Below are 260,842 nucleotides of genomic sequence, written 5' to 3'. Positions count from 1 at the left end.
ACCTATGTGAACTGAGTGCAAACACATGTGTATATGGGGCCGGGGGGAGGTGTGTGCTCTGCCTGCTGATGGTGGAGCTGCCCCTGTTTTTCTCCGGTTTCCAGGCCAGGCTCGGCTGCTGGCAGGCCCAGGACCGGCAGGAGTGAGGATGGGGTTCTGTGGGCTGGGGCTCCCTACTTTCTTTCAGTGTTGAGGAACCACTTTGCCACTTCCTGCCCTGTGCAGCCCCACCTGGGGCTGTGAGGGGCTGAGAAGCATACCAGGGAGTGGGGAGAAGAGAGTGAAGTCTTGTGGGGAGATTTCCCCCCTTCCCACAGTCTGGACTCCGGCACCAGGCGTCTAGGGTTTTGTCCTGAGTCACAGATGGGCAGTGGGGCCTCCGACAGGCACTCAGTAATGGCTCCCTGATTCACTCTGGGCCCTCCCAGCCCGTGGGGTTCAGGGGGTACGGTGCTTCTTCCTGGGCCAAGGGTCATGGGGGACCTCTTGTGTGGGGATTACATATGTATGTGAGCCTATGGCTAGGCTCTCATGGGCAATGGGATCCTGGGAGCATGTGAACAAAGCTCAGGGTCTATAGGCAAGTATGGCTGCCAGCCTTGGGGGTAGTGTGTGTGCTGCACACCTGCATGTGCACCTGTGAATCTACCTATGTGTGTTGCCAAACCCTATCTATTTGGGCATGAGTCGCCTCTGGAGCCCTCATTTTTTTTTTTTTTGCGGTACGCAGGCCTCTCACTGTTGTGGCCTCTCCGGTTGCGGAGCACAGGCTCCGGACGCGCAGGCTCAGCGGCCACGGCTCACAGGCCCAGCCGCTCCGGGGCATGCGGGATCTTCCCGGACCGGGGCACGAACCCGTGTCCCCTGCATCGGCAGGCGGACTCTCAACCACTGCGCCACCAGGGAAGCCCTGGAGCCCTCATTTTTGACAGACATTCCTCAAGGGACAAGTCCCCTGGGCCCTTAGCCCACCTGGATTAAGTCCCTTTGGAAAATGTGCTCTTCCCTGGCAAAGCTGCCTTTAGAGACTGGGGTGAGGGCATATTTGCTCCCAGTCCTGTGGGAGTAAGGCCCAGGCTACCAGACCTCTGTTTCCCAATTATCAGATGCAGCATAGGGAACAGGGTTGCCCCATGCCTCCCCTGAGATGGGACTGACACACCCTCAGTTCAGCCAGCTTAATCTCTTAAAGGGACAGACTTGCCCCTGGCCAGGGATCAGCCAGAGTGGGAGAGGCGAGGGTTAAAAGCAGCTGGAGGGACTTCCCTGGTGGCGCAGGGGTTAAGAATCCACCTGCCAATGCAGGGCACACGGGTTCGAGCCCTGGTCTGGGAAGATCCCACATGCTGCGGAGCAACTAAGCCTGTGCGCCACAACTACTGAAGCCCGCGTGCCTAGAGCCCGTGCTCTGCAACAAGAGAAGCCACCGCAATGAGAAACCCGGACACCACAAGGAAGAGTAGCCCCCGCTCGCCACAATTAGAGAAAGGCTGCATGCAGCAACGAAGACCCAATGTAGCCAAAAAGAAATATAAATAAATAAATTTATAAAAAAAAAAAAAAAAAAAAAAAAAAAGCTACAAATAGAACTACCATATGACCCAGCAATCCCACTACTGGGCATATACTCTGAGAAAACCATAATTCAAAAAGAGTCATGTACCAAAATGTTCATTGCAGCTCTATTTACAATAGCCCAGAGATGGAAACAACCTAAGTGTCCATCATCGGATGAATGGATAAAGAAGATGTGGCACATATATACAATGGAGTATTACTCAGCCATAAAAAGAGACGAAATTGAGCTATTTGTAATGAGGTGGATAGACCTAGAGTCTGTCATACAGAGTGAAGTAAGTCAGAAAGAGAGAGACAAATACCGTATGCTAACACATATATATGGAATTTAAGAAAAAAAAAATGTCATGAAAAACCTAGGGGTGAAACAGGAATAAAGACACAGACTTACTAGAGAATGGACTTGAGGCTATGGGGAAGGGAAGGGTAAACGGTGACAAAGCAATAAGGAGGCATGGACATGTATACACTACCAAACGTAAGGTAGATAGCTAGTGGGAAGCAGCCGCATAGCACAGGGAGATCAGCTCGGTGCTGTGTGACCGCCTGGAGGGGTGGGATAGGGAGGGTGGGAGGGAGGGTGACGCAAGCGGGAAGAGATATGGGAACATATGTATATATATAACTGATTCATTTTGTTGTGAAGCTGAAACTAACATACCATTGTAAAGCAATTATGCTCCAATAAAGATGTTTAAAAAAAAAAAAAAAAAAAAAAAAGAAGCAGCTGGAACTCGGGACTTCCCCAGTGGTCCAGGGGTTAAGACTCTGCCCTCCCAATGCAGGGGGACCGGGGTTTGATCCCTGGTCAGGGAACTAGATCTGAGTGTGCAGCCAAATAAATAAATATTAAAAACCAAAAAACAAACCAGCTGGAACTCACCTTGCCGGCAAGCATGTGGCCTATGGCATGTCAGGACAACTGCAGCTCAGCCTCTGGAGCCATGTGCAAGGTGCACGCAGGTACACGTGTGACAGCTCTGTTAACCCAGCCATGTTCAACAGGCATGAGCAAAGCCATGAAAAATGCCTAGAAAGGCGGGCTTCCCTGGTGGCGCAGTGGTTGAGAGTCCACCTGCTGATGCAGGGGACGCGGGTTTGTGTCCCGGTCTGGGAGGATCCCACATGCCGTGGAGCAGCTGGGCCCGTGAGCCATGGCCGCTGAGCCTGCGCGTCCGGAGCCTGTGCTCCGCGGCGGGAGAGGCCACAGCAGTGAGAGGCCCACGTACCGCCAAAAAAAAAAAAAAAAATGCCCAGAAAGTGTGATCAGGCACATAGGACAGGTGTCATGTGTGGACACAGCTGAGAATGGAGCAGGTCAAGACATGCAACATGTGACGTGTACTAACTGTGCAAGAAGCAAAGGCCGGTGTACTCTGGCTGGAACTCAGCACCTGTGTTCCTGGGTCCACCTGGGTCTGGACTCTGAGAGGGTCTCTTCTCCCTTGGGGCCCACAGCCTCCTCCCTCCAGGCCCCTGACTGAGGACACGCCAGGTCCAGCCATCGTGTAGAGCTGGGGCTAGTTCCTTTCCTTTCTCTCTTTAAAAAAAAAAAAAAAAATTCTTTTTGTATTAGCTGATTTTTACTGGAGTACAGCTGCTTTACAATGCTGTATTAGCTTCTACTGCACAGCAAAATGAATCAGCCATACTTATACATATATCCCCTCCCTTTTGGGTTTCCCTCCCACGTAGGACACCACAGTGAATTAAGCAGAGTTCCTTTCCTTTCTGACATGTCTCCTCTCCCCTCCACCGTGGTGAGGATGGCAGCGAGGCTCACTGAGAGTGGCCCAAGGAGGTGTTTTTGGCGGCTCCTTTTCCCCCCTGAGCCCCCGTCCTGCACGTGCCTACACCCCACCATCGGCTCTCAGACTCCACAATCCCGCAGTCTGGTCTCAGCCCCCACACACCTCCTCCCCGGGCCAACACCAGCCCTAAAGCCTCCTCACACCACACACCCCTACCTTCCTTATCAGCGTCCTCCCAACCCAGCGTCCCCTCCAGCCTCCCTAGGCGAGCAGTGCGGGGTGGCCGCCCACTCCTGAGGCCGGCGCCCGTCTAGGCAGGCGGCGGTGCCGGCGGGCGGGGCGCTGCCTCTGGCTCCTATAAAGGGCGCCACTCGGCGCTGACGGCCACTGCTGCTGCGTCCGCCGCCCGCCCGCCCGCCCGCCCGACAGCACCGCCGCCTGCCCCAGCCATGGGTCGACAGAAGGAGCTGGTGTCCCGCTGCGGGGAGATGCTCCACATCCGCTACCAGCTGCTTCGCCAGGCGCTGGCTGAGTGCCTGGGGACCCTCATCCTCGTGGTGAGTGGCGGGAGAAGCCTCTCTCCAGCCCCACACTCCCCAGTCCCTCTGTTCACCGGAGGGTCTGTGTTTTTAAGACAGCCTTGACCCCTCTCCCAGCTCTGATCCCTCGCCCCCAACTTGACCCCTTCCGGAGCACTCTTCGCCCATAGCGTTAACCCCCTCAGTGACTGACAGTTTCGACTCTTGCCAGAATGACAGCTGTTATGCCCCAGTGACAGCTCTGATCCTTTACCCTCTCACCAGTGACCCAGCCCACAGGCTGGGGACAGCAGTCACCTCTGCAGTCTGGGACCTCCAGCCCTTTCTGGCTGCCACAGCTCCCCAGGTTCCTAGAGTCCCAGCCCTGGGAGGCAGTGGAGGCAGTGGCAAATGGGTCCCTCTTGGGTTATTTGGGTCTTGGATGCCTGGCCCCTAATGAATAATTAAGCCTCAGAAGAAAGTCCAAAAGTTGCCCTGCCATAAGGACAGTTTGCCACAGGTGGGGGCAGAGGGCGGGGGCTACACAGCAAACAGCAAGCGGGAAGGAGGGAGGATCCTGAAGAGAGGAGTCTGTGGAAGGCAACTGTGCCCCAGGCACAAAGGACGCGGTGTCACTAAAATTCCTCCCCTAGTGCTGAGCAACTCCCAGACAGATGCTGTCAGCTTCCATGCAGAAGCACTCTGACTTACTTCCCGGGGCCTGAGTTACTGTACAGGTTCTCTGAGGGGGACACTTCCCTGCCTGGGTTACTCCCCAGTCCCAGTTATGCCCTGGTTATGCCAGTTTGGGTCTGGGTTGTTCCTGGGTGACTCTGCACTTTTGGGTCTGACAGACACACCAGTTATGGGCTCCATTTCCTGTCCCAGTTACTCGCAGATTTTCGGCCACTCTTGTGGTTACACCTGTTTCCCTCTGAGTTACGTCTGGGTTCATTTGCTCTGTTGCAGGGGATGGGGTACTCCGTGTCCCACTTCCAACCCTAGGTGACGTAGACCAGGCGGCCCCCTGTGAACTAGCAAGATTAACTAGGGGCAAGTAGGGCTGGATGGCCCACCCTAAATGGGTGGTGGTGGTGGAGCAGATTCTATAGGGAGAGGAAAGCTGGACTCACCTCTGGCTTCCAGGAACAAGAAGGGGGGAAGCCAGGTGGGGCACTTTATCCATACCCCCTCCGCAGACTAGTAGACCTCCCAGTCATCTGCCTCTCTTCTCTCCCAGTGCCAAGTGCCAAGAAGGGAATAGGGACAGACGCTTGTTTTCCTCCTGCCCCCGAGCCGTGTGTCCCCCCGTCCCTGTCTGATTTTTAGTCCAGCCCCCTGTTTGAGAGCAGCCAGGACAGAGCAAGTTGTCTTCCCTTCACAGAGGGGTCTTCCTATCTCCTCCCTAGTCTCAGTTTGCCTTCCCCCAAAGGAGCAGTCAGGCCTCCCGCTGAGCCCCAGGATCATTTGGCTTCTCCCTGACCACAGAAGGAGGGTGTTATGTCTGTGAAGGCGTTCAGGCTCAGGTGGCTGAGGGGCATTTTGTGTCAGTGCCTGGAGAGGAGAGGCTAGGCCCGGGAGACGCCCAAGTGGTCGGTGAAGGCTTACCTGCATACCTCTGTGGGTTGGGGACCGAGAACCTGCAGTGGCAGAAGCAAGGCTGGCTTTCGGGCGAGGGAAGCCCCTTTCTCTGAGGCTCCTAGTAAGGTGAGGAGAGGGAGAGTGAGCCCGGAGGAAGAGGAAGAAGAGTCTCAAGGTGGTGGAACTGGCTCTGACAGCTTCTCCCTCCAAGGCCCCCTGGGATGGAGCCAGGTTTGGGCCTCAGGCAGGCAAGGAGCTGAGGCCAGGGCCGGCCAAGCTGGGCAGGGTGCCCCAGACCCTCACATGCCTGTTCCAACACACATACATACTTACACTCTCTGACCTTTGCTCTCACTTGCCTGCACACCTTTGCCCTGCATCACGGCTGCTGGCTTCCCCACTATCTCTTGGTCTTCGTGAAGGATGATAATCAAAATGCTTAACCACCCAGTACAGCAGGACACTGACCCTTTAGAAGTGACGAGGGCCCTTAGCACAGGTTTTGGAAAATTTCTGCTGGATAGGCATAAAGACTTTAGTTATGGAGAGGTGGGAGAGGAGAGCTGGGGCAGGGCTGGAGCAGCTTCAGGGGACACTTTGGGGGCTCAGGGCAATGGCTCTTTGCAGAGGAGCTAGTACAGAAACATTTTTACATTTGAACAAGGGGAACGGACAAATAGCACATTCTGTACTTGCAGGACATCAGGGATTTTAGTCCTCTTGAATACGCACCACCCCCCCAATTTCCAGCAGAAAGCTTAGAACTAGTCTCCCCACTTCCACTGCTCTGGGGGTCCTGGACTATGGCTAGTGAGACTAGACAGATCGCTGTCTTTGGGACCTCCAAATCTGAGTGGGGAACCTGGACCTCTGAGGGCAGGGAGGTCAGGGCAAGTGGAGAGAGGAGGCTCTGGGTCAGGAACAGGTCAAGGAGGCTGAAGATCCTGAGAGGGAGAGCAGGGAGAGGCAGGAGCTCTGACACCCCAGATTCAGGAGGACTTCTGCCTTCCTCCCTTTCGTTGTGCCCTCTCCCCCTCAGCTCTTCTTTGGGGCAGGGAGGGAGGCAATTGCAGGTAGGGGATGAGTGAGAGCCTTCCCACCCCTATGGGCCAGGCCTGAAGGGCTGGAGGTGGAACTGCTCAGGTGAGAGTGTCCCCTTCCACCCACTCCTACTGAGAGTCAAGAAAAATCAGTGGAGATGGTTCAGCCATCTTCTGGGCTCGAGGTTGCAAACTTTGCTTCCAGTCCCTTCCATAGGACCCTGTTATTAGTAGAGTTGGGACATTGGGTAAGACATTGGGTAAGACATTGGGACATTGGGGCTAAGAGGCCATGTCTGCTTCTTCTACGGGTTATAACTGCAGCAGGAGGAGGAGGGGTTCGATTCCAGGAAAGGGCTTCTCGCCCTCCCGTCCTCCCCATGAAGGCAGGGGGAGGTTGTTGGCTTCATCCCTGCCCTCTGGAGTGAGACTCACTGGTCCTCACCCTCCCTGCTTTGTTCTGTTTCCTGACACAGATGTTTGGCTGTGGCTCTGTGGCCCAGGTCGTGCTCAGCCGGGGCACCCACGGTGGTTTCCTCACCATCAACCTGGCCTTTGGCTTCGCCGTCACCCTAGGCATCCTTATCGCTGGCCAGGTCTCTGGTAAGGCCTTACCCCACCCTCAGCCATCACCCCTCCACAGCATTCCCACAAGGTGTCCCGCTGGAGAATAGGGTGGGAGTGGAAGTCATCTCAGAACAGGCATAGCCAGGGCTTAGCTTTGGGTCCTTGGAAAAGAAGAGTGGTGAAGGAACTTGATACTTGGAAATTTTGACTCTGACCTTGGAATCAGAGATTAGTCGAGTTGGTCTGTTACATAGTCCAACACACCATTCTGTACAAGAAACCCTTCTCTGCATCCCTGGTCACCAGGCCAGAGAGGGGGAGTATGGGGCGGGGGAATCCTGGCCTCCCCACTGTGGCAGGCAGGGGTTAATAGGTTCCACCTCCCCTCTGCCCAGGGGCCCACATGAACCCTGCCGTGACCTTTGCTATGTGCTTGCTGGCGCGTGAGCCCTGGATCAAGCTGCCCATCTACGCCATGGCTCAGACTCTGGGAGCCTTCCTGGGTGCCGGGATCGTTTTTGGGCTGTATTATGGTGAGGCTTCCTACCCTGCCTTCCTCCACTACCCCCTCCCTCTGCTTGGGACCTGCTGGCACCAGGCCTTTCGATGACAGATGGCTGGGGCCTGCCCAGGCCCCGGGCTTATGACTCATTCACGCACAGGCCCCAGGTGGGGGTCATGAGGGGAAAGAAATGAGTCGGGCAACAATGGAGTCAGGCCCTCCACCCCTCCACCTTCCCACCCCCGACTCCAGGATAATAAAGCAGGGATCACACTCACCTGTGACCCCTGGGAGGGTGGGCCTAGCCTGAGAGGGGAGATGGGGCTCAGGCCTCTGCCCTCACCCACTTGATATCTAATCTGTGACCAGATGCAATCTGGGGCTTCGCCAACAACGAGCTTATAGTTTCGGGCCCCAATGGCACAGCCGGCATCTTTGCCACCTACCCCTCTGGACATTTGGACATGGTCAATGGCTTCTTCGACCAGGTACGGGCTGGGGGTGAGTGAGGGGAACTCGGGGAGGAGGACCAGGCTGCCTTGGGTTGCTCATGGGCTGGCTGGGGGAGAGGACTCCTCGTCTAGGGCAGATTCCTAGGAATCTGCAAAGTTAACCAGCAAAAGTCTTAGTACCACTGCTCTGGAGAGCAGAGCACGGGAGATGCCAAGACTCTGAGAGTGGAGGGAGGCTGGAAGGTGGAAGGAGGGGCCGGAAGGTGGACGGGGGCTCTTCTCACCCTGTTCTCCCCACTCCCCAGTTAATTGGCACAGCCTCCCTCATCGTGTGTGTGCTGGCCATTGTGGACCCCTACAATAACCCTGTCCCGCCTGGCCTGGAGGCCTTCACTGTGGGCCTGGTGGTCCTGGTCATCGGCACGTCCATGGGCTTCAACTCTGGCTACGCCGTCAACCCCGCCCGGGACTTCGGCCCTCGCCTTTTCACAGCCATTGCCGGCTGGGGCCCGGAAGTCTTCACGTGAGTGCAGTCCCCGCCAGCGTGCGCCAGCCCGTCTCCCCTCTGCCCTGCCCCACGCGTCCCTGACCACATCTGTCTGCCCCCAGGACCGGCCGCCACTGGTGGTGGGTGCCCATCATCTCCCCACTCCTGGGTTCCATCGCGGGTGTCCTCGTGTATCAGCTCATGATCGGCTGGCACCTGGAACCACCTCCACCCTCCACCGATGAGGAGAATGTGAAGCTGTCCCACGTGAAGCACAAGGGGCAGATGTGAATGGGCAGGGGCCTCCCCCTCAACCCCTCTCATGAGCATCCTTTGACTGTGCAGGGGCTGCTTCCTAGAAGCCCTCTTCACAACACCCCTCCCAGGCTAAGAAGCTCCTTGTCTACCACCGCCCCTCTAGAAAGCCCCCTTCAGGATTTTCCATCCTGAAGGAAATAGGATCCAACAGGACCGCTGGCCACTGCCTGTAAGCTGGTGGCACAGGGAGTAGGGCCAATCTAGTCCTTTGTCTCTCAAAGAGAGAGAATGGGCAGCAGATGTGTGCGTGTGCGTGTGTGTGGTTTTCCAGATATTCAGGGCAAAGGACCAAGTGGAAAGGATTCTATCTGTGGGCGTGTGGGGGAGGCCCGGAGGGAGGGAGGGTGTTGTGTCTGTCTATGAGTGAGGAAAGCACCAGGGATCTGCATGTTTCAGGGGCTCCGTGTGGAGGAGGGTCCAGGTACATGTGTTTCTTAGTATGTGTGTGTCTGCTGTTTTTTCTACACAGGGGACTTCTATAGGCTTTGGGGGAGGTAGGGTGGGAATATGAGTAGGGCTAGGAGGAGGGGACCACAGCCCAGATGAGGAGCTCTAGCTATTCATACATAAGTAAGAGCAGAGTGATGTGTTTCTGTCATGATGGAGGCATGAGGTGGGTGGGGTGAAGTCCAGGTCATAAGTTTCACGTTTGCTCTTTAAAAAAAGAAAAAAAAAGTATATATATATATATATATATATATATATTTGTGTGTGTGTCTGTGTGTGTGTGTGTGTGTGTGTGTGTATGTAAAAATATTACAGTTTTAGGGATGGGGTTGGGAGACTCTAATAGGCTCTTCATTCCTTTTTTTTTTTTCCTTCACTCCTTTAATCCTCAACTCATGTACTCTTTTGCCTTTTATAAAAAAATAATAAAATATATGCCAATTGTGTAAATATCTCTCTGCTCGCTCTGCTGTTTTCATGGCACCAGCTAAAGAGCTTCGGTGAGTTTGGCCACAGATAGCCAGGGCACCCTCAGGGTAATACTCAAACCTGCCCTAGGGGCAGGGGTCAGTCACACAGACAGGTCAGAGAGCTCCTTCAGCTCAGCTTGAACACAAGAGTCCCACACTCTCCCCCAAGTTTCCATCTTCCTGGGATCCCCCAGTACAATGAATCACATCTTCCCAACCCCTGCACCCACCTACTACCCCAGGAAGGCAGGCTGAAGCCTGGCTTAGGGAAGAACTTTCTCCCAGGCAGAGCTGCCCAAAGGAGAGGACTGCTACCCAAGAAATAGTGAGCTCCCTGTTGTTGGAAGAGACCAATCAGACCGGGAACCTGTTATTGCCTTCTACACCTCGCAGCTGTTTGGGCTCTATCACCTTCAACTAGACCTTGGCCACAGCCCCCTGAGCAGCCTCTCTGACTCCAGTTTGCCCCAGTCAGTCCACACAGCAACCAGAGGGATCTTTCTGAAAACCCCCGCTGAAAGTGGGCTTCTTTCTACCGCTACCCAGCGACCATTCAAATCCCTCCATCCTGCAGTCAGGCCCTCCAGGACCTGGCCCTGGTCCCTACACCTTCCCTCACGATGCTCCATCCACCCCAGACTACTTTGTGTGCTCCTGTGCCTTCTGACCTCACTGCCCACTCACTAAAATCCTCCTGATCTTCTCCATCACCTCCTCCAGGAAGTCATCCCTGCCTTACCCATTCTTTCACCATCTCTACAGTCAGTTGTCTGAACCCAGAGACCACAGCTGCATTCATTCGTGCCTCCTGTGCTTCAGTTCTTCAGTCTGAGGCACCCCTGTGTCCTGTAAGGCTGGGATCTGGGATTGGACTAACTCTGGTGCCCTGACTGAAGCCTGGGAAGCTCTGCTGGGAGATCACATGCCCTTTCCCACCTCCTGCTCCTTCCTTACCGAATCCTCCTCAACTTTCACTGGGAATAAAAAGGGAAGGCGGCCCCAACCCAAGCTCTCCTGCAGAGTTAACCACGTTGGGATGCCTGGGTCTGGAGGAGAACTGTGGTTTTTAGAGGATAAGCCAACTCTTGCTCCCCAGCCACTTCACAGATAAGGAGACCATGGCCCAGAGTGGGTGGGTCGCACAGCCTGGACTCTGGGCAGGTGGGGCTGGGGGAAGGCAGTTCCATCTCAGGTCTCCACCCACTCGTCCCCAGCTCCCAGGAGGCGTGTCTGGAATGTTGAAGGGACCTGAGCCAGAGGGAGTGTCCCCTTCTCAGGCCCTGGGGGGAGAAAGGGCAAACCAAGGGAGGAGAATGTGTGCTTCAGAGTTTCACTGCAGCCACACCTGTCCCGCTTTGGGTACCCTCACTCTGCTATCCTCCCCAGCATGCCCCATGCCCTTTGTCTTCTCTTACTCTCAACTCCTGCAGTTGACCCTGACCAGGGGGTGGTGGGAGGGCTTCTGGCCCAGTGGTGAACAAGTAGTCAGACCTGGATTCCAAGCCCAGCTTGGCCTCTCTCTAGCTGTGTGATACTGGGGTGGTCATTTTCTTTCCCTGAACCTCAGTTTCCTCATCTGTGAATTGGGAGACATTGAGAGGAGGAGGTAATGGAAGTTAATAGTCAATAAATGTCAAAAAAATGATTTTTTCCTGCAGAACAGGGGAGGGGGGATGGTGGTTGGTGGAGAGATCTGAAGGCTGTTTTTTAAAGGTCATTGAATTTAATATCCTCTTCCGCCTCAGATTCCTTCCACGAATCTGAAGTTCCTGAGAGGGGGGAGGGAGAACAGGGTGATGGCTTGCTGTGCTCTAACTTGAGGAGGGTTTTGGGAGGAATAGGAGGGAGACACAAGAGGGGGCCACCACGGGTGTAGAGAGCAGAGGAGCATGCAGCCTAGGGAACACGCTGGATGGAAGGTCAGACCGAGTGAGGAAGAGGAAGGCCTGGCCGCCCAGTGACAGAAGCCAAGTAGCAGCATGACCCCTGGGGGCAGGAGCGAAGCTTCCCACCTCCCCTACGCCCTTCTAAGATATGCCTCCTACCAGCAGTTCTGTCTGATAGCAAGTTCTAGAAATAAACCTCTTCATCTCTTTCAGAAAAGTAACTTAATCCGTTTGCCAGGGTGGACTTGAGAGAGAACAAGATCCCACGTCTCATCTCTGTCCCTTCTTCCTGAGCTAGTCCTCTCCACAGCCATCTTTGGAGGAGCTTATGGTTCCTTAAAGCTCTGACTTGCTGGCATTGAAATCCACCTCCCTGAAACCTGAGCTGGGTTTCCGTTTCCTTGTGTGCCTGCTTGTGTGTGCGCACACGCAGCTTTGCATCTCTCAGTGCTGCTGGGTGTACCTATCTTTCTCTCAGTCTGTCTGGTATGGCTCTGGGTCAGTGCCCCTGGCTGACCATGCCTCTGTCTCTGTCCCTGCCTGACTCTTTGTGTCTGGGTCTTTCTATGTGTACTTCTAAATGAACATGTCATGTACTTAAGAGAGTCTGAGTGACCAGTCCCGCTCATCTTACCCCAGGGCATATCTCCTCCTTAATTCCTAGTAATGAGCTCCCTCCTTCTTGCTAACTCTTTCCCCTTGATTTTGTTTGTCTAAAAGCCTGGGTGTGGCCACCCCAGGCTTGGGGAAGCATGGGTGGGGTAGAATTGGGTGGGGTGGGAAGGGGAGAGGAGGGACTACTCCACCCTGAACAGAGACCCCAGAGGCCAGAGACGCCCTTGGTCCCCCACAGGAGGGTCTGTGCAGGTACTGGCCTCCTCATTGGGAGGAGGGAGCCTGTCCTGAGGTGGGGACACTGAGTTGTGCACCTGGGAATGCTGGCAGTGCAAAGGAAGGAGAAAGTCAGGTGGGGAGCCTCCTTCACCTGCAACTTTACTGAATTCATCAATTCATTCATCAATGAATTTGGTAAAGCTGCAGGATACAAAATTAATATACAGAAATCTGTTGCATTTCTATAGACTAACAATGAACTAACAGAAAGAGAAACTAAGGGAACAATCCTATTTACCATCGCATCAAAAAGAATAAGATACCTAGGAAAAAGCATACCCAAGGAGGGAAAAGACCTGTACTTGGAAAACTATAAGACACTGATGAAAGAAATTGGAGACAGCACAAACAGATAGAAAGATATACTGTGTTCTTGGACTGGAAGAATTAATATTGTTAAAATGGCTATACTACCTGAGGCCATCTACAGATTCAATGCAATCCTTATCAAAATAGCAAGGATATTTTTCACAGAACTAGAACAAATAATCTTAAATTTTGTATGGACCCTAAGTAGGCAAAACAATCTTGAGAAAGAAGAACAGAGCTGGAGGAATCACGTCCCACCTGACTTTCAGACTATACTACAGTAATCAGAACACTATGGTACTGGCACAAAAACAGACACATAGATCGATGGAACAGAATAGAGAGCCCAGAAATAAACTCATGCACTTTTTGTCAGTTAATCTATGATAAAGGAGGCAAGAATATACAATGGAGAAAAGATAGTCTCTTCAATAAGTGGTGCTGGGAAAACTGGACAACTACATGTAAACTAATGAAATTAGAACACTCTCTAACACTATATACAAAAATAAACTAAAAATGGATTAAAGACCTAAATGTAAGACCAGAGACCATGGACTTCCCTGGTGGCACAGTGGCTAACAATCCACCTGCCAATGCAGGGGACATGGGTTCAAGCCCTGGTCCAGGAAGATCCCACATGCCGCAGAGCAGCTAAGCCCTCGAGCCACAACTACTGAGCCCACATGCCACAACTACTGAAGCCCACGCACCTAGAGCCCATGCTCCGCAATAAGAGAAGCCACTGCAATGAGAAGCCTGAGCACCGCAATGAAGAGTAGCCCCCACTCGCCACAACTAGAGAAAGCCCAGCAACAAAGCAACGAAGCAACGAAGACCCAACACAGTCAAAAAAAAAAAAAAGTCCAGAGACAGTAAAACTCCTAGAGGAATACAGGCAGAACACTCTTTGACATAAATAGTAGTAATATTTTTTTTTGGATCAGTCTCCTAAAGCAAAGGAAATAAAACAAAAATGAGCAAATGGGATCTAATTAAACTTAAAAGCTTTTGCACAGCAAAGGAAACCACTGACAAAACGAAAAGACACCTACTGAATGGGAGAAAATATTTGCAAATGATATGACTGATAAGGAGTTAATACCCAACATATATAAACAGCTCATAAAACTCAACATCAAAAAAATAAACAACCCGATTAAAAAATGGTCAGAAGACTTGGATAGACATTTCTCCAAAGAGAACATGCAGATGGCCAAGCAGCACGTGAAAAGATGCTCAACATCACTAATCATCAGGGAAATGCAAATCAAAACCACAATGAGCTATCACCTCATACCTGTCAGAATGGCTATCATCAAAAATAACACAAGTAACAAACATTGGTGAGGATGTGGAGAAAAGGGAACCCTTGGGACTGGTGGTCCAGTGGCTAAGACTCCGAGCTCCCAATGCAGGGGGCGGGCCGGGTTCAATCCCTGGTCAGGGAACTAGATCCCACGTGCATGCTGCAACTAAGAGTTCGTACGCTGCAACTAAATATCCTGCATGCTGCAACCGAGGCCCAGCACAGCCTAAATAAATAAATAAATATGTTTTTTCCAAAAAGAAAGGGAACCCTCATACACTGTTGGTGGGAATATAAATTGGTGCAGCCACTGTGGAAACAGTATGGAGGTTTCTCAAAAAACTAAAAATAGAACTATTCTATGACCCAGAAATACCACTCCTGGATATATATCTGAAAAAACCAAAAACACTCATTCTAAAAGATACATGCACTCCAATGTTCATAGTAGCATTGTTTACAATTGATATGGAAAATGATATGGAAACAACCTAAATGTCCATCAACAGATGAATGGATTAAGATGTGGTATATATATTATCCACTCATCTGTTAATCTTAATTCATTCATCTGCTGAATAATATTCCATTATATACATATAATGGAATACTACTTATACTATATGTATACTACATATATGTATATATATATAAAAATATATATACAATGGAATACTATTCAGCCATAAAAAAGAACGAAAATTTGTCCTTTGCAACAAAATGGATAGACTTGGAGGGTATTATGCTAAGTGAAATAAGTCAGACAGAGAAAAATACTGTATGATATCACTTTGTGTGTGTGTGTGTGTGATGTGACTGTAGCAGTCTTATATTTGAAACTCAAGGAGGAACCAACTGTGTTCCAAAACACCTAAATAAGCAGGTCCAAAAACTGAAGGCATTTTTTTTTAACTGCCACATTCACTCCGAAGCCCATTCATCTCCTTCAGCATCCCAAAGATTAAGCACATGTTCTGCTTAGCTATATAGTAAAGTGGCAAACACGCTGCACCACTGACATCACAGGACAGTTGCCTATAAAACTAGATTTCTGACGCTGGAGTCCAGCTTCACTTTCTCTTCGTCTGGGAGGGCAGTTTTCTGAGGAACCTCTAGATCCCGCCTGTACTGCGCTGCCAACGCTGAGTCCATGACCACCTCTGGTGGGGCGAGAGCAGGCATGGAGATGAACTCCAAGTTAGGGTCTCCCATCAGTTTTCTAGCAAGCCAGAGGAAGGGCTTTTCAAAGTTGTAGTTACTTTTGGCAGAAGTGTCATAGTACTGAAGATTCTTCTTTCGGTGGAAGACAATTGACTGTGCCTTAACCTTTCTGTCCTTAATACCCACTTTGTTGCCACACAACACGATGGGGAGGTTCTCACACACTTGTACAAGATCTCTATGCCAGTTAGGCACGTTCTTGTAAGTAACTCTCGATGTTACATCAAATGGCACACTGAGCTTGTATATAATAGCCATCTCTCAGTCCACCAAATTTCTCCTGACGAGCTGTATCCCATACGTTGAACTTAATAGGTCCTCTGTTGGTATGGAACACAAGGCGATGGACCTCAACACCCAAGGTAGCTACATACTTCTCAAATTCACCAGATGACGTTTCACAAATGTAGTTTTTCCAGTACCACCATCACCAACCAATACAAGTTTGAACTGAACTTGGGGTTCTCATTGGGCAGCCATCGTGATGTTACTTCTAGAAGCGTCTCCACGCCTGTCTGACTGAGGGCTGGAAAGATGGCAGAAGCCTGTATGATATCATTTATATGTGGAATCTAAAAAATATAACAAACTAGTGAATATAACAAAAAAGAAACTGACTGATAGATACAGAGAACAAACTGGTGGTTATCAGATGGGATATGGAAGGTGGGGGAGGGGTAATATAGGGGTAGGAGATTAAGAGGTACAAACTACTATATATAAAATAAGCTACAAGGATATACTGTACAGACCAAGGAGGGACTTCCCTGGTGGTCCAGTAGTTAAGACTTCACGCTCCCAATGCAGGGGGCACAGGTTTGATCCCTGGTCGGGGAACTAAGATCCCACCTGCTGCATGGTGTGGCCAGAAAAACAAAAAAAAAACCAAAAAAAAACACACAAAAAGAGCACAGGGAATATAGCCAATATTATTATTATTATTTTGCGGTACGCGGGCCTCTCACTGTTGTGGCCTCTCCCGCTGCGGAGCACAGGCTCCGGACGCGCAGGCTCAGCGGCCATGGCTCACGGGCCCAGCCGCTCCGCGGCATGTGGGATCCTCCCGGACTGGGGCACGAACCCGCGTCCGTGCATCGGCAGGCAGACTCTCAACCACTGCACCACCAGGGAAGCCCTATAGCCAATATTTTATAGTAACTATAAATGGAGTATAACCTTTAAAAATTGTGAATTACTATACTGTACACCTGTAACTTATATAATGTACATCAACTGTACTTCAATTAAAAAAATAAAGGGCTTCAGCCTGGTTGTTTAGCCCCAATCCCTCCAACTCAAGTGGAACCAACTTTCCCTAGGAAGACTGGAGTCAGGGGAGATGAAACCAGAGCCCCTTTCCCATCCTGGTTCTTCTCCAGAAAACTCAGGTTCCTGAGTGATGGAGAGGTAGGCACCCCACCATTTTGTGTGGCTCTGGGGATCTGGTAGAGGTTGAGAATCGTTGCAGTGACGCATTAGGGGTTTAGAGGGAGAGGGTTGATCGCAGGGTGGCTGAAGACAGAAGCAAAAATCCCAGTCTGTGTTTCCAAACCTTGTTTCTTTGCTACTCAGGAAATCCTTCCTCAGGGCTCACTGCCATCCTGCTTCAGCTCCCAGGACAATTACCATGACACTGGGGGTCTTTTCCAGCTCTCACCAATGCACCGGGAGTTCCAGTAGCTTTGGGAGGAGAAAGAGGGTCTGTGTGCCCCTACCCAATCCTGCATATGACCGAAGGAGAGGAGGTCTGGGGGTCACTAATGGGGGGGTCTTATGGACAGCTGAGGTGGCCAGAGGGGTGAGGTTATGAAGAGGCTGAAAACTGACTAATAATCTGACACCTCCCTGGATTGCCTTGGTCATACCTTCAAGTCAGATGTGATGTGGTGTGGAGAAGGGGTGGGTGTTACTCTTCTCTGTCTCTAGAGCTCTCTGGGGATAAAGGCTTAAACCAGATGCAGTCATCTCAACCAGCTTCTCTGATTCTTGCTCTGGGAAGTCTTCTTGGCCCACTCCCAGGAACCTCTAGCCCCTGTCTCTTCTCTGGAAGCCCCTTTGAGGAGTGATGGACTTTTGCCAGGCTTCCTCACTGTGCTCAGAGCCAAGGAGGCCTGACTGGGTGAGGGAAGGGAGGACTCTGGGAATTCTGATAACCACCTGGACATGGTCCACCGCTCATCTCCATGGAGACACCCCACCCCCACCCCATAGCCAAGGAAGTACCTGGAATGTCCTGCCTCCCACCCTCATCCTTTGCCTCTCTGCTCAGGGTCACTGCCAGGGCCTGGCCGGAAACAGATGAGATGGGGGAGTAGGGAGGGGACTGGCTTAAGCAGGGAGGCAGGCTGCAGGCTCTGGTCTGAGGGAGCTCCTTTCTAGGAGAGGTAGCCTTTAGCTACCCAGGGAAGTCAGCTCCCCAGTTCCAAGTCAGGGGTGGAGAAGGGAAACTGATCCCGGCCTGTGGACAAAGTCTCCCCTTTATTGGACTGAAGGTTTATAGCTTGAGCCACCTTTGGCCCTAAAAGGTGCGAGTATGCCCACATACATGTGAGGGTGTGTCTGCTGTAACTGGTGAAGGACTGGAGAGGTTGTGCATTTTTTCTTAGTTCCCCAACCAAGGATTGAACCGTCACCTTCAGCAGTGAAAGCTCGGAGTTCTAACCACTGGACTGCCAGGGAATTCTGAGGGCTGGGGGTGTGTGTACCTATTCACACAAGTGCATTTACACGCTCACTCACTCACTCACCAACACACCCAGGCACACTCACTTCACATTCAACCCACCTATATTCATACATGCACACTCATACTCTGACAGTGACTCACACTCACCCACACTCTGGTGCTCAAACACACTTAGATACATTCCTGTACACCCAGTACTTCCACGTTCAAACTCTGACGCGCACCTCCACTCCATGGCCTCACACACACATACTTTTACAGCCATGCACGCTTAAGTACACGTCAACACACCCACTCACAGTTGAATACACACTTACCCAGCTCGAAGGCACTCCTCCTTGCAGGTCGCCAGAAGCCACACATCTGTGCAATGAGTCTGATGTGTGTGTGTGGGTGAGTGCAGAGACAGGAGGTAAAGAGGTGGGCATCACAGGGGTCAGGATGTGGGCTTGGGAAGCCTTTAGGTGTTGAGGTCACAACCCAGATTTTCAGGGCAAGGGGTCAGGAAGCAGGAGGTTTAGAGAATGTGGATGAGATTCCCAGTGCCTGGGCAGGGCACATAGTAACTGTTGACAAATACTTGCTGAATAAGAGAAGAGCAGGATTGACTAAAACTCCCCATTTCCAGTTGGTAGAGCTGCCTGTCTGTGTCACAGAAGTTTAGAATCCTAGGCAACCAAAGAGTCAGGGCCATCTCACCCTCTGAAGTCAACGGCTCTCCATCCTCACTGCCATCCCCCAGAGCAGGAGGCTGAGTCTCAGATGCAGGTGACTTCAGACATAGAGAACAGACTTCTGGTTTCCAAGGGGGAGGGAGGTGGGGAAGGGATGGAGTGGGAGTTTGGGATTAACAGATGCAAACTATTATATATAGGATGGATAAACAACAAGATCCTACTGTATAGCACAGGGAACCATATTCAGTATCTTATGATAAACCATAATGGAAAAGAATTTTTTAAAAATCTTGTATTCCCCAGCCTTCAGAACTGTGAGAAATAAATGTTTATTGTTTAAGCCAATAAATAAATGAATAAATAAATAAATACAGGTGACTTACATGAAGCTACTAGGTCAGGCAGTGCCAGTCCAGACCTAGGTCCCAGTCTCAGGGGAAGCTTCTAAGCCCAGTGACACTTGAGTGAAGACAGAAGCCACAGCAGGCCTAGCTGCTTGGGGATGAACAGAAAGTGACTAAGCTCTGGCCTGTCCCAGGGATTTGGGCCCTAGCCAGGAAAGACGGGGACCTGTTGGGGTCCCTTAAGGTATACAGGATCAAGAAGACCAGCAGAAACTCTGCAGAAAAACTCCTGGAAAAGTCTCATATATAAATTTGTACCTCTGGTCTTTCTGCCAGAGGGCTTGGGTTTAATTCATTTGTTTCCTTATTATTTCATCAAATATTTATTGAGGATCTTTTTCATGCCAGGTTGTGGTAGATACCAGGATTACTATAATGAGCAAGGTATATACAAGATCATATAGGGTGCATCTGGGTGCACAAAAATCTGACTCGATCTGATTTGGGCAGCAGTGGTAATTCATTGGCTCAGAAAACTGAAAAATCAGAGGAAAACTTCAGGTGAGGCTTGATCCAGCACTCATTTCCATTCTGTTTTTCCTCTCCTCCTTCCGTGAGGCGTCAGCCTCATCCTAAACCTGGATTCTCTTATGGTTCCAAGACACCTGACTCCAGGCTACATGCTTCTTGTTAATGTCCAGCAGGGAAGAGGGAGCATCATTGTCACCACAGTTCCAGAAAATACCCAGAGGCACACTCTGATTGGACCAGCTTGGCTTCATGCCCAGCCCTGTGTCACAAGCATGGCCCAATTAATTGGATTAGCTTAAGTCACATGTTCCATCTCTGGCCCCAAGAGAGATGGCAGCTGCACCCAAACAAAATGGATTACCAAATGGAAATGAGGACTGTTAGGAAAAGGGAAACCAGAGCCTACCAAATAGTTCCTGTCTTCATGGAACTTAAAGATGAATTAGTGGAGGAGACTACAAATACAATCAAACAGGTGAAATTGGGAATTGGGACATTTTACCAGAACAAAACATTTCTACAGGACTGGATACATAATTTGTGGGGCCTAGTGTAAAATGAAAATGCCCTTTATTCAAAAATTATTTAGAATTTCAAGACAGCAACAGTATTAAATCAAGTGTAGGGCCCTTTTAAGGCCCAGGTCACCTGTCCATAAAGCCAGCCCTGTACCTCTTCATTGAGACCTGAAGAAGGAGAAGGAATCAGCCAGATGGGGTACTCCAGGTAGCAGTAACAGTTTGTGCAAAAGCCTGGTGGCAGGAGATCAGGTTCCCTGGAAAAGCTGGAGGGAATTCAGTTGTGGCTGGAGCTTAGAGTACTAGATGAGACTGGAAAGTGGGTGTGGCCATGTCGGGTAGGATACCGGTCATGGAGTATCTGGGAAACTGAAGCTTCCTAAGTCTCCTGTTTAGTGGCCCCGTGAGCCCATCCATCACCAAGCTAACGGGCAGGGAGGAGCCAGCTGGGGGCCAGACCCTGCCTTGGAAGGAGATCAGATGATCAGGGAAGTAAGTGGAGTATGATGAGAGGCCTGGGTGTCAAGAGCACCAGGCTGCTCTGAGACCCAAAGCAAGTTCCAGCACAGAAGTTCTATGATTCTCTTCTGGGGTTCCAAACAGTCTTAGATTCAGATGATGGAAGGAAGGAAGGAAAGAAGGAAAGGAGGGAGGGAGAGAGGAGGGAGGGAGGGAAGGAGGAAGGAAGGAAGGAGGGAAGGGAGGAGAGAAAGAAAAAGAAAGAGAAAGAAATTCCCTTTTTATAGCAGGTCTTATGTTAGTAACAAACTGCTGAAGGCTTGGGGAGATGGAGGGAGTTTACTCTGCACAAACCTAACACGTTCAAGTTGAGTATCAGGCACTCCTGTTCTTGGAAATCAGGCTGGTGGTGATTTCTCACTGGCCCTTTATCCTACTTAGCATCCTAGCCTCTGGCCACATCACAGGTTTTTTTTCTCTTCTTACTTTCCCTCCTCACTTTCTCCCCCTGGATTGCTCACTATACTCTAAACGTTTTCGGTAAAGTATTCAGCTGAGCAAAGGGTCACTAACACAGGTCCTGAGATTTTCTTTAATGGGACCCACTCTCCTCAGGTTTTAAAAAGCAGTCTGCCCTCCTCCTTTACAAGGGAATAGAACTCTCTCTCCATGGTGACTGCCATTTACCTGTCTGTCCCCGAGACTGAGCTTCATGGAGACAGGGAAACAGGTCTGATTGTAAAAGCTAGCGCCTCATATGATGCAAGGGGTTCAGTAAATATTTGCTGAATGAATGGATGGGATTATTCAGATCTCCCCTCGAAGCCCACGTTTTTTCTCTCTCCTTCCAGGGAATGGTTATGACAAAGCATTAGAAGAATCAGCTGTGGAAGAAGCTGGTGGAATAGACAAATCCCCGGCTAGGACAGCTGTGGAAGCTGTAGTCTCCAAGGAGAGGGAGTTTAGGGGTTCTTGGTGGACCTCAGATTGGGGTGGATGTGTGCCCAGGACAGAGGAGGCAGAGGCAACACTAAGGTTTCTTTCTTTTTTTTTTGTGGTACGCGGACCTCTCACTGTTGTGGCCTCTCCCGTTGCGGAACACAGGCTCTGGAACACTAAGGTTTCTTGATGAGCCTGGACGTAGCCAAGAAAGGCACCCAGCCAGCCCCTCTGGCTGTCGCTGCACCCAGAGATCTTATCTGGGGGCAGCTGATGGATGGTCCTGAGTCATGGGACCTGCAGCCTAGAAAACAGTTCTGATGTTGAAACAGGCCCAGGGGAGGGGGCAGGGTGGGTGTCTCTACAGCACAGACATCTTCACCTCCCACATTTCGTGTCAACCCCGGGTCACCTTTATTGTCATCACTCATCTCCCGTCCTGTCACTCATTTGCCACCCTCATCAGCATCCCTGCATCACAACCACTGTCACTTTCTTAACCATGCTGTCACTCGACCCAGTTTCCATCACCGTGTTACCGTCTCCAGATTGCCACCATCCCTGTCCCAGCCCCATGCCCAAGGCTGTTGCTATCTGAACCCACACTGTCTTCTTAATTAAAGGCCTTTACCCAACCCTGCCACTGGCTAGTTCCATTCCCGTCTCCCTGTCACTTTCACTGTTACCACCTGTGCCTGTCATCCTTGTCATCCTAGTCACTACAGCCCTTACCACCTGTCCCAGTCTCTATCACCTCTAAGTCCTCTGCACCGTCACCACCTTTCCCAGGTTAGTTCACCAGCACTGCCCATCTCCGCCACCCCCATCACTGTCATCAACATCTTCCTGTCTCCAGCCCCTCACCTAGGTCTCGAAATGGGCTTTCCCCTCTGGGGTAGACATTCTCAGCATGGGCCCACCTCTGAGCCTTTGCTCCTGCCTTTCCAGCCTCTGGCCTCCTCTGGGTTTCTGTATCTGGAATTGCCAAGCTCTTTACCTTTGCTCTCTGCTCTGGCCAGGGGTGCTTCATTTCACCATGTTGTCTGGACCCTGGGGCCATGCACTTATTCCCAGAGTATTGAAAGAGTACTAGGTAGAGGCCTTACCAGGAAGCCCTGAACCTTCTCTGCCTATACCTATGACATCTGGCAGTTCTTCCACCCAGGCGAGACCTAAACTTTCCAGTTATTGCTGAATTTCTTGAATTTTGTTCAGATTCTTTTGCATTGGTACCACTTTTTGAAGGGAAGCTCTGCCAAGATGCACTTACGGCAGTGCTCTGATAAGGGCATTCCTCCCTCAGTGGGGTCCCAGTCTGGTTCAGCTGTGGGTACTGTCAAGCGCTTCAGGTGTACCATTTGGGTCTGTTAGGTGGAGCTAGTACGCTTCTTCCCTGGCCTTATCAATGACCATTCTCCTTTCATCTCCTGTAAACATTATATTGAGAAGAATGTCTGCCCATGAAGGGTGGTAGGTAGCAAAAATAGAAGTGAGGATCCTCCCTATAAGGAAGGTTGTGATCTTTCTCATTAAACAAGTCTGAGGTGGAGAAAGGACCGTGCATCCATAGAAACCCAGCCAGCTGGCCATTTGCATTTAGACTTCCTACAGGATAACTGCGTAAGGGAAATTGCCCTGCCCCGGGAGTGGCTCCTGGCCCTAACTGGGTGCCCTGTCAGGTTTAGATGGACAATACCAGACCAGGTCCATGTGCCTCAGGAACAAACGCAAGATTTTCTCTTTCTTTTTCTTTTTTTTTTTCAAATATTTATTTGTTTATTATTTATTTATTTGGCTGTGTCAAGTTTTAGTTGTGGCACACAAGATCTTTAGTTGCGGCATGCAGGATCTAATTCCCTGACCAAAGATCAAACCCAGGCCCCCTGCATTGGAAGCACAGAGCCTTAACCACTGGACCGCCAGGGAAGTCCTCACAGGATATTCTTTCTTTCTGTTTTTTTGTTTTGTTTTGTTTTGTTTTGTTTTTTAATTAATTAATTAATTTATTGGCTGTGTTGGGTCTTTGTTGCGGTGTGCGGGCTTCTCATTGTGGTGGCTTCTCTTGTTGCGGAGCACGGGCTCTAGGCATGCGGGCTTCAGTAGTTGTGGCGCACGGGCTCAGTTGCTCCGCAGCATGTGGTATCTTCCCCGACCAGGGATCAAACCCGTGTCCCCTGCATTGGCAGGTGGATTCTTAACCACTGCACCACCGGGGAAGTCCCTATTCTTTCTTTTCTTAAATTTAATTTTATTTATTTATTTTTGCCTGTGTTGGGTCTTCGTTGCTGCCCATGGGCTTTCTCTAGTTGTGGCAAGCGGGGGTTACTCTTTGTTGTGGTGCACAGGCTTCTCATTGTGGTGGCTTCTCTTATTGTGGATCATGGGCTCTAGGCACATGGGCCTCAGTAGTTGTGGCACGTGGGCCTCAGTAGTTGTGGTGCACGGGCTCAGTAGTTGTGGCCCACGGGCTCTAGAGCACAGGATCAGTAGTTGTGGAGCAAGGGCTTAGTTGCTCCGCGACATGTGAGATCTTCCCGGACCAGGGCTCGAACCCATGTCCCCTGCATTAGCAGGCGGATTCTTAACCACTGCATCACCAGGGAAGTTCCCCCGTAGGATTTTCTAATTGATGCCTATAAGGATGGGGAGTCAGTCTGACCACTTCCTGAGCCCCAGTGTTAGGAATTGGGTATAGGAATGGGAGGCTGTGGAAGGAGTGGATATCTTGGCATAGCGGCTAGAGTGCCTGGGACAGCCATCTCAGCCAGTAAAGTAACAAATCCTCACTCTAATCTTCCTTTTTAAATTTTAATTACAGAATAGTTCTAATTGCAGGATTGTACAGAGCCATTCAAAAGCCACCATTCAGGCTTCCTTGTGGTGCAGTGGTTGAGAGTCCACCTGCCGATGCAGGGGACACGGGTTCGTGCCCTGGTCCGGGAAGATCCCATGTGCCGCGGAGCGGCTGGGCCCGTGAGCCATGGCCGCTGAGCCTGTGCGTCTGGAGCCTGTGCTCCGCAACGGGAGAGGCCACAACAGTGAGAGGCCCGCATACCGCAAGAAAAAAGAAAAATTATAAAGTGAATGTCCCTTCCTCCAGGAAAGCTTCCCTGGTGTCCCCCTCTGCCCAGCTTGGTTAGGTGCCCCTCCTCTCAACTCCTACAGGCCCTTGTGCTTTTTATCTCTGATCTCTGCATTGTGACTTCTTATTTGCTCACCAGCTTCCCTACAGGCCTTGTAAGCTCTCCAGTGCTGGGCCTATGACTTGTTCTTCATGGCACGTCCGGCAACCAGCACTTGGTAGGTCTTCCAAGACTGTTGAATGAGTGAATGAATGAATGAATGAGTAATTAATGAATCAAGTACCCTTGTAGGAACTGATTAATACTTCTTAAGATGCTCAGAAGTAGACATTCAGAAAAAAGATGCCCTTGAAGGATCCATAGATTCTCCAAAGGGGATGAAATCGTCTTATGATCTAAGAAATAATGTGAATTTGATAGGTAAGAATTTGGGAGTGAATGTGTCATTAGGAACAGTGGTGTACTAAGTGAGGGGCAACGTGAGTGATCCACTCTTTCTGAAAGAAGTATTTTATTATTGACATTGTTTAGAATTGCTGCTGCTGCTGATAATAAGCAGACTGACTTTTAGTCAGTTCGGTGGTTTTTCAGTTCTCTGCAGGTCACGCACCCCCTGTTGCTTGTCCCCAGGGAGGACTGCTCCCACCCCACCCCCGTGTAGTATGCCACTGGTAAGGAACACTGATTACTGGGTGAGCTGGTCTGTTTTCTTCCCCTCAGCACTGAGCTGGGAGTGATGTCAAAGGTATCCAACTTCTCAAAATTCTGCAGGGCAAGGTTGTCCTCTGCTAGAATTGACGCTGGCCTCTGACTCCTCTGGTACCCCCAGCTTCCTCCGGGGAACCCTCTGAGTCTCCTGGCTAGTGGCTGTCCATGGCAAGGAGGCCATCCTGTGCAGGGATGGGAGACTATGCATAGGACCCAGCCCTGGATCTAGTCTTGTCCCTACCACTAACCCACCCTGAGGCCTTGGGCCGGCTCTCAGGGTCCACACTCTCAAGGCCCTCTGGGGGCCTCATTTTGCCCACTCATAACACTGGGGCTTTTGGTGACCTCTCCTCTCACTGACCTGAGTGAGACAGTCTATACCACAGGGCACTAGCTAGGTTGGGTGTGTCAGCCAGCAGGACAGAAGGCGAGTCTGGACAGGTGGACAATGGAGCCTGGGCCCCAGGATGGGGTGTGTGTGTATGTGTCGTGGAGAGGGGGTAGGCGAGGGTGGATCCCAGGCAAAGGTCAAAGATGGGAGAGGTGGTTCCAGCAGGTCAGCTGACCTGGCCTGGTTACGGCCCTCAGGAAATGCAGAGATACAAGCTGGGTTGGGCTAGGTCCTGGCTCTGCCGTGGGGTTGGGGAAGGGCCGGGGGTGGAGAGCTACCCCTTGGTGAGGTCACTTCTAAGGTGGGAGCCAAGGTTCCTTTCTGGGAAGGAAAGGCGGTGTCATGAAAGCAGGAAGGATTTAGGTGAGACTGCAGCGGGGGCAGATGATGGTGGATCAGGGAGGATGAGGTGCCTCTTCTTGGACTGCTTCCCAGGAGGGTGGGGAAAAGTCATTCCACCCAGCCCCAGTGGGAGAGAGCTGTTTTGTTCGAAGGCAAGGGAGATAGGATGACCCGGGGAACAAAGTAGCCTGTAGCTCTGAGCCAGGGTTTAGGGGATTCACAGTTGAAGAGGAAGCCCTGGGATATCTAAGCCTTGGTTCAGGCACCTGCCAGCCCTGGACTGCGGTTGTTTCTCTGTGAAATGGGGAGAATCTCCTTGGTCCTCGTCTACCAAAGACAAAGTGTTTCCTGATCTGGTCACCAAAGACCAGGGAGTCTCCCTTATAAATTCCTTCTGAAGTGTTGGGGAGCTAAGAGAAAACTCCGTTGAAATTTGGGCTGAGTGAGGTGGAGAGTGGAGAGCCTGGACCTGTTGGGGGCAGAGTGATGCTTTAGGATATAAGTCACCTGACCAGATATCCCCACCCAAAGGTGCCCACAGCAACTAGGCAACATTCTGACCCTGCCTTCCCAGACATTCTGAACTCCTGGATTAAGCCTCTCTCATCAGCCCTCTTCCCTAATCCTGTTTCTTTGCTGCAGGGTCCTTCCTCAAGACTCCTCGGCCCTTCCTTGCTTCATTCCATAAATATTTGTCCAGCACCTGTTACTTGCCAGGTATTTTCTAAGCTCTAGGGATTCAGAGGTGAACAAGATTGTTGGTCCTTGTGCTCAGTCCCCCCTCAGGGGAAAACAGGCAGGAAAATAAGTGAGGTAGCTTTGCCTTTACTGGCTACGTGAGAGGGCCACATGGCTGTGGGAGCTCAGAGAAGCCCAGGGGAGGACAGGGCCAAGGTAACGTAGACCCTTGAGCCTGGAAGGGTCAGTGGGAGTTTGCCAGGGAGGCCATGGGGGACAGCCTGGTTCAGAGACAGAGGCAGAGGTTCTGAAGCCACTCCAATAAGCTTACAAGGGCCAATTGTTACATTTTCAGGAATTTGGCAAACCGCTTGTTAAACACAGACATTATGAAAAATTAAATTGTATAAATGTATAATCACAGACATTATTTTTAAAACAAAGGTAATAATTAATGAAACATTCCTTCCTAATTGTTATTACATTTTATGCTCTTGAAGTTATTTATATCTACTGAATCCTTGGGTGGAGGAACTACCTAACGGTGTATGGCTGCTTAGCTCTACGTTGGTAGTTTATAAACAGTCATGGTGGTAGTATTTGCATCATTGAAAAAAAATTTTTTTTTTTTTTTCCTGGCCGCACCACGCAGCTTGTGGGATCTTAGTTCCCCGACCAGGGACTGAACCTGGGCCCTCGGTAGTGAGAGTACAGAGTCCTAACCACTGGACCGCCAGGGCATTCTCTGCATCATTGAAATAAACTAACACTACACATCAGGGCTTAATTTATGGTTTTGTTGATTGCATGGACCAGCGGTTAACAAACTACAGCTCGCAGGTCAAATCCAGCCTGTGAGCTAATAACGGTTTTTATATTATTTAATAGTTAAGATATTTTGTGACAGGAGGAAATTCAAAATTCAGCTATCGCAAATGAAGTTGTATTGGAACACAGCCTCGTGCATTTGTTTACGTACTGTCTGTGGCTGCTTTCATGCGGCCACGGCAGAGCTGAGTAGTTGAACAGGGATTGTATGCCCTACGAAACCTAAAATATTTACCATTTGACCCGTAACAAAAATGTTTATTGACCTCTGGTCTAGACTTAAGAAAGCGATGGAGAAAACATTAACACAGATGAAACATAAACGTTTGTCATTTCTATGGCCGTTACGTTGTGAATAGCACAAAACCTTGAGGAAACATTCTTCCAATATTTGAAGACCGTCATCCAATTCAGCAAAAAAGGTCACGTATCTTTGGTGAATGACTGATGTTTCAAATACGTGTCGTTGTTCTTTTACTTTTGTCTTACTCTTTAATGTAAATGAAAATATCAGCCAACATTAAGGTCAGGACTATGCTCGTTAGTCAATGATGTGAATGACTTTTTGCAGAATTGAATAGTAATCAAGCATTTGTTCACAATCTGATTTTGTCAGATCTTGGATGAACTGCAACCACAGATTGGCTACAGATGTTAAGGGTTGGCAAAAATCGAAGAGAGAATTCTACAGAGCAATTGATGCTGTAGAATTTACAATAAAGAACACTATATTTTAGTAGTATTTGTAAATTGTGTGCTATTTCACAGCTTTGTACCAATAAAATGTATGATAAATTTGTGTACGTATATAGAAGTACACATTATTTCTAGAAAGCCAGGTGTTAAGCATTCACCAGCACACCGTGGAACAGAGGGTTCAGGCAGAGAGGGTCCAGGGGAGTCCAGGTATTCAGGGCAGAGTGAGAGGGGAGATGGTGAGGCTGGAGCACTGGAACAGGTGTGAAGGGCCTTGTGAGCAGGGCTCAGGAGCCAGACACCATCCTGAGGGCTATGAGGAGCCACAAAAGGATTTTGAGTACAGGAGAGACCCCACTGGATCTGTGTTTAGATCATGTTGGCAAGTTGTGCGAAGACTGGATTGCTAGGGACACCTTATAAGGCACTAGATTAGTGGAGGGAGGGAGAACAGTCGCAGCAAACTCAGCACTTTCCCTAGGCCAGGCCCTCTCCCAAGCACTTCACATGTGTTATTGCCTCCCTTTTACTGATGAGGAAACTGAGGCCCAGAGAGATTAAATAACTAGTAAGCGGCAGAGTTGGGATTTGAACCCAGGGGTCTGGCTTCAGAGGCAACACTCTTAACCACGACATATTTTCAGACGTGAAAGATAACGAGACCTGGAGTGATGTTTCTTAATATTAATGCATGTACAAAGTGGATCAGTGTTTACAGATATGCTTGGCAGATGGTAGGAGCTTGAGGACATTCTTCAGACCCAGCAAGACTCGACTTGCTGATAATGGTGTATGAGGAACTTACCAGCTTCCTTCATCTGGTGGACAGTACACTCACCTGGGCTACTCTGGACACCTGGTTCTCCCTCTGCCCTCAGCGAGCTCCCCGTCTCAGGGACAGCCTCCTGAACAGGCATATACAGGTGGGACAGAGCCTGTCTGGGCCCACAGTGGGGCTCTTGACTCAAGTGTACGCAAGTTAAGAGGAGAAAGAGATGTGAATGATCATCAATAGGAAGGGCTTCCATGGGGGAGGCATAGATAGGAGGCTTGGGTTTGGATGGGGAGAGGAAAGAGGATGGGTCCTGCTGGATTCATGGTTTTTCTCCTTGGGCATCTGTATTTAACAGCAGAAGTTTGGTGGGAGCCCTTGAGGCAACACAGTGACAGACAGCTAGCTCAGCTGCTGATGTATATATATACATATTTGAAAGGACTAGAGGTGCCTTTCTGGCATGAGTTCTGGCTGAGGGTGTGGGCAGGAGATAATAAGGGTGGAAGTGGAGTGTTACTGGGGTACTGTGGGCTGGTGGCAGGGCAGGCCCCACATGGGATGTTGGTCCCTCAAGGCCACAGCCTTCAGTTTAGGGCTTCCCATCCTGCTGGCTCAGCAGGTCCCACAGGTTGGCAGGTGACTCACCCCTCACCTTCACGTGACCATGGTCCAGGTTGGGGCAGCAGGTGTATGTAGAATGGAACTGTGTATTCTTCCATATGGGGGTACACGCTGTGTTACATGCCTGAGTCTGAGATGTGTGCTCATGTCTCACTGTGCCTACAGGCCATGTGGAATGTCCAAAGATGTGGGCCACAGGTGTGGAGGGTGTCCCACGGAGACTGGGGGGGTGGTGAACACATAGCTCTTCTGAGGGCACGTGTGCACGGGTTCAGGTGTCTCCCTGAAAGAGGGATGCGGCTTTGGAGCTTGGTGAGCCGTCAGAGAAGGAAGCCTGGGTGGGAGACGGGTGAGGAATCTCCCTGATGATGCTCATTCTCCCCAAGGAAGGCTTGGCTGGACCAGCTGACAATGCCAGGCACTCTAAACCCGTGCTGATGGCAGCAGCTTCCCTGAGCTTATCCCTTAAGCCCCTGGCTACAGGCCAGGATGGCTCCCCCATCCTAACCCTGAGAGGGCAGGCATGCTCCACAGACCACAGGCAGGCCAGGAGCAGTGAGTGTGGGCATCCAGCCAGAGCGTCCTCTCACTCCCTCTGTGGGTGGGAAGGACATAAGGGTCCGAGTGGTGTCTGGTCTGCTGGGATATGGGGAGAGCACGGCGTCCCCAGGTTGCCTATGCCCCTGGTATGTGTGCTGGCATGCAGTGTGCGTGTGTAGCCGCGTCTGGGTGTGCTGGCCCCTGACGCAGCACCCGGGGCTTGGTGCCGCCTTCCCATCGTGCTCCATGATCTGAGAGATGCTTGAAGTGGGGCAAAGAGCTTGGGCTGGGAGCCAGGAAGCCTGAGTTCTACCCCAAGCTCTTTTATTGACTTTGGAGAGGTCCCTTTACCCTCTCTGAGGTTCAAGTTTCCCGTTGTAAAATGTGGAGGGGCAGCAATCCCTGTGGTGCCACCTCACAGGCTGTTGGGTAACAGAGTCTCATGGAGGTGTTGAAAAGTCAGGAAGGCTTGGTTCTGGGGGCTTCACAAGGGGAATGTTTGGTTGAAGGGCGAGGGGTTGAAAGCAGGGAACAACTTCCAGAGAACCTGCCCTCTTCTCTACAAGGGGTGTTCAAACCTCCTGGTGAAATGAGGTGTTTAGAGTTCTGGGGCTGAACTTCAAAACAACTTGACGTTACAAGCCAAGACCTGCCTGCAGTGAGCCTGGGAAAGTCTGTCCACCCATCCTGGCCCCTCCCAACCCGGCTTGCCTGTAGGGGTTGAACAGCAGATTCCCCCAGACCGAGGTTGGGAACCAGCACACAGCTCTCCCTCTCTCATTCCCTCCCGCCCCACTCCCAGCTAGCTGTCTTTCAGGCTCAAATGCCCTGAGTTCAGACTTCTCATCCTGGGGCTGTTGGCTTAGTCAGAGCAAACAGACAGCAAAAAGTCAACAAAACAAGAAAGGAAGCAGCACAGGTGACGTGAAACAGAAAACTTGGAGGCCACAGCGAAGGTGTGTGGGTTGAGCTGGATGGAGCCGTGCGTCCCTCCTAAGAGCAGGACCCTGGGAATAAGGCTGGCCCAGCCAGTCCCTCGTGGGGCGGGGCAGGAGGGGGCTCCTGGGGGGTGCCTCCTATGGACTCTGGCCGAAGGCGTCAGCTTAGGCCGCCATCAGCGGTCGCTAGCGCTGTCTCATGAGTCTTGCAAAAAGGGTGTGATTGGGAGGGGGATGGGGTTCAACATCCCCTCTCCTTCAACCGCCCCCCTGAAGCCTGGGCTAAGTTGCCTCAGCTGCTGTGGAAAGCAGTTGAGAGGCTAACTGGGGGCCAGGGCTGCAGGTGGAGCAGGAAAGGAACAGCCTGGAACTAGAGCCGGAGTGAGGACCTCCCGGCTGTACTCCCTTCCCGGCTGTTCGCCCCAGGGCTCAGGGTCTCTGAGCCATGAATTCCTGGGGATGCCCAAGACTTCCCCTCACCCCACCCCACCCCACCCATAGGCCTAGTTGCCTTCCCTGACAGCCTATTTCTCTCCCACTCGGGGCAGGCGGAGCTCAGTTCTCTTAACATACATTTATTGTGCACCTGCTCTGCACAACATCCTGTGCAGGCTGGGGCATCCCCAGGAGGCTGCCTGCTCAAGGCCCTGTCACCCCTGGACCTGACTGCCTGTTGACTGAGCTGGCGATTGTCCGGTGCCTGGGGCAAGCCCCACCCCCAGACCCTGGGTTGGGGGGCGGCAACCGGGAAGTCAAGTCCAAGAGCTGAGCGGCTGAGCTGTAATGGGAAGCGCTGGAGACCAGATGCACCCAGCTGGCTGGAGCATCTTGAGATCTGGGCGGAAGTCCGTGGGCTTTGGTTTTGCTGTCTGCCTGTGGAATGAGCATGGTATCCTTTCCTACCCCATCCCCAGGCCCCGCAGCCCTTCTAGCTTTGGTCCTGGAGTCAGGCAAGAGTCAATCAGGACAGAAGGGACAGGGTGCAGGGTTTCTTTCCTCGAAGAGGCATCTTCTTGGGAGATTGGACTGACATATATACACTAATATGTATCAAATGGATAACGAATAAGAAAAAAAAAAGAGGCGTCCTCTCCACCACAGAGTGTTTACTCCCCACCAACTCATTCTCCCAAAACACTGCGAGGTGAGGATTAGTATTTCCATCATACAGATGAAGACACCCAATTGAATATCTTGCTCAAAGGCACCCAGCACCAATTAAGAAGCCAAACTGGATTCAAGCTCAGGTCTGCTGTCTATAAAGTCTGAGTTAGGAACCAGAGCTCACTACCTGGATGGGGGGAACCACCCCTGAACAGCCAAACCCCAAAACAGCCCCACACTCAGGCTCCCAGCCAGGAGGTCCCTGAGGTTTTCACTGCTCCTTTCTGCTACCACCGCACTCTTTCTTCTTCTCATGAAGCATCCCTGATCTGGACTCCCTCTTTGCTCTGATTAACTCAGTACCTGAGATGCCACCATTATTAGACTCTTTTTTTTAAAATAAATTTATTTATTTTATTTATTTTTGGCGATGTTGGGTCTTCGTTGCTGCACGCGGGCTTTCTACAGTTGTGGCGAGCGGGGGCTACTCTTCGTTGCAGTGCGCGGGCTTCTCGTTGCGGTGGCTTCTCTTGTTGTGGAGCACAGGCTGTAGGTTTGCAGGCTTCAGTAGTTGTGGCATACGGGCTCAGTACTTGTGGCTCATGCGCTCTAGAGCGCAGGCTCAGTAGTTGTGGCGCACGGGCTTACTTGCTCTGCGGCATGTGGGATCTTCCCAGACAAGGGCTCGAACCCGTGTCCCCTGCATTGGCAGGTGGATTCTTAACCACTGCGCCACCAGGGAAGCCCTGACTCTTGTTTACTTGTGGGTTAAGAAATTGCTGCTCAGAGCTTCTCCTTTAAAATGTTTTACTGTAGAAGGATTTTTGATATTGATTTAGGCAGAAATCAAAGGATGAAACCAGAAGGTGAATGGCTGATGGGGAACTTGACAGTGGTGGGATCAGGCTGCCACCCTCTGAACCCACTGACGGGTCAGCATCACTAAGCTTGGGGCAACTAGACATTATGTGTCTCTGGATGAAGTACAGTAGGAAGCACACAGGACTGTCCACAAAGGATTCCTACCCCCCAAATTGATCCTAAATAAAATTACATGATTAGAGCTAACTTCCTATATATTCTAAGAAATACAGGGGATGGAGGAAAAGTTAAATGATACCACAAGGAAGCAAACACAAACCCAGAACTGTGACTTCCTATGGAACCACATGTACTCAATAGTGACAGTGACAGGAACAGAATGTGAACAGAACAGAAAGGGGAACGGGTCATGTTTAAGAAAACATTTAACCCAGTGCAATGTGTTTGGATCCTGACTGGAACAAACCAACAAATTAAGATATTTGGAAACAATGTGAGTACTTGGTAAGTCCATGGAATTGTTCATTTTGTTAGGCATGGGATAGTCATTATGTAAGTAAATGTTCATAGATTTTAGAGATGAATACTGAAGAATGCAGGAGTGAAATGCCATAATAGCTGGAATTTGTTTCAAAATACTTCATAAAAGAAAAAAAACCCCAAAACATCTGTGACACCAGAGTGCCAAAAGGTTGATGATTTTATTGGGTGAAGGTTATGTGGAGGTTCATACACTACTTTGGTGCATGTTAGAAATTTTCATTTAAAAATGCTGTAAAGGGGTATGGAGCCTGCTTCCAGGCGTTAGGCTTGGGCATCTGAGCTGGCCTGACTGCTGGGAACTCATCTCTGTCCAGTCCACCGCCTCCATCTCAGCTCCTCTGACATCCACGTAGCTGGTGGGAATCCTTGTTTGGAACTGAAACATAGCGCATTGTCCCCAAGACGGGGCAGGCTCTCTGGGTAGGCAGCCTAGGCAGACATAGGCAGCCCTTCTTCCAACTCCACTCACTCTGTAATCAGTCAAGCCTTCCTGCCCTCCATCCTTGTCTCTCCTGCCATGGAAACATGACCAAAGATGCCCAGTCTTTGGGCTGAGGGACATCAAGAGGAGAGCTCAGAGCTGTAGGCAGAGGAAGGCCTCTGGCCCTGTTACGGACGGTGGGGCAGGGGAGATGAGGGCCGATCTAGTGCCCCCAGCCAGACGAGATGGGAAGCCCAGAAGACAAGACCAGCTCTCTGGATACCCTCCTTGGTGTGGGACAGGGCAATGGAGGCACCTAGACCATCACCAGAGCTGAACAAGTTGTACTCTGTCTCGGGAGGGTCTCTCCCCCAACCTCTGCTGACTCTTCTAAATTCACTCAGCAACATGTCCTCATTTCCTTCCTGCAATTCCATCCAATTACAATGTCAACCACCGTCATATTAAACCACCCCTTCTGCAGTCACTGCTGCTAATTCTGCACCATGGGGAACAACACTGCTGGGGTGGTCCTCCTTGCTGTACGCTCCATCCTTGTCTCTCCCATGCAGAGATGCATTAGGGCATCCTCAGGCCGGGCTAGGAGCCAGGACACCTGGGCTTGACTCAGACTGGACCTTCGGCTATACCGAGAGCAGAAGAGACTGTGTCTACCTGCTCAGTCCAATCTGGCTCAGCTGGTACTGCAGGGGACCAGCCTGGGCGTGAGAGGAACCTCCACTGATACTGGGAGAGGCCCGGGAACTGGGAAGGCCCCATCTCGCCTTGGGCCCCTGTGTTCCACAAAGCCTTCCTGGGCTCAATGCCTGTGGGTGCCTGGGCCCAAGTCCCTGCCCACACAGACCTCTGAACAGCCCCCTGGGCAATCACTGTGTTCCTGGAAAGCTGTAAGTCAAATCCCACCTTCCCGCAGGCTAACACAGTCATTTCAGAGCTGCTTTCCTGCTGAAGGGGGGCACCTTGTGAGCATTTCCTCGGGGTCTCTATTCTCTCTTTGTCCTCAATGGAACATATATATGTGTGGAGAGGCCTCCAGATTTGGGCAGAGATGACAGGTAGGGAAGGTATCTCAGGGAGCAGCCGACCTTGCCCACCTGGAAGGAGATAGGGAGACGGCTCCACTCGGGGAGCCGCCAGTGTGATTGGGGCGATGGCGTAGTCACATCACACCCCGGTAGTCAGGCCCTCTGGGCGCGCCTCCTTTTTCAGGCTGAGCAGGACAGTGGAGAGAGAGTAGCTTGCCTGGGGTTGCTGAGATAAGCTCTCTGCCCACACTCAGCCCCCTGTTCCAGATCAGATAGGGCACGTTTCTGCAGTGAGTGGCCTGCTGACGGGCACCGTGCTGACGCAGGCAGGAAAATATTAACCCAGAGGAATGGGCGCATGCTCGTGTGTGCACGACTCTTGTGTGTTTGTGTGTGTGTGTGAGAGAGAGAGACAGTGAGTCCACAGAGAGGTTTTCACATTCAAGACCAGACATAGACACGTACATATACACACACACCTACTCATTCACACATATGTTCACATACAGATATATACAAAGATACAAATGCTTCTCACACATGCAAATTTCTTCAGTGTCATCTCCCAACTTCTTCTGTCAATGAGACCCCCTCCTCTAGGAAGCCTTCCCTGATAGCTCCAGCTCATACTAGAAAGTGACAGGCCTGAGCTCTATGCCTGGTTTCTGATGCCAAATTAGGTAGCCTGATGAGGACTTTAGAGAGGAGCAGACGGGGTTTGAATTCTGGTTCCATGACTTATAGGATGTTTGTCCTTGGGCAAGTGGTGGTACCTCCTGACCCTGTCTGCCTCAGTCTCTGTCCACTCTTCCCTGGAGGCCCACGTATGACTCTGAGAAGGAAGGATGAGAGCCTGGGCTCGGGGGAGGGTCTGGTCATTGGAGAGTGTCAGGGTTAAAGACCATCCTGGGTCCTGACTGTGCCCCCAGCCCTCGCCAGCCCAGCCACCCAGCCCCCAGTTCTCCTAGCTTGGGTCCCTGGCCTCCTGGGCAGATCTGGATGTTCTAGTTCTGGGTCATCTTGGGTAAGTTGCTACCTTGTTCTGAATCTCGGGTTCCCTACTTGAGTTTGAAAGGGGACACTTACCTGGGTGAGGATTAAGGGTCTTTTCTTTTTTGAGCAGTCTGAGAATTTTCAAGATGTCAGGTGATTTCAGAGGGACCAGGGTTTGTCCAGGTACAGGCACTGCTCTCCCACCCCGCTCCCTGCTCCTTCAACCAGAGCTGCTCATTTCTTACTGATTGATACCACAGTGCCTGAGTTATATGGACTCTGTGGCTCCATGCTTCCACTGCAGGGGGCATGGGTTCGATCCCTGGCTGGGGAACTAAGATCCCGTAGGTTGCATGGCGTGGCCCCAAAAAAAAGTTCTTAAAAAAAAAAAAGTCTGGAAAATCCCAAGTGGAAAACAATTTGACTGAAAGCCAGTTTACATGATAAATAAGTTAATCAAATGGCATGTTAGTGGAAATAAATAGTTGAAATGATTCATTTTTTACACATTGATACTTTGGGGGGCATTTGAGGGAAGTTCAGAGAAGTTTTAGTGTATCTGGGCATTTTTCTTTATTCTGATTTTTTAAAATTTCTATTTGCATTTTTATTCCTAACTGGGTTTCAGCCAATTGTGTCTGTCCCATGCTATTCATAATAGAAAAGAGTTGGATACATTTAAAATTGGAGACAATTCTGTGCTGTACAGCCACATATATGACATGGATGTGGACCTACTGGCATGGAAAAGATGTTCTTAATGTTTGAGTGAAAAAAGTACTTTACAAAACTTTATAGAAGTTTCCTTCTACTTATTGTTGACAAAGTGTGGGGCGGGGGAGGAGAATGTGTGTCTGTGTATACATAAAAAAAAGGATTAGAAAGAAACTTACCAGAATTTTTGTAGTTATTGTCATGGAGGGAAAATGCTCTTTTCGCTTATTTCTGTTTTAGGTAATAGAAGAAGTAAAAGAAAAGAATCTGAGTCTTTTTTCCATTTTTTAAAACTTTCCACTCCAATGATGGACAATTATATCTGCTTGACTTGTTTGGCTATGTGTTCATAAACATTTAAATTTTCAGTTAGGTTGAACATTAATGTCCCCAATCACTAGATCACATTAAAAGATTTTTAGTGTAGTGAGTAAGAAAGGGGAGGTTGATGAGCACTGGGTTTTTTCCAACCTATTTACTAGCAAAATAAGTGTATTGCAGGCAAAATTAAAATAAGAAAACTGAATGACTTCTGAAAGAGGGACCAAATGCCTAAAGATACATCAGAGTCTGCAAAAATTGCCCTGTAGCACACTAATATTACCAATTCATTTCAACTGATTTATCATTTCAATCAAATTAGTTTTTGAGTTAATGGTCTGCTGCTGCCTTTGTAAACCTTTTCCTGGCTCCTTTCTAGAGGCCAAAAGTAGTGGGGTGAGAGGACTGCATACCCTCCAACCCCATTTCACAGGTAGGGAAACAGAGGCTCAGGGGCAGGGACTGAGCCAGGGTTGGGCAGTGAATCTGATGCCCAGCTGGGACTCAAACCCAAGTAAATGTGCAAGGCATCTGGCGGGGTCTTCACTGAAGCCAGAGCTAGGATACTTGGTTAAATTTGAATTTCAGAGGAACTATGGGTAATTTTTTGTTTGTTTTTCCTTTTTTGTTTGTAAACAATGGGTAATATTTTAGCATAAGTATGTCCCAAATATTGCATATATTGTTTCTCTGAAATTCAAATTCAAAACTGAATGTCTTGCGTTTTATTTGGCGGCCCTACTCAGAGCCCACCCTGTGCAGACAGGACCCCGGGTATTCCCTGTCTGCCTGCACCATCCCCCTTGGCCCTGGAGATCCCCCCAGGCTCTGTCTAGACCCACCTCTGACCCTAGTGCCCAGCCTCGCTGACCCTCTTGCTGCCTGTCTTCTCTCCATGGTTGAACTTTCTGCCGCCTCAGCCTCCACTTCTTCAGTGCTGTGACCGACCTCCATCCAGCCAGTTCACCAAGGCTAGCCTCCCCTCAGCACTCACCTCTGGGGCCACAGCCTCCCGGAGCTTCCAGTGTCCTCTTGGCAGCCTGGTGTCTGGGTTTCTATCTCCCTCCTCACCTGCTCCTTCTCAGTCACCCTCCTGTCCCCAGAATTCTGCCCCCATCCCTTGCCCCACACCCTCGTGCTTCCTGGCGAGCCCATTGACTCCTGTGGCAGATGCCCAGGGGCTGACATCTGTTCTCTTTCTCCAGCCTGAGCCTGGGCCCAATCATGCCCCTGCCTGCTGGGTGCTCTGAGGCCACAAGGACCCCAGACTGACTACTTCACTCTTCTCTTTGCTTAGCACCTTTCAAGGGCTCCTCAGGCTCTTGGGATAAAGTCTGCCTCTGTGTCCTGGCAGACAAAGCTCTTCGTGGTCTGTCCCTGCCCGTTTCTCCAGCCCTGTGCAAACCGCTGACAGTCCCCAGAACATATTAGGTTTTCTCACAATCCCACTGGGCTTCAAATGACTTAAAATAACCACTACCGGGGCTTCCCTGGTGATGCAGTGGTTAAGAATCTGCCTGCCAATGCAGGGGACACGGGTTTGAGCCCTGGTCCTGGAAGATCCCACATGCTGCAGAGCAACTAAGCCTGTGAGCCACAACTACTGAGCCCGTGTGCCACAACTACTGAGCCCACTAGCCACAACTACTGAGCCCACGAACCACAGCTACTGAAGCCTGTTTGCCTAGAGCCTGTGCTCCACAACAAGAGAAGCCACCACAATGAGAAGCCAGTGCACTGCAACAGAGTAGTCCTCTCTCTCCGCAACCAAAGAAAAGCCCGCGTGCAGCAACGAAGACCCAACGCAGCCAGAAATAAAACAAATAAAAAACAAAACAAAACAAAACAAAACAAAACCAAAAGACCACTACCACCCCATCCTCCCTCTCTCATTTTAAAGGACTCAGTGCCCATGTCATCTCTTCTGGAAGATTCTTGCCCACCTCCAGGCTGGCTTAGCTGTTCCTGTAACCCCTCTACCTTAACACAGTGTATCCTAAGTCACCTGCCGTTTTTTTTTCTTTTGAAGGTTGATTTTAATGAACAAAAATCTCTGTATAAAAACATTTAAACTTTATCAAATTCTTTAAAAATACACACACACACAGATCCAAATCCAATACAGAATCTTTTGAAGATTATCATTTTTCACCTCAGCATAACATGTAGAGGGATTTCTGGATAAAACTTTACATGTGAAAAAAGACCCATAGTCTTACACATGCACACACACAAGAGCACACAATCACAATCAGGAAGAACTAAAGTATATGGTAAGAATGCAAATGGAATGGGAATGAATTTCTTGTAAAGCTTATATAAAAGAATGCTGCAAAGGGGCTTCCCTGGTGGTGCAGTGGTTGAGAGTCCGCCTGCCAATGCAGGGGACACGGGTTTGTGCCCCGGTTCGGGAAGATCCCACATGCCACGGAGCGGCTAGGCCCGTGAGTCATGGCCGCCGGGCCTGTGCGTCCAGAGCCTGTGCTCCGCAACGGGAGAGGCCACAACAGTGAGAGGCCCACATACCGCAAACAAACAAACAAACAAAAGAACGCTGCATGAGTAAAAGAACTTTCTATACCAAGATAAGATGCAGAGAGGGGAAAGAGAAAGCAGAGGTTAGTCTAACTCATTAATAAATAGTTTGAGAAGGTCATTCAAGAACAGTGAATTTGGGGAGTTACAGATAATCCCTAGTTTTCACCACCTCAAATTCTGTGAATCTGGTAACTGATGATGCTTTGAAAGTGTCTATGTTTTCATTTTTTTGTAGGTCTTGATTTGTTCATCAATTTTTAGGTGTGGTTTGTCCCTTTCGGTGTTAATTCCTCAGTTCTCGCTCAGTGTTACATCCAATTCACCAGAAGAGCCACAGTAAGAAACGATGGCAAGCACAGAGGACTACAAGGGTGGCAGTCACGGATGGCAGTTAGTAAGAGCCAGACGGCCTGGGTTTGCATTTCAGTGTCACTAGCTGCTAGCTTCCTGTTACTCAGCAAGCTCCTCGGCCACTCTCTGTCTCCATTTCCTCATCTTCAATTAGGGATCATTATTACCTACTTCATATAGGGCTATTAAGAGGATTTAAACAAGATAATCCACTTAAAGAATTTATCACACTGGGCTTCCCTGGTGGCGCAGTGGTTGAGAGTCCGCCTGCCGATGCAGGGGACACGGGTTCGTGCCCCGGTCCGGGAAGATCCCACATGCCGCGGAGCGGCTGGCCCCGTGAGCCGTGGCCGCTGAGCCTGCGCGTCCGGAGCCTGTGCTCTGCAACGAGAGAGGCCACAGCAGTGAGAGGCCCGCGTACCGCAAAAAAAAAAAAAAAAAAAAAAAGAATTTATCACACTGCCTGACACAACTAAATGTGCAATAAATGTTACCTAAAATTACTATTAGTCATAGAATTACAGGGGAATCAAAAGAAGAATTTTCCTCTTTCTCCGTATTTCTCTTTAATGAGGTTTTCAGAGGCAAAAAAGATTGAGGATCTAGTCTTATGAATATAGATATTTGCTTTTATGTTAGAAGAAAAAATTACTTGGCCATGGTTCCATATCACAAAATTTAACATCTTTCCATTAAACATCACACAATCCTCCTCATCATTATGCCCTACACACACTCTAAGTGATGTGGAGTTTCTATTGATATTCAACAATAGGGTCCAGAAATGTTAAATAAGAAATAGTTGCAGAAATGCATGTTGGGCAGTAATCTGTGGGCGCCCTAAAAGCTTGGGCCAACACAGATGCCTGGGATTCTGCCTCCAAGGCCTGGACCCGCCCACACACAGTCAGATGGGTCAGGTTCCTGCAGCCCTTCAAAGCTCCATTTGAGACCCCCTTCAAGAGGGGAGCTCCCAATAGGTGAAAGGAGCAGCAGCCATTGAGGATGGAATGCCCCACACCTACTTCAGTACGATAGGATAGCGATCATTGGTTTCTTTCATTGTGTCCAGAATAAAACAGGCTTCTTCCTGAAAGCTCTGTATCATCTCATCACTAAAGAGCACATGGATTCCTGTGGGCCCCTGCTTGTGGACCTGGCTGATATGGCAAGGGGAAATGCTGAAAAGCTGAGCCATTTTTTCTGTCAGTTCAACAGCTGTCAGTTCTTCTAGGTAGATGGCATGGTAAACGAAGAAAGTACCATTTGAGTCTCCATCTTTATGCTTCTGCTGCTGTTGCCGCTGCCCCCTCAGCCGCAAGGATTCCTGACAAACATAAATGGTTAGCCTTGGGCGCACCATCCGGCCTTTTAATGCATTAAAAAGTCTGATTCCATCTGCAGGGCCACAGATTTGAATCACATCGTCTCTAGTTAGTTTCAATAAATCTGCCCCTGAGACGTTTGTAAAAAGCCTCGTGAATGTGGAAAAACGGTTTCCATGCAACCACTGCTGAGCCTCCTGAGGTGTGGTTGTCGGCAAGAGGTTATCTGTGACTGGAGGGGGCAGCTCTGGCTGGTGACTTGGTGAACCATTTCCTTCCCCAAGAGAAAGACTGCTATGGGAACTGCTGAAGCCAGGTGATGGGGAATTATTGACATACGTGATCTCGGGCCGTGGAGAACACTCTGTGAGTATAGTTGTCTCATGGGAAGGTTGCTATTTCTCCTTCTCATGAGGCGTTCGTTTCTCCATTTTCTCCCTGTCTGTTTTTTGTTTTCTGTCTGCACCTTTGGGCTTGAAGACTTTGATCTGGCAGCTGGCTGAGTGTAAGTGCTCAGTATATTCCCCGTTCTCATTCTCCTTGAAGGTATCGGTTTGTACTCGAAATGGCACTCCCTTCTCTCCACCATGTTTCTGCATAGTGAACTCTGTGCTAATACAATGCACTTGAATAAACACAGATGTCCTCTTTGCAGGGTCCCACAGGAACTCCACTGTATTTAGTTGGTTTGGATTAGCCCTAGGATCGATTATACCCACAGACATTGGGATATCTACGTCAAGAATTCTATCTCCAGGTGGGTTCCACCTCCAGCCCTCCAGCTGCTGATGTTCAGTGTATTGGAGCCGTCTGTCATGGAACACGACACGGAATACACTCTTCACCAACTTGCCATTAATTTCTGGTAGTTCTCCAAGTTTCCTGTTGTCTAGTATTCGGATTTCATAAGACTGGCCTTGATTGAGATGTGTCAGGGTTTCATCATGGAGTTTCACTGCTGGAGAGGTGGCAGCACAAAGCACATATTGAAAAGGGAGGATTTTATTCTCATTATCTGGAGGCAAACTTGACTCTTCTTGCTTAAAAATGGGCAATGCTTGGACATCACCTGCGCTCCCATGTCGCTTTCGCACCTTTTCTCCCGCCCCTTCCTGCGGGAACCACCTGCCATTTATCTGTCTGTCCCAAGACACAGGCAGGAGGGTGTCTGCTCTACCTCTGGGTCCTCAGCGTACAGCCCAGTAAATGAGTCCAGGGCTGGATCCCTGACTCCAACATGGATCCCATTTCCCTCCCTCACCAGCCTGATCCCAGTCTAATCCAGCTCTGCTCAAGTTCTGACCTCATCCAAGACCCCAGCTTCACTTTTGACTCTTACCTCACCCTGGCCTCAACAGCACACAAAGGAAAGGAATAAAGGCAGGTGCCCCTCACTCCAGGGGTACATCTCTACCTCCCTGAAGAAGGACTCAGCGTCCTGAGCCCTCTTCGAGTCTGCAGAGGGGAATGAGGGCAAGTAGGGGTGGGAACCTGGGCAATGCAAGTTCCAAACCTGACCCGGTCTATTGGCACCCTCTAGAGGACAGTTCTATTACCAGAGCTGGCTTTGCAACTAGATCCTATACCACCTCTCCACAATGAGGGGCTACAGTCCTCAGAAGCTTCTGGACCCACTGCCCACCATCCACTACTCCACCTGGGGGGCCTCCTTACGTTCTGCAGACCAGCAACCCCACCCTTGTTTCTCAGCACTGGGTCACCTGCTCAAATCCCAAACTGGCCCATCTTTGGAGGCTCAGCCATTCCCTGGCTCCAGAAGTCCTCTCAGATGGCAGCTGGTGCCCTGGTTTGCTCCTGACCCCTCCTTGGTCACCCCACCTGCAGCCTTACATTCTGGTCCAGCTTGGCTCCTTCCCAGATGCCTTGCTTGCTGTTCCCAAGGGAGGCATCTTCTTGATGGTGGGGTCTAGGGTTCCCCTTCCCCCACTCAGACAGGGGCTCCCAGAGCACGAGGCCCAGGCTCTTTCTCCTCCCCACCAGACTAAGAACCTCCAGAGAACCAGGCCTGGCTTTCTACCTCCCCTCTTAGACTGAGGTTTTCCTGCAAATATGGCTTATGTCTCTTCCTTCCCCTCAGACTGGGAGGCCCCTGAGTCCTGGGCATGAGCCTCTCTTTCTTTCTTCGGGATGGGCGCTTCCTTAGGTCTGACGCAGGGTCTTCTCCCCAACCCTTCCACCTGGCTATTGATCTCCAGACTTTTCCACCTCCAATCCCCATTCTGTGCAGTTCTGCCCACAGCTGGGGCACTCAGGAGCCTCTGGAGCCTCCCCCAGCTCTGGGGCCCTGGGAGGGCTTCCTTCGGCTCTGGGCTGGACCTTTGGCTTGGAGCACAGGGCCTTCCTGTGGGACCGTGAGGCCCAGAGCGCCCACCCAAGCTGCACCTCTGACCTCACAAAGGCTGCCTCAGAACCTGGTCTCCATGGCGCTGCTGGCAGGAGAAGGGATGCTATTTTGGGCAGTGCGTCCGGACTTGGTGATGGGGCCAAACCCCTGCCCCACTGACCTCTTCCCTGGAACAGCAGAGTAGAGCAGTGCTCGGGCCACCCCGAGGAGGGCCGAGAGGCGGGCTCTAGCTTGGGGACGCAGGGACAGCGGAGCCTGAGACAGTCACGGAGGAACAAGTTCAAGACCTGCTGTGACTGAGAGGCCCCCAAGCCAGACGCTGGGAAGCATAAGGCACTTGGGCAGAGTGAGTCGGGCTCTAGGCAGGGCTGAGACAGGGGGCCTCCCCTGGGACCCAGGCCTGGGAGTGCCACTGCTGGGGACCACATGGGGAGGAGGTGACCGTGGGACTGTCTGGGGAAGGAACCCCAGCCGGGAGTTGAAGGCCTGGATATCTGCTCTGGTTTAGTCCTGAGTTGCTGCGTCATATGGGCGCATCACACTTCCTCTCTGGGCTTCAGTTTCCTTACCCGTAAATTGACTGCTGGGAGGCCCAGTGGTGCAGCAGAGACTGGGAGGTTGTGTGGGGCTGGGCTGCCAGCAGAGCCTGGGGGGTGGGAGTCGGGGGGCGAGTAGAGACTGGCGACAAGGGACCAAAGCAGAAGGGATGCAGATCAGAGTAATGGGTGGATTTCTGGCTTTGCTGGAGTGGTTCCTCCCTCTGGAGTCCCCTCCTGAGAGGCTGGGGCTAGAGGGTTTCTGCCATCAGGGCTAGGGATGTGAACTTAGGCTGCAGTTAGAGGGAAGCGGGCTAGAGAACAAGGGAGCATGCAGGATGGGGAAACTCCAGGGTTACCTTTGTGCTGTCATTTGTGAGGAAAATGGGGATTAAAAGGGGGGAATTTTCAGGAAAAGTGAGAGGGTAGATTTTGTTCTGAGGTGGGGGTTAGGACTAAATGAACTTTCAGGACCTCATCCTGCGTGTGTGTGTGTGTGTGTGTGTGTGTGTGTGTGTGAGTGTGTGTGTGTGCAAGGGGAGGCAGACAAGGCCCTGGAAAGTCACAGTGTAAGTCAGCAGCAAGAGAGCTTGAGGTTAGACTGAAGACAATAATACCCGCATATATGAGGGGTGGAGCTGCTGGGGGGAGGCTGTGGGCATCTCCACTGTCCAAAGCTGGGCTGCAGACTTGGGAAGGTCAGAAGGACCTCCGCAGGGCCTGGTCCGGGGACCACGAGTCCGGGGGCCAGCAGGGGTGAGGGGGTGTGGCTTTAGTGCCACTCCCCATTGGCTAAAGACACCGACCCCTCCTTCTCCGTCCCTGCCAGCTCGGCTGGGTTGAGGGGTTGGCACTGGCAGCAGCTGTCCCTGTGGCTTCTTCCCTGGGGGAGCTGAGGTCTGATGAGAATGAGGGGCGAAGTTCTGAGCCCCCCAGCCCTAGTGACCTCTCTCTGGCTCCACAGCATCTAAAAATCTCAAAGACAGAATATGGCTCAGGCTGACAGGAAGAAGCGGTAAGCATCCCACCCATTCCCCTACCCTAGCCCTTCCGTCCTGCACCCAGCACACCCCCAGGGCCCTCCCTGCCCCTCTCTCAGCCTCTCCCTCATGGTAGCTGATGCTCCCAGACTCCTTCCTTCCCACCCCGTACCAGCCCATGGGGCCCAGAGGAAGGATCTCTCCCACCTGTGCCCATAGCCAAGCATGGGCTGGGCCCTGGGCTGAGGGGAGGCTCAGAAAGACCCAGATGAGGGTCAAGGAGTTGGGCAGTGGGTTCCAGCTGCCCCTGTGTAGGTTGTGCTCAATTGAACTGAACTCACCACCTCTCACCCGCTCAGGCTCAGGTCTCTTTGGGGTGAAATAAAAGCCAAAGTCCTTGCAATGGCCAAGGCCCTGCCTATCTAGTGCCCATTTCCTCTCTGATCTTCCCCCACCCCACTCTCCCCTCCTTTCCTTCAAACATGCTCAGAGTCCTTCAGTGGCCATCCCCCCTGCCTGAAACGTTCTTTCCGCAGTTCCCCACAGGGCTCGCTCCCTCCCCTCCTCCCTGTCTTTTTCGTTTTTAAAATAAATTTATTTATTTATTGGCTGCTTGGGTCTTCGTTGCTGCGCACAGGCTTTCTCTAGTTGCCGCCAGCGGGGCTACTCTTCCTTGCGGTGCACGGGCTTCTCATTGCAGTGGCTTCTTTTGTTGCGGAGCATGGGCTCTAGGTGCATGGGCTTGAGTAGTTGCGGTGCACAGGCTCAGTAGTTGCGGCTCGTGAGCTCTAGAGCGCAGGCTCAGTAGTTGTGGTGCACGGGCTTAGTTGCCCCGCGGCATGTGGGATCTTCCCGGACCAGAGCTCAAACCCATGTCTCCTGCATTGGCAGGCGGATTCTTAACCACTGCGCCACCAGGGTAGTCCCCTCCTCCCTGTCTTTGCTCAAATGCCACCTTCTCAGTGAAGCTCACCCTGACTGCCCTACTCAGTCACTGCCCACCCCCTTTTCCTTGCCCTACCTTTTCCCGTAGGATGTACTACCTTCTACCACACAGATGACCTACTTAGGACATTTCATCTCTGCCTGTCAGCTCCACATGAGCATGGATGTTGGTCTGCTTGTGTGCTCTTGGATAGAGAGAATGAATGGGTCCCTTCTGTGCCAATGACATCACTGTCTCTGCCCAGGACTCTCATAGGGCTTTAGACCCTTTTTCCAGAGACTCACCGGTCCTGCAGGCAGCTCAGTCCCAGCTGAAAACAGCCTTTTCCACTCCTCTCCCGCCACTTCCCATGGTCTCAGCTCAGTCAAGGATCCCCTTCTCCTCCGATGCTCAAGCCAGAAGTCAAGGCCTTGTCCTTGATATTCTGTCCCCCACTAACCACCTCATGTCCCTCACATCTAACCACCAATCTGCTAAAATATGTAAGATATCCTCACTCCCACATCCCTACGCCCTCACAGCCACTTTAGGCCACCACTTGCCCATTCTTCAAGTCTCTTCAGGCCTTGCTTCCCACCCGGGGGCTTCTTGCTCTGATGGTGTTATCCATCTCCTCCACTGGATGAAGCCATCCAAGGGCAGAGACTGGATTTTTACTTTTCCCCCTTGTGCCTGACTTATAAGTAGCTGCTCAACAAACATGTGTTAAATGGATAAATATTGGTTAGCCGGTTAAATGGTTGGCTTGAGGTTAGTTGGATAGTTTGCAGCTGGTTGGTTGATTAGATAATTAAACGAGCTGGTCAATAGGAGAATCAGTTGGTTAAGTTGCTAGGTTGATGAGTCAAAGGGTTGGTTGGTGGGTTGTTAGATATTTAGTTCCTTGGTTAGCACATATTACTTAGGTAATTACCTCATTGGCTGTTAGTTTCTTGGTTTGTAGGCTAGTTTTCTTAGATGCCCTTTATCATTCTATACCCTTCCTTGAGCTCTCTCATCTATGCCAATGGGTCAGACGACCATCTATGACATGGTGACGTCCAAATGGGTATCTCTAAACAAGACCACATGACCGGCAGCCTCCTTACTGGTCACCACCACTTAGCTGTCTAGTGAGCTCCTCAAACTCGCCACACCCAGAAGGGGACCCCTCATTCTCCAGCCTAAGCCTGCAGCTTCTCTCATGTGCCTCACACAGGCCATCGTGCTGCTCTAGGCAGAGCCTGGGGTCATCCCTAACACTTCCTTCTCCATTCTCCTCTCTAATAAGACACCAAGTCTGTCGGTTTGACTGTCTTCCTCTCACCACCGCCACTGCACCTTCCTAGCTCAGGCTGCCATCACCTCTCAGCCTGTCCGATTGCTCACCACGCCTCTACTCATGCTCCCTTATTCCTGCCTCCAAAGAGGAGACAGTGCTTCCGCTTAAATCCGTCACCCCACGGCCCTCTGGGGCGAGGTCAGACTGCCTAACGTGGGCCATGAGGCCATCTGCCCCTCTCTGCCCATCTCGTGCCACTCTCCGTTCTCTCTCTGCAGTCCATCCTTATAGAATTCCTCTATACATCACACACTGTCGTAGCTGCAAGCCTTTGTCCAAGCATTAGCCCAGAACCTTCCCCCAGCCTCCTTTGATGCTCCTTCATCTGGCCGGTCTTGTATTCTCGACCTAAATTTCCTCTGGGAGAGCCTCCTACTCCCTCCTCTGGGTCATCTGCTTCCTCCCTGCAACCCCATAGTGCCCACTCTTCACTGTGGCAACACTCTTTACAATTTTAAGTAACTGCTTAGTTAATTGTTCATCTTCCTAAGAGTGGGGATCATGCCAATGTTCTTTACTGCAGTCACTGAACACAGCAGGCATGGTAGGCATTCAATAAATCTTTGGTTCACTGGCTCCTTGGTGGTTGTCACTTACTGCGTCCTGCCTGCTTTGTGGTGAGGAGGAAGGGGCCAGGGTTCCAGAGCTCTCTTGGTGTCTGTGACTTCCTGCTTTGTCTACTGCTCCTCTGCCTCTGTGGTACCTTCCCAGGACTGTTCTTGAATTCCTGCTATCTCAGGCTCTTCTTCAGGGCTGAGGAGGCATAGGGGCAAGGCGACCCTTATATGATGCTGCATGGGAGCTGCAGCTGGATGGGAGCCAGTGGGCCAACCATTCAGGCAACTCTACATCCCCCTCCATGTGCTCAGTCCTGGGTTTGTTTCCCTGAAGTAAGGAGACAGCAAGGACTAGGGTGGGTGAGGAATGAACATGGGGTCTCAGCCAGGAAAGTGGGAGGGGTTCTATCCATGCCTGGTTTACATTTCTCACTCCCTTACTCTCTGCTGCTGTGAGGCTGGGGAAAGTCAGCAAGCTGAGGCAGGGTGTGGGTGATGTTGCTGACCCCAGCGGGGCGAGGAAGGTGAGGGTCACTCAGCGTGGGAGGCGGGGGAGGGTCACCAGTCTGAACAAGCACTAAGGCTGCACTTAGAGGCATCTGCACCCCACCTCCTCCTTAGCCTCCGGACACCGTCTCCTTCCTCACACTCAAGTCCTGTTCCCCCACCACCAACAGAAGATAGAGCCTCTAACTCACTTTTTCATCCGTCTATCCATCCAATCATGCACTTACTAAACAAACGTTTATCAAGCCTCCACCATGTGTCAGGCACTGTGGGAAGTTCTGGGGATCTAGTGGAGAGTAACAGATGAATTCTCAGTTTTCGTTCATTCGACAGTGTATATTGCACACCTACTATGTGCCCGGCACTGTGCTAGACAATGAGGATACACCAGGGAGTAAGACACAGTCCCTCCTTTCCTCTGTCCCTCCCGTTCATTCGTTCATTCATTCACTCCCTCACAAGCATTCATTTGTGTGACCTTGCTTCAGAGCCTGGTATATTCTGCCGTCCCCGTCATCTCTGGCAGAACCTGGGGCATGCTTCAGGCCTCAGTGCTGTTTCTAGAGCCCAGGAGCAGACTTTGTCACAACTTGTGCTGTTTGCAGAGCCTCACTGCTGCCAGCTCCTGCCTGATGCCTTACCTGTGTCCCCAGAGCTCTGGCCCCAGCAGACAGGCAGACAGACAGACAACTGAGCTCCACTCTCGTGCCTGCTCTCTCCCATCTGCTTCTCCCCTGAGGCTCTTTGGCAGCACAGATGGCGCTCACTGGCTTCCCAGCTGCCCCCTCTGCAAACTGGCCTCATTAATGCTCGCTTCTCAGTGGTCCAGTCCCCCATCAGGAGGAAGAAGGGGCATGATCTGGATACCCCCAGTCCCTCTCCACATCCCTGGGACTCTCACATGCCTCTGACCCCAGCAGTACCAGCTGCCCTGGGCAAGAGGAGGTGTGTGGAGAGGCCACTGGGTTACCCATTAACTCAGCCATGAGTTGAAAACCCGATGGACTGTAAGTGCGCCTGATCTCATTTCTGCCCATGGGCTCGGGCTGCTGCTTCAGGTCCACCCGCATGTCCAAGATGGTCACACCGTCTGCAGTAAGAAGGATGCAAACAGTACTGCAGAAGGAGATGGTGCGCGAGTTCCTGGCCGAGTTCCTGAGCACGTTTGTCATGATGGTGAGTGGGTGGGTGGCACAGGGTGAGTAGGCTCTGAGGAAGGGGCCTCAGGAAGCTAGGGCTCAGTAAGGGCAATCCATGACCCCCTCCCCACCGCTGGGCCCTGAGTCACACCGTCCATTTCCCGGCCTCTGAGCTAGGAGCCTGAGGGAGAAGCATAGGAAAATAAGGAGAGCTCTGTCTTTCTCACCAAGCCTTTTTGGGAGAGAAAGGGCTCATGGTACGTGGGAGCAGAATGAAATCCTGGGCTGCTTGGGGATGGGTGGGTCAGGGGGCATGCCTGGAAGTGAGGAGAAGGGAAACAAAGAGCAAAGAGATTGGAGAGGACATTGAGGCTTTGAGAATTAATCCTGAGGGCAATGGGGAGACATCGAAGGTTCTCAAGCAGGGGAATGATATGGCCAGATTTGGATCTTAAAAGGAAATTCCGGGCGCAGTGTGGAGCCTAAGCCGAATGGGCAAAGCTGGAGGGAGGGGAACCGAAGAGGCTGTGGCAATGACCTAGGATAGAGGTAGAGAGGGTGTGGAGAAGAAAGCACACATCTGCGAGAGTTATGGAAGAGGGAACCTGCGAGCAACAGATGTGGGGTAAATGCTTAGGGGCCCGTTCTGCGGAGCCTGCGGCCCAGCGCAGGGTGAGGCATGAGGTCAGTTTTAATGGGAACAGGTGAGGTGCCAGGGAGAAATCTCGGAGGCGGTTGGATATAGAGGTCTGGAACTCTAGAGAGTGGCTTGGGCTGGAAGTAAAGAGTTAGACTACATCAGAATATGAATTGTGGTTATAAAAATTGTCCAGTGAGAATGTACAGACAGAGAAAAAAACGGAGTTGAGGACAGAGCCTGAAGAATGAAGAGGAGCACACAAAGGGGCCTGAGAAGGAGTGACCGGAGGGGTGAGGGGAGAAGTGGGGGGGGGACCAGGTTACAGAAGTGGCGGGGTCCACAAGGAGGGAGTGGTCAGCAGCGTGGGAGGCTGCAGACAGGCCAGAGAAGTGAGCGCTGACGCCTTCTTGTAGAGTATGGCAACCTGGAGGTCCTGGGGCACATTGGTGAGGGCTCTTTTAGTGGATCATGGGACAGAAACCATAGGCAAGTGGGATGTGGGTTTTCTTGGAAATTCCCTGTCCGTCCACCTGCGTCGGCCCTGCCACTTATCCCATCCAGCCTCTGCCCTTAAGCTGTGGGCATACTTGTTTGCACCTTACGAAGGCCCAGGTCCATGAGAAGAAGGGCTAGCCTCTGGGAAGGGAAGTGAAGGTGTCGGGAGTGTCCCAGAGGCGGCAGGGGGCTGGGGGTTGGGGGGAGAGGACGAGTGTGGTTGTGTGTTCGTGTGTGTGTGTGCGTTGAGTCACGGTGTAGGAGGCAGTGGGATCCACAGAGCCCTGGAGACTCTGGACACCGAGGTTCTTATACTGATCATCCTGCCAGTGAGTCACCAGCTGGCCTTGGACAGGTCTCTCTGTGGCTCAGAGCCTGTCTTCTCAGACGTTATTAAGTGTGTTGGATCGGGCCTCCATGGGCTTTGGAGCTGGGTTTGAATTCCGGCTCTGCTATCTTCTAGCTCTGTGATCTTACATAAGCATCTTAACTGTTCAGAATTTTACTAATATCGAGCCGGCCAACTTTGTGAAGAAGGTTAAGAGATCGACACCCAGCGCACATAGGACATATGTGTTGGTTGCTTGTCAAACTAACAAGCGCTCTCAGCTGCTCTCCCTTCCCTGCCACTCGCTGTCTCCCCCTTCTCCATTACCTGCCCTCCTGAGCTGTGACACCAGCATCTGGATCCGCTCTTGCCTTAATCCGGGGCAAAGTAACTCATTTATGACAAGACATTCCAGCCCCGTGAGGGCTGTTAAACCTTGGAACTGTGGAGGCGGGAGGGTGCCTCCTCAGAGAGCTCTTAGGGAAAGCAAGCACTGACCACATGCATTCATGCCTGCCCACTGCCCACGTTTGCGTTTTTCTTCCTTTTATTGAGATTATTATAGAGCACCTACTGCATACAGGCACTATAATGCCAAGCCCTTATGTGCAGCATCTTCCCAAATCCTCACAACAGCCCTGTAAGGGAGGTACTATTATCCCCATTTCACAGGTGGGGAGACTGAGGCTCCGTGAGACAAAGTCACTTGCCCAAGGTCACATTTTAAGTTAAGATGAAATCCAGTCCAGTCTAATAACCCTGTCTTGACCCTTCAACGCTATGCTCTGTCCCTTAGCTTAGCTGTAGATTTCTGACTGTCCCCCAGCTGAGGTAAGGCCCTCACTTTGGGTAGTTCAAGACCACTCTCCAGGCCTCTGTTTCCCTTGGGAGCAGAAACATTTGCCATTCAGTTGCTGTGAGGATCGAAGGGAAGTTACCCTTGTAAAAGAACTTTGTGAGGTTCATGCTCACAGAGGACATCGTATTGTTGTTATTTTTAGGTGTCGGGCCTGTGTGCCAAGAAGTGGTGGCTTTTTCAGTTGATAGGAAGCTCAGTGAGTCATCAGCACAAAGCTTTCGCCAGAAAAGCTACAGTGACCTTGGGTCCCATTTACTACCGACAAGATAAGGGAAGCACACTGTTCCACTCAGTTCTACTCTGTAACCTCCGGGGCTGTTGTCTTCCGGGCTGGGCCCGTGGCTATTGGAGGGACCTGGACAGGCTGGGCCACGTTCACTGATCAGAGAGGGTGGGCGCTGGGCTATCAGGGCCCTGGAAAACCAGCTGTAGTTGTGAGTAGTAGGGCAGGGGTTGCAAACTCGTGCTGTGGGGGGCCAGAGAGAGTCACCTGAGGGTGGCGGAGATGGTGGCTAATGGCAGAGTGCTGACCTATGCGAAGACATGGCTGCCACCACTCCAGCCGACTGTTGCCATGCCATGTAGAATGCGGGCCACTGTTGCAGACCTTCTGATTTTGCAAGAGAAGCTGGAACTTCTGTGCTTGTGTCAAGACCAGGCTACCCAAACAAAACGTGGGCTGGACGGCTTAGGTCCAGGGGTTGCCAGTTGGCAACCTTGACACAGGAGATCACGTGGGGTTTATTCACTCATTCATTATTTTTAGTAAATGGTTTTGAGCTCCTACTTGGAAATGGGGACCCTTGGTCTTCAGACCCTCCATGCCTGCTCCAGCCCCTGCACCTCCTGACCCCCCAAGCCTGCCAGCCTGGCCTGGCCTTGCTCCCCACCCCCAGCGCTACTCAGACACTTTGCTCCTCCTTTCCTCTCTCCTTTATCTTCAGCCCCTCCCTCTCTCAACCTTAACACACTCAGGTCTCTCGACCTAAAACAACAGAACACAGAACATCCCTTCATTTATCACACTCGCTCTCCCTCCCTCCTCAGGTAGGTTCTCAAAGGCATGTCTACCGTGGTCCTTTCAACTGTTCACCACCTACCCCCCCCTCACGCTTTCTGGGACCTGGCTTCATCAGACCCCATGGCCTGATGACACAGTGCTCACCACGCTACTCATGACCACTGGATGGTCACACCCAAAGGGATGTTTTCCAGGCCTTCTCACGCTTGACCCAGAGTCTGCACATGACCGTGTGGGCCACACCCTTCTTGGGAACTCTGCTTCTCCCTGGGGTCCAGGGCACATTCTCTTTGTTCTTCCATTTCAACTGCTGCTCCAGCTGGGGTTTCTAACGTCCACCCCTGAGGGCTGACGTTTGGTCCTAGGTTCAGCCCTCAGCTGCCCACTCACCCTGCGCCCTCTCCCGGGTGTCTTCATCCAGCCCGACGGCTTCAACTGCAGCCCTTGTGTCCACAGTTCTTCAGGTTTTCTTTTTTCAAAAACTCTAGAACTGTTCAAAGGAAATACAATATGAGCTACCTATGTAATCTAAAATTTTCTAGTAGCCACATTAAAAAGGTAAAAAGTGACAGGTGAAATTAATTTTAATAGTTACTCTATTTAACCCACATACCCAGAATGTTACCAGTTCAACATGTAATCAATATACAATTATGAATAAGATCTTCTACATTTTCCTTTTCCTACTAAGCCTTTGGAATCTGGTGTGTGCCTTACACATACAGTAGATCTCAATTTGGACTAGCAACATTTCAAGTACATAATAGCCACATGTGGCTCATGGCCATCATATTGGATGACACGGGTCTAGACTCTGATTTCCAGCAGTTTGGACATCTAGAGGTCCCTCAAAGACAACATATCCAAAACACATAGACTTTTCAGAGGAGGTGCCGTCTGAATGTGGTCTTTTTTTTTTTTCTTTAAATAATTAACATTTTGGGCTGCATTGGGTCTTAGTTGCGGTGCGCGGGCTTCTCTCTAGTTGTGGCGCAGGGGCTCCAGGGCGTGTGGGCTCTGTAGTTTCTGGTGTGCAGGCTCTCTAGTTGAGGCACGTGGGAGAATGTAAGCTGAGTTGATTGTGTGTGGGGGAGGAGGGAGAGGACATCCAAGTTTCTGGCTTGGCCAACTGGGATGGGGGAACATGGGATGAAGATCACATTTTCTGAGAGATGGTGAGCTTTCAAAATAGAGCTGGAGACGCTTGTGAAGCACCCCGGAGACTTCCAGTGGGTATCTGGAAATAGGGATCTGGCTCTCAGGTAGAGGTTTTGGGAATTAGTGCCTCAGGCATATCTGAAGCTCTAGCCCTGGTAAGAAAACGCAGGAGTGACTGGGGTGAGATATGAAAAGGGCCAGGGATAGAACCCTGGGATCATCTGTATTTTATGAGGCAGATGAAGGAAGAAGAATGTGGGAAGGAACTGTGGACCGGGGGAGGCTACAGAGGGAAAAGGAAAACCAGGAGAGGGAGATGTCATGGAAGCCAAAGAGGAGGCACTTTCCAGAAGCACAGTGTGGTTAAGGGGGTGAAAGTCAGCACAAGTGAGACGATGCCTGAAGGGACCTTTGGGCAATCTGGAGGCTGGAGTCCTCGGACAGAGCGCAGATGTCGGTGACAGTTGGAAGCAGAAGCCGGGCTGAGGAGGGAGGGCAAGGGAAGGGATAAAGGAGCCAGCCAGCAGGTCCTTCCTGGAGCCTGACTGACATGGGAGGGGCCGTCCAGGAGTCCACCGGTGGACAGGGAGACCGGGCTGAGGAGGGAGGCTTCACTTTCAGGAAGGAAGAGACCCGAGCGTGTGGCAGCCACTCAAGGGGAGTGTGGAGGATACAGGCCAGGGGAAGGTCTCTGAAGAAGGAGAGAGAGGTGGGAGCAAGGGCCAGAGCTGAAGGGAAGGTGGATATAGGGGCAGGTGGGTGTTGTTGAGTGAGGGCCTCCTTTTAGGTCTCTAACATCCCTGTGAAGGGGGTCAGTGGGCCGTGTCACCTGCTGAGATCTGGTGCTGGGGGATGGGCAAGAAGTTCAGGAGTGATGCCCGAGGGCAATGGGAATGAGGCTGCCTCCAGGGCTGAGTGTGTGGGGCTCTTGATGGTTGGAGGTTCCTGGCAGAGTCCAGATGTGAGGCTTGGAGATTCCTTGAAGAAACTCCCTTCAGGCTAGGCTGAAATGTGAGAAGCTCTGAGGGGTCGAATCCACACCAGCCCTGCCCTCCTGGAAGCCCTGCCTCCTCCAGGCCCTTCAGGTGCACCTGGAATCTAGGGACCTGGACATGCCCGTGAGAGCCCCTCACTCCACCGCCCCGCCCCGGCTCCTTGCACAGCCCTCACCCAGCTCTCACTGGTCATGTCTGAGCAGCCTTGGCAGGGCCAAGGGGGAGAGGTCACGAGGAGGGAAGTCTCTGGAGGAGGGGGGAGGGCAGAGGGTCTCCAAGGGCAATGCCAGGGAGGCGTAGCGCGGGAGGGGCCGAGCGCCACTCTGAGGTTGGGGCTCCTGGGCGGGCAGCTCCCTCAGAGGCCCTCTCCCACAGGTGTTTGGTCTCGGCTCCGTGGCCCACATGGTTCTAGGAGACAAGATGGGGAGCTTCCTCGGTGTCAACTTGGGTTTTGGCTTCGGAGTCACCATGGGAGTGCACATGGCAGGGAACATCTCCGGTGAGTGGGCTGGGCCCCGCCTGACAGGCAAGGCCAGGTGTCCCCTGCGGGCTCCTGCTGCCCCCTTCCGGCTGTCCCCTTCTCCAAGTCAGCCAGCACCTTGCCCTCACGGGCAGCTTGGAGGGAGAACACCCTGAGCCCTTTTCCTCTGCCCAGACGCTTCACGAGCCCCCTTGACCCCTTGTTTTTACTAGCTGGGTCAACTTAGGCAAGCGATTGAACCTCTCCATCCCTCACTTTCCGTAATGGTTAAATGGAGATGGTGGTGCCTGCCTCGCCGGGTCCTTTTGAGGACTGAGTGAGTACGCTCCACGAACGCTAGCCGTTATTATTGTTGCTGTCGTTGCTCTCAGTATTACTGATTCTTGTTGTTTGTTTCTACGCCGACACACTTGACCCTCCCTGCAGGGGCCCATATGAACGCAGCCTTGACCTTCACCAACTGTGCACTAGGCCGCATGTCCTGGAAGAAGTTTCCCGTGTATGTTCTGGGTCAGTTCCTGGGTTCCTTCCTGGCTGCTGCCACCATCTACTGCCTCTTCTACAGTGAGTGTCCCGCCCTGGGTTGTCCATCTCTGGCCTCAGCCTCCTCCCCTGAAATATGGGCTGATCCAACCGAGTGTCCTAGCCTGTGAAAATGTCTGGAGAGAAAAGTCTTGGAGGTACTCCCTGCCCTCCATCCTACAGCCTCACCTCTGAGACTGCAGTGGGGTTTGGCTGCGGGCAGGCCTACACTCAATCTGTGTTTCCACAGCCGCCATCATCGACTACTCGCGGGGAAGTCTGACAGTGACTGGTCCCACAGCCACTGCTAACATTTTTGCCACCTACCTTCCTGACCACATGACCTTGTGGAGGGGCTTCCTGGATGAGGTCAGTGGTCCAGGGTGGGTGCCCCTCCTCAAGCCCTCCCCCACTCAGGAGGGGGCCAGCCGTGAGCCCCTCATGGTGAAGAGGACAAGAACTCTGGATGGGGACTTGTCCTTGTGCCAGGACATGTTTCTGCCAGCGGGTTTGGGCTGGGGGCACTGCTGAGGCCCTATGGCTTGGCTAGGGGTCCCAGGTGGCTGCCACGGTGTCGGCTGCCACGGTGTCTGCTCCCCAGGTGTTAGTGACAGGGATGCTTCAGCTGTGTCTCTTAGCCATCACGGACAAGGGGAACAACCCAGCACTGGAAGGGACACAGGCCTTGGTGATTGGCATCCTTGTTGTCATCATTGGAGTGTCCATGGGCATGAACACAGGATATGCCATCAACCCCTCCCGGGACCTGCCTCCACGCTTCTTCACCTTCATTGCTGGCTGGGGCACACAGGTCTTCAGGTACTGCCTTGTCCAGACCATTGCTGTGAGTCTTCTGTAGGTTCCCTATATGTGGAGGGGTGGAGTAGCCCGGGAGCATCCTGCAGAGCTCCCAGTGGCCTGGGGAGGCAAGAGCAGGTCCTGACTTTCCTCCAGACCCTGCTCCTGGACTGAAGGTCAACCCTGCCCCAGACCCGCCTCTGTCCTTGAATCAGGCTGAAGCTGACCGGTGCCCCAGGCTCAGGGGCAACTCCCGGGCTAGGGTGGGGTTTCTCCTCTACTCTCAGGCCCTACTCTCTGTCTCGGCCTGAGGTAGATGCAGGTGCCATGCTGGGCATCGGCCCCCTAAGCAGGCCTCTGCCTCTTGCCTGCAGCACCAAGGACTGGTGGTGGGTGCCAGTGGTGGCCCCACCCCTAGGTGCCTACTTAGGTGCCATCATCTACTTGATCTTCATTGGCTCCAGCATCCAACAGAAGCCCCAGATACTGGAGACTCCCTCGACGTATGAAGACCACGGAACACCTGTGTTGCCCAAGACCACATCTCACACACCCGTGACCTCTTCCCTCACCCCTGTCTCTGTGTCCCCGACAACAGACCTTCAGTCCTGTTCCACCCTTAATTGACTCCATCTGCCTAGAACACCTCTAAGTAAGACTGTTTTTGACCCCATCCCCATCCCAATAAAGAAAGCCTTGTCCCACAGTGGCACCCCCGGTTCCTGGGTGCCTCCTGTGGTTGGGCTTCCCTCCTGGATTCTTCCAGGAGCTCCAGGGTTATGCCATAACCCAAGGCTGAGCATAGAGCTGAGAGGCCTCTGACTCCTTCTGGCTCTGGGAGCTGGGTCGCGCCTGGGGAAGGAAGTGGAAGGGACAACCTGTGGCCTCGGTAAGAACAGGATCAGATCACAGAACACCGGACACAGAACAGTGGACTTTCAGGCACAGGGTAGAAGGGGATAGCTTGGGGGAAGGGACACCAGCTAGCAGGTGGGGGTCAGTTCTGGATATACCTTGAGTGCCCTGGGATAGGACTCTGCACTCTCCCTCAGTTCTGGCCAGTTCTCGGACCAGGCAAGTCACGTCCCAAGTGTGTAGGTCAGAGTTCTCAACCTTGTTTTCATTATCGCCCCCTCAGGAGCCTTTTAGACATTTTTTCCTTAATCACACAGTATTTTAAATACCACAGATACACTGTATATCTGTTTATGTACTGTACACATACCTTTGCTTTATACAAAAAAAAGTAAGATTTAAAAAATCTCTCCCTTCCAAGGATCCATTTTTTCTCCCATGGGAGCAAAGTCTCCCCCACCCTTGAAAACGCCTGATGAAGACTGAAAGGAGGTAAGAGACTGGGCTCCTCTTCCTTCTTCCTGAGGCCAGAGCTCTCCCACAGGAAGGAGCTCCAGAGTTGGAAAGGAAGATGCGGAGAGGAAAATCCTTCCAAAGGGCACAGGAAATGGTCTCGTGGGGTGCAGGGGGACAGGTGCAGAGGTTGGGTGGCGGTGGGGCAGCCAGAGTCCACTGACCCTGGGGCCCGGTGGAATCCTCTGTGTTCTGGGACTCAGAAGGCAGCATCACCCATGGCTCCTGTCACTGCTCGTGCATTTAGCCTTCCAACAATCATGGAGTTCCTCCTGGGTGCAGGCCCTGGGGATGAGGCTGGGTCTCTGCCTTTGAGGGGGGCAGCACCTACTGGGGACAGGCAATCATAAGGAAGGAGCTAAGTGGTGCAGAGGGGGCTCGTAGGCCAGCCTCAGGAGGAGACAGAGCAGAATGGGGGCTGGGGGGTGTCCTTCCTGGGGCTGGTTGCCACACTTTAAGGTAGGAGGAGACAGCGGGCAGAGGAGGCTGAGCTTTCTTCTGGAAGTGTGGGCATGGCGAGATGAGGTTTAGAAAACCCACCTGAGCTGCAGTGTGCAGGATGCTGGAAAACAGGGAGACTGGGGCCTGCAAGGGAGTGTGGTGTGAGGCTGCTCCAGAGGAGTGGCAGGGCAGCTAACAGGTCAGCGCTGGTGGGCGGAGAGGAGAGAAGGGATTCACCTAATACCAAGGAGGTAAAACCTGCAGAACCTGGGCTTGGACTGGAGGAAGGAGTGGGTGAGGAAGAGGCGGGGGCCAGGGCTCACTTCCAGTTTCTGGCTTGGGCCCAGGTGTTGGAGATGTCCCCACTGAGTGTGGGGTGTGGGAGAGGAAATGGTTTGAAGAGGAAGATGATAAATTATATCGTGGACACATTGACTTTGAGGTGCCTATCGGACTTGGGCAAGAGGTGTGTAGGCTTGGGCTTCCCTGGTGGCTCAGTGGTTGAGAGTCCGCCTGCTGACGCAGGGGACACGGGTTCGTGCCCCGGTCCGGGAAGATCCCACATGCCGCGGAGCAGCTGGGCCCGTGAGCCATGGCCGCTGAGCCTGCGCGTCCAGAGCCTGTGCTCCGCAACGGGAGAGGCCACAACAGTGAGAGGCCTGCGTACCGCAAAAAAAAAAACAAACAAAAAAAAACAAGGTGTGTAGTCTTGGGCAAGTTACTCAGCCTCTCTGGGCCTCGGTTTTCTCATTTGTAAAATGGGTCTAATAATATTACCTGCCATTTGTGTTGATGTGAATATTCAATGAAATAAAATATGTACAATGCTGAGGATAGTGGTTGGCACAGAGTAAGTGCTCAATAAACCATTATGCCTTTTGTGTGGTCTGGAGCTCAGAAGAGAGTTGAAGCAGAGATTGGGGAAACTGTGGTTGTGTGGATACAGCTGGGGCCGAGGAAGGGTGAAAGAAGGGTCAGTGAGTAGGGTCCTGGGAGCACAGCCAAGAGGCAGCTGTGAGGTGGAGTGCGCCTCTCAAGAGGTTTGGTTGACGAGGGGCACAAGCTGGGTGGTCAGGGGACACTGGAAACATCCCAGATGTCCATCAACAGAGGAACAGATACATTGCAGTCTAGTCACATATAGTGGAATACGATACATCAGTGAAAACTAAGGCACAACAGCTACCTGCAACAACACGGGGAAAGTTTGGAGGCATAAAGAGCGAGGGAGTACGACACCTTATACCATTAAAAAACAAGCAAAAAAACGGGACTTCCCTGGTGGCGCAGTGGATAAGATTCCGCACTCCCAATGCAGGGGGCCTGGGTTTGATCCCTGTTCAGGGAACTAGATCCCACATGCTTGCTGCAACTAAGGAGCTGGTGAGCTGCATCTACGGAGCCCGCCTGCTGCAACTAAGACCTGGCACAACCAAACAAATAGTAAAAAAAAAAAAAAAAAAAACCAACCAAAAAGGAATATATTCTTTGGGTGCACGTATGTGATAAAACTACTTAAAAAAAAAAAGAAGGGATGCTTCCTCCATGGAGACAGAGATGGCTGAGAAGATGGGGAGGAGCATGGGCGCAAGCTATTAATAATTTCCTAGTTCTGGAGTTGGGGTAAATTTTTCGGTTTATTATGTGATTGTGCTTATAACATACAACTGTGATATATATTCATTCGTAGGTATCATGTATTCTAAAAGATGAAGAAGAAATAGGAATAGCATGAAAACAGGTGGTGGGAAGAGTGACAGGTACGGGACCCACTGAGATTAGGGGGCTGGGGGTGCAGGGAGGAAGGAGAGACTTGAGTGTGTCTGACATCTCACGGTGGGAGGAGCTGAGCCAGGGAACCAGGGCTGGGAGTGGCTAGGGAGGGGCCCACAGCTGGAAATGCCAGCCAGCTGCCTCCCTCCGTGACCTTGGATGGGTCTCTTCCCCTCTCAGCCTCAGTGACCCTGTGAACACAGGGTGGGTGGCCACTCTCATTCCTGGTGTTCCAGAGCAGTGTGACCCTAAGGCCTCAGTCACAGATGAGGGTTCTGGTTCCTACCCTCCTCTGCCCCACTGACCATTTCAGGCTTCTGGCATCCTCATGTTCCCGGGAGGTGGCTTTGGAGGCAGGCCAGCCAGGGGGAGTCTGTCCAGAACCCCTCCTACTGTCCACTGCTCTGCTACAGATCTATACTAGGCCCATTGCCCATAACCTCCTGCAGATGCTGATCCCAGTGTCAGGCTCAGATGAACTCTGACCCTGGTCACAGAGCACTTCTGTGCACAGGGCACACACCCCTTTTGTTCTCTTGGCAGACTTAGGTTGACAGCCTACAAACGTGCCAGACACCGTTCCAGAGCCGAGGATGTAGGCACAATTAAGATGGAAAATGTCCTTGTTCTCACGGAGCTGACATTCTGTGCAAAACATGTGGTGTGTTTGTGATACACACTAAGCAGGAAAAGCGGGAAACGAGGATAGGAATTGTGTGTAGGAGTGAAGACTGGAGGGCTGAGGAGGTAAATGAGTAAAGAACTGAAGGGGGTGAGGCAGTGAGCCATGTGGACATATGGGGGATGAGCATGCCAGACTGAGGGAATAGCCAGTGCAAGGAATCTGAGGTTTGAGCATGGAAGGACCATTGCTGGAATGGAAAGAGTGGGGGAGTGGAAGAAGACAAGGCCAGAGGAGTGTGTGTGTGTGGGGTAGGGTGAACCCAGACCAACCCTGTGGAGAGGTGAGGCCAAGGCTTGGGGCAGAGGTAAGGGAGGTCTCTGGAGGAGAGAGGGAGGTGCCACTGCAGGAGGGAAGGAAAGAAGGGAGGGAGGGAGGGAGGGAGGGAGGGAGGGAGGGAGGGAGGGAGGAGGTGGGGCGGGTGTCATGGCGCCTAACGGGTCCCTGATCTGAGTTCTGCTCACACACACAGTCCCTCCTGTAACCACTCCCTGGCTGGACTCAGGAGGGACATTTGTGCAGCTCAGGAGGCCAGGCTGGGATGTGAGCTATAGGAGCTCTGGCTCCTCTCCCACTCTCCTAGTCCCAGACCAGCATGGACTGGCTGTGTGACCCAGACAGGACCCTTCCCTTCTCTGGGCCTCAGTTTCCCTGTCTGTACAATGAGGCTTGGATCTGTTGGTGTCTGGGGAGCCTCCCAGCTCTGGCTTCTTCCAGCACTTCGAAGCCTCATGTCATGATCCCATTACTGTCCCTTGCCCCTATGCCAGGTGAGGCCATGTTTGAGATGGGGACAGGGATGGGACAAGAATGACCCCCCAGGCCCAGGCCAAGCCCCTCCAGGGCTTTGCCGATGAAGGTTGGGTCCTCAGCTCAGTGGTCCTGGCCTTGGGAAGAGCCCCTAACTCCCTGTCCAGCCTGCTGCTCCCCCACTCAGGGCCTCCGAGGGATAGACACACACAGGCAGCACCTCGGTCTGGCTGGTCTCATTGTCCCTCCTTCAGATGAGGTCTTGCAGCCCCAGAAGAGGTGGGAGAAGCCATCTCGGGCTGGACCTTGGTGTTGGCACCCTCAGAGGGAGAAGGCTGTGGCCACTTAGAGCCATGCAGCCTGAGCTTGGCTCTGCACCCACCCCTGTGCTTAACCCAGAGTGGGAACAGGTGTGACCCCACCCTCCCATGTGCTGCAGGGCTCATAACCGTGGCACCTAAGAGCACAATGAGGCCACCCGGCCCAGATCCAAATACCTGCTCTGCCACTCACTAGCTGTATGACCTTAGGCAGGACAGGAGAATAATAGCTCCCACCCCCCAGGGCTGCTGGGATGATGAAATGAGTTATGCCTGGCACATGGGGAGGGTGCGTGCTGTTATCACTCTACACCGTCTCGTGGTCCTCATGTCACCACGCCCACCTGACACCCAAGGAATCTGGGAGCTGGGGAGGCTGGCTCAGTAAGGGGTACAGAGGAGGGATTCCAGTCCTTTGTTGATATGATCTCTGCCGGGTTTTGTTTGGTCTTTAAATTGTGAAATATATTCTGTAAATGTATGTATAAAACATACAGGTACAGTTAAAATAACAGTAAAACATTAAAAAACAAAAACAAAATCTCTAAATAAACAAAAAAGCCCAAACACTTAAGTGCTCCCTACCTAGCTCTGACAGGTTAATTGAACCTCTCTGGACCTCAGTTTCCTCATCTGCAAAATGGGGGTCACATGGCCCAGAGAAATGAGGTGCTTCAGGTTTCAGTTTTGCCATCAGCATTCCACTATGATGGAACAAGTTTACCAGAGTTCACGGTCTCCCCTTGGGTCTGTGTTCAGGAGCCAAGGTGGTGGGGGGAGGTGCTGGAGGGTGTGTGCAGGGGATGCTCTGGGCTCAGTTGGGGGACTGAGTGAGTGATGGAGCTCAGAGGCTGAGAGATGAGACACATGGTTCAGAGCTAGGTACACCCAGGCACACAGATAAGGTCATAAGTCTGGGGCTGAGCCTTTGAGTCCTCCAGGGACCCAACAAAACCCTTGTTGGCTGATAAAGAGGATTCCTCAGATGAGGGTTCCAACAGGCCCCTGGAACAGCCCTGCCAGGGCCAGCAAGAATGTGTTCCTGCCCTCACTGCCCCGCCACATTCCTCCACCTATGCCCTGGCCTCTGGCCCCAGGTCAGGGGACATTAGACCGAAGATAAATTCCTAACGGAGGCCCAGTGCCAGGGCAGGGGAGACTGGATGGGGGAGACTGGTTGGAGACACAGGAGACAGTCTAGAGGTTGGATGTGCTGAATTAGAGGGACTTGTGGGACATCGTGGGAAAGGCAAGGGCCTGGGATAGAGAAAGCGCTTTGAAGCCCAGGGTGGTAGCTGAAGGCTTGCAGTTGGATGAGGTGCCCAGGGAGAAACGATGGAGACCTGGGGAGCACCCACGTTTTAGAGACGGCTAAAGAGGAGGAAGCAGCCAAGGCCCATGATCTCCCCGGGCCCCGGGAGCCCGAACACTCTGGGGCCTTAACTGACCTGTGCCTTGGGGCTGGTTCCTTCCCTCAGGTGGTTCAGACGGTCAGGGCAAGTGAGGGAAGCTCATGCCCTCCTGGGCAATGTGGAAAAAAGCCCTAGAGACCCTCACTCCACAGCACTTCCCCGTATCACTGAGTCCTGCAGCTTCAGGCCCCAGCTCTGGCTCTGGCAATTTCTGATTCCTGCCCTGTCCTCAGATCCCTGCCCTCTGGATGACAGAGTGCCCAGGGCAAAATCCTTGGACCTCTTCTCTTTCACCCTCCCTCCCAAAATGGCCAGCCTGCTGGAAGGCTGGTGAAATCACCACCCTTTAAATACCATTATATGCCAACAGCTCCCCAAATGAGATCTCCAGCTCAATCCTGTCTCCAGGCTTCAGACTCCCACAGACAACCGCCTACTGGACAGATTCTCATCCTGCAAGCCTGCTCCTCCCACACCCTCTCCTATCCCAGTAAATGGCAAATTCAATCTTCCCCTTGCTCAGGCCCAAAACTTTGAAGTCATTTCTGCTCCTCTCACACTCCACATCCCAGCTGCCAGCAAATCCTATAGGTGTTATCTGCAAATTCTATCTAGAATCCAACCACCTCTCAGCATTACAGCAGTGGTCTTCTGACTGCTCTCCCAGCCTCTCCGCTTGCTCTGACTCAGCCCTATAGTCTAGTCTCAATACAGCAGCTGGGATGATCCTTTCCAAAACTGAGCCAGATCTTATCATTCACTCCTCCGCCGGAAGCCTTCCAATGACCTCAAGGCCCCTGCTACTCTCTCCTTTATTCACCTTTTGGCCTGGTGGCTTTGCTGTTCCTTGAAGGTGCATGGCATGTTTCTACCACTGAGCCTTCGCCACGGCTGCTCCCTCTGCCTGGGATGTTTATCCTCCTGTGCCTATACTGTGTCTATCAATAAGAAGAGAAAAAACAGTATGAAAAAAAGAGATGAAAAGGTGATAAGCTTAAAAGATATTGGTTATAAACTCATCTAAAAAGTTTTAAAGAGTGCTTCCCTGAGGCAAAGTGTAAGTACTTCCCTCGCCCCATTCCCAGGCTCCTGGTTTGGGGATACACACTGCCCCCTCGTGGCCACCGTAGGAAAAGGTCTCATCTTCTGGGGGTATTCTCTACATTGGGACATGGTATAAGCTTCTCTCCCACTTGTCCTGACCTGCTGGGCCACGCAGTCTTAGCGACTCCAGGATGAGCTGTGTGAGCTCCCACTGCTCTGCCCGTGGAGTGGGGAGGACACAGGTTTTGGGGTCAGACCTGGTAGGAATTTCAGATCCCCAATTTACTGAGTGGTCTTGGGCAAGTGATCTAACTTCTCCAACCTTCAGTTTCCTCATTGGGAAAATAAGGATACATACTTTATGGGGCTTTGAGGAGTAAAAGAGATGAGCACAGTGCTTGGTGTATCAAAAGTGCTCAAAAGCTATTAGAAGCTATTCTTCTATTAGAAATTCTTGGGAAAGTGTGGGTAGGTGAAGACCCCTGACTCCCTCACCCATGTGGCAGGCTTGGGGTAGGCGGGGGGCGGGCGGGGGGTAAGGGGGCAGGTGACTGAACGTCCCAGCCCTTGCCAGAGCAGCTTCACGACTGCTCTGTTCCTTCCCTCCCTACGCCCTGAGAGACAGTCCTGGGACAGGATCCAGAGGCTTGACCATGCTGAGATGCCACATGACACTGGGAGACCCTCCCTACCCACTATCCTCCCAAAGGCTCGGGGCAGGAGGCAGGAACTATCACCCAGCTGACAGGTGGGAAAATCAATGCCCGGACACTGGAAGCAAACTGCTCAGGCACAGAGCAAGCTGAGGCAGCCAATCGGGGGTCCCAGCAGTTCAGCCGGGTTCTCTGCAGCAGGGTCTCCCAAGAGGCTGTGTGCATGAAACCTGGGACTGAGGGCAGCCTAAGCCACTGGGAAGGACTCCAAGGGAACCGTGTGGGGAAGACAGCTCCCCCTTTCCTGAGGACGCAGCCCCTCCTGGCCTAGGTTGGGAAACCCAAGGCCTGGATTCCAATTCAGGCCTGACACACAGCCCTTAGAGCCCTGTCCATTCTGGCTGGGCCTTTCTAGACTGGGGTTGGTCTGGCTTAGAGAATGCCCTGGGGAATCTGTGAGCTCTCAAAGGCCACGGGAGATGGTATGGGACACCTGTGCTGAGGCCATGTGGGGAGTTTGGGAGGTAGAACTTTCCCGATGGCTGTGGCAGGTGTGTGAGTGAGGGGACCGATGAAGAAGGCAGGTCTGTGAAGGGGAAGGAGCTCTGGCCTGGCCTGGCCATCCCTCCCCAGTTCTGGAAGAGGAGGCACACCGGCAGGTTTTCCTTAGAGAACAAAATCTCCAGGCTCTCAGGCATGAAGCAAGGCCGGCACCACATGGGAAGGACTCCCTAAACTTCAGGATCCACTGTTTGAGACTCTGCACCTCCCCCACAAGACTGACATTCCTTCTTCCCCTCCCCTGGCCTCTTCCGCGGCCTGGCCAGGCCCTGTCCAGGACAGGATCCAGAGCAGCTTCACACAGACCCTGCAATTAGGAGGGCTGCTTTCATCTCCTTCCCGCACACAACCTTCCACCACACGCCAGACTGTACTGCTGTTGAGAGGAGCCAGCCCTGCTAGACAAGCCAGAGGGAATGCCAGAGTTAAGAACTTGGCCTCTGGAAAGCTCTGGCCCCATGAAGAAACTCCTGTTGGAGGAGATTGTGGGGCTGGAGGGGTGGGAAGATACCACCAGATTCTTAGGGAGCAAAAGTAGGGTCCTGATGCCCACTGGCTCCCTCCATGTAAGGGGTGGAGGTGTCTTTCCCTTTAGCCCACACTAAATGTAATTTACTTTGATGGGTAAAATTTTGTCTAAGGCCACTGCTTAGTGAAGAATCCACCAAACACATGAGAAACAGCTTCCCCTCGCTGAGGGGTCTGAGGTCCCTTTGGTGATCCAAGGGGAGTAGCTCCCTGCTGAACCCGGCAGCCTAGCCTACCTCCTGGATCTCCTGAACCTCTTCCCTCTTTGCAGCACCAACTCCCACCACCCTCTTCCTCTCACTTGGATCACTCTGGCAGCTCTTGGCTGGGTCTCTTGCCTCAAAGTTAGCCCTCCAATCCCTTTTACACACTCTGCCTGAGTAACAGCTCTAGGAACAGGGTGGGCAAACTAAGGTCATGGCCAAATCTAGCCTGTTTTTGAACAACCCACAAGCTAAGAATGTTTTTTTTTTAAATTTCTAAAAGGTTGGAAAAAATAAAATTATTATTTTGAGACATGTAAAAATTCTATGAAATTCCGATTTGGTATCTATAAAATGTTAATTACAACAGAGTCATGCTCATCCCCTCATGTACTGTCTGGGGCTGTGTTCACACGACGGTGGCAGAGTTGGGTAGCCACAACATAAAGTCTAAAGTATCTGGCCCTTTACAGAAAACCTTTGCCAACTCCTGTCCTAGGTCATCAATCCAGCCATGCTGCTCTCTGCTTAGGATCCTTCAGTGGCTCCCTGTGGCTCTCTACAAACTGACCCCTGTCTACCTCTCCAGCTTAACAACTGTCTCTCCAGTTGTCTGCCCACTCTGGACAACTAATCCTTCCTCAAACCTCCCACAAACCACAGCCCTGGGCTTGTCTCATGCCTTTTACCTTTACTCAGCATGCCTCTCTCCTCCAAATGGCAGTCTACCATCTCAAGACTCAGCTCAAATGCTTCCTTCTGTTTTTGTTCCCCATCCAGGGGTCCTTCCCCTAAGCATGAGGGCTAATCCGTTCCTAGCATGCCACAAAAAAATCTTGGTATAGCCCTTCAGCTTTTAATAAACAGACTAATGACCTATTTGTGCCAGTCCAAACAATTTCATTTTATTTGTTCAGGTATGTGTCCCCCACTGGATTACTACCTGTAAAAGAACAGGCCATGTCCATTTCCCACAGCCCTAGCACATGCTGGCATGGGTAGGATGCAAGTATTCACCAGAAGTGGCCTGCTTAGCATTCTAATTTTTCACTTGGCTGGCATTATGTAGAAAGAAGATGCCTATATATTTTCCAGCTACTCTAAACTTTCAGCACCTATAACAGACCAGGCACCTCCATGTACGTTATCTCATTTAATCCTCACAACCCTGGTGAGTTAGGTGATATCTCCACTCCACCAGGCAGCAGCAAGCTGTTACGTGGCAGAGCTGGAATCTGAGATCAGGTCTCCTGCTTCCTGCTGATTTTGAGATGCTCTCAATGTACAGTTCACCCACTGAACTCACTGCTTGAAAGAAGCAACAGATGCTCATGAGCTTCCTGTTGGGTGTGGTGCCACTGACCCTCTACTAAACGGGCTCAGATAGAGGTGGTTTTGTCTCTGCCCTCCAGTCACCTGTTCCCATTGCTGTACATCATGTCCTTCAAGGCAGATCATCTGGTCAGGACCAAAGGGCAGCCCTGCTCTTCCTAGTAAAATTAAGTGCCAGGCTTGTGATGTCACTTCTCAATTCTCCTTCTGTTGCTCTGGGGCTTGTGGCTTGCTCTGGAGCAGAAGGAAGTTGTTGGAAGTCTGGCCTCCATGCTGGAGAAGTGCCAATGCAGAGAGCCAAACTAATGTAACTATTGATGTACCTGCCTTAAAAGGAGCCTGAAGAATGCCTCCAGTGGGCTGCTGGCATAAGCCCTGGACTGTCCACATGGTTTTTTGAATATTCAAACAGAGGTCCAGAGCTCAGAGACAGGGAAAGCCAATACGGCTGCTGCAGGCCTGGGAGAAAGCAACAGAGGAAAGGTAAGTGTCCCAGAGACTCTTTCTCAACCAGAGAGAAGGGGTTAGGGCTGCACTGGTCAGTACACAGAGGTTGCAGTGTGAACCTGGGAGAAGGAGGAGCTGCTCTATGTCCTCCACCACCACAATGGATAGGCTAACCTGTCTGTCACCACACAGGCTCAGCGATGTGCTATGAGAGGCCCTCCCCCGGACTCCAGAAGATGGAATTCTGTAAAGTCACCCGACCCTTCTCCTAGGTCTGGAACTGATGGTACTGAGGACCACTAAAATAAGTTCAGCTAGGTAGGCCTACAAGAATTTTTGACAAAAGACTCAGCTAAGACAGCTGGGTTTAACCACATGTGTGATTCCAGCTGTGGTGTACCAATTCAGTGTTTGGCATTTTGGATTGAGAAGTTAGCCTATGTCTTTCCAAAGATAGCGATCACTTCGGATTAAAAAAACGAGGTGCACCTGATGCTGCAGGCATTTTCAGGAGGAGGATGGATAACTGGGACAACTGAGACCATGACTAAGTGACATTTTCAGGCTAAAATTCTGGTTTGACTAAATCAAGCCCCATGTTCCCCCAACCATCAGGGCGATCACGGTGGTGGTGTGAGGAGCCTCTGCAAATACGACTGAATCACTAGTGACCGTCCAGTGAGAGACATACTGAAATACTTTATACAGACAGAAGAGAGGACACGGGGATTTCTGACACACTCATGCTTTGGATGTATCAGTTCATGACAGTATGTGAGCTCTGAGTCCACCAGGCAGTTGGGAACAAACATGATCAATCTGCTGGCAAACGAGTCTCCACCCCACCTAATCATTCTTTTTTCTAAGTGCATCTTGATCGCCTCAGTCCTGGACATCAAAGTAGTCAATTACTGGCTCCTTGGCTATTTTCTGTAAATTACTGCTCCCAAGATTCCTGAAAAGCAAACACAGAATGATCAATCTTTTCTTGCTTGGGGGAAACAGATTCAGGTCTTGGAAAGTTCAGGATCAGCTGGTTTACCATGTGTGAAGCTTTGATAAGACAGTGGGGTCCACATGAGCTGGTAACTGTTGAAATTTGGTGATGGGCACACAGGGGTTTATATTAATATATTAATACCATTCTCTCTACTCTAAAAATTTTCCACAATTAAGTCTTACAAAAAAAATACAGCAAGCAAAGGAAAAAAAAAGATAGCATGTCATAAACAGGCCCGTAACTTTACGTCCCCCAGGTGGTACTGGACACAGCTGTGGAATAACATGAGGAAACGCAGCTTGTGCTGCTGGGAGTCCAGGCTGCCTGCTTCCAGGGCTAGAGCAGGGCTGGTGCTGGGGAGCTACACGGCCCCAGGTGCTCCTGGCTGAGGCTGTGCCCAATGGGCAACACCTAGTTGTCCCGTCCAGTTCCAGGGGAACACAGATGGCTAGGACGCTCATGGTGACCTTGCAAACTTCCCTACCCAGAGGTTCTGTGTAGGAGGTACTCCTAGGCTTCTGTGTGGAAGGCCAGAACAGGAGGAGGGACCCCACTGTGTTTCCCAGCAACTTCCAGCAGTGTGGCCTTGTCACAGCAGGGCAGCTGCCCCCCTCCTGGGAAGGGAGAGGAAAGGAAGGAGGGATGAAGACCCTCTCTGCTCCTGTCTGAGAAAACACCTGCCAGATTTCCTGCTTGCCAATGTGGTTTTCTTTTCTCCTTAAATCACAAACATATGTTTTTGTTGTAAAAATGCTTCAAACCATACGTAAGTAGACAGAGCAAAACATGAAAGTTCCCCCCTTCACTGTCAGCTCCCCGCTAGAATCCCACTTCCATCTCCAGAGTAACTGTTGTGGACCACATGATGTTCCTAAATCATCTGGTGTGACAGACTGAATCCATTTCCCAGTGTCACCACCTACACTGTGGAAATTATGGCCAGTGACTGTGCTCCCTGGAGGGGAAGTGGGCATTACAAACATCAGACTTGGGACCCCTCTGGAATGAACATATGTGTCTGACATCTCAGTCAAACCTTATATATCTGAACACAGCACCCCAAAGCCAGGCCCAAGGAGGCCACCAATGGCTGGTGCAGCCCAGGGCAGTTCAGCCCCTGCTGGCTTCTCTGAACAGACAGGGCTCTTTGGAAAGCAGCTGAAGAACCCTTACTTGTCTGTCTGCTGTCTGTGATGAGGAATCGGTGGTGGAGGCCGTGACTGTATCTCCTTTTCAAGTACACCTGTCAGCGTGGTAGGAGGACATATAGACTTCCCTCTGATAAAAGTAAGAACACAAAGTATTGAAAAGTTAGAACTGTCTGTGAGAGAGGCAGACAGCTGGAAATCCAGTCCGAGACTTTCACTGTGACGCTGCGGAGCACTCTCTGATATGACCCGTCTCCTCTCAGGCATGATCAACTTTGTTTAACCCTTGTCCCTTTCACCCACCTCTGCTGGGCCTGCTACCTGCTTCCTCTCATCTCACACTTGAGTTTTCTTTGTTGGGAGGTTCTTCTGACTCCCCCTGGTTCTGACAGTGATCTTAGGTCCTACTGTCCCCTCCTGGCCCACACTACTGCCTTGGTTTCCTCTAATGGCAAACACTGTTTACAGAGGATGCCTTGAGTCACAGGTCAGCATTCTTCCTGTTTCCATCATGCAAGGAGGACACAAGGGAAAAAGGGACAGATTTGATGGGCAGGTACCCACTCCAGGCCCTCAGGGTCTGACGTGGATTGTATCCTTTAGGTGTGTCTGGCCTGAGGACTGAAGCATGGGCTTTACTTTCTGGTTTGGACCTTTAGATCAGTCAGAATGGCTGGCCCAGAGGCAGACTTTCCACCTCATCTTCCAAGGAAGGAAGTAAGGAAAGCAAATATTGGCCAGCCCTGTTTCCCAGGTCCAGCTTGCTCCACCGAGCAGTTCCTTCTGTAATGGCAAGATTCACCCACCTGACCGCAGTGACCACGACGTTGCGCTTCGGTTCACTGTCATAGCTCACGCTCTCCAGGCCGTACACCTGGGCCAGGTCGTGGATGATCCGGCGGTGGTCTCTGTTCATGGGAGGGAAGCAGTGGCTCTTCTTACTATTCTTTCCCTGTATTGAGGGAAAAGATGACTGATTGATAAAAATCATCTTGAAAACAGGATATGTCCACAGAGGTCCTTCCCACCATCCCAGAACAGCCTGGGTCAATAAAGAGACAGCTGAGTTTTGGAGGCCCACAGCACACAGCATTTCACTGACTGCTAAGCAAGCCGAGGCTGTGGGAGGATGAGGGCTGATGGACTTCCTTCATCTCCTCTGTGAGCCACAGGGTAGCAGTTGGCCGGGGTTAGAGGAACAGAGGGCAAGTAAACTGAGACTTACACGGACAGTGCAATGGTTCCTCCTGTGGGGCCCGTAACTGGGGAGTGAGTGATGTTCCCAAGAAATGACTAAATAAATTGAAGACTTATAAACAAGAAAATCTCACTTCCTATAAAAAGTACATTCTACGCTAAAAATCACGGGTGTACAGATACAGACACGCAAGCACAGAAATACATTTGCTCAGGCTTCCTAATTAGGAGGGGAACAATGGTCCCATTTTCTCCTCTGTGTTAGTATGCTGCTGGGAAGTGGGAACAGAAAGGAAGGGGATGAGGGGATGGCAGGAAGGAAACCCATCTTCACAAGATGTGGAGCTAAAGTAGCCACCTTGCCCTCACCCACAGGTCCCTGAATGAAGAGGGAGCCACCGAGGGGCTGGCTGCCTCCAAGACAGCTTCACTCTCTTGAAGGAGTCTGTGCCACTACCCATTCAACTTTTCATCCTCGCCCAACGGTTTCTCTCCTGCCTTTGGGGCACTAAGAACCAGTGTGTCCCATTATACAACAGCCCTTCAGAGATCTGAGGACCAAGCATGTCTTCCTAAGTATCCCTACTGAATCTCCTTCGTCCAGAGTTTCTTCACCCATTCTTAGGCACAGAGCTAGGATTTTTATTTACATTTAATATTATTGCAGGTATCTTTTCTGAACCAGGACAGGGTTTCCATGGATGTTATAATGGATGGCCTTTTGGGAAAGATAAGGATCCTCAAGGCAGCTGTGACTTTTTCCTGTAACTACTTTATACCGACAGTGTTTCTGGGACTTGACTTTTTTATCAAGCTGGCCTTAGAGACATGTACAGCTGGATGTTTTGACTTCAACCTTATTCACGGCCTCCACAAGGGCTTCCATTTCCTTCTCAATGTCACTGACAAACTTTAAGTCCTTCCTGAAATGAGAAATAACCACAGTTAATTTCATTTGTTTCTGATCTTCTGAGAATCCCTTCTACCCACCCTCTGCCTGTAAAGTGCAGGCAGTGGACAATGTGGGCAGAAAACCTGCAGAGGTCAGGAACTGTCAGATAACAGAAGGTTGAATGTGATGGAACAAAGGAAGAGAAAGTAAGAAATCAAATATGAGAAAAGGGAAGATGGAAGGAGAACTAGCCACCAGAAGGCCAGGAGACTGGAGGAAAATAAGACTTTTTACCACCCAAGTGAGGACCACCCATGTGATTAAGACCTGGGCAGAGAGAGGTGGAATGTAACCAGAGATCCTTCAATTCAGGCTAGTCCAGCCCTTGGGGGGCCCCGACTCCCACCACAGGGCCCACACACACACACACACACACACACACACACACACACACACACACACACACTCTTTCTCCCCAAGTTCAATTCTTCAATGGGACAGTTTTGAGAGACCAAGAGAAGGATTTTTATTAAATATCATATAATCCCTTACAGATATATAAACTGGCTCAATCACAGAGGACTGCATATTAGTTACTACATCTTAAAAGATCACTCTAGTAAGCCACAATTAAGAAAGTAGGTAACAACTTACATACCTAGCATCTTCTTTCAAACTGTCACTGAATTTTGACCCTGAAGAACGTACGTTGAAAGGATCAGAATCATCACTGATATGAAATGCCTCTGCTAACCGCCTGAAAGTGAGAGAGAAGTAAGTAAATGAAAGGAAAGGAGGGGGAGGAAAACTATCTCATAGTAACAGAGTGCCCCCCAGGTCCTAAATTCTTTATACATTAATGATCTCATTTCAATAAACCTAATTATTAAGGAGAATAAGAACAACTTGGGACAAGATATTGAATTGTCTTCAAAGAACAAAAAAAATAAGACAGATCTAGATGGTTCTGAGCAAGCTGTAGGCTGACACTGGGGACTTAGATTGTTAGGTGAAGAGAAGGCTGAGGGAGGGAAAGCACTGGGGATGGTCAATGGGGGATGACTTCCTTTGAGGTTTCACCTAAACATCAGATACATAGACAGATAATATTAAAGTTAATATCACTTTAGAAAATAAAGAATTGCATTTACAACATAAGCTCTGCGTTATTTTTAATGTATTTCCTTTCAGATTTTTCCTCTGTAATTTTAAGTAGTTGCAATCAGTGTATATAAAACTTTGAATCTTTTTTCACCTTATTATTATATGATTAGCATTTCTCATATTACTATTTGATTTTCACACTCCCTGTATTAATAGCTGCATAATCTTCTAATTATATATATCCCCCAATTTACTTAAACAGTCCCCATTTAGGTTTCTTTTGTTTGTTTTTTCTTGTTTTGCTCTTTTTCTTTTTTCATTTTTTTTAAATTTATTAAAAAAGTTTTTTTTATATCCCATTTAGGTTTCTTCAACAGTTCTCCAGCTTCTCAATATTATAAGTAACACAATATCTCTGAACAAAAAGCTTTTGAGATTATTTTTCTGGAAAATGTTTCCAAGGTGTGGGATAACTGGGTTAAATGGTATGGACATCAGACCCTTGATATCGTGGTCTAAGGGCTCCACAGTGCTGCTTCTGTTTTGACCAGCAGTATGTGAGTTTCGTGGCACCTCACCAACATCCAGGTATATATGTCGGGGTTTTTTTGTTTGTTTGTTTATTTTTAAAGATAGATAAAATTGAGCTTAGCACTTAGTACAGTTTTCTTTTACACAGAGATAGGGGTCTCTTACATGCTTCATGCCCATAAGAATTTGGTTTACTGTTGCTAGATTTTCTAATTTTTTAAGGTTTAATTTTCAAATTTTTAAGAATTCCTAAGGGGGAGATATTTCGATGTTTTGATTAGTTGGCCACTAATTCAAACACAAACACCAATAAAACATGTCTGTGGGATGAATATGGCCAGCCAGTTTTTCATTTTTGCAATGGAGCATATATTTGCAACTTTATTTATCTATCTATTTTTTATTTTGGCTGTGCTGGGTCTTCATTGCTGGCTTCTCTCTAGTTGCAGCACACAGGCTCCAGAGCACGCGGGCTCAGTAGCTGTGGTGCGTGGGCTCCAAAGCACACGGGCTCAGTAGTTGCAGTGCGCGGGCTTCTCTCTAGCTGCGGCATGTGGGTTTAGTTGCCCCACGGCGTGTGGGAATCTTAGTTCCCCAACCAGGGATTGAACCCATGTTCCCTGGATTGGAAGGTGGGTTCTTAACCACAGGACTATCAGGGAGGTCCCTATTTGCAAGTTTAGATGGTATTCTCAATTCACATTTTTTTTTTCCTTAGGTCTGTGAGTATTTAAGAAAGAATCCTTACATAAAGGGTCATTATGTCATCATTCAAAGATCGAGGAGAAATTCAAAAGGCTTTCAGAAATAGCTAGTTCTAATCAATAACTGACATTTGCCGAGCATCTACTATGGTTTAGGCTTGTGCCAGGAGTTTTATGTATATCTTCCTTAATTTTAATGTATAATCCTCGTAACAACTCAGGGAGGTAGGTACTATTATTGTCACCATTTCCCCAAATATTTAAGAAAATTAAGGCTTGGAGAAAGAATGTGATTTGCCCATGGTCACATTGCTAACTGATTTGTGAAGCCAGGATTCAAATCTGGGCAATCTAAGCTAGAGCTCTGGCTGGCTCTAACTACCATGAAATACTGTCTCAACTAAACAAAGGTGCATTTCCATGTTTCTGAGACCTTCTGTGTATTCACCACAGCATTTCTGAATATTTAGGACTCTTAGTTCACATTTTGGAGTGCAGAACAATGTTACAGTCCTTAAGGGACAAGAGTTTTGAATAGCAGTTATTACAAAGTTACCATAAGGGTCAAACCAAGGGAAATTTGGGCAGTGCTATTAATCATCATATTATCTTCTATATATTTAGCCACCTAAAGAGGTATTGTTAACAACTGTTGAAGGTCAAACTTCTAGGTAAAACAAGACTGCACTTTGTCTGCATTTGTCTGTTTCTGCTTAACTTTTTATCTTGAAAAATTTTCAAAGAAAGATAAGTTACAAGAATATCACAATGAACGCCCACATACTCTTCAGCTAAATTCTCCAAATGTTAATATTTTCACAGAGCTATACCTTTAATCTTTGTTGGAACAAGAAAGTTTGCCAGTCATTGAATAAATGTCCCTTAATCTGATAAGGAGTATATTCAAATAACTTACAGCAAACACCATACATAGTGGTGAAATACTTAAAACTTTCCCTATGAGACTGGAGATAAGTTAGAAATGCCTATTATCACCACCCTTCATTCAACACTGTACTGGAGGACGGCCCTGGTGGCACAGTGGTTAAGAATCTGCCTGCCAATGCAGGGAACACGGGTTCGAGCCCTGGTCCGGGAAGATCTCACATGCCACAGAGCAACTAAGCCCGTGCACCGCAACTACTGAGCCTGTGCTCTAGAGCCCCTGAGCCACAAGTACTGAGCCCACGTGCCACAAGTACTGAAGCCCACATGCTTAGAGCCCATGCTCCACAAGAGAAGCCACCACAATTAGAAGCCCGCGCACCGCAATGAAAGTAGCCCCCGCTCACCGCAACTAGAGAAAGCCTGCGCGCAGCAATGAAGACCCAATGCGGCCAAAAAATAAATAAATAAAATCAATCAATTAACAAACAAACAAACAAAAAAACACTGTACTGGAGGCCTAGCCAGTGCAATAAGGCAAGAAAAAGATAAAAGTTAAGAATTAGAAAGAAATTAGAAGAGGACATGATTGTGTACATGCAAAATCTAAAAGAAGCTAAACTGTTAGAAATAAGTAATTTAGCAAGGTTGTGAATACAGGTCAACAAATATCAACTGTATTCCTATATGCCAGCAACAAGCAATTAGAGAATTAAATTTTAAAAGTGATACAAGAAAAAATACCAGTTATAATAGCATCAAAATACATCAAATAGCAAGGAACTAAAATCTACTGAAAAATGTACAAAATCTATATAAAGAAAACTATAAAATATCATTGAGAGAAAACATGACTAAATAGAAGGATATACTTTGCTCATGGATTAGAGGCCTCAATATTATAAAGATCTCAAATCTCTCCAAACTGAACTATAAATTAAATACCAGCTCAATCAAAATCCCAGTATTTTCTTTTTTTTTTGCAAATATTGATAAGCTATTTCTAAAATTTAAATGGACATGCAAATGGCCAAGAACAGCCAAGACAATCTTGGAGAAAGACCATGTTTGAAGAGACATGCTACCAGTTATAAAGGTACAGTAATTAAGATAATGTGATACAAGCGCAATGGAATAGAATGAGCTCAGAAGTAACCCATACACAATATGAATACTTGATTTAAGACAAAGGTGGCACTGCCACCTTTCCCAGATCACTGGGAAAAGGATTTCTTGATAAATGATGTTGGTCAAATGAATATTTGTATAGAATCATGAACCCTCCTTATACCATTCTTAGAAAAAAAAAAACATTGGTCCAGGTCAACTGTAGATCTAAACGTGCAAGGTAAAATAAGGCTCCTAGATAATAACACAGAATATCATCACGACCTCAGGATAGGTAAATATTTCTTAAACAAGACATAAAAAGTACTATTCACTAAGGAAAAGACTGATAAACTGGACTACATTAAAATTAGAAACTTCCGTTTATCAAGACACCAGTTACAGAGTGAAAAGTGAAGGCACGGAGTGTGAGGAAAACAATATATAAAACAAAGGACTCATATCCAAAATATATACAGAATTCCTAGTAATCAATATGAAAAAGACAGATGATACAATTAAAAAAATAAGCAAAGACCTGAATAGGTACTTCACAAAAGAGGATATCCAAATGGCCAACAAACATATGAAAAGGTGTTCAACCTCACCAGTCATCAGACAAATATAAATTAGAAGCTCAATGATATCCAGTTATACATCTACAAAAATGGATTAAAATGAGAAAGACTGACAATTCCAAGGGCTGACACAAACAGAGAGCAACGGAAAATATGACCCTGCTCGTGGGAGCGTAACTGGTACAACCATTTTGGACACTGTTCGGCAGAATCAATTAAAGCTGAAAATATGCATACCCTATTAATCAGCAATTCTACTCCTGAGTTTATATCCAACAGAGATGAGTACATATATATAGCAAGGCAAGTATAAGGATATTCTTAAAAGAGCATTATTTGTAATAGCCCAACACTGATAACAACACATATATCTATAAACTATAGAATAGATAAATGATGATAAATTAACACAATAAAATGTCACGCCAAAATGAAAATTAACAAAATGCTGCTACATGTAACAACAGGAATGAACGTCACAAATGTAATGAAAGAAACCAGACAAAAATAATACAAACAATATGATTTCATCATTTACATAAAGTCCAAAAGCAGACAAAAATAATCTAAACTGTTAGAAGTCAGGATAGAGGCTATATCTCGGTGGAGTGTAAGAGTGGGTTCTGGTAGTTTTCTATCTCTTGAACTTGGTGCTGATTACACCACTGTATTCCCTTTGCGATGACTCACTCATCACTATAGTTCTGATCTATATGAAGTATATTATACTTCAACATAACAGTTCATTAAAAGAATTTTAAGCCTCTTGTCTCCATTGGAATCAGGAAGTCTGTCAGTCTCTGAATTAGTATGCTTTGGAGCATGTGATGTTTATACTTGCCTGAAACCACACAAGCTCATGTTTCAGAAATATGCTGAAATCACCTAACTGGTTTATCCTCAGACACTTTGATTCTTGATGACTGAATTTCTCCTGCTCCCCAACAGCAGCAAAAGACTCAGAGCAGGTGCTGAATGAATGCTTGAAGGGTTGCTCCCTCCCACTAATTTCACAGAGCTCAAGGACAATTAGATAAACAGCAGTTGAAACTACTTACTTTCTCCTTTCCAAGGCTGAACACTCCTCATCACACTCCAGCCTTGAGAAGCAAATGAAAAAAAATTAAGTCAGGGTACAAGTTTCACAGCTCCTACTCAGCAATAAGTTCTTAGATGGTCAACCTGGAGACAGAACAGACTGGCCAAAATAATGGCTGGATGGGGTCCTTCTCAAGGACAGGTGTGCAGGCCTCTGAGTTACGGGAGACTAGGAGTTCTCAGAAAGGCTTCAGAGTGTCCCCTGGCTGCTCAGCCCCCAAAAGTTCCCGGCGCCCCCGCAACAACCCCACCTCCCTCTCTCGACACAGCAAACTACTCTGTTCTCTGTTCTCCTGTGGGTTGGAATAGACACGTCAAGGTCTCTGCTTCCTCTGGCTACTGTCTGCAGTGAGGCCCAGAAAAGCTTCCTCTGGTTTTAGCTGTATCCCAAGTAGGACTCACTGCATTGGAGTGGGTGTGGTCTCTTAATATCAGATGTCTGTTGAACACCGACTGTGTGTGCAAGGCTTTCCTGTTGCAGATTGACACAAATGAATGGTTCCTGCCCTTTGGAAATTAAGTCTAATGGGAGAAAGAAGGCACAGCTACACATCTAAAAAATTACCTGGCTTGGTGAATTTCCTTCTTAGTAATTAACTTGCTGATTTCCACTGAATCTCCAAGCTGCATGTCTGTTATTTTGGAGGCCATGGAAATAGCAGCTATTCTGAAGTATATAAAAGAAAGGGAAGATAAAAAAAGAGAAAGGGAAGGAAGGTGTTGCAGTTTCACAAGAACCTCCCCATACCAGGCACAGAGAACACTTCTTTCAAGGCAAATCTACCACTCGACAATCTGTGTGGCCTTGGAAGCCCATCTATTATGAACTATCCACACGTTTATGTGGTATCTCCTCAATTAGATGCTAAGCAGCTCCATAGGAAATGAGGTAATCCATTCCTCAGTACCCCCTTGAGCATCCGGGCCAATGCCAGGCACTCAGTGTGTATTCAAACACAGTCAATCTGATGTCTGCATACTCCTAAAGTCCCATCTCCATGGTGCATCTCTGCATCTATTCGTCCATCCATCCCTAAACACCTCCACTTCTGTACGGTGTGACCACACAGGTCCCAAGATTTCAGGAGGCTGCAAAGACAACTCACAGAACAGTCAGAACCCCCCAGACCACAGCCGGAGCGCAGGACCTGGTCCTGACTGTGCCCCAAGCGGTGGAACGCTGAAGCAATGCACGCAACTTCAGGACATCTTCCCTTCTGATCTCATGGTGTCATAAGACCAAAAGGGAGAGAGACAGGAAGGAGGAGGAGAGGAGAGAAACAAAAAGGTTATTTCACAAATTAAAGTTAGGGAAGGTAAGGTACATAAAGCAGTACTTTCTCTTTTAACCAGAAAAACTAGACTCAAGAAAATGTATTTAAAAATCCTTCCTTAAAAGTTGCAAAGATCCTACAATAGACTCCTGTATACCCTTTATCTAGACCCACCAATTGTTAACATTTAAGTAGCACTAACCTTCGATAAGTACTGGATGCTTCAGAGCAAATCATGATTTCTTTTCTTCGTCCACATTCACACTGCAGCTCTATCTGAAATAAGATTAACATGTAGCAACTTTCAGCCCACGGTAAATATGTGAATGGGCAGGTTTCACTTTTAAAGCCTCTCTCAAATCAAACCACGGCAGAGAATAGAGAGACGGTGAGTGGCTACCCTCCAAGATGGAGGAGCTAACCACACATGCAAACTGACAACGTGGTGGTTCACATGCTAGGAGGGAAGTGTCCAGTCGACAGTGCCCCTTACTGGGAATGACTTCTGTCCTTAATCCTGCCTGAAGGGTCAGGCCTAGAATGAAGTTTTTACCACTGAACCAGAGGTAGACACTTGACCCAGGACCAGCCAAGGTCTAATTGACTCCACTTCATCCCTCTGCTTTCACCTCTTCGGCGGGGAGACCTTGCTTAATCCCTCAGACCAGGTAAGTCCCTCACTCACATGTTCTTGTGGTACCCGCTACAAGGGGGTAACTACTCCTTCACGACATTACCACAGTCACAGTTAATTATCTGAGTAGTTAATTAGTATCTGTCCCTCTAATTAAAGGAACCACGTGTCCACTGTTCACTGGTGGAGCCTCAGCACCTATCACAGCATTACATCTTATATAAAATAGACACTTAAGTATTTGTTGAATAAATGGAGGGGACAATCAGAGTCTCTCTTGAGAATTTGATCGAAGGGAGACAGAAACTGGTCAGGTGGCAGTGGGTACTTTCTGAATTAAAAGACCATCTCAAGCTTGGCAGATAGAAGTCTGTACAATTTACTCCACCCTTCTCTTGTTAACTTAACTTGCAGTTCCTTGCAACCAAAGACCCCTGTTAAGGATGTGTGCCCAGGTGCCACTGTAGGCAGTTCTGGACTCATCAGCAGCCCCAGAACCACAGTCAGTCCCCACCAGGAGCCAGGATTACTCACCTTGGCTTTGCAAGCAGTCACAGGGCAGGGTGAGCTGAGGTGGCAAGGTGCCATACATGGGTGGCCACAGTCAGCTCTGGAGATGGTGCAGGGCTGCTTGCAGACCTCATCCACAAGACACTCTCCTTTGTGACAGAGTCTCTGACACCTGTGCATCCCACACGGTAGCGTGGCACTGCAGGGCAATCCGCAAGAGATATCAACCAGGTGACAAGGGATGTTGCTTCGTAACTAGGAGAGACAGAAGTAGCCAGATTCTCATCTCCATGCAGGATTCAGGGTGGATTTTAACTTCCTACTTAAACATTTCTGAACTTTCAAAAAGAGCAAGTTTTTAAAAAAGTTATTTTTATCTGAAACAAAAATCTGGCTGTTTTTCAAAGTCTGAAAGGTTAGTTTGAAAAGAAAACAAACCTGAACCTTATTTAATAATGCTTGTTATGGGACTTCCCTGGTGGCGCAGTGGTTAAGAATCTGCCTGCCAATGCAGGGAATATGGGTTCAATACCTGGTCCGGGAAGATCCCACGTGCCGCGGAGCAACTAACCCCGTGCCCACAACTACTGAGCCTGCACTCTAGAGCCCACGTGCCACAACTACCGAAGCCCGCGCGCCTAGAGCCTGTGCTCGCAACAAGCCACTGCAGTGAAAAGCCTGCACACCACAACAAAGAGTAAACCCCACTCGCTGCAACTAAAGAAAGCCTGTGAGCAGCAACAAAGGCCCAATGCAGCCAAAAAAAAAATAATGCTTGTTATGATCTAAAAGGATTTGTTTTAGCAGCCGAGTGTGACTTGCAACATAAACTTCCCAAGGTGGGTAACAAGCATGTGAAACCAGATAACTAGGGAGTTTCTGAAAATTTTATGACTAACTGGGAGGATCAGGTGACCTTTTCCCTTTACAAACAGCTAGGGCACTGAGTTCACAGAAACCCTGGGGGTGGGGGCACCCTTGGCTCATCGTTTCAAGACTGCTTGCAGGGCTGTTTTATGTAATTAATTACTCAACTCTCCTCACATCTCCCAACCCATGATCTCCATAGTTTTAGACAGCTCTGTCATTAAAAAAATTAAGAGAGGCTTCCCTGGTGGCCCAGTGGTTGAGAGTCCGCCTGCCGATGCAGGGGACATGGGTTCGTGCCCTGGTCCGGGAAGATCCCACATGCCGCAGAGCGGCTGGGCCCATGAGCCATGGCCGCTGAGCCTGTGCGTCCGGAGCCTGTGCTCCGCAACGGGAGAGGCCACAACAGTGAGAGGCCTGCGTACCGCAAAAAAAATAAAATAAAAATTAAGAGGCAATAGGCCGTGGACCAACCAAATCATTTTTTTTTTCTTGAGAAATTGCCTCCATTCAGGATTCTTCACTCCAGGAAAAAGATGCTGGAATTTTATTCCTGTGGAACCAAAGGTTACTCTTACATATTCACTCAAATTCTTTTAAGAACCCTCAAAATGAGGAATATACTTCGGTTCTGGTGACAAACTTGTACTCTTGAAGAGGCCCCCAAAGCCTAGGATGTACATGCTTTGTAATCAGTATTTTGGTAGAATGTAGTTCCCAGTCATTAAACACTCACCTACTCCACCACTGGGATAATTTGTGCACATGCTATGCCCTCTGTTGTCCCCTCCCCACATTACTTGCCTGTCTTCTCACTGTCCTTTAGGATGTTACTTATGCTACTTCCTCCAGAAACACCTTTCCTGGGTAAGGGTAAGGGCCCCTTCTATCCCCTTCAGTACTCTGTACTTCCCACACTACTGTACTTTTTTTTTTTTTCAGTATTTATTTATTTGGCTGTGCCAGGGCTTAGTTGCGGCATGCAGGATCTTTTAGTTGTGGCATGCATGATCTAGTTCCCCGACCAGGGATTGAACCCGAGCCCCCTGCATTGGTAGCACAGAGTCTTAACCACTGGACCACCAGGGAAGTCCCACACACTACTGTACTTATAATCGACTGTTTACATGTCTGCTTCCCGCCTCAGAGTTAAGGCTCCACAAGGGCAGGGGCGGTACCTGTCTTGTTCATTTCTGAATCACCCAAACCTAGCCTGTTACCTAGTACATAGCAGGTACGCAGTAAGTATTTGTTGACTGAAGTCCATCAACACAAAGATGACACATGGATGTCTTAGAATGGTTACTCTCAGAGGAAGTGAGATTTTTAGAGGAAGAATAAATACCAAGGATTATGACTTGAGAACCACTGACAGGAAATAAGTGGAGAAAAATATGTCTATCAAGATAAGAATACTGGGCTTCCCTGGTGGCACAGTGGTTGAGAATCTGCCTGCCAATGCAGGGGACACGGGTTCGAGCCCTGGTCTGGGACGATCCCACATGCCGCGGAGCAACTGGGCCCGTGAGCCACAATTACTGAGCCTGCGCGTCTGGAGCCTGTGCTCCACAACAGAGAGGCCGCGATAGTGAGAGGCCCACGCACAGCGATGAAAAGTGGCCCTCACTTGCCACAATTAGAGAAAGCCCTCTCACAGAAAGGAAGACCCAACACAGCCATAAATAAATAAACAAAGCAAACTGTCAACAAGTAAAAATAAATAAACACTATTTTAAAAAAAAAGATAAGAATACTGAAAGCATATTGTCATAGTTGTCAAGAGTTTCAAGAAATGTTGGCCAACATGTTACTAAGTAAAAAAAGCAGGTTACAAAACAGTATAATCTTCATAGAGTAGGGGAAAGAGTGTATTACACATGCCTGGAAGTCTGTACACCAGGATGTTAAAAGTATTTCTTTCTGCATAGCAAAACTGTATTATCTTAATCGTCTACAATGAATATGCATTTTTAAAATAAACAAATCTTTTTAAAGTGTTTCAAAGTGTCTATAGTCAGCGGCGCCAAATATAGCTTAGACACTAAGAATAAGGACGAAAGTCCTTCATGGTAATGGCAGCAATTAGCCTGGAGGAAGGTGCATGGCCGATCAGTCAGGATGGAAAGCTGCGTAGGGAGTAGAGAGAAGGAACGGTGGCAACTGGTGGAGAGCCCACTCTCACTCTTGGGATATTCTCGCTGTAACACCTTTCCCCAGACTAGCAACCCCTCCCCATGCTGGCTAACCTAGAAGTTGTCTCTGAACACGGCTCATGCTCTCAAGGCCAACTGGCTGAGTTTCATTTGATTGTAACCAGATTAAAAATGAGAGCAGGGACTTCCCTGGTGGCACAGTGGTTAAGAATCCGCCTGCCAATGCAGGGGACACGGCGGGTTTGAGCCCTGGTCCAGGAAGATCCCACATGCCGCGGAGCAACTAAGCCTGTGCACCACAACTACTGAGCCTGCATTTTAGAGCCCACAAGCCACAACCACTGAGCCCACATGCCATAACTACCAAAGCCCGTGAGCCTAGAGCCCGTGCTCCGCAACAAGAGAAGCCACCGCAATGAGAAGCCCGCGCACTGCAACGAAGAGTAGCCCCTACTCTCACCACAACTAGAGAAAGCCCGTGCACAGCAACAAAGCAGCCAAATAAATTAATTAATTAAAAAATAAAATAAAATAAAAATAAAAATGAGAGCAGAACAGATTCAGAATGCTACCTACTGCATGATTCCATTTATGTGATATTCTGAAAAGGCAAAACTACAGGGGCAGACAACATTGGTTGCCAGGGCCTGGAGGTAAGGGGAGAGTAACTATGAAGTGGCCCAAAGGAATGTTTGGGGGTGAATGAATGCTCCACATCTTGACTGTGGTGGTGGTTACATGACTGTACAAATGCTTCTGTCAACTCATAGACTTGTACACTAGAAAGGGTACATTTCATTTTATGCAAACTATACCTTAATGAAAAGAAAAAGAAAAGAAAAAAAGTGGCAACAGCAAATCTCTGCTTCTTGGAGTATATTTATTTTGAGAAACAATGAGGCTAACCCTCTTAACGAAATCCAATCATAAATCTCTGGTTGGAACAATGAACACTTGAGAGAGAAAACTTACCTCATGTTTGCCCATGCACCATTTCTGAGTTAGAAAAGTACAAGGGGGACACTTGTCCTCACTATGACAAGAATGATACACTGTAGAAAGAGAAAGGTAAAATTAGGAGTAATGTTTAAAATTAGGAATAATGTTTAAACATAGACTACTACACATATCGTAATGGCCTATGACATGGAACTTTTAAATTTCAGAGCTGAGTACTTTTTTAAATGGTCACTGAAAAGTAAAAGTAGTTGGCTTTATATTAAAGTGTTGAAAGATGAACATGAGTGAGAAAAAGAAACCCAACTGAGGGGCAAGAGACACAGAAGCAGAGAAGGAGGCAGTTTTTCTACTCCGTCTCCTGTGGCACTGCCACATGGTCTGTCCACATTACTCAGTGATTCTTTTGGTCCTACCTTACACAGCAACTGCTCCCTTTTGTTCAGACATCTTTGTTATCTCATCTAACATGCTTCCTCTGACTCCTTTCAATCTCTCTACTGCCTGGAAGAGGCAGTTCATTCAAACTCATCTCCTACAACAAAGCCTTCCTTGGCTGACCACACCCTGCCCTGAGCACTCTTGCTCTCCCTGACGTCTCAGTTCTTACACAGATGGCTTGCTGCCATGCTATCTGGCCCTTCTTCATGTATTGGCTAGTTGTGTCAAATGTTTTCAACTACCATCTTCTTCCTCTCAGAAACAACAGAACAACCTCAAGGTCATGGGCTATTTTTTCCCTCCTCTGAACCTCCCTCTATGTCTGACACCATGCTGGATATACAAGAAACACTCAAGAAAAGTTAAGTGAATGCTGAATGAAAGCAGGCTAAAACAAAACAACTCACAAATAGTTAAGTTCTCACTATGGACATCAATCAGCAGGATTTGGACTTCATTTGTAATATCTGCAAGTGACTATAAAGGAAGTGAGTACAAGTGAGTGGGTGAGTATCTGTTTGGACATTAACTTCATGCTGGTGTGAACACCACAGCAAGGGTTTGCAAACTAAGCTGGGAGGGCCGCCTTAAGGTCTCCAGGAAAGGAGGGACTTTCCACTTCATGAGGAAGTTACTTAATTCTTTTTCACTCTGTAACTTAAAAAATTGAGAAATGCTTGTCTATTTGTCAGACTAAATCATATGGCCAGATTTATTTTAAGTATCAAATCCAGTGACTTAAATTATATCAGGTTTGCCTCTGGGACTTGGTAAAATGAAATGATAGGGCCAATATGGTCCTAGAGGAAAGCCAGTGACTAGACTGGACAGAAAATGGGTGATGTCAAGTAGCTATTTACCTGGTGTCTACAGCAGTCTATCACAGAAAAACTGGAAACAAATGTCCAGCAACATGAAACTGACTGAATCAGTTATGGCCCATCCATGTAACAGGACACCCCACTACCATCTAGAAAAATATTCACTGATAAGGAGAGAGATTAAAATTACAATAATAAGAGGGAAAAATATCTAGTTAAAATAAATTCATTAGGATCCCACTTTTACTTTAGGAAAAAAAAATGCAAATATATATTTTTGCCCATGGAAAAAGGCCCTGAAAAATATATACCAGGGCGTAATTCTTCAAAGGTGACATAAGAGATTATTTAATTTCAATCTTTTGACTTTATCTCTATTTTCTTTCCTTCTCTCTTCCTTTTTACGTAATAACATATATTGTGTCTACAACAACAACAAAACCGAATTACTCTTAACTTTACAAAAAGATGCTTAACTTTGAAATATGCACCAGAAGTGGAGGCCACAAAGAAAGAAGGCAAGACCAGCTGGGGATTCTCCCAACCCTTTGGGTGTGTTTGACATCCACAGAGTAAAGCACTGGAAGGCACTGTGATTCCCAGCTGTGACCCAGATCTCAGACCCATCTTCACAGAAGCAGCCCCTGAGCACAGGGAACAAGGAAGGGCTACCACAGTGTAACCTCAGAGCAGTGAAGACCATCATGCAACATCCTAAATGACACAGTGTGAGCAGGCTGTGAGGCGTGGAGGCAAGGAGACAGGACCCACCTGGATGGTCACATTCATGGACTCTGGCACAGGTCTGGGTACACTCAGGGGGCCTGGTACCACAGGGAACTGGAGGGTAGATCACTGACGCGCCACAGTGGCAGGTTAATTCATCAAAACCTGGTGAAGCCACAGGTGAAACAAAACAACCCTTCATGAATTTGAGAATTTGAAGCACCAGATAATTACACACACACTTTTTTTTTTTTTTGGCTTGTATTTTTAGAGGAGAATTTTTTGGGGGGCTGCTCTTTTAAAAAAGGTTTTTATTTCATTAACGTTGAGCTGCTGGCAAAGTGTTCAATTTTTACTTGCAACAAACTTTAAGTCCATGAGTATTCCAAGACATTTTTACATGTATTTTATAAACAAAAGATCTACAGACCATCTCTTTTGACAGAACAGGAGACTTCCACTAAAGAAATAGATTCTTTTCTTTAACTTTTTGGCTAGGAAAATGGATAGAGATTATGAAAGCCACAGGTAGTTAACAAACACAGAAAAATATGCTTTTGAATATAAACTTCAGAGAGCCACTGAAGCCATTAAAAAAAAATTCTTGTAAGTATAACTGACACCTAGCATGATAAAAATATGAAGTTGAGATGAAGCCGAGAGCTACATCTGAGTTCACCAGGCACAGTTCACAAGCCCAATCAAAATGAGAACTCACATGGGGCCTCCAACAAGCGGCCCACTTTGTCAAGAGCTCTACTAACCCTCAGACCCAAAGGGGAGCTAGTTCTTCAATCCTGGTCCTTAGTAGAGGCTGGGTCTTTGGCCATGGTTCTCAACTAGGGACCAAGAGTCAGAAAGCCCAGGCCCTCCAGGACTCCTCTACCCACTGCTCTTCTCCAGTCAGCACTCTCCAGAAAACTCTTCAGAGGCTACACAATGTGGTGGAAAGAGCCCTGTAAATACAGCAGGAGACTTAGGCCTCTAGTCCTGGACCTACTTCTCACTTGTGCGGTGACTGTGGGCAGGTAACTTAACGACTCTTGAGATTGCTTCCTTTTGGTCAAATGGGGATACCAAACTTTGACCTGTCCACTCAAAAGTTTATTGTGGGGGTGGGCTAATATATGTGAAACAGCTAGGGAAAGAGTAAGAGGCTACATTACTTGTTTCTACGGAACTCCATGTGTGTGATTTATAACAAAGCACTTAACTCCTTTTTGAAATATGGTAGGCCTAGTATTCCACAGAAGGTATGTTGGGAAACCCTGATATAGGCTAATCTTTTAATGTAGCAGTTCTCAAAGAGTGCTCAGTTGACCCCTAGGACTCCCTGATCCTTTCAGGGAGTCCACAAGGTCAAAATTATTTTCATAATAATACTTAGATACTATTTGCTTTTTTCACTATGTTGACATTTGCACTGATGGTGAAAAAGCAACAGCTGGTAATACTGCCAGGGAATTAGCGCAAATAAGGCAGTAGTGCCAAACTGTAACCATTGTATTTTTCACTGCCACATACTTAGAGTAGATAAAAAATGACAATTTCACTTAAGAAAGTCCTTGATGAAGTAAGAAAAAATCTTGACCCGTCAATACATGTCTTTCTAATATTCTGTGGAACAAAATAGGGTATCTGCTTCAAGCACTTTTGTTGCACACAAAAATACAGTTGTCCCTCAGTATCCTGGCGGGGAGGGATTGGTTCCAGGACCCCCATGGGTACCAAAATCCAAGAATGCTCAAGTCCCTTATATAATATGCTGTAGTATTTGCATAAAACCTATGCACACCTCCTGTATACTTTACATCATCTCTAGGTTACTAATAATACCCAATGCAATGTAAATGCTATATAAATAGTTGCCAGCACAAAATAAATTCAAGTTTTGTTTTTGGAACTTTCTAGAATTTTTCCCCTTGAACATTTTCAACCCACAGCTGGTCGAACCTATGGATGTGGAATCCATGGATATGGAACCCTCAGATATGGACGGCTGTCTGACCTCTGGTCATTCTAAAGAACTGTACTTTTCTGAGTCGTGAGCTGAATTGCTGAATTAACTTCTTTTTTCATAACACACCGTTTTACTTGAAAAAGTGGCTGACAAACTATGATTATTCAGACTTGGGTATTTTGGCAGACGTTTATGAAAAATTAACAGTGAGACCATCACTTTAAGAAAACTGACTTTGCTGCCAACAATAACATTCAAGCTTTCAAGTGAAAACAGAATTTTGGAAAATACGCATTTATCACTATGAGCTTGACAACTTCCTAATACTTTTCCCCAGAGTTTTCTGATGGGATTGGTAGTGTATTAATGAATGTGAGTTTTTAATATTGTAACACAAGCAGACCCCATCTTAGGATCATTGCTTACATCCCAGTTTCATACATTCAGGGACAACAGAGGAATAACTTCTTTAAAAGTCTCAATAGCTTTTCTGCCCATGGACACCGCCGAGTAAGCATCATTGAAGCCTCCCCCCTCTACTGCTGTCGTGTCTAAGTCAGTCTCCCAAAGAGCCCGAACAGCTGCAGAAGCTCCTCATCAGACGTCTGAGCTTCGAAACAATTGATGCGAGTCTGAGGAGCCACCTGAGCAGCGGGCAGCGCTCACAGACTGTGTGGTAACGAGGGGTCCAAACACCAGGTGCTCCAGAGGCTTCGGGTTTGTCACGTACGCCATTGCAGAGGAGGTGGATGCGGCCATGGATGCGAGGCCACACGAGGTGGATGGAAGAGTTGGGGAACCAAAGAGGGCCGTCTCAAGAGAAGATTCTCAAAGACCTGGCGCCCACTTAACCGTGAAAAAATTTTTTGTTGGTGGCATTAAAGAAGACACTGAAGAACATCACCTAAGAGATTATTTTGAACAGTGTGGGAAAACTGAAGTGATTGAAATCATGACTGACTGAGGCAGTGGCAAAAACAGAGGCTTTGCTTTTGTAACCTTTGATGACCATGACGCCGCAGACAAGATTGTCATTCAGAAATACCACACAGTGAACGGCCACAACTGTGAAGTAAGGAAAGCCCTATCTAAGCAAGAGAAGGCTAGCGCTTCATCCAGCCAAAGAGGTCGAAGTGGTTCTGGAAACTTTGGTGGTGGTCATGGAGGGGGTTTTGGTGGGAATGACAACTCTGGTCGTGGAGGGAACGTCAGTGGTCGAGATGCCTTTGGTGGCAGCCGTGGTGGTGGGGGATATGGTGGCAGTGGAGATGGCAGTAATGGATTTGGTAATGACAGAAGCCATTTTGTAGGTGGCGGAAGCTACAATGATTTTGGCAATTACAACAATCAATCTTCAAATTTTGGACCCATGAAAGGAGGAAACTTTGGAGGCAGAAGTTCTGGCCCCTATGGTGGTGGAGGCCAATACTTTGCCAAACCACGAAACCAAGGTGGCTATGGTGGTTCCAGCAGCAGCAGGAGCTATGGCAGTGGCAGGAGGTTGTAATTACTGCCAGGAAACAAAGCTTAGCAGGAGAGGAAGCCAGGGAAGTGACAGGGAAGCTACAGGTTACAAGAGATTTGTGAACTCGGCCAAGCACAGCGCTGGCAGGGCCTAGCTGCTACAAAGAAGACATGTTTTTGACAATACTCATGTGTATGGGCAAAAAAACTCGAGGACTATATTTGTGACAAATTGTATAACAGGTTATTTTAGTTTCTGTTCTGTAGAAAGTGTAAAGCATTCCAACAAAGGGTTTTAATGTAGATTTTTTTTTTGCATCCATGCTGTTGATTGCTAAATGTAATAGTCCACTCATGAAGCTGAATAAATGTGTCTTTTTAAAAAATGTGCTGTGTAAAGTTAGTCTACTCTGAAGCCATTTTGGTAAACTTCACCCCAACAATGTGAAGTTAGAATTCCTTCAGGGTGATGCCAGGGCCCATTCGAAATTTATTTACAACCCGCTTGGGTGGAGAAGCCATTGTCTTCAGCTGAACTGACAGTTACTGTGTTGTGACCTGGAGTTCACTGTTAAAAGGGTCACCCAAGCAAAGTTAGAGTTTTCTGGTTATTAATATGATTGTTGGCACATCCTATGCAATATATCTAAACTGAATTATGGTACCAGATAAAGTTATAGATGGGAATCATCCATTATCATGTGTAATCAATAAATGATTTAATACCCTCTTTTAAAAAAAAGTCTCAATATATCTGAAATACTAAGGCTTATTAATTCAGTAATCCATACCAACCTAAGAAAATCAATCACTCAGAACATATCATTCCTGACTTTCTAGAAAACTCTATATAATAAAGTATACAGTGAAGACACTCACTAGCTTGCCAGCATGTTTGGCAGTTCCCACGATGACAAGGTTCTTCACATCTATGAAGGCCACAGCGGAGTTTCCTCCCACAAATCAAAGGACACTTGTGCTCCTTATCCTAGGAGGAGAGATACTGATTGATTGATTGATTGATTGCATGCAGGATCTTAGTTCCCCGACCAGGCATCGATCCTGTGCCTCTGGCAATGGAAGCGCAGAGTCCTAACCACTGGACTGCCAGGGAATTCCTGAGAGATTTATATATGTTTACAAAATTATCTCCATTTTATATTTTCCATAAACAAGATTAATAAAGAAGTTCTCCACAATTATAGATCGCATGATATCTGGAATTAGCTTCAAAATAATCAAAGGAGGGGGAGTAGGTGGGGGAATGAAACAAGATTAGTCATGACCTGATCACTACTGAAGATAGATGTTGGGCATATGGGACTCATACTTGTCTCTCTGCTTTTATATATGTTTGAAATATTCAGTAATAAGAGGAAGTCTTTAAACTTTCAAACACTGGTTTATAAGTAAGTCTTGATACACAGAACAATTTCATCACTCTTCACACTGTCAAAATAAATGCTAAAAAAACAATTGTGTATTATATATGTGTGTGTATATATGTACTACTTTATTATTGGTACTGTGTTACCTTGTTTACACACACACACACACACACACACACACACACACACACACACGATAACACAATACCCACTGCCAGGTAGTGCTTCCTTTATTTAGTTCCACAGAAGTGAATATTTCAGATAACTGAAAACTGTTTTTTAAAAAATGCCACACTCGGGACTTCCCTGGTGGTCCAGTGGTAAAGAATCCTCCTTCCAATGCAGGGGACGCAGGTTCGATCCCTGGTCGGGGAAATAAGATCCCACATGCCGCGGGGCAACTAAGCCCGTGTGCCACAACTACTGAGCTCGTGCACCTCAACTAGAGAGCCCGTGTGCTGCAAACTACAGAACCCACAAGCTCTGGAACCTGTGAGCCACAACTAGAGAGAGAAAACCTGCATGCCACGACTAGAGAGAAGCCCGTGCGCCGCAACTAAAAAGATCCCGCATGCCTCAACAAAGAACCCATGTGCCACAACTAAAACCTGACACAGCCAAAAAAAAAAAAAGAAAGAATACCCAAGAATGGAGGCCCCTCTTCTGGAAAAAAAAAAAAAAAAAAGCCATACTCATTCTGCCTACTGATCTGACCCATGGAATATATGAAACTTGAAGCCTGAGTTGCTAAGGCCAAGCCAGTCTGTGTGCTGGGACAGCATACAGTCTCCTGCAGATGACTACATGCTCATCCAGTGGTCTTGAGCTCTGGGGCCTGAGGCCTTTTGTCTTTCTTCTTTCCTTTCCTCCATGTTGCCATCAGCTGACTTCTTGACCTGGCTGAGGCCTAAAAAGGACCAGTTTGTCTCTCTGGGCAGCATTCTGACTGCTGCTCAGGGGCCTCTCCCAGTGATTTCCAAATCTGGGCTGCATTCTAGATGGCTGAGGCTTCCAGAAGCCCAGCCCCTAGATGAATGCAATCTGATACTGCCTAACGATAGGTCCACTTACCACACAGCATATCTCGTTACATTTATGCCGTCCACATAACCGTTTCTTGTTACACCTCTTGTCACACATAAATGTAGCATCTGCTATGAACAATTAAGAAGAAAAAGAAGTCAGAGGACGTGAACATTCATTCAACAAATATTTGTGTGACTACAGGCTGAAGAAATACAAATGTAATAATGTAAATAAATTAGTTATGGTGAAAATGCATACTATTTAAATATCACTTTTCACTTGCCAGACAGTCAAAAAAATAGAGAAGAAAATAGGAAGACTACCCAAGTGCCCACTGATAGATGAATGGATAAAGAAGATGTGGAATATATACAATGGAATATTACTCAGCCATTAAAAAAAGAAAAGAAATCTTGCCATTTGTGACAACATGGATGGTCCTAGAGGATATTATGCTAAGTGAAATAAGACAGAGAAAGACAAATACTGTATGATTTCACTTATATGTGGAATCTAAGAAACAAAACAAATGAACAAACATAACAAAACAGAAACAGTATAGATACAGAGAACGAACAGGTGGTTGCCAGAGGAGAGGGGGGTGGGTGGAAAAAAGAAATAGGTGAGAGGTACAAACTTCCAGTTGCAAAACCAATGATTTATGGGTATGAAATGCACAGTGTGGGGAATATAGTCAATAACTAAATAATATCTTTGTATGGCGACATAATGTAACTAGACTTATTGCGGTGATCATTTTGAAATGTATAGAAAAAACACTATGCTGTGTAATAGGAACTAACAGAGTGTTGTAGGTCAATTATACTTCAAAAACAAACAAACTCATAAAAAAGAGATCATATTTGTGGTTATCAGAGGTGGAGGGGTGGGTAGAGGGGGAATTGGATGAAGGCAGTCAAAGGGCACAAACTTCCAGTTATCAGATAAATAAGTATTAGGGATGTAATGTACCACATGATAAATATAATTAACACTGCTGTGTGTTATATACGAAAGTTGTTAAGAGAGTGAAGTAAGAGCTCTCATCACAGACAAAAATTTTTTTTCTATTTCTTTCATTTTCCATCTATATGAATTGATGAATGTTCACTAAACTTATTGCAATAATCATTTCATGATGTATGTAAGTCAAATTATTATGCTGGGACAGGAATAAAGACGCAGACAGAGAAAGGACTTGAGGACACGGGGAGGGGGAAGGGTAAGTTGGGACAAAGTGAGAGAGTGGCATGGACATATATACACTACCAAATGTAAAATAGATAGCTAGTGGGAAGCAGTTGCATAGCACAGGGAGATCAGCTCGGTGCTTTGTGACCACCTAGAGGGGTGAGATAGGGAGGATGGGAGGGAGACACAAGAAAGAGGAGATATGGGAATATATGTATATGTATAGCTGATTCACTTTGTTATAAAGCAGAAACTAACAAACCATGGTAAAGCAATTATACCCCAATAAAGATGTTAAAAGCAAAAAATTATTATGCTGTACACTTTAAGCTTATACAGTGCTATATGTCAATTATATCTCAATAAAACTGGAACAAGAGGGGGCTTCCCTGGTGGCTCAGGGGTTAAGGACCTGCCTGCCAATGTAGGGGACATGGGTTCGAGCCCTGGTCCGGGAAGATCCCACATGCTGTGGAGTGACTAAGCCTGTGCACCACAACTACTGAGCCTGTGTGCCACAACTACTGAAGCCCACGTGCCTAGAGCCTGTGCTCCGCAATGAGAAGCCACTGCAACGAGAAGCCTGCGCACTGCAACAAAGAGTAGCCCCCGCTCACCTCAACTGCAGAAGGCCCGGGCATAGCAACAAAGACCCAACACAGCCAAAAAAAAAAAAAAAAAAAAAAAAAATTGTAAGAAGAAAAGGAAATAGGAAGACTGATTAATGTATGGAACAGGTGAAGGTGTGGAGAAAAAGGCACACACACTTAGTGGATGGGAGAATAAACTTTTGGAGTACATATGTATCTATCAAAACTTTACGTGGCAATTCCATTTTAAGTAATACTTCCTACAGATACACTTTCAAAAGTAGCTAGGACACCAAAAGCACAAGCAACAAAAGAAAAATAAATTTGATCAAAATTTAAAGCTTTTGTGCATCAGAGGACATCATCAAGAAAAGACAACAACATAATGGGAGAAAATATTTGCAGATCAGTTATCTCATAAGTGTCTAGGATCCAAAATATATAAAGAACTCTTTCAACTCAATAACAAAAAGACAACCCAATTTAAAAATGGTAAAGGAATAGACTTTTCCAAAGAAGATATACAAATGGCCAAGTACATGAAAAAATGCCCAACATCATTAGTTATTAGGGAATGCAAATCAAAACCACAATGATTTATCATTTCATACCCACTGAGGATGGCAATAACAGTAATAATAATAATAGTAGTAATAAAAAACAGAAAATAACAAGTGTTGGAGAGGATGTGGAGAAAATGAAACCCTCATACATTACTGGTGGGACTGTAAAATAGTGTAGCTACTGTAGAAAACAATATAGCAGTTCTTTTAAAAAAATTCTACCTATAACCAACATATAATCCAGCAATTCCATTTCTAGGTACATAACCAAAAGAATTTACAACAGGTTCTCAGATAAAAGCTTGTGTACAAATGTTCATAGCTGCACTAGTTGCAATAGTCAAAAGAAGGAAACCAAATGTCCATCAACAGATGAATGGATAAACAAACTGTGGTATATATATACAACAGAATATTATTCAGTCATAAAGAGGAATGAAGTACTGATGCATGCTACAAGGTGGATGAACCTTAACAACATGCTAAATGAAAGAAGCCAGAGACAAAAGGTTACATATTATATGATTTCATTTATATGAAATACTCAGAATAATTAAATCCACAGAGACAGGAAGCAGAGTAGTGGTTGCCAGGGCTGGTGGGGAGGGGTGAATGGGGAATGAAAACTCAGTAAACAAAGGGTTTCCTTTTGGGATGATGAACCCATTTTAGAATTGATAGAGGTGATGGTTTTAAAACACTGTGAAGGTACTAAATGCCACTGAATTGTACACTTTAAAATGTTTCACTGGGGACTTCCCTGGTGGTGCAGTGGTTGGGAAGCTGCCTGCCAATGCAGGGGACACGGGTTCGAGCCCTGGTCTGGGAGGACCCCACATGCCGCGGAGCAACGAAGCCTGTGTGCCACAACTGCTGAGCCTGTGCTCTAGAGCCCGCAAGCCACAACTACTGAGCCCACATGCCACAACTACTGCAGCGTGTGTGCCTAGAGCCTGTGCTCTGCAACAAAGAGGCCACCACAATGAGAAGCCCACGCAACCACAACAAAGAGTAGCCCCCGCTCGCCGCAACTAGAGAAAGCCCGTGCACAGCAACGAAGACACAACGCAGCCAAAAAGTAAATAAATTTATTAAAAAAAGAAAAAACAAAACAAAACAAAAAAATGTTTCATTGTATGTTCTGTGAATATTATCTTAATAAAGGTGCTGAAGGCGCTGAAGTGTTTACCGGTGAAATAACGTTTGGGATTTGTTTTTAAAGTACTTCAGTGAAAATTAAAAATAGGAAAGAGAGGTATGGATGAAGAAAGAAGATGGGCAAAATGCTGATAACTGTTGATGACTGGTGATAGGTACATAGGGATTCACTATACTAGTCTCTGTACTTTCACATATGATTGAAAATTTTCATCATAAGCTAAAAAAGTAACAAGATGGTTACAGCATTATCTGTAATGGGGAAAAATTGGAGACAACCTAAATGACCAACAAAAGAGCAATGGTGAACTATACTATGGCATATCCACATAAAGAATGTTCTCAAGAGGGAGAGCTATACACACTGACATGGAAAAATGTCTTTGATATATTACTTAGGGGAAAAAAACAAGTTCCAGTATGTTTAGTAAGAACCATAATAGCACATGTATACACCTGTATGAATACAGAAAAAGATCTGGAGCCACACCCAACAAACTAACGATGTGGTTTTATCAGGGGAATGGAACTAGGAGGGGAAAATGGGGTGAGGGTGTATTTCTATTTTTTACTATTTTATTAATTTTTTAATTATTAAAAATTATGTATTAATATAGTAAGTTTTTCAAATTATATTTTTTAATTACCAAAATTTTGACTGTCGTTTTGAGGAAGATATTTCTGGTTATGTCAAATATTCAGATAGTTGAGGCAGATATTCAGCCATTCTCCACCTTCCTCAGGCTAACAGATCCTTAGTTTTGTTCAGAAATTGGGCACCCACGTGTTCCCCCATTACAGGAGTGAATGCTGAATAGTGTAGCCTGTCATGGTAATTCCATTCCCCTTGTTAGTGAAGGGATTGGGCAGGAACATGTGATAAAAAGCATACTGAGGGTCTTTCAGGACTGTCTTCCTTGCTCTCAAGAAGGAAGAGAATAATCTCTCCTTCTTTTCTTTAGATGTTGCTGGGAGATGACTCAATGCGTGAAAGTGCTGTAGCTAACTTATACCCGTGAGGGGAAAACCAAGAAAATCACAGGAAGCTGGACTGGAGTCCTAGAATCACTGGGTTTGTAATTAAAACCTTGGACTTGTTCTGCCTCCAGACTTCCTGTTATAAGAGACAGTAAACCTCCTGAGAGCTAAAGTCATTTTTCCTTGGGTTTTTTGATACCTGCAGCCAAAAGCACCTTAACCAATACAGCTTTCTTTCTGACCAGAATTAAGAGCTTTTATTTTGTATAAGTTTATCTTCCATCACTTTTCCAAAACAGTTTTAAGGTGGCTTAAACAAAGACTACGTGACGGTTGGTAAAACAAGGACAGAACCATAATAAAGTGGAGTATCAGGATCAAGGACAAAGGAAGAAACAATATTCTAGGCCTAAAGGTTAAGAAGGCTGCTGGCTGAGTCCCCCTGTTCTAGGTATCCAACAGTCCTATCAAGCCATAAGGGGATCAAGCATCAGAGTCAGTTTTTACAAAGTTTGCTTCATTAGATATTATTTACCTTCCCTTCCCATATCAACATTTTATTATGAAAAAGTTCAAACATATAAAAAAGTTGAAACGAGTTTATAGTGAACATCTATATATGCCCACTACCTAGCCTCTACCAGTAGTTGCTTTTTCTCATAACTCTCCATTCTTCCATCCAACTATCAGTTTATCTTAACTTTGGATGCTTTTCAAAGTAAGCTGCATACATGAATACACTTCCCCGGTATTTTACAGCATTTCACTAACTAGAATTCAATTTATGGTTCTTTTTTTTCTTTCTTTTGAGGTAAAAGTTACATACAGTTAAATGCACAAAGTACCTTCACTGAATTCTGACAAACACATAACCCATCCCCCTGTCAAGATGTAAAAAATTACCTTCACCCCAGAAAGTTACCTCATGCCCCTTCCCAGTCATACCTTCGCTTTTGAGATTGGTACACGGAAGCTCCTATGGAGAAAGAAAAGGGAATAGTAACTACTCTAGGAATAAATGAAACAACATAATTGCAGTATAATGCTAAATGTAACATGCATACCCCAAATACCCAGTACTTCTCTGGCAGTCACTTATTCACCAACTTCACCTATCTGGAGCTACGTTTGCCCAGTCCCTGTAAGCTTTACTCACAACAGGGCCCCAGGTCTAATGACTTTTCATGCAAATATAACATTCTTTGTGGTCTGACCTCCAAACTCACAGCAGATTACGTATTATAAAATCTGAACGGAAAGAAGGACTGACTACTAAAGGTATGCAAAGCAAAGAGAAATAACTGTCTGGCAAGGGTACAGATAGAAAAAGCCATAAAAAGCAGATACAAGAATTGAAAATATGTAACAATCAGCACCATCTGATGCAGGGACAAACAGCTCTACATGCTCAAAAGTATCCCTGGCAATGCAGCTGAACTGTAGCAGAGTGGAATACAGAAGTCCTTTGCCATTCAAAGTTTTGCTACCCTGGTTTCAATCATGTGTGAATGGCCTCAAAGGTCTATCACATGTAATTTTGCTGAAAAATGTTCCTGAATAACATGTGAGGGGAGGCTGCTGTGTGAAGGGCGAGTCAGTCACTTGGGAGAGAGTGAGTCTGGCTGGTTGCCCAGCACCTACATCCGAATTTGGCTTTGATGTCATGGACAGGTTGCTATGTACTCAGAAATAAGCAAAATGATAAAAACATTTCTTCTCAGTGAAAATGATCCTGAAAAAGGGGGGCAGCTGCTGGGGTTGATAACAGACGTGAAGATGTCTAAGAAATTGAAGCTTCTTGGCTAGAAAAATGTTTTCGGTAAATCAATGAGTTGGCTCGATTCTATGACATGAAAAAATTCCCCATATGCTCTCTAAATATACAAAGCAAAAGTGACTCATGAAATTGCTTGAGTGCTCCAGTTAATACAAACACCGGATTGTACACAGGAAATGCTGGGAGTTTGGGGGTTTTGAGCACAAGCCACCATTCTCCTTGCTTGGCCCTACGATAAACCTTTCTCTGCTCCAAACCCCGAAGTTTTATTTGTTTGGCCTCACTGTGCGTCAGGCGCATTAACTTGTGTTCAGTGACAATTTTGGTGAAGCCAGCCTAGGGGTCTGTGCTCGTGCCGGGTCGACCCTGGCCAGAGGCAGCCCCTTCCCTGAGTGCCCAGCAGCTAGCTGCCAGAGCGCATTCATTCCAGGGAACTGGAAGGGACTCTCCCTGACAGGCGCCAGCCACCCCACAACGTGAGGCTGTTTGGAGTTGAGGAAAAAAAAAAGAAAAAGAAAAAGAAATGACATGCTGGAGTGGTATGTACACCTGCAGGGAAAGACAGAACTCCCATAAATCCCTATACTAAATATGAATTACCAATAAAAACTTAAATACAGGGTTCTTTGTTAATAGGTAGTAAGATAGAGCAAACATTTCTCAAAGACTCCTACCAAAGTGATTAAAAGAGAAGAACTTTTGAAGTTTTAAGAAATAAGTTTTTATTTATCTAGAAAACTCACTTCCCTGGAAAAGCCCATTCCAGTACAAAAGATATTTCAGGAAAAATCTGGCTGAACAATGAGGTGATTATCAGTGTTTCAAAGAGATCTTTCATTTTGTCAAACTGTTTAACAGAATTCATATTGATAGTGAGCTCCTCCAGCAATTTTAGAATAAGACTTTTATTTGCAAAAAAAATTCAATTTACACATAGCTTTTCAATAATACACTCACTGCCATGGGATCCACTATTAGGGGGAGTGAGGACAGAGAGTGAATGAGAAGCAAAAAAGCACAGAGACAGAGAAAGGGATTGTTGGGGAGAAACAAGCAAACTGACAGCTGTGTATCCCAACCCTGTTTGTAATTCTTGGTTACAAAGAGCACCTCTTGGCATTACTAAATTTATGATTACTAAATCAGAGTATCTCACAGTCTTCAAGCTGGTATTTACAAAGCATAAAATGGTCCTGTACCTGACAATCAAAATTCCTTTACTGTCCTATGTATTGTGACTTCATTCAGAAAAAAGACCCACACAATCTCACACAACTTTTGTCACATGTAAATTGCACTACTTTGACAAGTTTTTCTTTAATTCTGAAGCTTACCTATTAAACTAGCTCCCAATTTATGGACAATACCCTCAGAATCATTTGCAACTCAGCTGCTACCCAGACCTTGGGCTGTATTTAACAAATAGAATCAACTACTCAGAATTCTGTCTCTACCGAGGCCTGTGCTCTGCTGGGACAGGTGCCGATATGCACTGAAATGACCAGAAGTACGTCAGAGAGCAGGACAGATCAACATTCAGTATGTTCCCCAAGTTGGATTACCTAAAGACTTCAGAGGAAAGCTTCTTGCCTCTTCTGGTTACAGACACAGAAATGGGCACTAATTCCAAAATGGTAAGACGACTTTTTATAATACATAGTCCAATGAAGTTTGTCCCAGGCAGAAAGCAGAGATTGACAAAACAGTTGTATAGTGAAAAATTAACACTATCTGAAGAGAGGTCTGGCCTTTGCCATTGGCTTCTGGGAGATAATCTTGGAATATCATGCCTAATGGGAGTGTCATTGTTTCCCTGGAGCCTTGGGTCACCAGACAGTCTAACATGACTTAGGGTGCAGGCTGGCCACACCGAAAGACCAATGATGTGATTTAGGGCATGGGCTTTGGGTCACACAATGGTAGTAGACTTCTGGAGGGACTGGAGGCTGAGATCAGCTACATGGGCAGTCAACCATGCCTACATGATGGAGCCCCAATAAAAACTGACCACCCACTCTCTGGTGGGTGAGGTTCCTTGGTTGGCAATACCCCACGCATACAATCACACACTAGCGCTGAGAAAGTAACGCTGTTCCAACTCCATGGGGAGAGGACAACTGGAAGCTTCGTATTTGGTACTTTCTTGCATTCTGCCCTACATGCTTCTTCCTTTGATTGATTTTAATCTGTATCCTTTCCCTGTAGTAAATTGTAATCAAGAGTATAACAGTTTTCAATGAGTTCTGTGAGTTCTTCTAGAGAATAATCAAACCTTGAGGGTAGCCTTGGGGGCCACTGGATTGTAGTTGGTATCAGAGGTGAGGGTGGTCATGTGGACTGTTCTAATTCAGCAATTGTCTGAACTCCTGCAGTGGGTGTCAGAAGTGAGGGCGATCTTGTGGACTGTGTTCCCTCTAACTTAGTAAGCTAACTGCTTGTAACGGTGCTATTGTTCTTTTCCTCTGGCATCTAGCATTATCACACTTGTATTTGGTCAAGCTACTTGTATATGTGCCCTAAGCCTATTACTGGTCTCTGACCCTTGCGTGCCATACCCCTTCATACCTATCCTACAACTGGTCCACAGTAGATGTCGGTATACATTGGCTGGATTGAATCAATCATACACAGTATTAACAGGAATAAGCCTGAGGTTATTTTGATTCCTTCCCTCCCATAATCACCAATTTAAAAGGTATTGGGTGCTTCCCCAGTGGCACAGTGGTTAAGAATCCACCTGCCCATGCAGGGGACACGGGTTCGAGCCCTGGTCAGGGAAGATCCCACATGCCGTGGAGCAACTAAGCCCATGCGCCACAACTACTGAGCCTGAGCTCTAGAGCCTGCTCGCCACAACTACTGAAGCCCATGTGCCTAGAGCCCATGCTCTGCAACAAGAGAAGCCACTGCAACGAGAAGCCCGTGCACCGCAGCGAAGAGTAGCCCCCGCTCGCCGCAACTAGAGAAAGCCCGCGCACAGCAAAGAAGATCCAATGCAGCCATAAACAAACAAACAAACAAACAAATAAAAGGCACTGGTGGCAACAACTCTAGCATTCTGTAGGATTTACCTTTGTTCTGAAAGAGCATCTGCAGGAAATAACTGATGTGCGAGAGCATGGTCCACAGTCTCCTTCATGGCAGAGCTTTTCACAAGTATGAATGAAATCTTTAATAAAAATGAAAAGAACTGGGAATGAAAATTGCAACTACTCATTTTCAGACTCCCAAATTAACTAGCCACAACGGTCTTCCACCTCTGTTCCCTGCAACTCCATCACCAGAGTTGAGGGAAGAAGGATGCTATCAATGCCTCTTCCCCTATCTTCCCTTCATCTGGCAGGCTGAGCCTTTTCCAGCAAGGACAGGCCCCAGCATTAGTCACAGCAAGATGCTCTGGAGCACAAGATGCTCTGCCTAAGTCAAAGAACAGATCTTCTGACTCTTTATTTAGACCTCAAGTCTCCAGGTTAGACTCGGATATCCTTAAAATTGTAGCCATGGGTGACTTACTGAAGTACTCTTGACTCTGAAAATCACCTGGGGATCGTAAGTAATCAGAAACCATCATCCATGATCTCACTAAGTTCTATGAACATCTGGTGATAGGTGGCCTGCTAGTCATTCTGCTAAACTAGATTTTAGGACAAGTCCTGTTTCAAGGACCCCATCAGGGATCATCCATAGTCTTTCTCAATGGCTGCTGTTTACATGATGTATTTTTTCCATCCTTTTACTTTCAGCCTAACTGTACCTTTGACTCTAAAGTCTGCTTCCCAAACATGGCATATAGTTGGATCTTTTTTAAAAATTCATTTTGACAATCTCTGGTTTTTGTTTAATTCACTGACAGTAATGTTAGTATTGATATAGTTGGATTTATGTCTGCCATTTTACTTTTAGTTTTCTTTATGTCTCATGTCTTTTTTGTTAACTTAATTCTCCTTCGTTGCTTTCTTTTGCATTAAGTGAATATTTTCCAGTGTAACATTTTTTCCCGGTAATGGCATGTTCCATTATGTTTTGAGTTATCTTCTTAATGGCTGCTCTAGGGCTTATCATATGCATCTTATCAGAATCTACTTTAGATTTGTACCAACCTAATTCCAGTGAGATACAGAAGCCTTACACCCATATAGCTCTATTTTCTCTTCTCCTCTTTTGTGCTTTTATTTTTATACATATTACATTTATATGTGTTACAAATTCAACAATACAATGTCAAAATTATTGCTTTATATGTTATGCCTATTAAAGAAGTTGAGAAAAGAAAGGAGAGCAAGTATGTATTTATAACTTGTTGTATTTATCTTATTTACCATTACTGGTTTTCTTCATTTGTTCCTACAGATCTAAGTTACCATCTGGTATCATTTCCTTACTCCAGTACAACTTTGATCCCACCCACCTCCTTTGTGCTGTTATTGTCAGATACATTTCTATATACTGTAGGTCTAACAATACAATTATATGCCTATTTTATACAATCACTTTTTAAATCAGTTGCAAGAAGAAGAAATATGCACTTATACTTTCTTTTACAATTATGCAATTACCTTTACTCTTTGCTTTTTCTTGTGGATTTAAATTTACATCTGGGTTACTTGGTATCAGCCTGAAGACCTCCCTTTACTATTTACTGTAAAGTACATCTGCTAGCAGAGAACTCTGTTTTTCTCATTTTTGAAAGACTTTTCCTGGATATAAGATTCTTGGTTGGTAACTTTTTTCTTTCAGCACTTTGAATAGGTCATCCCACTGCCTTCCTGTTGTGATGCAGTGTTCTCCACTGTTTCTGATAAGAAGTCAGCTGTGAATCTTATAGTGGTTCCCTAGTATGTAATGTGTCATTTTTCTCTTGCTGCTTTCAAGATTTTCTCCTTGTCTTTGGCTTTCAGCATTTTTACTATGTGCCTAGGTGTGGATCTCTTTGAATTTATCCTACTGGAATCTGTTGAGTTTCTTAGATGTGTAGATTAACGTCTTTCAATAAATTTGAAGTTTCCCACCATTATTTCTTTGAATATTTGTCTGCTCCTTTCTCCTCTCTTGGTGTTCCCATTACACGTTTGTGTGCTTAAAGGTGTCCCACATTTCTCTTGAGGTGCTGTTCATTTTTATTCACTTCATTTTCTCTATGTTCTTTGAATTATATAATCTCTATAGATCTATCTTCATATTTATTGATCCTTTCTTCTGCCAGCTCAAACTTACTGTTGAGTCCCTTTAATGAATTAAAAATTTTAATTACTGGAAAACTCCAGATTTTCCATTTGGTTCTTTTTTTATAATTTCTATCTCTTTACTGATATTCTCTATTTGATGAAACATTGCCTTTATACTTTCCTTCCTTTACCTCTTCAGGCATGGTTTCCTTTAGTTCTTTGAATATATTTGTAACGGCTACCTTGAAGTCTCTGTTAAATTTGACATTGGTCACTCTCACAGAAAACTGAAACAGAAAGTTACTGTTACCTGTGGGGTTTTTTGTTTTTGTTTTTTTTCTGTTTGCATACTTTGTAGTTTTTGTTGGAAACTGAACGTTTTTGGTAATATATTGTTTGCAGCAACTCTGGATACTGCTTCCTCTTTCCACAGCTTGTTTTTTTTTTTGTTGTCTACTTGTTTGTTTTGTGACTTGGCTAAGCTATTTTAGTGAAGTCTATTTCTATTATAGTATGAAGCCATTGGTGTTGTTCTTTAGATGGCACAGCCTTGGGCATGTGCAGTCACCCTGGGAGGACAATGGTTTTAGCAGGGTTCTCTTTGACTGTCTCTTTCCCTGATCTCTCTGTTAAGCTGTCTGCCTCATTTGGTATTACACTCAGTCCTGAGGCTCCACTAATTGCTAGCTGATTGCTCTATTATTTTCAACAATGTCCTGGGGCATAAACTGCTCAGCAGTCTGATCCAATAAAATTTGGGCAGAGGTAGTCTTTGAGGCAAATCTGTGAGGTTTGTTCTGACCCCAGCATGGTTACTCTTAGTTATCTCCTTCCCTGGGTCTCTCTGGTGAACCAGTTGGTCTATAGTTTAGCTTGTTGCTCTTAATTAAGAGGACCTATTGTTTTCTAAAGGGCCCTTAGGCCTGAACTTCCCCACACTCTCTTTCAAATTAAAGTCAGTTCCTTTGGGGAATATTTTGGAACTCTTTCCTTATGGACTGCTTCTCCCCCCACCCTGTCGCTCAGTCACTACTATGGGTGCTGGGTGAGATAGCAGCCTCTAGTTTTCTTAGCTTGCTTCTCTCACTGTGAAACCTTTCTCCTACAAGTGAGCTGGGGTGAGGGTGACTGAGGCCCCAGTACTCCTGCCTGTTGCGACTAGAGTAGAGCCTTCAGTCTATGGGTGGGCTGTGCGGAGGAAGGGAATCCCCAACCTGTCAGCTGTGATTACCAGAAATTTAGCCTTTTCAACTTGGAGTTGGTGGGGTTGGGGGGAGGGGGGGGAGGAAAGCTGGTGGTCCACTCCTCCTAGCAAGTAACCCTTGACTGGGAGCTGAGGGTACATGAAGCCCCAATTTCTTGGGCACACCCATCCTGAGTGGAGCTTTTGTTGAGCTGAGCTGGGAAGGGGTGGGGAAGGAGAAAGTAGGTTGTGATTCAAATGACACACACTCTTGCTGTTCTTACTGAGTTTTAGTAGATTTTCTTCATTTGATGTATGCCCATAGGACAATTTCCAGAGACTTTAAATGGTTGCTTTTTTATAGTTTTCCCCAGCTTTGCTTGTTTTGCTCCTCATGCTACCATCCTGAAAGCAGAACTCCACCTAGTCTTTTGTACTAAAGCTATGTGTCTAGGATGGAAATTTCCTACTGGGTGAGATACTAAGACCTAACGAGCTTTCTATAGATAAGCCAGGTCTGAATAAACATGAGAGCCACTGTTACCACTAGCCATGGGCTTTTCTTTGAGATTCTCAATCCAACTCACCTTAGTTCCTTAAAAGTGTTCCATGATTAAAACTCTGCTGAGGTATAGCAGTTACTCTTCAGTCCCTTGAGCTGGTCTTGTCCCACCCCCAGGTCTGTTCATACTGACAGTTACTGTCCTTCTCTTGCTCAAGTCCCTTTATATTAACTATTTCACATTTCCTCTTTCTGTCAATGCCAACAAGCTATCTTAGCCTCTGGGTAGGATTTCTGGTCATTATATATGAAATTCTTACAAAACTGACCCATGTGCTTTCTGAAAAGGGAAGACCTTTATCATCCTTCTTGATTTGGAAGTCATCTGATCTCTATTTCACAGGGCTTATCTGAAGATACATTTTCACAGTAGACACAGAGAAGCAACAGACAACTGATTTTCCTGATGAGGTTGAAATGTATTAAAATATGAGAAGAGGGCATTTCTTCTCTATATATAATTTTAAAGTCAGATTGAGAAAAGGAATTAGGTAGGGTGCTCCTACTGGTGCTTGGAAGAAAAGTGAAATCTCTCTTTTTGGAAAAATGCAAAACCAAACCTAAAGATTCTATCTTTATCACAGTTAGTTATAGGAACACATCTCTTATTCAGACTCACTTGCCCAATTTCATTTTTCTAAACACACAGCCTTTGAACACTCACTCAGGAGAGAAGCTGCCAAGTCACTGCAAAAACTGTACACATCCATATCCCAAGGACTGCCTCAAAAAGTCTCTGTCAGAAGCTCAGACTATTACTCTATAGCTAATCCCAACAAATGTTTTCTGGTTTCTATATCCAAGTAATCAGAAGCCCCAAGTCAGAAGAAAGGGAGAGTCACTAAAGGTAGGCACATAGGCATACTGAAAGCATTCATAAGAAAAAAACCAACCAAAAGCTTTAACAAATAAATAAAACAATTCAAACTGTACACTGCTATGGGGAAATCACCTGAGAAACCCCAGCAAGCCCAGAGGAAATCAGTGTATTCAGCATAATACAATAACTGAGGTTCAGGGAAATGATGACTCTGGGTCAAATACGGGGAAAGAAATTGTCTTCAGTATCCTCTGTTTAAAGAAAGAAGGGAATGTAAATTTTAGAAAAATGTCCCTCCAAAATGATGCTCAGGAGGTGTTATCCTCAGCTATATGGGAAACCTAGCTGTAGAGAAAGACATTTCTTGAGTGGTTCAAATGAATGAAGTTTAAGTGTACTTAAAATTTCAGTTCTTAAACACCTCACTCCGTTATTTTAAGATGTTTCTATTATATGAAAATGCTTCTAAACACCTGTTGAACCCTAAATTAGTAAAACGATACCTGGCATTCATACTAGTGTAGGCTGCTAGGAGAAATCATGAACACCCCAGTGCCCACTCCCCCACAAAATAGTATCTAACCACAACTGTCCTGAGTCGGCAATAAAATACCTGGATTAGAAAGAGAGATTGTTTGGGCAAATGTGAGTTTTCAGAAGTATAATCTGAGGAGGAAAGAAAAAGTACCCACACAAATTTGATCATAATATTTAGAAAAACCTCTGATATTGTAACTAGAATTATGTACTATTTTGTTTAAGTAGCCATTGCTGCCAAAAATTTACATTCATATTTTTAAAGACAACTTTATGCCTACTAATTACCTAAGGAACCACAAGGCAGAGGCTTGCCGCACACTTTTCCACATGAAGGGACAGGATCCATGCATGTTTTCCGACTGCTACTTCCAAGTTCTAGCAATTGGCTGAGAGGGGTTTGCCCACAAGGGCAACAGCGCACCAGCTGGGGAAGCCGTGGGCATGGCTGGCAGGGCTGAGGGTGGCACACCTGTGAACACATGTGGTTCCCACATTTCAAGTCCCTGTTAAGAAAAACAACAGACTATTACATAATTGTTGCATAAAATACAGCTTTATTCTAACTGAGGAAAACATCAAACCTTACTTGCCACATATCTTTAAACAGCCGAAGTCCCCAAATCCATCAGACTTTCCTACGTCTGTTCCACATAACACGTCTCGGGAGGTGCTGCCACAGTAGCATACTTGAGAACAGAATTTCAGAAACAAAAGATTAGTAATCTGTACAGGTGTTTAAAATATTCTAAACAATCTATAAGAAAACACAAAATGCTATTCACTTGTGTTGATTAGACCTGATGCAGAAATAAATGTGGCTTATACAGCAGCTCTAAGCCCCACTTAAGAGCTTCACCACAGAAAAAGAATTAAAAAGGCCTTGGTAGACTCTGTCCATATCTCATGGTGCCCCTGCAGCACACCTCAACATGAGCATTAAAGTGAAGCAATCCTTTAAAGTAAAAGACTACTCTCTGGTCCATAATGCCATGGTTGAAAACCATGGATTGTGAGGCTTTCTGGAGTACTGCGGAGATGTTGCAAGAGATGGAAGCTAAACTGGTGGTAGTTATGGAGGAGTTGATAACTGGATTCCATCCTCACTTCAACCAAGCAGCAGATATTTAATACTTCATATCTTGGGGTTCACATAAAATACCTGGAAAAAGTCTCTGATGCTAAAAAGAAATTTAAAAATAGGCACAATATAAAATCCTTATTAATTTGTATTCTACTACTGTTAAATTTGAAGTAGTCATGTTTGAGTACTGACAATGAGTAAAAAGTGTTTCAAATAACTTGAGACTTTTATTTACTGCATAGAGAACCCAGTCTAATATCTATAGATTTTTCTATGGGTTGAAGAAATAATGGGTTACTTTATTTCTTGAGATCAGCAATAAGCATGTGTTATATTTAAGGAGTTAGTTTCTAAAGCAAACTAAAAAAAAAAAGTTTCTGACTAATATGTAACAAAGTCTGGTAAGGACTAATTTTCATCAACTTAGATAATTTTTCTGATAAGGGCCACTTTACATTTTCAGTTTATAATGAAAACTTTTTGTCAATAAAGACATTAACCAAGACTCTTGATTTTTAAAATATACATTTACTCTTCCAGTAAATACATGTGCAGTTCCATCCCCTGTTCTAAAACTCATTATCAATAAAGACTTATTAGAAGAATTAATACAGGTGCAGGAAATACAATTAATATTGGTGGAATCAACAAACTGGTAAACAAACACTAGCAACTGAGAGCTTCTGCAAGCAGGCTTTTCTTTGCTAAGTTTCTGCTCAAATAGAGCAGAGGCTTTTTTTCAGAGACATAGGACAGCTGTGAACCAAAGAATCAAGGGTCAGAAAACTATGACAATAAATTTTTTTCAAGTACACATGGAACATTCTCTAGGATTGACCACATACTAAGGCACAAAACAAACCTCAACAAATTTAAGAGTATAGAAACTATTTCAAGCATCTTCTCTGACCACAATGGCATGAAACTAGAAATCAACCAAGGGAAAAGAAATGAGAAAAAAACGATTACATGAAGACTAAACAACATGCTACTAAAAAACCAATGGGTCAATGAGGAAATCAAAAAGCAAACTAAAGAATACCTCGAGGCAAAAAGTCTGCAAGTAACAAATGCTGGAGAGGGTGTGGAGAAAAGGGAACTCTCTTATACTGTTGGTGGGAATGTAAATTGGTACAGCCACTATGGAAAACAGTATGGAGGTTCCTCAGAAACCTAAAAATAGAATTACCATATGATCCAGCAATCCCATTCCTGGGCATATATCTGGACAAAACTATAAGTCAAAAAGATACATGCACCCCTATGTTCACAGTAGCACTATTCACAATAGCCAAGACATGGAAACAACCTAAATGTCCATCCACAGATGAATGGATAAAGATGTGGCACATATATACAATGGAATACTACTCAGCCATAAAAAAGAACAAAATAATGTCATTTGCAGCAACGTGGATGCACCTAGAGATTATCATACTAAGTAAAATCAGAAACAGAAAGACAAATACCATATGATACCACTTATATGTAGAATCTAAAATGTGACACAGGGCTTCCCTGGTGGTGCAGTGGTTAAGAATCCACCTGCCAATGCAGGAGAAACGGGTTCAAGCCCTTGTCCGGGAAGATCCCATATGCCGCGGAGCAACCAAGCCTGTGTGCCACAACTACTGAGCCTGCGCTCTGGAGCCTGCGAGCCACAACTCCTGAAGCCCGCATGCCTAGAGTCCGAGCACCGCAACGAAGAGTAGCCCCCGCTCGCCGCAACTGGAGAAAGCCCGCATGTAGCAATGAAGACCCAATGTCGCCAAAAATAAAATAAAATTAAATTAAAATAAATAAAATATGACACAAATGAACTTATCTATAAAACAGAAACAGACTCACAGACATAGAGAACAGACTTGTGGTTGCCAAGAAAGGGGGGGTGGGGGAGGGATGGACTGGCAGTTTAGGGTTAGTAGATGTAAACTGTTACATATAGAATGGATGGACAACAGGTCCTACTATATAGCACAGGGAACTATATTCAATGTCCTGGGATAAACCATAATGGAAAATATAAAAAAGAATGTATATATATGTAAAACTGAGTTACTTTGCTATACAGCAGAAATTAACGCAACATTGTAAATCAACTATACTTTAATACAAAAAAATTAAGCATGTAGATCTCAAAAAAAAAGAAAGAAAGAAAGAAAAGAAAAGAAAATTGTGACAATAAAAACAAAAGTAGAGCCCCTGATCAATCAGGAAATAATCTGAGTACAACACTAAAAACTCTACTATGCTTAGGCACAAGAGACAGAAATATGAGCTGATGACAGAAGAGTTGGGTGGAGTCACTGCTGGTTAAAGAGTATTAAGAAACCAAAGACAGTCTGCAGAAAGGTCTCTGTTGCCAGCCTGAACCTGTTCAGCATTTTTACCAACATGTGAATGAAGACCCAGAAGGAATGCTTATTAAATCTCCAGATAAGGCTGAAAGCGATCTTAGGAGAATTACAATTCAAGAAGATAAATAAACTGCACGGATGGCCAAAATGCTTTGCTAGATATTTAATATAGACAAACAAAAAGTCTTCAACTGGGTTTGAAAAATCAGCTACGTACACAAAAACAAAAAGGAAGAGACTGGGATCCATACAAATCTGACAAAAAAGTGTGATTCAGCCCAATATGTATCAAAAGCTAAAAATGGTCCAAATCAAAGGGACTCTCCCACACTACAATCTACACTGCTAAAACCAAACTGCCAATATATACTTAACTCCTGCCTTATCTCAAAATGGATTTGAGGCAGCATATAAGGATACATGAGATATATCTAGAGAATGTAAATTAAAAGATGTGAAAAGAAAAAGAAAAACAATGGTAAGGATAGAGAATGAATCACAGCTAAAAAGTACACACTATAAAGACGAACATTAGGTCAGTTATACCAGCTTCCTAAGATACAGTCTTTGAGGAAAAACAACTATTCTTGGAACCAAGACCAGACAAGACTTTCTTCCAAGAGGACCCATAAACAGAATACTGAATAGTATATGGCACAATTCCCTATATAAAATCCTTATAGTGCACAGCACAAAACACTTCATAGGGGTATTTTTTTCTTTTCTTTTCTTTTTTTTTGCGGTATGCAGGCCTTTCACTGCTGTGGCCTCTCCCGTTGCGGAGAACAGGCTCCGGACGCGCAGGCTCAGCGGCCATGGCTCACGGGCCCAGCCGCTCCGCGGCATATGGGATCCTCCCAGACTGGGGCACGAACCCGCGTCCCCTTCATCGGCAGGCGGACTCTCAACCACTGCGCCACTAGGGAAGCCCATAGGGGTATTTCTTATTGTAAGTGCAAGCACTGATCAACAGCATCACACCAAAGTAAAATCTAGTAAAATAAAACTATATAACCAATACATAGTAGCTCAGGATCCCTGAAGATTAGAGGCAGTCACACAAACAGAGGAACTACACAATATGTGGTCCTTTGAGACTCACTTCTTTCACTTAGTATAATGTTTTTGGAGGTTCATTCACTTCATAGCATGTATCAATACTTCATTCCTTTTCATGGCTGAATAATATTCCTTTTTATGGACATATCACATTTATTCCATTCATCAGTTGATAGGAATTTGTATTGTTGACACATTTTGACTATTATGAAAAATGCTGCTATGAACATATATTTACAAGTTCTGTATGGACATATATTTTCATTTCTCTTGGGTATATGCCAAGGAGTTGAATTGCTGGATCATATGGTAATTCTATATTTAACCTTTAAAGGAACTACTGGACAGTTTTCTTTTCCTTTTTCTTTTTTGGCCACACCACGTGGCTTGTGGTATCTCAATTCTCCGACCAGGGACTGAACCTGAGCCATGGCCGTGAAAGTCCAGAATCCTAACCATTAGGCCACCAGGGAACTCCCCTGGACTGTTTTCTAAAGTGGTTATACTACTCTACCCTTATTGTGGTTTTAATTTACATTTTCCTAGTGTTTAAAGGTGTTAAGCACCTTTCATGTGTTTACTGGCCATTAACATATTTCTTTTGTGAAGTACCTGTTCAAGTCTTTTGCTCACTGTGTGAGTTGTTCGTCTTTTTTTGTTGATTTGTAGGAGTACTTTATCTTTTTCTTTTTTTCTTTGGTAGGAGTACTTTAAATATTCTGGATACAATCTCTGATTTATCAATTCATTTTCTTAATGTGATAAAGTTCAATTTATCAATTATTTTCTTTTACGGTTAGTACTTTTGCTGCTGCTCTATGAAATCTTTGCCTGATCCCAAAGTCATGAAAATATTCTCTTATAGTTTTATCTGGAAACTATGTTTCTGGGTTTTACATTTAAGCCCATGACCCATATAGTATTAATTTCTGTGTAAAGAGTGAGACAGGGGTTGGGGGTCACTTTTTTCCCATATATACATCCAGCTGTTCTAGGACCACTTGTAAAATGACTCCTTTTTCCACTGAATTAACTTAGTATCTTGGTTGAAAATCAACTGACTGTATATATTGAGGTCTATTTCTGGACTCTATTGTCTTCCATTGATCTACTAGTCTACCTTTACACCAATAACCACAATGTCACAATTACTGTAACTTTGTAAGTCTTAAAATCAGGTCTTTCAACTGTTCCTTTTCAAGATCACTTTGGCCTTTCTGGGTCTTTTTCAAGTAATTACTGCAAAAAAATTTCACAAGCAGTTACTTTTAAACAGCATTAAAAAAATCTACCATCCAAATTCTATAGGACAATGACCTATACTGGTAGTATGTAACCAAAATAATGAAAACCACCTAGGGAGTTCCCTGGAGGTCCAGTGGTTAGACTCTGCACTTCCACTGCAGGGGGCGTGGATTCGATCCCTGGTAGGGGAACTATGATCCTGCATGCTGCAAGGTGTGGCAGAAAAACCCCCCCAAAACAAAAAAACGTCTAATCATTCATGTATCTCCAGTTCTCTCTACCCAAGGTACCAGACCTAATAGAGTCTTTGTGACTACAGGCTTGAAACAAATCCATGTCATCAAGACAACCATAAATAAGGTTCCAGAAAAGTACCCAAGTACTGCTGGCTGGTGTGCTCACCACTTACCTTGGTTCAATATGATCCGACAAGGCTTGCATGGACCCCCATGGCACAGCTCAGCACAGTGGTGCTGACCACAATTCAAAACATTCTCACAAGGGTTAGAACAGTGGACTGAGATGGCCTGACCACAGCGAACTGTGTGCCTGTAAAAATAGATGTAAAGACAGCATTAGTCTAATGTTGGATATTGAGGTCCTATTTGACAGCTAAACTGACCTTCCCCCAAAACCTACTAAACCTTTTCTCTTTGCCCAGTTTCCCCTACTTTTTCTGTTTCCCTCTTCCAATCATTTCCTCAATTCCTCTTCCCTTCTCCACTCTTTCTTCTTTTTCCTCCTTTGCTTTCCTTATTTCCTATTCTGCCTTTTTTCTCTCCCCTATTTTCTGGCCAGTGAGGAACTGAGGGCCTAAGTATTTGTTACAATGTGATTTCTTCTCTGAGTTGAAACAGCATGCAGGAGGAGAAAGAGCCTGGAGCTCCCATAGTATCTTACAGAGGTGGGTAGGGAGGTTGGGAAGTGTAGTCGTAATGAACATTCTTGGAATGAAAGCACAGTGGCATTCTCCTGGGACCTGGCACTCTGGCATTTTAGGCCGTTATGATACTTAGGAACATACTGTATGTACTTTGATTCAGGATGGGGACATCATTCTGGCTTTTTTCTAATAAACATCCTGATTTTGCCAACTTATTCACTAGAGAAGGATATGAGGCTGCTGCTCTTAGACAATCATCTTCAGGTTTCTTTCCAGGGTAATGGTTTAGACCTTGGAGTCTACTCTCCCACAGAAAGTTTTATTCTATCCCCCTACTCCCACTTCAACTACATATTTTAAGAAGTCACTGTTACATACATAGATGATCAGTTTCCAGTGCTCAGCGTCAAGGCTAACATCAACCCCTTGAGGAAGACACTATTATTTCTACCATACGATAAGAAAAATGAGGCTCACCAAGAAGAAGCAACTTGCCCAGGTCAACAACTAGTTAGTGGCAGAGCCCAAATCTGACCTGGGCTTTCTAACCCACAGCCCCTTGCATGTGACTCTGTAAGGCCACACTGCTACCCTTGTAAGTTCAGTAAACATTTAAAAAATGCTTATCACTGAAAACCTGCACTATCCCATCTCGTCTTGTGGTTCAGAAATCATTTTGTGGTCTTAACTGGGCCTCTGCAGCTATCAGTGATCCTTGCACTGATAAAACAGGAGAACTTGCATTATAATGAAAAGAGAGCGGGCTCTGGGGCTACTTATTCTTTCATTCAACAATATTCACTGAAAACCTACACACCAGATACTATGCTAGGCACAGATAAGTGACCCTTGCCTCCTGGACCTTAGCAGGCCTGGGTTCAATTCCTGGTTCTTTCACCCACTAGAGAGGTTAAGAAAAAAGTCCCTGTCACCTTGGCCTTGCATCTGAAATGGGTAATCTCACTATTTTATAACTTCTTAATCACCTATAAGATTGCAGGATTAAGGCAGCACAGGAAATTACTATTTACAGAAAAGTACTATTTACACCTACCATTTATTAATGGCAGTAAATAAATACAATTTGCACCTACCTACTAATCTTTCATTTTAGAAATTCATACATAAACCATTAATGTGGAAACTGAAGTCTTCTTCGGAGTACAATTCTAACTTTACCTGGTCCGTCCACATTCACATGTTTTAGTCATAAATGCAGGGCAGGGTGGGCAAGGTCCAGGATGGCAGAGACTGAAAAAGAAAGGCTGTGATGAAAGGCCATGTATCCAAACTTAAACAAAGCTGCCCCAGCTGGGCCCTACTATGAATATGGCAGCAAATAAACTTCCTATGAAATGTTTTAGTATTTGTCTAAAGTTGATCAAACTATTTAAACAAAGATACCAACAATGTTTTTTTTTTTTTTCCAACAATGTTTTTATATAGAAAGAATCGATAGCAGTATCATCTTAGAATATTTAACGAGAAAAGTAAAGCCCAAGTCAAAATACTGGTTTTATTTGGGTCTGATAGTCAAAGATAACATTTCTAAATATGGTCTCGGCCCACTTAGTACAGTGAGTAGGGATAAAAAGATCCTGCCACTCAGGATGGCCAATGGGGTCCTTTAGAAGTTCAGAACCTGAGCAAAGTAACAGAGCTTAAATCTGCTAGATCCATGAGAAGTACAGACATTTTCTCATCAGCTGGTAAAGTGATAACCAGGTGATAGGCTAACAACGGGAACACTGAAAAGAAGGTTGCTTGGGGTGAGGGGAGGCATGCTGGTAAGTAACAAAGGGGAAAGGGACTCATGGAAAAAAACCGTGCCTAATTTTTGCTATAGGTCAGAATTAGGCCTCTGAATAGTATGCTTTTTATAGGAGCTATGCTATAAAGAGACCAAAGAAAAAATGAACAAAATGGAAATAAATTCCAATTCAAATAAATACTGCCCTCTTCGAAGCAGACACCCCTGGTAAATTACGCACCTGTACAGAAATATCACTACTTAAAACATTTTGGGAACTTTGCGGGTGGGCAGGGGGGACACCTATGTGATGGCAAATCACAATCCTTTGGGAATTAAAAGCCAATCAGAGGGGACTTCCCTGGTGGCACAGTGATTAAGAACCCGCCTGCAAATACAGGGGACACGGGTTCGAGCCCTGGTCCAGGAAGATTTCACATGTTGCGGAGCAACTAAGCCCGTGCGCCACAACTGAGCCTGCACTCTAGAGCTGGCGAGCCTCAACTACTGAGCCCATGTGCCACAACTACTGAAGCCTGCACGCCTAGAGCCTGTGCTCTGCAACAAAGACAAGCCACAGCAATGAGAAGCCCGCGCACCGCAACGAAGAATAGCAACTGCTGTCCGCAACTAGAGAAAGCCCGCACGCAGCAATGAAGACCCAACGCAGCCAAAACTAAGTAATAAAATAAAATAAATTAATTAAGAAAATAGCCAATCAGAGCCAAGTGTAATTAATCAAGTGGGTAACAGAATTTGCTATAAAAATCAGCTGTGCCTATAAAGTGGTCTGGTTGGATTTTTTATTTTTATGAGCTTTAAACACTGAAAACAGTCCAGGAACATGTGCCCGGTCTCCTAAGATGATCCATTTTGACAGACAGAACCCACAGGAGACATAAGATTAAGCATGCTTCTTTAAGGATGAGTATCATTATTCAACAGTTATATTTCACATGATATACCTCAACCCTTTCAGGTGAAATTATTTTCATGGCTGGACATTTAAATAACTTTATTTCTTTAAACAAATTTATTTATTTTATTTATTTGTTTTTGGCTGCACTGGGTCTTCATTGCTGCACGCGGGCTTTCTCTAGTTGCCGTGAGCAGGGGCTACTCTTCATTGTGGTGCACGGGCTTCTCATTGAGGTGGCTTCTCTTGTACAGTACGGGCTCTAGGCGCGTTGGCTTCAGTAGTTGTGGCATGTGGGCTCAGTAATTGTGGCTCACAGGCTCTAGAGGGCAGGCTCAGTAGTTGTGGCACATGGACTTAGCTGCTCCACAGCATGTGGGATCTTCCTGGACCAGGGCTCGAACCCATGTCCCCTGCATTGGCAGGTGGATTCTTAAACCACTGCGTCACCAGGGAAGCCCTTAAATAACTTTAGACTGATAGACAAACTGCTGGTCAAGTGTGGATGATTCCAGGTTATTGCAAATATCCCTGAGGCCTGGACTTAACCCCAGGTTCTCATAACCTTCAGAGCAGTGGTTCAGAACACTGCCTACATATTAGAATCACCTGGAAAAAAACTACAATGCTTAGACCCACCCCAGGAGATTCTGATTCAATTGCTCTGAGGCAGAAACTGGGCACTGGTGTTTTAAAGTGCTCCTTAAATGACTGACCACCTGATCTGTATCACAGTGGTGTTCTCTGACAGTCATGACAGGGCCCCATTTCTGCTGAAGGCTTCCTAAAGATAATTCATGTGTAGGATTAATTTCTTGTTACTGAATTTACTAAAATGCCAACTAAGGGAAGGAACAGATGAGTCCCTGAGTTCTGACCTATGGAAGCAGTCAAAGGAAGAGAAAGGGCTGATTGTCCAGCAGATGGCAGACCATGCTGTTTAGCTCAGTCTGAATAGCTCTCCCCACAATGATATTCCCCAGCACGGTCCCTACATCTTGATCACAAGACCTCTGATCCAACCCTTGCTCCATGCAATAGAAGCGAGGTACCAGTGGAAATAAGTATAACACTCTGATGTCTGTCTTCTCTTAGATTTGGGTAATAAAAGCAAGTGTTACCATTTCTTGACCACTTATCATGTGCCAGGCTCTGTACCAAGTCTCTTGAGTGTGTTAATTTAATATTCATAGAACTCTGTAACTATTTTTTATCTATCATTATTATCTTACAGGTCCAGAAACTGAAGCTCAGAGAAGTAATTTGTCCAACAGCACATAACTGTTAAAGAGACAAACCCAGGAATTAAACCTTTGTCTGAAGCCAAAGCCCACAGAAATTTATTTGTAACTGATCAACTGTTTATTATTGTGCATCTCCCTCCTCATCTGTAAAATGGAGTGATAAATATCTATACATCACTGGGCTGTTGTAAGGATTCAACGAGTCAACTTTTGCAGAGTACCTGGCACAAAGCAAGTGCTCAGTAAATGATACCACACTGTCCCTCACCCAGTCCTGTTACGTGCTAACCAGATACGTGTACTGAGAGCCGCAAGCAAAGCGTGTTCACCAGCAATCTCCAGGAGTATAGTGTTCCAACTTACAGGTTACAGGAATGTGGGCAGTCCTGGCCAGGCTGTTTCTTTCTACAGACCTCACCACAACTATGTGGAATTTCATTTCTGCTCCATTCAGGATTCTTTACCTTGCCTAAAACATATCAAATAAGAGAGTCAATGGTATAAACTTCAACTGCATCCTAGACTTCGATGAAATAATACAATATAGCCAGACAGCATGAAACATCAGGATGGTGTTCGTTAGTTCAATAAACACATTGTCCTAAAATAAGAAGGTGAATGTAATGCTACTCATCAAAAGCTTCACTGAGTATGATAAATTCTGGATTGTCTGGAAAAGACAAATCGTCATTTTTACTGATGAAAATGCCACTTTGACTAATGGACACATTTAATTTAAGATTTAAACAAAACCTACAAGATAAGCTTTCTGTAAATGGGTCTTTGAATTGATATGGGAATATCTACTGTAAGGATCAGAAAGAGGGAATAAGGGAAGAGAGCAATGGGGGGAGGGGAGAGGCAGTAAGAAATGGAAAGGACATAAGTCCCCCAGTATAGTAGGAACTCGCCTATTCTAAAGTTAAAATATAGGCATAAAAGGGTTATAATTTTTAACATCTTTATTGGAGTATAACTGCTTTACAATGGTGTGTTACTTTCTGCTTTATAACAAATGAAACAGTTATACATATATATATATCCCCATATCTCCTCCCTCTTGCTTCTCCCTCCCTCCCACCCTCCCTATCCCACCTCTCTAGGTGGTCACAAAGCACAGAGCTGATCTCCCTGTGCTAAGTGGCTGCTTCCCACTAGCTATCTATTTTACGTTTGGTAGTGTATATATGTCCATGCCACTCTCTCACTTTGTCACAGCTTATTCTTCCCCCTCCCCATATCCTCAAGTCCATTCTCTAGTAGGTCTGTGTCTTTATTCCCATCTTGCCCCTAGGTTCTTCATGACCATTTTTTTTCCTCTTAGATTACATATATATGTGTTAGCATACGGTATTTGTTTTTCTCTTTCTGACTTACTTCACTCTGTATGACAGACTCTAGGTCCATCCACCTCACTACAAATAACTCAATTTTGTTTCTTTTGATGGCTGAGTAATATTTCATTGTACATATGTGCCACATCTTCTTTATCCATTCATCTATTGATGGACACTTAGGTTGCTTCTATGTTATGGCTATTGTAAATAGAGCTGCAATGAACATTTTGGTACATGACGCTTTTTGAATTATGGTTTTCTCAGGGTATATGCCCAGTAGTGGGATTGCTGGGTCATATGGTAGTTCTATTTGTAGTTTTTTAAGCAACCTCCATACTGTTCTCCATAGTGGCTGTATCAATTTACATTCCCACCAACAGTGCAAGAGGGTACCCTTTTCTCCACACCCTCTCCAGCATTTTTTGTTTGTAGATTTTTTGATGACGGCCATTCTGACTGGTGTGAGATGATATCTCATTGTAGCTTTGATTTGCATTTCTCTAATGATTAATGATGTTGAGCATTCTTTCATGTGTTTGTTGGCAATCTGTATATCTTCTTTGGAGAAATGTCTATTTAGGTCTTCTGCCCATTTTTGGATTGGGTTGTTTTTTTGATATTGAGCTGCATGAGCGCTTGTAAATTTTGGAGATCAATCCTTTGTCAGTTGCTTCATTTGCAAATATTTTCTCCCATTCTTTTCGTCTTGTTTATGGTTTCCTTTGCTGTGCAAAAGCTTTGAAGTTTCATTAGGTCCCATTTGTTTATTTTTGTTTTTTCCATTTCTCTAGGAGGTGGGTCAAAAAGGATCTTGCTGTGATTTATGTCATAGAGTGTTCTGCCTATGTTTTCCTCTAAGAGTTTGATAGTGTCTGGCCTTACATTTAGGTCTTTAATCCATTTTGAGTTTATTTTTGTGTATGGTGTTAGGGAGTGTTCTAATTTCATTCTTTTACATGTACCTTTCCAGTTTTCCCAGCACCACTTATTGAAGGCTGTCTTTTCTCCACTGTATATTCTTTCCTCTTTTATCAAAGATAAGGTGACCATATGTGCATGGGTTTATCTCTGGGCTTTCTATCCTGTTACATTGATCTATCTTTCTGTTTTTGTGCCAGTACCATACTGTTTTGATTACTCTAGCTTTGTAGTATAGTCTGAAGTCAGGGAGCCTGATTCCTCCAGCTCTGTTTTTCTTTCTCAAAATTGCTTTGGCTATTCAGGGTCTTTTGTGTTTCCATACAAATTGTGAAATTTTTTTGTTCTAGTTCTGTGAAAAATACCAGTGGTAGTTTGATAGGGATTGCATTGAATCTGTAGATTGCTTTGGGTAGTAGAGTCATTTTCACAATGTTGATTCTTCCAATCCAAGAACGTGGTATATCTCTCCATCTATTTGCATCATCTTTAATTTCTTTCATCAGTGTCTTAAAATTTTCTGCATACAGGTCTTTGGTCTCCTTAGGTATGTTTATTCCTAGATATTTTATTCTTTTTGTTGCAATGGTAAATGGGAGTGTTTTCTTAATTTCACTTTTTCATCATTAGTGTATAGGAATGCTAGAGATTTCTGTGCATTAATTTTGTATCCTGCTACTTTACCAAATTCATTGATTAGCTCTAGCAGTTTTCTGGTAGCATCTTTAGGATTCTCTAGGTATAATATCGTGTCATCTGCAAACAGTGACAGCTTTACTTCTTTCTTGATTTGGATTCCTTTTATTTCCTTTTCTTCTCTGATTGCTGTGGCTAAAACTTCCAAAACTATGTTGAATAAGAGTGGCGAGAGTGGGCAACCTTGTCTTGTTCCTGATCTTAGTGAAAATGGTTTCAGTTTTTCACCATTGAGGATGATGTTGGCTGTGGGTTTGTCATATATGGCCTTTCTTATGTTGAGGAAAGTTCCCTCTAGGGTTATAATTTTATAATCAATGTCACTCCACAAATTTTAGTAAGCCTATTCCATGAACTTAGTGCAGGGGCAGGATGAGTAAAACTGAGGCGCGGGACTGCTCCTTGCCCTTGAGCTATTCATCCTCACTTGGGCAATTTACACCCTAAATGAAGCCTGTTCCCAGTCCTTGGTCTCTGCTGTTCTCTCCTGTCTGTCTCTTTCAGAAATCTTATTCATGCTGTGCGGTTCAATACATCTAAAGGCCGATGAGTCCCAAATCTACATTTTCTGCATTGCCCTGAATCCTCAGTTTCAGTCCTACATGTCCAACCGTCTGCTGAACATCTGTGCTTGGGGTTTCACAGTCACTTCAAATTGCCTATGTATCTACAGTCAAAGTTAGCATCTTCCCTCTTAGATTCCACCCTCTCCAGGGTTCCCTATCTGTTAGTGACACCATCACTGTCAGAGTCACACAAACTCAAGAACTAGACGCATCCTCCGTTTTCTTTCTCTATTCTATTTAGTCACCAAATCTTGTCAATTTTCCTACATAGTGTATCTCACAACTCACCTCCCCCTCTACTCCTGCTGTTCCTCTCTACTGGCCAGAACCTCATCTCTAGACTATTAGAATAGCTCCCCTGCCTCTGTGCTTTCTTGCTCCAATACGGTACCCAGGTTTTCTCCTACCATCTCTCAGTGGCCCAACCTCTTTTCCCTGACTCTCAATGATGTTTTTTTCCCTTCATCTGCCAGAGTTCTGCATTAGACTCCTTCTCACCCATTACCCTTTCACCTACTAGAATCTCATCTATTGCTCTCACCTGTGACTATCTTCCCTAATTCCTGATCTTTCTTCAAACATTCCTAACTCCTTGGAGAACATCTTCCACTGGATGTCTTACTCCTCCAACTCAACACTTCAACTCCAACTCCAACTGAACTCATTGTCCCCACCAAACCTGGTTCACTTGCCCTGCCCTTTTCTGTTCTTGGTATCACCATTTCCAAAAGCATGAAACTTTGGAGTCACATTTGGGTTCCTTCCTTTCCCACTGCTGTTAATTCATGTTTACCTTTGAAATCTTATATCCCTTCCTTTCTGTCCCACTCTAAAACCCATTGCAGACTTTTACTATTCTTCATCTGGGTTACTCTAAGTCCCCAAACTGTTTAGGTCCCAGAATACTCTACTCACTGCCACCAGACTAATCTTCATAAAGAATCAGGGAATTCCCTGGCAGTCCAGTGGTTAGGACTCTGCATTTCCATTGGAGGGGGCCCAGGTTTGATCTCTGGTTGGGGAACTAAGATCCCACATGCCTTGGCACGGCCAAAAAAAAAAAAAAAAAAAAAAACACACTAATGCCCTCAGTGGCTTCCCAGCACCTGACAAATGAAGTCCCAATATCTAGGCCTGGCATGAAGAAGTCAGCCCTACCTTTCCAGTCATCTCGAACTCCTCCATCTTCATAGACCCTGGGCTCCATAACTGGATGACTTCCTCTTCTCCCAGCAGATCCTAAGACTTCTTGGTGTTAAACCTAGTTTTCAAGCCTGGTTCAATTCTACCTCCTTCAGGAAAGCTCTTAATCCTCCAGCCAGAAGTCAAACTCACCCCAAAGATCTCCCACAGACTTTGTAGTAGAACAGCAAGTTAATTGTGTCTTAAATTTTAGACTGTAAGCTCTGGGAAGTCAGTAAAGAGTCTCATTCTTCTCTGTTTCTTCATGGTATCTGTTACATTAATAAGTTCACAATAAGTATATTAAACCAATGGTCTCCTTTTTTTACTCAGCTGCGTTGCGTGGCTTGCAGAATGTGGGAGCTTAGTTCCCCAACCAGGGATTGAACCCAGGCCCTTGGCAGTGAAAGCACAGAGTCGTAACCACTGGACTGCCAGGGAATTCCCGACCAATGGTCTCCTTGAAGAGCAGAGTGGGGCAAAGTCCTCAGGTAAAATCAGGCCATTATTTGCCTTCCCACACCATTCCACCTCACTCAGATCATCGTGACCTTCATCCCCACATTCTTCTGCCTTCTTAGGGTCTCATATCCAATTTGTCAGTGAAGGCTTTAACAAGATTTTAAATTTCATTATGATGCTTCATGTTAAAAAATCCTTTAAAAATAAGGTAATTAAGCCTGGGTATTGGTCTTATTTGTCCAATTTTCAATTGATCTCTTGCTTCCAGTTTCATGCTGTCTTTCCAGTAGCACATTCAAGAATATTCATTCCTTCAGCTAATACTAATTCAGTATCTATTAAGGGTCAGATTTTGGCAAAAGAACATACAGGACCAACAGATTCTGGATAAGAGTGGCCAAAGTGGGAGAGGAGATAAGGAAGGGGAAGCTTCCTTTGGAAGCAGACAGTTGGGGTCAGATCTTGAATGACACAGTGGATGAGATTTAAAGAAAAGAAGGGGAAGAACACTGTAGATAGCTGAGTTCACAAAGAGATTGAGTCTAGAAGTGTTGATGGTCAGTGACTGACTCTTGGTGAAAGCTGGCAGTTAAGTAACAGGAAAGGAGAAATATGAGCAAATTAGAAAAATAAGGAGAACAGGTAGAAGAGAAACAGAAAGAGCTAGTCATTTCAAGAAGTGAATGGTCAAAAGTATTAAGGGCTGCTGTGTGGACAAAAAGGTTAAGAATTTATAAATCAGCCCTGGATTTGGTCAGGAAAGGGTCATTGATGATTTCTGAATAAGTCTCAGTGAGGTAATGAGGACAGAGATAAAAATGCAATGGTTCAAGGGGGAGACAAATGGTTAAGAAATAAAATCTGAAAAATCGACAGCCAGATGGTAAAGGTTACCCATTAAAAGACAGGCAGGAAAGAGGAAAAAAAAAAAAAAAAAAAGACACGCAGGAAATAGGTTAGCAACAGATGAGCATGTGGATCATGAAAAGCTTTTTTCCTAACACATGGAAGAACTGACCTATGCAAAACCAGGAAGAAGTAGTCCATAAAGAGGGAGGGCACAAGGATAGTTTGCAATGCTGGTTTACAGAAAATCTCTCTTTATTATAAAGAACAATGACTGATTTCTTGGATTAAAATAAAGTACACTTCACCATTACTCTTTACTCATGTTGCTCAAATCCAGAATTTCAAAGCTGTTACCATTAGAGATGAGAAGAAGCCCATGTCTGTATCCACCTCTGCCATCTGGTCAGCTCTGATCTAAACTAAGATCAAGGAGACCTGGTGGGCATGATGAGAAGGCTCACCTCCAGAACAGTCTGCCAAGAACACAAAGGCCTGTGACTCTAGCTGTGTGACAGACCACATGCATGTGATGTCTTACAAACTCCTGTAGCTCTGAAGTCTTATTAGTGACTTCTAAAACATGCCCAGCACACTGCCTCTCCAGGGCTGGGAACTGAGGTACAATAAGCAAAGTGAAAGAAACTCCAGTGTATGCAAAAAAACTCACCACAGAAACAAGTATAGTTATTAGGAACATGTGCAGAAACATTCTGACATGCAGGGCACCTCCAACCACTCTGGCCATCTGTCAAGAAAAATGAGAGGAAATCAAAATAATTTCCTTACAAAAGCACATGTAATTTAAGAATTTTTAAATCTATGGAAAGCCATAATATTGAAGCAGCAGTAGTAATTTCCATGTTAAGGATATCAGACATTTAAGAAACAAATTCACAATACTGAATTCTTTGCTTAAATATTGCATTTAGGTTTATAATTATAAGGACCTCATATCGTGAATACAGTGGGTATCCATTTCATTCCATTTTTAAAAATTGAGATATAATTAACGTATAACATTGTGTAAGTTTAAGGTACACAACATGTTGATTTGATACATTTATATATTACAATATGATTATTACCACAGTCTTAGTTAACACCTCTATCACTTCATAAAATTAACATTTCATTTTGTGGGACAGTGTTCTATTATTTTTAATATCAAAGTAAGCATCTGAATCTTGGTTTGAAAAAAAAAAGGATACTTGAGTACATGCAGGAAAACTCAAATGTCTTAAATTAGAAGAGCCAAAGTTCAGAAAGCATATTTTTAGTAACATTTGCATTATCCCTAAATACTAGTATACTTTGGGAAAAGCCCACAAAATACTATGGAGAAGATCTGTTAAAGGCAAAGCAACTTCAAAATCCTAAGGGTAAATTAAACATTGTTTTCTATAAATTTTCTAAAGCAAACTATACAAGAAATGTTTTCTAATGAATAAGCTACAAGGATGTATAGTACAACACAGGGAATATAGCTAATATTTTATAATAACTATAAATAGAATATAACCTTTAAAAATGGTGAATCACTATGTTGTACACCCGAAACTGACATAATATTGTACATCAACTATACCCCAATTAAAAAAAAATCGTTCTTTATAGATGCTACTTGGATAAAAGCTACCATTTTCAGTAAAAGTGACTGATTTTGTTGTACCCTAAGTATATTTTAATTTGTTATGCTTAGCTGGTTTAAGATTTATAGCTTAAACCAAATATGTGATCAGGGCAACATATGTGATCAAAATATGTGATCAGGGCAACATACTCTCCCCACAGATAAAACACTTAAGAGGAATTAAGTAGTATTTTTAAAGCTAAGTTTAAAACCTGAACATATCTAATGAGTAAGAATAACTATTCAGAAGAGAGAAATGACTGACCTGCTTGAGACGCTGGAGACCTTGCCCATTTCTTTATGCAGTTCAAATGAAACACATGGTAACAGCTCTGACAACTCCACACTGGGGCTGTGACACGAACCAATTCACAGCACACCATGCACTCATATTTTTCTGTGGTTAGCTGTTCAATTAAAGAACCTGTTTAAAAAACAAAACAGATAAACTGAAACACAGAAAATCATTCCGTAGTCAACCAGGGATCAGCAAGGCATTTGAGAGGAGAATTCAAATGTAGAGATTTTAAGGGATGTCTGATTCTGAGCAAGGTGACTCTTCAGAGTTTGAGACCAGGAAGGGGCAGGAATATGCTGAGGTAGAGGACTTAGGAAGCAGACATTCAGGTAGGGATTCCCACAATTGAGGAAACATTCCCAAGAAACTGCCCAGGATTCTAGCAGAATAGCCAAACGCCCCTTGTAACACACGGCTTAAGCATTCACAGGAGAAACATGCTGTAGCACCTTGTCTTGCCCTCTCAATCTGGAAGGCTCTGCATCTACCACATTCATGGATTCAGGTTAGGGAAGGGCTCGTGAAGCTACAGTGGTCAGGTGCAAGAAACTTAAGCCTAGACACGTTCCAACAACCCATGGTGGTGAGATGGTTCTAGTAGATGCCCTGAAAGTCTTTGGTTGTTCACTCAAGACAGGCTTGATGCCTACCACAAGCCCCATGGTAGGATTACTAGACTGAGGGACACACAGTGTCTGGCTCCAGAAGCTCAGCATCTATGAGAGAGACCAGCGTATAACATCCTAAGAATCCTCCCAGATTTACTCTTCAATACCTTCACCCACTTCCAGACTTTTCCTTCAAATACAATCTCAGCAAAATCTTTCTAAATCCCAAGTGTACCCAGACCTGAGAGTATGTGTGTGTGTATGTTTTTTTTGAGTCCATATTTTTAGCATTTATTTCACAATACTATTTTGTTTGTTATAAGGTCCAAGTAAGTTATAAGAATAAAACAACTAACCTTAAATACACCATGCCAAGTGTTGTGCTAAAGCACTTTACACATATTTAATTCTCTTAACAAGGATATAATAGAGATACCATTTTATAGATGAAGAAACTGAGGCTCAAAGTAGTTAAAGCACTTACCTAAGATCATATAACCAGAAATTTAAAAATCAAAATTCAAACTCATCGCCATCTGACTCAAAAGCTCACATTTTAGTCATTCCATAATATTAGCTCCCTAAGATTACTTTCTGTTTGTCCAGTTCAAAGTCAAAAGAAATACACAACATCAAGACTGTAAGCTCTGGAAGGCAGGACCAGAGGCTCGTCTGCCTTGCTCACTGTAGTATATCCAATGCCTGGCATATACCAAACGTTCAGTAATATTTATTGAATGAATGGATGAAAGAATAAACGAGTATCATCTAGTCTGCTCCATAACCTCTCTCCTTTGAAAGTTTTAGGCTTTAGTAGTTTCTGGGATAGCTCTTTCCCTCTGGAGAAAGCCTGGAATAAAGATACTGCAAGTGACTGATTAAAAGGAAATTACCTGCTTTAGATACAGATGAACACATCATAAAATTGAATTCTATTATAAAAGCCGAAGAATCAGACTTAGATTCTCTTTTAAAAGTAGGGATACCCGGGCTTCCGTGGTGGCGCAGTGGTTGAGAGTCCGCCTGCCAATGCAGGGGACACGGGTTCGTGCCCTGGTCCGGGAAGATCCCACATGCCGCGGAGTGGCTGGGCCCGTGAGCCATGGCCACTGAGCCTGCGCGTCTGGAGCCTGTGCTCCGCAACGGGAGAGGCCACAACAGTGAGAGGCCCGCGTACCGCAAAAAAAAAAAAAAAAAAAAAAAGTAGGGATACCCTACCCTGCATAGGTTAACATTTCTGAATAACAGAGTCAATTATATTTCCTACCAGTTACCATGCTACATGTGGAAGATTCTGGAGCAGTAAGTTAGGTGAGAGCTCTTTAGAGAGTGAGATTAAGTTTGAGCCATCTATATGTGAGGCTGATTGGGGCAGAGGAATAGTCTGTGAGAATTATACTTGTGGTGAATTTTATAGAAAATGCCTATTGACCATTCCAGAATAGAACTGAGTTAGAATTAAGAACACAGAAAGTGAAGTAGTACGGAACCCACCTGAGAACACTATAATTTTTACCCTGAGGACTGCCTTTTTATTTTACTGTTTCTCTTATTCATTAGTTTATTGCTTGTTAATGAAGAACTATTGTGATGTTTCTAAGTCCAGTCACGGTGAAATCTGACCACTAGGATGCACATACATTTAGTTATGTGGTGACAGCTGTCAACTTTGAATAGCCTACAAATTACTGCCTTTACAAAGCTGTCAACTTTGAATAGCTGACAAATTGCAGCCTTTCCAAAGGCTGTCTCTTTCATCCCATGTTCAGTATGTCGGCAAACCCTGCTGGCTCTACCTTCAAAATATTTCCAGAATCCAACCTCTGCTGCTAACACTCTGGTCTAAGCCACTATCCACTCACCTGGATTATTACAATGGGCTCCTAACTAGTCTCCTTACTTCAGTCTATTCTCACCACAGCAGCCAGAGGGAGCCTGTCAAAATGCAAATTATTAATAGATGATACACTCCTCTGCTCAGAATTTGCCAATGGTTCCTACATCACATGCCTGTAAAAGCCAAAGTCCTTACAATGGCCTTCATTGGCCCCCGGTCCTCATCTGTGATTCCTCTTTCCCTAGGCCACCACTCTGAGACGACACTGCCTCCTTCCCAGCCCTAAACTGGAAGGCAGATTCCTGCGGAAAGGTCTTTACAACTCGCTATTCCCTCTGCCTAGAATACTGTCCCCCAGACATTTGCACAGCTCAGTCCCTCACCCGCTTCAGGTGTTTACTCAAAATGTGGTCTTCTCGGGCTTCCCTGGTGGTGCAGTGGTTGACAGTCTGCCTGCCAATGCAGGGGACACGGGCTTGAGCCCTGGTCTGGGAGGATCCCACATGCCGCGGAGCAACTAGGGCCGTGAGCCACAACTACTGAGCCTGCGCGTCTGGAGCCTGTGCTCCGCAACAAGACAGGCTGCGACAGTGAGAGGCCAATGCACTGCGATGAAGAGTGGCCCCTGCTCGCCACAACTGGAGAAAGCCCTCGCACAGAAACGAAGACCCAACACAGCCAAAACTAAATTAATTAATTAATTAATTTTTTAAAAATGTGGTCTTCTCAATGAGGCAGTCTCTGGCCACACTTTAAAAACTGGAACCCACCCCTCCCCCCCAAAAAACAAAAAAACTGTAACCCACTCCCTCAGCATTCCCTATCTCCCTTATCTTTCTTCACACCACTTAAGTCTATCATATATTTTACCTTGTTTATTTCCTAACTCTACACATAGAAGGTACTCAATAATATCTGTTGTATGAATGAATGAAAATAATAAATAATAGTAAAAGGTTCTAGAAACATACTAGAAAGAGAAACAGTATAATTCTTTCACCAACATTTCAGTTTTATCTAAGCGTGTAACATACGTAAAACATGGTACTATTCTGGAATAGCTCTCTGCTAGTGAACTATCACATTTCAGGTGCAAGACTCTTGTCCATTCTGGATGCAGCCCTATCCTGACCACTGGCTCTTCTTCAATCCTAGGCCCTCTCCCACTAGGGCTTCTCCATCATTCCCCAGTCAAGACTGTATATTCTCTATACTTTTACTTTGATAGTATGTCAGTAAAGAGGGTGACAACCCACTTAAAAAACCAGAAGAACAGAGACCTGTCTGGAGAATGCACTACAAACTTTTCAGATACACCAATAAATAACTGTCTTAAACAAAACAAAACAAAACCTAAAACAATCCTGATTTGAAAAATCCAAGTGTAGGGCTTCCCTGATGGCGCAGTGGTTGAGAGTCCGCCTGCCAATGCAGGGGACACGGGTTCGTGCCCTGGTCCGGGAAGATCCCACATGCCGCAGAGCGGCTAGGCCCGTGAGCCATGGCTGCTGGGCCTGCGCGTCCGGAGCCTGTGCTCTGCAACGGGAGAGGCCACAACAGTGAGAGGCCCGCGTACCGCAAAAAAGTAAAAGAAAAATCCAAGTGTAAAAAGACATTTTTGAGGCAAACAGGGAAATTCAATTGTGGACCAGGTATTAGATGATTTCAAGGAATTATCGCTAATTTTGTCAAGCACAATAACGGCACTATGATTATGTAAGAAAACGGCCATATTTTTTAAATAGATGTAACCTAAAAGTATATGAAGGTAAAATAGCCTGATATCTGGAATTTACTTTAAAATATATCAGCAAAAAAAGGGGGGCTTCCCTGGTGGCGCAGTGGTTGAGAGTCCACCTGCCGTTGCAGGGGACGCGGGTTCGTGCCCCGATCCGGGAAGATCCCACGTGCCGCGGAGCGGCTGGGCCCGTGAGCCATGGCCGCTGAGCCTGCGCGTCCGGAGCCTGTGCTGCGCAACGGGAGAGGCCCACAGCAGTGAGAGGCCCGCATACCGCAAAAAAAAAAAAAGGGGGGGGAGATAGAGATTGTTTAAATATTAATGCATATCTATTTATGGCATATTATATATTAATTTAAAATAAGGTTTACAAAGATTTCTTAATGAGTGGAAAAATATAACACTATAATAAGCAATAAAAGAATAAAGATTATTTTTATTATATGATTTCAACTATGTAAAACTGAGCATTGAAAAATTCTTTAAGGAAACAGACTAAAAGGTTAAAGCTGATTATATCTGGATGGTGGGAATAAAGGTAAATTAACCTATCAACTTTAGTAAGCTGCCTTATTTAAGGTAAGGCAGCTGTTTTTAAAAAGCTAATACAACGTAAGCATGATCAACGTGTTCAAGATGGTCTTGCTGAGTCTGAAGCATATGTCAGACATCACATTTATTTATGTGAGTCTAAGGCCTATGGCAGAGCTTAGGGGCTGGATGTAAAGGTTTAGAAATCAGTACAGCCCAGAGGCAGTGGTTTGAAAGTACAGAACTGGTTGTAATCTCCCAATGAAGCCTTATCAAGTAAGAAGAGAGGGCTGAGATAAAGCCCTAGGTAACACCAACATTTAGGAAAGAGGTGGAGGAAGAGAAGAGTGAAGGACATAAACAGGAACAGTCAAGGAGAACAAGAAGGACCAGAAGTGTGTGGTAACAAAGGAGTCAAGGAAGTTACATTTCAGAAAAGACCCCTTTGTGTCCAACTCAAAGGGAGGTCCAGGATAACAGTAAGGACTGAGTCATTCGTGACCTTACCAGTAGCTCTGAGTCAAGTGGTGATGATGCCAGAGGACTGAGACATGAAATCAGATTAGGGAAAAGGACACAGAGTGGATGACCCTTTTTTTTTTTTTTTTTTTTTTGCGGTACGCGGGCCTCTCACTGTTGCGGCCTCTCCCGTTGCGGAGCACAGGCTCCGGACGCGCAGGCTCAGCAGCCATGGCTCACGGGCTCATGTGGGATCTTCCCGGACCAGGGCACAAACCCGTGTCCCCTGCATCGGCAGGCAGACTCTCAACCACTGCACCACCAGGGAAGCCCCAGAGTGGATGACTCTTGATTAGACTGAATGGAAGGAAAGAAACACTACTGGGAGGTCCCGTGTGGGGCAAGTTTTTCTTTTAGAGGGCAGGACAGACTCAGGAAGAGCTTCAGGTTGAGAACTTGGAGTAGTAGATGTGGAAAGGTTGATGAAAGGAAATAAAAGAGATCTCAGAATGAAAGAAAAGGAATAACAGGCACAGATGTCTCTGAGTTTGCTTAGAGAGAGCAAAAAGTTGAGAAAATTATGCCCTTTCTCAGTGATGACCTCCCCTTTCTCAGTGAAGTAGGAGGCAAGGAGGTCCACTGGGGTTCAGAGATCAATGTTAGGAAGGTTTGAATAAGTGTGGAAAAGGTTTGGAATAGTCTTAGATGAAAATGGGAGGGACAGCTGCCCAAGGTCATATAAGGGGAAAACAGCAGCGCTGAAAGCCAGCTGAGCTGGAGACCACTATTCAAAAATATTTACTGGGAACTGACCATGTACCAGACACTCTTTAGACACTAAGAGTATACAGTGAACAAAACAGACAAAAATCTTCTGCCCTTATGAAGTTTACTATCTTGTGGTGGAAGGTAGTCAATAAACAAATAAATAATGAAAATAAGTAGTATCATCAAATAGTAATAAGTGCTATGGAAAAAAATAAGCCAGGAAAAGAGGTTAGCGAGGGTCGGCAGTGGGGGAAGTATTATGGTTTTAAACAGGGTGATCAGGAAGGCTTTCCTCAGAGGGCGAGTGAATTTGCAGCAGTGCCAAATCTATACTGTTATACGATTTCCTGAAATGGCATTCTGTTATCCAGATAGGGTAGAAAAGTTAGACTGCAGCATCCACCCAGGGCTGGGATCCTGCCAAATGTCTTGGCAGAAGGATAATACTTCAAATGACTTACAGTAAGGCCTAGCCTGAAGAGGGGATGAAGAAGGATGGAGACTGAACTGATAGTGGGTGGAAGAGACTGGGAGAGCCAAAAGGATAGGAGGTTATGGTCAGAAAGCAGAACGCAGGACTTTAGAATTTCAGAGACGGGGCATCCCCAGGGTCATTTCCTTGGTAGTGGGTGTGGAGGTGGAACGGATATGAAGGTCACTGCAGGTGACAAGATCAAAGAACCTGAGGATGACATAACCCACGTGATCACTGAAGTCACACAGAACAACAGCAGGATTTATGGTAAATCAGTAGTTCTCAAACTTGAATGTGCATGAGAACCACCTGGAGGCTTGTTAAAAGAAGAGACTGCTGGGCCCCACACCCAGAATTTCTGTTTACTAACTCTGAGGTGAGGCCCAAGAATGTGCATTTCTAACAAGTTCCCAGGTATTGCTGACAGCTGCTGATCTGGGACTATACCTTGAGAATCACTGGGGTAGAAAAAAGATACAGGCTAGATGCATTAATAACTGAGGCTGGGGCTGGGAGATGTGGAGGCTAACATGACAAAGATAAGGAGACATGGAAGGGGATGGAGAGAAAAGGTCATGCAGCATTAGCTTCAAAAAAGCAGGGATTCTGATACAAAGGTAGAAGAATAATAGCTTAGAAATGACACTGGGGAAGGAGTGTGCTCTTCCCGTCTTCCAGAAACTAAGGTAAGTGGGATAAGGGAAAACAGCAGGCTCTGAGGCTGTAAGGAAGTGGTGACCCGACAGAAGGCCATAGGTCAATTAAGAGCAGGAGCAGAGCCAAAACAAATAAAGGATATAGGGGGTTTTGTTACTGCAGAATGAGGGATCCAGGCAGTCTGGGAGGACTGGGCAGTGCTAGGTTCTCTCAGTTCAGAGTGAGAGTAAGCAAAGCCCACTCTCAAACAGCCACGGACACTTATATTTGGGGTAAGCCTCTCTTTCCATTCCAATCAAGCTTTCATCTCCACTACTCCACTAAAACTGCTCTTAGCAAGACCAGTAACCTTGAGGAAACTTGCTCAAGCTTCTTAGATAGCCTCATCCACCAGAGGACAGAAAGCAGAAACTAGAAGAACTACAATCCTGCAGCCTGTGGAACAAAAACCACATTCACAGATAGACAAGATAAAAAGGCAGAGGGCTATGTACCAGATGAAGAAACAAGATAAAACCCCAGAAAAACAACTAAATGAAGTGGAGATAGGCAACCTTCCAGAAAAAGAATTCAGAATAGTGAAGATGATAGTGAAGATGATCCAGGACCTTGGAAAAAGAATGGAGGCAAATTTCAAGAAATGTTTAACAGAGACCTAGAAGAATTAAAAAACAAACAAACAGAGATGAACAATACAATAAATGAAATGAAAAATACACTAGAAGGAATCAACAGCAGAATAACTGAGGCAGAAGAACGGAAAAGTGACCTGGAAGACAGAATGGTGGAATTCACTGCTGCGGAACAGAATAAAGAAAAAAGAATGAAAAGAAATGAAGACAGCCTAAGAGACCTTTGGGACAACATTAAATGCAACAACATTCACATTATAGGGATCCCAGAAGGAGAAAACAGACAGAAAGGACCCAAGAAAATATTGGAAGAGATTATAGTCAAAAACTTCCCTAACATGGGAAAGGAGAGAACCACTCAAGTCCAAGAAGCGCAGAGAGTCCCACACAGGTTAACCCAAGGAGAAACACGCCGAGATGCTAGTAATCAAATTGGCAAAAATTAAAGACAAAGAAAAATTATTGAAAGCAGCAAGGGAAAAATGACAAATAACATACAAGGGAACTCCAATAAGGTTAACAGCTGATTTCTCAGCAGAAACTCTACAAGCCAGAAGGGAGTGGCACGACATATTTAAAGTGATGAAAGGGAAGAACCTACAACCAACATTACTCTACCCAGCAAGGACCTCATTCACATTCGATAGAGAAATCAAAAGCTTTACAGACAAGCAAAAGCTAAGAGAATTCAGCACCACCAAACCAGCTCTACAACAAATGCTAAAGGAACATCTTTAAGTGGGAAACACAAGAGAAGAAAAGGACCTACAAAAACAAACCCAAAACAATTAAGAAAATGGTAATAGGAACATACGTATCGATAATTACCTTAAACATGAATGGATTAAATGCTCCAACCAAAAGACACAGGCTCGCTGAATAGATACAAAAGCAAGACCTATATATATGCTGTCTACAAGAGACCCACTTCAGACCTAGGGACACATACAGACTAAAAGTGAGGGGATGGAAAAAGATATTCCATGCAAATGGAAATCAAAAGAAAGCTGGAGTAGCAAAACTCATATCAGATAAAGTAGACTTTAAAACAAAGAACGTTACAAGAGACAAGGAACGACACTACATAATGATCAAAGAATCAATCCAAGAAGAAGACATAACACTTATAAATATATATGCAGCCAACACAGGAGCACCTCAATACATAAGGCAACTGCTAACAGCTATAAAAGAAGAATTGACAGTAACACTATAATAGTGGGGAACTTTAACACCTCATTTACACCAATGGACAGATCATCCAAACAGAAAACAAATAAGGAAACACAAGCTTTAAATGACACAATAGACCAGATAGATTTAATTGATATTTATAGGACATTCCATCTGAGAACAGCAGATTACACTTTCTTCTCAAGTGCGCATGGAACATTCTCCAAGATAGATCACATCTTGGGTCACAAATCAAGCCTCAGTAAATTTAAGGAAATTGAAATCATATCAAGCATCTTTTCTAACCACAACACTAGGAGATTAGAAATGAATTACAGGGAAAAAAACATAAAAAACATAAACACATGGAGGCTAAACAATACATTACTAAATAACCAAGAGATCACTGAAGACATCAGAGGAAACCAAAAAATACCTAGAGACAAATGACAATGAAAACACGACTATCCAAAACCTATGGGATGCAGCAAATGCAGTTCTAAGAGGAAAGTTTATAGCAATACAATCCTACCTCAAGAAACAAGAAAAATTTCAAATAAACATCTTACCCTTACACCTAAAGGAACTAGAGAAAAAAGAACAAACAAAACCCAAAATTAGCAGAAGGAAAGAAATCATAAAGATCAGAGCAAAAATAAATGAAACAGAAACAAAGAAAACAATAGCAAAGATCAATAAAACTAAAAGCTGGTTTTTTGAGAAGATAAACAAAATTGATAAACCATTAGCCAGACTCATCAAGAAAAAGAGGGAGAGGACTCAAATAAAAATTAGAAATGAAAAAGCATAAGTTAAAACAGACACCACAGAAATACAAAGCACCATAAGAGACTACTACAAGCAACCCCATGCCAATAAAATGGACAACCTGGAAGAAATGGACAAATGCTTAGAATGGTATAACCCTCTAAGACTGAACCAGGAAGAAACAGAAAATATGAACAGACCAATCACAAGTACTGAAATTGAAACTGCGATTAAAAATCTTCCAACAAACAAAAGTCCATGACCAGATGGCTTCACAGGCGAATTCTATCAAACATTTAGAGAAGAGCTAACACCCATCCATCTCAAAGTCTTCCAAAAAATTGCAGAGGAAGGAACACTCCCAAACTCGTTATGGGAGGTCCCCATCACCCTGATACCAAAACCAGACAAAGATACTACAAAAAAAGAAAATTACAGACCAATATCACTGATAAATATAGATGCAAAAATCCTCAACAAAATACTAGCAAACAGAATCCAACAACACATTAAAATGCTCATACACCATGATCAAGTGGGATTTATCCCAGGGATGCAAGGATTCTTCAATATACGCAAATCAATCAATGTGATACACCATATTAACAAACTGAAAAATAAAAACCATATGATCATCTCAATAGATGCAGAAAAAGCTTTTGACAAAATTCAACACCGATTTATGATAAAAACTCTCCAGAAAGTGGGCACAGAGGGAAACTACCTCAACATAATAAAGGCCATATACGACAAACCCACAGCAAACATCATTCTCAATGGTGACAAACTGAAAGCATTTCCTCTAAGATCAGGAACAAGACAAGGATGTCCACTCTCACCACTATTAGTCAACATAGTTTTGGAAGTCCTAGCCATGGCAATCAGAGAAGAAGAAGAAATAAAAGGAATACAAGTTGGAAAGAAGTAAAACTGTCACTGTTTGCAGATAACTTGATACTATACATAGAGAATCCTGAAGATGCCACCAGAAAACTACTAGAGCTAATCAATGAATTTGGTAAAGTAGCAAAATACAAAATTAATGCACAGAAATCTCTTGCATTCCTATACATTAATGATGAAAAATCTGAAAAAGAAATTAAAGAAACACTCCCATTTACCATTGCAACAAAAAGAATAAAATCCTAGGAATAAACCTACCTAGGGAGAAAAAAGCCCTGTATGCAGAAAACTATAAGACACTAATGAAAGAAATTAAAGATGATACAAACAGATGGAGAGCTATACCATGTTCTTGAATTGGAAGAATTAATATTGTGAAAATGACTCTACTACCCAAAGCAATCTACAGATTCAATGCAATCCCTATCAAATTACCAATGGCATTTTTTACAGAAGTAGAACAAAAAAATCTTAAAATTTGTATGGAGACACAAAAGACCCCAAATAGCCAAAGCAGTCTTGAGGGAAAAAAACCGAGCGGAAGGAATCAGACTCCCTGACTTCAGACTATACTACGAAGCTACAGTAATCAAAACAATATGGTACTGGCACAAAAACAGAAATATAGATCAATGGAACAGGATAGAAAGCCCAGAGATAAACCTATGCACCTATGGTCAACTAATCTATGACAAAGGAGACAAGGATATACAATGGAGAAAAGACAGCTTCTTCAATAAGTGGTGCTGGGAAAATTGGACAGCTACATGTAAAAGAATGAAATTAGAACACTCCCTAACACCATACACAAAAATAAACTCAAATGGATTAGAAACTTAAATGTAAGACCAGATACTATAAAACTCTTAAAGGAAAACATAGGAAGAACACTCTTTGACATAAATCACCGCAAGACCTTTTTTGCCCACCTCCTAGAGTAATGGAAATAAAAACAAAGATAAACAAACGGGACCTAATGAAACTTAAAAGCTTTTGCAAAGCAAAGGAAACTACAAACAAGACAAAAAGACAACTCTCAGAATGGGAGAAAATATTTGCAAACGAATCAACAGACAAAGGATTAATCTCCAAAATATATAAACAGCTCATGCAGCTCAATATTAAAAAAAAAACAATCCAATCCAAAAAATGGGCAGAAGACCTAAATAGACATTTCTCCAAAGAAGACATACAGATGGCGAAAAAGCACATGAAAAGCTGCTCAACATCACTAATTATTAGAGAAATGCAAGTCAAAAGTACAATGAGGTATCGCCTTACACCAGTCAGAATGGGCATCATCAGAAAATCTATGAAGAACAAATGCTAGAGAGGGTGTGGAGAAAAGAGAACCCTCTTGCACTGTTGGTGGGAATGTAAATTGATACAGCCACTATGCGGAACAGCATGGAGGTTCCTTAAAAAACTAAAAATAGAATTACCATATGACCCAGCAATCCCACTACTGGACATATACCCAGAGAAAACCGTAATTCAAAAAGACACATGCACCCCAATGTTCATTGCAGCACTATTTACAGTAGCCAGGTCATGGAAGCAACCTAAATGCCCACTGACAGATGAATGCATAAAGAAGATGTGGTACATATATACAATGGAATATTACTCAGCCATAAAAAGGAATGAAATTGGGTCATTTGTAGAGACGTGGATCAATCTAGAGACTGTTGTACGGAGTGAAATAAGTCAGAAAGAGAAAAACAAATATCATATATTAACGCATATATGTGGAACCTAGAAAAATGGTACAGATGAACCGGTTTGCAGAACAGAAATTGAAACACAGACGTAGGGAACAAACGTATGGACACCAAGCGGAGAAAGAGGCGGGGCGGGGGGGCGGTGGTGGTGCGATGAATTGGGAGATTGGGATTGACATATATACACTAATATATATAAAATAGATAACTAATAAGAACCTGCTGTATAAAAAAATAAATAAAATAAAATTCAAAAAAAAAAAAAGACCAGTAACCTTCACATTGCCAAATCCAATAGTCAATGTGCAGTTATCCTGCTGTACTGATCAACAGCATTTAGCACAATTATCACTGCCTCCTCCTTGAATTTCTTTACTTGGTGTTTAGAACGTTTCACATCCTAGTTCAGTTTACTCTTTCTCCGTTTCCTTTACTGGATGCTCATTTTCCAGCCAAGCCTAGGTAGGCTCCATCCTCACTCTTTTTTTGTCTAACTACACTCACACCTTAGGTGACCTCCTCTAGTCCATTAAACACCATCTCTACACTGACAATGCCCAAATTTAAATCTCCAGTCCAGATCTCTTCTGTGAATTTTATATTCAACTCTCTATTTAACATATCCATATGGCAGTCTAGTAGACAACTCAAATCTAATAAATTTAACCAAATTCTTTATCTTTCCTGAACAAGGAGGAGACAAAGCAAAACATACGCAAAAACACGTTTTCCAACAAGGAAAGGCTAAGAAGTTGTCACAGATTGGAGGAGAATAAGGACACATGCTGATTAAATGCAATGTGATATCCTGGATTGCACCCTGGAGCAGGAAAAGGGTATTAGTGGGAAAACTGGTGAAATCCAACTAAAGTCCGGGGGAATTCCCTGGCGGTCCAGTGGTTAGGACTCTGTGCTTTCACTGCCAAGGGCACGAGTTCAATCCCTGGTCAAAAAACTAAGCTCCCACAAGCCTCGCTGGAAGCCTCGCGGCGTAGCCAAAAAAAAAGTCTGAAGTTTAGTCAATACCATGGTACCAGTGTTAATTTCTTAGTTTTGACAAAGATGTTAACATTACAGGGAGCTGGGTGAAGAGTGTATGGGAATTCTCTGTTCTATCTTTGCAAACTTTCTATAAATCTAAAATTATTCCTAAGTGAAAAGTTTAAAACACGAACACTGCTTTCCCCTCCCATGCGCTACCACTGCACTGTGCAGCAATTCTCGCCTTCCACATTGCTCAGGCACAACACCCTGGCTGCGTCCTGGACTCCTCTCATGCTCCCGCATCCAACATCCAGCCTATCTGTAAATTCTGTCAGCTTTACCTCCCAAATACACCCAGAGTCTAACCAATTCTTACCTCTTTCACCACTGATACCTTCATCCAAGTCTCCATCAAGTACCTGAATTACCACAACAGCCTCCTAACTCATTCCCTTGCTTCCTTAGGGCCCATTCCTCACACAGCTGACTGAGTGATCATTTTAGAATGCTTGTAAGATCATGCCATCCCGTCTCCAAAAACCTCCCAGCTACTTCTCACCTTCCTACTCAGAACCAAATCTAAGAGCCTCATATGACCCAGTCCCTGTGATTTCTCTGACCTCCCCTACTGCCCACCTCTTCATTGCTCACAATGGCCCCCTCCCACCCCAATCTACACTTGCTTCTCTCTCTGCCTGAAATGCCCTTCTCCAGAGAGCCACGTGGTGCACTTCTGCACTTCCTTCTGGTCTATGTTCAAATGTCTCCGTATCAAAGAGACCAACCTATGTAAACTGGCGCCCCTGTTACTCTGTCCTCTTAACCTGCTTTATGGGACCTCCCTGGTGGCACAGTGGTTAAGAATCCGCCTGCCAATGCAGGGGACACAGGTCCGAGAAGATCCCACAGGCCGTGGAGCAACTAAGCCCCCGTGCACCACAACTACTGAGCCTGCGCTCTAGAGCTCACGAGCCACAACTACTGAGCCCGTGTGCCACAACTACTGAAGCCCACGCGCCTAGAGTCCGCTCTCCACAAGAGAAGCCACTGCAATGAGAAGCCCGCACACTGCAACGAAGAGTAGCCCCCGCTCGCCACAACTAGAGAAAGTCCACACGCAGCAATGAAGACCCAATGCAGCCAAAAATAAATTTTTTAAAAACCCTGCTTAAAAAAACAAAAAAAACCCAACCCTGCTTTATATTTTAGCTCTTATCACCTGACATATTAAATATTTAAGTGCTTTCTACCGGTCTTCCCTACCAGAATGTAAATCTCGTTAGTGCTGTATTCCCAGTACCTAGAACAGTGCTTGGCACACAGCATCTACTCAATAAATATGAATAAAGAGGTCTCAAGAAAATGCTGGGATGTGAAGCCAGAAAGATTTGTTAGGTAGAACTCTAAGGTGGCCTCCAAGATTCCCAGCTCCTGGTGTGCATGCCCTGGATAATCTCCCCTCAAGTATGGGTAGACCTGATCTAATCAAGTGAGCCCTTTTAAAAGAGTCTAGTGATCAGAGACAGAAGTCAGAGAGATGTAAAGAATCTGTAGCAAATTCTTTCCTGTAGGCTCTGAAGAAGCAAACTACCATGCTGTGAAGGGGGCCATGTGGTAAGGAATTGCGGGTGGCCCCTCGGAGCTGAGAGTGATCCCCAGCCAGCAAGAAAATGGGGACCTCGATCCTACACCCATTAGGAGCTAAATCCTATCAACAACCAGTGAGCATCAAGAAGGACCCCACACATCAGATAAGACTGCATCCCTGGCCAAATTTCAGTCCTGTGAGACCCTGAGTAGAAAGCTCTGCTAACCCGTACCCAGACTCCTGACCCACAGAAACCATGACATGGTAAAGTTGTGTTATCTTAAGCCACTACATTTGTGGTAATTTGTTATGAAGCAATAGGAAACTATCAACCAGCCTTGAGGATTCAAGAACAACTCTGGTATAACATTGCCTTTGTTCACACACAAGTCGAGATCCCAAGAAGGACTGCCTGGTGGAGCAAATGAGAACTAGAACTATAGGCCTGTGTAAAAACAGGCCCGGGCAGGTGGTGGCTCCCTGTGTTAGGTTGTATGTCACATTAAACTGGAGGGAGACCAGAATGGTGAAGGTCCATGAGAAAAAGCTGGTGGAATGAAGCTATTTAGCCTGGATAAAATATATACTCAGGGTAAAATGAGAAGTGTCTTCAAATACTGCAAAGAGCTGATGTGTAATGAGTGGGAAGGAAGCTGTGAGGAGAGAGACTAGCTGCTGTGTAGTTCCAGAGGACAGAATTTGAACTAGGAGATAGGAAATATTTATAGGAAAGAAGTTTTCAGTTTAATGTAAGAAAGAACTTTCTAACAGTCAGAGCTGAGTACCTACTGTGTTCTAAGAGCTGTGCTAGGCAATAGAGATATAAAACTGAAAGGAAAAATATGGTCTCTGCTTTCAAGGACCATATAAACTAGTGGAGGGCACTGACACATAAACAAATGATGGTTTCCAGTGGTAAGTGCTATAAAGAAGCATATATATGTAAGGGAAGGACATATCACAGGGCTGGAAAAGATTAATGCTATCTGTGGAGGTGACAAAAAGGTTTTCTGGACATGTGACTAAACTATAGCTTTTGAAATATGAGTAAGAATTCACCAGTGAGCTGAGTAGTAGACAGTGTAGACAGAAGGAGCCACATATGCAACAGCATGGAAAGATGACAGTATAGAGTCCAGGGAGTAAAATGTGGTGGGGACTGAGGCAGCAGAAGATGAGGCTGTTGGGTAAGGCAGAAGGCAGAATCTGTAGGTGACGAGAAAAAGTGAACAGAATTAAGCAGGGGAGTGACGCAGGTCAATACGTGTTTTAGAAAGATCACTTTCTGATGCTGACGTAAGAGGTGAACTCAAAGAGAAAAACTGGAGATGGCAAGATTAGTTAGGAACTGTTGCAGATAAGCAGACAAGAGGTGATGCAGGCTGGAACCAGGAGAGGCAGTGGAGATGTTACCACCCCCTACTTGTGCTTTCAGAATTCAAAACAAATCTTGTAACCAAACATCTATACCACCCATACCTGCACTTTTTAAATTCCTTACTTGTTAAGAAAAACGTTCCTTACCTGTATTTGCTTATGATATATAAAAACTAAGTAAGTGGTTACCTATTGGGGAGGGGGGCAGGTGGTGGCAGGACCCAAGGAGATGATGAACAAGGAGAGAAAGAGACTTTAACTATGTACGTTTTTATATTTTCTGGTTTCTAAATTGTATTAATGTATTACCTATTCAGAAATTAAAAAAAAAAAAAGAGAGAGAGAGAAAACATTTCCACCCATTCAGATAGGTTTACCTGTATGTGTTTCCACATTCTTTAGCATGTGGTTCTGTTTGCCTCGGGGGAAAGATGCTACCTGAGGATCCTGCCTCCTTACAGCACATTTCTCCGGGTCAACCCTTCTGGAAGACTTGCTGGCAACTGCCAAGTTCCCATTGTCACAGGCAGATTTTGCTGGTCTTTCATTGAGATTTTCCTTTGGAACAGAGGCCATGTTGCTTCTGGATCCTGCGTTTGTTTGCCGTTGGCCCTCCTGTTTTGGTGGATTCCTGCCTGGTCGTGGCCTGGCCCCCTCCACTTCCCAGGGAGGCCTCTTCTGTGGGTATCTTCTCTGCTCGCTGCGCCTGGCCCCATACCCATCCGCTACTCCTTTTCTAGAGGATGCATCTGAAGAATCAGGGTGGATAACCCCCACAGGTTTGGTGTTTTCAGGTCCCGCCTCCTCAGGTTTGGGAGTCATTCTGTGACCCCACTCACTTTTGAGTTTCCCCTTGACTTTTGGTCCTCTACCATAGCTGTATACAAATTGGGTTGCCTTTTTGGGTTTTGCTCCCCTGGGATCTGCACCGACAATTTCCTTCTCATTCTCAGAAGGGCTGTGCTCTCTGAGGTTTGTCCCACTCTCTGACTTGGCCACACTTTCTAAGCCAGCTGCATCTGAGGTCTGGTCAGTGAGACCCTGTGTTCTCTTGACTCTGATATGCTGCTTTTCACTCCTCAATTTCTGCCAAGGTTGATTTGGAAGGCCATGGTTCTTGAGTGATTTATTAGTAGCAGAGGATTGGAAAGAAGTCTGTTGACTCTTAGGTTTGCTTCCTGAAAGATAACTGTGATGAACAGCAGAGATGTCATCATAAGGGACTTGCCTGGAAAGGTGACAGGGAGGTGGTGAACTATAATTTCTTCTACCAATTTTATTAGAATCTAGTCTCCTTTGACCCCCACAGTTTAGACCAGAATTTTTTCTCTCCTGAGGAATGAACTCAGCAGCGTCCGTATTCAATTTAAAAGTACCTAGGACATAAGAAACAGACATGCAGGTAAAGAAATTAATTGGTCACTCATGAAGCCTGAAGACTGTAAGCCGTATCTAAAAGTTACTTTCCTAGGGACTTTGTATAAAACAGTCTCTATACGAGGTCTATGTTTCCTGTGAAGGTGGTAGGTTCAAGGTGCTTGTGGAAGACTGATCATCTCATAACCAGCAGCCTCACCAACAGCTACTGCTGAATTGCTAAGGAAAACTGCTCACCTGGGCTACCAGGTATTATTTATAAACGTGTTTATCTTTATCGACAAATGTGAGGTCAGCAAACAGTTCGGGGTGAGACACCAATCAGCAGGTTCAATGTGGTATTTCAAAACTCTAAGATAGCATTAAGTAAACAGGCTTTGGAGTCAGCCAAAATCAGTTTAAAGTCTGGCCCTCCAACTTATAGTATGAGTTTAGGGATACCACCTGATTGCTTTTAGCCTTAGTTTCCTCATACGTGACAAAAGCTGATAATACTATTCCAAAGGGTCATTGTGGAATTTAAGTAAGACTTCACACAGACAGTACTTAGCAGGATCAGTACATCTCATCTCTTCTCCCCAGGAATATATTTTAGGTTTTCCATACAGAATCTCTGTAATATGGTCCAGAATTCCAGAGTCTCAAAAATTAAGCACATGCCCCTTCAACCTACTCATTTTTACCCCCTAACATGCTTCTTTATAGTCAACTCAGTCTCTGAAGTCCAAAGATGAAATGATTTGCCTAAGGATACAAAACCAGTTAGTAGCAAAGTCAGAACTATGTGTAGCATACAGAATATTCTATGAATCAACAGGGCCTGGAATTTGCGTTTAAATCCCTGCCCATCACTTGTGTCTTTATGCGAGTTACTTAATCTCAATAATGGAATAGTAAAGAGTTGCTACTTCAAAGAGTTGCTATGAAGATTAAAGCAAGGTTAGTAACATGTATAAAGTGGTTAAAATAGTGCTTTATTATTGCCGTTAGGACTACAAACTATCTGAAACACAGACTTGACCACAGATGGGTGCAGTGCACAGCCTATGGGGTTTCAGGTTTAATAATAAGCCCTAACATTTATTAGGTACTTAACATGTGTCAGGCACTATTCTAAGCACTTTGCATATGTTAACTCATTTAATCTTTACATTCCTGATGAGAAAGTTGAGACACTGTAGAGAGTAAGTAACCTGCCCAAGGCCACAGGGGTATTCCAAAGCAGATTCAGGATTCCACCCCAAGCTATGTGACCCTAGAGATCACACTCTTATACTACGCTCCAATGTGAGAGGTTGGGTGGCCCATACTACAGAAACATATACGTAAGAACTGAGCGAGATCATAAAGGTCACAGGGTAACCTCTCTCTCAATCCAGGATTTGTCCTGAAAGCTTTCAATGGGCAGAATTCTGGGGGTGGGGTGGAGGGCTTTACAAAACGGCAAGAGGATTAGACAAATTCAGAAGGTGGCAGAGAAGCTGTTCCAGAAATATAAGAGATAACTTAGAGGGGTGAATGGGTAGATTAGACCAAGTGGGTATTGTGTAGTTTTCTTCTGCTTGAAGAAGGCTGTAAAAGGGGCAGAAAAACATCAGTAAAGTTGTCCAGAATAGCCTGGTAAAGGATGGGAAGAGGGTGTTTTCATGTTAAGCAGCAAAGAGTTGATGCAACTTGAGAATCTAGACGGGCAGCACCTATTCATATAAAGTATGTGTTCCACCAGACATGAGGCAGTGGGCAAAGCCCTCTGAAAGATCCTTAAGAGACATAAGGAAGGGGGAAAGGGCACAGGAAACTGAACACAAAGATCTGAGACACCTTTATTTTTTCACTATTTTGAGCAGCTGTAAGTTACTCAACAAATAGGATGTCTCATCCCCAAGGCTTGGCTATAGTGCAAGTGGTACCCAAGATAAGATCAAGATAAAATAAGATAAGATCCAAGATAATACCATGGTAGGTGACCAACGGGTGGGTGGAGCAGAGTAAGGGAAAATCCAACTGTAGATTATAGAGTCCAGAGACAAAGTTGGCACTGGAGAGTCTGCCCATGGGCAGGAAGATACCCCTTGGACTGGGCTGGTGTTCCAGGACAACAGCAGGTAAGAGAATTAAACCTTGAGTGGGGATGGAGGTGTGGGTTAGAGATGATGCTGAAATAAGAACATGGAATAGGAACTAAGGCAAAAACAAACTAAGGCACAGGAGACAGACTGGGGAGGTCTTTGGACTAGGAGATTTTGCCTCAGTAGGTGGGGCAGAGGTTGTAACCTGGGGCACAACACCATAGCCCCAAACTATGACTCACAACTAGCCCCACTCAATTCTGCTTCAAACACTGAATGGTGTAGAAATGGGCCAGAAGTAAGCCTAACGATAGGAAGACCAACGGATCCAATTTAGAGGATTTGGGGAAAAAATGGGTGGGAGAAGAACAAAACACCAGCCTAACAAGGTCCCTACACTCCAAGATGAATTGATACCTAAATCAGGACTAGGGTACACCAATGCAGTGTGTTATCCAACTTTTCTGACCAAGACCCACAGTAGTAAATACATTTTACCTGCCACCAAGTAAACAAATACATATATACTCTTCTCGGTGCCCCAACAGCTGGTAGGTAGCAGAACGAAGACTCAAATTCATGACTGTTCACAAACCTCATGCTGCACACTGTTGCCCTGTTTTTCAGAAAGAGTGGGTCATGAAATCAAATCATGCAGTGGGTTGGGACAAGTGTTTTTTCAAACGAAATATGTAGTAGAGTGCATTGCATATAGGAAGGAAAACCACTGCTTCTTGAAATTTTTGGTTCGCTTTTATATTTATGTCTGTGTGCACTGAGATCACCATGTAAAATATTCCTTTCCGGTCACTGTCCAAAGAGTTGGGAAAACAAAGATCTAAGGTACCCCGAAGGAAGTGGAAATGGATGTTTTATTAACAGCCAAATGAGGCTGTCTCTGCACACACAGGCAACTCCGGGAGGAAAAGTAAGCTAACAATTGTGTAACAGGTACAGCAGCGGCGGGAACCTTCACTGTAATTTACTTATTTACTCCCAATTCACAGATGAGGAAAACGAGACTTCACACTGAGACTTCGTGGCAGGCTGACACTGGAAACCACGGGTGCTCGGCTCGCGCACGCGCCGCTGCCCCAGGACGCACGAATACATCTTAAGCGCAGCGAGCAAACCCGCCGTGCGTCGAGAGCCCAACACCGTCACTGGCGGTGACCCGGCCGACGCCCGCCTGTCGGATATCGCTGCCCTAGGAAGGCCGGGCTGAGCCCTGGAGAGGGCGGGACACCCACATCGACTCAGCAGGACAAACCCATTCTCCTTAGAAACCAGATGCCGGGCTTCACTACGCAGTCAAGGATGGTTAAGATCTCGGTTCGCACGACGCGCGTGGCTTGGCCCTTCCGAGCCACTATCTCCAACCCTAGTACGCGCCACTCTCGCGATACGAATGGCCGGTGCCCTAGGACTCGTCACTGACTCAATTTCCGCTCCCCGAGAGGGGCCCAGTCCCGCGCGGGCCAGGACAGTACCTGAAACAGGAGGCGCCTCCGCCATCCCGTGCCGCAACACCTAAAGCGAGCCCTGCAGCCCAGCGAGCGCTGTCACCCGGTCACGTGCCTTGGACTTCCGGCGCCGCGACAATATTCGCTTCTGCGCGCCCGGTAGACGGCCACGGAGTTTGCGCGGCCCGAGTCAACTGTGCGGTGCGTCCGTGACGTCAGGCAGGCGCGCCAGGCTCCGGGCTGAAGGAGGTTGCTAGTGCTGTAGGTGGCTAGGATACCAGGAGGATAGGCGGGCCCGGACTTGCGTAATCAATAGTTGTTTTCTTTTGAGAGTCCCTGTGCGCTCCTGTTTCACCCTCCCACCCAACCAGCTTCACCTGGTTTCTGGAGTCACCTCAGACAGCACCTCCTTACTAGAGTAGTTCAGGCTTAGGATTAAAACAAAAACTAAGTAGTCAAAAGGCGGTCTGGGAAAAAATACCTGCAAAACAAACGATCAAAGGCTAACGTATTATAAATCAGTTTAGAAAACGAACACCCATTTATTAGAAATGATAAAGGACTTGAACGAGCAGATGGACACAACGTGAGGGGGGAAAAGTTTGGAGGCACTGATAATTTTTTTTTTTTTTGCAGTATGCGGGCCTCTCACTGTTGTGGCCTCTCCCATTGCGGAGCACAGGCTCCGGACGCGCAGGCCCAGCGGCCAGGGCTCACGGGCCCAGCCACTCCGCGGCATGTGGGATCCTCCTGAACTGGGGCACGAACCCGTGTCCCCTGCATCGGCAGGCGGCCTCTCAACCACTGCGCCACCAGGGAAGCCCGGCACTGATAATTTTTAAAGTGCAAAATGTTTTTGAGCGAATGTGTGGCGTTCTTTTGTTTGTGTGTTTTGTTGTTGCATTACTAACTAGAACACAACGTTTAAGTGTGAAGCACCTGCATTTGTAAAGTAATTCACTGGTCCAGGCTTCCCCCAAAACACAAAATAGAGTCATTCATTCACATACATTGTAATGCCTATTTTTGTCTTAGGCATTGCTCTAAGTGCTGGAGGTTAATGGTGAAAAAGACAAACATGGTCTCTGCCCTCAATGAAGTGCATTGTCTAGTAGGGGAGGTTAAAACTAAGTAATTTATATTTACAAGCTAATAATTTGCTTTATGAAAGAAATAAGTAGGGTAGCAGTGATAGAGACTTACTAGGATCTGCTCTAGAAAAGGTGGCCAGCTTTCTTTGAATAAAAGGACAGATGAGAAGGGTAAGCTATGTGAAGATTCAGAGGGAATAGCATGTGCAAAAGCTATGGAGGAAGGAAAGCGCTTGAAGTGTTCAAGTCATTGAAATATTTGCTGGACAGCAGTAAGCAAGGAGAGTGGCACAGTATGAAACTGGAGAGGTAGGTAAGGAGATCACGTGGATCACCTGCAGACCATGCTAATGGATTTTATTCGAAGAGCAACAGGAAGTTAAAAGGTTCTAAGCAAAGAAATGGTATTGTTACCTAACTGAACACGGGTCTGCTCACTCCATGCGAAGCATAGCCAATCTACTGACACCAGGTTTTGGTGAAGAAAAGTACAGTGCTTATTGCAGGGCACCAAGCAAGAGTGAGAGACAAGCCTCAGATCCACTCCAAATTGGTTTTTAAGTTACGGTTTTTTTCGTTTTGTTTTGTTTTTTAAAGAGGAAGATAAAAGAGGCTGGGATTGATGATCATCTGGTGACATTTCTTAATCATAGTTTCGGGAGTCAGGATGTCTCTGGTTTACAAGTCTCTGGGCTGTGGTCCATGGCTTGGGAGCTCATCTTGTCCTGAGTTTGTAAGTTAATGATCCCTATAATAGCGATTTTAGTACATTAACAATGTTACTGACAACAGCAATTTTCGTCATCTGATTCTGGTTGATTAATGTTCAGTTAGCACAGGATGGAGGTCAGAAGGAACACAAGAAAGGGAATAAAGTCTTGGATAGAGAGATTAATCATAAACTCAGTAAGGGAACTCGGTTTTAGGGGCACTCAGTTTCAGTGTCTGAATTACCCTTAAAGATTTCTCATGCTCCCGGGTGAAGAGTGAATTGTGGGGGAGCAAGAATATAAGTGGGCAGAAAAGTTGCATTTTTGTATTATGTTAATACTGAAGATGGTGGCCTTGGACTAGAGTGACAGCAAATGTGATGGAGAGGAGAGGGCCGATCTAAGGTATATTTGAGATATAACCATTATCCAGCTTCCAAATGTTTTTTAAACCAAAAGGTGTGATGCAATAATCTCATTGTTCTGTTAATTTGAGTTTCTCTGATTACTGAGTCTGAACACTTCTTAGTGCCCTTTTGAGTTTCTCTTTTTAGATTGCTTATTCACATCCTCTGCCCATTTTTCTGTTGGGGTTGCTCAATTTTTCTTGCTGATGGTTTCTTGTACATTGTAGATATACGACTTGTATATCTTGTCAGTTTTAGACATTTCAGCTGTCTTCTATGATGTCCATTAGTTTTATCCTTCATTGATAAAAGGATTAAACATAAATCCTTATTTTTTTTTTTTTTTTTTTTTTTGCGGTACGTGGGCTTCTCACTGTTGTGGCCTCTCCCGTTGCGGAGCACAGGCTCCGGACGCGCAGGCTCAGCGGCCATGGCTCACGGGCCCAGCTGCTCCGCGGCATGTGGGATCTTCCCGGACCGGGGCACGAACCCGTGTCCCCTGCATCGGCAGGCGGACTCTCAATCACTGCGCCACCAGGGAAGCCCATAAATCCTTAATTTTGACAGATAAGTTCATCAAACAAAAAACCTTATCATCCCCTTTAGAAAATACCAGTTGTATCAGTCTGAGTCTAGTCAGGAGAGAGGAACCACATAGTAATTTGAACAGGGAAGGTTTTATTTACTTAAAGACATTAACTATAACAAGGGATTAGAGTAATAAGGGACTGACTAGTAAAGAAGTAAAAGAGAACTCTCAAAGAATACAGGATTAGCAATGTAAGGAACAGCCACTTCCTCTAGGGCTGAGATAAAGTGTCCAGTGAAGATCACTCCAGAGCTGAGGTGCAGACTTTGTTAGAGGGGATGCGCCTATGGCTCACTAGATAGGGAAGCTGCTGTGGTGCTGCACTGGTGGAAGTTGCCAGAAATCTACCTTATATGGTGTTGGGGAAAGCCATTCTTGGTGACGAGTCTCACAAGAGGCCGTCTACTACAAACCACTTTTCAGGGGGAGGTGCCAGGAGAAATTTCTGGCTGCTGGCCATCATACACTGAAGAAACCAGGTGCTGAAGCACAGGAACCAGACGCTGGAGAAGCTGCCTACAGCACAGAACCCTGCCCAACCCAAGCACTAGAAACAGGAAAGGAAACCCGTTCCTCCTGCAGTATCTCTCTGTTGCCCTCTACTGACAAAGCTTAATACCTGCCAGCTGGTAAAGGATAAGTATTTAAAGGTCCCAAATCCATTTCACAGAGCAGGCAAAAAGGATAAATTTGGAACTGAAAGTCAATAATCCATAACTGGCATACTAGGGAACCCACTCATTATTTCCAAAACTTGTCAATAAATGGAAGTAAGCAAGCATTTATCCTGCCTTTCCTATACAAACAGTGCTTCACCCAACATACCAAAAGTTATGACAAACAACAAAAGCAGTGCTCAGGTGGGAATTTATAGCTATATATACTTACATTAAAAAAGAAATCCAGGGGCTTCCCTGGTGGCGCAGTAGTTGAGAATCTGCCTGCTAACGCAGGGGACACGGGTTTGAGCCCTGGTCTGGGAGGATCCCACATGCCGCGGAGCAACTAGGCCCGTGAGCCACAACTACTGAGCCTGCGCATCTGGAGCCTGTGCTCCACAACAAGAGAAACTGTGATAGTGAGAGGCCCGCGCACCACGATGAAGAGTAACCCCCGCATGCCACAACTAGAGAAAGCCCTCGCACAGAAACGAAGACCCAACACAGCAAAAATAAATAAATAAATTAATAAACTCCTACCCGCAACATTTAAAAAAAAAAGAAATCCAAACAATGGAATATTATTCAGACCTAAACAGAAATGAGCTATCAAGCCATGAAAAACACAGGGAGGAAACTTAAATGCAAATACTAAGTGAAAGAAGCCAATGTGAAAAAGCTACATACTGTATGTTCCCAACTATCGTATATAACATTCTGGAAAAGGCAAAACTATGGAGACAGTAAAAAAAAAAAAAATCGTGGTTTCCAGGGATTAGAGGGAAGGAAGGGATGAATAGGCAGAGCACAGAGGATGTTTAGGGAAGTGAAACAACTCTGTATGATACAATACTATAATAGTGGGTTCACTGTCAAAACCAATAGAATGTACAACACCAAAAGTAAACTCTAATGTAAACCATGGACTTGGGTGATGACGAGTCAATGCAGGTTCATGAATGGTAACGAATGTCCCACTCTGGAGCAGGACGTCTCTAGTGGGGGAGGCTGTACATGTGTGGGGACAGGGTGTGTATGGGAACTCTCTGTACGTCCTGCTCAATGCTGTTGTGAACCTAAACTGCTCTAAAAATATTTGTTTTGGTTTTAATTTTTTGGCTGCTCCACTCGGCCTGCTGGATTTTGGTTCCCTGACCAGGGATCGAACCCACACCCCCTGAAGTGGAAGCGTGGAGTCTTAACCACTGGACCACCAGAAAAGTCCCCTTAAAAAGATTTATTAATAAAGAAGATAGATCTCAAATCAGTAGCCTAACCTTCTACCTTAAGGAACTAGAAAAAGAAGAGCAAACTAAACCAAAACAAGTAGAAGGAAAGAAATAATAAAAGTCAGAGCAGGAATTAATGAAATAAAAAATAGAAAAACAATAGGAAAAAATCAACAAAAACGAAGTTGATCCATTCACCAAAAACATCAAAGTTGATCAGCTTTTAGCTAGACTGACCAAGAAAAACAAAAAAAGAGAAAAATTCAAATCACTAAAATTAGAAATGAAAGAGGGGACATTACTCCCAACCTTATAAAAATAAAAAAGATCATAGGTAATACTATGAACAAAAGTGTATGCTAGCAAATCAGATCACCTAGATGAAATGGAAAAATTCCTAGAAATACACAAACTACCAAAACGGACTCGGAATTCCCTGGCGGTCCAGTGGTTAGGACTCTGTGCTTCCACTGTAGGAGGCCCAGGTTCAATCCCTGTTTGGCGAACTAAGATCCCACAAACCGTGTTGCGTGGCCAAAATAAATAAATAAATAAATAAAACGGACTCAAGAAGAAATAGAAAATCTGAATAGACCTATAACAAGTAGAGATTGAATTAGTAATTAAAAAAAAAAAAAAAAGCTTCCCACAAAGCCAGGCCCAGATGGCTTCACTGGTGAATTCTACCAAATGTTCAAAAAATTGACACCAATCCTTCGAAATTCTTCCAAAAAACAGAGGAGAAAGTAATACTTCCCAACTCATTCTCTGGATGAAAACTCTGCCTTAGGGCAATCATTGCCTATCTCTTCATTGCAGAAATTTATGGCAACAGTCAAACTGCCTGTCCATGAAAATAGGTTCGTACTGATCAGGCACCCTCGGACAGTGGTTCTTAACGTTAGCTACACATAAGAACTACCTGGGGAGGGCCTCCCTGGTGGCGCAGTGGTTGAGAGGCCGCCTGCCGATGCAGGGGACATGGGTTCATGCCCCAGTCTGGGAAGATCCCACATGCCACGGAGCGGCTGGGCCAGTGAGCCATGGCTGCTGAGCCTGCGCGTCCGGAGCCTGTGCTCCGCGATGGGAGAGACCACAACAGTGAGAGGCCTGCGTACCACAAAAAAAAAACAAACCCCTAACTCAAAGACCAAGCTGGAGTGGATCTGAGACTTGTCTCTCACTCCCTTGCTTGGCACCCTGCAATAAACCCTGACTTGGCTGCACACACCCGCTGTCAGTTTGCCTCTCTGTGCCATGGGCACACGAGCCCATTGATCGGTTACTGCTCCAGGGAGGGTAAACTGTATGAGGAGAGGCAGGGAATGACTGTATGGCAGATGCAGGAGAACTAGAACAGGACTCTTACTAGCAAGTGACAGGAACCCAATTCCAACTAGTTTAAGCAGAAAAGGGGGTTTGTTGGCAGAATTCTCAGTTCACAGAACTAAAGGAGGAGTTACAGAGACTTGGAGCACTCTGAGAATCTCAAAGATCAGAAGTCAGGGCTCAGTGCCATGAGGATTCTTTCATTCTGCCTCTTGGCTGCTCTCTCGACTCAATATCTCAAACTTCTCAGACTGATAAAGAGTAAAAAAAAAAAAAAAAAAAAAAAGGGAAAGCATTTCCCCTTAGAAAATTTGAGGGATGAACTTCAATAGGCACAAATCTGGTTACAAGCCCACTCCCATAGTGGAAAAGTAAAGGTAGGGCTACTCTAATTGGTATTTTTCCAATAATCACACATTTGGAATTGGGGAGGCAGTTCTCTAAATGAAAGAGAATGCTGTTCTGAAAAGACTAAGCAATAAACCATTACAGAGAGGCAGGGGCCAATAGGCAGCTTTTTAAGCCCTGCTGGAGATGTCAGGGAACCAGGACTTTATGCAAGAAGGGAAAGCAGGTCATTTCTTTGCAAAGGCTATGGGAAGGATGTCCAAGCCAAAGAGAGTTGAAAAGAGAAAAGGAGGGGCTGGATTTGAGAAACACAAAGGGGTTAAAAGCAGGGTTTAATGATTAATTGAATGTGTAGGATGAGGCAAAATGTAGGCATCAAGGACAACTCAAGAGCTTTCTGTTTTGCATGATGGAGGATAATGGTTCCATTAGCTGAGGCAGGGAAAACAGGAGGTTAGGTCTGGGGGAAAGATAATGGTTGTCTTGGCTATTTGAATGTGAAGTGTTTGTGGGCTTCTGGAACATCCAGATTACTCTTAGGCAACGAGTGGATATAAACAGGATTCTGAAACTCAGGGTCAAGACCAGGGATACAAGTATAGACTTAGAAGTCAGCAGTTAAAGCCATGAGAATAGCTGAGATTATTAAATATAAGTGAGCAGAGAAAGAAGTACTGTGGATAAAGGCTGGACTCCTGAGGAACACCAACATTACAGGGTTGGAGAGATGAGAATTTCAGAAAGGAATCTTGGAGGGAATAGTCAGAAGAATAGAAGAACCACGGGATACCATCACAAAAGCCAAGGGAAGAGAGACTGGCAGAATGACTGTTCCCTGGTATCCAGTGTACTAAAGTGGTCTAGCTGGAGCACTAAATATCACCCACTAAAACTGGCAATATATGGGTCACTGATTTAACACTGGCAAGACAAGAAATAAAGCAGGAACGTTGGTTGAGTGTGAAGCTCAGGGTAATGAGCTTAATTTGGATGTTAGATTTTAGGTAGTGGTGGGGCATTTAATTTGGAATACCCAGAACTGAAAAAAAGAATAAGGAAAGAGGTCTGGGCTAGTTACAGTTATTTTGAGGCATTAGTTCATAGGTAATAGTTAAAATCATGGGTGTGAGTTATCTCAAGGAAAGTATGAAGGGTAAGAAGTTATCCCAGATTGGAACTATAATGGAAGAAATATTAAAAGGGCTGAGTGAGAACTTGTAAGGAAGCCAAGGAAGGTTTCAAGAAGGTAATGATGAATAGTGTAATATTTGCTCCACTGGAAGTCTTCTTCAAGGGTGAGGTTAGTGGGGATGGGAGAGGGTTACATCCATGTCTCATCCTCACCTATAATTAGACAGTGAAGTTTTGAAGACAGGAGCTGTGATTGTTCTTGGTATCCCCTGGGTTGGTATAGAAACTCTACAGGGCTGGTGTTCAATAAATGTTTATTGATCTGCTGACACATGAAAGGCTGGTGCATGTGACACTGTGAGGCAGCCAGTGAGGCTGGCAGAGGGAGGATGGATCATTAAAGACCCTGAAATCTAGCAGGAATTTGGACTTGCTGTAGCACTCCAGGCACTTCCCAAGAAGGGAATAAAGCCCACTTTTTTTTTTTTTTTTGCCGAGCTGCGCAGCTTGCAGGACCTTAGTTCCCCGACCAGGGATTGAACCCGAGACCATGGCAGTGAAAGTGCCGAGTGCTAACCACTGGACTGCCAGAGAACTCCCAACCCCTGATTTTTAATTGTTAATAACCCCTCATATGAGACGTGGCAGTTAACAAAGTACTCAAGACAATCAATTATTCCTCACAAAAGCTTGTGAGAGAAGCATGATTTTACTAGTAAGGAAATAAAAATTTAGAGGTGTGAGTGGGCTACTTAGTAGTTATTAGATGCAGACCCAGGGCCCAAGCCTGGATTGCTCCTTGCTCTTTCCACTATACCACAATGCTGCCAGTTAAATTCGATTTCTGTAGTGGAGTTTTTAGGCTGAGTTGACATTAAAATTATATTAAATTTGGTTTCTGTAGTGGAAGTTTCAGGCTGAGGTAATACTATTAAAATTATATCCTTTTGAAAAATATTTATTGAGTATAAATAAATGTCCTATACATTAAATATCAAGAAATATTCATTATTGATTACAAGTCCACTGTAATACTGAATGAACCACAGAATCAAAATAGCCACCCATGATACAGTAGTGATAATTCCATTCCAATATTGGACACAGTAATGATTTACTCACAAGACACAACAAAACTCACCAAAAAAGGCCATCACTTTAACCAACCTATAATACCACAAGAGAAAATGGTTTTGAATCATAATATGGACAGTCCCACTAATCTTGTCTTTGTCATCAATTTATCAGGTCAATTTGAGATTGTGGAGATATGCTGTCATAGAACTTAAAGATTCCCATTTCCTTGGTTTTATCTCAAAATTATTATTAAGGAATGAAGTTATACATACCCAATGATAACTTTAAGTAAGTTAGTCTTTCATAAGAGAAAAGGAATAAAAATCTAGTATGAAGAAAGCTTCCTTCAAGCAATAAGTCTCTTAACGGAAAAAAAATGAAAGCAATGTAGTTAACTTTTCCTCCAAAGAAAGGAAAGAAACCTAAATCTGTTATGGCAAACTTGGAAAGATAAATATTTCCTAGTCCCAGAATATGTGTTTATTTTACATGATGTACTTGAATGATGCAAGTCTACGAAGCAGGGATCTGTGGCAATCCGAATTCATCCACCAAGACTCCATCCTGTGAAAAGGAAGAAATGTTTAGTGCCACTATTTTCCAACTGATAAAAAAAGAAAAAGATTACAAATGTTTAGTAGTCAAAACTCATTTCTAAGTGTTTAATCAATGAAAAAAATCCCACTGATGAGAACAAGCTGTTTTATGAAAGGTAAAGGGGGAAGTGATAAACCAGGAAAAGAAGTGGAAGAGATCAAAAGGGATGACTCCTTGCAGAGTAAGGGAAGAGTACAGAAAGAAAGAGAAACCTAAGAGTAAACCTAGAAAGGGGAAAAGGGGACTGGGAATGTCCAGGAGTGAAGGCAGAGGAGAGAGTGCTTGTCTCCAGATTCCCACTTTCACTCTGATCCCAAAGTGAACCAATACCTTTTGTAGCCTCATCAATCCTTTTATTTATTTATCTTTAAAAGTTTATTTATTTAATTTATTTAGTTTTGGCTGCATTGGGTCTTTGTTGCTGCATGCAGGCTTTTCTCTAGTTGCGGAGAGCGGGGGCTACTCTTCGTTGCGGTGCGTGGGCTTCTCATTGTAGTGGCTTTTCTTGTTATGGAGCATGGGCTCTAGGCACACGGGCTTCAGTAGTTGTGGCTCGTGGGCTCCAGAGCACAGGCTCAGTAGTTGTGGCGCACGGGCTTAGCTGTTCCGCAGCATGTGGGATCTTCCCGGACCAGGGCTCAAACCTGTGTCCCCTGCATTGGCAGGCAGATTCCTAACCACTGTACCACCAGGGAAGCCCGCCTCATCAATCCTTGAAAGAGCGGTGCCCTGGGACAGGCAGTCACTTCCATATCACACTTTACTACAAACTTATAGGCACTGACACCACTATCAATTCAGAAACCATACCTCAACAGCACATTCAAGTCAGGAATCTGTGACCTTCTAAAAGTGGAAATAACACACATCCCTCAGGGACCTGTTACCAAGGATGTGAAAAGATGGGCTATGGTAGTGTTAATAAAAATGATTTTAGGTATGCTGAGAAAAAGCAACCTATGCACCTGGTGCCTTGAAGTGGTGAGGGTGGCCTGTGTAGTAGAGAAAGGTAAGACGACCCCAGGCTCAAGTAAGCGGGGGGGAGGGGTAAGGTAGGGGAACACACACATTCGTCAAAACCATTTATAAGGGGGACTTCCCTGGTGGCACGGTGGTTAGGACTCCTCAGTCCCAATGCAAGGGGCTTAGGTTTGATCCCTGGTCTGGGAACTAGATCCCACATGCATGCTGCAACTAAGAGTTTGCATGCCACAACTAAGGAGCTGGCGAGCCGCAACTAAGGAGCCCACTTGTTGTAACCAAGACCCAATGCAACCAAATAAATAAATATTAAAAAAAAAATTCAGTTATAAGGGACCTGAGAAATTACCTACTTTCCCACCTTTTTGTTCCCCACATTGCACAGGTAGGAAAAACATGAGGTTCAGAAAGAAGATATGAACTTCTAATTTGCTCAAAGTCACACAGTGAATAAAGGCAGAGCTGAGACTGGCTCCCACTCTAGGATTCTGTCAACTATACTGTGCACCTCGATGTGCACGTTGGGAGTAGGTAAACACCAGGACTGTAAATGGCCAGTGGCAATAGAAAAAATGACATGTGATACCAGAATCTCAGATGGGGTAAACAGGATTTTATAAGCAGCAAAATTGTATCTATTTATAATGACAAGCATGTAGATTTGAACAGGGCTTTAAGTTCGCAAAGTCCTTTTACATACAAGATCTAATTTGATCTACATAACAATTATGTGAGATAGTTACAGTTATCTGCATTTTATAGATGCAAGGAACAGAAAAGTTCAAAACAGCTAAGTGATTTGCCAAGGTCTCACAGTTAGTGGTGTCAATCTCAGGCTTACACCCATATATCCTGATTCTTTTTCCTTGTTGAAGTAGAATCTTTCTACATTGTTTTATACTTAAATTATGAATCCCTAGTTCAAAAAAAAAATCCACCCTATTATTGATCATCGTGTCTGGAGTGGACCTTTATTTTATGCTGCCACCCCGCATGGTTCATGCATATGTTGCTGCTGCTTTCCCAGGAAATGTCTAAAACCCAATAGCACCCAGTCCAAGCTCACAAAAGTGATTATGTATACTATACAAATTGTCATTGAATAAAACCATCCCTGGGCCTCAGTGACACTATTTATGTAGCCTATCCACAATCCAATGTGGGAAAACTGAGCTTTCAAGGGTTCCCAAAATAATGACAGTCTTTCCTTGTTCTTACTTAAGAATACCTTTTAGATTCCCAGACCATTTTGCATAGAAAATAAAACAGAAAAAGCTTTCACCTTATTCTTTGTGTCAGTGGGAACACCTTCTGGAATTGCAGGTGCAGATGCTGCTTCATCCAAATAAGAACTGTCTTCATCAGCTAGAAGCTCATCGCCCAGTGCATCCAACTCTGAGATTGAAATAGTCAATATTTCAATAAAATGTAAGCAAGAAAACTGGCAGCTAATGTTAAGAAAGTTGGCCAAATTATTTGCAATAAGATGAAAACTTAAGAAACAAAGAGAAAGGATTATTAATTTCTATTTTCAAAATAAAAGATGGCCATTGTAAGAAATTTTCAAGGGAACTGGTGTGGTAAAAATCCATGAAAAATTAAAATAAAACAAACAAACAAAACCATTCCCCACAGGTTTATAAGGCCCAGTCTTCATGAGAAGACTCTATAGTTATCGGTTGGCCAATTCAAATTAGAAAATCCTGATGATAACAAATGTAAAAAATCCTCTCCCATTTATTGATGAACTTGAAAGCAGGCAGTGAAAGGAGGCATGAGATTGTTGTATAGTGAGTGACCATTGCACGAGATCAGGCTTTAAAAATAAGTCTATGGCAAAGTGAGTTGGAAGTGACCGGGGAAATGGCAACAGCAGGTAGAGACTCATCAGAGGAAACTTAAGATGATAAATAAGAAAACAAAGAAATAAACAGGGGAAAAAAGGTTCTAGGCAAAACAGAACATGGAGAGAAAGAAGTAGTAATGGGACAGGGGAATCATGCAACAGAAAATCCAGCGTGGGGTGGTCCTGCCATCTACCCAGTTGCTCATGCTAGAAATTGACAAACACCTCTGACACCTCCCTCTCTCTCCACACCCAATCAATCATTAGGTCTTGTCCATTCAACCTCCTAAAATTTCTTCAATATGTCCACTTATCTCTGTTTTTGCTACCACCACCATAGTCTCAGCCACCACAATTTCTTAAATGGACTACAGGAATAGTTTCTAAACAACTCTCTGTGAGGCCACTTAACAACCCCTTCCATTTTGTCTTGCTACCCTCTGCTCATCCTTCAGGTGCAATGCCTGTCACTGACTCCCAAATAGGTTAGATTCACTGGCTATGTGCTCCTATGGTACCCTATACTTCTCCTTCCCAACAGTTTGTGCTCTTATAATTAATGAATTACTTGAAACAAGCAGTTTCTTACCCCTGCTAGAGGAGAAGCTTCATAAATGCAGGGATTGTGTTTGTTTTCTTCAAGGCTGAATCCCCAGCATCTAATACAGTGCCTGGCATATAGCAGATGCACACTAAGTATTTGCCAACTACTGTTTCTTGATCTGCTTCACTGTTCTGAGGGAGAGGACTCCAGCAGGAAAATAAAGAGAAAAAAAATCAAAAGGAAAATGGCAGGGAATGGCAGTGTTTGGATACCAAGCACCAGGTCAGCAGAGGACTTTGCCTAGACATTCCTTCAGAGCTTGTCCATCCCAGAGTTGGTGGGGTATGCAAATCTGATATGGCTGCCTCTCAAGCTCTTTGCCCAGAGACTATACCATAAACTCTCAGGGAACTATTGCAGAAATTTTCTCTAACATTTGGGAGAAAAGGTCCCAGGCAGTCGCTCCTCTCAGATGCTAAAACTACATATACAGTGCTTTTCCTGTAACTTACCTGCTTCTAGGTCATCTTCATCTAATTCTGGGGTGCCGTAACTACGACTCAGTGCTTCTTGGATTTCATTTGCATCTTCCATCATATCCTCTAGCTGGTCTTGTAGATCCTACAAAAATATATGACAGGATTTTTATTCATTTCTTACCATTTTTCTCTAACTACCACCTGTCCCTATTCTCTCTCCTGAATCTCAGAAACGAGCAATGGCCCACATAATCTTCCTATTTTGGGTGGTAAAATGTAAACTTCAAAATAAAGAATAGAATTGGTAATCTTGCATTTGAATTTAAGGTGCTTCACGGAAATCCAAACTTCTACTGTAAGAATACATGCCCAATCAGCTCTCTCATTACAGAAAGTTTCCTTGAAACATCAAATCAAGCAACAGTTACACTATCAAAATTTTTCTAGTTAATAGAGAAGAGGTAATTGAGACAAGCAAATTACTCTTCTTGAGTCAGCCAAAAACTGACTACGCTGTACAGGGAAAGGAAGCAGTAGCGGAAACAACTGGGTAGTACAAAAGAGTTGTTCTGGGCCCACCCCGGATGGGGAAACAGAAATGTAATCAGGATAGGCTTGATACCTGAGACCAGGCTGGTGAAAAAAACTGATTGAGGGCATAAATCTTCTGGGAATTATCTATTTGTACTTAACTGGGAGACTATTACAAGGCCAGAAAGAATGTAAAACCAAGCTGAGAAGTACTATAGCATAATAAAGGGCAGTTAGTATAATGGTTAGAAGAGCAGACTCTGGAGTCAGACATATCTAAGCTAAAATCTGGCCATTACTCAATGAAAAGTAATGTCTCTTAGCCTTTATTTCCTCATCTGTAAGATGGGATTATTAATAGTCATTCTTCATAGGGTTATAGTAAGGATTTATTGCAATAATATATGTCATAATATGTGTCAAACACTAAGCACTTAATACTATATATCTTCTACTCTGTTAAGGATGTACAAAACAATATGTTTTTCATATACTGAAAATTCCACATAGAGGGGAATGGACTAGTGTTGATAATACAGAGGGTCCAAATTAGCACCACTTATCCTTCAGGATTTCTAGAGCAATGCAAAACACTTAAAAACTCCTTCCTGGCCCCCAGATTAGGTTTGTTTTTCCATATAAAGGATATAAAATAAAGTGGAGAAAAACATTTCTTTAAAAAGAAAATGCTTTGCTTTTCTGCATTTCCAAGGGCCAAACTATTGTACATATGTAACAGTCTGCTATACAGAGAAGCACTGGCTGAAACAATACTTAAAATAGAGTGAAAATAACATAAACTAATCAAGTTGAACTTATATTATGCTTTTACATGTCAAGACAAGTCTGCCAAAATCATTTATGGATAGGATTCCTAGCAATAGACTCCAGGATAGACACAGAAAAGAAAAAAATCATCACAAAGAATTAGCATGTTCAGTTCTGGAAAAACAAACAAAATCAATACAAAACAAATATAAGCATTACACTTGATGTGCAGAAACTGGGAAACAAAAAAGACAGAAACAGGGGAACATACATACATAGAGGCAAATTTTCTGAATGAGTACTATAAAACAGTGAAAATGTTTTACAAGTAAAGGATTTTAGGAAAACAAATGGAATTCAAAATACCTAGACCAGCCAAAGACACATACCCATACACATCAAAAAAGTTACAACGAAAGGGGCTTTCCACCTGTCATGCAAGCAAATCTATGAGGTGACAGGAGAAGGATAATTAGATGTGGAGAGAGCCAGACAACCATAGGTCAAAGACGAAGAAACATACAAAAAACCGCAAAGATCAAAATTTCTATTTTGTTCATTAAATAGCACTAATTAAAACACAAGGAACCCGAAAAGCAGAAAATAAAATTCAGTTTCATTTTATTTTATTATCAAATAATAATATACAAATAAGACACGCATAGTCAGAACATTTTTCTCAGTGAAATCTCCTGGAAGATATCACTAAGCCTAAATTCTTGTAAGCAGAGACTGGTGTGGAGGATTAGAAAGAGGGTCCTGAGAAGTATAAGGAGGGGTGCTGGAAAAGAGCAAGATGGGAGGAATGCCTTCACTTACTAAAGACCAGAACTACCCTACCAGAGAATACGTCTGCAGAAGCCGTAAAGTGCTAGGAACATAGTAAATATTCCACCAACAAATAATCCTCCAATTGGGCAGAACTGTTTTATCTCCATGAATGGCCTCTAGTTCATTTGTTCATCAATCATTAGATACTTTCTAAGCACCAACTATGGACAGGCATTGTTTGGGGCACTGGGGATACAACAGTGAACAAAACTGAGTCCATGCCCTCTTAGAAAGAGACATTCTACTCCGGGGGTTAGAACTATCACATACACAGAAAGGAAGGCTTTTCCTCAGGCCAGTCACTACTCCTTCTGCTAACCCTGTTTGCCATCTGCGCTGTTCAACTGAGAGAGGCAAGAGGAGCCAAACTCTTAGGGCTCAGTGCCCCAGCCAAAACATGATCTCAAAAAGAAATGCTAATTTTAAGGACCTAATGACATTATTATTAAAAATTTAGGGACTTCCATGGTGGGCCAGTGGGTAAGACTCTGTGCTCCCAGTGCAGGGGGCCACGGTTCGATCCCTGGTCAGGGAACTAGATCCCATCTGCCGCAACTAAGAGTCCGCATGCTGCAACTAAGAGTTCGCATGCACAACTAAGAAGCCCGTATGCAACAACTAAGAAGCCCGAATGCCACAGTGAAGATCCCGCGTGCCGCAACTAAGACCCAGTGCAGCCAAAAAAAAAAAAAAAAAATCTAAAGAAATGGGGGTAGGGGATCAAGAGGCACAAACTACTACGTATAAAATACATAAGCTACAAGGATATATTGTACAACAAGGAATACAGTCAATATTTTATAATAATTATAAATGGAATATAACCTTTAAAAAAAAGATGACTCAAGTTCTGGGGATCTAAAGTACATCATGGTGGCTATATTTAACAATATTTGCAAGTTGCTAGGAAAGTAAACCTTAAATATTCTCACCACAAAAAAATAGTAATTATGTGAGGTTATGAAGGTGTTAACTAACTTTATAGTGGTAACCACTTCACTATATATATATGTATGAAATCATCATGTTGTATACCTTAAACTTACACAATGTTATATGTCAAGTGTATCTCAATAAAACTGGGGGAAAAAAATATAAAGAGAATTACTAGAAGAGGGAACCAATTCTACACCAGGAACTGTGCTAAGCACTTTATGTATATGTCCTCATTTTACACTCGGGACAATCCTGGGAGATGAGCAGCAACATCACTACTTTACAATTGAGGCAACTGACTAAAAGTCATTAAGTGAGTTAGAAGTAAAAGGAAACTGGGTGCTTATTCACTGGGTGCTTATTATGTGCCAGGCATTGTGCGTTTAGATACACCAGCTCATTTATTTCATTCTAATTATAATTGTATGTGGTATTAGGATCCTTAGGTTAACAATGAGGAAAGTGAGACCTTTGGAACCCTTTCCCAAAGTTACTCTACTAGTAAATGGCAGAACCCAAGATTCAATCTCTCTCCTGTGCTCTTCCCATCACATACACAATCATTTTGATTCTTTCAGAAACAAGTGTATATTCTTGGAGAATCCAGTACACATCTCACCTCAATCTGGTCGATTTTCACTTGCTTGTATGCTTTCTTCATTTCCTTTACACCCAGTTTCATAGCATCAACCTAAAAAAAGGAAACACCATGTCTTAAGAAGCCGTGTTGGTTAAACTGTCTTTTAAAAACCATGGGAAAAGAGCACAGAGTACAAAAATAAAATAAAATAAAACAAAAATAAAATAAGGGCTTCCCTCGTGGCGCAGTGGTTGAGAATCTGCCTGCTAATGCAGGGGACACGGGTTCGAGCCCTGGTCTGGGAAGATCCCACATGCCGCGGAGCAACTGGGCCCGTGAGCCACAACTACCGAGCCTGCGCGTCTGGAGCCTGTGCTCCGCAACAAGAGAGGCCGCGACAGTGAGAGGCCCGCGCACCGCGATGAAGAGTGGCCCTCGCTCACCGCAACTGGAGAAAGCCCTTGCACAGAAACGAGGACCCAACACAGCCAAAAATAAATAAATAAATAAATAAAATTAAAAAAAAATAAAATAAAATAAAACCATGGCAAAGGTGTTTTGGGAGTACCGTGGTCTTGGTGTCCTTCAATGACTGGATGGTGTAATTGGCTTGTTCCATATTAAATGACTGTTGGGCAAGATTGTCCCGCTGCTGCTCATACCTTTTTAGAGTCAATTGAGAAGGATAAATGTGAGCCAGATAGAAATCCTCATGAAGAAAGTATCTCTAACACAAAATAAGAGAATTTTCTTAAAAACAATAACAACAAATGTGAAAAAATTAAATATACAGAAAAATTGGGAAAAACAATTTAATCAATCTAACACAAACATCATTTGATGTCCCTCCAGTCTTTTTCCTTTGTATATATTTTAGTTACAACACTATTTTCCACTTAACATTATTATTATTACTGCTGCTTTCTACGTTGCTAAGAAGTCTTAATACATGTTTTTATAACGTTTTAGATCATTTCCTATGCTAAATTCCCAGAAATGGAATTCTTGAAGGAAAAGGCAAAACTGTTTTTAAGGCTCTTCATACATATAGTGAAACTGTTTTTCCAGTAGACTGAACTCCTTGAGGACAGGTATGTTATTTTATTAATCTCGTATCCACAAATAGGCAATCTATCCAACCTAATATAATGCCTGACACTCCATGTTTTTTTAAAATAAAGCTTTATATCAACTTATAATACTGCCTCAAAGACTTATATTCCTATAGCCCTTATACAATATTTCGAAACCATCTAACCATCCAACCAGAAGAAAAATGGTCAACGATGCAGGCAAATGGTGGTGGAACATTATTACCCCGTTAAAAAGTATGTTTGCAAAGAATATTTAGAAGGACAAAAATACTCATGATATAACATTAAGTGGAAAAGGATAACCTATATACATGCCATTTATTATCTTCTAAAAATTATATGCACACATACCATGTATGCACAAGCAGAGAAAGAAACTGTAAAAATAGCATTTTAAAGGTGGTTATTTCTGCTAGTAGGAATCTAGGTAGATTTCCTTTTCTTCTACTCATGTTTATGTACTTGCCAAGTTTCTACAATGAATAATATCCTTTTATTAAAAAAAAAAGTTACCTAAAAATTGCAGTGCTACCAATTAGAGAGGTAACAATTTTATCACACTCTCTCACCACTCTAGGCATCATAATTTATTTTTCCAATTCTGTCTAATCTAAAAGGAGTAAGATGGTGTCTGATGTCTTATAAAAAGTTAGTTTATAAATAGGAATAGAGATATCAACAATTTTTCTGGTTCTTTATTAGCTGATTACATCTGACCTCTATAAACCCTGCAGAGGCTCTCAACAGCTCACAAGGGTAAGTACCAAAGATACTCTTGGGCTTCTGCTCAAACACTGGGACACAGTCACCTAAAACAAATTAAGGACCGTTAAATCTTCTGATGGGAGGGAACAAATATTCAAGATTCCCAATTTTACAGACAAACAAAAATTTAAAAGGCACACTCTAATTAAATAAATGGGAGAATCAAACTCTATAGATCTGGGCAGTCCAATACAGAAGCCACTAGCCACACATGGCTACTTAAATTGTTAAAATTAAATAAAATTAAAACTTGAGTTCCTTAGTCACATTAGCTACATTTCAAGTGCTCAATAGCCACACATGGCTAATAGCTACTGTACTGAAGAGCAGAGATACAAAACACCTCCCATCAAAGCAAAAAGTTCTATTTAAATGGACAGTGCTGCAACAGATGTTGCTGAACATGCAGGGGGAGAAAAACCCAGCTAACTGTATGTGTAAATGAAATTTGCAATTAACTCAAGAATACTTATAAAGTGGTATGAAAATCTAAAGGAATGGAAGACCATTTCCCTTTTGGTTAAACCTGCTAGAGGAAAGGAGGTTATGCTTATAACTTACATCCGCTTTTGCTTTAAAACCCGCAAGGCTTTCTGCTTGACCATATTCTAGGGAGAAAAACAGATTTTAATGAAAAGAAGTAGAAAATATACATACGGTAAAAAAAAAAAATCTCCCATATCCCCACATACCTCTACTTCCTCTCATCTTCAAAGTAGTAGACACAGTGACTCCTGGATTGTTCACCTCCCAAGCAGGCTTTAAGCCCCAGCTTGTCTCAGTCTTGGCATCCCACATCTCAGTGTACTGAAGTACATTTCCTTTTCCTAGTGCATATTATCTCTACTCCCAGCCCCAAGAGGGCCGATTTTGTATATCTAGGTGCCTTAGGGAGATTCCCAATTTGGACAGTCTGCTATCCACTCAAACTCAGCATGCTCAAACTCCTCAGCCTGCTCTTACCTTGGAAATGACTAATAATGGCCCCGCCAGTCTCTCACTTCTCTAGGTTGAAAACTGTTACACCAACCTTACCTTTCCTCTCTCTATTGTGTCTTCATGCACTGCTATCTTAGATTTTCAGAACTCACTTTTTTTTTTTTTTTTGCGGTACGCGGGCCTGTCACTGCTGTGGCCTCTCCCGTTGCGGAGCACAGGCTCCAGGCGCGCAGGCTCAGCAGCCATGGCTCACGGGCCCAGCCGCTCTGCGGCATGTGGGATCCTCCCGGACCGGGTCACGAACCCGTGTCCCCTGCATCTGCAGGCGGACTCTCAACCACTGTGCCACCAGGGAAGCCCCAGAACTCACTTTTAAATTGATTCCTCTCATGTCATTCTCATGACTACCACCATGGTTTAGGCTTTCATCTCAAGTCTAGGTGGGCATTTCTGCCTCTGTTCGCTCTTCATGCCAAGCCATCTAACTAAGATGGCAGAGAAAATCCTCCTGTCACTTCCATTTCTATACTGTTTCATAAATCATTTTATTTGTCTCCTCCAATGAAGAAGGAAAAGCAGGTATTACTACTTCACAGATGATAATAATACCTAACATTTACTGAATGTGTCTATGTACTAGACACAGTGCTATGTAGGTCACATGAATTACCTCATTTAATCTCACACTTTAAAGTAGATATCATCCCCATTTTATAAATGGGCAAACTGAGGTTCAGTGATGCTAAGTAACTTGCTCTAGCTTGAATGTCTAATAAGTTACAGGGATGGGAAAAAAGAAGACAGTTCTACATTCACAGTCCATGCACTTAAATATACAACTCTATGTTTCTACCTAACAGAAGAGAAAAATAAAAAATTAACTGACTTTATAAAGGTCACAGCTAGTAGGTAGTGATGATATTATTAATAGAACACTGGTACTTTTTTCCCAATATGCCACTCCTTAACCAGTCTATTATACTTACCTAACCTGACTAGCCTGGCAACTCATTATTCCTGAGCAGGCCCAGCTCTCCAGGTAGAATATAGCACCTTCTCAGTAGAATATGCTAATTCCCATGTACATTCTTCTGGACATGTAACCAGCATCTTCTCACCACCAGGTCAAATCCTAGCCTTCCTCTCATATATGGCTGCAAACTCTCCCCCCTGAAGGATACACCTTCACGTATGTTTTCTTATTAGACTGTGAGCATCTCTTCTGTATCTCTCACCAGCCCTTACCACCAGGCCCTACTTCCACAGGTGCTCAAGTTAGGTTGTCACAGTACCTTATTCAGGTGCTGCCTACCTTACCTTTGCAGGACCCTCTCTCATCTTCTTGATCTGATCCTTATACTTCACCAGTTCAGCATCCAGCCGAGAAATCTTCTTGTCAATAGATTCTGCCCTGCTGTCCACCTTGAGGGGAAAAACATCAAAGGCAGTAGTAGTTATTGCAATACATTTACATGAAAAGTGGCAGGAGAGGAATGAATATAGAGGAAGAAAGGACAAATAAAGAAGAGGGACTTCCCTGGTGGCGCAGTGGTTAAGATTCTGCCTGACAATACAGGGATCACTGGTTCAATCCCTGGTCTGGGAAGATCCCACATGCCGCGGAGCAACTAAGCCCATGCGCCACAACTACTGAGCCTGCATGCCACAACTGCTGAAGCCCGTGCACCTAGAGCCAGTGCTCTACAACAAGAGAAGCCACCGAAATGAGAAGCCTGCGCATGGCAATGAAGAGTAGTCCCCGCTCGCTGCAACTAGAGAAAGCCCACGTGCAGCAACGAAGACCCAATGCAGCCCAAAATAAATACATAAAATTAATTAATTTTTTTAAAAAAAGAAGAGCATATGGTGAAAGGTGGAAAACAGTGATTCCTAACTGTTGGTGGTGGGGAGATTCTCAGCCAGAAACACTGGAGAGCTTTTATAAACTATACTCCACCCCCTAAATTCTAATATTCCAGGGTCGCTCTCAAGTGTGCTTGAGCAGAAAAAGAATTTGAGAATCACTGGGTTTAGTTGAGATTCCCCTAGAATCAGAGGCTTGTCAGGCTGAGGGCTCAAGCAGGAGGTGTGTGAAATGGGTTAGTGCCCAGTGGACCCCGGCTAGGGCTTAGATCTAATGCTATTCGCTTGGATAGAAAGTGGTGGCTTAATGTCAGGGGTCAGAGTTCTGAATTTTTGTTACTGAGATCCAGGATTGGGGTACAGATATGTTGAACTAGAATATCAAGCCGAGGGTCCTGACGTGAGAGAGGGATGAGGGAAGAGGGAAGAGGAGGGAGAAGAGGGAAGAGGAGGAGAGAGGGAAGAGGAGTTAGGGGTCAGGCTGGACGAGGTGGGAAAGCTGTGTGGGCCTATGGCTGGTAGGAGTGAGGAGGTAAGGAAACAGCGAGTGGACGCGGCACGGGCACCAGAAGGGGTGGGGCGCAAGAAGGGCGAGACAGTGATGGGTTAGGGGTCCCTGGTTTGTGGAGTCAGCAATGACTTGGGTAACAGGAAAGAAAGTGGGGTGGAGAGAGCTGAGATGCAATAGGTCCGGGACCCAGGAGTAGGCGCCGAAGCCGGGGGTGGGTGGGGTTGGGGGTGTCAGGGTCCCTGAGCCTAGTTATGCGTGTCTAAGTGCCCACCGTGCCAATGCAGTCAGTCAAGCTGGGAGGCGGAGCCTTGGGTTTCGCTTTCCCGAAGAATCGGTTCATCTTGAGCGGCCGCGAAGACAACCCAAACACTGGAGCAAAACCAGAAACGGAAGCAGAATCACCTCCGCCTCCGCCTTGACTTCCGGCCCTCCATGCGCAAGCGCAATGTGCCTATTGGCGTTTACCGATCCTTTTTCCGGATTTTCAGCTCGGTCTTCCGGGGAAGAACTGCAGGAGGTTGGAGGTGATAGACCTAGTCAGCAGGGGGCGTGGCCTCGGTGGCGGGCGTGGGCGTGGCCTCATAAGCCGGGCGGGGCCTCGTCTGAGTGGGTGGGGCCCGGGGCGGCGGTAGCGGAATAGAGCCTGGCGGGAGCAGGGCTGCTCCGAGGGGCGGGGCCGGCAGGCCCGGGCGGAGCGTGGAAGTAGCCGGGCGGGGTCGCGGGGCGACGCGCTCAGCCTCCACCGCTGGGTGGGCTACTAGCGCGGGTCTGGCGGAGCGCGACGGCGCTCGGAGATCGCGAGGCGACAGGGAGCGGCTGGGCCCCCGGCGGCGCGCCCCTCGGCTGGGCCGGGAGCCGCGCCAGTCGGTGCCCCCAGCCGAGCGCGGTCCGCCTCCCTCCCAGCGATCAGCCGTCCGGAGTGTGACCAGAGGGCGTGCCGGATCCACCAGGGGCGCCGCCGCCTGCGTTCGCAGGCCGCGGGTGAAGAAGAAAGCACGGCCTCGCTCGGCCCGGAGCGAAGAGGTGACCCGGAGCGAAGAGGTGACCCGGAGCGAAGAGGGGTCCCGGAGCGAAGAGGCGGTCGGAAGCGAAGAGGTGGCCCTAAGTGAAGAGGTGGCCCGGAGCGAGGAAATGGCGGCAGCCGGGCTCAGCGTAACCGTCACCCACAGTGAGCGCGGGCTGCGAAAAGTCTGGCGGGGGTCTGTGGGTTTGGCCACGTGCCCTCCCGAAGCGTGTGTCCTTGTGTTCTTCTGGCGTCCGGAAGCGTGGGATCTGGTTTGTGTCCGTGGGGCCGGCTTTTGTACTGATCTTCTGTTCAGCACACCTTTGCATGTGGCTGGTGTGTTTTGTCTCAGGCCATTTGTTAGATCCTCGATGTCCGTGCTTCACATCGTGGTCCTGGTTGTATGTGTTAGTGTGTGCCTGCGTAGTTATTGTGGGTCTTTGTGCCTGGCTCTTTTTAGCCATGTTGTGTATGACTGTTGTGTGTCTGGACACCTACGTGTGTGCGAGAGTCTGAACTCTTGTCTGCTTTTTGAGTGAGCCCTGGGTTCAAGCGTACACTCTGGGCACCCTTTGGGTCTGCCTACTTTTGGAGTTGACACAGAACTAGACAAAGTTCTGTGTCGAGTTCTCCAGATAGCTGAGTCCATGAGGTTTCCTCAGGACCAATTAGGGGAGACCCCAGGGCCTCGGAATCTGGTGACCAGGATTCTAGATAATTCAGGTTTAAGTGACCTTGGGATGTCTCCTTTCTAGGCAGCTGCTTTCTACTTCACATAGAAGCAGAGTTGGTAACACCTGTCCCACTCACTACATGTGGCTGTTGAGTAGGCTTAAGGCTTGGCATGATGCACCGGCACAGGCTACCTCCTTATTGTCCACATACCCAGAAAAGAATTAGCACCTCTGCTTCGAAAAGGAATTTCTGCTGTTTGAGTTTATTCATTTGTCTATTCACTGGGCACCAACCATGTATGTGCCGAGGTGTCCCCAGTGGGAGAGACCTGGAGGAAAAACATTTCCTTGCCCATTACAGCAAAGGAGACAAAAATAGTACCTTGCCCAGTACAACACAGAGTAGAGGACAGTCAGGCCACAGGATGCAGATGGCTTGTGAAGAAAGGCACGGACTTTGAAATCAGATAGATCTGAGGTCAAGTTCTAATTCTAGAGTTGGGTCTCATTAGGCAGGTCTTAATTGGACTGAACTCATAGTTTGCTTATCTGTGAAATGGGGAATAATAGGTAGTACCTACTTCATGGGGTTGTTCTGAGAATTAAATAAGATCATGCAGGAAATGAGCCTAGTCAGCCCCTTATGCATGTTAAGTGCTTAAAATGTTAGCTGATATCACTGATATTGTTAGTTACTATAATAAAGGAAACAAAACTCCTTGAGCAGGCCTTGAAGGCTGGGTAAATAAAGTGTCAGCCTATATTGGTTTGTGTGAAAGAGTTTTCTTCAACACTTTTCTCTCTCCCCAGGCAATGAGAAGCACGATCTTCAAGTTATCCCGCAAGAAGGCTGTAGTGAACCAATTGTCCAAGACCTGGCCCAGGTTGTTGAAGAGGCCACAGGGGTCCCGCTGCCTTTTCAGAAACTCATATTTAAGGGTAGGTATTTCTCTTCCAGCTTTGAGCCCTCATTGCTAAAAGGCCTATTTAAAACCGCTTAACTTTAATAATAGAAACTCTCAGTTTCGAAACTAGGACAATTCTTATTTGCTTGTTAATTTATTCATCACTTCAACAAATATGTATTGAGGACCTACTATGCACTGGACACTTGCAAACATTTGAACAGGTATTAGAGTTGAAGTCACACGAAGGTGACAGAAATATTACCATTTTTGATGAAGCACATGGGCAGTCTTCCCTGGCCAAGTTAGATCCTCTTCCCATTGTGTTCAGATGGCACTCCCTACCACTTTTGCATAACTTGTACTGAAATTCCTATTAAATAATTGTCTTCATAGTCACTGAACATCTGATTTCTCTAATACAATAACAAACTCCACAAGGGCAGAGGTGCTGCTATGTGTCCAATGCTTGGCATAGTGCTGGCACAGAGAAGGTATTGAACAAACTTACCAGGGCCTGGATGTGGCAGGCCCAGTGGATGATGCTGATTTCTGTCAGGACACACCCACTCCCATCCCCATTCTCTGGTCTTCCCATTCCCATGGGAACCCATTATTCTGGTATCTGATGAGGCTAAATGTATCCCATTTGGTGCCAGTCATAAAAAATTTAGTGATGGGAAGCATTTATATTTGTACTTCATAGTACAGCTCCTTGTCTTTTCTTTTTAAAAACGTTTCATTTTAGAATTATAAAGGCAATAGAAATCCATGTTTGAAAATAGAGGAAAGCACAAAAAAGAAAATGTTCTCCTGGATAAAACCCCTCATAACAATTCAATATATTTCCGTCCAGCCTCTTTTTGTTTGTTTGTCCTGGCATCCCAAAGTGTGGGTTCTCATTTGTGGCTTTTTTTTTTAGTTGACAAAACTAGGATCATTTCTAGTGATCTTCTTATAACACTGGGTCATCAACATGTATTATGGCATTGAAGTTTCCTGAAAAAAATGAGCTTTGATGCCTACAAAGTCTTCTGTTGTACTGATGTATAGTTAATCAGTCCCCTATTCCTGAATTTTGGGCTCTTTCCAGTTTCTCATTATTATGAATAATAGTTATTGTATAACAGTTATTGTGTAGGCACATGTCCAGTTATGTGTTAGGGTAAATATCTAAAATGAAGTTACTGGGTCAAGAAACCTTCTAAAAAGCTTATACCAATTCATCCTCTTCTTATTAGTGAACACACTACTTCCTGTACCCTTGCTGAAATCTGTTTTCACTGTTGTGCAATTGTTGCAACCTGACATCACTTTCTTCTTTGTTCAGGAAAATCTCTGAAAGAAATGGAGACGCCATTGTCAGCACTTGGAATACAAAATGGTTGCCGGGTCATGTTAATTGGGAAAAAGGTAAGTTGCTTTTTCCACCAGAATACCTCAGAATCAAATGACGAAGGTCTTTTATGCATGTTTCTGTTTAGAAGGCCAAGTCGGGGAGCCAAGGTTGGCACTGGTGAAGTAGCGCTCTCTAAACAAATGTAGTCTCTTTGTTCCCTGGAGTCACCAGTTCTCACACCCTCCAGCTCCTGTTGTTTAGGGCTTTCACTCTGGGAATTAGGAGTGGTTATGCTGCCTCAGTAATGTGGCTTTTGTGTTGGTGGTGGAATCAGTCTGGTTAAAATAGTGCCTGAGGCAGTCCCTACTCACTTGGAGGGGGATTTGCAAGAGAGCGTTTTTGTTAGAATAAACCTGTAGATTTTAAAAATAAGTACTCTGCAAACTTCAGGAGCCTCTCTTCCTTTAACCATTCTTTTTACCAAAATCTCACATAAGGATAAACCCTCTTTGGCTGGAAAGAAAGGTTCAGACTAAAGAGGTGATGGAGAAAAAGCCAGTTGGTGAGAAAAGTAGGCCCTGGGGTGATGAGAGAGGGCCATAGCCAGCCCTGCATTGTGACACAGTGGAATTGTTGGTCCTGTGAAGTTCCCTTACTTCGAGTGAGGTGGCTGATTCAGAGCGGAGAGAGGGCAGAGATTAGCAAAGTGGAGGCACGGAAAGTCTACTCCAGACTTGGAACTGCCAGGAGACTGGCACTCAGGATTTGGCCACAAAGAAGAATGTGAACAATTTAGGGTAGTGTAAAAGCAGGAAGCTGCTGGCTACCAATTAAGGTGAGAGAAGGGGAAATAATCTAGAGATTTCTTGCTCAAGGGTCAGGGAGAATGGTGATGGGCAATGAGCAGAACCCAAGAGTTGAGTTTGAAGAAGCTTTAGGACCCTCAGTTGGAGCTGTCCTGGAGTATGTGGAGCCAAGTCCAATTTAAGTCTCTTCTACCTATTTTGGGCTGTGTAACCTTAAGTTACTTTACAGTAACCTCAATTTCATCATCTGAAACAGTACCTCCTTCACTGGATTGTGGTAAGGCTTAAACAGTAATACAGGTGAAGTGCTTAGGATGAAACCTGGCATACAGGGGATGCTCAGTAAAAGTATTCATCATCATCCTCATATTGAATGAGAGAGCTCAGGAATTCCATTTAAAGGAAGGGTAGAATTCCACCTGTCTCACCGTTCTGGACTCCTCACAGGCATTCACTGTAACTTGTTAACACTCCAGGCTTCAGTCTGGAATCTGTTGGTAATCAGCCCCAGGCTGAGGTTGAATCTGGCACATGGATCAGCTTTGTTCTCTGAACCCAAGCCGTCAGGGCTCTCTTGCCAGAATGTGTACCTGATACCTTCTCTCTATCTAGTCTAGAGTCTTTGTAGATAGAAAACCTTCATGTATAAGCCTCCAGCTTGCCTTCTAAGAAGCAACAGAGTTAAGACGATTTTTTCTAGGTCAGTGGTTTAACCCAATTGTGGTCAGATTTTTTTTTCCTGACAGAAAAAAAATTCTTGACTTCATTTTATTCTTAAACATTTTAGAACAGTCCAGAGGAAGAAGTTGAAATAAAGAAGTTGAAAGATTTGGAGAAGTCTGTGGAGAAGATAGCTGACCAACTGGAAGAGTTGAGTAAAGAGCTTACTGGAATCCAGCAGGTAACCCTCTCCGTGGACTTTGTCGTTCTGCCTTCTATGAGAATTCTCTGGAGATACAAATATGTGGTTACAAGGGCGGACTTTGTTGTCAGACTCCCTGGGTTCAGACCCTGGCTCTATCCTTTCTGTTACTGTGGGCAAGTTTGCCTTTGTCTCAGGTTCCTCATCTGTAAAAAGGGAGTAATGATGGTACCTCCCTCTTAGGGCTGTTGTGGGGATTAAATTACATAATTTGAGCCTGACATATACTAAGTGCTTTGTAAGTGTTATCAACACTGTTATTTCCAAACCCCAGCCAGCATCCATTTGTGCTCCTAGGAGAACACCTGCTGTGCTAGGATCATGTGTCTAAAATAGAATAAGTAGCTTCTCTCAGTCTAGTCAGCTATAATGTATTTGGCAAGGCAAAGAACATTGTGTGGATTCATAGAAGGTCCAAGTTGACCATGATCTTGGGGTGGGCATAGGGGTCATCCTATTCAATTCCTTATAGTATTAGAGGTGGAGTACTGAAACCAAATGAGGATGAGACACAGCCCCAAAGCACATACTTATTTATGATCCCTTCATTTTATAACATTTATAGATGTATGTTTGTGTTTTAATTACAAAAGTAATACATGCTGATTGTACATAGCTTTTAAGAAAACATGGGCACTAATATGAAAAATAATAATTACCTGTAAGACCCCCAACTCAAAGATAATCATTACTAAAAACTGGAATCTATTTTTTCATCTTAAAAAAATTGGTATAATGTTAGGTACACTTTGTTTGTAAATTGTTCCTTTATTGGTTTAAAAAATTGAACATTTTCCCATGTCATTAAAAATGATCATATGTAACCAAATCACTTTGCTGTATACCTGAAACGAACACAGTATTGTAAATCAACTATACCTAAATAAAGAAAAAATGTTTTGACTGGAAAAAAAAAGGTCATACTTTTCAAAACTTCCATAGTATTTATTTCATCATATGAATGGATCATGGTTTACCTAACCAATTCTCTATTATTCATCACCTAATGTTATTTTACCATTATGTATAGTGCTTCCTTTTTTTTTTAACATCTTTATTGGAGTATAATTGCTTTACAGTGGTGTGCTAGTTTCTGCTTTATAACAAAGTGAATAAGCTATACATATACCCATATCCCCGTATCTCCTCCCTCCTCTGTCTCCCTCCCACCTTCCCTACCCCACCCCTCTGGGTGGTCACAAAGCACCGAGCTGATCTCCCTGTGCTATGCGGCTGCTTCCCACTAGCTATCTATTTTACATTTGGTAGTATATATAAGTCCATGCCACTTCGTCCCAGCTTAACCTTCCCCTTCCCCATGTCCTCAAGTCCATTCTCTACATCTGCATCTTTATTCCTGTCCTGCCCCTAGGTTCTTCAGAGCCATCTTTTTTTTTTTTAGATTCCATATATGTATATGTTTTAGCATATGGTATTTCTTTTTCTCATTCTGACTTCACTCTGTATGACAGACTCTAGGTCCATCCAACTCACTACAAATAACTCGATTTATTTACTTTTTATGGCTGAGTAATATTCCATTGTATATATGTGCCACATCTTCTTTATCCATTCATCTGTCGATGGACACTTAGGTTGCTTCCATGTCCTGGCTATTGTACATAGAGCTGCAGTAAATATTGTGGTATATGACTCTTTTTGAATTCTGGTTTTCTCAGGGTACATGCCCAGTAGTGGGATTACTGGCTCCTATGGTAGTTCTATTTTTAGTTTTTTAAGGAACCTCCATACTGTTCTCCATAGTGGCTCTATCAATTTACCTTCCCACCAACAGTGCAAGAGGGTTCCCTTTTCTCCACACCCTCTCCAGCATTTATTGTTTGTAGATTTTTTTTTTTTTTTTTTTTGCGGTACGCGGGCCTCTCACTGTTGTGGCCTCTCCCGTTGCGGAGCACAGGCTCTGGACACGCAGGCTTAGCGGCCATGGCTCACTGGCCCAGCCACTCCGCAGCATGTGGGATCTTCCCGGACCAGGTCACGAACCCGCGTCCTCTGCATCGGCAGGTGGCCTCTCAACCACTGCACCACCAGGGATGCCCCCTCATTGTAGTTTTGATTTGCATTTCTCTAATGATTAGTGATGTTGAGCATCCTTTCATGTGTTTGTTGGCAATCTGTATATCTTCTTTGGAGAAATGTCTATTTAGGTCTTCTGCCCATTTTTGGGTTGGGTTGTTTGTTTTTTTGATATTGAGCTACATGAGCTGCTTGTAAATTTTGGGGATCAATCCTTTGTCAGTTGCTTCATTTGCAAATATTTTCTCCCATTCTGAGGGTTGTCTTTTCGTCTTGTTTATGGTTTCCTTTGCTGTGCAAAAGCTTTTAAGTTTCATTAGGTCCCATTTGTTTATTTTTGTTTTTATTTCCATTTCGCTAGGAGGTGGGTCAAAAAGGATCTTGCTGTGATTTATATCATAGAGTGTTCTGCCTATGTTTCCCTCTAAGAGTTTGATAGTGTCTGGCCTTACATTTAGGTCTTTAATCCATTTGAGTTTATTTTTGTGTATGGTGTTAGGGAGTGTTCTAATTTCATTCTTTTACATGTACCTGTCCGGTTTTCCCAGCACCACTTATCAAAGAGGCTGTATTTTCTCCATTGTATATTCTTGCCTCCTTTATCAAAGATAAGGTAACCATACGTGCATGGGTTTATCTCTGGGCTTTCTATCCTGTTCCATTGATCTGTATTTCTGTTTTTGTGCCAGTACCATACTGTCTTGATTACTGTAGCTTTGTAGTATAGTCTGAAGTCCGGGAGCCTGATTCCTCCAGCTCCGTTTTTCTTTCTCAAGATTGCTTTGGCTATTCGGGGTCTTTTGTGTTTCCATACAAATTGTGAAACTTTTTGTTCTAGTTCTGTGAAAAGTGCCGTTGGTAGTTTGATAGGGATTGTGTTGAATCTGTAGATTGCTTTGGGTAGTATAGTCATTTTCACAATATTGATTCTTCCAATCCAAGAACATGGTATATCTCTCCATCTCTTCGTATCATCTCTAATTTACTTCATCAGTGTCTTATAGTTTTCTGCATACAGGTCTTTTGTCTCCTTAGGTAGGTTTATTCTTAGGTATTTTATTCTTTTTGGTGCAATGGTAAATGGACGTTTTTCCTCAATTTCTCTTTCACATTTTTCATCATTAGTGTGTAGGAATGCAAGAGAGTTCTGTGCATTAATTTTGTATCCTGCTACTTTACCAAATTCATTGATTATCTCTAGCAGTTTTCTGGTAGCATCTTTAGGATTTTCTACGTACGGTATCATGTCATCTCCAAACAGTGACAGCTTTACTTCTTCCTTTGCAATTTGGATTCCTTTTATTTCCTTTTCTTCTCTCATTACTGTGGCTAAAACTTCCAAAATTATGTTGAAGAAAGGTGGTGAGAGTGGGCAACCTTGTCTTGTTCCTGATCTTAGCGGAAATGGTTTCAGTTTTTCACCATTGAGAACGATGTTGGTTGTGGGTTTGTCATATATGGCCTTTATTATGTTGAGGTAAGTTCCCTCTATGCCTTCTTTCTGGAGGGTTTTTATCATAAATGGGTGTTGAAGTTTGTCAAAAGCTTTTTCTTCATCTATTGAGATGATCATATGGTTTTTATCCTTCAATTTGTTAATATGGTATATCACATTAATTGATTTGTGTATATTGAAGAATCCTTGCATTCCTGGGATAAACCCCACTTGATCATGGTGTATGATCCTTTTCATGTGTTATTGGATTTTGTTTGCTAGTATTTTGTTGAGGATTTTTGCATCTATGTTCATCAGTGATATTGGCCTGTAGTTTTCTTTCTTTGTGACATCTTTGTCTCATTTTGGTATCAGGGTGATGGGGGCCTCATAGAATGAGTTTCGGAGTGTTCCTCCCTCTGCTATATTTTGGAAGAGTTTGAGAAGCACAGGTGTTAGCTTTTCTCTAAATGTTTGATAGAATTCACCTGTGAAGCCATCTGGTCCTGGGCTTTTGTTTGTTGGAAGATTTTTAATCACAGTCTCAATTTCAGTGCTTGTGAATGGTCTGTTTATATTTTCTATTTCTTCCTGGATCAGTCTCAGAAGGTTGTGCTTTTCTAAGAATTTGTCCATTTCTTCCAGCTTGTCCATTTTATTGGCATAGAGTTGCTTGTAGTAATCTCTCATGATCCTTTGTATTTCTGCAGTGTCAGTTGTTACTTCTCCCTTTTCATTTCTAATTCTATTGATTTGAGTGTTCTCCCTTTTGTTCTTGTTGAGTCTGGCTAATGGTTTTTCAATTTTGTTTATCTTCTCAAACAACCAGCTTTTAATTTTATTGATGTTTGCCATTGTTTCCTTCATTTCTTTTTCATTTATTTCTGTTGTGATCTTTATGATTTCTTTCCTTCTGCTAACTTCGGGAGTTTTTTCGTTCTTCTTTCTCTAATTACTTTAGGTGTAAGGTTAGGTTGTTTATTTGAGATGTTTCTTTTTTCTTGAGGTAGGATTGTATTGCTGTAAACTTCCCTCTTAGAACTGCTTTTGCTGCATTCCATAGGTTTGGGATAGTCGTGTTTTCATTGTCATTTGTTTCTAGGTATTTTTTGATTTCCTCTTTGATTTCTTCAGTGATCTCTTGGTTATTAAGTAGTGTATTGTTTAGTCTCCATATGCTTGTATTTTTTACAGATTTTTTTTTCCTGTAATTGTTATCTAGTCTCATAGCTTTGTGGTTGGAAAAGACACTTGATATGATTTCAATTTTCTTAAATTTACCAAGGCTTGATTTGTGACCCAAGATATGATCTATCCTGGAGAATGTTCCATGAGCACTTGAGAAGAAAGTGTATTCTTTTGTTTTTGGATGGAATGTCCTATAAATATCAATTAAGTCCATCTTGTTTAATGTATCATCTAAAGCTTGTGTTTCCTTATTTGTTTTCTGTTTGGATGATCTGTCCATTTGTGTAAGTGTGGTGTTAAAGTCCCCTACTGTGATTGTGTTGCTGTCAATTTCCCCTTTTATGGCTGTTAGCATTTGCCTTATGTACTGAGGTGCTCCTATGTTGGGTGCATAAATATTTACAATTGTTATATCTTCTTCTTGGATTGATCCCTTGATGATTACGTAGTGTCCTTGTCTCTTATAATAGTCTTTATTTTAACGTCTGTTTTATCTGATATGAGACTTGCTACTCCAGCTTTCTTTTGATTTTCATTTGCATGGAATATCATTTTCCATCCCCTCACTTTCAGTCTGTATGTGTCCCTAGGTCTGAAGTGGGTCTCTTGTAGACAGCATATATATGGGTCTTGTTTTTGTATCCATTCAGCCAGTCTGTGTCTTTTGGTTGGAGCATTTAATCCATTTACATTTAAGGTAATTATCGATATGTTTGTTCCTATTACCATTTTCTTAATTGTTTTGGGTTTGTTATTGTAGGTCTTCTCCTTCTCTTGTGTTTCCTGCTTAGAGAAGTTCCTTTAGCATTTGTTGTAAACCTGGTTTGGTGGTGCTGAATTCTCTTAGCTTTTGCTTGTCTGTAAAGGTTTTAATTTCTCCATCAAATCTGAATGAGATCCTTCCTGGGTAGAGCAATCTTGGTTGTAGGTTTTTCCCTTTCATCACTTTAAATATGTCCTGCCATTCCCTTCTAGTTTGTAGAGTTTCTGCTGAAAGATCAGCTGTTAACCTTATGGGGATTCCCTTGTATGTTATTTGTTGTTTTTCCCTGCTTTTAATAGTTTTCCTTTGTGTTTAATTTTGGTAGTTTGATTAATGTGTGTCTTGGCATGTTTCTCCTTGGGTTTATTCTGTATGGGACTCTTTGCACTTCCTGGACTTGACTATTTCCTTTCCCGTATTAGGGAAGTTTTCAACTATAATCTCTTCAAATATTTTTTCAGTCCCTTTCTTTTTCTCTTCTTCTTCTGGGACCCCTATAATTCAAATGTTGGTGCGTTTTTTTTTTTAATTAATTAATTTTTTTATGTTTGGCTGTGTTGTGTGTTCGTTGCTGTGCGCGGGCTTTCTCTAGTTGCTGCGAGCGGGAGCTACTCTTCGTTGCAGTGCGTAGGCTTCTTATGGCAGTGGCTTCTCTTGCTGCAGAGCACTGGCTCTAGGCGCACGGGCTTCAGTAGTTGTGGCACACAGGCTCAGCAGTCGTGGCTTGTGGGCTCTAGAGCACAGGCTCAGTAGTTGTGGCACACAGGCATAGTTGCTCCATGGCATGTGGGATCTTCCCCAACTAGGGCTCGAACCCATGACCCCTGCACTGGCAGGCAGATTCTTAACCACTGCGCCATCAGGGAAGCCCTGTTGGTGCATTTAATATTGTCCCAGAGGTCTCTAAGCCTGTCCTCAGTTCTTTTTTTTCCTTTCTTTTTTGTGGTACGCGGGCCCCTCTCACTGTTGTGGCCTCTCCCGTTGCGGAGCACACGCTCCGTTCGCGCAGGCTTAGCAGCCATGGCTCACAGGCCCAGCCGCTCCGTGGCATGTGGGGTCTTCCCAGACCGGGGCACGAACCAGTGCCCGCTGCATCGGCAGGCGGACTCTCAACCACTGTGCCACCAGGGAAGCCCTGTCCTCAATTCTTTTCATTCTTTTTTCTTTATTCTGCTCTGAGGTAGTTATTTCCACTATTTTATCTTCCAGGTCACTTATCCATTCTTCTGCCTCAGTTATTCTGCTATTGATTCCTTCTAGAGAATCTTAAATTTCATTTATTGTGTTGTTCATCATTGTTTGTTTGCTGTTTAGGTCTCCTAGTCCTTGTTAAACGTTTCTTGTATTTTCTCCATCCTATCCCCAAGATTTTGGATCATCTTTACTATCATTTCTCTGAATTCTTTTTCAGGTAGACTGCCTATTTCCTCTTCATTTGTTTGGTCTGATGGGTTTTTACCTTGCTTCTTCATCTGCTGTGTGTTTCTTTGTCTTCTCATTTTGCTTAACTTACTGTGTTTGGGGTCTCCTTTTCGCAGGCTTCAGGTTCATAGTTCCCGCTGTTTTTGGTGTCTGCCCCCAGTGGCTAAGGTTGGTTCAGTGGGTTGTGTGGGCTTCCTGGTGGAGGGGACTAGTGCCTGTGTTCTAGTGGACGAGGCTGGATCTTGTCTTTCTGGTGGGCAAGACCGTGTTTTGGGGTGTCTGTGACCTTATTATGATTTTATGCAGACTCTCTGCTAATGGATGGGGTTGTGTTCCTGTCTTGCTAGTTGTTTGGCATAGGGTGTTCAGCACTGTAGCTTGCTGGTCATTGAGCGGAGCTGGGTCTTAGTGTTGAGATGGAGATCTCTGGGAAAGCTTTCACCATTTGATATTACAAGGAGCCGGGAGGTCTCTGGTGCACCAGTGTCCTGAACTTGGCTCTCCCACCTCAGAGGCAGAGGCCTAACACCCGACCGGAGCACCAAGACCCTGTCAGCCACATGGCTCAGAAGAAAAGGGAGAAAAAAAAAAAGAAAGGAAGGAAAGAAAAGAAAGTTATTAAAATAAAAAATAATTATTAAAAATTAAAAAGTAGTAAAAAAAAAAGAGAGAGAGAAGAAAGAAGGAAAGAAAGAAGAGAGCAACCAAACCAAAAAACAAATCCACCAGTGATAACAAGTGCTAAAAACTATACAAAAAAACAAAATGGACAGCTAGAACCCTAGGACAAATGGTAAAAGCAAAGCTATACAGACAAAATCACACACAGAAGCATACACATACACACTCACAAAAAGAGAAAAAGGAAAAAAAATGTATCTATATATTTTAAAAAAAGAAAAAAAAAAGGAAGAAGAAAGCAACCAAATCAATAAACAAATCTACCAATGATAATAAACTCTAAATACTAAACTAAGATAAACATAAAACCAGGAACAAATTAAATGCAGACAGCAAACCCCAAGTCTACAGTTGCTCCCAAAGTCGACCGCCTCAATTTTGGGATGATTCGTTGTCTATTCAGGTATTCCACAGATGCAGGGTCATGAGGTTGATTGTGGAGATTTAGTCCGCTGCTCCTGAGGCTGCTGGGAGAGAGTTCCCTTTCTCTTCTTTGTTCGCACAGCTCCTGGGGTTCAGCTTTGGATTTGGCCCCGCCTCTGCGTGTAGGTCGCTGGAGGGCGTCTGTTCTTCGCTCAGACAGGACGGGGTTAAAGGAGAAGCTGATTAGTGGGCTCTGGCTCACTCAGGACGGGGGGAGGGAGGGGTACGGATGCGGGGCGAGCCTGCGGCGTCAGAGGCCAGAGTGATGTTGCACCAGCCTGAGGCGCGCTGTGCGTTCTCCCGGGGAAGTTGTCCCTGGATCCCGGGACCCTGGCAGTGGCGGGCGGCACAGGCTCCCCGGAAGGGAGGTGTGGATAGTGACCTGTGCTTGCACACAGGCTTCTTGGTGGCTGCAGCAGTAGCTTTAGCGTTTCATGCCCATCTCTGGGGTGCGCGCTGATAGCCGCGGCTCACGCCTGTCTCTGGAGCTCGTTTACGCGGTGCTCTGAATCCCCTCTCCTTGCGCACCCCCGAAACAACGGTCTCCTTACTCTTAGGCATGTCCAGACTTCTCCCGGACTCCCTCCCGGCTAGCTGGGGCGCACTAGCCCCCTTCAGGCTGTGTTCACGCAGCCAACCCCAGTCCTCTCCCTGGGATCTGACCTCCAAAGCCCAAGCCTCAGCTCCCAGCCTCCGCCCACCCTGGAGGGTGAGCAGACAAGCCTCTCGGGCTGGTGAGTGCTGGTCAGCACCGATCCTCTATGCAGAAATCTCTCCGCTTTGCCCTCTGCACCCCTGTTGCTGCGCTCTCCTCCGTGGCTCTGAAGCTTCCCCTCCCCACCATCCCCCATCTCCGCCAGTGAAGGGGCTTCCTAGTGTGTGGAAACCTTTCCTCCTTCACAGCTCCCTCCCACTGGTGCAGGTCCCGTCCCTATTCTTTTGTCTCTGTTTTTTCTTTTTTCTTTTGCCCTACCCAGGTACGTGGGGAGTTTCTTGCCTTTTGGGAAGTCTGAGGTCTTCTGCCAGCGTTCAGTAGGTGTTCTGTAGGAGTTGTTCCACATGTAGATGTATTTCTGATGTATTTGTGATCTCCACGTCTTACTCCTCCGCCATCTTGAAGCCATAATGCTTCTTTGAACGTCCTCGGACATAAATCTTTTTTGACCATTTCCGATTTTTTTGGTAGGATAAATTCTTTAAGTTGGAATTGCCAGCTAATATATACTACATGTTGTCAAATCTGCATCTGTAGCCTATGGCTTTTATTTCCTCAGAGATACCTGCTGTCCACCTGTTGTCACCAGCTAACTGGTCATTAGGCCAAGCATTGTGAATAAACAGAGAGACAATTTAATAAAAATAATGTAAGTGCTGCCATTTGTTAGCATACATACATCTGTGTCAGGAATTCTATTAAAGGTCTACATTATTTCTCTTTATCCTCATGGTAACCCTCTGGGGTGTGGGTATCATGATCTCCATTTTAAAGATGAGAACACCGAGGCACAGATAGGTAAAGAACTTGCTCAAGGTCACAAGCCAGTACAGTGCAGTCAGAGTTGAAGCCCAGGCCTATCAAACTCTAAACCCTGTGCTCTTAATGTCTGCTTCTCGTGTGCAGGTATACACTAGTGACTGGGGGCTTCACCAGAGCCAGGCCTCCACAGGCATTTGTGACCCCAGTGGACCGTGTAAGATAGACCATGTAATGGCCTGCAGCCTACTACAGTGCTTGGAGTGGCCCAGGGCCAGCTTTTCTGTTTTTCCTAAGAGGTGAAGTTGCAGGCCTGAGGTCTGGCCCAGCCTGTTGGGGAATGTGGACTCAGGGTGTGGCTGCTTCATCAGTGCCTTGGCTTGGAGTTTTCCATCAGCCTCAAGGAACCTTTGCAATAATGCATCATTCCTCCACAGGGTTTTCTGGCCAAGGATTTGCAAGCTGAAGCTCTCTGCAAACTCGACAGGAGAGTAATAGCCACAGTCGGGCAGTTTATGAAGATCTTGGAAGAGATTGACACACTAGTAAGTAAATATTCAGCTGAGAAGAACTAGTTTCCTTTGACTATTTTTCAGTCAGTTTCACTCTTTCAGTATCGCACTCACTGCCTGAGGGTATTGAGCACCTATTGCGTACCAGACACTGCTAGGTCTTTGGTGAATACACAGAAAGGTAAGATGGTTCCTGATTTCTCCTGTCCCACCAACATAGGGCTTTTGTCATATTATTTATGTATTTATTTATTTATTTTGGCCACGGCATGTGGGATCTTAGTTCCCCGATCAGGGATTGAACCCATGCCCCTGCATTGGGAGTGCAGAATCTTAACCACTGGACTGCCAGGGAAGTCCCTGTTATTTTTATTTATGTATGCCAGTAGCATCTAATCTTCAGGAAGCTGGGATGGTCCATGATCTCACGGTTAGAGAAACACAGGGCTTAACTTTCGTAACACATGTGTCTGACATTTCACTGAGCTCATTAACTGTACAGAATTCAGTCAGACCCAGCTCCTGTGAGGCTGTTGGGACTCATCGATGCCACGCTCCCTCTTAGAGATGACACAGTAATGATATCTCTAGCCTAAACTACTCTGCTTGGGATTCTTGGGGGGAGGTGGTAAAGAAGAAGCAAAAAAGCACTGTGCTTTTCCTGCCACCCTGAGCTCATGGTCCAGCCAGGGCACGGTATCCATGTACAGGAAACAGTGAGAGGACAAAGTCCATGTTATAGATCTATGGCCCCAACACCAAGAACAAAGGGAGCTTGTATAGGGGTGAGAGCCATGGGAAGGGCCATGTAGGGTACAGATCCAGGGAAGTGATTCCTGAAAATGCATGTCATTCACATTAGTGACCTGTGGCCTGTTCGGTATACTGTAGGTATTTCTGACGTGTTATGTCATTTTCACTGAGGATTATTTATACGTCAACTTATTCTTCCATAGGTTCTGCCAGAAAATTTCAAAGACAGTCGAATGAAAAGGAAGGGTTTGGTGAAAAAGATTCAGGTGAGTTGTGTGGTAGGGCATCACAAAGTGTAATGTGTTGGTGCATGTATCTGTTCAAAGTAGGGTAGAGTACAAGTGTGGTGTGGCCTCTCTTTGGTTGTTACATCTCAGCATGAACCCAGAACCTAAGAGAAGAGCTCCTTTCATGTCCCTGTAATTAAATTTGGATTTAAACTAATTGAGAAGGAAGATGGCTGGAGAGCAGATAGGGCTGACATGTTATACTGATCCGATGGACAGGACCCCCTGAAATCGTGCAGTTGCAGTGGCCTGGCTTCCTGTCCTCAGCACCGTTTGGGGGTTGTTGGCATAGAGCACTGTCAGAAGCCCTGGTCCTGTGCTTCCTCTACCTCCCCCTCCTTCCTCTGGAGTCCAGGCCATCTCTATCCCTGCACACCTGTTTCAGCCTGAGTCAGTCGCCCAGGGGTTCCCCAGAGTGGCTGGGCAAAGAGCCTTTTGCAGGTGGGGCTGGCAGGGGTGCCTGGCCCCGAGTGGGCCCTTACTGCTCTGCATTTACCTTGTAGGCGTTCCTAGCTGCATGTGATACAGTGGAGCAGAGCATCTGCCAGGAGATGGAGCGACTGCAGGCCACTAACTTGGCCTTGGCTGACTGAGGTGAGGTGGAGAAGGCTGCGCTGCCTTGAAGAACAGCTCCACCAGCTCTGCACTCTCTGGAACAGAAGTTACGTGCTTTCCCCGGGGCTGCTGGGGACAACTGGCTGATTGAAAGTTTTCCTTCTCTTATACCTGCTCTCAGTGAACACTTGTCTGTGCAATCTTAGCGCACCTGTCAGTTTCTCATTCCGTCTGTGTATATCTGTGCTGTCCAGCAGCCCACCTTGTCTGGAAAGGGCCTCCTCTGCCCAAGTCTTCCCAGCTTTTTTGACCTTTGGATGCTTTCTTTGGGCTGGTGAGAGCTCTCATTTGTCCTGGGGTAGTTCTGGGTTTATCAGCTATCCTGTCTTCAGATACATGAGGCCTTTTTGCCCTTATGATCCCATAGTCCCATCTGTGTAAACCAGAATCACCAGGAGGCTACATCTGGTCAGGAATGTTAGGAATGGCTGAGAACAGGTGTTTGGCACACAGGTAGTCCAAGTATCTCTCATTGTGACCTAATTCTGGAACAGCTGGCTGGGTTGTGGGTTCATAGACCCTGTCTTCACCCCCCAGTGACCCTGACCAGTCACAGGCCGTGAGGTCTCGGGGCCACTCCTGGACTGGGGCCTGTGGTTGATCCATGGGCTTCCTTGTCCCCAAGCAGATCTCTAGGAGGTTACAGCCCAGAGTTGACTAAGTCTCTGCTCAAAACCGGGTCACAACCATGGCTTAGGAGGGGCAGAGAAGAGAGACAGAGTGAATAATAAAGCAGGCAGGTAGTGAGGGCCACCATAAACTTCTCAGGAGTTCCTTCAAAGGCATTTCTGTTAACCGTACCCTTCTGAGATCTACATGTCCTTCGAGTTCTTCGAGGCTGTTTTTGTCTGTTTTGTGGCCTTTTTCCCCTTCATTGTTATTTAAAAAATAAAACAGTTTATATATACGTCAGCAAGCAGAAGAGTGTTTAGACTTTTTTTTCCTTTTGGTAGATGAAGTATGGGAAGCAAAAGCCTTCTGAGGTTCTAGTCTAGTTATGTTATAAAGTTGAGAGTGGCCCTGTGTGCTGGAATGCTTAAACAGGTCAGCGGCCATCACCCCATTTTTTCACACAGTGCCCAGGAGACAGGCTTCCAACAGGCCACTCTGAGGTCAACCTTCTTTGGCAGAGAGGGAGTCTGTGAAGTCCCAGGCATTTAGGGCTGCATGGGTGGGACTAGGACAAGGTGGTGGTTAGGGGTGGACAAGTGGACGAGGCTTGGGGCCTGGCCCGTCCACCCCCAGCTTTAATCAGAGCAGTCCAGTATTTCTCTGTTTCTAGGTAGTAGCTGTGTGGCCTTGAGCCCCAGCACGTTCCTGTGTGCCAGATACCACTCTAAGTTCTTGAGGTGTATTGGTCATTTAATCCTTACACAATCTAGGAGGTAGACAGATACTATCCCTGTTTTATAGATGAGCTCATGTAATTTGCTCACAATCACAGAGTAAGTGACAAAGCCAGGACACAAACTGGGTAGCTTGAGTCCGAGCCTAAGTCCTTAATCTCTGCCAGTTTGCCTCCCAACTAACATGGGGTTGCTCACACCCTCTCATTTTCTCTTTTTCTTCTATTTATCTCCCATGTTGGCCTCTGCAGCTCCCCTCTGGCCCTCTCCAGTTCATTCTCCACAGAGCAGCTGAGTGATCATGAAGTACACAAATTACCATGTCAGTCCCCTGCTTAAAAACCTCAGAGGCCAAGGTCCATACCCTGCTCCCTTCTCATCTCGGGCCACTCTCCTGTTTGTTCTCTGCTGTCAGCCACTCTGGTCTAGTTCTGGCCTTCAGGTGCTCTGTGCCCTCTCCCGCCCTGGGGTCTTTGCAGACGCTGTTCCTCTGCTTGGACAGCTCCACGCCATCCTTCCCCTTCCCCTACCCCTGTGCTAGGCGACTCCTGTTCATGCTTCAGAACGTAAACGTCTCTTCATGGAGAAACCTCACCTACTACTGTCTGAGAACATCAAGCCTCCAGGTGATATCCTCTCACAGTTTGTCATGACTTTTTACGATAAACAGCGTTTATCATGGTCTATGATGATTTATTTATGGGATTATTTGATTAATATTTGCCTTTATGCTAGACTGTGAGTTCCTTGGGTTAAGGAGCTTCTTTGTCTTGTTACCAGTGTATTTCAAGCAGATTGTCTGGTTTATATTAGATGCTCAATAAATATTTGGAGAATGAATGAATGTTGACCGCACACATTAATAGTGAAATTTCCACTGCTGCACTCACCCACTGAAGCTCCGTCAGCACTGGGATTTATAGCATCTGCTAGCCACCGTCTTATTTAAGGGTGGGCTGCCCAGCACATGTGCAGGGTAGTAACACGGCCCACTCACATAGATCTGCACATCTACAGGGCATCTCTGCCTATGAACAGGGAAAGAGTACACCTCAGTTGCCCACTTGCGCATAACATGATCAGTCCTGCCGCAGGGGAACAAATGGGGCTCTGTGATCCCACAAACATCCTTCAGCCTCACAGAGTTGGGAGAATTCTCCCACACATTTTCTGTTCAGTCAATTATTTCTGCTTATCCTTCGAGGCACAGCTTAAAGTTTATCCCCTCAGGCTTCCCTGGTGGCGCAGTGGTTGAGAGTCCGCCTGCCGATGCAGGGGATGTAGGTTTGTGCCCCGGTCCGGGAAGATCCCACATGCCGCAGAGCGGCTGGGCCTGTGAGCCATGGCCGCTGAGCCTGCGTGTCCGGAGCCTGTGCTCTGCAATGGGAGAGGCCACAACAGTGAGAGGCCCGCGTACCGCAAAAAAAAAAAAAAAAAAAAAAAAAGTTTATCCCCTCTGAGAAGCCCTTCTTCATCTGGTAGTCAGGACTCTTAGTTGAAAACACCACAAACCTATTCCAGAGAGATTGTTGAAATAGAAAATTTGTTGGTAGGATGTTATCTCATGTAACTTTGGGAAGTTCAAGGGCAGTTGGGCTCCAGGAACACAAATGCTGCCTGAAATTTCTGTCTGTATCTCATTGCATGTCACTACCAGAGAGGAACTGCCTCTGTTTCCTTCTTTCTTTTTTCTTTTCTTTCTTTCTTTCTTTCTTTCTTTCTTTCTTTCTTTCTTTCTTTCTTTCTTTCTTTCTTTCTTTCTTTCTCTCTCTCTCCCTCTCTCCCTCTCTCCCTCCCCCTCCCCCTCTCCCCCTCCCCCTCCCCCTCTCCCCCTCCCCCTCCCCCTCTCCCTCTCCCTCTCTTTCTTTCTTTCTTTCTTTCTTTCTTTCTTTCTTATCTTTATTGGAGTATAATTGTTTTACATTGGTGTGCGTTTTCTTATTTCTGATTTGAAAAATCTGGAGAATAATCTTCTGGCCAATCAGCAGTGGCCATGCCAGCAGGGTCACATGCCATAGACAGGCCTTTGGGGCCCACACTTACATTTCAGGGTGCTTCCCAGAGACAGGGCCACAGTTTCCATATCTGTAAAGTAGGGAATTAGGTCTTTCTGTGTGGTGTTCTGGCACATTGCTCAGGCTTAACCTTTGTGATTCCTCATCATGTGAGTGGAAGCCTGGGAGGGGAGGGTCACTGAGGAGAAGCTTGGTTGAGCTCTGCCACTTGGGTCTAAGAGGGGCTTCCCACTTAGGGCAGAGACTTAGATGTCACCAATATCCACTCTTCCTACACTAAGTGAACTACTAATTTGCAGCTTAATACGTGGCCAACCAGATAAAATAATATTTCCCAGTCTTTTTGCACTAGCATGGCCAAGAGACTACATTTTAGCCAATGGGTTGTGTGTACATCTTAGGGAAGCATCGTCAGATGCAGTAGAGTGCCCCTTCCCCGTCTCTGTGGGCTGAGTGTAGACATGATGGTTGGAATTGAAGCGGCTATTCGGACATTGGGGTGGAAACTGATAAGGATAGCAGAGTATAATATAAAAGGAACATGAAGTTAGCATACTACATAGGTCTGTGTGTGAGAGAAATTAACTTCTATCTGTTTAAGCCACTGTTATTTTGGCTTTTTGGTCTCTCACAGCCAGACTTAATCCTATACCAACCCTATGCAGGTGGGAAACAAGTTTCTATTGTCAATAGCCATAGAAGCGCCTTACAGGTGACCTCTCAGTCCCTGCTACCTGCAGACCTATCAGCAACAATTCCTGCCCAGGTTCCCATTTCAGTGGTCCAGGGAATGCTGGTTCCTGTCCTCCTAGCCCCCACTTTCCTCCCAGTGTGTGTTTTCCCACCGAGCATTTCCTGCTCCAGCTGCCTGCCCTGGAGCAGGAATCTGAGTCTGTGTGACCCTGCTGCCGCCTGCCAGGCCCCTCTCCACACTCTTCTGCCCACCACCTCCACCACTACCAAAAGGCTCCTCCTGTAAGCTTTGGCCAAGAGCGGGTATCTGACATATACCACAGGCTGGGATCTCTGTCTATGGTGGGATTTCCCAATGCTACGTGTCCCTGTGGGCCATTGTGTGAGTGCCTGTGAGCTGTGTGTGTCCAATGTCAACATATTTAACAACCAGTCAGAATGGACGTTGACCAAAAGAGAAGAGCAGGGTCTGGACATGATCCTGCTATGGTGGCCAGGGTGCAGGGGGACACTTAAGGGCTTGGGGCAGCACCTGTTGTCAACAATTATAGACCTGGTTCAGTATTGTAATAAGCAGTCAGATGTATGATGAATACCACCTGAATATCAGCCATGATAGTGTCGACATGTGGCGGGGGCGGTCTGTGTGTGTGTGTGTGTGAGTGAGATTTGGGGTGCTGGTACAGCCCAGGGAGAAAACTATGAGGGGTGTGGGACCCTTCCAAAGGCTGTTCGAGGCTGGGCCTTGCAGTGGCAGAGGGTACAGATTTCACTTAGGTTCTTGACCTCAGTGACAGGCCAGGCTGGGGCACACAGGAGCACTGCATAGAGCCCTGGGGACAGGGACTGACTCTCAGAGTCGTGACCCCCTCGAGAAGGCAGAAGATGCCTGGGACCTCTAGGGGAACATGTGACAGGGTTGAGGAGCATCAGAGTGATGGAGAGGACATCAGATTCAGAGTAGGGAGGACAGCAAAATTCCCCCCTATGCCAGCCTCCTCCCCAGGATCCCCACAGACACTGACTTGCTTGGCCAGGTTGTGCTGAATCTTTTATTTCATGTCACATCCTCTCCATGCCCACCACGGTTCTCCAGCCTGAAGCTTCATGGCTCAAGGGGCTCCTGTGGGGTTAGCATTTGCCATCGTTCATGATCTGGATGTCCTGTCTTTTTTCTAGGATCACAGCAGACAAGGATGAGGCCACCTCCTCAGGAACCGTAATGTACCCTTCAGGAACCCTGGCCCAGTCCAGACCCCCTGCTGAGCTCTGCCCACCCACCCAGTGTACAGTGCGGGGGAGGTCCCAGGGCTCCCTGGGCATATCCTTCTACAGCTTTTCCCTCTGTACACCCTCCCCTGGGGCGGTTTCAGCTTCCTGGGCTTTCAACCACCTCTGCATGCTGTTGGCCACAAATCTGTCTCTGGCCTGGACCTCTGTCTTAGACTCCAGGCCTGTTCATGTGATTGTCCATTGTACATCGCCGCTGGGTTGTCCCAGAGGCTCCACTGTCCACGAACATCATCACCTCACAAACCTGCCACGCACACCCTGCCCCCTGCCACATGACACCACCAGCCACCCAAGCCTACAAGTTAGAAACCAGCATGTTGCTCTTGCTTCCTTCCTGCCTGTCAACCCCTCACATCCAATCTCACAGCTTGTCGATTCTACTCCCAATGTAACCATGAGCCTTTAATTATCATGATTGTTTTCCAAGTTAGGACACTGTCCATCTGTCTAGAGTATTGCAGCTTCCAAAGACTTTCTTCTCTTCTGTGTTCTCACTTAGCTCTGGCCGGCTCAAGGTCTTATGAATGAAGAAATGAGACCAAATAGGAGATCCGATGTACCAAGGTCATGTTCCAGCCCTGCTTGCTCTAGACTCATTTCTTGCCTCTCCCCCATTCTCCTTTAAATGAGAATGTCCTCCACCATACCCACCTTCTTATATTTCCTCAAATATAAACTTTCTTTCCCTTCTAGATCTTTCCAAACTCATTTCTCTACTTGGAATTACCTTCCCTTGTTTCTTCTTTTTCCTACCTAGTTTCTACTTATCCCTCAGGGCTGAGCTGAGGTGTCGCCTCCCCTGGGAAGTCTTCCCTGCCTTGTCCTTGCCTGGTACCCACAGTACCCTGTGCGCCCCCATCTGGGCCTTTAGCATTCTGTGCTGCTGTTGGCTGACCTTCAGCTTGGCTTCCCCCTTAGACTGACTGTTTGCCCCAGGAGCCGGTAATGCTGTCTAGCTTATTATGCCCTGTTGTATCCCCAGTGCCCGGCACACAGTAGGTGTTCAATAAATAATTGTTGACTGGAGGAATAAATGAACAAATAAGGTCACCTAGTCAGTCGGGGGCAGAACAAGGAAAAGAGCCCAGTCTACCCGAACCCTGAACCCCCAACCAGTGGGACTTTCTGCTTGGAACCATGTGCCTTCTTTTGATTTATACTTGCACTCACTCTGTTACGGGCAAATGTTGGAGGACTCTTCCCAGGCCAAGTGTGAGTGAAGGAAGAAGCAGGTCAAGATCTGCTCCTTTCAGACTCATATGCACCACAGATGGGGCCCACCCAAGCCAACCCAGGGGAAGGTGGGGGGGTGGACTTACATGCGAGCCAAGCAGAGCTTGCATTCACTGTCATACGTGACCCCGTCAGTGCCACAAACTGGGTCATATATCTAGGGGCAGACTGGAGATTCTGCCATGTGCTCACAGATGGGCTGTGGAAGAGAGGAAGGGGGAGGCGCTCAGGGATTCGGAAGCAGAGAGGAGGGAACTGGGGGCTCTGCTTGCAGCCAGGCGGGGATCTCCACGGAGGAACCAGATTCAAGAAGGCCCCAGTGTGGGTCCAAAGAGCATGAAACCAACCACTCAGGGCCCTTTGGCACGTTTGCTTATGTGTGTGTACACGACCGTGGACCGTGGGTGTGTACGTAAGTGTGTACCTATATCTGCTGAGCCCAAGTATGCGGGCATCCAGGTGAGTGCCTGTCTTTATGGGCTCACACACTCCTCACGGGGTCTAATAGAACCCTGCTGCTGGTCCTATTGAGGACCCCGGGAGACGGAACCACCCATCATTCCTAGGAGGCCCCGCCTCCCTGGGGGCTCCTGAACTCACCCTGGCCCGCATGACCTATCAGGCCCCTAGTATGAGAAGGCTGGAGAAATGGGACTTAATTGAAGCTCAGTCTGAAAGGGTTTCAAGCCAGCCCTGAGGTCAGGGTCAGAATTGGGTCAGGACTAGGATTGGGGTCTGGGGTAGGGATATGGTGAGGGGGGCAGTGCCCTGCAGCAGTGAAGGCCCCAGGCCTGAGAGACCTGAGCTCTGCACTGATTAGCCGTGAATCTTTGGCAAAGCGGGTGGGCCTGCTCAGCCTGGAAGGGCTAACCTGGGGAGCATGCATGCTCAGGAGGCCACCCTGGCCACTGCGGAGCCATTGAAGTTGTATGAGCAGGAGTGTAAAGAAGAAGAAGCCCGGTTTCCCAGCATGGATGAGAGGGCTCCCCTCTGCAGAAGGAAGGCCAGATCAGCAGCCCTGAGGCCAGAACTGCAAGCAGCTGCCTTAGCATTCTTGAGAAAATGAACTTTGCTGCCGACACTGGCACTTCTGAAAGGCAAAGAAGCAAGAATTAGGTGATACTGGCTCTAGGCCCCAGGTCCAGGGGCCTGAGGACAGCTTCTTTGGGGCATCTGTCCAGCCACCACCCCATCTGGAATTCCTCAAGGAAAGGTAGTGAGTCACCAGAGAGGGGCTCCCAGAAAGCTCATGTGACCTTGTATTATAAGAACTGAGACAGAAAGTCTAGAATTAGGGAGATCAAAGTCCAGCCTGTTCGTTATTAGTTAGATCCCACTGGGATTGTTATATTCCATATAATAGCAATGAAAATAATTCAGTTACTGTGTACCAGGCCATGACAACACGTGATCTTGACTGCTATTCACAGCTTTCTCAAGCCTGTGTAACAGGCAGGAGAGGAAGCAGTGGTCTGCGACCCCCAGAGGCACTCATTTCCTCAGCTGCCAGGAGTATTGGCTGCTCACGGCAGAGTCCTTTCCTGGGAATTACCCTCAGAGAATGGAGGTGCCTTGCCCAAGGTCGCATTCCCTACCCAGAAACAGCTCGCATCCAATGTCAGCGTGATGTGGGTACAACGGTCTGAACTACTCCTCTCTACTCAGAATGATGCTAATGGGCCATCCCAGCTCTACTACATCACAGTCAACATCCCTCATCCCTCATAGGTGTTACCCCGTGAGCACTCCCCAGAGTCTGCTTCCCGGGAAACTTGACTAACTTACGAAAGAGGCTCACAGGTAAAGCAACACAGTTTGTTAAGGGCAGAGCTTGGATTTGCACATGGATCTGTCACTCCACACACGCAGTCATGCCCCATGGCCCCTTGAGTTCTGGACGCACTTCTTACAGGACATGAGCAAATTGTGATGTGACTGGCGAGTGTGACAGGTGGATGAGGGAACGGGATCTGTATTTAAGACCACAGGTGTAAGAAAAGGTATCCATGTAAGTTGAAGAAGGGCGGGCTGCTTCCTGAAGTCTCTGAAGGGCTGTCATGGGGCCATGGGAGAGATGAGCTATTCTCAGCCTCACAGGGCAGAGCTCATCTGCGTGAGGAGGCTGCAAAGAAGCAGGTGTGGGTTCCAGAATTTTCTCTCAGTGGGAGCTATGCCTTAATGAAGGAGGCTGTCTCCAGAAGTGGAGAGCTCTCTATCGCTAGAGGTGGGCGAGGCGCTGTGGTTTTAGCTTTTCCTGGAGATGCTATTACAAGAGATTTCCAAGGCAGAGAGGAAGAAGGGAACCAAAACTGACCTCTGATGCACTGTTGAAGTGTCAACATGCAAATCTACCCTTGTCACCACACTGCTCAAAACCCTTCCATATCATAATCACCCAAACTGGAAATTATCCAAATGTCCATCAACAGGCAAATGGATAAACTGTGATACACAGTACAGTACAATACAACTCAACAATGAAAAGCCAATAGGGCTTCCCTGGTGGTGCAGTGGTTAAGAATCCGCCTGCCAGTGCAGGGGACACAGGTTCGAGCCCTGGTCCGGGAAGATCCCACATGCCACGGAGCATCTAAGCCCGTGTGCCACAACTACTGAGCCTGTGCTCTAGAGCCTGCAAGCCACAACTACTGAAGCCCGCATGCCTAGAGCCCGTGCTTCACAACAAGAGAAGGCACCACAGCGAGAAGCCCGCGCACCGCAACAAAGAGTAGCCCCCGCTCGCTGCAACTAGAGAAAGCCCGCGTGCAGCAACAAAGACCCAACGAAGCCATAAATTAATTAATTAATTAATAAACCCCAACAATCCAATAACTGATAACATGCAACACCATGGCTGAATCTCAAAAACACGCCTAAGAAGCCAGACACAAAAGACTCCACACTGTATGGTTTCATCTGTGTGACATTCTAGAGCAGGCAAACTAATGTATGGTGGAAAAAAGTCAGAGCTGTGGTTACCTCTGGGGCAAGGGTGGGGTAGGGGCAGGGATTGACTGACATGAAGGAAATTTCTGGAATGATGGAACTGTTCTGTATCTTGGTAAGGGTCTGGGTTACACAGGTATATGCCTCATCAAAACTCATTGAATAGGGGCTTCCCTGGTGGCGCAGTGGTTGAGAGTCTGCCTGCCGATGCAGGGGACACGGGTTTGTGCCCCGGTCCGGGAAGATCCCACATGCCGCGGAGCGGCTGGGCCCGTGAGCCATGGCCGCTGAGGCTGTGCGTCCGGAGCCTGCGCTCCGCAAAAGGGGGGGGCCACAGCGGTGAGAGGCCCGCGTACTGAAAAAAAAAAAAAAAAAAAAACCTCATTGAATAGGATTCATTGAGTGATAAGACTTGTACCTTTCATGGTGCATAATTGTTAGCGGGGGAGAAAAAGCATTAAAAAAATAATAATAAAGCCCTTCCAAGGCTCCCTATTGTGACCACTAAGCCTCTTCATCTTATGTTTAGGGCACCGCGTGAGCTGACCCCAAACTTCCCCTGGGCTCACTTCCTCGTACACCTCCCCATGCCCCTATGCCCCCGCCATTCCTCTCTGCTCACTCTTCTGGAACAAGCTCTGTGTTGGCTTATGCTGGTCCCTCTGCCTGAAATGTCCCTATTCTCCTTCTCCTCCTATTGAGTCAGACCCTCCTTTCAAGACACAGACCACCTCCCAGTGAAGTATTCCCTGATATCCCCCAGGGCTTCCTGAGCAGGCCTGGACTTAGGCTTCTGTTTTAGTCCGTCTGGGCTGCTATAACAAAAATAGCATAAACTGGGTGGCTTATCAACAAACGTTTATTACTCATACTTTTGGAGACTGGAAGTCTAAGGTCATGGTGCCGGCAAACTTGGTGTCTGGCAAGAACCCTCTTCCTGGTTAGTAGTCGGTGCCTTCTCACTGTGTCCTCACGTGGTGAAGGGGTGAAGGAGCTCTCTGGGGCCTCGTTTATAAGGGCACCAATCCCATTCATGTGGACTCTGGCTTCATGACCTAATCACCCCCAAAATGTCCCACCACCCAATACTATAACCTTGGGAGTTAGAATCTCAACATATGAATTTGGGGGGGCCACAAGCAGCTAGACCCTAGTAGCTTCTTTCACACCACCATGTGCTCACCCACTCACCGGGTCACTCTTGCCGGGCCTGAGTGCCTTGGGGTTCCTTTGTCTCTGCCTCCAAGTGGCAATGCCCTTCACACAGTGAGTGTCCAGGATTTGACCACTAATGTGCATTGTGGGGGAGAAGTTCAGAACTTCTCTGGTGTCAGAGTTTCTTTCTGGATGATGTGGGAAGTTGCATTTACCCCCAGACTGCCCTTGACCTTGGCCCAGTGTGCCCCTTCCTCACACAGCCCAGGCAGGAATCTGCAATGGGCAAAAGGACTCTCTTTAGGGCAGCCTCTTCAGTGTTCCCAACAAAAGAGCTGCTGATGGAATGGATGCCAGGCTGGGAGTAAGCAGGCTGTGCCAGGCCAGAGTCTGCAGACCCATTCTCTATTGTGTCAGCTCCTAGTCTATGACCCCAGCTGGGGAAATGGGTTTGAGACTGGCCATGAGGCCAATGTCCCTGGGGTCCTGCTGGGCTTTGCTCTGTAACATCATGACTTTGTCCAGGTGTGTCCTAAATAGTCTCCCTGCTTCCCCTTTTAGTCTGTTCTCAACTTAGCAACCAGAGCAAACCTTTTAACACATAACTCTGCTCATTACACTTCAGTGTCTCCCATTTCACTCAAAGGAAAAGCCATGCCCTCACATTGACCTCCAATGCCTTACCCAATATAGTTCCCAGTTGCCTGTATCATCTCTTCTCCTATCTCTCTGCACCCTGCCCCTCACTCTCTTCTAGCCCCGCTGGCCTCCTTGCCGTACCTCAAACGCTCCAGACGTGCTCCTACCTCAGGGCCTTTGCACTGCCTGTTCCCTCTGCCTGGAACCCACTTCTCTTAGATACCCCCATGGCTCACTCCTCTGCCTCCTTCAAGCTTTGCTCAAACATCAGCCTCTCAGAGAGAACTCCTCCTATTTAACATTGCAACCCCCTCTCAATCCCCATCACCCTGCCCGGTATTTTTTTCCTTAGGCTTTATCACCTTCTAACATACTGTTTAACATACATTGCACCTGTCTTGTTTATTGTTGGTTCCCCTCCCTCAAACCCCACTGGATTTAAAGACCTATCAGGACAGTTCTTTTTCTGGTGTGCTCACTGATAAGTTCTAAGGGCTCAGAACAATGCCTGATACCCAGCAGGTGCGAGACTGCAGAGGTGCCCTAGGCCCTGAGCAGGCCCCACTCCTGCGGGCATGTGTGTAGCCCAGGGCGAGGGCTCCCTTGTGCTCACAAGGCTGCTCTCAGCCCCACAACCACAGCCTGTCAGAGCAGATGGGAGCTCAGAGGACCCAGGCCAAGCTTTCTTCAGCACCCACCACCCTACAGCCACCAGACTTGCCTATCTCCCCAGAGATAAGACTTCTCTCTTCTGCCTCCCCGATCTCTAGCCCAGTAGCTGCTCAGTGCAGCTTTGAACTAGAACAACCTCCTACTTTATAGCTGGAGAAACAGAGTCCCCAAGAGGGGAGGGGACTTTTGCAATTCTGGGACAGGGTTAGGATTTGAACCCAGGTTTCTTTTCTGCTAGCCCAGTGTGCAGAAAGAAGGTATATGCAGAAAACCAAGGCCTTAGAGGGTGCTCCAGGCCCTGCCTCTGCTCCACGCAAGCTCACCTACCAACACCAAGCCAGAGAATCCAGGCTCTGCCTACTCACCCCTGCCCACAAGGAAGAGGGCAGCCAAGGCCAGGGTGACCACCCACAGGCGAACAGCCATGCTGATCCTGGGCTGACATGGCCTGAGTGAGCTGGGGCCTGGGCCAGGGACGATAGAGGCCTGTTTATAGTGCTGATCCCCACCCTTATCTTACCTGAGGCCAGATGGAGAGGCCGGAGGTGTCACCTATCTGCACCTTGGCATCTAGAAAGGGTTTGTTCTCTGCAGAGACGCTGAGCTTGTGGTGGCCTGGGGCGGGGGCTGGGCTATGGCCAGGAGATTTTGGAAGTGAGAAAAAGTTTGGACAACTTGCAAAGCTGACTCCAGACTGAGGGCTGAAGCAAGAGGCAGAGGGAAACAAGTAGAAAGACGAAGACAGGGGCTTCCCTCGTGGCGCAGTGGTTAAGAATCCGCCTGCCAATGCAGGGAACACGGGTTTGAGCCCTGGTCGGGGAAGATCCCATGTGCCATGGAGCAACTAAGCCCGTGCGCCACAACTACTGAAGCCTGCGCTCCTAGAGCCCGTGCTCCGCAACCAGAGAAGCCACTGCAATGAGATGCCTGCGCACTGCAACAAAGAGTATCCCCCACTCACCGCAACTAGAGAGAAAGCCTGTGCACAGCAACGAAGACCCAACACAGGCAAAAATAAATAAATAAAATAAATAAATTTATTTTTAAAAAAAGAGGAAAACAAAGAGAGACTAATTCAGAGAGACTGAGACAGAGATATCAAAAAGAAAACAAAAAAGCAGCAATTGGAAGGTGGTCAGAGGCAGAGAAAAGGGGCTGGAGTCATGCGTTCCTTTGGCCAGTGCTGACACTAACCAACTTCGTGAGCTCAGAAAAGCCGCTTTTGTTAAACTGGACCTCAGTTTACCCACCATAAAATGGGGAAGATAATTCTGGCTCTGTCTCCCTCCTAGGGCTGCTGTGAAGACGAGAGGTGGTGATAGCAGATGGGAAAACACTTTGCAGAGTATGAAATAAGGTATAAATAGAAATTATTCTTTTCATTTATTTTTATTTCTTTTTTTGCACCATGAAGAGGGTGCAACTGACAGAGGAAAAAAAAATAAAATAAAACATATTGTAAGGAAGATGCCCTCATGCTTTGCATGTAGTCTATGTTCTTTTACATTTAAATGGGTTAAATACAGATAAGATTCTGTTCAGGAAAAATCAATATCTAGGGGACTTCCTTGGTGGCGCAGTGTTTTAGAATCCGCCTGCCAATGTAGGGGACACGGGTTCGAGCCCTGGTTCAGGAAGATCCCACATGCCGCAGAGCAACTAAGCCCGTGAGCCACAACTACTGAAGCCTGCATGCCTAGAGCCCGTGCTCCACAAGAGAAGCCCCTGCTCGCCTCAACTAGAGAAAAGCCCGCCCACAGCAACGAAGACCCAACACACCCAAAATTAATTAATTAATTTTAAAATAAGAATTTAAAAAAGAAAAATCACTATCTAAAATTTCCCCTTACTTATACAGGTATATGACTAAGATATTTGGTTATCTGTTTTCAAAGAATTTTTTTTAAATTAATTTATTTATTTTTGGCTGCATTTGCTGCGCACAGGCCCTCTCCAGCTGCGGCAGGCGGGAGCCACTCTTCGCTGCCGTGCGCGGGCCTCTCACTGCGGCGGCCTCTCCCATTGCGGAGCACGGGCTCCAGGAGCGCAGGCCTCAGGAGTCGTGGCCCGCGGGCCCAGGAGCTGTGGCTCGTGGGCTCCAGAGCGCAAGCCCAGCAGTTGTAGTGCATGGGCCCAGCCGCTCCGCCGCACGTGAGATCCTCCCGGACCAGGGCCGGAACCCCTGTGTCCTGCATTGGCAGGCTGATTCCCAACCACTGCACCACCAGGGAAGCCTCAAAGAATTTCAGATTATAAAGAGAATAACAAAATTTTATTTACCCATGCATTCCTCTAATTCGTTTAGATCCGTGATTTTCAGCTCCATCTGCAGATAAATTTCCCTGGGGAGAACTTTAAACTACAGATGCTGAGCCCTACTCTGAAATATTTGAATCAGTGTTTTGTTTTTTTAAAAAAAACCTTTTTACTTTGAATGATTTCAAGTCTACGAATAGGTTGTAAAAATAGTTAAATGAATTAATGGGAAGGATTCTTGTTCAAGAATAGCCCCTTTGGGGGCCACAGGCAGCCAGACAATCACCCTCACAGGCTGATAGAAGCCTGGGATCTACAGCCAAGCCCACCTGAGGTCCATAACTCAGCGTTGAGATCCTCCTGCCCCTTCTCAGGAATGCTTCTGAGGTGGAAGGACAGGTGGCAGATGTCCTTCCATTGCCCAGCTGGGCAGAGCAAATATTTAACCATGATTTCCTGCCCTAAGGTAAGAACGCCATCTCATAAAGGAAGGGGAATTTTAAAGGTCATCTAGGTTCTCTCTCCTCTTCCACTCAGACCTTCCTACAGCAGCCCCACCAAGAAGTCATTCATTCTCCAGTGATGGGGAGAAGTTTCATTGTTGGATGGGTTTTTCTTAAGATTTGACTTCTTTTAATATTTTTAGTGAGGTATAGATGATGTAGAATGTTATATAAGTTTCAGGTGTACGACATAGTGATTCACAATTTTTAAAGTCTATACTCCACTTATAATTATTATAAAATGTTGGCTATATTCTCTGTGCTGTACAATATATCCCTGTAGCTTATTTATTTTATCCACAGTAGTTTGTACCTCTTAATCCCCTACCTGTATCATGCCACTCCCTTCCCTCTCCCCACTGGTAACCACTAGTTTGTTCTCTATATCTGTGAGTCAGTTTCTGTTTTCTTATGTTCATTAGTTTGTTTTATTTTTTAGATTGCACATATAAGTGATATCACACAGTATTTGTCTTCATTGTTGGATGGTTTTGAACGGAGCCCTTCCTCACACAAAAGATCTGCTTCCCTGTCTAGCTTCCTGTACCTGCATGAACCCCAGATGAGCACCTCCAGGCTGAGCAGGTCCAGCCCCTTGCCTGCCCCCACACTTGCTTTTGTTTTTTTTGGCTGCATGGCATGCGGGATCCTAGTTCCCCAACCAGGATCGAACGAGTGCCCCCTGCAGTGGAAGTGTGGAGTCTCAACCACTGGACCACAAGGGAAGTCCCCCCACCCTTGCATATGATGAAGCTCCTGGGTCTCTCAGCATTTCTCACCTGGTCCCCAGGTCTGTCTGCCAGTGTCCCAGGTTAGAGTGAGAAGGGGACAGAATGGAGCAAAGGAACTTGTCACCTCCCTTGTTTTGGACCTTAGACCTCTATGATTGTGGCAGGAATGGCTGCTAATGGTTTTAGCTGTTCAAGGGAACAGAAAGCTTGAATTCTGCATCCTCCAAAGTCCAGAGTAAAATCAAGGGCAGCCTGTGGGCTGCCAAGCCCACCTACCATTCCCTTCTGCCCAAGGTCTCTTTCCTCAGACAAACACCTCCTAGATTCACTCACAGTAACAAACTTCCTAATCTGTCCTCCCACCAAAGTGTGAGCCTGACTCTTATATCCAACTGCTATTGGACAACATCCCTGTGGATGTTAATGTATCCAAATAAACCTCATTCATTAATTTGAAATTCACCCATTCATTCAACAAGAGTTTAATGAGCAACTAGGTGCCCAGCTCTATGCTGAGTGTTTGGATACAGCAGGGAATAAGTCAGACACAGTTCCTGCCCTCAAGGAGCTTGTGGTTAAGTGAGTGAGTGGTACTAAATGAGCAGCGGAACTGTATCATCACTGTTGGGATGAGTCCCATGAATGAGACACGCTCAGTGCTTTAGGAGGATCCAAGACTGACCTGTCCATCTGGGAAATCAGAGAAGGCCACAGGGTGAGTGGGCGGGGCAGGCTGTAGCAGGGTGGAGCAGTGTTGCAGGCAGAGGGAACAGAATGTATAAAAGCCCTGAGGCAGGAAGACGCTTGGCACATCCAGGGAACAGAGAAGCCAGTGTAGCCAAGGTGACATCAGTGAATAGAGAGGGGCATGAGACAAGCCTGGAACGGTCATGGGGGCCAAATCACTGGCCCCCACCTTCCAGCTGTGGAATCTGAGAGCCAAGCCTGCAGCCTTCTTTGCTTTTCCACTGAGTGTATAGGTTCTGCTTCCTCAATAGCTCTTGACGCCGTCCCTCTCCACCCAATACCATACCCTGGGCCTGGCCACCCTCATCTCTGACCTAGACTATCTTTGGCTACCTCAATAGTCTCCTAGCTCATATCCCTGCCTCCTCACCTGCCACTCCAAACCACTGCACACAGCGGCCAGGACGAGCTTCCTAACATGCAAATTAGACCAAGTCACCCCTGCCCAAAGTGCTGTAATGCTGCCCCCTGCCAGCAGGACAAAGCCCAGGCTCCTCAGCTTGTTGTTCAAGGCCCTTCAGCCTCTGATTCCAACCTACATTTTCAGCCTCATCTTTGCCCAGCCCCACTCTGGACCTACACTTCTTCAGTTCTACTGAACCCTTTGCATGATTTATTCTCTCTGCCGGCAATGCCGGGTCTCCCATCTCTATCCCCCTCAGCCCCATCTTATAAAAACCAGCTCAAATATCCCTCTCTTTTGAAACCTTTCCTATTGCCCTCCACCAGCCTGGGCAAGGTCACTGCTGTCCTCCTGAATGCCCCCCTCCCACTGCCCCTCCTTCCTCCATCAGTCTTTGCCCTGTGCTCTCGTGGCATTTGCTTGTCCACCTTGCTCATAAAGCTCTCTGGGTGCCCAGTCCTGGGCCTGGCACACAGTAGGTGCCCAGTAAATACTGAGTAACAGTTCCAAGAGGGGGCAGAAGACAGTGGGTCCAAGGACAGAGATGGTCCCAGCTTTGGAAAAGAGGGAGCAGTGGAGTGAAGGCAATTGCTATCCCCACTGGTCCCTCCATGCTCCTGGGAGGTCGTGAGAACCCTAGAGAGCCCACTGACACATGCCAGACCCCAGGTGGCATAGCCTGGGTCAGAGTGCCTGGTGCGTCTCTGGCAAAGGGGCTGTCTCCCTCCAGCCTGAGCCAACCCCTCCCTCACTACCTTCCTGCTCTAGCTTCTCCGGGATGCAGAGAGGTACAAGGAGAGAGTTCTGGACCTTGAACTCTCTCCTTGTACCTCTCTGCATCCCAGAGATCTGAGTTTGTTCATTCCTTCAACAAATACGTATTAAGTGCCTACTATATTTCATGCACTATTCTAGTCACCAGGAATTCAGCTGTGAATAAGGTAGAGAAAGTCCCTGCCTTCCATGTGCTTATATTCTAGTGGAGTGACAGACAACAAAGAAATACAAAATGAGCACATGATATGTTATACAGAAGAGAAATTATGGTGTAAGGGGAGAATGTGACAGAAGGGGAGGAGGCTGCTTTTAGATGATGACATGTGAGCAAGAAGGAAATGTTCCTGCAGAGATCTGGGGAAGGAGCCTGCCAAGCGAAGGAATGGCGAGTGCAAAGGCCCTGGGACAGGAGCGAGCTTGGCATGCTCAGGCAGTAAGCATCAAGGAGTCCATTGTGGCTGGAGTGGAGTGACCAAAGAAGTGAGTGCCAGGAGGGGAGGGCCAGCTCGTACTTAGGTCTCAGCACAGCCACCAACTTGTTGGATGAACTTGGGTGCCTCCCTTCCTCTCTTTGGGCCTGTGCATGTGTTCCCATCTGAGAAATGGGCCCGCTGATATGTACCACCACCAGCCTGACTCCCAGGGCAGCTGTGAGGGCCCTGATGAGGGGAGTATGAGGGGAGATGTGTGCAGCCACTGTGATGCCAAGGAAGTGCCTTGAGTGGGGATTCCTAGGAGCAGAGCCGAGGCCAAGCCCTAAAAGCCCTGGGCACCTACACAAGTGCTGGGATCAACACAGTAAGAAAAGAACTGTGCTCAGGCAAGGAAGCCGGTGATTTCTCCATCTCCTGCTCCAGGTCAGAGTGAAGGCCTGGGACATGCACACTGGCTGAGCTGACACACCCCAGCCTCACACAGCAGACTTCACCCCGACTACTGAGACTTGGACTGGCGCCCAGCTTTTCTAGGAATACAGCCCCTCCTTGATGACGGCAACCCAGGATCCATTAGGTCTGAGTCATGAGCCCTGCTGATGGGTGGTGGGTACAGAGGCCTTGTTTGGCTTAAGGTGAATAAACCGAACTCAGTCAGGTCTTGGGCCTGCCAGAGGGCATGGCCAATACAGCCAGCTTGTCCCTGGACCGTCTTACCTGGCCCCTTAGCCAACATCCTGCTCCACCCTTCCACCAGCCTCAGCCCATCTACCTGTTGTGAGCAGCAGGAATGGGTGTGGGCACCTACTCCAGGGAGGCCTGGTCTGGACACAGCCAGCTCCACAACCTGTCTTATCCTGGCCTCCTCAGCCACCCAACATGTCCCAGGTCTGATCACTTCCCATTCCACCTGGTCCAAAGCTGCAGGACCCCACACGATGGCAGTGGGAGGAAAGGACACCCTTCTACTCCTTTAAGAGGAGATTTCATCTACTAGTCTGGGATCTGACTCCAAGAAGGACTCAGTGATGGGAATGGGCTGAAGTCATCTCTCCATGCGGACACCCAGCCTGCCATTCAATGGACACTAATTGAGCACCTACTGTTGGGTACCTGTCATTGTGCTGGTCCTGGAACCACAGAGATGAGTGAGACTTGGATCTCCATGCTCAAAGGGCTTGCAGTTCACAAGTGGTGGGGAGGTGGAATGGACACATGGACACTTGAGCCATATTTATAAAATGCTGTGGTTGGGGCAGTGATAGAAATAGTGAGAGAGAGATTTCACGGACCCCTCACTCAATCTGTCCAAAAGTCCACTTACCATCTCCTCTCTACCCAGAGATGTCCTACCTCCCAGTTCCTCCATCTGGGTAAAGAGCACCATCATCTAAACCCACGCACCTACGGTCAACTAATCTATGACAAAGGAGGCAAGGATATACAGTGGAGAAAAGACAGTCTCTTAAATAACTGGTGCTGGGAAAACTGGACAGCTACATGTAAAAGAATGAAATTAGAACACTCCCTAACACCATACACAAAAATAAACTCAAAATGGGTTAGAGACCTAAATGTAAGACCGGACACTATAAAACTCTTAGAGGAAAACATAGGAAGAACACTGACATAAATCACAGCAAGATCTTTTTTGATCCACCTCCTACAGGAATGGAAATAAAAACAAAAATAAACAAATGGGACCTAAGGAAACTTAAAATCTTTTGCAAAGCAAAGGAAAATACAAACAAGATGAAAAGACAACCCTCAGAATGGGAAAAAATACTTGCAAACGAATCAACAGACAAAGGATTAATCTCCAATATATATAAACAGCTCATGCAGCTCAATATTAAAAAAACAAACAACCCAATCTAAAAATAGGCAGAAGACCTAAATAGACATCTCTCCAAAGAAGACATACAGATGGCCAAGAAGCACATGAAAAGCTGCTCAACATCACTAATTATTAGAGAAATGCAAATCAAAACTACAATGAGGTACTACCTCACACCAGTCAGAATGACAATCATCAAAAAATCTACAAACAACAAATGCTGGAGAGGGTGTGGAGAAAAGAGAACCCTCTTGCACTGTTGGTGGGAAGGTAAATTGATACAGCCACCATGGAGAACAGTATGGAGGTTCCTTAAAAAACTAAAAGTAGAATTACCATATGACCCAGCAATCCCACTACTGGACACATATCCAGAGAAAGCCATAATTCAAAAAGACACATGCATCCCAATGTTCATTGCAGCACTATTTACAATAGCCAGGTCATGGAAGCAAACTAAATGCCCGACAGACGAATGGATAACGAAGATGTGGTACATATATACAATGGAATATTGCTCAGCCATAAAAAGGAACGAAATTGGGTCATTTGTAGAGACGTGGATGAATCTAGAGACTGTCATACAGAGTGAAGTAAGTCAGAAAGAGAAAAACAAATATCGTATATTAACGCATATATGTGGAACCTAAAAAATGGTACAGATGAACTGGTTTGCAGGGCAGAAATAGAGACACAGATGTAGAGAACAAACGTATGGACACCAAGGGGGAAAAGTGGCACAGGGGGGTGGTGGTGGTGGGATGAATTGGGAGATTGGGATTGACATATATACACTAATATGTATAAAATAGATAACTGATAAGAACCTGCTATATAAAAAAATAAATAAAATAAAATTCAAAAATTAAAAAAAAAAAAAGGGCACCGTCATCATCCAAGTGGACCTGGGCATCCTGCTGAACTTCTCCCTTCCCTCTGCACTCAGGGAATCAGGTCTTACCAACTTCACCTCCTCCCCATCGCTCAGAAGTCGATTTCACCTCCTCCAACGCATCCTCTATCTGCTTCCTGAGCAATTTCTTTCTGAAATGCAAAAATGAACATGTGATCCCTCTCTTGAAATTATTGAATCATTATCATCAATTCAATTAAAATTATTCAATCTCATTGACTTGAGGATGAAAACCAAACCCTTTGATATAGCATACATGTTCCTCCATGACTGGGCCTTTGCTGGCCTCTTTAACTTCATCTCTGGCCATTTAACCCTTCACTGCAACAGACAAAACCACCCACCAGGGTTTTATGCCTCCAAACCGTTGCTCATGCTGCACCCTCTGCCCAGATGCCCCTCTATCACCTCCTTGGTACTCTCTTCCCAAGCTCTCAGTCCTCCTCAGTTTGGGTCCCTTATCTGTACAGATATACATCCCAGTAGCACCTGTAATGTTCCCTGGCCCTTTCTTGCTTATGTGACTGTCTCCAATATTTCCTAAGAAAGAGGAGTGGAGGACATCTGATTCGCCTCATATCCCCAATGCCCTGCACAGGGCCTGGCATATGTGTTGATTATATGAATACATCTGGGACTGAATGCAACTTCAGGACAGCAAGGAGCCCAACTTCAGATGCTCAGTCAGCTGGGCTTGAGGGCTTCAGAGTGCTCTGAAAACCAGGCTGAACTCCAGTTGGCCCAGTGGGTCCAGCCACTGACCACACTGTGCTATGTCCATACGGGAACAGAAGTGGCACTCTATTCCAAGGGCGACACTTTTTCTAGTTCTTGGCCCACCTGGCTGGGCTCCCAAGAACCCAAAATCTCCTCCAAACCCTAGATGTGGTACTTCATTCCAAAAGCCATCCTAAGCCCATCTTTAGGGCTCACAGACAGCAGCTTCAGTACCTGCCCTCTCTCCTGGTACATGGAATCCTGGCTCGATCGCCATCAACTAGAATAAATTTTTAGGCCAGTCTCACCCTCGGAGTGACCTGGGGTCACGAGAGATCTGGTGTTCTGGGACCATGTGTCATCCAAGCAATTCCACTTACAGGCATAGCTCAGAGCTCAAGTCCTCTGAGCTAACATATAACAGAGCTTAGAACAAAGGCTCATGAAGTTCTACTTCTCCCCTTCCAGAGCCTGATGGTCTTTAGAAAGACCACCATAGGTTATTATGGCCAGGTGCAATGTGACACCACTCCAGATCACTATTAATCTGATAGGGTCCATGGGTTGCAAGCAACAGAAACAGACTGCAAAATGGGGATTTTCCAGAAGAGTGTGTGGTGGTCTTGGGTTGGACTAACTCAGGAATATATCATCCTGAGATTTTAGATTTGCCAAACTACATATGCCAAACTACACACCCACAGGTGCCATGACAGTTCATCTTTTCTCTGTGTCCTCACATGGTAAGAAGAAGCAAGGGAGCTCTTATGATCTGATCACCTCCCAAAGGCCCCCTCCAAATACCATCACATTAGAGATTAGGTTTCAACATAATAAATTTTGTCAGGACACATTCAGTCTATAGCATGAGAGAAAGAACAGTTACAAGGGCCTGCCCCAATATATGTTTCGGGCACCCTCAGTGGCCCCATCCAACGGATGGAAAACATCATTTTTATCTTCTGACCAACAATAGTCTATGTGGGAGGGGCTTTCCTGGTGGCGCAGTGGTTAAGAATCCGCCTGCCAATGCAGGGGACACGGGTTCGAGCCCTGGTCCGGGAATATCCCACATGCCACAGAGCAACAAAGCCCACATGCCACAACTACTGAGCTTGTGCTCTAGAGCCCGCAAGCCACAACTACTGAAGCCTGTGTGCCACAACTACTGAAGCCTGCACACCTAGAGCCTGTGCTCCGCAACAAAAAGAAGCCACCGCAATGAGAAGCCCTCACACCGCAACAAAGAGTAGCCACCACTCGCCACAACTAGAGAAAGCCAGTGCACAGCAACAGAAGACCCAACGCAGCCAATAAATAAATACATACATACATACATAAATACATAAATAAATTAAAAAAATCTATTTAAAAAAATAGTCCATGTGGGAATGTGCAAATCCCATGCTGAATACTTTTGTAGGGCTGGTGGCCCTAGAGAGCTGTTGTCACTCACTATTGTCTGTGTGATAGCCAATAGCCTCCAATTTCTCAATAGCCTCATTTTAGTGAATGTAAAATGATATCTCATTGTGGGATTTTTTTGTTGTCTTTTTTTGTTTGTTTTGTTTTGTTTTTCCTTTTCTAACATCCCTATTGGAGTATAATTGCTTTACAATCGTGTGTTAGTTTCTGCTTTACAACAAAATGAATCAGTTATATATATACATATGTTCCCATACCTCTTCCCTCTTGCGTCTCCCTCCCTCCCACCCTCCCTATCCCACCCCTTCAGGCAATCACAAAGCACGGAGCTGATCTCCCTGTGCTATGCGGCTGCTTCCCACTAGCTATCTACCTTACGTTTGGTAGTGTATATATGTCCATGCCTCTCTCTCGCTTTGTCACACCTTACCCTTCCCCCTCCCCATATCCTCAAGTCCATTCTCTAGTAGGTCTGTGTCTTTATTCCTGTCTTACCCCTAGGCTCTTCATGACATTTTTTTCCCTTAAATTCCATATATATGTGTTAGCATATGGTATTTGTCTCTCTCTTTCTGACTTATTTCACTCTGTATGACAGACTCTAGGTCTATCCACCTCATTACAAATAGCTCAATTTCGTTTCTTTTTATGGCCGAGTAATATTCCATTGTACATATGTGCCACATCTTCTTTATCCATTCATCTGATGATGGACACTTAGGTTGTTTCCATCTCCGGGCTATTGTAAATAGAGCTGCAATGAACATTTCGGTACATGACTCTTTTTGAATTACGGTTTTCTCAGGGTATATGCCCAGTAGTGGGATTGCTGGGTCATATGGTAGTTCTATTTGTATTTTTTTTAAATAAATTTATTTATTTTATTATTTATTTATTTAGGCTGTGTTGGGTCTTTTGTTGCTGTGCACGGGCTTTCTCTAGTTGTGGGGAGCAGGGGCTACTCTTCGTTGCAGTGCACGGTCTTCTCATTGCGATGGCTTCTCTTGTTGCAGAGCACGGGCTCTAGGCACATGGGCTTCAGTAGCTGTGGCACACTGGCTCTAGAGCACAGGCTCAGTAGTTGTGGCGTATGGGCTTAGCTGCTCCACAGCATGTGGGATCTTCCCAGACCAGGGCTTGAACCCGTGTCCCCTGCATTGGCAGGCAGATTCTTAACCACTGCGCCACCAGGGAAGCCCTATTTGTAGTTTTTTAAGCAACCTCCATACTGTTCTCCACAGTGGCTGTATCAATTTACATTCCCACCAACAGTGCAAGAGGGTTCCCTTTTCTCCACACCCTCTCCAGCATTTATTTTTTCTAGATTTTTTGATGATGGCCATTCTGACTGGTGTGAGATGATATCTCATTGTAGTTTTGATTTGCATTTCTCTAATGATTATTGATGTTGAGCAATCTTTCATGTGTTTGTTGGCAGTCCGTATATCTTCTTTACAGAAATGTCTATTTAGGTCTTCTGCCCATTTTTGGATTGGGTTGTTTGTTTTTTTTGTTATTAAGCTGCAGGAGCTCCTTATAAATATTGGAGATTAATCCTTTGTCAGTTGCTTCATTTGCAAATATTTTCTCCCATTCTGAGGGTTGTCTTTTGGTCTTGTTTATGGTTTCCTTTGCTGTGCAAAAGCTTTGAAGTTTCATTAGGTCCCATTTGTTTATTTTTGTTTTTATTTCCATTTCTCTAGGAGGTGGGTCAAAAAGGATCTTGCTGTGATTTATGTCATAGAGTGTCCTACCTATGTTTTCCTCTAAGAGTTTGATAGTTTCTGGCCTTACATTTAGGTCTTTCATCCATTTTGAGCTTATTTTTGTGTATGGTGTTAGGGAGTGATCTAATTTCATACTTTTACATGTAGCTGTCCAGTTTTCCCAGCACCACTTATTGAAGAGGCTGTCCTTTCTCCACTGTACATTCCTGCCTCCTTTATCAAAGATAAGGTGACCATATGTGCGTGGATTTATCTCTGGGCTTTCTTTCCTGTTCCATTGATCTATCTTTCTGTTTTTGTGCCAGTACCATATTGTCTTGATTACTGTAGCTTTGTAGTATAGTCTGAAGTCCGGGAGCCTGATTCCTCCAGCTCCGTTTTTCGTTCTCAAGATTGCTTTGGCTATTCGGGGTCTTTTGTGTTTCCATACAAATTGTGAAATCTTTTGTTCTAGTTCTGTGAAAACTGCAAGTAGTAGTTTGATAGGGATTGCATTGAATCTGTAGATTGCTTTGGGTAGTAGAGTCATTTTCACAATGTTGATTCTTCCAATCCAAGAACATGGTATACTTTTCCATCTATTTGTATCCATCTATTTGTATCTTTCATCAGTGTCTTATAGTTTTCTGCATACAGGTCTTTTGTCTCCTTAGGTAGGCTTATTCCTAGATATTTTATTCTTTTTGTTGCAATGGTAAATGGGAGTGTTTTCTTGATTTCACTTTCAGATTTTTCATCTTTAGTGTATAGGAATGCCAGTGATTTCTGTGCATTAATTTTGTATCCTGCTACTTTACCAAATTCATTGATTAGCTCTAGTAGTTTTCTGGTAGCATCTTTAGGATTCTCTATGGATAGTATCATGTCATCTGCAAACAGTGACAGCTTTACTTCTTCTTTTCCGATTTGGATTCCTTTTATTTCCTTTTCTTCTCTGATTGCTGTGGCTAACACTTCCAAAACTATGTTGAATAAGAGTGGTGAGAGTGGGCAACCTTGTCTTGTGCCTGATCTTAGTGGAAATGCTTTCAGTATTTCACCATTGAGGACGATGTTGGCTGTGGGTTTGTCATATATGGCCTTTATTATGTTGAGGAAAGTTCCCTCTATGCCTACTTTCTGGAGGGTTTTTATCATAAATGGGTGTTGAATTTTGTCGAAAGCTTTCTCTGCATCTATTGAGACGATCATATGGTTTTTCTCCTTCAGTTTCTTAATATGGTGTATCACGTTGATTGATTTGCATATATTGAAGAATCCTTGCATTCCTGGAATAAACCCCACTTGATCATGGTGTATGATCCGTTTAATGTGCTGTTGGATTCTGTTTGCTAGTATTTTGTTGAGGATTTTTGCATCTATGTTCATCAGTGATATTGGCCTGTAGTTTTCTTTCTTTGTGACATCCTTGTCTGGTTTTGGTATCAGGGTGATGGTGGCCTCGTAGAATGAGTTTGGGAGTGTTCCTCCCTCTGCTATATTTTGGAAGAGTTTGAGGATAGGTATTAGCTCTTCTCTAAATATTTGATAGAATTTGCCTGTGAAGCCATCTGGTCCTGGGCTTTTGTTTGTTGGAAGATTTTTAATTACAGCTTCAATTTCAGTGCTTGTGATTGGTCTGTTCATATTTTCTATTTCTTCCTGATTCAGTCTTGGCAGGTTGTGCATTTCTAAGAATTTGTCCGTTTCTTCCAGGTTGTCCATTTTATTGGCATAGAGTTGCTTGTAGTAATCTCTCATGATCTTTTGTATTTCTGCAGTTTCAGTTGTTACTTCACCTTTTTCATTTCTAATTTTATTGATTTGAGTCTTCTCCCTTTTTTTCTTGATGAGCCTGGCTAATGGTTTATCAATTTTGTTTATCTTCTCAAAGAACCAGCTTTTAGTTTTATTGATCTTTGCTATCGTTTCCTTCATTTCTTTTTCAATTATTTCTGATCTGATTTTTATGATTTCTTTCCTTCTGCTAACTTTTGGGGGTTTTTGTTCTTCTTCCTCTAATTGCTTTAGGTGCAAGGTTAGGTTTTTTATTTGAGATGTTTCCTGTTTCTTAAGGTAGGCTTGTATTGCTATAAACTTCCCTCTTAGAACTGCTTTTGCTGCATCCCATAGGTTTGGGGTCGTCGTGTCTCCATTGTCATTTGTTTCTAGGTATTTTTTAATTTCCTCTTTGATTTCTTCAGTGATCACTTCGTTATTAAGTAGTGTATTGTTTAGCCTCCATGTGTTTGTATTTTTTACAGATCGTTTCCTGTAGTTGATATCTAGTCTCATAGCATTGTGGTCGGAAAAGATACTTGATACAACTTCGATTTTCTTAAATTTACCAAGGCTTGATTTGTGACCCAAGATATGATCTATCCTGGAGAATGTTCCATGAGCACTAGAGAAAAATGTGTATTCTGTTGTTTTTGGATGGAATGTCCTATAAATATCAATTAAGTCCATCTTGTTTAATGTATCATTTAAAGCTTGTGTTTCCTTATTTATTTTCATTTTGGGTGATCTGTCCATTGGTGAAAGTGGGGTGTTAAGTCTCCTACTGTGAATGTGTTACTGTCGAGTTCCCCTTTTATGGCTGTTAGTGTTTGCCTTATGTACTGAGGTGCTCCTATGTTGGGGTGCATAAATATTTACAATTGTTATATCTTCTTGAATCGATCCCTTGATCATTATGTAGTGTCCTTCCTTGTCTCTTCTAATAGCCTTTATTTTAAAGTCTATTTTGTCTGATATGAGAATTGCTACTCCAGCTTTCTTTTGGTTTCCATTTGCATGAAATATCTTTTTCCATCCCTTTACTTTCAGTCTGTATGTGTCTCTAGGTCTGAAGTGGGTCTCTTGTAGACAGCAAATATATGGGTCTTGTTTTTGTATCCACTCAGCCAATCTGTGTGTTTTGGTGGGAGCATTTAGTCCATTTACATTTAAGGTAATTATCGATATGTATGTTCTTATTCCCATTTTCTTAATTGTTTTGGGTTCGTTATTGTAGGTCTTTTCCTTCTCTTGTGTTTCTTGCCTAGAGAAGTTCCTTTAGCAGTTGCTGTAGACCTGGTTTGGTGGTGCTGAACTCTCTCAGCTTTTGCTTGTCTGTAAAGGTTTTAATTTCTCCATCAAATCTGAATGAGATCCTTGCTGGGTAGAGTAACCTTGGTTGCAGGCTTTTCTCCTTCATAACTTTAAATATATCCTGCCAGTCCCTACTGGCTTGCAGAGTTTCTGCTGAAAGATCAGCTGTTAACCTTATGGGGATTCCCTTGTGTGTTATTTGTTGTTTTTCCCTTGCTGCTTTTAATATGTTTTCTTTGTATTTAATTTTCAACAGTTTCATTAATATGTGTCTTGGCGTGTTTCTCCTTGGATTTATCCTGTATGGGACTCTGTGTGCTTCCTGGACTTGATTAACTATTTTCTTTCCCATATTAGGGAAGTTTTCAACTATAATCTCTTCAAATATTTTCTCAGTCCCTTTCTTTTTCTCTTCTTCTTCTGGAACCCCTATAATTCAAATGTTGGTGCGTTTAATGTTGTCCCAGAGGTCTCTGAGACTGTCCTCAGTTCTTTTCATTCTTTTTTCTTTATTCTGCTCTGCAGTAGTTATTTCCACTATTTTATCTTCCAGGTCACTTATCCATTCTTCTGCCTCAGTTATTCTGCTATTGATCCCATCTAGAGTATTTTTCATTTCATTAATTGTGTTGTTCATCATTGTTTCATCTTTAGTTCTTCTAGGTCCTTGTTAAATCTTTCTTGCATTTTGTCTATTCTATTTCCAAGATTTTGGATCATCTTTACTATCATTATTCTGAATTCTTTTTCAGGTAGACTGCCTATTTCCTCTTCATTTGTTAGGTCTGTGGGTTTTTATCTTGCTCCTTCATCTGCTGTGTGTTTTTCTGTCTTCTCATTTTGCTTAACTTACTGTGTTTGGGGTCTCCTTTTTGCAGGCTGCAGGTTCATAGTTCCCGTTGTTTTTGGTGTCTGTCCCCAGTGGCTAAGATTGGTTCAGTGGGTTGTGTAGGCTTCCTGGTGGAGGGGACTAGTGCCTGTGTTCTCGTGGATGGGGATGGATCTTGTCTTTCTGGTGGGCAGGTCCACGTCTGGTGGTGTGTTTTGGGGTGTCTGTGGACTTATTATGATCTTAGGCAGCCTCTGTGCTAATCGGTGGGGTTGTGTTCCTGTCTTGCTAGTTGTTTGGCATAGGATGTTCAGCACTGTAGCTTGCTGGTCGTTGAGTGAAGCTGGGTGATAGTGTTGAGATGGAGATCTCTGGGAGATTTTCGCCGTTTGATATTATGTGGAGCTGGGAGGTCTCTTGTGGACCAGTGTCCTGAAGTTGGCTCTCCCACCTCAGAGGCACAGCACTGACTCCTGGTTGCAGCACCAAGAGCCTTTCATCTACACGGCTCAGAATAAAAGGGGGAAAAAGTAGAAAGAAAGAATTAGTAGAAGTAGAAAGAAAGAAAGGAGGGAGGGAGGGAAGGAGGGAGGAAGGAAGGAAGGAGGGAAGGAAGGAAAAAAAGAAAGAAAGAAGATAAAGTAAAATAAAGTAAGATAAAATATAATAAAGTTATTAAAATAAAAAAATATTAAGAGGAAAAAAAAACGGACGGATAGAGTCCTAGGACAAATGGTGGAAGCAAAGCTATACAGACAAAATCTCACACAGAAGCATACACATACACACTCACAAAAAAAGGAAAAGGGGAAAAAAAATAATAAATCTTGCTCTCAAAGTCCACCTCCTTAATTCCGGATGATTGGTTGTCTATTCATGTATTCCACAGATGCAGGGTACATCAAATTGACTATGGAGCTTTAATCCGCTGCTCCTGAGGCTGCTGGGAGAGATTTCCCTTTCTCTTCTTTGTTCTCACAGCTCCCAGGGGATCAGCTTTGGATTTGGCCCCGCCTCTGCGTGTAGGTCGCCGGAGGCGTCTGTTCTTCGCTGAGACACGACGAGGTTAAAGAAGCCTCTGATTCGGGGTCTCTGGCTCACTCAGGCCGTGGGGGGGCGGGAGAGGGAGGGGCACGCAGTGCGGGGCGGGTCTGCGTCGGCAGAGGCCGGCGTGACGTTGTACCAGCCTGAGGCGTGCCGTGCGTTCTCCCGGGGGAGTTGTCCCTGGTTCCCGGGACCCTGGCAGTGGCGGGCTGCACAGGCTCCCCGGAAGCGGGGTGTGGATAGTGACCTGTGCTCGCACACAGGCTTCTTGGTGGCGGCAGCAGCAGCCTTAGCGTCTCATGCCTGTCTCTGGGGTCCGCGCTTTTAGCCGCGGCTCGCGCCCGTCTCTGGAGCTCCTTTAAGCAGCGTTCTTAATCCCCTCTCCTCGCGCACCAGGAAACAAAGAGGGAAGAAAAAGTCTCTTGCCTCTTAAGCAGGTCCAGACTTTTCCCCGGACTCCCTCCTGGCCAGCCGTGGCGCACTAACCCCCTGCAGGCTGTGTTCACGCCGCTAACCCCAGTCCTCTCCCTGCCTCCTACCGAAGCCGGAGCCTCAGCTCCCAGCCCCGCCCGCCCCGCCTCTCGGGCTAGTGAGTGCCGATCGGCACCGATCCTCTGTGTGTGAATCTCTCCGCTTTGTCCCCCGCACCCCTGTTACTGTGCTCTCCTCCGCGGCTCCGAAGCTTTCCCCCTTCGCCACCCGCAGTCTCCGCCCGCGAAGGGGCTTCCTAGTGTATGGAAACCTTTCCTCCTTCACAGCTCCCTCCCATTGGTGCAAGTCCCGTCCCTATCCTTTTGTCTCTGTTTATTCTTTTTTCTTTTGCCCTACCCAGGTACGTGGGGGGTTTCTTGCCTTTTGGGAGGTCTGAGGTCTTCTGCCAGCGTTCAGTAGGTGTTCTGTAGGAGTTGTTCCACGTGTAGTTGTATTTCTGGTGTATCTGTGGGGAGGAAGGTGATCGCGTCTTACTCTTCCGCCATCTTCCCGGAAGCTCTCATTGTGGTTTTAATTTGCACTTCCCTAAAGACTAATGATGTTGGACGCTTTCTCATGTGCTTTTCGGCTATTTGCACATCTTCAAGGGTGTGTTCAAGCCTTTTACCCATTTAAATAAATTGGGTTGTACTTTTTTTTTTTAAACAACAGGAATTTATTTTTTAATAAATTTATTTATTTATTTTTGGCTGTGTTGGGTCTTTGTTGCTGTGCGTGGGCTTTTCTCTAGTTGTGGCGAGCAGGGACTACTCTTTGTTGCAGTACGTGGGCTTCTCATTGCGGTGGCTTCTCTTGTTGCAGGAATACGGGCTCTAGGTGTGTGGGCTTCAGTAGTTGTGGCACGCAGGCTCAGTTGTTGTGGCTCACAGGCTCTAGGGCGCAGGCTCAGTAGTTGTGGCACACAGGCTTAGCTGCCCCGCAGCATGTGGGATCCTCCAGGACCAGAGCTCGAACCCATGTGCCCTGCATTGGCAGGCGGATTCTTAACCACTGTGCCACCAGGGAAGCCCCAGGAATTTATTTTCTTACAGTTTTGGAGGGTGTAAGTCTGAGACCAGGCTATAATCTTACAATGGGATAGTACTCAGCAATTAAAAAGAATAAACTAGTGTAGTTCATCTTTGTAAACAGTTGCTGGTGAATATGCAGAATGATACAACTGCTTTGGAGCATTATTTTGGGTGTTTCTTAAAAAATTACACATACATCTTCCTTATGACCCAGCAATTCCACCCAAGATAAATAAAAACATATGTCCACACAATGACATATGCATGAATATTCATAGCAGCTTTATTTGTAGTAGCCCCAAAGTGGAAACAACCCAAATGTCCCTCATCTGGTGAATAGAAAAACTGTGAAACATCCATACAGTAGAATACTACTCAGCAATAAAAATGAATTAACTCTGGGGCTTCCCTGGTGGCGCAGTGGTTGAGAGTCCGCCTGCTGATGCAGGGGACGCGGGTTTGTGCCCCGGTCCGGGGGAATCCCACGTGCCACGGAGCGGCTGGGCCCGTGGGCCATGGCCACTGGGCCTATGTGTCCAGGGCCTGTGCTCCGCAACGGGAGAGGCCGCAGCGCTGGGAGGCCCGCATACCGCAAAAAAAAAAAAAAAAGAATTAACTCTTTATATGTGCTATAACATGAATGAATCAAAAACATGATACTTCCCAAATGAAGGCAAACATAAAAGAGTACACACTGTATAATTCCATGTATATGAAGTTCTACAACAGGCAAAGCTTATTTATAGGAACAGACAGAAATGGATCAGTGTTGCTTTTAGGGAAGGGTGTGGGGAGGATTTCCTGGGAAGGGCAGAAGGGAATTTTCTGGGGTGATGGCGATGTTCTATATATTGTTTAGAGTGATCACACTGAAGTATACAATTGTCAAAATTCATCAATTTAAACATTTAAGATCTGTACATTTCATAGTATATAAATTATATCTCTTTAAAAAAACTGAATTAAGCTTCAATTTATTTATTTATTTATTCGGCTGTGTTGGGTCTTCATTGCGGCGCAAGGGCTTTTCTCTCTAGTTGCGTCGAGCGGAGGCTGCTCTTCATTGAGGTGTGTGGCCTTCTCATTGCGGTGGCTTCTCTTGCTTCTGAGCACGGACTCTAGGCATGTGGGCTTCAGTAGTTGTGGTGCACAGGCTCAGTAGTTGTGACGCACAGGATTAGTTGCTCTGTGGCATGTGGGATCTTCCTGGACCAGGGCTTGAACCCATGTCCCCTGCCTTGGCAGGCAGATGCTTAACCACTCACTGTGCCACGAGGGAAGTCCCTATGCCTCAATTTTAGATTGCTATCACCAGGTGGCAGTGGAAACTAATTTCTAAGAGTCCAACTGTAAAGTGTGTGCAATGCCTACGATTTGTAAATCATTCTATTAGTGAGTGTTCTTGAAAGCATGAGGCACAGTTCTGTAAGCATGAATTTTAAATTTCAATCAGTAGTATTGTGCTGGAGGTCTCTTTGTGTTTCTTACCCTCCCCCTGCCCCATTCAGCACCGTGTTTTAAAGATCTAACTACTCTGTTGTGTCTAGCTCATTGCTCCTTACTGTGACAGAACATTCCAGTGATGGATGCCTCATTGTGTCCAGCCCTCCAATCACCACAAATAACTTTGTGATAAAATATCCTCTTACATGTTCTTTATGCACCTGCGTAAGAATTTCTCTAATGATATAACCAGGAGTGGGGTCCTTCCCAGCTCCACTCATAATATTTATTTATTTGTACATTTTTATCCCCTCTACTTCATAAATTCCCCCAAAACTCTTTGTGCTAAAACAGCTGAATCCAGGCAACATCCCAAACTTTTAAATTAAAGGAAATGTATGCTGTGAGTCGTTTTATTTGTATGTTTCTCTGTAAAATGTGTAGTGCTCTTTGTGATGTCGTTTAAATTTACAAAATAGTATTGTTGACTAAGATTTTTTCTTTCTTTTTTTTTTTTTTTTTTTTTTTTGCGGTACGCGGGCCTCTCACCGCTGCGGCCTCTCCGGTTGCGGAGCACAGGCTCCGGACGCACAGGCTCAGCGGCCATGGCTCACGGGCCCAGCCGCTCTGCGGCACGTGGGATCCTCCCGGACCGGGGCACGAACCCGTGTCCCCTGCATCGGCAGGTGGACTCTCAACCACTGCACCACCAGGGAAGCCCAGATTTTTTTTAATATAATTTATTTTTTCATTTATTTTATTTCTGGTTGTGTTGGGTCTTCGTTGCTGCATGCGGGCTTTCTCTAGTTGGGGCGAGCGCGGGCTATTCTTCGTTGCAGTGCACGGGCTTCTCATTGTGGTGGCTTCTCTTGTTGTGGCGCATGGGGTCAGTAGTTGTGGCTTGCGGGCTCTAGAGCACAGGCTCAGTAGTTGTGGCACACGGGCTTAGTTGCTCTGCGATCTTCTCGCACCAAGGATCGTGCCCGTGTCCCCTGCATTGGCAGGCAGATTCTTAACCACTGAGCCACCAGGGAAGTCCCTGTTGACTAAGATTTGAACCTCCAAATTGATAATCGTGGATTATCTTCTACTGAATAAATTTCTCCTGATTCTTTGTGGTAAAACAGCTGAATTTAAGCAACATTCTAAATTTTAAATTACAGGTGATGTTTTAGAACAAGAAGTTTTCTCAACAGTGGCACTATTGACATTTTGGGCCTGATAATTCTTTGCTGTAGAGGGCTGTCCTGTGCATTATAGGATGTCCCTGGCTACTACCCACTAGATGCCAGTAGCATTCCTCCTCCCTGGTTGTGACAACCAAAAATGTCTCCAGACATTGTCAAATGTCCAATGAGGGGGGCAAATCACCTCCAGTTGGGAACGACTGTTTTATGGTAAACAAACTCTGGGATTCACTTGGAACCCTTTTGCTAGACTCTCCCCCCCCCCACTTTTGATTTTTAATAAATTTATTTATTTATTTTTGGCTGCATTGGGTCTTTGTTGCTGCGCGTTGGCTTTTCTCTAGTTGCAGCGAGAGGGGGCTACTCTTCATTGTGGTAGGTGGGCTTCTCATTGTGGTGGCTTCTCTTGTTGTGGACCATGGGCTCTAGGCGTGCGGGCTCAGTAGTTGTGGCGCACGGGCTTCGCTGCTCCGCGGCATGTGGGATCTTCCCGGACCAGGGCTCGAACCGTGTCCCCTGCATTGGCAGGCAGATTCTTAACCACTGCGCCACCAGGGAAGCCCCCCCCGCACCTTTCTTTCTGTCAGTTTATTTCTACCCTAATCTCAACTACAGACTTGTATTACATGGTCATTTAAAAAATGTCCGTTCCTGCTTTCTAGCTGGAATAACGTTCTTTCTGGAGATACTTACCAGAGCCCTTAGCCTCTTAGTGGACTGAGCACCAAATAGTCTTTGCTAGGTTTCCTGGCTTCCCTGTCTCAGACACTAAAGTGCATCAGAGGAGGAAGAGGGAGTCAGAATTCTCCTTGTGTCTGCTCCCGGAGGAATCCAGAAGAGCAGGTAGAACCCCACAGTGGCTGATAAGATCTTAAGAGTCTGTTGACCCAGTCTGCAAGGGGAACAGAAAAAGGGGGTCTCTCTTTTTAGTTCTCACATCCTCTCCCCTCCTCTCTCTAGATCTCTCTCTTTATTTATTTATTTATTGGTTTGCACTGGGTCTTAGTTGTGGCAGGTGGGCTCCTTAGTTGCGGCTTGCCAGCTCCTTAGTTGCGGCATGCATGTGGAATCGAGTTCCCTGACCAGGGATCGAATCTGGGCCCCCTGCATTGGGAGCTCAGAGTCTCAACCACTGCGCCAGCAGGGAATTCTCTCTCTAGATCTCTTTTGTAACAATTTTTATCTACAGTCCTTGGATAAGCACCCAGAGTGATGACTGTCCCCTATATTCCTCAGCACACTAGCACTGTAACTTTCTCAGGAAATTTCTCTGTGTGGGAATTTCCTGGCGGTCCAGTGATTAAGACTCAGCACTTTCACTGCTGAGGGCCCGGTTTAATACCAGATCAGGGAACTAAGATCCTGCAAGCCAAGCAGCATGGTCAAAAAAAAAAAAAAAAAAGAAACGTTCTCTGTGGTCAAATAAGTGAGGGCAACACTGCCTACTGAATCCCTGTCTCGGACACTGGCAATGCCCATTAGATCATTAAAGACATTGAGATGTCTTTAATGTGTGAAGGCGTTACCACCCCTAGTCCTAGGATCAACAGCAAAAGCTGCAGCTGTGCGAGCGAGACCGTTGCACAGGAATTTAGGAGGAGGGATGCAGCTCCTCAGATGTCTTTTTTTTTTTTTTGGCCGTGCTGCACGGCATGCAGGATCTTCCCTGACTAGGGATTGAACCCAGGCCATGGCAGTGAAAGTGCAGAGTCCTAACCACTGGACTGCCAGGGAACTCCCTCAGATGTCTATTTTTAACCTAGCATTTCCCAGATTGACTACAGAACTTTCCCATTCCTCCTCCATTGTTTAACAAATATTTATCGGTATTAACACCCCCAGAGCTGGTGTCCCAAGGAACACAGTTTGGGAAATGTTGTCTTAGCTATTAACAACCTACATCTTTTGTAAATTGCCTTCAAAAGCCATTAATGTGTTCATTCTTTTATTAAAACACTGTTGGGCATCCACCATCCTAGTATGAGGACTACAAAGATTACTCGTCCCAGCAGCACCCCCGGCAGACAGATGAATCAGATTGTGTCAGTAGATATGTGAAGGTCTGAGCCAGATATTGGGGAAACAGTGGAACCCAGTGACTAATTCTGACACTGGAGTTCTGATAACCTTCACAGATCAGGCAATACCTTGCTAAGACTAGAATACAAGATCGAGTCCCTTAATCCTTACAGTGTCAGGGGCTTGTTAGAAAGGCAGAATCTCAGGTTCCACGTTGGAACTACCAAGTCAGAACCTGTGCTTTAACAAGATCTCCAACGGACCTTTTTGTACATTACTGTTTGAGAAGCACTGCCTTAAAATGAGCACACTGTCTGACAAGAAAGTAAACAGAAACAAAATGCAGTTCTGTGTGATGTCTTGGCCAAAGGCTGACCTAGCAGCCTCCAGGCCAGGCCAGTCAGACAGGATAGGAAGGGAAGTTGGGCAGAGGCAACGAGTGTCTTCTTTCCTCTCCTCACCCTCACCCAGCAATGACTGATTCAGCAGGTAAGGCTACAGGCATGTCATCCGGTAGCAGGGACAGGTAACGAGGCCATACCTGTGGTCCTTCCTGCCTAGATGTCTGCCATGACTGGGTAGGCATAATGGGTTTGACTGGAAGGAAGGGAAAGAGTAGGGTTTGGAGGGGAAGCGGGTATTTCCCATTACCCTCCCAGAGATACCATCTCTGCTCTGGACCAGGCAAATGGCCAGCCACAGAGCCCAGGGTTCAGGGCTCAGGGCTCAGGAACTTTTAGCTTCTTCCTCTTGATCCTCAACATTTGTTGAGGGAAGAGGTACAGGGAGGGTTCATGGCACCCCAACCCACTGGGAAGGAAAGAAGTTCAGGGCGAGCGCACCTCGACGCTGAGCAGGTGGCCCAGTTTTGCAATCTCTTTCCCTCCACAGGTCATGCGCTTGTCTGGGTGTAGCCCTGGGCACTGGTGGGGCGAGCTCTGTGGGCTACAGTGAGACTGAGGGCAGGCTGGGCCTTTGCTAGGGGCCCTGGTGAGGACCCGGGAGAAGGCTTTTCCCACAGACTAGGCTGTGATGGGTGGAGGGCGACTAGCCCAGGGTGGGGGTAACTAAGGGGAAGGAAACCGAAAACCACAACATAAATAACCACAATGAAGGGGAGCAGAATATGCCACCCCCAAATAAATGCTTTGATAAATTGATTATTTTGAGATGTAAGCACTTGAAAAATAGCAAATGTAGGGAGAGGCTTTCTCTGAACTCTCCTTATCTGCCTAAGGATAGATCTTCCAGAAGAACTCATTTGTCATAGAGTCCCTCCCCGGTGGTATCATCAACTAGGGAAGAGAGGAGACTAGAAGTTGATAGCACACCCAGAAGATAAACTTTGTCATGAACTACCATACCTTCAATCTAAGGGCCCATTCATCTGTCCTTAAAATCATTTCCTCTCACCTGAGAGTCCTACATTCCCTGCCCGAACCCCCACCCCTTCCCTATTAAGATGGTATTTAATCCTGAATTCTAAGCCACCTCAGGGCATTCGTTATTCACTTCCCCCTGGGTATCTCCAATGAGGTATACAGGTTAATCAACTTCTGTTTGTTTTTCTGTTGTTAATCTGTCTTTTATTACAGGGGTCTCAGCTAAGAACTCAGAAGGGTAGAGAAAACATTATTTTTTCTCCCCTACAACAGCAAAACAAAACAGCAAAGTACCAACGCCAGCACTGCCCCTGCCCTTAGGAGGTCTTACGTGTGATGCATCTCCCAGCAGGGGGTGCCTCTCTGCACCCTCCAGGGGCCAGAAGTGATGAGGTGAGCACCCAGTGCGTGAATACACCAGGATGAAGACTTCTAGCTATTCTACCTAGATACTCCAAAGGTAAGTCAGGCAGCAGTAGACAGAGATGGGATAGGGAGGTGGCATTTGAAGCAGAGGGAAGGGCCCACAGAAAGGCTCAAAGGCAAGACCACACTCACCTGAGTGGGAAGAGGGATCAACTTACATATCTCCATCCAGTTCTGATGAAGTTGGCCCTATTGTGTTTTCTACTCTCCAAGGACACCATTCATACCCTGTGCCTGTCACTGTTGGTAGAGTCCCTGTTTGTTCCCCAAGAACAGGACTACTTGTGACTCACTTTGTTTCCCAGCAGCCCACTACAGGGCCCAACCTAACCCTGACTGTAAGACTAAGAGCTCCCCATAGCTCCACAGTAGGTGCTCAGGACACCTGGATCCGTTGTAGCAACCGGGCTCCTGCAGGCAACCTCCTCAGAAGGGTACCTGTCTCACCACCTCCTACTCTTTTCTGAAGAAAGGGTTAACTTAGAGAGTTGTTTGCTGAGGTTCCTGACACGAACCAGGCCAAGGCATATCTGGGGGCGGATTCCTTGGCTGGGACTTGCCAGGGTCAGTCTGGTTTGTTCCTGATAACGTGAGCAGAGGATGATATATGTGTGCTCTAAAAAAACCAAATAAAATTCTGGCTGCAAAAGTAATTCATGCTCATTGTAGAAAAATTGGAAAATAAAGAAAAATATAAATGAAAAAATAGATACCACCTTTAATCCCACCACCTAAAGGCAACCTCTTTATACATTTTGGTGAATTCCTTCCAAGTTTTTTTTCCCCCTTTGCATATCTGTGTACATATTTAACATAGCTGAGATCATACTGACTATGAGTTTCATGCCTTCCTTTTTCACTTGGCAGTACATTATAAGCTCTTACTCATTTGCTGTAATCATCATTAATATTCCATCCTACCCGTATATAATTTAGTTAGCTATGTCCCTGTAGTGGTTACAGATTTATATCACACTTCGACTGGGAATGTGCAGAAAAACTGTGATTTCTATATTCTTCGTCTCTAGCTGATCTAGTCTCCTGCACAACTTCCTACCTCCTTAATAGGGAAAATTAACAGTGGGTCTAACTAAAGAATAATCTGAAGAAATAATTTGACTAGCCTGCCTTTAAGGGTTTTATCTTTCTGTGTGATCCCATTTTGCATGTCAGAAACCTTAGTCTTCCTCTTTGCATCTATTCTGTAACAAATTCTAACCCCTGTTCCTCCTGCCTTCTCATGGATACAGAATCGGCCAGGGTCTCAGCAGAAAACAGATGGCTTACTCAACGCAGTCACTGAAGAGTTTCATAATGGGACTACCTACAAAGATGCCAGCAAGCCTAGGGTAACACGTAAGAAATGGCGAAGCACTCAGGACCAGAAATGTGTGAGGGCGTTACCACCCCTAGTCCTAGGAGCAACAGCAAAAGCTGCAGCTGTGCGAGCGAGACCGTGGCACAGGGATTTAGGAGGAGGGATGCAGCCATGGCCTCCCCCGTGGTCTGGCTGAGAGGGAACTAGGGGAGTAATGACTCTGACATCTCTCTCCATCTGCCCTCTATCTCTTTTCAGGGCCTCCCATTGGCCCAACTGAATGGGAAGGCAGGGGAACAAGTATTCTGCAGAGGTCAACCTCCCAGTATACAGAGAGAGTGGAAAACGGTGGACAAAGGATTTGAAGGGGCAAGTGAAGAATAACTAGCCCACGTGATTTGTGCTGAGGAAGAAAAAACCAAAAGAAACAGGCACATTAATACTTTTCAAATCCTATCTATTATTGGACTTCCAAGTTGCTTCTTATTTTCACTTTTATAAATAATGTTTTTTCAAATGGGGACATCTCTCAAACTCTAAATTTTCTACTGAAGTTAATATATAATGAGAAGAGGTGCAGGGTCTCCCAGAGTCCAATTGTATTAGTTAAGTCTCTCTCTCTTTTTTTTTTGCCGTGCCGCTCAGCTTGTCGGATCTGAGTTCCCCGACTAGGGGTTGATCCCGGGCCCTGGGCAGTGAGAGCACAGAGTCCTAACCACTGGACTGCCAGGGATTCCCAAGTTAAGTCTCTTTTGTTTATAAGTTACAAAAACACACCAGAGCTAGATTAAACTGAAAAAAAAAAGAGGGGGACATTAATTATCAGGATTATTAGGGTACTAGAGAGTCTCCCAAGGCCCAGTGGACTTCAGGAGTGTAGGAACAGCAGCTGCAAGGAGCAGCTGCTCCCCCTAGGGCTGAGGCAGCCCACACCGCCATCCCACCCTCATGGCTAAGACCCAGACCTTGTAGGAGAGGGTGTAGCTGTGGTTCACAGGATGGTAGAGAAGTCACTATGGTGCTGCACTGGCAGAGCAGAATATGCTGGAAATCCACTCTCTAGAGTGCTTGGGATGTATTTACTGGGGTCCCTCTTCTACAAAACCACCTGTAGCAGTAGTGCGAGGGGAAGCTGGGGCGTTTGGATGATGGTGGCCACTGTGCACTGTAGGAGTTGGATGCTAAAGAAGCCATCTGTCCTGCAGGAAGCTGATGCAAGACAAGTCACTTGCATCGCAGGAGCTGGATACTGGAAAAGCTGTCCAGGCTGTAGAAGTCAGGTGCTGCCTGCCACAGGGGCGGGCTGAGCAGAGAACACCGGAATCCGGAAGGAAAATCCCTCCTACAATGTCTCTCCAGTGCCCTCTACTGACAAAGCTTAACATCTGTCAGCTCGCAAAGGAAAAATTTTGAGATGATCCACTACATTTCTGCAGAGCAGACAATGAAGATTGAATTTGGAGCTGAGAGGCAATAGATTGAGAACTAGCACAATCCCAACTCCATATGCCCATAGGAGGGACGATGACTGATCCAGCTGGTGCCACCCCTGGATTGGTCAGTCACCTTTGCTGAGAATGGAACTGCATTCATAAAAAGAGAAGCAGTGAGCATGGACAGGCAGGTGCAAGAAAGCCAGCTGGTCACCAAGCAGCCTTCGGGCTCTCCAGGGGAGAGAAACAAGCACCTTAGTCATTAGAGAAATTGTCTGTCCTATAAATCAAGGACATTTCATCAAGCTTCACCATGGTTTGAAAAAATACTCCTCAAGACTACCCGTTTTCTTTTATTCAAACATGCAGCTCACCAAGAAACCTTCTGATGTTTCCTCCCATCTACACAAAACCAGATGAGGGACAGATTTTGGGCAGTGGCTACGTATTCTGCTGTTTGAAAAGGGATATCATCCACCATAAGCTAATAAATCAGCCTTTGATGTTATCAGCCATGGGTGTTATTAGTGAAAGTCTGTCACCAAGAATTTGTTCTTATGTGGTGCAGTAAGAAGTAAGGTTCTGACCCTGAGGAGCTGAGAACCAGGTTTTGGACTCGAGGGACTCAGTCAGGGTGTTCTCCTGAAGGATCTTCAGCCTACATCCTACACAACATCACTGCTAGCACATTCCCCAAGGAAGAACCCTGAAGAACCCATGGATATATCGAATTCTATATATGTCCAACCAACAATCAACCTTCCTTCCTCCCTTCCTTCCTTCCTTCATAAATAAACAGCATATTTACTACTGAGCCAGCACTGTTTTTTTTTTAATTAATTAATATTTTATTTTTGGCTGCATTGGGTCTTTGTTGCTGCGTGTGGGCTTTCTCTGGTTGTGGCGAGCGGGGGCTACTCTTCGTTGTGGTGTGCGGGCTTCTCATTGTGGTGGCTTCTCTTGTTGTGGAGCACAGGCTCTAGGCACACGGGCTTCAGTAGTTGTGGCGTGCGGGCTCAGTAGTTGTGGCTCATGGGCTGTAGAGCACAGGCTCAGTAGCTGCGGTGCACAGGCTTAGTTGCTCTGTGGCATGTGGGATCTTCCTGGACCAGGGCTCGAATCCACGTCCCCTGCATTGGTAGGCGGATTCTTAACCACTGTGCCACCAGGGAAGTCCAACAACCATTCTTTAGTTGCTGGACTTTTGGGTTGTTTCCAGTCTTTCACTAATTTATGTAACACAGAGATGAATGTCTTTGTGTTTAGTGTTCTTTTTGCTGTTGTTTTGTATTTCAAGTGATTCCTTTAGGATAGATAATCAGATTTGGAAATAAATCGATGTCAAATCGTATCCTCCACTTTTTGCGGGGGGAAGAGCATGAATATTTTATAGACATTTGAGACCTACTTACTGCCCAACGACTTCAGAAATGTACCAATTACAGTCCCACTAGAGGCCATTTCAGGACATCCTGACTTGGAGTATTACAGTTTGAAATGTGTGCATGCGTGTGTGTGCATACCTATGAAATCTTGCTTTCTTTACACTTCTTTAGTTAATATTGGGGTTGGACGTTCATCCCACACTTGTTATCTCTTGTCCTCTTTTGAGAGTATTCTGTTCAAGTCCTTCACAGTTGAGAAGTATTTTATTTCAATCTCGGGGGAATTTCATGTCCCAGATTCTCTGTTCTGCCCTCTTTTGGTTGGAGAGGGGCTCTTTTCCCACCTGTAAATCCTTTGGAAATTCCCTTCTGAAGTCAAGTTCCTTTGGCATAGGAGGACAGGCTTGGGTGGCTAAGAGCTTCCATGGGGCTGGAAACAAGTGTATGGAAGTCTGAAGCCTGCAGAGCCAGTTGAACTTTCATCCCTGGTTGGAGAGTTTTCAAACGGAAGGAGCTCGTCTCTACATAATTTTCTTTTCACTTCCCATTTTTAAACATCCCAGAGGGACCCTGGGTGATTTCCTTCTCCTTATTTAACTCAAATTGAATCTCTGAATAAACTATGTCCCTCTTAGGAGCCTCAGACACATATTTAGAGGAAATGTGTCATTTAAAGTGCTTTTTTTTTGAAGTCATGTGAGAAATTATCAGAGTAAGAATCTCCTCACCACCCTCTGTGCTCTGTGCCTTCTTTAGCTCAGAGCCAGGAGAAAAACTTTCTCCTCTTCCTCCCCCCCCCAGTCCTTTTCCCTTCTGAGTCTGACACAGAAGAGACTTGCACACAGGTGGTAAGTGGCAAGCATAGGGCAGTTGCATGTGTTGAAATAAGTGTGGCATGTGCAGGAGTGTGAGAGATGATAAAACGCATTCATGTGGGGAGTGAGGCTGAGCAATGATAATCAAGGGAGCTCTAGGGAGAAGTGGACATTTGTGGTCACCTTAAATGATTAACAGGATTTTGAAATACAGTAAAGGAGTCAGCTAAGTTTCTATCAGTTTCTACTCTGGCCTCACTGGTAGGTAGAGAATCCTGGTTCTCTGTGTTGATGCCAGAGACAGTTATCCATCCATCCACCATCCATCCTTTCATCCAACCATCCATCCACCCATGCACACATGCATACATCATCTGACATTTTATTCATTCATTTGTTCATTCTTCCAATGTTCCCTCCATCTTTCCATCCATTCTTATGTTATCTATCAAGGCCCTACTCTCTGCAGCATGCTGAAGGCAAAAATATATTTTTTTGTCTTTTTAAAAAATAACTTCATTTATTTATGTATTTTTGGCTGCGTTGGGTCTTCGTTGTTGCGCGCGTGCTTTCTCTAGTTGCAGCGAGCGGGGGCTACTCTTCGTTGCAGTGCGCGGGCTTCTCATTGCAGTGGCTTCTCTTGTTGTGGAGCACGAGCTCTAGGCATGTGGGCTTCAGTAGTTGTGGCTCACGGGCTCTAGAGCACAGGCTCAGTGGTTGTGAGGCATGGGCTTTGTTGCTCCGTGGCATGTGGGATCTTCCCGGACCAGGATTCAAACCCATGTCCCCTGCCTTGGCAGGCGGATTCTATTTTTTTTTTTTTTGCGGTACGCGGGCCTCTCACTGTTGTGGCCTCTCCCTTTGCGGAGCACAGGCTCCGGACGCGCAGGCTCAGCGGCCATGGCTCACGGGCCCAGCCGCTCCGCGGCATGCGGGATCTTCCCGGACCAGGTCACGAACCCGTGTCCCCTGCATCGGCAGGTGGACTCTCAACCACTGCGCCACCAGGGAAGCCCGGCAGGCGGATTCTTAACCACTACGCCACCAAGGAAGTCCCGGCAAAAATATTAATAAGACAAGAGTTTAGCTTTCAAGGAGAACATAGTCTAGTGTTAGGCTGGACAACTTAAAAATAGGTCATAATACTGTGCAATAAGTCCACCCTATAGGAGTTTGTTTAAAATACGCCTCTATGAATGCCCCTTTTCCCCCAAAAGCCTTACCTGACCACTCAATCTAAAATAGGTTATTGTATACTTACCTGGCAGGGGAAATACCACGATCAAGAAGGTGGTATTTCCCAGGGCGACGCTCCTCCGTTGCACTCCGAGTGTGCCGACCCTTGCGATTTCCTAAAATGTGTGAAAGAAACTCAGTTGCATAATTTGTGGTTGTGGGGGACTGCGTTTGTGCTCTCCCCTTTAAAAAAAAATAGGAAAAATATAAAATAGGTTCTTGTTACTATTCTTTTTCATGATATTCTTTTTCTTTTCCTTTAGAGTGTTTATCACAATTTGTTAATATGATAGTATGTTTATTTGCTTAATTTCCGTGTCCCCAGTGGGGGTAGGTTCTATGTCTGCTTTGCTTACAGTGAATACTCAACCCCTGGTCCCGGCTGGCACACAGCAGGCCCAAAGGAGACATTTATTGAGTGAATTAACAAATAAGCACTGATCGTACCCAGGCATGATGATTTCTTGCACTAAACCAGTGGTTCTCAAAGTGTGATCCTTGGACTAGCAGCATCATCAACACCTGGGAACTTGGTTTGGAGTGAAAAGTCTTGGCCCTACCTGTTCCTTCACAAACTGGTCCCATACCCAGAGGGCAGGGAGAGACCAAAGAAAGAGTCAGACCACTCCAGATTGGTAGGTGGCAGATTTAATAAGCAAGAGTACTTACTTCTGAGGCTTGTCTTTGGCGCCTGCAAGACGAATAGATCCCTGTACCTGCCCACCAAAACCTTAAAGTTAAAGAGACCTTAACTGGATTCAGTCATATATTCAGTCCAGACAGTCTCAAAAACACCTTTCTCTCTCAAGGCTACGTCCTTGAAACAGCTCCCACTGTGGGAAAGTAGGCTGAGCCTACATTCCGAAGACAAAGGGTGTGGGAGGAGCCTGCGACTGCCTGAGTCCAGCTGGTGGGTCAATCAGTGGTCATGCCCTCTCGATTCTTCCTCCAACACCAGCCCAGACCAGAATAGAATCAGAAACTCTGGAGTCAGCAGTCTGTGCTTTAACAAGCCTTCTGGGTAATTCTGATGGAGACTGAAGTTTGCAAGCACTGTACTAAAGTGATAAACGGCCATTCTCGTCTACCGTAGACATCTGTGGATTTTGGCACAGAGATAAGAGTAATTATGTCTGGACTGGGAAATACTTCATGGAGAAGGTGACATTTTTAAGGAAGCCTCAAGCTAGATAAGCCAGAGAAAAGCAATTCAGGCAGAGTACTGTGTACCCAAAGGCACATAGGCATGGATTAGCCTGGCCTTTGGAGGCGTCTATAAGTAGTTCTGCGGGAGGGTCCCGGACATGGCAGGGAGATTAGGCCGGAGATGGAGGCAGGCGCCTTGAATGCCAAGTTTCAAGCAGGTAAGTAACTTCGTACCCCGTTTCCCCTCCCCACGGCTGTCCAGACTGACCTGAGTCAGACTTCCGCGGGCTCACTTCCCGTCCCCGCCTGCCTTTTTCCTCCTTCCCTCTTTTCCCAATTCTCCCACCTCCTCCCTTCCCCTGGGGGTGAGACGGCCTAGCTTCCAGGCCAACTCCACTCCTCCCCGACCCGTCCAACTCGCTGACGTCAGCTGGGCCGGGCGCGCCTGGTTGGCGGCTTTGGAGCCAGGCCCCGCCCCACTGCGCGGCTTTGGGGGAAAGCCCAGGATGCTGGTCTGCGTCGAGGGAGCCGCGCAGGCGCCGTTGGTACAGGGCGTCGCGGGGCTTTCAGGGCTCGAGAGAAAGAGTCCCTGCCTCAGGAGACACCTTGCTTCCGAGGGAGCGGTCCGTGGTGTCAGTGTCGGTTGCTCGGGACCCACGCTTGCGTCATTTAGCGCCACCCCCCCCCCCCAGGGGAACTGGCTTCCAGTCTGCGCCCTCTGCTCCGCGACCGACCGCGCTGGTGACTCACAGAAGGACTGGTCTCCAGGGTCCTCAACCCAACGGTGCCTGGAGGCGATGAAGGGTGATAACAGACTTCCTAAAAATAGGTACTGTTTACCGAGCACTTCTTAGTGTGCTGGCATTGAGTCACCTACACCTTGTAGTTCTCAACTTTATGCAACCCAGTGCCCTGTTCTTATAATACGTTTCAGTGCCACTTCAGAATTTATAGATAATGTAACCAGCCTACATCCCAGTTCAATAATATTAAACCACAAAATGCCACAATTAGTGTAAAGGGGGAAATAGAAAGAATTTATAATAATAGAACATATAGTTCATGCTCACTTGGGCAGCACATATACTAAAATTGGAACCATACAGAGAAGATTATATGCATATATACATACACTTGTTTTTTTCAGCAGGGAAATGCTTGGGCAGACCCTCACTAGAAGATATAATGAAGTAATTATTCCCCGCCAATCTGCAACAACTGCAAATGCAACCCTCACTGATACAGACATGTTATAGTAATGGCTCGAATACCACCAGTACTGTTGCAATTGCATTATGCTTTTCTGCAGTGGTGAACTCTCCTGCTGAAAAATTCCAAATAAAACAGAATCCAGTCTTCCCTTGATTGACATGGTGCCCTGCTGCCTTTTGTTCACCCCTCCAGATCCATTCTCCCTCATTCTCCCCAGGGCAGAGACCACTGGCACATCATATCTCACTGAATCCTTACAAACACATTTGGACTGGGTATCATTATTTTACACATGTAGAAATAGGCTCAAAGAGATCCAGAAAGCTGCTTAGGTCTGTCTGTGGTGGGTCTTGAGTTCAGACTCAGATGTGACTGGATTTAAGGCCTCTGTTCCTAATTGCAAAGCTGCACTGCCCCTTTGCAGTTTGGGTCTTTGTCAGAGTCAAAGGACAGAGAGAGTGCTAGAGGAGGTCAGGTCTAATTCTCCATAGAGAAGAGGGCCTTCACCAGAGATGTACTAGTCTAGGTATGCTGGGGTATGGATAATAACATATAGCCTCAAAATTTCAGTGGCTTGGAATTCCCTGATGGTCCAGTGGTTAGGACTCCGTGCTCTTACTGCTGAGGGCCTGGGTTTGATCTCTGGTTGGGGAACTAAGATCCTGCAAGCCGTGTGGCAAGGCCAAAAAAAAAAAAACCAAACTCAGTGGCTTAACATACAGTAGAGATTTATTTCTTGCTCCAGTAAAGTCCACAGCAGATCTTCTTGGTAGGGTGGCTCTCTCCTGGGCAGCTCTCCTTCAAGCGGTGAAATGAGAGATTCGGCCTTCTTCCATTAGGAAGCTCTGCCACCTCAGAGCCTTTTGCTTCCAGCCTCACAGATGAACGGGAGAGGGTGTGGAAGATTACTTGGAATATTTTATGGGCAAATGTGGAGGTGGCTTGCATTTCTTCTACCCTTCTCCTATGGGCTGAACTCAATCACATGGTCCATACCTAGATGCGAGGGGGCCTGGGAAATGTAGTCTGTGTTTGGTGAGCACAGCCATGTCTCTGCAGAAATGTCAAGCTCTTCCAGTCCCTATACTAAGAGCATAAAAAAAGGAGGCTTAAGTTCGTGTCATCTTTTTTTTTTTTTTTTTTTGCTATGAATACATTTTACTGAAATACTGTAGGACTCACTTTCACAGTAAGGTACCTAAACTGTTTCTAACACAGGAGCCAAGTAACATCCAACTCTCCATGTACAACGTCTTGCCATTTCTAGAAAAATCCTTTCACATTTTTAAAAATTAGCTTCGGCTGGAAGGCCTGGGGTAATGGTTGAAGCCCAGAGTGTCTCTGAAGATGCTGCATGAGAGTTTTCATTGCTGCTTCGGAGGCTGGGAGCCCCACTGGCCAATGAGGAGGCCAGAGCCCCACTGACGGATGAGGAGGCCAGGCAAGATGAGCTGGAACATGTGGGGGGAGCTGGGTTCTGCACTTATTCAGACTATGGGTTTCTCATCATCCTTCCTAGATGGGCTCTGGAAGATGGTCTCTTTATGTCTACATGTTGTGCTGCACCCCACAGGCCTACAAGGCCTGTGCTTGCCCTGCTTCAAGACTGAAGAAAGAGCCCGGAGTCAGCAACAGAGACATCAATGATTTAATGGATGGGGGAGCTTATACATCTGAAGCAAGGTCCTGGAGCGACAGCCCACCATGTGCAGCGGGCAGCAGGCAGGACATGGCGGCAGTCTTCACTCCAAGTGTTATCTTTGCTGTTGATCTGCTGAATGACTACGCCTCCTATCCTGCCCCCTTTCAGGGCCTTAGTTTCCTCATTTGTTACATGGTTGTGGAAGCCCAGCCCTCAGAGCTGCATGATGGCCAGATGTAATTGGTAGGATAGAGTGGTTGTTGGGGGAAATCATGGAGAGAGCTGCCTCCTCCTGAGGTCTGACCTTGCCTAATGTCTCTCCGGACTCCACTTTCCACCTTCTGCAGCCAGGAAGGCCCAGCAGGACCTCCTGGTTGTTGAGGAGGCCTTCCCTGCGAAGCCTCAAGTGCCCATGGTCCCTCTGAACACTGGCATTGTTGGGGAAGAACGGTTCTGAGTAATTAATGAAGAGTGAAATCCAGATACTAGAATCTACCAGAGGACTCCAGCAAGCTCCCTGGGACCCAGTGGAGGCCCCAGAGAACCTGGCATGAATCCAAGGAGATGCTGGAGCTGTGGCCGAGGAGCTGGGCTGGTGTGTGTTGGGGAGCCCATGCTCACTTCAGTGGTTGTCCACAGTTTGGTCTGCCCCAAACCTCTCTTCCAGGAGTCAGCTCTCCCACACCCAAACTACAAGGTTGCAGTGGGAACTGTCATGTTTCTACAGTAGGCCCCTGGCCCCTGGTCACTTGATTAGTCCAGGGTCAGGCACTTGACCCACACTGGAACAATAATTTTTCTGCTTGGGAATTTTGGAGAGAGAAAGAGCTATTTTAACTTCTCTCCAGCTGATTGGTCCAATAACATATAACCCTTAGGTTCTCTTGACAGTCATATTTTTCTCACTGTGTGGAAGTAACAAGCAGGGGAAGCTGGTCTGATGAGAGAGAATGAAAGATGAGGAGACTTCCAGTGGTGTTTGAGTTTCTGATTCTGCTCCATTCCTGAGGCTAGGCTGTAATCTAGACTCTGATATCATTAAAATTAAGTTTCCCCTTTTTGCTTAAGCTAGTTTAGATAGATTTTGTTGTTGTTGTTATTGATCCAAAGAGCTAAGGAATAGTATGAACTTCCTTATCAAACACATTTATTCATTCAAGAAATATTTCTGGTGCATCTACTATGTTCCAGGTACTGTGCAAAGTACTAGAAATTTGGGACTTCCATGGTGGCGCAGTGGTTAAGAATCCACCTGCCAATGCAGGGGACACAGGTTCGGGCCCTGGTCTGGGAAGATCCCACATGCCATGGAGCAACTAAACCAGTGTGCCACAGCTACTGAGCCTGCGCTCTAGAGCCCACAAGCCACAACTATTGAGCCCATGTGGCACAACTACTGAAGCCTGTACGTCTAGAGCCCGTGATCTGAAACAAGAGAAGCCAGCACAATGAGAAGCCCGCACAACACAACGAAGAGTAGCCCCCGCTCGCCGCAACTAGAGAAAGCCCACGCACATCAACGAAGACCCAGTGCAGCCAAAAATAAATAAATAAATAAATTTATAAAAACAAAACAAAAACGCCCCAAAACCCTCAAAGTACTGGAAATTTAACTATGAATAGGATAGACGTGGTATATACCCCCAGGGACCTTATACTTGGAGGCTAGGGCAGGACAGACCTGGAACAAGTACTATACAGGTAAAATCCAGGTTTATGAGAACTGTCAAGAAGGAAAAAAATTTTCCTCTACCTTTCTCTGCTCTTCTGTCTGGTCTAAGAATTAAGTTGACACGAGACGGACTAACAGGAGAAAATCAAATTTAATTACTTATGTACAAGAAATCCACATTAACATGAGAGATTCCAAATACAGGCAGCATGAGGTATATATGTCATTCTGGACTAAGGAGAAGGGAGCACGTGTCTGGGACTTCAAAGGGAAGGAAGGCATTTGTAGGAAGATGAAAAAAGAGCAAATGTTTGTTAAATGTTTGCTGGGCCGTGTAGAAACAATGGGACAGAGAGAGGAATTTTAACAAACTGACTTTGCTAGTTTCCTGCCTGTCTACCACACCTAGTTCATATTATACTATAGATAGCTCTGGTGATAGTTCTCTTTCCTGGAGAAGGCCCTCTCTCTGAATTCTTTTAGGTAGTTAAGGGGGAGGTGAAAAGAAAACAGAAAAAAACTTCTTGAGTCTTTTGTTTCTTCCTCATGCCAAAGAGACGTATTCTGGGGTGGCAAATTTTGCTCCCCTACAAAATATGTCACAGGGTTGTGAGAACATACAAGCTGAGAACTGAAGGACGGGGCAGGGGTTGGGTGGAAGAAGATTGGAATTAGGATGTCGAGGAGGGAGAGCATCCCAGGCAGGAAGAAGAGCACGAGTGATGACAACTCCATCATGAACCAGCATCCTCTGGAGAGAAAACAACACTCCAGCTGAGCTGGACCAGCTAAGGGGCCTGATTTTTCACCTCCCCCCATTTTGAGCCCTCAGGTAATGCATTGGTAAGAAGACTCTTTCCTTTTCCCCAGAAGCAGCCTAGCAGGGACCACTCCCACCTGTCCAGACTGTTCTATTCCTTATTTATTTTTTTTTATAAATTTGTTTATTTATTTTTGGCTGCGTTGAGTCTTCGTTGCTGCACGTGGGCTTTTTCTAGTTGCGGCGAGCGGGGGCTACTCTTGTTTGTGGTGCGCGGGCTTCTCATTGCGGTGGCTTCTCTTGTTGCGGAGCACGGGCTCTAGGCACGTGGGCTTCAGTAGTTGTGGCACACGGGCTCAGTAGTTGTGGCTCGTGGGCCCTAGAGCGCAGGCTCAGTAGTTGTGGCGCAGGGGCTTAGTTGCTCTGCGGCATGTGGGATCTTCCCAGACCAGGGCTTGAACCCATGTCCTCTGCATTGGCAGGTGGATTCTCAACCACTGGGCCACCCGGGAAGCCCTGTTCTATTCCTTATTGAGCTGTTGCATGGGGAGAAACACAAAACACTTCCAGGAAGGCCTTGACACACTGAACATGATCTGTATATGCATTCTTCCCTTTCATTCATACCCCTTTCTGCAGAGAATGCTAACTTTCATCCTAATAGCCATTATCCCCACCTTACTTACTCCTATGTTGGGGGCACCATGTATCTGGCTAATAAAACCACATTTCCCAACCTTCCTTGCAAGTGGGGGTGGCTAATGAGAGGTCAGTGGAAGTGATTAGGTGGGATTTTGGGAAAGCTGTTTAAAGGAGTTAACTCAGCAAGCACCCCTTTTCCCTTTCCCCCTATTCTTCTTTCTTTGTCCCTGGGACATGAATTTGATGAGTGAGCTCCAACAGCCATCTTTCACTCATGAGGTGATCTTGAAGATGGACATCATGTGCTGAGGACGGCAGAGCAGATGACAGATTCCAGCTTCTGAGACCTTGTAGAATCCCCGTACCAGCCTGACCTGCCTGCAGATGGTTTATCATGTGAGAGGAAAATAAGTCCCTACCTTGTTTAGGTCGCTGTTGTTTTGAATCTCTTACCAGCGACTGGACAAAATTGCTCATTGGTGTAATCCTAAAAGCCCTCTTGTAATTCAGTTTCTCTCCACTAAATAGTCCCCAAGTCATCCATTCAATCATTTAGTCATTCGCTCACTCAAACACTCTCTGATTGAAGATAGCCATCCCATATTCTAGAATCAGATGAGATTATGTGGGTATAAAAGAGTGTTGTAGGGCTTCCCTGGTGGCGCAGTGGTTGAGAGTCCGCTTGCCGATGCAGGGGACACGGGTTCGTGCCCCGGTCCTGGAGGATCCCATGTGCCGCGGAGCGGCTGGGCCTGTGAGCCATGGCCGCTGAGCCTGCATGTCCGGAGCCTGTGCTCCGCAATGGGAGGGGCCACGGCGGTGAGAGGCAAGCGTACCTCAAAAAAAAGAAAGAAAGAAAAAAAAAGAGTGTTGTAAATACCAAAGCATTAAACACATATTAGATTGTGTTATTATTTTAATTAATATTATGATTTGTTGTTGCTCAAGTGTCACAATTAAGGAGATTTTAGTGTGTAGCAATTTGCTAGAGGGAAACTCCCATTAAGTGGTGTGAAATTCAGTTCTATTTGATGTTGTAATAAAAGAAGCAAGGGGTAACCCAGTGCAAGTGCTTCTCAAACTTTAATTTGCACAGAGAAATACTTGAGGATCTTATTAAAATGCAGGTTCAGACTCAGGGGGTCTGAGGTGAGGCCTCAGATTCTGCATTTCTCACAAACTCCTGGACAAGGCTGCTTGCCGCCCTGAACCTTCGAATAGTGGGGACTTAGATCTTTGCCCGTGCTGGGGAAAGAAATGAAGAGAGAGGAGAAAGGGAAGCTAAGGGCAGAGAGGAGAGCATTTCAGAAAATGGGAAACAGTTTCTTTTAGAGGCTGTATCTCCAAGCAGGTTGGTAACTTAATAACAGCCAGGAACTCTGCAGACCTTATTTTGTTTAATTCTTACAACCGTATATAAGGGGAATTCTAATTCTTAGTCTACAGTTGAGAAAGCAAGTTGAAGCTCAGAGAAGTTAAGGGATATGACCAAAGTCACACAGCAGGTCAGTGGCAGGGATGGGATTGCCACCCAGGTTTTTCAGAGGCCAGAGCCTGTGTTTCTTTCCAGGCCCCTTGCTAAAATTCCAGGGGGACGTTTACTCCTTTTGCTGAATTCTTCCTCCTCACCCAGGAAATGCTGGTCAGGGGAGGAGGACGAGGCTGCCCTAGGGAACCAGGCCCCCGGTACTTGAATGTTTGGCTCAGCTCTAATTTATCTGAAAGGTTTTCTGTGGCTGCTAAGCTCTGTATTTTTTGAACACTGGGGCCTTGGTAGTGGGAAGTAAGGTGGGTGCCGGTGGGATGTTTATAAGTTTTGCTGGACAATTTCCATTTCGTAAGCCCAGTCTCCTTTCTGGAGGTTGCCGTGGTCCAGAGCAGCAGGAGTATGTCCTGGGAAGTGGAGGCCACAGAGGTGAGAGCAAACCCTGCTCCAGCTCTGACCCGGGACCATCGCTTTCTCCCTGGATGCCCTTGAAGGACTACTAAAACCTGACAGTTTGGCCCAGCAATCAGCAAACCGGCAAGTGCCAGGCCCCAGTGAGGATCCTTGCTTCCTCCCAAGATAGGAGATAAATGGGCAGTTTGTGTCCCCATAAAAGTTCCGCCACTCAGGGTGGAGCCTCTGCCATAGGCTCCCACTGATGGTGCTGTTCCCCAGAGCTCGGGTGTAAATCAGCCATTTCCTTCTCCAGTTTCCCACATGTGACTAGCCTTTGTCTAATTTCAGCACCGTGGGGAGCTGGGGAGGGTTCCCTGCACAATAAATCTTTCATTGGGAAGGTGGTTTTATCATTAGAAAGGATGATTCTAAAAAAAGAGAGGATGTAAGTGACTAATGTGTTCAGGAATGATGAAAGGAAGGGCTCAGGGTGAGAAGAAAGGGATGAGGCTGGGATCGCAGAGCAGAGTTGAGGAGGTGTGGGTGGAGAGAGTCATGGAGACATGCCAGGAATGCCAGTGCAAGGCCTGATTGCAGAAGAGCATGAAGGAGCTTCCTGGTGAGAAGAGAAACCAGGATACGTGGTGTGCTTCCCTCTCCTCTCCTGAGGACTGGCTGTGGTCTGCTTGGACATTAGCTCCACCGTTGTGTGGAGGCTATTGGACGCACTGGTTTCAGGTCTTGGATCCAGTCACAGCAGCAACACCAGAAGTGGGGACGGAGGGGCAGCAGGGGCAGTCGTCTCATGGAAGGATGTCCAGGGCACCCTAGTGTGTGGTGTCTGAAGGGGAAGGACTTAATTAATAGTATCTACTCTGACTGAGCCCAAAACATCCTCCAGCCTTCATTCCTTCAGGGACCTTTCCTGCTCCCAGGCTCCCCTTCAATGCTAATTTTTGAGACAGCATCAGCATTTCCAGGGCAGTGAAGGCCAAAGCCACCAGTTGGGCTGCAACACTGAGTGGTATTGCATATCTCAGATTACCCTAACTCTGGCTGGTCTAGTCCTAGAAGCAGAGGAAGGCCAGGAAAATGTTCCCTGGAGCCCGTGGCCTCCACTCTCTCCTGGCCGCCACTCTCTTCAGGGCCATGCTATTCTAAATAGTTGATGATCTTGCTGCCTCCACTTCCTTGATTCCCATTCTTCTGGCACTGTACAGTGTAGCTTCTGTCCCACCTCACCCCACTGCACTGAAACTGCTCCTACTAATGGCATCAGGAATCTGAAGCCAAATCCAGGGGCCACTTCCCAGTTCTTACTTTTTCTTTAAATTTTTCATTTACCTGTCGATTACAATTGTTTCTTCTTGAAAAATCTCAACTCTAGGGCTTCCTAACTAGGGATCCATGAGAGATTGTCTTAAGGAAGAAACAACATGCAGTCTTTAAAATTTTTATACCAAGTGTTGTACAAATCTGCATCTTTCTAGGGAGGATGGTCCAGGGCATTCATTGGATTCTCAGAAGGGATCAGTGATCTGCCAAAATGTCAAGAACCAGTGCCCTTGAAATCTGTATTGGTTAGAATTAGGTTCTGCTGGCAGTGATCCAAGATAACCGTGGTTGATTTGTTCTTCATGTATACAGAATCAGTCATCAGAGCTGGAAGGGTGACTCTTTCTAGCTCTGCTCTGCCAACACCAGGGTGTAGTCCTCAACGTCATAGTCCAAGGTGGTGCTCCAAGCAGCATGTTGGAAGGAGGGACAAAGAAGAATATAAAGGACATGCTCCTGCTGTCTCTCAAAGATTCCCAGGAGCTGCTATGTGACACTTTCACTTTTATATTATTGGCCCAAACTTAATCTCATGGGTCAGATCTATCTGCAGAGAGGCTGGGAAATGTCCTTATACTGGGTAGTCTATTGCTATGGATGAAAGGGAGAATAGATATTGGGGGGCAGATATCAGCACTTATTAGAGCTTCTGTGACACCACCAGTGGTGGATACTGTGATTCACACAATATCCCTTTCTACTTCCTTCTAGTTTAAGCTGGGAAGACACACTACCTAGATGCCCTTGCAGCTGGCATTCCAAATGTGATTTAGGAATTGCTAATTAAGTGAACTTGCACAGGACTTGAACCTGGAGCTAAGTGGAGAGAAGGGGCAGGTGAGGCATCAATTTTGCAGGTGTGGATTGTGGCAGACTTGTTTCCTGGTCACTAGCTTCCTGGTTTAGCAGCTTCCTGTAGCAGAGTGGTCGTGGCTTCTTTCCTGATCGTGATGATAGAGGCATGATGATCCTGAGGGCTTACAGTTATCTCTGGAAGCTTCGGTTTTTTTTTTTTTTTTTTTGCGGTACGGGGGACTCTCACTGCCGTGGCCTCTCCCGTTGCGGAGCACAGGCTCTGGACGCACAGGCTCAGCGGCCATGGCTCACGGGCCCAGCCGCTCCGCGGCATGTGGGATTCTCCCGGACTGGGACACGAACCCGCGTGCCCTGCATCGGCAGGCGGACTCTCAACCACTGCGCCACCAGGGAAGCCCTATTTTTAGTTTTTTAAGGAACCTTCATACTGTTCTCCATAGTGGCTGTATCAATTTACATTCCCACCAACAGTGCAAGAGGGTTCCCTTTTCTCCACACCCTCTCCAGCATTTGTTGTTTGTAGATTTTCTGATGATGCCCGTTCTAACTGGTGTGAGGTAATACCTCATTGTAGTTTTGATTTGCATTTCTCTAATAATTTGTAATGTTGAGCAGCTTTTCATGTGCCTCTTGGCCATCTGTATGTCTTCTTTGGAGAAATGTCTATTTAGGTCTTCTGCTCATTTTTTTATTGGGTTGTTTGTTTTTTTTTAATATTGAGCTACATGAGCTTTTTATATATTTTGGAGATTAATCCTTTGTCCATTGATTCATTTGCAAATATTTTCTCCCATTCTGAAGGTTGTCTTTTCGTCTTGTTTATAGTTTCTTTGCTGTGCAAAAGCTTTTAAGTTTCATTAGGTCCCATTTGTTTATTTTTGTTTTTATTTTCATTACTCTAGGAGGTGGGTCAAAAAAGACGTTGCTGTGATTTATGTCAAAGAGTGTTCTTCCTATGTTTTCCTCTAAGAGTTTTATAGTGTCCAGTCTTACATTTAGGTCTTTAATCCATTTTGAGTTTATTTTTATGTATGGTGTTAGGGAGTGTTCTAATTTCATTCTTTTACATGTAGCTGTCTGCTTTTCCCAGCACCACTTATTGAAGAGTCTGTCTTTTCTCCACTGTATATCCTTGCCTCCTCTGTCATAGATTAGTTGACCATAGGTGAGTGGGTTTATCTCTGGGGTTTCTATCCTGCTCCATTGATCTTTATTTCTGTTTTTGTGCCAGTACCATATTGTCTTCATTACTGTAGCTTTGTAGTATAGTCTGAAGTCAGGAAGTCTGATTCCTCCAGCTCTGTTTTTTTCCCTCAAGATTGCTTTGGCTATTTGGGGTCTTTTGTGTCTCCATACAAATTTTAAGATTTTTTGTTCTAGTTCTGTAAAAAATGCCATTAGTAATTTGATAGGGATTGCATTGAAACTGTATACTGCTTTGGGTAGTATAGTCATTATCACAATATTAATTCTTCTAATCCAAGAACATGGTATATCTCTCCATCTGTTTCTGTCATCTTTGATTTCTTTCATCAGTGTCTTATAGTTTTCTGAGTACAGGTCTTTTACCTCCTTAGGTAGGTTTATTCCTAGGTATTTTATTCTTTTTGTTGCAATGGTGAATGGGATTGTTTCCTTAATTTCTCTTTCTGATCTTTCATCGTTAGTGTATAGGAATGCAAGAGAGTTCTGTGCGTTAATTTTGTATCCTGCTACTTTACCAAATTCAGTGATTAGCTCTAGTAGTTTACTGGTGACATCTTTAGGATTATCTATGTATAGTATCATGTCATCTGCAAACAGTAACAGTTTTACTTCTTCTTTTCCAATTTGTATTCCTTTTATTTCTTTTTCTTCTCTGATTGGTGTGGCTAGGACTTCCAAAACTATGTTGAATAACAGTGGCAAGAGTGGACATCCTTGTCTTATTCCTGATCTTAGAGGAAATGTGTTCAGATTTTCACCACTGAGAATGATGTTTGCTGTGGGTTTGTCATATATGACCTTTATTATGTTGAGGTAGGTTCCCTCTATGCCCACTTTCCAGAGAGTTTTTATCATAAATGGTGTTGAATTTTGTCAAAAGCTTTTTCTGCATGTATTGAGATGATCATATGGTTTTTATTCTTCAATTTGTTAATATGGTGTATCACACTGATTGATTTGTGTATATTGAAGAATCCTTGCATCCCTGGGATAAATCCCACTTGATCATGGTGTATGAGCCTTTTAATGTGTTGCTGGGTTCTGTTTGCTAGTATTTTGTTGAGGATTTTTGCATCTATATTTATCAGTGATATTGGTCTGTAATTTTCTTTTTTTGTAGTATCTTTGTCTGGCTTTGGTATCAGGATGATGGTGGCCTCATAGAATGAGTTTGGGAGTGTTCCTTCCTCTGCAAATTTTTGGAAGAGTTTGAGAAGGGTGGATGTTAGCTCTTCTCTAAATGTTTGATAGAATTTGCCTGTGAAGCCATCTGGTCCTGGACTTTTGTTTGTTGGAAGAATTTTAATCACAGGTTCAATTTCATTACTTGTGATTGGTCGGTTCATGTTTTCCATTTCTTCCTGGTTCAGTCTTGGAAGGTTATACCTTTCTAAGAATTTGTCCATTTCTTCCAGGTTGTCCATTTTATTGGCATAGAGTTGCTTATAGTAGTCTCTTAGGATGCTTTGTATTTCTGTGGTGTCTATTGTAACTTCTCCTTTTTCATTCCTAATTTTATTGATTTGATTCCTCTCCCTCTTTTTCTTGATGAGACTGGATAAAGGTTTATCAATTTTGTTTATCTTCTCAAAGAACCAGCTTTTAGTTTTATTGATCTTTGCTATTGTTTTCTTTGTTTCTATTTTATTTATTTCTGCTCTGATCTTTATGATTTCTTTTCTTCTTCTAACTTTGGATTTTCTTTGTTCTTCTTTCTCTAGTTCCTTTAGGTGTAAAGTTAGATTGTTTATTTGAGATTTTTCTTGTTTCTTGAGGTAGGGTTGAATTGCTATAAACTTCCCTCTTAGAACTGCTTTTGCTGCATCCCATAGGTTTTGGATCATCGAGTTTTCATTGTCATTTTTCTCTAGGTATTTTTTGGTTTCCTTTTTTATTTTTTCAGTGACCTCTTGGTTTCTTTTTTTTTTTTTGGCGGTACGCGGACCTCTCACTGCTGTGGCCTCTCCTGCTGCGGAGCACAGGCTCCAGACGCGCAGGCCCAGCGGCCATGGCTCATGGGCCCAGCCGCTCCGTGGCATGTGGGATCTTCCCGAACCGGAGCATGAACCTGTGTCCCCTGCATCGGCAGGTGGACTCTCAACCACTGCGCCACCAGGGAAGCCCTCTCTTGGTTTCTTAGTAATATATTGTTTAGCCTCCATGTGTTTGTGTTTTTTATGTTTTTATTCCCTGTAATTTATTTCTAATCTCATAACGTTGTGTTGGGAAAAGATGCTTGATATGATTTCAATTTTCTTAATTTTACCAAGTCTTGATATGTGACCCAGGATGTGATCTATCCTGGAGAATGTTCCGTGCGCACTTGAGAAGGAAGTGTAATCTGCTGTTTTCAGATGGAATGTCCTATAAATATCAATTAAATCTATCTGGTCTGTTGTGTCATTTAAAGCTTGTGTTTCCTTATTAATTTTCTGTCTGGATGATCTGTCCATTGGTGTAAGTGAGGTGTTAAAGTCCCCCATTATTATTGTGTTACTGCCAATTTCCTCTTCTATAGCTGTTAGCACTTGCCTTATGTATTGAGGTGCTCCTATGTTCGGTGCATATATATTTACAATTGTTATATCTTCTTCTTGGATTGATCCCTTGATCATTATGTAGTGTCCTTCCTTGTCTATTGTAACATTATTTTAAAGTCTATTTTATCTGATACAAGTATTGCTACTCCAGCTTTCTTTTTTTAAATTTATTTATTTATTTATTTGACCTAGTTGGGTCTTTCTTGCGGGACACGGGCATTCTCTAGTTGCAGCGAGTGGGGGCTACTCTTTGTTACGGTGTGCGGGCCTCTTGTTGCAGAGCACGGGCTCTAGGTGTGTGGGCTTCAGTAGTTGTGGCTCACAGGCTCTAGAGTGCAGGCTCAGTAGTTGTGGCTCACAGGCTTAGCTGCTCCATGGCATGTGGGATCTTCCTGGACCAGGGCTTGAACCCGTGTTCCCTGCATTGGCAGGGAGATTCTTAACCACTGCGCCACCAGGGAAGCCCTCCAGCTTTCTTTTGATTTCCATTTGCGTGGAATATATTTTTCCATTCCCTCACTTTCAGTCGGTATGTGTCCCTAGGTCTGAAGTGGGTCTCTTGTAGACAGCATATATATAGGTCTTGTTTTTGTATCCATTCAGCGAACTTCTGTCTTTTTGTTGGAGCATTTAATCCATTCACATTTAAGGTAATTATCCAAATGTATGTTCCTATTATCATTTTCTTAACTGTTTTGGGTTTGTTTTTGTAGGTCCTTTTCTCCTCTTATGTTTCCCACTTAGAGAAGTTCCTTTAGCATTTGTTGTAGAGCTGGTTTGGTGGTGCTGAATTCTTTTAGCTTTTGCTTGTCTGTAAAGCTTTTGATTTCTGCGTCGAATCTGAATGAGATCCTTGCAGGGTAGAGTAATGTTGGTTGTAGGTTCTTCCCTTTCATCACTTTAAATATATCGTGCCACTCCCTTGTGCCTTGTAGAGTTTCTGCTGAGATATCAGCTGTTAACTTTATGGGAGTTCCCTTGTATGTTATTTGTCGTTTTTCCCTTGTTGCTTTTAATAATTTTTCTTTTGTCTTTAATTTTCATCAGTATGATTACTATGTGTCTCGGCATGTTTCTCCTTGGATTTATCCTGCCTGGGACTGTCTGTGCTTCCTGGACTTGGGTGGCTCTTTCCTTTCCCATGTTAGGGAGTTTTCGACTATAATCTCTTCACATGTTTTCTTGGGTCCTTTCTCTCTCTCTTCTCCTTCTGGGACCCCTATAATGTGAATGTTGGTGTGTTTAATGTTGTCCCAGAGGTCTCTTAAGCTGTTTTCATTTCTTTTCTTTCTTTTCTCTTTATTCTGTTCTGTGGCAGTGAATTCTACCATTCTGTCTTCCAGGTCACTTATGCGTTCCTCTGCTTCATTTATTCTGCTATTGATTCCTTCTAGTGTATTTTTCATTTCAGTCATTGTATTGTTCATCTCCGTTTGCTTGTTCTTTAATTCTTCTAGGTGTTTGCTCTTTAATTCTTCTAGGTCTTTGTTAAACATTTCTTGCATCTTCTAGATATTTGCCTCCATTCTTTTTCTGAGGCCCTGGATCATCTTTACTATCATTATTTGGAATTCTTTTTCTGGAAGGTTGCCTATCTCCACTTCATTTAATTGTTTTTCTGGGGTTTATCTCGTCCCTTCATCTGGTAGATGGTCCCCTGCCTTTTCATTTTGTCTATCTGTGAATGTGGTTTTTGTTCCACAGGCTGCAGGACTGTAGTTCTCCTTTCTTCTGCTGTCTGCCCTCTGGTGGATGAGGCTATCTAAGAGGCTTGTGCAAGTTTCCTGATGGGAGGGACTGGTGGTGGGTAGAGCTGGGTGTTGCTCTGTTTGGCAGTGATCAGTAAAACTTTAATCCGCTTGTCTGTTGATGGGTGGGGCTGAGTTTCCTCCCTGTTGGTTGTTTTTCTTGTGGTGACCCAGCACCTGAGCCCATAGGCTGTTTGGTGGGGCTAATGGCAGACTCTTGGAGGGCTCACGCCAAGAAGTACTTCCCAGAACTTCTGCTGCCAGTGTCCTTGTCCCCACGGTGAGCCACAGCCACCCCCCGCCTCTGCAGGAGACCCTCCAACACTAGCAGGTAGGTCTGGCTCAGTCTCCTATGGGGTCACTGCTCCTTCCCCTGGGTCCCAGTGCACACACTACTTTGTGTGTGCCCTCCAAGAGTGGAGTCTCTGTTACCCCCAGTCCTATCGAAGTCCTGCAATCAAATCCCGCTAGCCTTCAAAGTCTGATTCTCTAGGAATTCCTCCTCCCGTAACCAGACCCCCAGGTTGGGAAGCCTGATGTGGGGCTCAGAACCTTTACTGCAGTGGGTAGACTTCTGTGGTATAATTGTTCTCCAGTTTGTGAGTCACCCATCCAGTGGTTATGGGATTTGATTTTACTGTGATTGCGCCCCTCCTACCATCTCATTGAGGCTTCTCCTTTGTCTTTGGATGTGAGGTATCTTTTTTGGTGAGTTCCAGTGTCTTCCTCTCGATGATGGTTCAGCAGTTAATTGTGATTCTCGTGCTCTCGCAAGAGGGAGTGAGCGCATGTCCTTCTACTCCACCACCTTGACCCAATCTGTTCTTCCTGTGTTTGTCCCTTAATACTGGTGTATCCCAAGACTCAGGATTAGGATCAAACTACAAACTCTTCCTGCATGATCCCCTTCATTTTCCAGGCTTCAATCACTATCTGTATGTTTCTCAAATCTTTATTTCCAATTTTTACTCTCTCCTGAGCCCCAGATTCTAGTATCCACAGCTGAAAAGAACTGAGTTCTACAGACAAGTAGGACATGAAAGAAAGCTTCCATGGTCAAATAAGTTTGGAAAATGCTGGGTTAAATAGAATGAAATTGACTTTTTTGCTGAGGTGCTCCTAGAACTGTGAATGTGCTATTATGCATTGCAAGTGTTTAAGAGGGAGGGTGGGACTTCCCTGGTGGGGCATTGGTTAAGAGTCCGCCTGCCAATGCAGGGGACACGGGTTCAAGCCCTGGTCCAGGAAGATCCCACATGCCGTGGAGCAACTAAGCCCGTGCACCACAACTACTGAGCCTGCACTCTAGAGCCTGCGAGCCACAAGTACTGAAGCCCGCGTGCCTAGAGCCCGCGCTCTGCAACAAGAGAAGCCACTGCGATGTGAAGCCCACACACTACAACAAAGAGTATCCCCCGCTTGCCGCAACTAGAGAAAGCCCGTGTGCAGCAACAAAGACCCAATGCAGCAATAATAAAATATAAAATGAATAAATAAATCTTAAAAAAAAAGAGGGAGTGTGTAATACCTCGTATTTCTTAAACTTATTTGACATCTGTATTGAACATAATCAATACATTTCCTCAGATTCTCTCAGCCCTGCCTGAGACCTGGATTCTTGACTTTTTGTTTTTCCTTAACTGTTTAACTGTAGCCAGTGGTGTAGTTCTGTGGCCAACCAGCTGCTGCTGCCTGCATCTTACATTGCTTTCCATCCCTCCATGCCTCTCTTCCCTTTTATATCATTCTTTCTTTTCTTTTTTTTTTTTTTTTGCGATATGCGGGCCTCTCACCGTTGTGGCCTCTCCTGTTGTGGAGCACAGGCTCCAGGTACGCAGGCCTAGCAGCCATGGCTCATGGGCCCAGCCGCTCCGTGGCATGTGGGATCCTCCCGGACTGGGGCACGAACCCGTGTCCCCTGCATCGGCAGGCAGACTCTCAACCACTGCACCACCAGGGAAGCCCTATATCATTCTTGAGGCTTTGGTTTTGTGCCTCCATAAAAAGCCTGAGCATATAATCCTTGCCTCAGGCTCTGTTTTCTAGGGAACCTGGGCTAGTACAACCTGCAACAAACCCCCCCCCTTTTCCTGGAATATTAACATCTCCTGGAACTTGGGGTTCCTAGAACACACTTTGGAAATGTGGCATTGGTTATTTTATTTTTCCCTGGATATCTGCAGGCACCTGAGACTCAGCGTGTCCAAGTCCGAATCAATCTGTTTTCCTTTATATCTGTTCCTCGTTTGGCCTTTCCTGTCTTAGTGACTGCATCACATATGCTCATCACCCAAGTGACCTGGGCATTGTTCCTGACTCCTCCTTTTCCTCTTCCATCCAATCTGTCACCGCCTCTTGCTTCCTCCTTTCTTCTTCTCATCTAATTAACAATTATTCATTCTTAAAGAGACAGTGTAGATATCATCTTTTTACCCTGTCTCCTCAGTCTGTTGGGGTCTGGGTGATATACCACTCTGAGTTCTCATAGGCCCTTAAATTGTTTCTCTTACAGCACTTATAAGACTGTATGGTAATTGATCTTTTAAAAATGAATCTGTTTCCCCCACCACCTTTGGTGTCTTATTCAATTCTTAATCCCCAGCACCTAGGATAGAGAATTTACTGATTTATTGATTGGTGGGAGTGGATGAGGCAGGTGGGAGAGAGAGAGCTCCAATTTGTAAGTCCTCAAAGGGAGGAAAAATAATTTCCCCTCTAACTTTCTGAGTTCTTTGCTGAGACCTCCGTAATAAAAACACAGATTAACAAGAGAAAAGCAAAGAGAAATCATAAACATGTATACCTTATGCATACATGGGAGATCCCCAAGGGAAAATAAGTGACTCCCTGAGGTGGCTTAGAATTCAGGATTATATACCAGCTTAATAGAGAAAAAAGAGGGGGAATGTAGGACTCTCAGCGGAGAGGAAATGATTTTTAGGAAAGATGAATGGGCCCTTAGAAGAGTAGAAGGGAGGTATGATAGTTTGTGACCAAGTTTGTCAGCATGTTGTATCAACTTCTAGCCTCCTTTCCTGTGATAAGACTCAATCTTCCCTTGTCGACGATGCCTCTAGGGAGGGTATTTTTGACAAATGAGTTCCTTTTGGAGGATCTATCTTTAGACAGACAAGGGGGGTTCAGAGAAAGCTCTACCTGCATTTGCCATTTTTTCAAGTGCCTACAGCTCAAAATAATCAATATACCAAAGCAGTATATTTTGGGGTAGCATGTCCTGAACTCCTGCAGTCATATTTTGGGGCAGCATATTCTGCTACCCTCATTCCCCACCTTTGAAAATTCCTCAAGAAATTTCACAGTCTAGAAGCTGAGTTGGTAGATCTCATTGAACCAGTCTCTTAGTCCTGAGAATAGGTCAGTTCAGTTAAACAACTGTGCCTCATTCCAGGAGGTGGTATTGCAGGTGGGATACTAGCAGGTATCTGATAAGAGGCATATCTTTGGAAACAAAACAAATAATAGTTGGAGCACACTATAAGTCAGTTTCTGAGTCCAGAAGGCAGCCATGAGAAGATTTCTAGATACTGGGCTAGAAGCACCTTTCACAGTTTAAATGTTTCTGCTGATGTCATTGGGTGTTCCAGTGAACTTTCTGAGTGATCCAGACAGCAATAGACATGAAGGTTGTCCATACATGATCTTTTGTGGTGATATCTCTGAGGTTTATATCAAGTTGTCCAGTTTCAGCTTCCAGGGCTTTTGGAAAAGGGAAGTTTTTGTTCTTAGTGACTCCAAGTCAGAAGGGTGAAAGAAAATTGCAAGCATTAGATTGGAGAGTTTTAACCAGATATTAGAGAAGACTAGAATTCAAGATCCAGTCCAGTTTGCAGGTAGATAACAAAACTTCAAAGACAATGCACAGGGCTAGAATCTCATACCCACAAGGATGTGTTATAATTTTCTATTGAAACATAATTTTTCTCTGTACAATCACCCCCATTTCTAGCAAAGGTAATCACGGTAAGATGAATCTGTTTGCAGACTAAGTCTAGTCTCACTAAACTTGGCCTGATTATTTACATAAGTGCAGCAAGTATAGCAATTGACCATATAGGTTCTTTTAAAATCTGCTTTGTTGGAACTTTCATAAGGAATCTCAGATTGGACTTTTAAAAGACTTTCAAGGCTAGGAAGCCAAACCAAGAACTCATCATCAGACTTCACATGCCTATCTATGCATTTGGGTGAATTCCTCTGTGCTCCAAGTCACCAAAATATCCTGAGGTTCCTGGGTCTGCCAGGAATTGATCTTCCTTACTCACCTGGTAAGGCTGGAAACCCTGAAATCAAGGAACCAGGAAGTTTCTCAGAAGGGGCCTTAATAAGCATTGGCTCCTTAAAGTCAACCTTATTTCCATAAAGCTGTCTGGCCATATCTGATTCTATGTACATCATTCTCAAATTTGATATCCTAGTCAAAGCCTTAGTAATATAACCAATGTTTCCAATTGTGTCCTATCACAAGGAGAACAGATTCTTATCAAACTTACATAAATAGTTATATTGCCATGAAAATAAGAATACTCAATAAGAGTCTGAATTCTGGAGGGATCAGGTAGGGAGAAAAGATAAATGCCTCAATTCTGTTTACAAAGGTACACTTTACCAAAGTGCCATAAATCATAGATAGCTTAAGAGAAAAGAGAAAAGTTTTCTTAAATCTGGAAAACAAAACATTAAAGAACTAGCAATGTTTCAAACAAAAAGTCATAATTATTGTAATCATACTCATCAGTTTATTCAGTCCCAGGTAATTAATTCTTGTTTGCTTGATCTTGAGCTAGTAGTTTTATGAATCATTCTGTTTTTCTATTAGAGTTCTGGAAATTCCTACCCAGTTCAATGGTATGATCTCAAAGTTATTGGAAACTGATATTCTAGAGTACTTATCAAAGTCCTTTCCATGAATCTGAAGACAAAGTGTTTTTGGATCATAGCTACTTGCAAAAGCTTTCAGGAAACATCAGACTAAAACAATAACTGTCTGTGACTGACCAAAAGACTTAAAAATGGCCATGGTTAAAAACCTGATGAGAGTTCATTTAAACACAATTGACAAAGAAATTTGGTTATTTCTGTGTCGTACAACAGTTTAAGATGATAACTAGAGTTATGACTGATAACATTATACCAGGACATATCAGATTCTAGGAATTTCATATAATTTCTGGAACACCTATATTGATAATATAACACCCATACAAATATAACTTAAGAAGGTTAAACATTATTACTTTTTAAAAAATAAATTTATTTTTGGCTGCTTTGGGTCTTTGTTGCTGCATGCAGGCTTTCTCTGGTTGCGGCAAGCGGGGGCTACTCTTCGTTGCGGTGCGTGGGCTTCTCATTGCAGTGGCTTCTTTGTTGTGGAGCACAGGCTCTAGGCACGTGGGCTCCGTAGTTGTGACTCGCGGGCTCTAGAGTGCAGGCTCAGTAGTTATAAGCCCAGCACTTATTTTTCTTTAAGCCAATTAAATAGAGCTCTTTTACAAATCAATTTTGGCACCACCATCCAGAGGTGGAAAAATATCACATATACATAACATACATGTATAGGCATACATAAACATACAGACAAATGCAAACTGAAATCTTACAGCTTTCATTTAAAAATTTTAGCCATATGTCAGGTACATTAATTCAAAACTCACTAGTACATGAAAGAACAGTTGGACCCAAATTGTGTTTCTGGCAGATGAATAAGTTACGGTTACCCACTAGATGGCTAAAGTTTTCACTTGTATTTGTGGAGAAGACTTTCAAGAGTTTTCACTTTCCCAAATTCCAAAAGCTCCTGTTTCCTTTTTAGCCCCAAGTAGTTGCTTTTATAGGTCTTTGAGCCCCTTGAGAGCCCCTGATGGAGGGTATGGGGGCCTAAAGTTCAAGTGACTGTAGGGAGTTGAGGGGCTGAAGTGGGAAGGGAAAGGTCTGGCAGGGTGGACAGAGGGCTGGAGGAGGTAGAAGTTTGAGGGGGGACATAGCAAAGGATTCAAGGGAGATGAATGGAAGATGGAAGGCAGCAAAAGGAGGAAGGAGGAGCAGGGGATATGGGAAGGAAGAGGTCTTAGAGGAGCCAGTCTAGGGAGATCTTAAGTTTTCCCAGTGAAGTTTCAAATTATCCTTAGCAAAATCATGTCAACAAAAAGGAAGTGGACACAACTGGCAGAGAATGCAGTCAGCAGGGGTCCGAGAAGAGGGTTTCAGTTGGGACTTCCCTGGTGGCGCAGTGCTTAGGACTCTGCACTCCCAACGCAGGCGGCCCAGGTTCAACCCCTGGTCAGGGAACTAGATCCCACATGCATGCCACAACTAAGAGTTCACATGCCACAACTCAGGAGCCGACAAACCACAACTGAGGAGCCCTCAAGCTGCAGCTAAGGAGCCCACATGCCGCAACTAAGACCCAACACAACCAAATTAAAAAATAAATAAATAATAAATTGAGTAAGAGGTTGCTAAAAAAAAAAAAAAGCGTTTCGGTTGACCAGAAAGTCCTCATGGGAGGAACACGATCAAATAGAGAGAACAGAGAAGTCTTTAAAAAAAAACTTCTCAGCTGCATCGCACAGGGAGATCAGCTTGGTGCTTTGTGACCACGTAGGGGGGTGGGATAGGGAGGGTGGAAGGGAGATGCAAGAGGGAGGGGATATGGGGATATATATATATGGGGATATATATATACATATAGCTGATTCACTAACACAACATTGTAAAGCAATTATACTCCAATAAAGACATTTAAAAAAATTAAAAAGCTTCTATCAGGCTCTGAATATCAGCTTCCAATTAGGCCATCTTCTGACCATAGAACTCTTAAAAAAAAATCCTTTCGATATTATATCAGATTTCAGCCAGGACAAACAGTAAATATTTCTGACAATATTGAACTTCTTTAAAACTTATCTCTTTCCCTTTTCTTTTATACCAAAGGTATAACTATCAAGTGACTCAAAACCAAAACTTTTATGAGTTAACTATGGACGCAAGAGCTGTCCTGAAAAAGGGTGCAAAAGATGCAACTCTCCCAAGATCCAGAACTACTCACAAATATCGCTGGAAAAAAAAAGGCTTAGCTCCCCTGCAACAGGAGGCTAGCTGCAAATGGGGTGTGACCCACAGTCTTGTCTGGCCACATTCTTGGGGCCCCCAAACTGATGTTTGAGCCACTTGTACACACAAGAACCAACAGCCTGCCTGCAAGCCAAGGTCTCAGGACACAAAGTAGACAAAAAGGAAAGCAGTAGTTGTTTCTGGGAGGGAAAGGATAGATAACCAAAGGGTACTCCAAAAACCAAATTCACAAGAGTCACAATTCAAAGAACTAATCCTTAGTAATGTTTTTCTCCTGCTAATCTGACATTGGAAAGGAAGGGACCACACGAAATTTTACCTTCCTCCCTTGATTGGGCCCTCCAGATGGAGATCCAGGAGTGCCAACTTTGGTAAGAATTCTCACCCTTCTGCCAGTGTTCCAAGGATTCCATCTGACTAGGGTGTCTCAATGGTCCCATCTCATCCCCAGAAACTGTAGGAGAGGAAAAATGATTTTCTCTGTACCCTTCTGAGTTCTGGTCTGAGACTCACGTAATAAAACACAGATTAACAAGAGCAAAGCAAACAGAAGTTTATTAACGTGTCTACCTCATGCATATGTGGGAGATACCCAGGGAAAAATGAATAATTCCCTAAGGTGGCTTAGAAGTCAGGATTAAATACCATCTTAATAGTGAAAGGTGAAAGGGGATTTAGGCCTAAGAGGAGAGGAAATGATTTTTAGGAAAGATGAATGGGCCCTTAGAAGAATAGATGGGAGGTATGATAATTTGTGACAAAGTGTGTCTGGATGATTTATGGCCTCCTCTCCTCTGATAAGAGTCAGTCTTCACTAGCTGATGCTACCCCTGGGGAATAGATATATGACAACTGAGTTCATTTCGGAGGTTCTGTCTTCAGACAGATAAGGGGAGTTCAGAGAAAGCCTCTCCTTGCATTTGTTGTTTTTCAAGTGCTTACAGCCCCAAATAATATATCAAAGCAGCATATTTTGGAGTGGCGTGTCCTGAACTCCTACAGCCACATTTTGGGGTGGCATATTCTGCTACCCTTCAACCTCCATCTTAAGCAAAACGGAAGTATTCTGAGATGGTGAGAAGTACATGTTTGCTCTACCCTGGGTTAAGGTGGCTGGAAACTACATTTTATAATTAGCTCCAAAGCACCATTCAAAGATTTGAAATAAAGCGTTCAAGAGGACTACTGCCACACACTCCGACATAGCCAGAGGTGCCCAGCTCTCAAGGAGGCACCCACCGTAAGGATTGGCCCTTGCAGGAACTTGAGAGTGATTGCATCCAGCAATGGTGGGCCCTGGCACCTTATGGGTCTCACCCTAGTCCTTGGGCCTGTTAGCAGTTAAGCTGGGAGATTCACTGACTCATGATGAAGATCAGAAATTCATGCCTGTTGTAAAATAAAGTTCCATTTAGGGGAGTGTATTAGTTTCCCCGGGTTGCCATAACAACGTTTCACAAACCAGCTGGCTTAAAACTGAAGAAATTTATTTTCTCACGGCTCTGGAGGCTAGAAGTCTGAAATCAAGGTGAGGGTAGGATTAGTTCCATTTGAGGTTCTGAGGAGGAATCTGTTCCATGCCTCTCTCCTAGCTTCCCACGATAGCCAGCAATCCTGGCGTTCCTTGGCTTGTAGGTGCATCACGACAATCTCTGCCTGCGTTTTCATGTGGCCTTGTCCCTGTGCCTTTCTGTCTTCACATGACTGTCTTCTTCTAAGGGCACCAGTCATATTAGATTAGGGGCCAGTCCTACTCCAATGTGACCTCATCTTAACTAATTACATCTGCAATGACCCTATTTCCAAATAAGCTCATATTGTTGGGGTTAAGACTTCTACTTTTCTTTTCTTTTCTTTTTTTGAGAGGGGATGACACAATTGAACCCATAACAGGGGGGGAAAAAAAGAATTTTATTTTACATCAATTTTTGAGAGCTGCTTTGTTCTAATTACCCTTATTTTTGTTTAGAGCAGGGGTCACAGGCTGGTGACCCAGGGCCAAATTTGGCTTCCAAGAGTGTTCATTAGGTCAGGGTCTCCACCATTCCCTAGTGTCTTAAGCTGGCCACTTCACAAATTTGCATTACCTGAGGGGCCCTTGAAGGCATCTGCATAAGTGACAGGGCCCTTGAAGGCATCTGCGTAAGTGACCCTTAGTTTAGAATTTGCTATCTCAGAACATCTTCGTTGTTTTACCACCTTAGCCTCAGAACTACGCTGAGAGGCAGAACAAATGTGTTCCCATTTCACTGACCAGGAAACAGTCTCAGAAAGTAAAGGTGATCTGCCTGGATCACACTGATCACACAGTTGGAAGTAGCGGAGCTGAGTCTCCAACCCAAGTCTCCAGCCTCCCAACGCAGCTTGAACACTGATCAGGCCCACATCTCCACATCTCCAACCCTGCAAGGCAGCAGTGGGCTCTCAGGACCCGCCTTCCACCCCATTTCCCCAGCTAGATTTTCAGAGTAGCAAATGCCAATAGCATTCTTGAGTCTTAGAGACTTTTTAAAAAGCAGGCACATTCCTGGAGGAAAACCTCTGTAGATGTTCCTCTCAGAGAGAAGAAAATATAATAATGTGCTGTCTGAGTTAAGGGCAGTCTGGTTTTGAGCTTGGTCAAACTTTCCTTGTGCAGGTATGCAAGAAAAAGGAGTGAAAGGGACCACACCCTCTCTTCTCTTATTCTGGAATTCCTATTAAACAGGATGGCAGACCTTCCGGATCTATCCTCCATGCTTCCTAACCGTTTTTTTTTTTTCTTTTTTTCCCCTATGGCAGCATGAGGTATTTTTTTTTTTTATTAAAGATCCAGATGTGGAACAACCTTTGGGGGAGGGTGTCACTTAGGGGGTCAAGCCCCGTTTCACCAGCGCCCCTGTTTGGAGAAGTTGCCTTCACAGAGGCCGGTGGTTTTTCGACTTCCTTTTTGGTTGTTCTTTCGAAAACTTGATACTTGTTCTGGGCCCCCTTCCTAGAAATATGCACTTACAAGTGTAAGGAGATGGAACAAAACTTCTTGGAATTTCCCTTATGCTCGGTATTTTGAAATTTCATCATAATTAATCCAGGTGTAGGTCTTTTTAAAAAAAATTATTCTTGGTGCTCAGTGTGCCATTTTACTGTGAAAGCTTACTCCTTTCTTCACCTCTAGGAAGTAGGACATAATTTACTTCTTTTTCTCCCCCCCTCCATTCCCTCTGTTCTCTCATTATGGAATTCCTGTAAAACAGGATGGTAGGACTTCTGGATCCATCCTCCATGCCTCCTTCTCCCCCCTCCCCCAACTTTTTTTCTATGCCAACATGAGGTATTTTTATTAAGAAATAAAAATAACTAAATGAAATCCCTTAAGTCCCTTTAAGACTTGGCCCTGCTGTGTGCACAGTAGTGCTGAATAAACATGACCTCCTTCTTCTTCATTCTCAGCACCTACATGAACAAGCACATCAGCAACAACAATAGCTAACATTTATTGGCACCTTAGTGTGTGTAAGGCAATGAGCAAAGTACTTAACACATTACCGTATTTAATTCCCAGAACAACCCTATGAAGTAGGTATAATTATTGTCCCTATCTTACAAATGAGGGCACTGAAAGCCATAAAGCAGAAGTTGGCAGACTACAGCCAGTGGGCCAAACTGGCTGCTGCCTCTTTTCTTTTTATTATTATTATTTTTTAAATTATTATTATTATTATTATTTTTGGCCATGCCATGTGGCTTGCAGGATCTTAGTTCCCAGACCAGGCATCGAACCCAGGCCCCAGCAGTGAAAGCACCAAGTCCTAACCACTGGACTAGCAAGGAATTCCTATCTAAATTTTCTTTTATACTTCCCACCTCTGGTCTTTTGAACTGCATTTTGAGAGAATTTCTCCACTTGATCTTTCAACTTTGTTTTTCACTCTTCAGCCATATCTATTTTGTGATCAGTCCATTGAATTTTATTTGGAAAACTGAGTTCTTAAAGTTCCAAAATCTCCACTTGATTCTTTTTAATATGTGAAATATCCTTTCACATTTCTTGTGAACCTATTAATTACACTTAATCTGAAGGCTTGTTTTTTAGTAGTTATTAATTCTGTTTCTTGATGTTAGTTTGTCTGATGGTGGATTTTGATGGCCCTCTTTCATAGTCTGGACTTTACTCAAATGTGTAGTTTTCTAGACGTTTGTCCATGTTTTAATTGTGCATTCTTGTTCTGTTTGTTTACTGAGTTTGTTTACTGTTTACATGTCTGTTCTGTTTACTGAGTCTGCATGTAGCAACTTGGTGGGAGGAGTGGAACGTGCTGGTTGGGTATCGATGGGGTATGTAAGGAAGAAGAGGATCTGCCTTGTCTTTGGGGTACGACAATCCTTTCCCTTCCTGGGCATTAGTTTTTTGGGACAAGACTTTGCCTCTGGTCCAAGAGCCTATGCTCAGTGTTTTGGTCTGGGGTGAATCCCCCCTGCAGCTGGCTCATTAGTACAAATGTGAGGAGAAGGGGATAATTTCATTAGATACTCCAAATTCAGTTTCCAAATTAACCATCCCAAGGAATGGCCCAGGGCCCATAAATCTGAAAGTCTGATATTGAAGTTCTTTCTTAATATTTCTACTTTTGTGCCAGGCTTCTTGTGCATGATTTTTAAAAAATTATTTATTTTTTGGCTGCATTGGGTTTTCATTGCTGTGCATGGGCTTTCTCTAGTTGTGGAGAGCAGGGGCTACTCCTTGTTGCAGTGTGCTGACTTCTCACTATGGTGGCTTCCCTTGTGGAGGAGAACGGGCCCTAGAGTGCGCGGGCTTCAGTAGTTGTGGCACGTGGGCTCCATAGTTGTGGCTTGTGGGCTGTAGGCCACAGGCTCAGTAGTTGTGGCACACGGGCTTAGTTGCTCCACGGCATGTGAGATCTTCCCGGACCAGGGCTTGAACCCTTGTCCCCTGCATTGGCAGGTGGATTCTCAACCACTGTGCCATGAGGGAAGTCCCGATTTTTTTTTAACCAATGTCAATCTTCTCTTTATTATCTGCCTTTGGTGTTAAACTTCTGTACTCCCCTTCCCCTGCAAAATGATAAATATTCATCTATCTTCTTCTTTTACTATTTTTATGATTTTACGTTTTACATTCAAAGCTTTTAGCCATCTGGAATTTATTCTAACATCAGCCATGACTTAGAGCTCTAACTTAATTTTTTTCCTAATGGTGAGCAAGTTGTACCCACCATGCTTTCCATGTGTGGGCTTTTCAAAGGCAGCCCAACCCCCAGAGCTCCATAAAAGCCTAAGAGCTAAGAATAGAAAAGCTAGGACTATAACTCAGTCAGATCCTAATCTCTGCTCCATTACTGCTCACTCTGGGACTCTGGCAGAGCTCCATTCTCCTTAGGGAAAAAGCTCTGGCCAATGACGTAAGGCCGAGAGGGCTGAGGCAGTGAGAGAAGGATTTGCAAAGTACCCTCTAGAGGAGATTAATAGTTGCTGCATCCCTGCCACTGGGCATGGCCTCATGGGAAACAGTTGCTCAGCCTTGCCAACTATTGCAAGGGACCCCAAGCTCTACCCCTTAACTGTATTTTCTTTCTTTAACCCCCATGTCCTTTCCTGACTCAAAGCCCATCTCATGCTTCTCCTCTGTGAAGCATAAGTGCTCCTTCTCTGGGTCCCCACTGCATTTTCCACAGATCTCTAGTGCAACTTTTGCAATTGTTTGTTGATATGTCTATTAGATAACAAATAAACTAACTTACCAGGTATGAAGGATGCTACCTGCCACGTACAGGAGACAAAACCGAAAACACCAGTAGATAGAAGGTGCTGCTGCCCCTGTAGTATTTGCTGAGGCCCCAGGTGTTTGTGGCACCATGGTTGGCACCATAGAGTGGCTGTGACTTTGATTAGGCTACCTGAAGCTAAGGAGTCCATTCTTTTTGACAAGTGTCAGGTCCTGGAGAGAGCAAGAAGAATCAACTTTTTCTCTTTCCTCAGGGAACTGATAACCTGGTGTCTAAAGTGTGTAGAGAGAATCTTGGAAGAAACTTCAGGAGAGGAAGAAACAAGGCCATCAAAACCTTCAAAGCGAATAAGGAATAAAGTTGAGTTGGAGAATGCTCCCTCATCTATAAAATATGTGCACCAGCCGTTCTTGTGTGCTGAGTGTGTGTGAGGCACCAGACTCTTAACACACCTTATCTCATTTGATCTTCATGAAACCGGGTGGCATTATCAGTTGCATTTTGTCAATGAGGAAGCTGACTTTCAGAGAGATGAGATGATTTACCTGTGGTCACCGTGAGGAGGCCACAATCAGAAGCCCAGGTAAGGAGGGGGTTAACTTCAGAGAGGAGAAGGACCCACCCTTGGCTGTTTGTACTCCCTCTTCCTCTCCTTCTCCTTCTGCTTGGAAGTACCTGGTGGGGCTGAACAGAATTTTCAGTTTTGTTCTCTGGACCCTTGCTCGGTGGTTTCCTCTGCCTGCACTGCCCTTCACAGCACTTCTCCTCTGGTGAAATCTTAGCTTTCTCTTAGAGGCCACCTCTAATGTCCTGGTCCTGGTAGGGCCTCTTCCCCCTCCTCCTCCCCTTTCTGTAGCCCTTCAGGCAGGGTCCAGCCGGGCTCTGGTTCATGAGGTACATATCTCCCCAAAGCCTGCCTTCCCCTAGTCTGTCCTCACTGAGGAGAGACAGACTCAATACTTTTTGGTCCCTCCAGGGCCTAATACAGGGCCTGGCACACATGCTTGTTGACTAAGGGCAGGAAGAAAACCAACATTTTTTTGAGCAGTGTCAATGTGTCATTCTCAGAGCTTATGCTGTTCAGAATTTACCCCTCTAAATCCTCCCCTGGAGATTATGTGAAACTTAGACAGTAACCGCAGAAATACTCATTCCTTTGACTTGTCTTTTGCACTATTTCCTTGGGAATTATCCTTTTTTTTTTTTTTCTCCAAAAGATATTTTACACTTTGAGAATTAACTAATAGAAAGTTTCTTAAAATACGTATAATATAAAATTTACCATCTCAACCGTTTTCAAATGTACAGTTCAGTAGTGTTTAGTGTATTCACATTACTGTGCAAAATATAAGATGAACTTTTTCATTTTGCAAAACTGAAAGTCTATACCCATTAAACAGCTCCCCATTCCCCACTCATCCCAGCCCCTGGAAACGACCGTTACATGTTGTTTCCAATGTGGTGTGTTAATTTGACCGCTCCAGATACCTCAAGTAAGTGGAATCATACAGTATTTGTCTTTTTGTGTCTGGCTTATTTCACTTAGCATAATGTCTTCAAGGTTCATTCATGTCTTAGCATAGGTCAGAATTGCCTTCATTTTCAAGACTGAATAATATTCCATTCAGGTGTAGTTTTTTGTTTGTTTCTTTTTGTTTAATTTTCAACTTTTCTATTGCTCTTCAGTTTCTGTTTTTGCTATTACTTTTTGGTTTTACTGCATTGTGATTAGAGAATGTTATCTGTATTCATCCTACTTTTTGAAATGTATTGAGATTTTGT

General features: G+C 45.5%; 6 protein-coding genes, 2 non-coding genes and 3 pseudogenes across 18 annotated transcripts; 5 read left to right on the top strand and 6 right to left on the bottom strand.

Moving 5' to 3' along the window:
* Positions 1–3,778: 3,778 nt before the first annotated feature.
* AQP3 (aquaporin 3 (Gill blood group)) lies at positions 3,779–9,485 on the top strand. 2 transcript variants are annotated; one of them, XM_030832696.2, is made up of 6 exons: positions 3,779–3,886; positions 6,945–7,071; positions 7,431–7,568; positions 7,907–8,025; positions 8,295–8,512; positions 8,599–9,485. In XM_030832696.2, the coding sequence occupies exons 1-6, from the start codon at positions 3,779–3,781 to the stop codon at positions 8,765–8,767; spliced, it is 879 nt and encodes a 292-aa protein (XP_030688556.1). In that variant the 3' UTR covers positions 8,768–9,485. The 2 variants fall into 2 exon arrangements, with proteins under 2 accessions (XP_030688556.1, XP_060155988.1); XM_060300005.1 differs by lacking the exon at positions 8,295–8,512.
* A 5,531-nt stretch (positions 9,486–15,016) lies between these two features.
* On the bottom strand, positions 15,017–15,825 carry LOC115840148 (GTP-binding nuclear protein Ran-like; annotated as a pseudogene).
* Positions 15,826–40,958: 25,133 nt separating this feature from the next.
* Positions 40,959–43,172, bottom strand: LOC115840158 (alpha-globin transcription factor CP2 pseudogene; annotated as a pseudogene).
* Positions 43,173–43,934: 762 nt separating this feature from the next.
* Positions 43,935–59,587, top strand: AQP7 (aquaporin 7). Its single transcript, XM_060301045.1, has 8 exons — positions 43,935–43,973; positions 45,128–45,178; positions 49,533–49,650; positions 55,485–55,608; positions 56,017–56,154; positions 56,363–56,481; positions 56,714–56,931; positions 57,285–59,587. Exons 2-8 carry the CDS (start codon positions 45,153–45,155, stop codon positions 57,535–57,537), a joined length of 996 nt encoding a protein of 331 aa, XP_060157028.1. The 5' UTR covers positions 43,935–43,973; positions 45,128–45,152; the 3' UTR covers positions 57,538–59,587.
* A 7,449-nt stretch (positions 59,588–67,036) lies between these two features.
* NFX1 (nuclear transcription factor, X-box binding 1) lies at positions 67,037–147,197 on the bottom strand. 10 transcript variants are annotated; one of them, XR_009564357.2, is made up of 26 exons: positions 147,045–147,197; positions 142,486–143,484; positions 125,857–126,015; positions 124,629–124,706; positions 118,315–118,420; positions 115,221–115,292; positions 113,568–113,707; positions 108,003–108,102; positions 107,702–107,919; positions 102,218–102,315; positions 98,315–98,345; positions 92,935–93,017; positions 91,355–91,463; positions 87,097–87,216; positions 85,079–85,158; positions 81,111–81,341; positions 80,145–80,218; positions 79,234–79,335; positions 78,629–78,670; positions 73,320–73,418; positions 72,626–72,692; positions 71,379–71,524; positions 70,598–70,702; positions 69,271–69,379; positions 68,301–68,436; positions 67,038–68,211 (listed from the first exon to the last, which is right to left on the bottom strand). XR_009564357.2 is itself a non-coding variant. In XM_030832688.3 (25 exons), exons 1-24 carry the CDS (start codon positions 147,067–147,069, stop codon positions 69,307–69,309), a joined length of 3,357 nt encoding a protein of 1,118 aa, XP_030688548.1. In that variant the 5' UTR covers positions 147,070–147,197; the 3' UTR covers positions 67,037–68,436; positions 69,271–69,306. The 10 variants fall into 10 exon arrangements, 9 of the variants coding, with proteins under 9 accessions (XP_030688548.1, XP_030688547.1, XP_030688549.1 ...); XM_030832688.3 differs by having other exon boundaries at positions 67,037–68,436; XM_030832687.2 differs by lacking the exons at positions 67,038–68,211; positions 68,301–68,436 and having other exon boundaries at positions 69,104–69,379.
* Positions 82,970–83,042, bottom strand: TRNAG-ACC (transfer RNA glycine (anticodon ACC)). The gene has a single exon. It is a non-coding gene; the product is annotated as a tRNA-Gly (tRNA).
* LOC132597456 (heterogeneous nuclear ribonucleoprotein A1-like) lies at positions 89,508–90,518 on the top strand (annotated as a pseudogene).
* An 8,258-nt stretch (positions 147,198–155,455) lies between the features above and the next one.
* Positions 155,456–169,280, bottom strand: CHMP5 (charged multivesicular body protein 5). The gene is made up of 8 exons (XM_030832686.2): positions 169,124–169,280; positions 167,796–167,900; positions 166,101–166,147; positions 164,249–164,342; positions 163,720–163,791; positions 160,068–160,176; positions 158,448–158,560; positions 155,456–156,151 (listed from the first exon to the last, which is right to left on the bottom strand). The coding sequence occupies exons 1-8, from the start codon at positions 169,190–169,192 to the stop codon at positions 156,101–156,103; spliced, it is 660 nt and encodes a 219-aa protein (XP_030688546.1). The 5' UTR covers positions 169,193–169,280; the 3' UTR covers positions 155,456–156,100.
* A 15-nt stretch (positions 169,281–169,295) lies between these two features.
* On the top strand, positions 169,296–188,275 carry BAG1 (BAG cochaperone 1). The gene is made up of 8 exons (XM_060301039.2): positions 169,296–169,376; positions 169,756–170,020; positions 171,340–171,468; positions 172,765–172,847; positions 174,367–174,480; positions 184,362–184,469; positions 185,393–185,455; positions 185,980–188,275. Exons 2-8 carry the CDS (start codon positions 169,984–169,986, stop codon positions 186,067–186,069), a joined length of 624 nt encoding a protein of 207 aa, XP_060157022.1. The 5' UTR covers positions 169,296–169,376; positions 169,756–169,983; the 3' UTR covers positions 186,070–188,275.
* Positions 188,276–191,171: 2,896 nt separating this feature from the next.
* Positions 191,172–198,509, bottom strand: SPINK4 (serine peptidase inhibitor Kazal type 4). Its single transcript, XM_060301401.1, is given in 5 exon segments — positions 191,172–191,313; positions 192,599–192,607; positions 192,758–192,870; positions 193,589–193,761; positions 198,449–198,509. Coding segments are annotated over 5 exon segments (393 nt in total). The 3' UTR covers positions 191,172–191,276.
* A 31,152-nt stretch (positions 198,510–229,661) lies between these two features.
* On the top strand, positions 229,662–229,830 carry LOC115840262 (U1 spliceosomal RNA). The gene has a single exon (XR_004034401.1). It is a non-coding gene; the product is annotated as a U1 spliceosomal RNA (small nuclear RNA).
* Positions 229,831–260,842: the final 31,012 nt, after the last annotated feature.

This window comes from Globicephala melas, chromosome 6 (genome assembly GCF_963455315.2).
Source record: "Globicephala melas chromosome 6, mGloMel1.2, whole genome shotgun sequence".
In the NCBI taxonomy this organism is placed as follows: domain Eukaryota; kingdom Metazoa; phylum Chordata; class Mammalia; order Artiodactyla; family Delphinidae; genus Globicephala; species Globicephala melas.
This window is presented reverse-complemented; position numbering and strand designations above follow the sequence as displayed.

Coding starts and splice junctions, on each gene's coding strand:
- AQP3 (XM_030832696.2), top strand. CDS start 3,779: ATGGGTCGACAGAAGGAGCTGGTGTCCCGCTGCGGGGAGATGCTCCAC. Junction 7,072..7,430: donor TATCGCTGGCCAGGTCTCTG/GTAAGGCCTTAC, acceptor CCCTCTGCCCAG/GGGCCCACATGAACCCTGCC. Junction 7,569..7,906: donor CGTTTTTGGGCTGTATTATG/GTGAGGCTTCCT, acceptor ATCTGTGACCAG/ATGCAATCTGGGGCTTCGCC.
- AQP7 (XM_060301045.1), top strand. CDS start 45,153: ATGGCTCAGGCTGACAGGAAGAAGCG. Junction 45,179..49,532: donor CAGGCTGACAGGAAGAAGCG/GTAAGCATCCCA, acceptor CTGCTGCTTCAG/GTCCACCCGCATGTCCAAGA. Junction 56,932..57,284: donor TGGGGCACACAGGTCTTCAG/GTACTGCCTTGT, acceptor TCTTGCCTGCAG/CACCAAGGACTGGTGGTGGG.
- NFX1 (XM_030832688.3), bottom strand. CDS start 147,069: ATGGCGGAGGCGCCTCCTGTTTCAG. Junction 115,293..118,314: donor TGCCCACATTCCTGTAACCT/GTAAGTTGGAAC, acceptor TTTCTTTTTCAG/TCTCTGCCATCCTGGACCTT. Junction 80,219..81,110: donor TGACTGCTTGCAAAGCCAAG/GTGAGTAATCCT, acceptor ATCTTATTTCAG/ATAGAGCTGCAGTGTGAATG.
- CHMP5 (XM_030832686.2), bottom strand. CDS start 169,192: ATGAACCGATTCTTCGGGAAAGCGAAACCCAAGGCTCCGCCTCCCAGC. Junction 163,792..164,248: donor TGAAGGACACCAAGACCACG/GTACTCCCAAAA, acceptor TCCTTTTTTTAG/GTTGATGCTATGAAACTGGG. Junction 156,152..158,447: donor CCACTGACACAAAGAATAAG/GTGAAAGCTTTT, acceptor TCCTTTTCACAG/GATGGAGTCTTGGTGGATGA.
- BAG1 (XM_060301039.2), top strand. CDS start 169,984: ATGGCGGCAGCCGGGCTCAGCGTAACCGTCACCCACA. Junction 171,469..172,764: donor TCAGAAACTCATATTTAAGG/GTAGGTATTTCT, acceptor TTCTTTGTTCAG/GAAAATCTCTGAAAGAAATG. Junction 174,481..184,361: donor AGCTTACTGGAATCCAGCAG/GTAACCCTCTCC, acceptor ATTCCTCCACAG/GGTTTTCTGGCCAAGGATTT.